The 283,489-nt window shown below is 39.0% G+C and overlaps 17 protein-coding genes and 1 non-coding gene across 29 annotated transcripts; 12 read left to right on the top strand and 6 right to left on the bottom strand.

The window, feature by feature from the left end:
• The first annotated feature begins 16,755 nt into the window (after positions 1-16,755).
• tmpob (thymopoietin b) lies at positions 16,756-21,149 on the top strand. The gene is made up of 6 exons (XM_041037860.1): positions 16,756-17,350; positions 17,489-17,606; positions 18,237-18,392; positions 18,591-18,700; positions 18,788-18,888; positions 19,148-21,149. Exons 1-6 carry the CDS (start codon positions 17,117-17,119, stop codon positions 19,530-19,532), a joined length of 1,104 nt encoding a protein of 367 aa, XP_040893794.1. The 5' UTR covers positions 16,756-17,116; the 3' UTR covers positions 19,533-21,149.
• Positions 21,150-21,660: 511 nt separating this feature from the next.
• Positions 21,661-28,893, top strand: ldhbb (lactate dehydrogenase Bb). 2 transcript variants are annotated; one of them, XM_041037862.1, is made up of 10 exons: positions 21,661-21,908; positions 22,068-22,930; positions 23,079-23,248; positions 25,359-25,495; positions 26,042-26,159; positions 26,366-26,539; positions 26,618-26,791; positions 26,923-27,040; positions 27,536-27,659; positions 28,269-28,893. In XM_041037862.1, exons 4-10 carry the CDS (start codon positions 25,367-25,369, stop codon positions 28,434-28,436), a joined length of 1,005 nt encoding a protein of 334 aa, XP_040893796.1. In that variant the 5' UTR covers positions 21,661-21,908; positions 22,068-22,930; positions 23,079-23,248; positions 25,359-25,366; the 3' UTR covers positions 28,437-28,893. The 2 variants fall into 2 exon arrangements, with proteins under 2 accessions (XP_040893796.1, XP_040893795.1); XM_041037861.1 differs by having other exon boundaries at positions 21,661-22,512; positions 22,707-22,930.
• Positions 28,894-30,013: 1,120 nt separating this feature from the next.
• Positions 30,014-30,782, bottom strand: LOC121181988 (spexin prohormone 1-like). The gene is made up of 4 exons (XM_041038244.1): positions 30,720-30,782; positions 30,568-30,613; positions 30,411-30,470; positions 30,014-30,150 (listed from the first exon to the last, which is right to left on the bottom strand). The coding sequence occupies exons 1-4, from the start codon at positions 30,780-30,782 to the stop codon at positions 30,014-30,016; spliced, it is 306 nt and encodes a 101-aa protein (XP_040894178.1).
• A 1,497-nt stretch (positions 30,783-32,279) lies between these two features.
• golt1bb (golgi transport 1Bb) lies at positions 32,280-34,830 on the bottom strand. Of its 2 annotated transcripts, none has more exons than XM_041038417.1 (5): positions 34,678-34,830; positions 34,198-34,289; positions 33,909-34,087; positions 33,735-33,816; positions 32,280-32,869 (listed from the first exon to the last, which is right to left on the bottom strand). In XM_041038417.1, the coding sequence occupies exons 1-5, from the start codon at positions 34,700-34,702 to the stop codon at positions 32,831-32,833; spliced, it is 417 nt and encodes a 138-aa protein (XP_040894351.1). In that variant the 5' UTR covers positions 34,703-34,830; the 3' UTR covers positions 32,280-32,830. The 2 variants fall into 2 exon arrangements, with proteins under 2 accessions (XP_040894351.1, XP_040894352.1); XM_041038418.1 differs by having other exon boundaries at positions 34,674-34,794.
• Positions 34,831-35,425: 595 nt separating this feature from the next.
• On the top strand, positions 35,426-42,197 carry slc35b4 (solute carrier family 35 member B4). Its single transcript, XM_041039119.1, has 10 exons — positions 35,426-35,828; positions 36,595-36,708; positions 36,831-36,933; positions 37,050-37,099; positions 37,244-37,325; positions 37,493-37,553; positions 37,872-37,981; positions 38,190-38,265; positions 38,363-38,438; positions 39,079-42,197. The coding sequence occupies exons 1-10, from the start codon at positions 35,752-35,754 to the stop codon at positions 39,326-39,328; spliced, it is 999 nt and encodes a 332-aa protein (XP_040895053.1). The 5' UTR covers positions 35,426-35,751; the 3' UTR covers positions 39,329-42,197.
• Positions 42,198-42,323: 126 nt separating this feature from the next.
• On the top strand, positions 42,324-47,807 carry LOC121182698 (leucine-rich repeat extensin-like protein 3). Of its 3 annotated transcripts, none has more exons than XM_041039357.1 (9): positions 42,324-42,569; positions 43,487-44,579; positions 44,859-44,973; positions 45,301-45,481; positions 46,067-46,081; positions 46,639-46,722; positions 47,071-47,141; positions 47,404-47,539; positions 47,653-47,807. In XM_041039357.1, exons 1-9 carry the CDS (start codon positions 42,492-42,494, stop codon positions 47,674-47,676), a joined length of 1,797 nt encoding a protein of 598 aa, XP_040895291.1. In that variant the 5' UTR covers positions 42,324-42,491; the 3' UTR covers positions 47,677-47,807. The 3 variants fall into 3 exon arrangements, with proteins under 3 accessions (XP_040895291.1, XP_040895293.1, XP_040895292.1); XM_041039359.1 differs by having other exon boundaries at positions 42,325-42,569; positions 44,880-44,973; XM_041039358.1 differs by lacking the exon at positions 46,067-46,081 and having other exon boundaries at positions 42,325-42,569.
• Positions 47,808-62,799: 14,992 nt separating this feature from the next.
• LOC121182536 (neuroepithelial cell-transforming gene 1 protein-like) lies at positions 62,800-70,278 on the top strand. Its single transcript, XM_041039101.1, has 12 exons — positions 62,800-63,076; positions 64,521-64,587; positions 64,839-64,898; positions 65,500-65,607; positions 65,696-65,863; positions 65,965-66,027; positions 66,116-66,212; positions 66,290-66,366; positions 67,116-67,373; positions 67,563-67,733; positions 67,831-68,017; positions 69,104-70,278. Exons 1-12 carry the CDS (start codon positions 62,931-62,933, stop codon positions 69,433-69,435), a joined length of 1,734 nt encoding a protein of 577 aa, XP_040895035.1. The 5' UTR covers positions 62,800-62,930; the 3' UTR covers positions 69,436-70,278.
• Positions 70,279-73,191: 2,913 nt separating this feature from the next.
• asb13b (ankyrin repeat and SOCS box containing 13b) lies at positions 73,192-82,791 on the bottom strand. Of its 2 annotated transcripts, none has more exons than XM_041038333.1 (6): positions 82,677-82,791; positions 76,827-77,026; positions 76,553-76,703; positions 75,539-75,673; positions 74,685-74,876; positions 73,192-74,583 (listed from the first exon to the last, which is right to left on the bottom strand). In XM_041038333.1, the coding sequence occupies exons 1-6, from the start codon at positions 82,708-82,710 to the stop codon at positions 74,435-74,437; spliced, it is 861 nt and encodes a 286-aa protein (XP_040894267.1). In that variant the 5' UTR covers positions 82,711-82,791; the 3' UTR covers positions 73,192-74,434. The 2 variants fall into 2 exon arrangements, with proteins under 2 accessions (XP_040894267.1, XP_040894266.1); XM_041038332.1 differs by lacking the exon at positions 82,677-82,791 and adding an exon at positions 78,139-80,840.
• Positions 81,357-98,659, top strand: tasor2 (transcription activation suppressor family member 2). Of its 3 annotated transcripts, none has more exons than XM_041038330.1 (22): positions 81,357-81,494; positions 81,810-81,958; positions 82,237-82,332; positions 82,424-82,496; positions 84,158-84,249; positions 84,369-84,506; positions 84,882-85,015; positions 85,146-85,162; positions 85,614-85,713; positions 85,820-85,914; positions 86,038-86,144; positions 86,552-86,624; positions 86,739-86,810; positions 86,945-89,101; positions 89,474-90,227; positions 90,427-90,883; positions 91,323-94,844; positions 96,255-96,377; positions 96,459-96,612; positions 96,709-96,814; positions 97,375-97,556; positions 97,709-98,659. In XM_041038330.1, the coding sequence occupies exons 1-22, from the start codon at positions 81,461-81,463 to the stop codon at positions 97,804-97,806; spliced, it is 8,733 nt and encodes a 2,910-aa protein (XP_040894264.1). In that variant the 5' UTR covers positions 81,357-81,460; the 3' UTR covers positions 97,807-98,659. The 3 variants fall into 3 exon arrangements, 2 of the variants coding, with proteins under 2 accessions (XP_040894264.1, XP_040894265.1); XM_041038331.1 differs by having other exon boundaries at positions 89,912-90,227; positions 97,709-98,658; XR_005894088.1 differs by lacking the exons at positions 96,709-96,814; positions 97,375-97,556; positions 97,709-98,659 and having other exon boundaries at positions 91,323-96,377; positions 96,459-96,484.
• A 1,759-nt stretch (positions 98,660-100,418) lies between these two features.
• taf3 (TAF3 RNA polymerase II, TATA box binding protein (TBP)-associated facto) lies at positions 100,419-107,166 on the top strand. The gene is made up of 7 exons (XM_041038499.1): positions 100,419-100,773; positions 101,235-101,477; positions 101,971-103,787; positions 103,870-103,952; positions 104,204-104,474; positions 104,646-104,752; positions 106,236-107,166. Exons 1-7 carry the CDS (start codon positions 100,608-100,610, stop codon positions 106,348-106,350), a joined length of 2,802 nt encoding a protein of 933 aa, XP_040894433.1. The 5' UTR covers positions 100,419-100,607; the 3' UTR covers positions 106,351-107,166.
• Positions 107,167-114,113: 6,947 nt separating this feature from the next.
• LOC121181588 (CUGBP Elav-like family member 2) lies at positions 114,114-140,606 on the top strand. 4 transcript variants are annotated; one of them, XM_041037546.1, is made up of 14 exons: positions 114,114-114,417; positions 123,086-123,276; positions 126,667-126,749; positions 128,819-128,867; positions 129,419-129,553; positions 130,484-130,563; positions 131,792-131,953; positions 133,167-133,230; positions 134,060-134,194; positions 134,883-135,011; positions 135,688-135,864; positions 136,034-136,177; positions 136,682-136,862; positions 137,834-140,606. In XM_041037546.1, exons 1-13 carry the CDS (start codon positions 114,347-114,349, stop codon positions 136,807-136,809), a joined length of 1,548 nt encoding a protein of 515 aa, XP_040893480.1. In that variant the 5' UTR covers positions 114,114-114,346; the 3' UTR covers positions 136,810-136,862; positions 137,834-140,606. The 4 variants fall into 4 exon arrangements, with proteins under 4 accessions (XP_040893480.1, XP_040893479.1, XP_040893478.1 ...); XM_041037544.1 differs by having other exon boundaries at positions 114,115-114,417; positions 136,031-136,177; XM_041037547.1 differs by lacking the exon at positions 114,114-114,417 and adding an exon at positions 114,844-114,961 and having other exon boundaries at positions 136,031-136,177.
• Positions 140,607-144,343: 3,737 nt separating this feature from the next.
• dhtkd1 (dehydrogenase E1 and transketolase domain containing 1) lies at positions 144,344-155,031 on the top strand. Of its 2 annotated transcripts, XR_005894113.1 has the most exons (18): positions 144,344-144,584; positions 144,891-145,043; positions 145,940-146,151; positions 146,303-146,497; positions 146,582-146,851; positions 147,229-147,400; positions 147,577-147,775; positions 148,032-148,344; positions 148,440-148,524; positions 148,628-148,767; positions 148,942-149,092; positions 149,208-149,314; positions 150,799-150,963; positions 151,077-151,159; positions 151,321-151,487; positions 153,817-153,902; positions 154,008-154,748; positions 154,814-155,031. XR_005894113.1 is itself a non-coding variant. In XM_041038904.1 (17 exons), exons 1-17 carry the CDS (start codon positions 144,413-144,415, stop codon positions 154,107-154,109), a joined length of 2,772 nt encoding a protein of 923 aa, XP_040894838.1. In that variant the 5' UTR covers positions 144,344-144,412; the 3' UTR covers positions 154,110-155,031. The 2 variants fall into 2 exon arrangements, 1 of the variants encoding a protein (XP_040894838.1); XM_041038904.1 differs by having other exon boundaries at positions 154,008-155,031.
• Positions 155,032-156,296: 1,265 nt separating this feature from the next.
• camk1db (calcium/calmodulin-dependent protein kinase 1Db) lies at positions 156,297-177,494 on the top strand. Its single transcript, XM_041038703.1, has 11 exons — positions 156,297-156,972; positions 166,669-166,800; positions 167,967-168,041; positions 170,207-170,345; positions 170,764-170,890; positions 171,148-171,223; positions 172,644-172,756; positions 173,564-173,642; positions 174,602-174,689; positions 174,862-175,024; positions 175,474-177,494. The coding sequence occupies exons 1-11, from the start codon at positions 156,878-156,880 to the stop codon at positions 175,623-175,625; spliced, it is 1,239 nt and encodes a 412-aa protein (XP_040894637.1). The 5' UTR covers positions 156,297-156,877; the 3' UTR covers positions 175,626-177,494.
• Positions 177,327-182,618, bottom strand: ucmab (upper zone of growth plate and cartilage matrix associated b). Its single transcript, XM_041038705.1, has 5 exons — positions 182,534-182,618; positions 182,266-182,328; positions 182,075-182,170; positions 178,598-178,696; positions 177,327-178,502 (listed from the first exon to the last, which is right to left on the bottom strand). Exons 1-5 carry the CDS (start codon positions 182,589-182,591, stop codon positions 178,405-178,407), a joined length of 414 nt encoding a protein of 137 aa, XP_040894639.1. The 5' UTR covers positions 182,592-182,618; the 3' UTR covers positions 177,327-178,404.
• A 1,384-nt stretch (positions 182,619-184,002) lies between these two features.
• LOC121182278 (cyclin-dependent kinase 17-like) lies at positions 184,003-215,044 on the top strand. Its single transcript, XM_041038702.1, has 17 exons — positions 184,003-184,379; positions 193,968-194,116; positions 199,525-199,689; positions 200,254-200,387; positions 204,964-205,089; positions 207,855-207,911; positions 208,168-208,282; positions 209,448-209,542; positions 209,746-209,808; positions 210,564-210,687; positions 210,931-211,051; positions 211,639-211,736; positions 211,898-212,003; positions 212,442-212,484; positions 212,711-212,801; positions 212,973-213,050; positions 213,709-215,044. The coding sequence occupies exons 2-17, from the start codon at positions 193,990-193,992 to the stop codon at positions 213,744-213,746; spliced, it is 1,581 nt and encodes a 526-aa protein (XP_040894636.1). The 5' UTR covers positions 184,003-184,379; positions 193,968-193,989; the 3' UTR covers positions 213,747-215,044.
• An 88-nt stretch (positions 215,045-215,132) lies between these two features.
• On the bottom strand, positions 215,133-223,423 carry LOC121182280 (ETS domain-containing protein Elk-3-like). The gene is made up of 5 exons (XM_041038704.1): positions 223,110-223,423; positions 220,074-220,282; positions 218,873-219,658; positions 216,924-217,046; positions 215,133-215,931 (listed from the first exon to the last, which is right to left on the bottom strand). The coding sequence occupies exons 2-5, from the start codon at positions 220,278-220,280 to the stop codon at positions 215,830-215,832; spliced, it is 1,218 nt and encodes a 405-aa protein (XP_040894638.1). The 5' UTR covers positions 220,281-220,282; positions 223,110-223,423; the 3' UTR covers positions 215,133-215,829.
• A 1,088-nt stretch (positions 223,424-224,511) lies between these two features.
• hal (histidine ammonia-lyase) lies at positions 224,512-232,851 on the top strand. Its single transcript, XM_041039310.1, has 20 exons — positions 224,512-224,802; positions 225,007-225,067; positions 225,172-225,199; positions 225,286-225,360; positions 225,450-225,522; positions 225,673-225,739; positions 225,843-225,880; positions 225,998-226,123; positions 226,296-226,435; positions 226,583-226,630; positions 226,845-226,992; positions 227,154-227,249; positions 227,705-227,763; positions 227,938-228,018; positions 229,347-229,412; positions 229,495-229,660; positions 229,949-230,083; positions 230,939-231,047; positions 231,172-231,241; positions 231,364-232,851. Exons 1-20 carry the CDS (start codon positions 224,556-224,558, stop codon positions 231,493-231,495), a joined length of 1,965 nt encoding a protein of 654 aa, XP_040895244.1. The 5' UTR covers positions 224,512-224,555; the 3' UTR covers positions 231,496-232,851.
• A 1,080-nt stretch (positions 232,852-233,931) lies between these two features.
• Positions 233,932-234,020, bottom strand: trnay-gua. The gene is given in 2 exon segments: positions 233,932-233,967; positions 233,984-234,020. It is a non-coding gene; the product is annotated as a tRNA-Tyr (tRNA).
• Between the last annotated feature and the right edge of the window lie 49,469 nt (positions 234,021-283,489).

The following is a 283,489-nucleotide window of genomic DNA, read 5'->3' as shown; positions in this document are numbered from 1 at the left end:
GGACAAAATCTTATCATCTAACTCTCGTCTAACAGAGATAAAAGATGATTGAATATTGCAGTTACATTCACCAGGACACCAGAAACACAACTCAGAATGTTATCTGCTAAATGTGTAAACAGTCGATTATTCACTAACAAGTTTATCCCAGCAACAAGTTGTTGTGTTGTAAACTTGTTCTGCTGCCCCCTAGTGGCCAAAAAATCACTAACTGTAGTAATAAATATTTTGATGAAACAAAAGCCAGAGCAGAATCACAGGGGGAGGTAAAAACAGTAAGAGATGTCGATAGATTTATTTTAACACCTCCACAGCTCAAGATATCTGTTCCCAATCAGGACTTTTCGTGTAAGAGCACACCAGCCCTCCTCTACAGTAATGAACCACAGCCAGAGCAGGCCTGTGCTGTTTGGATGGGAGTGTGTGTGTGTGTGTGTGTGTGTGTATGTATATGTGTGTGTGTGCGTGTGTGTGTGTGTGTGTGTGTGTGGGCGGGCATGCCTGAGGTTGCTGAGCCTCGGCCTTCTCCTCAACATTAATAAGGACTTCCTTCCTACCAGACAGAGTCAAACACCTGATCACTTACCAAGGAGGACATGCCCACGCATCCCTCAGAGCTGGCAGCCTGCAGCCTCTAATAAGGATCGGCCTGTGTTCTTTAGCTGCCCATCAATCAAAATGTTCACATGTTGGACATCCATACACAAATCATGTTTTCTCACCGTACTCCACCCCTGAAGTGTGAGTGTGTTTGTGTGTAAGTTTAGACTTAGATATCAAGGGTGGGAACTACATCCAGAGAGAGTGAGCAAGAAATAATCCCTCTCATACATACAGCACTTTAAAAATTACAACTTCTTCTCCAAAGGCAAGAAGGTTTGGCTTCTTTTAAAAATGTCGAGCCAAGATACACCAGGTGAAATGTGCATTTTTATGATGTGCATAACCCGTTATTTTTCCTCCTTAAATATCAGGTTTTGAAATGGTTTTTCCATAATTGAATTAGAGTAGCTAGTCACAACTGACTCAAGAACACATCGTCATAGTTTTCAGCCAAGATGTTGTCAGAGAGTTACTCGGCCAAAGCAATAGATAAGTTGCTGAACAGAAAACTGTCTTACCTACAGCACTCAAGCTTGTGACTGTCATCAGAAATTCTCCAGACATCACAACTGAAATATTGTAATCAAATTAGTACTTTTCACTTAATACTAGAATGCTGATCTGTGATTTCTCACATGTTGGGGCTGCATGTGTTGGTTGTCATGAATCTGATTGTGTTCAGATTAGAGTTTCATGGTTCATATTCTGTCAACATACCTCCCAGGAACGCAGTGTTTCAGCAGTAAGTGCTGCTACAGTTAGTTTGTTCTCTGCACGCTGAGCAGGGAACAAAATATCCTTTAACTTAAATGGAAACCTAGTGTCCTTCATTCCTTCAGCCCCGGGAGTTTATTATAGTGATTATAGTGAAATTCAGCATATTCAAAAATGACTATTACAGAGCAACCAACATCATCTGGTCTTTATGTTCTGTACCCAGCAGAATCAACAGAACAACAGATGTCGTACTCATAGTTAAATTGATTATTCTGTTTTTGTGCTTTAAAACAGACCATGTGTGATAAGACACTATGATACTAACAGGCATTTCAAGGATAAGATTTTTTTTCTTCCTAATGCTAATACAATTGTTGTTGCAAACCAACACAACAGTGTACTTTTACTGAGGCGTGTACTTAAGTAGATATTTGAGATAGTAATATTTTTTTGAGTATTAGTATTATTTGTAATAGTATTTATCGACTGATCGATAAATTGTTGCAGCTCTAGTGCATTTTGTTTTGTCGCTGGCAAATATCCTGATCTCCTGTTTGCTTCAAATGAAGTTCTGCTACATTCCTATGAAAAAAAAAAAATATTTATTATAATATGGAAAAATCAAAAGTACTATGCGGCAAAGTGATTAACTGGACATTATCATACGAAAATGTAATGGAGTGCAACTTCAAAGCCACACACACTCTCAGACTACGGTTATTTTTATCATGGTTCGGCTACCCTTAAGGTGGCTCCAGCTCAGGTCGTGGAGCTTATTAATCGTAAGGTTGGTGGTATGATCCCGGCATGTCTACGTGTCAAAGTGTCAGTGAGCAAGTGAGCAAGACACTGGAAAAAAAAATTGAAGTTGCTTTGGAAAAAGTTGTCTGCCAAATTAAGGCACTGTAGACATCCTAAATCAAAATTTTGGGCTGCATTTAAGAAAGTCTTCCAGTACCTTAAAACAGTCTGGTATGTGCAGAAATCAAATAATAACAGACAAATATTTCATATAATTGTAAGGACTAAATTCTACATAATTGACTTTGGCTGAATATAGCTGTAAATTGCAGTTAGATATTCCTGTTTGCCCCAGGTTTGGTACGTGCTCCTCTACAGCATGTTCAAGCTGAAACCACAAAACTCAGTGGCACTATCTAAAACAAACAAAAAAAAATCTTTATCAAGCGCCATTTCCATAATGCCGTTTCTTTTTGAATATCCCTCTGTGTGGGTTTTCCACAGTACAAGTCTGAACAAATTCAAGCCCGGCTATTCTACAGTGCTAAGGTTCTCAGCTCTGTTTGATTAGGGCAACACACAGGAGGTCCACTGCCACGATGTTTTCTTTACCTGGGCCCATAACTCTTAAAAACACACAAACACTTGGGTTGTAAATGACCTGTTCATCACACAGTGACAGGAGAGGTGATTCTGGACTCTAGGTGGGCCAGGTGTGCAGATCAGGACAGCTGTGTCGTGCCAAGACCTGTTGGCATGGCGACGCGGGACCATGGAAAGTTCTGGACTCTGTCGCTGCTGGCAGGGCTGAGCTTCTGAGCGGGACCGGTGTTGGCTTTGCCTCCAGCTGTTTCTTTACAGACATGCTGAACGCCAGCAACAGCCAGGGGCCAAGATCAGCCCAGTGAGTCTGGCCACACACAGCCCACTTACACACACACACACACGTAGTATACACCCACAGTTACACAAGCACACACAAACAAACACCTAAGCATTTTCTGCAATCAGCCTGTTTCTGCCAGGCCTACAACTTGCAGCAAACCCAAATGAATTTTCACACACATCTCTATTTATATTTATACTCCCATAATTCTTATCATTATTAATTAATTCATACATATAAAGCTGCAAATTAGTTGATAGACAGGAAATGAATCCACAGCTACTGTGGGGACTTTGAATGTATGTAGTTACAGGTTACACCAGTTGCTTAAGTTAATTGTTTAAGCTCTGTCTTCAGAGCCAGGTCTGCATTCTCTTTAATCTCTTAATTGATTTATTAGGAAAGCGGTTACCTGTCCTACCTTGGACTTTGTTGGCCAGCTATAGACTGGACAGTGTTATAGCTTGTTGTGTATCTTGTATTTTTGAACTGTGTTTATTTGTGAGCTCATTGCCTTGAATTGCCCCTTGATGGACAAATGAAGTACCTAGAGTCTTGAATCTTTAAATATTTGTTGAGGATTAGGTGCTGTTCTTTGTAACTCAATATCTTTGGATATTCAGCCCTGCATGCATAACTGGGATTTTGCCACCATAGAAATGGTTGAACACAGACACCTCCCATCTGAGAGATGCTTGGTTGTCACGTTTTGTTAAATTGTGGTGTTGTGAGAACCCATGGGGGATGGGCCAGATGTTTAGCATGACAAAGGAGTTAAAATAAATAAATTTTTATTAAGTAAAAATATTCTGAATTAGTTTTCATATAATTTTGTGAACAGTTCTTGTCTTTGTCTTTAAATATTTACTGGTATTCAGATATTTTTTAATCACCTTTTCTGTAACTGTAAAGCATTTTATGGCCCAGCTTTTAATACTTAATGTTTCTTTCTTTTTCCTTAAATCACACTGAATTGCTATTTTGATCACTTTAATTCTGAGGTATGCTACTGTAATAATTTAATCTTATATATGATTACGTAATGAACAACATACTTATGTGTGTACAACTGTTTAAAAAACAACAATAAACACATTGAAATTGTACAGTAAAGCACCACAACACTCAGCTCTGCAGCACTAAAACCTTTCTCAGACAAATACTTTACAGATGTCACTGTTTTCTATTACAAAACACAGAAAACATACCCTCTCAGTTCTTAACTTACTATAATTGGACAATGTCTTTCACGGTGCTGTAATGTTCCAGCTGTAGCTAAGCACTATCAGTAGTGCTTGAAACCTTTGATTGAGGAACCTTTGAAGGTGGTGTCAGTGAATAATCGCTCTGTTGAAACAGCCCCACCGCAGAAAAATAAACGTGCCATCTTTTGTTTTCCTTATGTGGTCGACGGTAATTCATTGAGCAAAGAGAAATGGGAGGGAATTCTTTTGAGGCTTTTGTTTGCTAATTCATTACGTTCTCAAGACCGGGAAAAGTGGCTGCGGAAATTAAAATTTATTGAAATCTATTTCAGTGGTAAAGTTGGCTGTGTTTCTTGGAGAGTCGAGGGCCTTTTTAAAACTTTCACAGTGAGTTTTGGTCAATGAGGAGGTGAACTGCTCTTGTGGCTGAGCTCAGAAGGAGGAATGTGTAGGTTTGTGGCCGGTGGAAACCTGCCGCTACAGGAACTGGTAGTTATGATATGCTGGAAACAAGGTATAGACTGATCAGCAGTCTTTCATGTTTAAAATGAAAACATTTTGGTCCTTATTCTTGCAGATAAGTGGCCAAAAAGTGTCCCGCAGAGCATCACATCGACCACCCGTTTGACAAGGTAGTGCAGACTGACAGCACAAAATGTGTCAATCAAGCGCATCAATAATTCTAGTAAAATTAAAGAGCGACGGTTTTATTTTAGATGTCACATCAACATCCAACAATGTTAGAGAGAGAAATCCATTATAAGAAAAATAATACAGTCCTGGTCCCGTCTGCATGTTGCTTTCAGCTCATTAATCTCCTCTTCCTCCAGCCTGGTGTGGGCAAATGGTGCATGAACACACCACTTTTCTCAAACAATTTCGTGTGTTATCACTACACATTTTTTGCTTTTCGCGTGTCGTTTCACACCACATCGTTTCTCTGACTGACCCCTAACCCATTATGGCATTAAGTGGCACACAAAATGTTCCTGAAAGTGGCGCCCTATTTAAACACAAGTTCACGCAATTTCCTCAGTAGTGGGGGATGAGTAACTTTTTGTGAAACTGCCACTGGAGGGCGCCAGTGATTGTCACATTCCAATTGCTCACGTAGTGGATTTAATCCAGAGGAGATATTTTTAGCCTGATTATCAGACCAGATTGCCAATTCTTTTTCATGTCATTATTCAGTCTTGACTATGCATAGCAGGAGCTGCAACAAGCCAATCCTGTCTGCGACTTTATTATGTTTTCCATTAGTATAATGAAGATATGTTGTTAATTTACATAGTTAGCAAGTTACACATATGTTAATCTAATCAGTAAAATGTTCACAACATCATTGTTTTTTGCCAAAATATCCGATCTCACGGTACAATATCCATGTATAATGGAGACAGCATTATTAAACAGTTTTATGGTTATGTTTGGGCACTTACAGCACTTAGTTAAGTTTAGGGAAAGATTGTGATCTGGTTTAACATTAAAAAAAAAGTTCACAGTGACATCAGACAGAACATGTTTACTTACATGTAACCAAAACCATGTGCTTTGGATGTGAACCCAGATCCCTGGAGTGACAGTCCAGAGCCCACTATCCACCCCAACCACCTCCTAGCAACTCCACTGCTGTTAGTAAATGTAACACTTCATTTAATAAAAAAATAAACATAGACTCTGATCGTTCCAGCCAGTGATTACATTTCCCCAAAAAATGTAAGTACTGTCGCAGTTTATGTGGATATAAACATAATTTCTAGGAAAAAGGGTTAGCTGCTAATTATTTTTCATCAGAGAAAGATGACAATTTAAAGTCTATTTCTTTAAGCTAACTTTCAACATTGTCTCCACAGCTGTGCCAGTCTCATTCACATTTGTTACCACTTTTGTGGCAATTTATCCATCACTTCCTTTTCTAAAATGTTCAGAAAACTTTTTGCTACTTTTCACTGTTGCTTTGTGCTACCAGTAGGTTTCAGGTGTGCAAAGTTTCACTTAAAGCTCTGTCCATCGTCCAGCCAGTCGATAGCCTGCTGAGATGAAGCATGACCTGACTGACTGAAAGACTTCCTCCTCTGTCCCCTCTCACTGGGAACAGAGTGGGTGGATATGGTTAGCAGCAGTCATAACAAGCATTTTTCAAAATGAGCTTCATCTGATGACAAGCTCGGACATATTGAATGCCCGACAGTGTTTTCCAGTCCAAGTCTCTGATGATTCGGTCCAACAAAGACTTTGCTCTGCAACAGTATAGAGGGAGGATATAGAAAAAAAATGTTTCTGGAAATGGAGCAGACATCATGCACCAAAGCAATGTTTTTAGCATCTTACGCACAGCTGGACATGTACGGCTTCCTCAAGCTGCTGCACATATTTTCACTGAATTCACCCCAAACCATTATGTTGTCACTTCAATTTTAGTTTCACATATAGCATTATACGTCCTAATGCATGTGGTTACTACACTTATTACCTTACCAGAGTGTGTCCATCAACTTGTAAAGCTTCACCAATAAACTAATTTCCATTTACTGTCTGCTGCTGAAATTGTAAGTACATCTTTGCTTTCCATATCCGTGGCAACTGCCAGCACTCATCCACCCGACCCATCTGGTCTCATTTTGACACCTGAGGTTGCCATCTTGTAAGTCAGGAAAAACTAAGAGCTATAGGAAGGTGACAACAGTTTTCCCTCCTAGTTTACCTCCCTGCACCACACTGAGTCTGACAAGCTGCTGAAAAATAGGACCGGGTTGCATTTCAGCCTCAAAAGAATGTGCAGGGGCTGTGAGTAACCCTGTGGTCTGCTTTGGCATGTTTGGTCTGGCTCTTCATAATATCATGTAGTGTGCCATTGAGGACCGGGGGCATGAACACCAAAGAGAAGTGCCGAGGGCGTTCCTACTTTGGACCATAATTGACGCCAAAACCTAATAGTAGCACTGTAATCAGTCTTCCCCCCCTAATATTAGTACCATGGCTTTTTTCTCCAGGGTGGCGGTTGGTGTGTTTGGCTCTGTGCATCCTCTTTGACCTTAAATTCAGTCCTGCGGCTTTGTAAAGCACCTCTTGGCATCATCTGCAGTCAGCACATTAATAAAATACTGCTTTAACCTTGTATATGATGCTTTTACCTGAATGTAACACAGAAGATAATGATACCAGTGATTTCAAAAACACATTCAGTTTCTGTACTAATCCTTCTTACCAGAAAGGATTACTGAATTGATCCATTATGCTTCTCTGCATGTCAGATGTATTAACTTCTTGAGCTATTTTTTGCCATATGGTTTTATCATTGAACTCCGCTCAGGAAATCTCATGGAGCTGGTCTTTCTTTTATCAAAACCAGAAGTGCTGGCGATGGCAGGCTAAAGCAGGCACCGAGAAAAGGTCCAGTTACACAGAGAAATAAATTGTGTGGACATGAACTTAAAGATAACTGGGTCAGTGCGCGTCAAATGGTAGTTGATATTCAATATCACCCCCATTGGTAATTGCTGCACCTCTTTGCGCTGCAGGGTTGCTTTCTACTGTTACACCTGTGCTGAATTTGCAAGAAAAATCATATCCTCGCCCGAAAGAGAAGAGCATGTCAATTAAACTAGAAGCTGATCTCTGGTCAATCAAGCCACCCAGTATGCACTCTCACTGTGAATTAAAATTAAAATTGATATCCCCAGCAAGGCCAATATTTTTTGTTCTGCCACTAAATGTCGGCGATTTATCATTCAAACATCCTAGGGTTTTGTGTAGGTACTTTTGGACCTCAGGTTCAGTGGGTTTGATGCTCAGCCAGGGACAATATCGAATCCATGCCAAGAGTCCAAGCTGTGAACGCTTGTCTGAGAGTTACCGTAAATCCTTCTGCTCGCACCACTAAGAAGCTCAGAAAGCCACAGCCCTGCTATTTGCCACCCCTGTGGTCCTTACAGGTAGCCACTGAGACTCCCCAAATTATGATCTTCGTGTATGGGGGAGCAATGCAAGAACAGAGCTCAATGGATAAAGGCCTACCTGTTGCCCCTTATTTTCCTCAGTGGATGAGGACTGGGGCTGTCAGTTTTCCTCTGTGTTGATTAATCTGGCACTTTATTGGATATGATCCTGATGATTAATAGCATATTATCTTGGCCCTCTGATAAAAACATAAAGATTCCAGTCGTTTTCTGGTTGAACCTGATATTTCTGGGTGTTATTGCTTTAACATGCTAAACTTTTGAATGTGATGAATACATAATTCCACATACTTTATTAAAGACTTATGCTCTCTCTGTTTATGACTTTTCTAATGTCCCAGTTGCTTTAATATGAATCCTTATTTAAATTATACTTAATATTATTTCCCTTTAAAGTTATGAAATATTCCTTTAGTGACATTTTACCCAGCAAAGAAGAAACATATAAAATAAAGCATAAAACATACATACAAAGCTTTATTTCTACAGTAATTTGTCCAGTCTAATTTTCTTTTTAGTTCTATTCATGACTGAAATGTAAACTTTTCACATTTTTAACAGCTCAGTGATGGTCAAATGATAAATTAAAAGATTATCCATTATCCATGTATAAGAGTAATCCATTTAATTATCCATTACAGCCTCAAGTTGACTGTGGTTAATTTACGTTAGCGATCCTCCATCCTGATAGATTTCACAGATTTTTTTTTCAGAGTGCAATTTTTTCAGTGTAAACACAATGAATTAGCATAATGTCAGTAAACATGATAATGTTCTTAATTTAGACTTTTTTTTCCAGATGGAAAATGGTCGGTCAGTGGGGTCCGGGAGGTGAAGTCCAACACTGCCCTCACCAGGAGTTCCCAGCAGGCTTCTGGGATCACACATCAAGGTCTGTCACTGGCCCACGACCCCTGCCCAGGCCTCTGTGATGAGGAGGGGCCAAGATTGAGTGGGCCAGAGGAGACAACACACCATAGCTGTGTGCAACTGCACAGTGAGTCCTTTTGCTCGTTGCCATGCTGTAGCTGACCGCAGGATTGCAGTGTTTACTTAAGAGCCGGTGCATAAGAGAAAGGCGGACCACCGGCAGTCACCACCCGCCGGGCTCTGGGCAGGACCTGGGGCTCATCTTTGTTGAAAATGGCTCTGGAACCTGCCACCTCCCACCGGGCTGGCCTATATTTAGCAACAAACTGAAAAACCTCTTCATTCTTAAAAAGCTGTTTAGGTTTCCATTGAGAAGGGGGTTCAGAGGAGGACGGGTGGTGATGCTGCACTCATGTGGTCTGAGAGGTGCTTGTCTTTGCCCTGGACTCACCTGTACAAGATATTTATGTTACATCTTCCCTAGGATGGAACTAGTCTATGTCCAAGGGACAGCCAAGTGTGGTCAAATTGGAAGACAGGTCCTGGGAAATTCAGTGGGAGACATTGTTGTGTCATACAGCTTCCCAGTGACCTAGAGAGAAGGTGATGAAAACAGTTTGTGAAAAATACTCCAGACATGTAAACAGGAAAGTGGGTATTGGAGCTGTAAGGCAAGGGAAACACAGTCATAATTACACGTGAAACAGCTCTCGGTCCAGACACAACACAATATCTGGTGAAAAAAGTAGAATAAAACTGCACTTTATTTAAGGTCTTAAGCAAAATGAGTAAATCAAAATGTCTGCATACTGAATTTTGCCCTTAAAAACTAGGAAATTCAGAAATCAGAGTAGTAAATAATAAGATGTAAGAGCATTTTTCATCAGCAGTGATACTTTAACAGAATACTTGATTTGTGTCTTTTCTCAAAGGTGTCCTTTTAAGCATCTGAATGTTTAATACTTTACTGTTTTTTGTTATTTTTTGCTTTATTTGCTTAAGAAATCAGCCTGTATGTTTCCTTCCTCATGAAGATGACGATTTGCTGAGTCTGTCTTTTTTCTGTTTGCATGCTGTTCTACTCTTCCCACTTCTCAACGTCTCATTGAACTCGGGAGGAGGGCAAATCCAAGACAGGACATGCGTATTACATGTTTTCATTTGCCCTTATATATGCCTCAATAGTGAAACAATCCCTCTTTTCATGCCCATGGTTTCATTCAGTGGGTGGCAAGAGCACCACTATGATTGGGGATGAGGGAACTGGGTGATTTTTTCCAAGGTGAGCACCTCATGGGAGATGACTGTTCGCCACCATTAGTTTAAGTGCAGGAGTGTCAGTTAACCCGACACTGGCACCAGGAATACTTAATGCCAGATGGAGGGAGCTGTCCTTGATGTCTTAACAAGCAGGCGCAGAGAAACAAGCCTTTATTCAGTGTGAGAGAACACAGAAAAAATTGATAACTTAGCAAGGTTACCACAAAGTGTACGTTAAATCCCACATAGGAAAGGGAGGGATAAAGGAGATTGAATGGGGTGGGGAGGGGCAAAAGTCCAAACTGGATAAAAACACAGTTTAGATGTTGCTGACTGTAATTTTTTATTGCGTTCAAAATACGCAGGAATATAAAACAAAGCAGTGGTTGTCACGCTAAAGGGTCCAGCTGCTTAAGAGGTGTCAAATTATTGTACCTCAGCTGGATACATCGGTGTTGGAAGCCAGGGGGTGAGAAAAGAGCCAAACCCAGCAGACTTTGGCACATTTGTCCTTTACCGCTGGCACGGATGAGCCACGCTGTGAGGCTTCAGAGCATCGATAGGCCCCCGGCGTTTTACTACCCAAAACTATGAGCTGCTACAAGAGCCGAACCATCAAGACTGCCTCCTGGAAGGACAGTAAACATGACGACAAGTGCTTTTTCCTCACAGTGCAACTCCTAGTCCACTGACCAAATAGTACTGATAAAGGTCCAGCTAAAGAGCAGTCCATTCAGGCAGCGAGACCGTGTGAGGCCTAGAAGTTTCAGTTTTCAAGTTTGAGTTAATAAGATCATATCAGTTGAAGTACCTGTTTTTTTTTGGGGGGGGGGGGGGGGTGTGGCTGCAGTAGACACGGAGCTGAGAGCTATTACTTAAAATAACTTGACACCAGAAAGCCCCCAAATCGACCAGTAAGGAAATTACAAACATAGTCATGTCAGTGTATGGAAGCACCTCAAACAAAGGTCCCTAAAGAGGTCTCTTGTTGTCAGCTTTGATAAAACCCACTCCCTTTTCTTTTTTGGGACTTAATTGAAAATTGAGCCTGAGTCCTGCCAACGATTGCAATAAAATGCTGAACGCACTAAGTTGTTGGCATTTGCCCTGATCTGGCACTTGTAATTACGAGTGCCTCTGAGTCTCTGCTGAGTGTCTACTCCTCATTCATTAGGTACGGTTAATGCTGACATTCCCAAATGGTGGCTCCTTGCTTGCTTGAGGGGCCTGTGAGCTCAGAGCCCAGGCATCCGGGAATAAGAAGGTTGAGGGGCAGAGGTCACAATGGAGACATCACAGGAGGCTTTAGAGAAGTCTTTGGCTCTTCCTATACCGGTCCGGTACCAATGTTCAGCCATGTGTACAGAAAAACTAAGCAGAGGCAGATCTGTTCTGGGAGCTTCAGCCAAGTTAAGCACGGAAATATTTCTTTCCTGTTAACTCAAGAGTCTGGCAGTCACCTGTGTGAGGTTGCCCTCTCTTTTCAGTCACGAGCCACCGACCATTCGGTTCCACCATGTCAGGCACGTAAAAAAGGCTTACCTGGTGATGAACCATGAGTAAAGTCAAATATGTGGTTTCTGAAATCTTACAAATGGGATTAGTGTTTTGATGCTATTTTCCACTGCACTGTCATTGTCTCTTAACTAAGAAATGTTTCACTTTTCCAGTTGTGTAGGAGGAAAGACATTTCTGGATGCTTCTGGATGGTGGATAAATTTCTGTTTGGACAGGGTTGGCCATTGTGTTTGACACACAGCAGCTCACTAGCACAGGCTCTGCTTAAACCCGCGTTAACTGTTTTGTTTTGTTACCTTTGCAAAGGAGGTTATGTTTTTACCCATGTGTTTGTTGGTTTGATTGTTTCTTGGTTTGTTTATTTGTCAGAAGGATCACGCAAAGTGTACTGAACCCATTTGCACCGAACTGGGGGGCGGGCAAAAAGGCATTAACTTTTGGGGCAGGTCCAGATCATTTACTATGAATTACTACTTTTTTCTCTGAAGTCTGGTGTATGTTGTTTAACACTGGCATTGGCGGAGGCGCTCTCTGCATGCCCTTTCTAGTGAGCTCCTGAATTGTGAAGTGGATACAGCAGTGAAGCTTTGCATTTTACAGTGAAGCTTTGCATCTGCAGTGGCCACAACAGCTGTGCCAGAAGAGGCACTTTCAGTCGCTCTAACAGATCAAACTTGTGTTGATCCTTCTCTGTCAATGCATTACATTTTGAGGAGATGGATGGCCTACATTAAGTTTTCCCCCAAATGATCCAACATGACATCCCACGGGTGCCTCTGTGTGGATTTAATAGAAATTCTTGATTCACTACGTGAAGGTTCACACACAGCAATGTTTGCCTGAAGTTCAGTGAGGATATGAGCAAGTGTGTCTCTGTACTCAATGGCCAAATAAAACGGGAAAAGCCCAAATCATAATAGTAATACAAATATATGGAGTTGTACTTATGATACAAACAGGCAGGTGGCCAAATGGGCATCAACAAGGGCCAGAGAGGCAGTCTCATTTTTCCTCCTGACAGAAATGTCTACAACTAAGTGTGTGTCCTTTAAGTAGAGTTTGGATTGTCAACAGATGAAAATATACTGTGTGAGCACTGCTAGATGGCTGTTCCTAGGCCAGGACACACAAATCTCAACTCCTGTGAAATACACTGCTCCCACTGCCCGCATCCTACCCTCCTTTTTGTACAGGAAACTGCCCAGGACTTGATCTTAATTAGTTTGGCAATGAGTAGTAACATCCTCTGAGGATTAGAGATTGTTGTGATAGATTAGTGCAGGAAAACAGACCTTTCTTTTTTTTTTTTTATTTGCTACTGCACAGGAAAACAGAATGCTTTGGTAACTTAAAAACCTTAATGTGTGAATTTTGTAAAACAGAATAAACTTTTTTTTTTGTTAATTAAATAAATAAATAGACCTAAACATAGAGCTTACTGTTTAGTTATCTTGTAAATCTGGACCAAGCAACACATGTATGCCCATGAGATGACAGGGCTATGATCATACAGTGTGCTGAAATTTCATAACGTTGATTAATGTCACAAGTATGTGTTTTGTTGTGTCAGTGGAATTGGATCAGACATTCTCTGGGTGGTAAGGGTTGACTTTTCCTAAGCTACTTCTGTGGTCGGCTCAATTGGGATTTAGAAATACTTAAAATCCAAGATAAACTCAACCGGGGAGTTTGTGTTCAACATTTTTCTAAGTGATCAGAAGTCCACTTTTAGAACACAGATGTTTGAGTTTGTGTTCATTTGAGACATGCCTTCTTTTCCAAACACCATGTTACATTTAATAATTCAACTGTCAACACAACTTTCCTGATCTAACTCTTTTATATTCTCATAAACTGTTTTTTGTCTTCTACTAGCCAAGTGTTTCATTTGTTCTCTAGATTTGTTTTACAGTAATCTGTCAAGAAATGCTGTCGATTGTACTGACTGGTTGACATCAGGTGGTGTAGTTCCATTTTAAATGAACTCATTCTGAAAATGTGAATGTTGACGATTAAAGAGCAGCCTTTGATCATTTTTCAGAGGCCATGACTGTTATGCTTAAGGAGGCACTCTCTATGATTCTTGGCCTGAGCATTATTTTCTGTATAAATTACATACAAAGAAAGCTTAAGAGGTGTTTCTCAAGGGCTCAACATTTTTTACGCTTACACTCCATTGGCAAATCCACTATGGAAAAGCTGAACTATACTTCAAGTGCTGTATTTTAGTGTGGTTTGGAGCTGAGGTGGGGATCAATTGCTTGGTTTCTGCAGCAGCATCTCAGAAAGCCCCAGAGAGACAGGTCTGAAGGACAGGTGGGGAGCCACACAGTGCCACCTCAAACCACTGTCCCCATGGCAGGAAGAAGGGGGTGGGGGGGGGGGGGGCACCACAGAGTTAGAGACCAGCATTCCCAGAGACCCAAGACAGACAGGAGGTGGTCAGACACTGCTGTGTGTGTGCGAGTGTGTAGGGCTGCTTCTAGCGATTATTTTCATCATTGATTAATAGATTATAAATACTGAAAATTTAGCCTGCTTCCAAACTTCTGAATTGCTGCCCAGTAATGGCAGTTTCATGGCTTCAATGGCTGATTCAGTCTGACTTCCAAAGAAAAATGTCCCCCAGTTTCCCACAGCCCAAGCTAATGTTTTGTCCAACTAGCAGTCCAAAATGTAAAGATATTCCATTTGCAATAATGTAAAACAGAGAAAAGCAGCAAATTGTCAATTAGAGAACCTACAGCCTAGTGTGTGTGTGTTGTGAGGGGAGCTGAAAGAAAAATGATTGTTGTCATTTTTTTGTCCATTTTACTTATGCTTTCCTTTTATGTCCTCTTGGTTTTATTATTTTACTCTTGTCACTATTGTACAAAAGTCCCATGAATAGTTTTTAAACCTAGATCAAATCAACATTTGTTGTGACCACCCTTTAAAACAGCACCAACTCTCCTCAGTGCATTTGTGCACTTGACAGATAGGTTGTTTCAAGGATCTTGGAGAACTTGCCACAGTTCTTCTGTGGATTTAATCTGTCTAAGTGTCTTTTGTCTCTTTACATAATCCCAGACTGACTCCATGATGTTGAGATCAGGGCTCTGTGGGGGCCGGACCATGTGTTGCAGAACTCCTTGTTCTTCTTATCTCTGAAGATAGTTCTTTATGTCTCTGGTTGTATGTTTGGGGTCATTGTCCTGCTGTAGAATGAACTTGGGACCAGTCAGACACTTTCTTGATGATATTGGATGTTGGTAAGAACTCATTATCAACAGCTATTAATAATAGTTAATGAAAATAGTTGTTGGTTGCATCATTACAATACTCCTGTGCTGAAATAAAACTGCCTTTCCCCAGATTTTCACAAAGTCCCTCTACAAGACCAGGGCCAAATGATGGAGGATGGAAGGTCAGTCATATTGTACTTTAGTGGTGGAAATTTCTAACAAATTTTTGATTAATCTCATTATGTAAGCCTAAATGGTATGGTGTAAATCAGGGGTTCTGGGGTACCCTCTTTGCCCAGACCTGCAGATACCCTAACAATGTGGCTCATGCTGCCCTCTGCTGTTACATGAGCAGATTTCACCTAAATGGGCTTAACAGTTATGTAATATGAAAACCAGGGGTGTGGTAATGAGGGGAATAGTAATAACTAAGTACCCAAGGCCCCAGTGGGGAGATAGCCCTAAAATGCCTGGAATTGTTTTGGGGGTTTTTTTCTATCTTTAATTTGAAAAATTTAAATTGTTAGTGTTATAAATAAGCTTTCTTTTATTATGAAATACTTTAACACAATAATACTTTCTCTGAGTAGGGGCCAGAGTAAGATGGTTTTCCACCTTTGTCTTATGCTCAGGATATAACAAACACCTGAACAACTGTAATAGAAAACTGTAACATGGTGAAAGCTTCACACAGTCATTACAGTATGTTGAAAAAAAGAGGGCTGAAATATGCTGAGATTGTGTCTGAAAACGTGCGGACAATGTGGCTTAAATTCCCCCCCGTGGACATTAAAGTTCTTTGAATCTGAATCTGAAAATGTTTCTGAAATGTGTTGTAATGATTTGATTATGGATTATTCTAATAGCCACTACGGATGCATGAGTTTACCTGTTGCTTCAGCTGTTTGTGCAGGCATGACAATAGATGTATTAAAAGGAGAAGGGGGCCCACTGAGACTGCATGTACATGGGACCCAAATTTAGGTGCTAAGCTACTGATGAAAACCCTGTGACACCGTAGACTGGATTACCAGTTGGGCAAAGTTTTCATCTTACTGATAATATTGTGTTGTCCATGTAGACGTTACTAGATTTTTTTGCTGGTTGTATTAATGTATTGGCAGCTTTAACAATGTGATTTCTCTGAGTTATTTTCTTTAAGATAAATTATTCATTGTATAAATGGTCAGAAAATAGTGAAAAATGCTTCTTATTATTCCTTGAAGCCAAAGTTAACATATTCTGATTGCTTTTTGTTGTTTCTTGGGTAACAATGAAACTGCCATGCATTGTGGGGGGTTATCAGGTGCCCAAGAACACTCTTTCGCCCGGGGCCCCCCAAGGAGGTTACTCTGGCCATGACTGTAGTTATATTGTTATTAAGTACGAACTGTTATTAACCATTTAGGAGTAGATCAGATTCATGCGATAAACACCTTTAACGAGTTGAAACCCGCAGCAGTATAAACGCTGTTAACAGTATCGTTAAACCGCCATCAACATTGTTCTCTCGTCACTTTGTGCGACTCGAATGAATTGTTTAAAATTTGTCTATTTGTTAAACGTAATAATGCCAATAACGTCGGTAAACTAAAACAATGGTGTACATATCGTCGGGAGGATTTATGTAAAGCCGTTATCTAAAACACACAGCCTGTGGTTTCTTTGTGGCGGCGGCCTGCGACTGTTCCATTCATAGCAGGCCAATAAGAGCGCAGCGTACTCAGAGGTTCCATCCAATAGTGGCGCTGCTTGTTGTTTGGCCTTGTTGCGACCGCGGACAGACAGAAGCAAGTGGACCGGTTTGAAGCTAAGCTAATTCAGTCACGTTACAGCCGGTGAATTTTGATTTTTGCATCAGCTCCATTTGAAGCACATGCTTGTATCTGCTTTCGAAAAATCAAAGCTACCTGCTAATATTTGAAACATTAGGCTAAGAAGCAGAACCGGGTATTTATTTTGATAAACCGCTTCTCTCCCGCTAGCTATATTGGCAGCGGGTAGGCGCCAGTCGTGTTTGACAACAGCGCTTTTCGGTCACGTTCCTGGTGTTGTTGATGTTGTTTGTAGCTGCTGACTGAAGTGGCAAAAAGGAAAAAGAAACCTCACGTCGGTTAAAAAGAAAAGTGAAGCATGGCAGAATTTCTCGAAGATCCGTCGGTTCTCACGAAAGATAAGCTGAAGAATGAGCTCGCTGCCAACAATGTGCCACTTCCCAGCGGAGAGCATAAAAAAGAAGTGTACGTGCAGCTGTATCTGAAAAACTTAACCGTACTGAACAACAAGAAGAGCCCACCTGCAGACACTTTCTCCAGCGACGAGGAGTTACCTGCTCCTGTGGTGTCCAACAAAAGCCGATCTGGAAGAGTAAGTTTAATTTATTGTCACAATGGGTTTTATTTAGTTTTGATTTGTGGGTAATTGTGATGTGATACTGCGGTCGTCTGTATGGATGAAAGTGCGAGTTATGACCGATATTATATTATGAACTTTATTATTCTACAGAAAGCTACTAAAAAGACCGACAAGCCTCGCACAGAGGAAGTGGAGGTGACAGACCTCACCGATGAAGATTTAAAACAACAGCTGGCAAAGCATGGTGTGGAATCAGGACCCATTGTTGGTGAGTTCCTGGAAGCATGTCTTACGTTTCAGTTAATCAAAGACACAAAAATCTGAAGTATAATTATGGTACTACTAATTCATTTGGGAAAACAATGTTGCAAAACAGTTTGCGTGAACTAAAACATTTCAGACATTTTTTTCAATAATGTAATAACATCTATAGTATTACCGAATATTTTAAATACATTAAATAAATATGTTTTTACTGTACAACTGTGACTATGGTCAATGTCAGTAGGACATTTTACAACTGAAAAAAAAAAACTTATTTCATCATAAAAGAAAGTTGAGTGAGACCTCACTAGAATCGTTTTTTGTTCACAGAATTAGGGTGAATTAATTTCCAATAAGTACTGGCCCAATCTGCTGAAATATGAGTAGAAAAGTAAAACTTAAAATCTCATAAATACAAAATGGTATCCCCAGTGAAAACACAGGACTAAAGGCTGCTTTCACTTTCAAAATGATTGACTCATCCTCCTGCAGGGATGTAATGTTAATGAAGCAGCACTGCATGCACCAGTAAGGTTATTTGTTTCAACAAAAATAAGCACATCATGCTAAAGTGAAAGTACAGAGTATTACCTTATATTAACCCTGTTTTCGTTCCTTTGTCTAATCCATTCAGCCTCAACCCGCAAGTTGTATGAGAAGAAGCTGCAGAAGCTTTTGGACCAGCCTCCAGCTGAACCTGAAGCTCCTACAGATGTCACAGCTCTTCCCAAGGCAGACAGTAACCAGAATGGCAACACAAATTCTGACCAGTATAGTGACAAGGAAGATGGTGAGCTCTGACTGCGCACTGCTCGTGATTTTTGCAAATGTCACTTTACTTACCAAAGCAAATAATATAAATAACATGCTTCTTGCAGATTTATCAAGGTTTACAAGGTTAAATGTTGGAAAAAAACACTGATTATTGTAGTGATATCACCATGTTTTACTGTTGTCCTTATAATACCTCTGTTTTTTGTTTTTTCAGAAGAGATTGCTGCCCCTGAACCAGAGCCAGTTCCTGTGGTAGAGAAACCAGTGAGGAGCAGAGGGAAAGCTCCAGTTACTGTCAGGACCAGCAGCAGACGACAAACCAAGGTGAGGTACATTTTTGTTATTCCCAAGCTTCATGATGAGAGTAATTTTTTCTGTTTGCATGAACGGATTTTGATATTACACTGACAGGTGGTGGAGGAAATTGTTGTTGAAGAGACTCCAAAGAAGGCCAGTGAGAGTGTTGTTGAAGATATCCTTGCCAATGAAATAAGCACACCAACAGGCATCAGGTAACAGTTGTTCATGATTTTTCGGGCTTGCTCATCAATCATGTACTCCTAACTTTTACTACATTGGGGAAATAAAAAAACAGAGATGGGGAAACAACTTTGAGGATGGTCTTTGGTGTCAAATGTAACCGCTATCTCAATACCACCTGAGCAAGTATCACCCGCTGAGGAAAAATTTGGGGGAAAAGCTAGTAAACTGGACCTTGAGTGTTTTTGCCAAGTTAGCCTAAAACTTTGATTTCATTGTTTCTATGATCAGTGCGACCTGCAGGCGTCCGATCCGAGGGGCTGCTGGTCGACCTCTAAAACCAAGTGAGTACTGGCTGGATGAGTCCCGCGTGCAGCACAGCATCCACACAGAGAGCCGCTCTTACTCAGAGTCTTTCTCGCGACCGGGCAGCGCCGTTTCTTCAAGCAAAGCCACAGCCCGACGAGGCTTCCTGTCCGTGTTGCTTAAGCTCCTGCTCCTTGTTGTGGTGGGTGGTTCTCTCTACTATGCCTACCAGAACCTGGATGCAGATCAGATCAACACCCTCAAAGGCCTCCTGGACAGCGTCATTGTCCCACTCCAGGGCGCTGTGGACAGCGCAGCCACCTACCTGGGGATCAGCAGCAGCAGTGCTACAGAGAGCACCGGCAAGTAAAGACCCTCAGCAGTCCCTCGCCATACCCACACCACCTCCCTGCCTCCTGCGACAGCGCACCACAACTCAAGCAGAAAACTTGGCTCACCTCTTATCTTTTCCTATATGGTTGGACAACGGACACAGATTTAATTGGAATGATAAACTTCCTCCTCTATGGATTCCAGCTTTCCTCTCACCACAAGAGGGAGGTATAACTAAAACAGTAGCTTCTGGATAACACTGTTTTGTGGCAGTCAGAAGAGACTAATGTTAATGTTGATTTTAATCTGTGAATCGTTTTTGTCTTTGTGTGTATTTAACCCTTGTCTGTAGAAACAAGTGCAGAATGGAGAGGCCAATTTATCCATGCATGGTTATAGTTTTTGAAGGTCATACTGTAGTTTCTAATGCTCTGTGCCAGGTGTTTTTCTGATGGTGAAGTGCCTGGACACTGTTAGCACTTAGTGCCCTCCCATTTTTCGAGCACAAAACAGCGCTACTATTAATATGAGAATGTCAACATGTGTTTCTATATGAATTTCAAAATTTGCTCTGTAGCCATAGAGTTAGGTAGAGTGATTCATTATTTCTATGGTGCTCAGGTCAATTCTGCTCAACCTTTTTATCGTGGTCTGTGCTGGGAGGAGACACGTGGTGTAGTCAGGTCACATCACTGCATGAGGAAAATCAGCCCACATTCAAGTTGAAGTAAAAAAAAAAATTATTTTTTTTTCTTTCAGTGGCTGATCACTGCTTTAATCAATATATATGGGGCTCTATTATTATGACTAAACTGATAATTCTGGTCACTGTGTTGTAATCACGATTTTTACTGTCCATGGACTGAAAGAAAATTTACTGTACTTTTGGTATCTTTTATCAACCTCCTCGTCCGAATGCAAACAGAAAACTTTGAATGAAACAACTTTTTAGTATTAATTATCTACCATTTATCTGACAAGTAATCCCTGGGGAAAGTAAAATTGCAGTATTCGATCATAGATTATGACCTTCCAGCCCTGTCAGTGTGCCCATACGAGTTTACATGCTTTGAGTTTTAGTGCTCTGTTGTGCTTTTATTTTGTTCTGTTTTTATTAGATTTCTGATCCTTCGGTCCTAAACGCAGGACTGGCTGTTGCAGTGCACCCACATAGCCCACCTCACTGACTGCATGTGTCCAGACATCGCAGGTCTACGAAGACAACACATGGAGAAAGTAAATCTTTTTGGGACATTTAATCAGTGAATTCTCTTCAGAACTTTGACTACTTCTGCCTGTGCAAATTACCATAATTAAGACACTGTAGGTTACTCTGGGGTGCAAGGATTTATTCACTGGAGGTGATGTCGGGGGTGGGAAAATTTCTGGGGCATCTTTGTTTCTATTTTGATATTTTTCTAAAGTGGTGTGTTCAACTTTTTTATAGCACATTTTAAGGTAACATTTGAAAGCAATACATGCAAGTGATACTGTATCTTAATCTGAACCTTGCTGACTTAACACAACTGATTCATCATCAGGCAGCTCTCCCACAATGGACAGAAACGACAGGGGTTATGTGGGTAAGGATTTTTAATCTGTTTATTTATGATATTGTAGGCAGTGTATCATAAAATAAACTTGGTTGTTACCAGATTTTTCCTCCTTTGTCGTCTGTAGCTCTGCCTGGACATCTGTCAATGATGAAGCCAGAATTTTTTAATGTTTTAATTATTTGCAACACATTTATACATTGCTACTATTTTCTCAAGCAATCCATACTTTTTTAGGATTTTTGAAAAATGTGATAGTGGAATGTTGACACAGTACAAGGCTACTACTGTGTTAGTAGCCATACAATTACTATGGGGTAATGCAGAAAGTTAAACTGTGTTGTAATGTAAAACAAAAATATAAAATGTCTTCATATGAGAAGTTAGAATTGTTGGCAAATATTGTAACTTAATAAAAAACTTGAATATGTTCTTACAGCTGCTTACAACTACACTGAAACTATTTAATAGATGTTCACCTACTGCTTTTAAATAAGTAAATAGGGGGACTTCATGTAAAGTGTAGTCATGCGTTTCTCACAAACCAGTTGAGGAGTGCACTAAATCTGGCAACCGCGATTGTCCTGACGGGCGGGGCACTCAGTCTATACCGTTTGCAATTCAGAAAATACAAAGGAAGTGGGCGAGCGGGTATAAAGAATCTAACATCTCCGTGTCTTGGGTTTAAAAAACGGTTAAACAATCAGACATCTTTGTCTTTTCTTCGATAAAAAGGCGACAATAACGTTATTTTGTGAAAAAAAAAACTCGTAAACGATTTAACTCATTGGAGATGTTGGCACAGCAATACGCTCGTTTTACACGCGGCAAGCCTTTGTCTGCTACACTGGCACCTGAGGGTAGGGGTTAACTTATGTTAGCGTTACTAGCAGTTAGCCAACACCGTAAACGTTACAAGAGTTAGCTCACCTTACACAGCCGTTGGAAAAGCCTACTCGAGATGCTTTATCAACCATTAACGTATTCTTACCGTGCGAATTTTCCTTCTGTTATCGTAGTCTCTGTACACACCTGAAATGTGGCAGCTTGACCAGGTGCGTGAAGTCCCATTAGTACCCCGATGTTCTCCCTGTCGGAGGTCGAAGAACCACCGTAGGTCGCGGCTCCTGATGGAAGACAGCAGCCCACATTGGAAGCTTCTGCAGAGCCTAGCAAGGCAGAATACACACCCCTCTTTGTGTAGTGAATTTAAAGTGGACATCACTTCAGGTCTCTCTTACCATCCTGAAGCGCCTTGCAGACTTTCTACAGAATTATTTCTGCTGAGCACCTGTAAATGCTATATATATATTTTCTTATTTCACTCAAGAGCTGTTACATGTTATACAAGTTGCTGTGGTTCAGTGTGGTGCACAGGTTTCCTTTGTCAGCTTTCTTTCTTTCTGTTGATGATTTCCTCCTGGTGCTGAGCAAAGACGAGCTGTGTGATTGCTTTATGTGAAGGTCAGTGTGACAGATCCCCCCTGTCTTTCCATCAAATGTAAATACCAAAATGTGTGGAACAGTGTGTGTACACACAGTGTACACACTGCTGTAGCCTTATTAGTTGTCAGATTAATTTTATTTATATAGCCCAATATAACAAATTTGCCTCATAGGGCTTTTGAATCTGTACCATCTGCACCCTCTGTTCTTAGACCCTCAAACCGGTGAGGAAAAACCTTTAACAGTGAAAAGAAATAGAAGAAATCTCAGGGACAGAAGCGGGATCCCTCTCCCAGGATGGACAGGCATGGACTAGATGTCATGTACACAGAATAGATCACATGTTAGATTTACAGTACGATCAGAATGACAGAGATTGTAAACACATGAAGAATATGATCCTGGAGGACATCAATTAACAGGTGCCACTAAAAAGGTAGGACCTGAGCCACATTACCTCCTAGAAGTAATTTATTTCTAATCAATAATAAACTATTATAGTTGTGATTTATGTTAATAATATGCTTTTTATGTGTGGTATGTGGAACTTTTTTTTTTGACCGTGTCTCTTTATTATTTAACAGGAAATGTGTGCTGTTGTCGGTGAGCATTGTACCAGCTGACTGAGGTGACCGTTGGAGTGCCAAACTGAGACTTTGTAGGGGATGGAGAGGCTTAGTCAATTAAATCCAGAGGACTGCAGCCTGACAACACAGCAGGGAGAGGAGCAGGCGCACAGTACAGCACACCAAGGGTGAGTCCTACTGTAGCATCGGACAAAGGACAAGAATTTATATTCAAAGTAGCTGGACCCTCAAGACAACAGGTGAACAACCATGTTTTCATATTGTGTAGATTTGAGAAATCTGAACTTGTCTTTTTGTGGTGAAAGAGAAGTTGTCCAAACTTTTTTTTGTATCAAGTAACAACAGCTGAATATGCTCAGCTCAGATCTTCTTCTTAAGCCATTTAGAACTGCAAGTCACATTTATTTTTTAATCTGTTTATCCATGTTTTTTGATGGCATGTTCAAGTTTCACTGCTTATCTCCAGATGCACTGAGAGAACCATCATCTGCATCACTGAAAGGATACTGTCTTTCTATACTATAAAGAACATTGAAATACATTGATAGTATAGCCATTCAGGCAGAGCATGTGCAGGTTTTTTTTTACTGAAGAGGGTTGGCAGGTTGAGATGTAGTTTTGTTAGGAAGTTTGTGGCTCATCAAATAATTACCAAGAATAAGTGCATATTAATATAAGTAAATATTACATTTTTGAAAAATAATTAGAAACAGTTACACATCTTAGACAGTTTTCCGTATTGTCTATGCAACATATTGAAACAACCGAAAGTCTTCCCTTCCTCTCCACTTCACCTGCCTGTGTTCAAGTTCAGCTGCGGCTCAGCCTTCCTCTGTTGCATACAGATATTTGACAGGTCCCACACAGCTGTCTTTTCTACAGTGTTTGCATGGAAAGGCAGTAATCTGATGATACTCTTCATATTTAGGTACCAACTGTGCATTTTATTGTGCTTAATAAAAAGTCATGAAAACTACTGTCCCCCTCGTGACCTTGCAGGCTAAGCCACCTCATTAAGCGCTCGTGTTTACATGCCTGGAGTGCACAACGCTTTCTCTTCGTAATCCAGTTTCACCGGGCTAATGAATGGACAGATTCCCCGATGCACGTTCAATGGGTCTTTATACCCATTTTCTTTTATCTTGTTAAGAGATGGATTAATTATCCAGATGTCTTAGTATCAGTGCCTCTTGCTTTTCAATATTTACAATGTGCAGCATTCAGCATTAAACCGTTCCCAAATGTATAATGAGCAAAATATTCACTGGCTAATAAATCATGTATCATTCAGATTGTTTCTGGCTATCGTTATTTAATAATGGCGTTATTATAGTTGTAATAAAGGCTAATGCATTATACTTTACTTGTCTCTGAGAGAGAATTAGGGTAGCCATAATTTATTCAATAAATTCATAATACTCTAAAATAGAAATCAATTGTTACTGTTCTTTAGAGACACCTTATTAGATATAAGGTTAATGTTCATCTGTAGGGTAGGCGCAGCAGATGGAGGTAGTGTTAAGGGATTACAGTAACTCCTTTAACAGTCTGCAGTCAGTCAGTCAAGTTTGGCATCCGATTATAGTTCTCCATCCTCCATTTGGGGAGGAGGGTGGAGGGAGGAGAGAGAAGAGCAGTGGAGCTCTGTGCAGCTCACAGCTCCCCGGTCCGGCCCTGAGTCACATGTGCTCTGTGCTACCACTGCAGCTGACCGGATACCTGCCTCGACTGTCTGGACTGTACAAACAGAGGCTGTGGGAGGTGTTGTGGATGCAGGGGGTACGCAGCTCTGTGGAAACACACCTTAGGTATCCATTCAGTTTGCCATGCTGATTACATGGTGGTATTTATACCTCGCAGCTCGGAGCATCGCCCAACAATGCAAGTATTGCTGCTGTGTTTTTTTGTGTCTAGCTGCGTGTCCTTTGAAGGTGAACTCTGCAGAAGGATAATGTGTGGGACGGAGCTGAGACAGTGTGTTTTCTTTTTTTCTTTTAATGGATATAGATGTCAGAGAAGTCATGCTTCCATTAGTGCTACTGAGATAAATTGTCAGGCTTAATTTGTAATCTCTCTACACTCTGAGTGTAACGTGCTACATCCTGAATGCAGTATTTATGAGGTTTGAGCACGCAGCCTGCTTTCTGGACTCAAGAGTCTTTGCCTTGCCTGTGTCTGTGTGAAATGTTTGTCACTCATCAGCACACACTGTATGCCTAACCAGGTTCATTCTTCTCTTGTTTTTTTTCTCTTTCTTCTTTCATTTACACTCCTCAGCGTTTAAAATGGCCTCAATCCTGCAGAAGCTAATCACTCCGCTGTTCAGTGGTCCTCCTGAGCCCCCCAGAAATAAAGTGACAGTGGTGGGCGTGGGCCAGGTTGGCATGGCCTGTGCTGTCAGCATCTTGCTCAGGGTAAGAGTCCCACTGGTTCTGCCTCTGCTCGGATTACCCACCTGCCTGCTGGTATCACAGGACGGGGTAATACCCAGGATCCTCAGAGACTGACTCAGGATTACTGATCTCTTGGTGTCTGATCTGGGTGTTATCCTTCCCCTGTCCTTGTTAAGGTGTGGGGACAATCGCAGAAAACTTACTTGTCATTAAAAGTGAAAACCTACAGTGACTTTCTTCTAAAGCAGTTCAGCTTAACTTTTCTTCTTCAGCTGAAATTGGGCAGCAACTTCCTGTCTGAAAAGCAATAATTACTGAGTTTAGTTTATTACAGTTATATGTCAGGGACTATGTATGAAAAACATGAATTGCATTCAAAGAGAAAAGATGTACCATATTTAGCATCTAGCTGATTTCCTTATTTCAATATAACTAATCCAGAAACAGTGAATAGGAAATACTAAATTAACTAAACTTGCTTAGGTAAGCAAGTAAATACACTGTATTTATGATGAGATTTTGATTTGATTCAGTACTGATTACAGTTACCTTCCCTGATGTGTGCAGGAGCTGGCCGATGAGCTGGCCATGGTGGACGTGATGGAGGACAAGCTAAAAGGAGAGATGATGGACCTGCAGCACGGCAGCCTCTTCCTCAAAACCCCAAAAATAGTTGCAGACAAAGGCAAGTTCATATCCGAGATATGCAATGAAATTAAATGTTAGAACTTAGTTTAATAAACACAGTTCAGGTATTTGCAGAATGCAGTGGACACTCTGACCACTTTTTAATGCCTGTAAAAAAAAAAGGTTTGAATCTGAAAGTGAAGACTGAGCTTTTGCTGTCTTCAGCATCACGACAGAGTCCTCCTCTTTCCTCTTCTCTGTCAGATTACTCTGTGACTGCAAACTCCCGCATTGTGGTGGTGACAGCTGGAGTCCGTCAGCAGGAGGGGGAGAGCAGGCTGAACCTCGTCCAGAGAAACGTCAACATCTTTAAGCACATCGTACCCCAGATCGTCAGATACAGCCCAGACTGCATCATCATTGTGGTTTCCAACCCAGGTGCTGTCTAACACACATCTCTCTCTGTCTTTTTGTGTCTCCCACAAAGACAGTGATGCTAACATTTCTCTTCAACAGTGGATGTTCTGACTTATGTGACCTGGAAACTGAGTGGCCTTCCCAAGCACCGCGTCATCGGCAGCGGCACCAACTTGGACTCAGCCCGCTTCCGCTTCCTGATGGCCGACAAACTGGGAATCCACCCCAGCAGCTTCAACGGATGGATCCTGGGAGAACATGGAGACACCAGTGGTGAGGATTTGTGGCATTTGTGTTTTGTCAGCACCCTGAATCAACTCTGCCTGTGAGCAAGCACAAGGGAAGTATCACTGTCGTGTCTTAAGTTTATGAAAGGAAGCTGATGGTTTCAACGTGTGTTTTAGTGCCTGTGTGGAGTGGAACGAACGTAGCTGGAGTCAACCTACAGACATTAAACCCGGAAATCGGCACCGACAGTGACGATGAGAACTGGAAGGAGACCCACAAGATGGTGGTGGACAGGTAAGCCAGAGTTCACTTGGGTTTCTCAGATTTCCTTGATTGTTACAAAATACTTATATCTAAATATTTTGGTTCAAAACTTAATCTTTAAATAATGATCATGTTAAATCCGTATAGTTTCTTCAGATCATCTGATTTTGAATGCGTTGTCCCTGTTTTGTCATGTGTATGAACTAGTGTTGTAGTGGTATTAAATTAAGATTTTTTTTTAATTGAAATTAATTATTTTGAAAAGATTTAGATAGTCAGTGATCAGACATAAATTATTTATTCAGGTCTCCTTCTGTCTGCCTCTGTCTCTTCCACAGAGGACAAAAACAGTCGTCATGAGGCAAAATCTGCTTCAAAGAGTGTTGTTGTGTTTTATGAGTTTATTTTTAACACCTCACATCATGTCTTCATTACATTTCAGATCAACTAACAGTAATAAGTCGAGACATTAAGCAGTCCAAACTTAGTTTTTGGTGTTTTAGGTTGTGTCCATGTGTCTCTCAGTGCTTATGAGGTGATCCGACTGAAGGGTTACACCAACTGGGCCATTGGTCTGAGTGTAGCTGACCTGACAGAGAGCCTCATGAGGAACATGAACAGGATTCATCCAGTTTCAACCATGGTGAAGGTAAAGGATGTTCACTCACTCACACCCGCAGAGACTCATTTTCACATGCATTTTACATGTGAACAGAGACTAAAACTGCATAGCCAAGCTAAAGTTAATATCTACAACAAACAATGTTTATAATGGAAAAAGACTAGTAACAGCAAAGATTGTTCTTAAACTGCATACATTTAAAGTTTTCATGCTCATACTCAGGTAATGAATCTAAACTCCAAAATAGCAAATTCCCATTATTATAAATTGATTTTGATTTACTTAGATTTAAATATGAATCTTGACTTTTTGCTTTTAACTGTAAATTTAAATTTATTTTTCCCAGTTTGTATTTATTTTTCTTAAATCAAGTTTAGTTCTTAGTAACAAACCTCTGGACACAATCATTTTTGTTCCCCAAGTGCTGCATTTAAAACTAACGTTAAGAAAAGTAATAATCACTCATTTCAAGCCTTTGATTTAATTTGTAACTAACTACCTTTCCTTTTTTCACTCACTTTAATAAGAAATGGTAATGAGTTGAATTTTGTGCAGGTCTTATCACTTCTCTTGTGGCTTTAATCTTTGTTTTACAGATATTAATATTCTCACACGGTGGTTTTTGTTGATTGACAGGGCATGTATGGAATCATTGATGAAGTTTATCTCAGTCTGCCCTGCGTGCTGAACAGCGGGGGCGTGGCCAGCGTGGTCAACATGACCCTGACAGATGACGAGGTGGCCCAACTGCAGGCCAGTGCCAACACACTGTGGGACATCCAGAAGGACCTGCAGGACATCTAACTGACCAGTAGGGGGCGGCATAGCTGCACCTTCCTGACTGCTCATCGCCTACTAATACACTGCAGTCGCTAACACCAGACAGCTCCTCCTTCCACACCTTCAAGCCACTGCCCTCTGTAGAGTCACAGGCGTGTGTACGGAGATCTAATCCCGACAGATTTAGCTGTAGATGTCAGAGTTTGTTCACTTCTCGCTGGAGACCAAATGTGACATTATCTGGGTGAAATGTTGCTCTGACTCATTTGTCCTCGACTGTGTTGTTGCAGTGTGGGACCATGTGTCACTCATGTTGCTTTGACGTGTAATAAAGCCAGTTTGTTGATGCTTGAACAAGATGCGCACTTGTTCAGTTATTCAGTGGTGAAGTTAAAATCTACTGTGAAATAGAATTAATACATTCACTCACTGAGCGTTTGATCAGGAACACCATACTAACACTGGGTAGTTCCTCCCAACCCGGTACGACAGAGCCAACACATGTGCATATGGTTTCCAGGGAAACAGTAATGTCAATCACATTTAAGGAAAACATCACAATGGATTTTAGATATCCTGGCGTTGGTTTAATGAGTAGGTTTGTACTGTATGAGTGCATTTCTCACACAAATATTAGATTATGCACACAATTCAAAATGTCAGTTCACAGGTTTGATATGTCCTCTCCTAAACCTTTCTGGGCTCTGACGTTTCTGGTCACTTTTAATGTAAACACATCTTAATGATGATTTCTAGATCCAATATACAGTTCCTTTTTTTTCTAGATACTTTATTGCACATAAACCATTTACTGAAAGACAGTAAATGTAAAACATCTCTGGTAAGTAACGACCCTATGGTGAGCATCTTCCAAAAATAAAACAGTTGCTTCTACAGAAAATTGTTCACTTAGTAGCCTTTACATGTACAAATGTACTTAGAAAAAAAACAGGATTAAACCCTGGACACCTTTACATCTCAGCTGCTGACCTCTGTTTGGCCCAGTCACAGCTTGGTCAGGCTGCCATTCCCAATAAGACTCACTGGGCCACCTCTTTAGTGACCCCAGTGTAGACAGTGTGATGATGTCTGACTGAGCTGTGTTTAGCCAGGTGTTAATCACTGGGTGGTGAGAATGACTTAATTGTTGCCTCAAGCTGACAGACTTTTTTTTTTTCTCTTTCATTTCAGTTAATTGCTTAAGTTGTACCACTGTAAAAGGAAATTCCCTCCATGCCCAACACACGCTGAAAGCTGCAACGTCCATAAGGAGGAGAAAATGAAACCATTTCAGTCCAGCAATAAACTGAACAAATGGTTCAGAATTAAATAGTAACAGGTCACAGGCAAGGCAGTTTTATTTATATGGTAGATTTAATTACAAGTAAACTCAAACAACAATACGTAACGTATAGAGAAACATACTGAATACAAGAAAATACAACTACATAAGAAAAGAAGAAACAATGGTTGAAGTGATCTCTGATAACACCTCACAAATAGTACAGATTCGGCTCTTGTTCATCTGGGTAATTGTCTAAATTGCCTCCACCTGAAGAAAAGAAATAGATAAAGAAAGTTTTGGAAAAAAAAATCTTGTATCATAAGTGAGGGTCAGACAGTGTGTTGGGGATGATATTCAGGGTTTTACCTTCCTCCACAGTGCGCTGCAGAAGCTCCAGGAGGACGGATGAAGCCAAAGACAACCCCAGTCCATCGCTGCTCTCGGGGTGAGTTACTGCAGAGACACAGAACAACAACATTTGAAAAAGAAACACAAAATTTCACTATCAGGACATGTCCTAGAAAGAAATAACATACAAACATAAAGTGTCATACTGGAGGAAGACTGATAATACAGCACCACTGCTTACATAACTTTTTGTACTTTGAATCACTGGATGTTTGTTTGTTGGTGAAACTGAAAATTACCTTTTTTTTAAATCAATGTTTCTAATTATAGTACATCACTATAGCTGCCTCACTCATTAGACTCACCTAAATGTGAAATGTCATCTTTCTCTCTGCTGGCGCGCTCCAACACTGAGCGGTGTCCCTCTGTAGAAGATCAACAACCAGCACTGTTTTCACTGCTTTTAATTTGATAAGACAGCTCAAAACAAGAAACTCCTCACTGTTTTCAATGCGTTCTTACGTGCTCCCTTTAGGTACAAGATCGCTTGAGGAGTCCAGTTTCTCCGCTGAAGAGTGATGCAAATAAGACAGGTTTATCTCACACTGATGTTTCTACACATTCATGATGAAATGCAGCCTAAACATGGAAAAGAAAAATGAGCTTTCACTCACCTGTGGTGCAGTCCAGCACTGGGTAACCAAGGTCACCACAAACAACGTGACTATAAGAGCCATTGCTGAACTCTGCAATGACATTTAGTTTAATTAAAAGTAACACTAATAGTATTACTAATAATAACAGAAGAGATATAAATCTATATTTTTTAGCATTTATAAGCAGTTGATAAATGGTTTCTAAGTGTATATGTCAACAATTTTACATACTCAGTCTCAGGAGACTATGGAAATCCATATCCCATGTGTGGACATTTCCACATACAATTATATATTATATTTACATTTAATAATGATAAAATAATCATTATAAATATTGTATAAACTGTTTATTATGTTTATATACTGCAATTGAATGCTAAATAAAGGGACTTCAAGCAAAAAAAGTAAAGTATTACAATTAGAATGTAGATTTAAACAACTACTACTACTTGTAATAATAATAATAATAATAATAATAGCTTACCGTTAATGTTATTTTTCTCTGCGATCCTGCAGGCTGTAGTTTGTATTGATATGTTTGATTTGTGCTTCGTCCTCCTCACTGCTGTCACATTATAAAAACAACCAAAAAAAGCATACCACCTCGTTATCAGCGTCAGTGATGAGGCTGATAGGTAGCTTAATTACATCACACATAACATTTCAATTGACGAGAGTGACAGGTGCTGTCAAAACTGCCACTGCTCATTAATCACAGACACATAAGAGAGATTTAAACTTTTTAAGACTCCTGTGAGCAGCAGCAGCAGCAGCAGCAGAGTCTCTTCGCCGGGTCACCACATGATGACAACACTGGTGAGATTTTATGAATGAAGCTGATGTGGTGACAGCTTGTGTGTGGGTGTAGACACCTGCAGGAGGCCCGAGGCTGAGGATTGTGTAAAAGCTGCAAATGCTGGTGAACTTGTTGATGCTTTCTATATAAAAAGCTGCACGTGTTGTTGTGTGTCATACGAGTTAATGTAAAAATAGACACTTTTCACATTCACAAGGAGGGATTTATTTGTATTCACTGAAAATGCTAGTAACACTTCACAATACAGCTCATGATTTACAGGCATGGGTGGATTATAAGACAATGGGCCTGTCAACCCCTCCTTCATACAGTGAGAGCCTGACACCTGGATCAAAACATGCACAAAACAACCACAAAGAGACACAAAACAACTGCTTCCTTTGTTGTCACTTTGTCCCTTTTTCTGGTCATTTTGTGTCTCCTTGTCTCCTTTTCCTGGTAAGGGGGAGCCCTGACCCTTTTAGCCTGTGCCCAGCAGACCTGTTCATTAATCCATCCATGTTTAGAGTGTAAATGTAGGTACAGTGGAAGAAAACAAGACTATGAGGAACAAGGGAGTAACAATTGTGTATTTTAGTGGAAAAAAGGAATAAACTCAGTATTTTTGTAAACACTGGGTACCTACTCGGTACCACTGAATAATTAAAGAGTAAAAAAAGGGGAGAACAGCCACACTTTAATTACAGCCCAGTGTAATTAATTGTCCTAGGTAACACATTTAAAACCATGATCCCTGCAGCAAAAATATACAACAAATGTATAAAAGACACACTTTATTTCAAGTATGTAATTACAAAAGTTACAGTAAAACATCTCCACGACACGTTTCTTCAACCTCTTCCAAAACAGTTCAGGTTTCTTTGCTAAAGTAACATTTAGTTCAACCTTATTTATTTTAATATACAAAATTCCAGTAACACTTCATAGAGGAACTCAAAAATGCTCTCAGTGACTGTTCAGGCACACAATCTGAAGGAGTGGATGATATAAAAAAGCTGCAGACTCTCTGCTGAGTTGAACCAGTGGTCCCAAAAATGATCAGTCCATAAATATCAGAGTGGAATGATACAAAACAGGGAGACCTGCTTCCAACCTTTAAAATAATAAAATCTCTTGGTAACTTTGTCCAGTGGTGGTCAGATACAAAACAATTTCCTTGTCCTCAAATGTCCACCAATAAACATGTGTCTTTTGTGCAGGAAAATGTCTGGATTCACAGTCCTGGAGTGGCAATGACCAAAATATACAGTAACTATTAGAAGCTATGATAAATACTGAAAGTCTCCTCCAATACAAAAACAGCCCACTGTTATACCATAGTGTTGCTCTCGCCAATTTTGTCCACGAGCTGAAAATGAAAAAAAGAAAAAGAACAATGAAGGGTTATTTTTTATGCTGCAATATTTACAACTTATAAAGAATCACATTAAATACATTTCAAAGCAAAGTTTGGAGCTCAGGGGAGCTCCATATCTATGAGAAGCAAGGGCATAGGTGTGCTTCTGCATACAGACCCAACAGCCTTCACCAATAACATAGGGCAGTCTGTATTTATCCTGAGAGGTGAAAATACTGAGCACAAGAGACTGACAGTGTGTGAGATTTTTTTTATTTCTCACAGTAACAGTTTCTGATGCGAAACACCTGTCAGAAAGACTTTCTGATGTGCAAAGGCTTTAATGTTATCTGAAGGGTCATTTAAAATCATAGTAATGACGCAAAGTTTGAGAGCATGATGTTGGCATGAGGAATAAAGAGATTATTTAAGAGAGGCTGATAGGACCAGATTACATATTGGGATGAGAGAAATCACTGAAAGAGATGCAATAAGGTTTTTATAAGAAAACACAAACAAAAGCACCAGATTTGTTAAACGTTTGGTGAGCTGAATACAGCTCAGTATATACAGTGCACCACATAAAACCAGAGAGCTAAATTAAAGGAATTATGTAGTGAGAACCGATCCTGAACACTGACTGTCTTTATGAACCTGCGAAGGCCTCACAGACAGCACACTCTAAGTGGGGAGTCCCATGAGACCGAGTTCAGTACAACAGAGACACTGTTCTTAGGCGACACAATAGAAAGACTGTCAGCACTCACATTTCAGTAATAGCATTCGTGTCATATTTTATACCCAGCCTTTTCAAAGTGTAAGACAAGTTTTAACGCATATTCAGTTTGCATGGTTTGATGGTTGACATGATACTTACAGTACTGATCCCTGGTAAACTCAGCAAAGACCCGAGCACAGGTACTCGTCTGATGAAGCCTACTGCCACCGGGAAGAATCCCCTGTTAAAGAGAATGAGTTGAGACCAAAAACATTTCACATTTATTCAAGAGTACGATGACAAGGAGTTTGTGTTCCCTCTGCTTGAGCTGACCTGAATAAGAGGAAGAAACCGTAGATCTCCAGAACGACTCCAATGATCGGCCAGCCGATCAGGACCACAAACACTCCCCCCAGGAAGAAGCTGGTGGCTTTTATTTTGTGTCTCTGGAAGAAAAATCTGAAGGTACGCTCCAGGCCGATGACAAAGGACAGACCGGAGACAAACAGAATCTGTACGACAAGCACACACACACACACACACAAATCATTACAAGTCTGACATCTTTCAGATGATACATGGGAGATGTTGGACAGTGTCGTGATATCACTGATCAACTCACATTTCCAATGGCGAGGAGAGCTTTATCGAAAAACAGCATCATCCCAAAGAAGAGGAAAAACACGCCGAACCCTGTGAGCCCCATCCCAATTTCTAAAGATTTTAAGAAACAAAGGAGCAAAATTAGTCATCAGACAATGTAACAAGGAAAAGTACTTCATATTTTATAATATACGTTACATACTTATAATTACTTAATATACTGTATACTTTATAAACTCTTTATAAAATAGTACCACATGAGTAAATATATACGTATTTATACGTAAAATAAAGGACTGTATAACGAATAACAATATAAAGAAAATGTAAAAAAACACAAGTAACAATAATTACCCTTCTTTATTTTAAATACCTTACAATGACGTATTGATACGTGACGATGCTCTCAGCCAATAGTGTTTGAGCTTTTGGCCTCACACATTGAAATGAAACGAAACAAAGATGTTACAAAGACAAAGAACAGCGAAGAAGCACTTACTTTGTGAATCCGAGAGTGAAATCATTTTGGCGGCAGCTGCTGAGTTTATCGAAAAGCACGAAACTCGTAACGAATCAGACCCGCTGCTTTGGATGCTAGCGCTAGCTAAACTGTTGATGCCACAGCAGCGGCGAAGGCAAAGCTAGCGGTTCGTTACGCCACGTCCTCCGGAGCCACGTAATCGCGCATTACACCAAAGATCGTCTATTGTACTTAAATGTTGTAGTAAAGTTGTAATAAATGATGCACTGTTATGGAACAGAGTTTATAAAGTAGTTAAATTGCCTCCTTTTTGTTTAGCACCATTAATGCACCATTCATCAGTTTTGTTCTTATACTTTGTTCTACATTTTGCTGAATACATGATTTAGAATGCAGAAGTTCAACATGTAATTAACTACTTTTATGATGCTTCTTCTTTCAAAAACCATATCCCATTCACTACTAAAGTCACAAAGCAATTCTACGCATAGAAATTTGAAGTCTGATGTCCTTCCCAGTCTAGAGGTTGTTGTTGTGGGGCAAGAACTGTGGGGTCTGCTTTAGCGGCACAGCCCAGAATTACCAGCGCAGAGCCGCTTTCTTTCTCCGTCTTCTTCTGCGTGGTTTATGGTACCCAGAAATTTGGTCAGAGTGAGAGCTCTTCGTCTTTCTTTTTTAAACTCTACTGATGATGCATTCACGTCCTAACGTCTCTGTGTCATATGTGCGTAGTGATTACGCTGCTCACTCATTCATTTAGACTATTTTTAGATATAGACACTACTGTTTACTCTTGTTAATATAATTATTTAATTTGCAGTGTTCTCTTAGATATGGAGAATGTAAAAGGACACCGTGAACCGTTTTCCGTGATTTAACTGATGAAACTACAACTCCCGTGAGCGCCGGGAACAATGAAGTGCGCAATCTCAGATTCGGACGTGTTCAGCTGAAACAGGAGTTTGTGTGGAATAAGGAAGACCTCCTCTGAAACACTAACTGCTGCTTGTTTGCAAATATGTACCGACCCGAAATCTGCTTTATAAAGTGACACATTTTCCACCGATATTTTGGTTTTGGCAGTAAATCATCATGGGGACAGTTTTCGCCATTGTTCTTGTTTTTGTCGGCTGCTGTAGCAATGTGGTGTCTCTGGAGCTGCTTGTAAGGTCAGTGACAAACTTAAGTCTGTAAATGAGCTCACGTCGGTTTTACTGCTTAAAAGTTCTCACAGCTGTTATTTATTTTTGTTTTAACTCCCCTCTGCCGCAGCATGTGTTTCTGTGTCCAGCTACTTAAGTGTAGTTACCGTGGTTTGATGCATTAGCATGTTTTCAGAGGTGGAAAGTAAACATATAATTGTTAATGTAACTCGTATTAAGTAGCTTGGTCATGGTTTTGTGCTTTAGTGTGAGTAATGTTCATGAAATGTTCCTCTAAAGTTACTGTGTGAAGACAAAAGTTACAAACAAACTTGCAGTTATAACACAACACAAACAAGAAGATGGCCCGTTAAAGTTGACTTTTCTTTCTAATTCTTTATATGGTAAAGTTTCCAAGATAAAATAAAATAGGATAGAACAAAGATATTTTAAAGCAAACCTTCTTCTCCAGAGTGAGAATTTGCTGATATTTTCTGTTATATCAGTGTAAATTGAACATATCTATGTTTTGGACACAAAATATATATTTATATATATTTCAGTTTTCTGGCATCTTATCATAGGTTACATTTGGACTTTTGATTAACCAAAATAACACATTTGAAGATTGAACATTGTTTTTTTTTTCTAAAAAAAAAAAGAAGAAAAAATGATTTATATTATTTTTTTTTTTTAAATGACAATAATCTTATTACAGTGAGAGACTAGACAGTAAATATACATGAACATATTGCAAACAGTGATCTGTTGTTATTTTCTTCTCTTTCTATAGAGAGTTTCCAGGATGCGGCAACATCGTCACCTTCGCTCAGTTTTTATTCATCGCAATAGAAGGTTTCATCTTTGAAACAAACTTTGGGAGGAAGAAACCAGCAATCCCTGTCAGGTAGAAAAAGAAATAATAAAATAAATTTACGAATTTAACTCATTGATGGAGCTTAAATTTCCTGCTGCAGTGAAGATGAACATACACTAAAACAAACCTCTTGTGCCGCTTTTTTTCCCCAGTAACTATGTGATCATGGTGACAATGTTCTTCACAGTCAGTGTGATCAACAATTACGCTCTCAACTTCAACATTGCCATGCCGCTGCACATGATCTTCAGATCAGTACGAATTCCTGCTTTTCACTTTCACTTTTCAGTGTTTCCTATTATCACACAACTTCCATCATCACCTCCACCTCAGTCTGACCTCTGTTTGACCTGCTGCTTGTTTCTTTGCAGGGATCACTAATCGCAAACATGATCCTAGGAATAATCATCCTGAAGAAAAGGTATCACTGCTTTTTCTGATGGCTTAAAAGTCTCTACATCAAACAACATTTTACCCCAGAGCTTTTCTAGTCTGCGCCATTACACTATATCTACATGCAGATTTATTGCAGTTATTGTTATTTGTCTCCCACCTCTCTTTTCAGGTATTCAGCCAGTAAATATCTGTCTATAGCTTTAGTTTCAGCTGGTATCTTCATCTGCACCATCATGTCTGCCAGGCAAGTGGTGAGTCTTCTGCAGAGCAAGTCACGTTTTCCACACATGGTTGCTGGTTGTCATGCAAACTAATCATTCAGTTCAGGACAGTTTTCTCTCTGAATCAACGCAGTCGTGACCTGAGATATTTTCTGATGCACACATGTTCTTTGTGACTTATTGTTTTGTTTCTGCAGAATGTTGCCAGTGAGGGATCAGAAGAACAAGGATTTTATGCCTTTGTGCACTGGCTTATAGGTGAATGTTTGGTCCCAGTCTCTTTAAAATTTCATTTGGACTAGGGCTACAAGTTACGATTATTTTCATGATCAGTTGAGGTGTTGGTGTGTTGTTGTTGTTGATGATGTTGATGTGCTCTTAGTTGCTTTAATAGCTAAATTAACACCTGGCCAAGGGGCAGCAGTTAAGAATTGGCCTTTTAGCTAGCAATGGCACATATACAGAGATGTTTGAATTGTCCCTGCAAAAAATAAAATGAAATGAAAATAAATACATCTCTTTCTGTGATAGATAGACACAGTCCAATGTTTTTTTCCTCCATTTCCATTCTTTTAGGTATTGCCATGTTGACCTTTGCTCTGCTGATGTCTGCGAGGATGGGCATTTTCCAGGAGATGCTGTACAAACAGTATGGAAAACACTCCAAAGAGGCTCTCTTCTATAATGTGAGTTTTCTTCCTGCTTTGACTTGCAGGACACACACAAAACATCCAAGCCTCTGCAGGAAAATTCAAGCTTCATTTGATCTTCTGTCTTGGGAATAAGTCATTGCTCAAACAGCTATTAACTGTTCATTTTTAATGTTTTATTTTCCTCTAATTCAAGTTGACTAATGTAGATAATAATTCTATTAATCCCTCTTGTCTGTCTCAGCATTTCCTGCCTCTGCCAGGCTTCCTGCTTCTCTCCAAAGACATCTACAACCACTGTGTCCATTTCAGTCAGAGCAGTGAGTATCATCGATTCACTCAAGAAACGTTACAGAGTTTATGTTCGGGACCTTGTGTCTTTGCTCACAGATGTAAATAAATATCGTCTCTTGGCAGCTCCAGTAGTCGTTCCTGTGGTTGGACTGACCATGCCGATAATGTGGCTCTACCTGCTGATCAACATCATCACACAGTATCCTACCAAAAAAAAAAGGCTGACATTACCTGCTCATATTTATTTATCTACAGGGACACTTATTAATGTTTTACAGTGGTTCCCAACTCCTATAAAGGATGATTCAGAGAACAGAAAACATTGTTTTTAATGACTTTTCTCTGATGAACACTTCATAGTTTTACCTCCTTGTTTCTCTAAATTGATTCACATGAAACTTGAGAAGGAAAAGTCCCACTTTCGTTGAACTGTCACAACTCAAACAGTAGACATTTTCTATGTGTAATGAAAGGCCACAAGTGAATACACTGCGTCAATTTAATGAGTGACAAGTAAGACTGGTTATCAAATTTCAATACTTCTTTTTAGCACCATTTGACGTGTGTCTGAAGGATCAAGTATTAAAACATGGCCAGACTGTGAAGTGCGACACACATTGCAGAGTCATAAAGCATTTCATCTGTCGTAGTTGGTGGAAATCTTTACTCGTCTAAATCAGGAAACTTTTTAGCCTTTACAGTGTTTTATTTGGGCAAAGTTCATTTATGGCTGAGTTTATTAAGACAACATTAACCGCTAATTTGTTTATGATATATTTAAGAGTTTCTTTTTCCTGTTTTCTCAGAGACTTGTTGCAGACTTTAACCAGTTTCCTCAGGTACATTTGCATCCGTGGTGTTTTCATTCTGACCACAGAGTGCGCCTCGCTGACCGTCACTCTGGTGGTGACTCTGAGAAAGTTCCTCAGCCTCATCTTCTCCATCATTTACTTCCAAAATCCCTTCACTGCCTGGCACTGGGTGGGCACAGCCGTGGTCTTCCTGGGTACTCTGCTGTACACGGAGGTGTGGAGCAGCATACAGACGGCTCTGCGTGGACCCGACGTCAAGGGCAAGAAGGCAGAGTGAAGAAGAAGAAGAGACTGGAAAATCAGCCACCGTGTTGGACTTGGAGATTGTTTGTGGTCAACTACCCTGCAGTGGTTTTTATGAAGTTATAAAGTCATTTTGTTTTCGTACTTGATCCAACATCTTCTAAGCCCAAAAATCTCTTCTCTCTCTCTCTTATCATTCTTCTGCTAATTTTTTCGGCACCTAACCAGTCCCGCACCGTTCAGGGTAGAAACTCCATTCAAACTTCAAAACATGCAGTTCGATATGGAGATGGTGTGAATTTGATTTGTCAGCAAAAAATGCTAGTAATTCCTGAACTATTAAACTGTTTGTCTGTAAATTTTTCCCCATGGAAATGAATGGACAGAATGTTCAGAGGCTAGAGTGGGTGACATTACAAACAGAGTGGGAGGAGGTGTTAAACGAGAAAGTTTCAGTTTAACTCGTCCTCACGGCCACAAAGTTCAAAGTCTTCCCACATCAGTTTTCGACAGGATGGAGGCAAATTTGTCTTCTTTCACACAGTGTGACTGTCTAAGCAAACAGGCTCCATGAGCCTCTGAGTGACAGGGGTAACATCCAGCTGCCCCATAGACAACTATACAAATTAAGAACCGGGAAAAAAAACAGAAACAACCTTTTTTTTTTCAACTGGCACCATTTTCCTAATTTTTGACCCTATAAACAAATAATTCATATCACTGCATCCAGCAGAGTCTCCAGACCCTCACTATATTAAAAAAAATTAGGCAAGAGATGTTATGGCCTTTGACTGCTAAGCCAGTCAAGAGGTGTCTCTTAGCCTAATCCATGTCTTACTCAGTAGACACTAAGCACTTGAAATCACCATGGCAACCTCTGAGAGCAGTTGGGCACAAACAGCTGAATAAGATCAGCTGATCTGATGTCTGTGGTGTTAATCAAACACTTGATTCAACCCTTTTTCACTTCAGACAAATTCATCTACTCCTTCATGCTAATTTATGCCAACAGTGTAGATTAGTTTCTGGCATTTCCTGCAGTGAAGCTCAGCTTCAGCCTTTTTGTTTTTTTTTAGCAGCCAGCAATGCTCTTGTTTATACAAAGTTTAGCTTTTCCAGAAGACAGCAATCCTACCACGGTTTCCCCAGAAATTGTTTTTTCTAGTTGGCTATAGCAAACCACACACACACACAGACACACACACAGACACATACAACAGGTTAAAGGAGGATGCTGGTATTGATCTTTATTTTTGTTACTGTCAACAAATCACATGAAAAGACCAAAACCATCAGTGTGTTAGTCCACCTATTAATACTCGCTGACTTCTCTACTGTGTCTGTGTCGCTCAGTTTTGGTTTTACTGCCCACAACTTTGCTGTTTTACTTCTGTTTTTGATTTTCACCGCTCTCATTGGTGGCTTTTTCGGCCGCAGCAGACAGCTGTTTCCAATGAAAAAAACTCTAAAAAAGCACTTCACACTCCCTGCTCAGCACCAAACAGCAGACACACTCAGTGACTAGCTGGTAAACATAGTGGAGCATTTAGCAGCTAACTGAGATATTTCCCTCAGGAGTTGGTAGAGATCAAAAACAGAGCGAACAGCGACTGAATATTGGACATTGATCAGGTAGCCAGACACAACACTCCAAGTAAATGATAAATATAAATGATTCTCTGTGTGCTGAATGTTCAAATAAGCAACTGTTTCTAACAGTTTCACTATATCAACTTAGAAAGTGATGATATGTCTAGAGCTGCAGTCATTAACCAATTAGCAAGTGAATTTTTTAAAGCAAAAATCCCACACATCAGATGGTTTCATGCTGTCAAATGGAAGAATACATTGTAGTAAATGGAATATTTTGGGGTTTTTTGACTGTTGGTCGGACAAAACAAGACATTTGATGACGTCCCTTTGTGCTCTAGGATATTGTGCTGAGCTTTCTTCACTGTTTTCTGATGTTTTAGAGACCAAACAATTAATTGAGAAAATAATAGGCAGAATATTCGACAATGAATATAATCACAGTAGTCGCAGCTTTAGCTGTATCAGTGTTGTATTTCCAGCTTGTTTCCTCTGCCCCCAAGGGACCAAAAAAAATCTGATATTGTAGTTTTAAAAACTGGTTACAATTAGATTATTTCATTTTTTTTTTTTTTTAAAAAAGGTGAAATGAATTCCTAAAACAACTGGGAACTGTATTTTCTGAAAACATTTCTCAAACAGGAGTAAATAGTGCATTTATTGCCGCTTTCACCTGCAGATTATTACACATTTGGTGCTTCAGTGAGTATTTAGAAGCAGGGTGGTGTATGTGGGACTCGAACTACAGAGCACGTTAGTTGTAATGAAATGAACATGTCACACAGTGAAAGAGTGTGGCCCACTGATGAGTTTTAATGGTTTCTGGACAACTGTGTAGGACCTGTTCATCATCAGTTTCAATCTTTTCATGGGATTTTTTTGACAATTAAAAAAAAATACAGAACATCACCAAACTTTCCTTTAACAGTAGTACCTCATTAGCATTCACAGATGCAAAATCAGGATGTGACTTTTGTTTTGTCTGTAATGTTGTTTGAATATTTATTTGATAAAAGTGACAGCTAATTTACTCCATATTTATATCTACATTTACACTGATCCATAGGATTACAATGAACACAATAATGTGATGCTGAATGGACTAAAAACATCAGTGCTGAGGAACAGCTGGAATCAGGATTATGGAGATACAGAGAGATACAGTTAGAAATACAGAGGGGTCTTTTATGGAGTTCATGTAGTTGCTGTATTTTATTTTTCATGTGTCCTTGTGATATTGTCTCAGGTGTACTGGACCAGCATATGTCAACTTTTGGAAACGTGCACAGAACAATAAATGTTCACTCTCCCTGCCCACTGAAACTAAAATGTGAATTTATCATAGCATTTCTCTTGTTTTTTTTTATGATGGGACACAATGTTCTCTTACGTTTCACTGATTTTTAAGACCCAGTCGACCAATCCAGAGAGGCGTTGTTCAGCTCCGTCCAATCGCAGCTGCTGTTGTTCAGGCTCAGCGGTGGGAAGGGCGGATTGCTACAGCTGTTTGTTTCCCTGAGCACTGATCCACGTTGTGGATTAAATATTCGCAGTAACCGGACAGTCCTGATAACAGTGAGTGAGCATCGCTGCGGCTGCGGGTGTGGATGGGGGGAAACAGCCCGAGTCACCTCTCCCGTGAAGATGGTGAAGGCGGAGGATTTACTATTGTGAAGGGCATTAGGGTGAGTGAAAGCCCCGGGAAACTTTGCGCACGGACTTTAACTGAGAGAAACAATCTAAATGTTTATGCACACAGTCTCTTCACAGCGGTGTCAGTAGAGATGCTGTCATTGCAGAGTGCGTCAGTGGTCTGTTGTGTTTTTAAGTTCCCTGATTCTGTGGCACTTGGAAAAACCACAACTAATTAACTGGTTTGTACCACCCACACCAGAGCAGTCCGAGTGGCGAAACCACTGACTCTGGTTAAATATAGGAAAGAAAACAAGGTTGGCTGTCACATGGACCATTTGGAGAAAACAAAAAAAACATTCTTGTTTTTTTTAGTCTTCAATGAAGAACAGATAACAAACAGCAGTAAAACAAAACAAATCTGGGAAAGAGGAAAAAATACAAAACAGAATAAAGAATGAGTAAAATACCACTTAAGTACAACAGAAATCTCCAAAAACATGTGCTTCATTTTTATAGTACCAACACTAATTGTCATTGATGAGTCTGAACTAGTTCAATTCAACTCTGAGTTGAACTAGGGAATAATAATAGCTATGAATAACCATGTATTGTGTACAGTTGCCCACTGCATCTCGGACCACGCTGACATCACCCACCATGTTTTTCCACATATCCTCTTCTAGGATAGAAGGTAGTAGAAATGCAAGTTGGGTTTTTGTTTGTTTGTTTTTGGTTTTTTCCCAGGCCCATAGTAGAAAACACTAATTATCTATCAGCTGTTTCAGTGATAGGGGGACAGAATGAGGAAACTTAGAGCTTTCAGACAATATATAATTAGTCAAGGTTGAGTCTAGTTCAGACCAAAACATACCTGAAGTAGCAGCTACAATTAGAAGAAATGCTGATTAGCCCAGCAGGTGGCGCTCACAGCTGTAAATGTTTCTGTTTATTCTCTTGTTTTCACCAGCTGTCGGACAGAGTCATCCGCCGGATGAGGCAGTCTTCACGGGGCGTCTGTCCTCAGCTCTCACAGAATGGAGGTCGTCCTTCACACTCACCTGACCTACAAACGCCCACTCCAGTCCCCCCTCCCCCTGCTGAACACCTGTTACCTCTTGTGACACCTCCTCCTGCTCCATTCAGCCCCCCTCCACCTCCTCCGCCTCCTGCTCAGGAAGCCCCATCTACATCTACACCAGTCAAATCTGTTCCTCCCCCTGTAAAACTGGCCCCCCCTCCTCCTGTAAAGTTTCACTCCTTTCCTCAGACCTCTCTTGAGCCTGAAACACCTCCTCCTGCTCCACCACCTCCAGAGACAAAAGCTCCTCCAACTGACCCTGTTGTCCCAGCCCCACCTCCCCCTCCCTCTGCTATTTCTCCGCAAGTCGAAACAACTGTGGCGCCTTCATCTCCTCCGCCACCTCCTCCTGCAGTGGAGCCTGTAGTTCTACCTCCTCCTCAACCGTTTGTCCCACCTCTCATAGAGCCAGAAAGTCCATCTACACCACCTGTTTCAGAAAGAGTCACCGAGCCTTTTGTCCCTCGCCCACCTGTAGAGTCATCCCCAACAGCTGCAGCTTCATCTGAACCTTCAGCTCCATCTCTTCCATCTGAGCCTGTGAAACCTCCACCTACTGAACCTGCTGCTGCTGCACCTCTTGACCTTCTTGAAACTGTTTTCCCTTCAGCTACACCAGCTGAACCAGTAATCCCACCCTGTCCTGTAGTTTCACCTCCTCCAGCTGAAGAAGTGCCTTCAACTGTGGCTCCAGCTGTTGATTCACCACCTCCATGTGAACTGTTTCCACCTCCACCTCCTCCAGAGCCAGTGGCAGCTCCTTCTCCTGTTCCAGAGCTCGCTTTTGAGGAGTCCCACCCGCCTTGTCACTGTGTGGAGCTGGCCATCGTGCCGACTGATGCACCTGTGAGCGAACCGCTCGTAGAGCCTCTAGCACCACCTCCACCTGATCCATCTCCAGCTCCTGAAGAGTCCACTCTGCCCCCTATTGTTGTGGATGAAGTACCTGCTGTCACTTCAGCGCCTCCACCTGCTGCAGCAGGTAATTAAGATCTGTCCAAGCACCTACTTGTGTTATGTATTTCTGGTAATTGCCAGAGTGATCAAGTGTCTGTTGGAACGCATATAGTTTGACAGATATTATTTGGACAGATCCTTTAGTTTAGTGCATGTTTCAGGTGGCGATGTTAGAAAGAGCAAAAATCAAGTTTGCTTCTTTGTTTCGCAGGTGGTTTGAAACTGTTCTCAACCACTGGTTTAAGGCCTTGAGGAAACGGATTCAAATCAACAATCTTGTGTTTTGTTTTGTTTTCACAAACAGTTTTGCCCGTTTCTCCTGCAGTGGTGGAGGAAGAGCTGAGGCAGAAGATCAAAGCGGAGATGCAGAGAAGTCTGGAGGAGGAGATCAACCAGAAGAGACAGGAGCTGCAGCGACAGTAAGAACAGAGAGGTTTTAAAGTGATTAATGAGTTTGACTGAGTGTCATGAATGGGTCTGTGTGTGTGTGTGTGTGTGTGTGTGTGTGTGTGTGTGTGTGTGTGTGTGTGTGTGTGTGTGTGTGTGTGTGTGTGGTGAGTGTACATGTTGGATGATTGTTGCATCTTGTGTGAGCCCAATAAACTAAGAGCTTATATCTACCCAAGCTCAATTTTTTGTAGTTAAAATGCTCTGGAAACATGGTAAAATAAATACACAGTAAAATTCAGCTCATTATATGAACACAAGTATACAATGCTCTAAAATCTGTGTGTACATGTGTGAAGGCTGGAGGAGGTGAGGGCTCAGGCTCAGGCAGAGGCCAAGGCAGCAGCTCAGGCTCAGGTGGAGGAGCAGGTGAAGAAGACGCTGGAGGCGGAGAAGGCGGCGTACATGGAGAACCTGACAGACTCCATCATGAAGGAGCGAATGAAGACGGAGGACGAGAGACTCATGGTGCAGCTTTATGTAAGCAGAAGAAGACATGCATGACCTTTATGTGCTGTGTGATAGGTTTAGTCACTAAAGGTAATCTGAGGCAGCTTCCAGAAACAGTTGATCAATTAACTTCACACAAAGTGCAGTAAACAGAAAAAGCTTAAATCAAATCAATTACAATAGCACCAATTCTCTTTCGTACGGTTGTGCACAGTTTTTCAAGGCACTTGGTAGGTTGTTGTTCAAAGCATCTTTGAAAACTTGCCACAGTTCTTCTGTCTCAGTGTCTTCTGGCTCTTTGTGTAATCCCAGACTGACTCCATGATGTTGCGATCAGGGCTCTGTGGGGGCCAGACCATCTGCTGCAGAGCTTCTTGTTCTTCTCGTTGCTGTAGCTCGCTCTTAAAGTCTCTGGCTGTATTTTTGGGGTCATTGTCACGGTGTATAATGAATTTGGGATCAATCAGACGTCTCAATGATTGATAAGGATCAAAACGGAAAGTTCCTAAAATTTCTGCACAATAGCTGTAAGTGTCTGGATCTCTTGTAAATATGACATTCTTTCCTCCTCTTACTGTGCCTCTTTCTCTTTCTTGCCCTGTTGACTGGTTTCAGTGGATGGAGCTGAAGGTAAGACAGGAGAGAATTCCTACTTGCATGACTTAATTTTTCACTTTCATTCTGCTCTAACCACCTGCTGCACAGCTGCTTCCTGCTCTTTATGTCTTCAGATAAGACAGAAAAAAGTCGTTTTGGAAACTGGGTTTCACAGTTCACAAAATATTATTTTATTTTTGTTTTTTACTTCACCTTTATTTTACCTGGCAAATCCCACTGAGGCTGGCAAGCATTTCCAAGGGAGAATAGTTTCAGACAAGAAAACACAACATCAGGCACACAAAGGAAACAATACTGAAAACCAGGTAACAATGTATGACAGCTCAAATAATCTAAGGACAGAGAAAGTTACAAAACAATTGTCAATATTAAGAAAGCTAAAACAGAGATACTTAGTAAAAGAATCATTTACCACAGAGTTTACAGTAACCTTGAATTCAGTTGGGGGTGCCAGGTTCTTTAATTTCTCTCTGCAAACTATTCCATGTTATGAAATATAGTACTTTGGATGGATATACTGGTTTTAGAAGTTCTGCTGATGTTATTATAATTATTTTGGACTCACACAGGCTCATCAACTGGAGGAGAAGGAGAAAGAGTTAAAGAAACGAGACGCTCTCCACAAGGCACACATTGCTAAACTTGAGGCAAAGGTGAATTCACTTTTTTGTGCTTTATTCTATTGTGTCCTTTAAGCTGCATAAATCCATTTTTACCACTAAGGGGCACTATGGTTCAGAAATTGTATATGATCTCATCTGTATATATTTTTTTAAATGACAATATGCAACAGCTGTGAAGGACTTGCACAGATTTTTACATTGGTGTTTCCTGTACAGCCACACTGTTCTTACTTTAACTGTGTGCATATTCTAGTTTTTAGCCCTGTGTGTTTGTTTGTATGATATGTGACAGTTCTTTACTGAAAGATTTTCTGAGTCTGATTCAGCAGTGATATTTTATCTTGATGGTAATATGTGGTGTGTTTACCTCTTTGATAGTGTACTCAGTTTTACAAAGTGACTGCTGAGAGTTTCCAGAAGGGCAGAGAGGAGACACACAACCGTTTTGCGTGAGTCATGTGGTCATTTATGTAAATACTGTATCTACAAATTTACCCTGGAATCAATGTTACACAAGCATTTTTACAACTTTTGTGTTGTGGTTAGTGAGGTCACAGAGTGCACAGAAATATGGACTTGACTCTCCTGAGACAGTGCATGTCAAACATGAGATAATAGGCCGCTGTGAATGTTTCATAAGTTTGATGATATAAACTCCCAAACCAACACGAAGTTCGATATTTGCATGACAGTGTTTTTGTGCTCTCTCAGGCGTTTCAATATGCAGCCAGTGTGCGGAGACCTGCAGAGTCAGATTTTAAAGTGCTACAAGGAGAACACGGGGAAGACTCTGTCCTGCTCGAGTATCGCCTCAGCCTACATGCAGTGTGTGGACAACGCCAAGAAAGTACGCCTTAACCTATAAACTGATTTTTTTTTTTCTTTCCACCTCTCCCTCTGTCACATTTTACTCTTTATCTCACTTTAACTGATTTTGACTTAACGTTTCTCCATCTACAGAATAAACTGAGCACCGGAGGTTAATATGGACCACTTGATGAGGATGTCCGTACATCTGACATATGTACTGCTGCAGAAAAGAAAAGATGGACAGAAATCACCAAAAAAAAAAGAAGCTACAGAGGGACAGAGTCTCAGGAGCATCAACTGTAGCCTTTACATGTATCTAGAGTAAGTGCCATATACCCTCAGACTGATTTTTCAGAGGGAGGTAATCTGGCCTGGTACTGGTGTCACAAACACGTAAACAGTTTAGCTTTAAGTAACACTTCATGTCTACAACCTCTCTGGTTCTTGGGATCATCTTAAAACCAGCTGTGCCAACACCATAACACTACAGTAACAGAACAGTAACAGTTTTTAAGGGCTTGTCTTTATTAATGGAGCAAAGCATAACAAAGGAGCATAAGATTGAAGTTTGTCACAAATGGTTTTCATTTAGACGGCAGTGTGAATCAAAGTAAGGTATTTGTGTGAGATACATAGTGAATGAGAGCCTGGTGTGCCTTGAAGTTATGAAAGGCAATTATGAGATTGCAGATGCATGAAAGAACTGTTAAATGAGCGTGTGTGAAGCAACAAAGATGTGTACTTGTTAAAGACTATTTTACTGCACATAAATTATTTCAGGGAGTTTTCACCTTCAGCTAATCTTCCCCAAAGTTTGATGCATGCTAAAAGAAAAGAAAATCAGCGGGTGTCAATAAAGTGTTTTGTTCAATCACATAATGACTTTCTTGTTTCACAGTTGTTGCCCTCTGGTAAAGACACAAAGTAAAGTCACTTTACTAGGCTGAAATTATAGTCATACACAAGTACAACTTCAGGAGGTTTACTCGTAACAGAGTATTTCTAAGCTGTTGGATTGATTTTTTTTTCTACTTCTTCTTAAGTACAGGTTCTTCTTAGTGCTTCCCCTACTGCCTATACAGCTGGGTGCAAAAGTCTGGACACCACAGGGCTAAATTATGCATTTTGTTTATTTTTGAAGTGAAAAGAAGTAGTGTTACCTTTTATTTCAAGACCTTCATAAATAGTGAAAAAAAAGTATACTTTGTCAGCTTCATCAAACGTTGAAGCTCAGTTTGTGACAAAGTGAAGCATCACCACTAAAATACTTTTCTGTGCTTTGGATTTGCAAATGATGAGGAAGAAGATTTTTTTAAAAATAGCTTATTTTGCAAATGTGCGTTGAAGAAGCCATTATCTGAGTAAGTTTCTAGAAGCAAATAGTACAATAACACTTGTTTTTTTCTGTGTTGGACTTGTGTGAGCGTCACTTGAGCGAGGCACAACATTTCCGGCTTCATCTGAAGAGGAAGTGAGTGTTTGCATGTATGTGGGGTTTTATAAGTGTGCAGACATATAGAGTCCAACTCCCATTTTGCCAATTTGCATATAAGAGATTAAATATGAAAGAAATACATCCTCTTCATATATGTTGTGAAAGGTCTACCGTCACTTCCTCCGTTAATTGAATATTATTTGGCTGCCAATCTGAAAACAGAGGCCTGTTCTGTTAGTTCCGTTTGACATTTTCAAGGTTAAGTTACATGTGTCTGCCTTTTGAACATTAAGGCTTCTTATTTTCAGTCTTTGTGCCTGAAGTCGATTATTTCTGTTGCTTTGGAAATTGCTTTAAGTTGGTATTTTGTCAATTTTGTCTAATTTATTTGAAACTACTCTGGTTAATATTCAGACCACATCGGCGCACTGCAGATACAAGGCCAGGCAAGTAAAATAGAAGTGAAGCTGTTGTCCACAGACTGAACCTCATGTCACGTTATTTCATTAGCTGCAGAGGAAGCATTGGACAAACTTCTCAGTGTTTATCTGTGGCTTTTAGTGTTTATGCACTAGAGTGGCATGTGTTGAACATTGTATAATTGCAAAAGTGCACGCATGCCTTCTGAAAAAGCAGTAGATCACATGTATTTATGTTTTTGTGTGTGTTTAATTTGCTTTACAAGTCTAATGAAGTCAGAACATCTGCAGCATAATTGTAAACATGGAAAAACCATCCTTTGTGCCCTCTGTTTTCCCAGCGTCTTTGGAAATGCAGTGTTTTTTGGTTGTTGCAGGTTATAGCCAAGGTTTTTGTCAGTCAATCGTTGACTGACTGCAGGACTACAAACTAACAGGCAAACTTAAAGCTGCTCTGATCAATACTTTTAGCCATACTAGCGACGTGTCTCTAAGAAATGTCGGTCAATTCACCACTTTGGTCCAGAATGAAATATCTCAACAAATACTAGATGAATTGCAATGAAATATTGTGCAGACATTCATGTTCTTCAGAGGATGAATCCTAATGACTTTGTTGACCCCCCTGAATTATTCAACTCCATGGTTCCCTTCAGCTTTCTGGAGTGTTTTAGTACCGAGTATTAAATCATTGTCTTGGTTTTCCAGCTCCCAGCTTTATGTTTTTGGTTCAGTCTCACTGCTGTCATCAGTGTCATTCCCAGAAACAGCAGACAGCTGTTTTTGGCAGCAAGGTGACAACAGACAAACAAAGTTAGTAACTGGCTGGTGAATGTAATGGAGTATTTAGCAGCTAAAGAGTCAGTTATTTCCGTCAGGAGTTGGTGGAGTCCAAAACAGAGCTAAAGAAGAGTGAATACTGGACCTACGCTAAATGTGGCCAGAGACATGACTCCAAGTAAATGCTAATGTTGCTTCATGTCTGCTGGATGTCTAAATAGGCAACTGTTTGCTAACAAATTAGCCATATTAACTATTTTTGTGTCCGTGTTTTGTTTACAGGTTGTTTCTGCTGCCCCCAAGTGGATAAAATCAATCACTGCAGGTTTAATAATAACTAAAGTGCCCACATTTTGCCCCCTTCAGTAAAATTTTCCTCTGCTTTTTTTTGTTCTGCTGTCCGGCTAGAGATACCTCCACCCTGTCCTCTCAGCTCCAGCTGTTATTTCTGAGGGTGGGATCATGCTTAGTCAGGAAGTTGTGCTGAACTGGCACACATCAAACATTTCCTTGCACCATTTTGCACCACATTTGGTCAAAATGCTCATCATATGTTCTTGGCCCGCACTGGACCACAAGTCATAATGGATGACCTGATGTTGGGAAGTGCCTGATGTTGGGCACCTCCATCTTGATGATCCTTCGGTTTGGCCATATGTGGCAACCACCATTGCATTGACCGGAACAGACAGAACCTGCCCAATGTTGCAATGTCCAATGTCTTACATTTGTCCTCCATTGAAATATTTTAACATGCTCACTTTATTAATAGTGCAATGCCATCAAGGAGTTCAGGTTCTCTGTAAAATGGGCAGAGTGAGCATAGGATAGAATACTGGCACCTTTATTCCAGTGGATTGCAGCGGACTTGGCATAATTTTATAATCAATACAACTTGATATTCTGAAGTCTCACAGTTCTTGTGGAATCAGAATCAGAAAAAACTTTATTAATCCCCAAAGGGAAATTCTTTTGTTACGTACAAACTCCCAATGAAAAGAAGAAAATTGCACAGAGAACCAATAATGAACTGTTTCTTCTTTCCACACAACACAAAGGTTATTGTGTGCATCAAAATGAAAGTACCTCCAGTAAAGGATGACGACAGGAGTTGACCTTTGAAGTTTTTACTGGAAGCATTTATGAAACTGTGAAACGCTATTTGGATTTTAAAAAAGACAAATTTATGAACAGATGAGATAAAATGAGTATGCTAACAAGATTTGTAAAACTCTCATAGTTGCGTCCTATCACTCATGCCAGAAAGAAACACAACAATCAGCAGTGAAAGAATAATATCAAGTCTGCATTGGACGGACAACACAATAATTAATTTAATTGATGTAACAAAGATGTTCACAAGTTCACAAGAGTGGACTCTGTGTTTGCTCGGTGTGATTAAGTTTTGTTATGAGCGGATCTGGGGGGAAAACAGTCTTCATACCAGATATTTCCGTCTTGGAAATGTTTGCAGTCTGATAAACATCTTCTTGTGACAGCTCAGAGCTTATTATGTGGACAAAAATTTTGATTCCTCTGAAGGACACAGTCCTTTGGAATTTGAAGGTGTGTGTGAATGAATTTAAGTTGATAGAGTGTATTATGATGGACAAAATAAAACCAGAATCCAGAAAAGGAGGCGGGCGACTTGAGTTTGTGCCCAGTTTCTCATTCCACAGAGAAAAGCCCGTCACTGTAACCTTATCACCCACTCAGTGTACTCAGATATCTCACAGAATAACTCACATTACCCTTACATAAAGGCTACTGGCTGGCATATTGTTTTCACCAGCATCACATCACAACTTATCATCAGATACATGTTATAAAATTAAGGACGCACTGCTCCCTTTGAAGGGAAACTATTCATCTCTTTTGCTGTTGGCGTGGGAGGAGTGCATATGGCTCCACTGAAAAAACAAAACAATGCTGTGAAGCTGCAGGGCCGCTTGTACGTTTTATTAATCATAGCTTTGTGTGATGAAACATACAGCTCCGAGCATCACATTCTTCACAGCATCACCTGTACAGTATGTACAGTATGTAGGTTCAGATCTGTTGCGTTAATCTACCTTTGGAAGTGACTGAGTTTGTCGTTATGCAATCCTGTCCTTTCTTCGGTGGTGCTATAGTGATTGTTACCAAGGACGCGTCTGAAGCCTGCAGACTACTCGAGTAGGACTGTTATATAACGCTACTTGTGTTTTTTTATGCGTGTGTGTTTTCTCTTGTCGCCATGCTGCCTGCTGAACCCGAGGGAGAGTCTGACATCTGATGGGATATTACCTTAACAATGCCACAGGGCACAGGTCATGTACACAGTAGGTGCAACATTAAATCAACTTTAATGCACAGAGACATACAGTAACCATGTATCTTCATAGTAATATCTGAATAAAATACCATCATAGTAATGTATATTATCGTGATAAAACCCAAAGAGAAAAACAAGCAGTGCCTTTTAAACTCTTAAGCCAAATTTCTCTTTAAACCTGCAATAACTGACTTTAATAACTGGCCACATGATAGAGGAAACTTATTAGCAAACAGTTGCTTATTTACAGTTTTTTTTTTCTGGCTAATTGTTGAATCTAACTTTTTTTAATTAAAAAAAAAAAACTAATTTTATGCTATTTTAGCTCCATTTTTGGTCTCTGCCAACTCCTGAGGGAAATATCTGGTTCTTTAGCTGCTAAATGTTTCACTGTATTCACCAGCTAGTCTCTAACTGCATGTGTCAGCTGTTTACAGTGGCTTTTTAGTGTCTGTGGTGGCCAAAAACAACACAGTGACAGCAGTGTGAGTGAACTGAAACAGTAACATTGTGGCCAAAAGAGCTAAACAATTCTTATTCTAAGCTAAGCTAAACAGCTGCTGGCTGTAGTTTCATACTTACACACATCAGAGTGGTGTCAGTCTTCTCATGAAACACTTTGCAAGAAAGGCCACAAATGTCAAACCATTACTTCAATTTCATTCTTTGCATTTTCAACTTCTGCTTGTCCATAAGTACAAATGTCAGATTATCTTGAGATAGCCCTTTGTTCAGTGAAGACTGTGAGGTGCAACTGAGTTCTGCAGGCTGGTTCTTGACAGCGAGACCTGCACTGAAACAGCCTCGATATAGCTCATGTCTGTTTGCTGGTTGTCAGAGTTACACAAACAGAGAAGGCGAAGAAGAAGGAGGAGAAACAGAGAGAGTGAAGAGAGGAGATATATTTGTAGTCTCTCTGGTTCTTTGTAGCAGAGTTGTCCTCTGGTGAGGCATTTGCTGAGGATTAGAAATTGTGTGACGATGGTCAGGATGTTGGGTCGCGGGCAGAGGCTGGCTGTGGGACTGTGGATGTCCACAGAGGCATTCCTTACGATGTTGTGGCTGTGGATTTATTCACAGCTGGACAGATGCAAGAAAGTGAAAGAGATGAGGGTAAGAGGTGGGAGGCTAAGGGAGGAGACAGGAGCAGCAGGTGCATGCAACACTGTGGGAGGATGCTGGACGACTGACAGCTGGATCAAAGTGCGTGTTGTTGTAGTGAAGATGGAGGAAGGGTTTTGTGGTGAGATCAGGGTGAGAGGTTGGTGTGACTCAAGCCTCACAGCCACTTCCTTTGGCATCTTGAGGATGGAGAGATGAAAAGAGGAGAAGGAGCGATTCATCGTTTGGTTAGCTGACTCACTATACAGGAACGGCTACTGGGAAAGGAAGTACGTACTTGACGATGGGGGCTGGGCGTATGTATGCATGTGTATGAGCTACAGGCAACTAAGCCTTTGGTCTTTGACAGAGGCACAATTATTCCATTTCCCATCACACCAGAGGAATGTAGGATGAGATTCCCGTTCTGTGAGTCGTGCCCTCTCACCTGCCATCACCATGCGGATACAATTTCACCCTTCCCTTTCCCGCTCTGGCTGGGGAATTCCCCATTTTGTGTGGTTTTTACTCATGGAGGAAGTTGCAGAGTTTGTACAAGGCTTGTTGTTCTGGTAATAATTGAATACTTTGTCACGGCTAATTTAACAAAACTATGTTCCTGTTTTCTCTACACACAATTTATTTTGCTCATTTAAAGGAAGTCAAGAGTCTAATCCAACTCTAAATGTGGGAAACCAAGAAAACATACTGCTGAGTTATTTTCACAGCATTTTAAAGTTGGTCATGTGCAAGCGTGGAGGAAATAAATCTTGCGGATTATGTGGATGGAGTGTGTAAATGGAGTAATTGCTTGTTTGTGTTGGTGAGAGCAGGGATGCTTTGTCATGCTGGGTGCGTAAGTGTCTAAGTGTGTTTGTGAGAAAGAGTGAGCTCTTAAGCAGCTGCTCCTGTAAATTTTATGTTTGGTATGGCAATTTGTCTTGTGGGAACTGATTTCTAAAGCTTGTAAAACATTTACATCTTCCATGTTTATGTCCTCATCACTTACTGTAAATATAGACATTAATCCAGTGTGTGTGTGTGTGTGTGTGTGTGTGTGTGTGTGTGTGTGTGTGTGTGTGTGTGTGTGTGTGTGTGTGTGTGTGTGTGTGTGTGTGTGTGGGAGCTGGTGTTGACTCACAGTTACAATAATGACTCTGGCAAAGCAGTGGATGAACAGCTCACGCTAACTGTAAAGAACAGAGACAGAGAGAGAGAAAGAGAAGAGAGAGAGAGAGAGAGAGAGAGAGAGAGAGAGAGAGAGAGAGAGAGAGAGAGAGGCGAGGGGGCTGTGCTCTCATTGGCATCTCCATCTCATAACTCCTGTGGTGCTCAGTGCGTTCACACACACACAAACACACATGCTCATATCGAGGCTACAGCTCTTACAGCTCCTACAGTATAATAGTTCAGTACAGTATGGGTCGGGACTGGCTTTCAGTCCGAGCAGCAAGAGTGTAAACGTCTCCAGGGAGGAAGTAATGCATCGCGTGGTAGGTGATGGATGGATTTGCAACAGGTTAGTGTTTATCCCTGTGTTTATGTATATATGTATATGTATATATATATATATATACATATATATATATATATATGTATATATATATATTGACATATTTTTTCTGTTTTGTTTATTCAGTGTTATAAAGACAAAAATGCTGTTTTACTGACAGTCCTACTATGTCACAACTTGTAATACTGCATAATGTCGTGGGGTGTTACAGAAAGTGACGTAACAGTTTCACTTTCAATCTATTTTTGAACCGCAGGCAGTCACCTGTAGCTATGCTGACTGACTGAACTCTATCATTTCTTGAAGCACTTGCTGTCAAAGCTCGTTTGGTTTTGAATGTTTTTTTGTTTTTTTTTTTGCTGAGTGGTATTTACTAAAACAGTGAACAACTATGTCATCAACAAGATAAACAAGTTGGGGGGGGGGGGTTATCATCACTCTTTCCAGAAGGAGTTCCACCAAAAGGATTTCTTATCTCTGTTATTGTTTGGTGATTTTGTAGGCAGTGACACAAGAATTAGATGTAGTCCTTCTCAGAGAAAACATGTTCCGCCTCTCACTTCTGTCTGTTCTCACCGACTAAATGTGATGCCACTTGAAGAGTCTGAGGGATTGATTTTCAAGGCTCTCCATCCTTCCTTTATACTAAATTATCTTGGGTATAAGCGTGTCCATGTGGCACTTTTCATCTCTATTTTGCTCTCTTGCTCTCAAATCTAAACGTGGCATTATGTGAATGCCAGGTGACCACACCTGAAGCCTGTCCTACATTGGTGTTGGTATATATAGCTACAGAACGCACTCCCTGGAAACCTCATTCTGTCATTTAAATCCTGCGTGTGATGAAATCTTCCTTTGTCTACACAGCCACTGATCTCAGACAAGGTGATAAAGGTCCAGAGTAATTAACGGCAGACTGACAAGTCTCTAAAGTCCCCTGGTTACTCATCCTCCAGCATCAAATACAGTAACATTTATTTTCCATATTGTGACATAAGTAATTCCAGTTCTCTTTCTGTAATGCATTCATCCTCATTCATAACATCTCAGAGCCAGTACATACAGTGTATGTTTTCATCGTTTGGCTTTGTTTGTGTTTGTCTTCCTCTTCAAGGAGATGTTTTTTTGTGACTCATCGGTCACAAGGTTGGTTGATGTAGGTCTTGGCACATGATGCACATCCAAGTTTTAGTGTTTAGATCATGGACTGTATAGGGACAAGGAGTTGGACTGACTAATCCTCAGTTCAGTGCCTTACAGTTTGAGACAGATGGGACTGAGTTACCTCCGTCTGGCCAAATGCCCAAAGTCTTACTGGGTTTCTGATCTCAACAAGATCCTGCAAGGTTCCTGTTACATTTCTCTCTTGTTGCCTTAAAGTGATAGTTCAACAATTTTTTGGGAAATTATTCATTGTCTCGATGTGAAAATCAATACCACGCTGATATCTGTACACACACTAGCTTCAGTGTGTGTTTTTTACCTGTAGTCAGATCCAGGCTAGCTGTTTCCCACTGTTTCCAGTCTTTGTGCTAAGCTAAGCTAATCGGCTGCTGGGCTCAAGCTTTATATTTACCACAAAAACATGAGAGTGGTATTCATCTCCTTTTCTTATGCTCAGCAAGAAAGCCTAGAAGAGTATTTTCCTTTAAACCAAAGGAAGCAAGATCTTGTAAATGATACTGATATTTTGTCTGTGGCCATATAAGCAAAAAGTACTTTTCATTGGAAGAAAAATCTCAGAATGATTCATCAGTTATTTTGTTGCTTTTTAGCTAAGAGGAAGAGTAAATGCCTCAAATAATTGGTTTTAGTCTCCCCGTGGTGTGGCTGACTCATGTTCCCCTCACCTGCTGAACTTCAAACTGATCAAATTCATCGGTCACTACTTCATGAACCTAAATGTCAGTTCTGCTTTGGTTGGTTCAACAAGCCTCCTTGTTCATGGCATGATGAATAGGAAACCTTTCCGCCAAGATTCGCTCTCTACTCATTTCTTTGCCTGGGCGACCACATGATTGCACATATTCATGGGGTTATACCTTTCGCCATTAAGGATGATTGCTCTGCTTGCCCTATGTATGAACTCACTTAAGCATGCTGAGGAGCATTCACTCCGATAGGAACATGAAACTGCAACTGGAGACACCTTACCTTCAGGATGAGCTCAAGGGGAATGATACATTACTGCCATCATAATCCTCCTCATCCATGAGTCTCCACTGACTCCTGCTCCCCAAAGCCGAGTGATCACTGACTGACTCACTCTTGCTCTGAATTCTCGGACGGTTGATGACACCAGACAAAAATATTGGAGAGGAGAAACAAACTGAGGGTCACCACTCTCCTTTAACTCTGGCTCTGTCATCATGCCAGTTGATGATGCAGAGCATTTACCAGCAAGTCCAGGGGAAGCAAGACTTTAATTTCCTTTCTCTTGACTCATCCAGTGTTCTTTTTGTGTGATGTGGCAATGTTGCACTGTCACAAATCTTTAACTTGAATGAATGAAACATTTATTTGTTAGTATCTTTTTGTCTCCACATGTTGGATTTATATTTACTCAGATGAGATTTGGCCCGTGAATGTGGAAGGAAGGAAGGGGAAGAGGAGGTGTGATGAACAGTGTGTCATATGATAAACCTTCACCCCTTTCAGCTCCTGTTCCAGTGAAGCCATCTGGGAACAAACATGATTCATAGCTCCTGTGATAGAAGCATTATTATTAAACCTGCTAGACCCGATACATTTATGCTGCACATTTAATGTCAACAGTCTCAGTTTTGTGTATCGCTCAGGACTGATAATTGAACCATAATGCTTTTTTTTTATCCACTTCTCACTTCTGTTTCAGTCTACCTGCTGCTGTGTCTTTGAAGTACCTGTTGTTTTCTGTCACAGTTGTATTTTTCCATACGAAAGCAGTAATTTATAGACTCCAGCAATATCCTGATGTGTTTCTGACCAGTGCTTGATCTAATATACATCCCTTAATGGAGGATTTGTCCTTGGTGATGACTAATGCTGCCATGGCATTAGCAGAGCAGTGTTCAGGAGTTTAACCCGCCTCTGCATCACTTCAGTCAGTTTGGTCTTTTTATTATCACCCTTTGCTTTTAAAGATATTAAAGAAATAGTTTGACTTTTTTATTCACTGTCTTACTTTGGGTTAGATGAGAAGATTGATCCCACTCTGACGTCTGTAATGTAAACACAAAGCTACAGTTGGCTTAGCTTAGCATAAAGACAGGAAGCAGAGGGAAATATCTAGCCTGGCTCTGTCCAAAGGTTAAAGAAACACTTAACAGCAACTCTAAAGAGTAGTAATTAATGCACATCTTGTTTGTTTAATTAGTACACTTCTTTTAAATAGCACTACTCCTGGCACACTGACCTGTGGTATATACTCCCCCATAAAACCATTACTTGTCATTTTTAAGCTGAAGACACAAAATGTTAATGTTTTACCACCAGACAGAGCCAGACAAGCCGTTTCCCCTGCTTCCAGTCACTAGTCAAAATGATTCAGACTAAAAATGATTCAGACTCATTTCCTGACGTATGGGAGGAGTACCAGGAGACACCTGGGAGTTTCCTTAATTTTCTTTTTTTTGTTTTTTTGTTTTTTTGTTGTTGTTGTTTTTTGGTCCCTTCAAAAATATCTTCGAACTTAAAGAGGTAAAAAAATTTTCCATGACTTGATCACTGGTTTGGCCCTAGCTTGCAATGTAACCACACCCTCTGCTGTTCATTTGTAGAACGGGCCAACGAGTAGCGAGTGGAGCAAATACCGGACAGCTTCCCTCTTCAGAAAACAACAACCTTTGACCTACATCTGCATCCAATTAGCAACACAAAGCTTACCATCCTTATTACACAATGTAAAGAATCTTTTTTTCTGTACCCAACATGTTTTTAACTGCATATTTGTTGCCTAATGCACTGCCTATAACAATCAGAAGACTTGTTGAGTAAAGGACTGCACTCAGAAACTGATTTCATTTGGTGACGTAGATGTTTGTACCCAGTCTCTAGCACCATATGAAATCAGTGTTCTGGGAGGTGGACTATCAGCATGTACAGAGTCTGTACATGAATACACTGAAATACAACAAGTTTCTAGTGATGCCTTAAAGTAGGTCACATTTGTATAAATTATTGTACTCTCCTACTTCATTCACTAACTGGTCACAGCTGCTGCCCTGCTTCTCATTATATCTTTTTTTCCACTGCTTGTGTCTCCCATTCTACTCAAACATATATAATACCATGAATCCACCTTTATTCATCAGTTTCCATTAGCTTTGTTGTTTAATACATTCTGTAAGCTTAACCGAATCTGTTCGAATTTTCCTGAACACTGACCAGAAATGACCATTATGAGATACACTGGCAAACATTGTGCCAGTGTAAAGTCAGTCTCACTAATGTAACGTTGTGTAACAGACTAATGTCAGTTACACAGACTAATGTCAGTTACACAACAACATCTGCTTACATTAGCCACTGTAAGCTACTGGTCCCTCCACACCAAGTGAGGATGTAACAGCAAAACTCCTCAATGTACTGAATTTAGCAACAATGCATTAGTTTTGCTTGTATGAATTTAACTTTTCATTTGTAAGAGGAAGAATGTGTCATGTCAAAGTTACATACCTTTCTTTAAAGGCCCATTCTATGACTGACATCTGCAACCAGCTCATGGCATGCACTTCATCCCATTACAGGGTTTTCTCTAATACAGTATGTGTATTAACTGAAAACTGAAACTGTGAAATGTGCTATTTAGGTTTAATCAAAGGTTGTAGGTGTATGTTACAGGCACTGTATATAGTTTTGAGGCAACTTGTAATTTTTTGTTAAATATTAAAAGTTCCCTGTATTTTGTGGACCATAAAGTTAGAATTTTGATGTGTACTTAATAAATGACAGCATTATAATAAACATTTTTAACACAATTAAGCTTTTGCCTCATTTACACTCATTCAGTTGTTGAAAACTAAAATGTCTCTTAGGTATGTTTGATGTTTACATAAGAAATGTCCAAAGTTCCATCTGTTGGATGTAATAAAAAAAAAAAACTTGTAAAAATATATCCAAGTAGTTCACAAATCAGTCTCATCATGAGGTCGGTTTAGTAGCCACTCTGGAGCTTTCTAACATATCAATTGATCTTCTTCTGCACATGGAGTTGACCAGTTGTCATGGAATTGTAGATGTTTGAAGTTCCATTTCTGTGAATGCTTAACAGCTGAGATTGATTATTGATGACTGAAAGCTCAGAACAACAAGCAATTGTGGTAATGGTTTGTCAAACACTATTTCCAAGTTCAAGAATGAACTTCCAGTTTCAACTTCTATGCAAACATAGACAAGACGGAAGATCAGTAGCTGATCTGGACTGAAAGCTCCAGATCACCTTGCACCTTGTGGTGATATTGTTTCATTAGCTATATCTGTGTGTTTTGGGGATTGTTTTTATCTCATTCAACTATAAACTCACACTACTACAGCTGTTATGTTTGACTGTGAGCCATACGTATGAAGGTACAGGATGTGCCTTCTTGCCCATAAGGAGCCATTTAAAAGTGCCCCCTCTACCCTGACTTTATGAAGACACTACAGCAGTGATGCCAGGCACCATACATCATGACACCGACAGGTATGTTGATTAAAGTGGAACAGGCAGCCACATTCAAGTGATTATGTGCTCATGAAGGACAGAGCTGTGGGGTCCAGGGAGCTAGTCATGTCCTGTTTGACTGATGGTGGGGTCGCCCTATAGGGGACGGTCAAACAGGCCAGAAGGCTCTCTATAAAATCTAATCTTATAGCCTCCTTATACGGAGGTTAAAAAGATGATTTATTACACAGCATTAGTCTTCCCTTTGGATGAATTATTATTCATGAACTGTGCACAGAAGCAAAGAAATTTAAAAGATAAAATTTTACGTGTTGCTTTCACTGAAATGAAAATAGTTTCTGAGCTGTAAAGTATATACTGTATTCAATGCAATATGCATGAGATGAAATACAGCTACAAAGAGGCATCCTGATGTAATATTCATGTAGGAGTATTCAGTACAATATTTATACAGTATATATATTTATATTTGCATCCCTGACACTGAGCACAAACAAGTCTATGTATTCAAGTACGACATTTTACCCAATGTTATTATATTTTCTCTGTGATGTCAGAAAAAATGTATTGCTATTACCGCTTTAATCCTCCAGTTTGGCTCACGATCCCTCACAATACAGGCATTTAAAGGGCCTGAGGCAAAAATAAGACCTACTGACACCCCTTTTAACACCAACCCTCTGCATTGTTTACTATATGTACGCTGTCCTCTTCAACTGTGCACACAGCAGACAGCTGCAAAAGGTAGGGAACACTGGGAAGAATATGCATGTTTAGACATTCAGCTAAACAAAGACAACAAAACTAAATAAAAACAAGGAAATATAAAAAATCGTGTGCAAGAAAGTAGGTGTGAAAACAGATATTTGTTTAAACAACATCTGGTCAACAAACATATTTAGTACCTATTCACTGTATATTGTTTATATGGGGTTGTAGAGTGGTTGTTACTATGCTAATAAACAACAGAGCAATAGTGAGTGTATATCAGTCTTGGAGCACTGGAAATTATACTGTATGGGAAATGTGATAAATAGAATATACACAGAGGTTGTATGGCTGTTTATTGATGGACTGAGCCGATTCACACTATATTATGTTTCACCTCAAGCCCCAGAAACCAGCTAGTGTTCCTATAGTGGAATATAACACAGCTCCACTCTGCAGCATATCTGTTAGTTACAGTTAATACTATGTTTGTGAACCCCTTCAGCACCATTTAAACTTTATGTGCTATAACTAATACGAAAGATATATTACACCCATTGTGTCTAAAACTCAGTATGTAGCCTTTTAATTTTCATTCAAATTCTTCTCTGCTTTTTCATTTGTTTTCTATCCAGAAAGCACATTCATATCCGTGTTGACAAAATGTCAACACTATTTCTGGACAACTTTTGAAACAGTTTGCCAAAGTCAGAATCACTGAGATCACATTCTCCCCCATTGTGATGTTTGATATGAATATTAACTGAAGCTCCTGACCTGTACCTGCAGGATTTTATCCATTGCACTGCTGCCACATGACTGGCTGACTGGACAATTGCATGAATAAGCAGGTGTTCCTAATAAAATGCTCTGTGAGTATACATGCATGCATGTTCATGGGTACATTACCATGGGTGTATTGGTGCATGCATGTCTGCATAACAGACTATACTTGTATAATTTAGCTTTTAATTGCATTGTCCGTTACTTACCCAATGGTGCAATTTATCTGTGGGATTGATGAAACACTCTATCTATATGAATCTATCTATATGTATTTAAATAATTTTGTGATGTGTAAATATTGGTAGGACACACGTCTATATGTTATGCTGTTGCCCATTATTGCAGTTTATGTGGCATATTCAGGTTCGCAGTTGTGCATCTACTCATGCAAAAGCTTAGTAGGGAAATAACTGTAACAAAAAGAAATCTGAACGACCTCCAGAATAAGCCTGGTTTCCATTATCCTCCGCTCTGTTTAGGATTCTTTTACTGACTTAGACTTATAGACTTTGGCCCCTCCCACCTTGTGGCAAACATCTTCGCCCTCTTCTGATTGGTCCATTTCCAAGAATCCGCCATATTCAAACTTCCGCCGTGGTGTGTGTTCTGTTGTCATCGATCTCCTGCTTTCTTTGTACACATCGGGACCAGTTTTCACACGGCTGGAGGCCGTTTTTTTGGTTGTTTAGCCGCGGTATAAGTGATTTCAGGGCAAAGCGCCTCGCAAAATGGAAGAAAATGAAGAAGTTTGTGGAAGAACGGTGGAAAATAAGGAGCAGAAAGTTCGCAGGATGTCATCGAGGACCTCCACTGCTAGTATCATGAGCGCTGCAGAGCCCTCTCCACAAACACTCCGGAGAAACAACTCCAAAAAGTAGGTGGATTGTGTCTGAAAATGTGAAAATCATTCTGTATTTGGTAGCTCTGTAGCGATATAATGTGGCTATAACTCTCTATATCAGAGCTAACGTTGCCTGGTTAGTCGACTGTGACAGGCAGGACTGGTATTATAACTGGCACAAGATGCCTTCAGGTGCGCCTCGGAAAAATACTAAAATTTTTAAATTTTAAACTGCGTGTGGTGAGGTATCACAAACGTCTGTTTAGCAATTTAAAACTTACAACGAATTAATTTAAGAATGCAGGCAGAGTTCGACTAGGGTTTATTTTCATCATCATTTATTAATTGAGTGTTTAGACCAGTATTTTCATTAGTGATTATTCATTTGATTAACCTTTTGTTGTTGTTTTATGTACAAAATGTTCAAAAGTAATTAAAAAGTATATTTTATCTTTCATTATTTTTACCTGACCAAAACTCCAAAACCCAAAGATAATCAGTTTAAAATTATATACGACAAAGAAAAACATTGAATCAGCACAAGGAAGCTGAAGCCAGGAGAAGTATGTCATTTTTACTTGGAAAAACAAAATGATTCATCTATTATCAAAATAACTGGTGCTCAATTTCCCAGCAGAAATTGGATTAACCAACTAATCATTTCAGCGCTACTTCAAATTGATTTTTTCGTTTAAAGGACTGTCAAAAGAATCTAATATCACCTTAATCAGTTCTGTATTGTTTGTATGTCTGAACCAGGGCAGTTGTGAAATTGGCACATTTGGGATTTTTCCACATTTTTACTGAATAATAAAGTGTCATGATCTCTTCTTGTGATGATTACACCATTTACAAGTTGTACAAGTTCACATGTTTCTGTGTTCCCTACAAATCACTTCCCAACATCCTGGATATTGCACATAAATGCAGCTTAACCAGTTACTTTCATTAGTTTCTCAAATCCTTTACTTTGCAATCATTAGTTCATTGTTCTCAGCATGGCTTGAAGGCATGAGTACAAGAAATAGGCTGTCAAGCAGTGTTGGCAGCTGACCTTGGACTTGACATCAGCCTCTGGAAGTCATTCCCTAAGAAGACACTGTAGCTTCATTGTTTTGTCAACTGACTTTTTTCCTGCTTTAGCAGCAAGCAGTCCAACTCCTTTTATGGTTTTAAATATTAATATCCTTCCATCATCATTCACAACACTTGACATATGAAACATAACAGTGACTGGAACAGAAGTGGGACACGAAAGGCATCCATCATATTAACAGAGCTGTAATGCATTCCCTATTTAAAAAAAACAAACAAAAAAAAAAAAACAATGATTCTCTATCTCCATCTTCCCCTGACTTCATTTGATTGAGCATTTTCATAAGCTGGCTACCTAGAATAAACCAAGCTGCTTTTGTAATTCAGATGACATTTGTTTTCACCGTGCACAGCCAAATATTATTTGTCTCGTTTCTTGTAGACCTCCACTTCAGAGAGGCAGCTCCTTCACCTTTCTTACACCAGGGACTCCGTGGGACTTCAGTCTAGTGAGTTAATAAAACAAAACGCCAGCATGCTTCACTGCAGTGGTCGTGTCCTTGCACTATTATCTGTTTGTAAAGTGGATGAAAATAAAACATGACTGTCATAAGACATACATGTGACTTGTACATGTGCTGCATTTCTGATACTTGGAATTGTATTTTATGTGGAGGAATATATCATGATGTCAGTGTTGTTGTTTAAATTCTCCTTGCGCCTGTGAGAGTAACAAGTGTGTCTTGTTACATTTCTACAGAAGAGGAAGCGCAAAGAGAAGGAGGATGACGTGGTCAGTCTGTCGAGCTTCGACCTCAAGGTGAGAGTCAGGGCAGCGTCCTGTCTGTCCCCTGGGTGCAGGTCTAGCACAGCGCCCTCGAGTGCTTCGCCACACCTGCTTTAATCCCTCAAACTTTAATCCCTCTGCATGACTCAGGTACTCAGCTACAGAGACAGCCATGAGCACTCTTGTGTGTTATGAGCTCAGGGTAATCCCAGTATCCCTCAGACCGGCACAACCAGTGTCTGAAGAAATAAATATGGTGAAAGAAAGTCTAAGCCACATTGTTGCTCACCATGATCAGTCTCTTAGCACTGTAATGATTACAAATTCAAGGTTCAGTTAGGTACATTGAGTGGTTTAATACACTTTCAGTACACAACATCAAACTTTAATAAACATCAACTATGTGGTTTCTCATTGGTGTAAAACACAATAAACAAATGCAATTCTATACTATACTATATAACACTGTATATAATATAATGTGTAATAACATGTATAATATGCGTTTGAACAAAATAAGTTAAAGGTAAATGTTTTAATCATGTACTTACCATATAATTCAAGGTTTTGTTGCACTGTTACAAGTTGATACAATTGAATGGAACTGAAGAGAGTTTATTTCCTTGATTGCCAGGAACCCAGTAACAAGCGAGTACGACCACTGGCCAAAGTCTCATCCCTCGTCAACTTGATATCACCTTCAAAGAATGGGGCAGTGCGGCGTTTTGGCCAGACCATCCAGGTACGCTGCAAAGTCTTTTCTGTGACACTCACTCTTCAAATTCACCATGTGAAAATGTAAATAAGTATATGTATCTATTTTTTCCTAGTCAATGTCATTACGTGGGGACACCAAGTCACCAGGGATTTCCCGCAAAACCAGTAGCAAGGCAGCAGGTCCCACTCCCACTAAACGCAGAAACAGTACTCTGTGGTCGGAGACCTTGGACGTCCATCAGAAGAGCACGTTCTCCGCCAAAGAGATCAAGAGACAAGAGGTTGTGTACTTCGGTCTAGAACACATTCATCTAAAAAGTACAGGGAGTGGAAAAACTTCTTCCTCGATTGTTTCTCATGTGTTTTAACATTTCTTCTCCAGGCAATCTATGAGCTTTACAGGGGGGAGCAGGATCTCATCGAAGATCTCCAACTTGCACGAAAGGTTAGAAAATTAAAATGTAAACATTTATTTGAAAAATCAAAACATTTACCCTCGCCCTTTTGTCAACCGCCTCTTTGCTTACCTTCAGGCGTACCATGATCCGATGCTGAAGCTCTCCATCATGACAGAGGGGGAGCTAGCTCACATATTTGGGGACCTGGATGCATACATCCCCTTACATGAAGGTATGCTGTCACTAACCTTTCTCAGGCTTTTATGCTCACAAGTGTGTCTGACCACATGTGCATTACTTTATCTGCAGACTTACTAATGAAACTGACCGAGGGAACCGGCCCTGATGGAACAGTGGCTCAGATCGGACAGATAGTCATAGACTGGGTATGTATGGAAGGAAACTAACACATTCTGAGAATGTACTAAGAGGATGTTTACCTTACTCACATGGTTCCTACTTTCCGCTTTTTTAATACCATTTTACAGAAGGTACAGGTTAATACCTGTTTCACAGTCAGACCAGCCAAAGTGAAATGAAAGTATGATGGAAAACCAGTCAGGACTATACGGCCTTGAATTATTTATTATTATATCTAGTTTTTTTTTCAGTTGTTCAGTATAGAACAGTACTTTGTAATGATATAACAATTCAGTTATGCATTAATGTAATTGGACACGGATGAGCTGCAGAAAATGGAGGGATGGATGGATTAACCAATTAAAAACGACTAATTCATTTAAGAGATTGACTCTTGCCCATTATGAGATGAGACTTCCCAGCTACTCTAGCTAACAGCTGGGATTAGCTACAGGTGTGTGTTTGCTACAGGTCTGATGGTCCTGACTGAACCTCTACTAACAAGTATTAAACAGCCTCCTGCAGAACCATCCACTGTCAAAACAATCTCACTGAGAGGTGCATAACATCTCCTAACAGCCTGCAATCACATACAGCAACAAAAAGAAAATATTTAAGACGCAAGTTTGTCTTTTTAGGGGAAAACTCAATTCTAAATTCTCAATTCTCAAACTCAATTCTTTTCCTGCAGATACCGTCATACATGATCTTCAAATCTATTAGAAAATTTCAGTGTGTAAAAAGTTTGAAACTAAAAAGTTTTTTGTGTTCTCAGCTGCCTGGTTTGAATGCTTACAAAAACTACTGCAGCAACCAGCTTGCAGCCAAAGCCCTGCTAGACCAGAAAAAGCAGGACAGGCGGGTCCAGGACTTCCTGCAGCGCTGTCTGGAGTCGCCCTTCAGCAGGAAGCTTGACCTCTGGAGCTTCTTAGACATCCCACGTTCACGCCTGGTGAAATACCCTCTGCTGCTGCGAGAGATCCTCAGACACACTCCTCCTGATCACCCAGATGTGATCAGTCTGGAAAGAGCTGTATGAAATCTACTTTATACATGTTTTCTATCACAGATAGAAGTGTTGTGGCTTATATTTACCTGGATGAGCAGATAAATGACATGGCTGTAGCCTATAATAATATATAGTAGTAGTAGAATGTCTGTGGTTTTTCAGTCGTTTGTTTGCCCAAATAGCCATCTGATGAGTCATTCTTTAATCATGCAGATCACTATAATTCAGGAGATTCTGTCCGATATCAACGTGAGGAAAGGGGAGTCTGAGTGCCAGTATTATAAAGACAAACTGGAGTACCTGGATGATAAGCAGCGGAATCCTCTCATAGACAACTGTAAGACCCTACTTTGTCATGGTGAGCTGCGGAACAAGAGTGGCCTGGTGAGAATTAGGATTACTCTCCTCATTATTACCTTCCACATGCTGTTTGTCTTGTATTGAAATAAATTTCATTCTCTATTAATGTGTTTCTCCACAGAGGCTGCATGTGTTCCTCTTCTCTGAGCTGCTGGTTTTGACCCGACAGGTGACACGTAACGACAGGAGCTGCTTCCAGGTGCACCGACAACCCATCCCAGTTCGGGACTTGGCTCTAGAGGACCTGCAGGACGGGGAGATCCGCATGGGGGGATCATTCAGAGGGGCTTTCACCAGTGCAGAGAAAGGTGGATTGAGTCGTGTTGCTGAGACATTTTCAGCAATGTCATCTTTTTGAAGTTTTGATTTATAATTTTTTTAATTAATCCAGCATTCAGTGAATTTGCTCCCTTTCTGTCTTTTGTATCGTCATAAATTTGTTATCTTTTAGGACCACATTTCGCTGTGATGGCACACACAGTCTCACAAGGTGAAAATAATACCAGCCACGCGGTCACGGCTGGTAATCATTAGTTGCAGCCCTCATGTTGGAAGTAGTCTATCATTGCCATTTGGACTCACCCATTCTGTTGATTTTTCCAAGCTTTTCCAAATCACGGCGGTTACCTTGTTGCACTGTGAACATGCCGTGAGCTGTGAGGGAGGGGTTGGTTGAGGCTCAACAGTGGAACTAAGCTTAACTTGAATCTTCTCTTTGCTGCAACATTAGATTTGCTGTTGCACAAGCAGGTCTAAGCCAATGTAATCACAGAAAAGTGGTTACACTGGCTGCATTTTGTCCCATTACTGCAGCCAAGGAGCTATTTTTTCAGTATATTTCTACTTTCCATCTTTCATTTTTTTTACTGACTTTGAGTATGTGACTACATAGTTGCAGTAGTTGCAAGTTGCTGCCTCACTATGAGCATCAGAAAATGGACAATTATGATGCCATTCAGAGAAAACAGCAGCAAATTGGCTTCAGTTCATTTGTGCTCTGTATTATGTGTCTTCTGTTTTTTCAGTTTAAAACTATGTAGTGTGAACTCTCAGCAGTCAACATATTCTTATGTGTTCATAACATGGATAACTGACTTTTAATCCAATCTTTGTCATTTAAATTAAAATTTCTATCCTGACGAATGGTCTTAAACAATGTGCAAAGTGAGGAGTTACTATGATATATAAAATAAATAAATACTGTATATATAGAATATGTTTGGCAATATGTATTGTATTTAGGGAAGAAGAGTAGTTAATTGCGTCCACAATAATAAAGGGATAGAGAAAGAAACACTAAAACTTTAGTGTCACTAAAGTTGGATTTTTTTTTCTAGAATTCGCAGCCTTAAAGGATCGTTTCATTTTTTGTGTTTGTTATTGTGTCTCTCCAGTGAAAAACGTTTTCCGTGTGAGCTCTCTGGATCCATCCCATGGCCAGTCCCATACCCTACATGTGAATGATGTCTACCACAAACAGCAATGGCTCAACTGTCTGCGCACTGCGATGGCCCAACAACAGGAGGCGCCACCTAGAGTTCAGCAAGGAGAATCCATCACAGCCAAACGTCGCTCTTCCTCTCGCTCAGCCACTATCTGTGACAAAGAGAAAGACGAGAACTGTCCTCCTGTCTCTGGCCCTAAACTCAGGCCTCAGACGCTCTCCAAAACCAGACTGGAGCAGAAGTTACAAGGCTCGGTAAAGAGGAAGGAAACTGGTGTGTAGACATTTAACCTGGCTTGATGGGACACAGATGGGTTCCTCTCAGACAGGCACATGTACTCAGCATGTGACCTGTTTGTCACATGTCGGAAAGCTTCATGCACTGTTTTTGTGCTTTTGCTTTATCTCTGTAGCTGCACTGAAAAAGCCTTTCCAATCATTTCCGTCCAAATCTATCAAATTTTAGTCTTTAAAACGTGTGATTAGTTTACATAAAAAATGCGTGCCATTGTGACTGAAAAGTATGTTTACGTCAGTTAAATGTGTGTGGAATTAGGGTTTTCTGTGTCTGCCTAAGTCAAAACTTCATACCACTTGTAGCTCTTTTGTTTCATTGTTCATTCCAGTATCAACACATTTAAACTTTCTCAATTTTTTCCTGTAATCAATTAGTCAGAGCATGTATAGTGTAAGCAGCATGTGTGCAGCTGTGAGTATGAGGACAGAGAAGCAGAAAAATTGTGATGGCCTTGGCCTTCTGCACACGAAAGCAGTTGAGTGAGACAAGGTTAAAAATGTCTGAGATAAGAGAAAAGATAATGAGCAGAACACTGACCATGGATACGATAAGATAAAAACATTTCTTGGAAAAAAAAATCAAAGAATCTAGATGTAATCAGTGGAAAACTGTCAATCAGGAAAAAAATAAAACATTTATTTGTACTTTAAGAGTCCTGAATATGACTGACTGCGAGATTGTTTTGTTACACATCCTCTGTTTTGTACTTTGACCCGTTAGTCACTTCCTTTCACTGTTGACAGAGCTGTTAGTGTGTTGCAACATTTGTAAAGCAAATAGAAGCTAAGGCAAACAGTACAGTTGACTCCTTTCTTCTCAGTGTGTTGAGAAACAGTATATTTGTAACATAGTTTTGTAAAAAAAAAAAAAAATCAGTTTAAAATGATAAAAAAAAGTCATGATGGCGTTTTCCATTTGATCCATTTCAAACATCAAACCCTATTGAAAAAGTCGGTTTTACTGGTACATTACATTATCAAATCCTCATCACTCTTTGGTGATGACCCTCGCATTGTTTTTGCCCCAAAGGTATTGAAGTAGAGAACAATCTGAATTAACTGGGTTGAATTTTACATACATGCAAAGCAAATTTCTTGTATGAAAAACTATAGCTAAACATCTGTTAGCATGTTTGTGTTTGAGGTGTTTGTACTCACTGTGAAACCAATTATTATACAGGGCAGGTGTGTCCAAGTGACACATTAGCACTTTATTGCACTTGCATATGAAGAAGAAATACAGAAGTAGTGTGTTTAAAAATCCATACAGAAAACAAGGGGACTCTTGCAAATTGTCAGCTGTTGAACCTGCAGTATTTATAGTTCATGGTGTGCAGCCAATACTAACAGCTTCACCACAGCTGGAAATCATCTTCCTCAAAATTTAGCTTTCAGCTGAAATGAGACAGCATTGAATGTGCAGTTTACAGATGCCGATAGTGGCAGTCCATGCGGTCTTTCTGGTAGGATTATAAAAGCAACAGTTCAATCATCCACTCACCATGGCCCCTCATGGTTCTTCTTGATCAAGTAACTCATGGTTCCCCCCCAAAAAAAGTTCTGATTATCCCAATGCCCAGTTCCTACACATTTAATACCCCCTTCCCCCCTGAGGTGAGCAGAGGTCACAGCTGTGTTTTTCAGTGTGGCTCAAGTAGGATCAAATGGTGTCTAGCAAGTACAAATGCTCTTAGATTTTAACACATTAAAAGAATGTGGCTGTCCTCTTCTTTACCCATAATTCCCTCACCTTTAACCACCTTTATCAACTAAACATTTAACAGAATGGATATTGAAGCTCAAACAATATTTTCTATTTCCTTTTGGATCTGGTATTGTCTTTTAAAAGTCCTATGAGATATACTTATAAATGTATTAGGTGTGAAGATCGGAAACCAGATATTAGTGTAACTGTAAAGTTCAGCTGACAGTGACAAGTCGCTAAAAAATGTAACGCCTCAAACCTCACTGATCTGCTGATGGGTCAGTCACTGCAAACAAATTCTGTGCAGCCAAATATGACTCAGACCCACAGAAGTATATTTCACAATCTAGTGGAGATTCCTTAGACACCAAATTCAACAATTTGAATTTTGGGAAAATCTGTTTAAAATGATATATTCTGATGTATTTCCACCTGATGGAAAGGTGCTTTAGTGACTGATTTACCTGGCAAAGGAATGGCTTTTTATCTTGTGGTTATCTCCTCAGCTAATCAGCTGTCACTGGAGAACATATGATTTGCAAAACAAATCTAGAAAATAGTAATAAATAAAAATTCAAAATTAAAATTATACAATCATTTCAATTCAAACTTGATTTCAAATCCACACAAGGGTCCGTAGCAATTAAAAGAAAAACAAGGCTCACAAGATAAAACCACTACAATTCATCATCCAGTTTAAAAAAGCAGCTCAAATGTAGGCTAGTTCTCCAGTGTTTCCTGAGCCTGGATGAGTACTGAGTGCAGCTCTTCCTGGGGCAGGTTAAAGCCTCTGTGATGCTGTTCTCTGACTCATTCAGGCCACACATGAAATTGTACATCAGATTTCTTTGACGTGCCTCACATGTGGAGGATCATTGCTGCCGCACAGTCTAAAAGCGCCTTTACACAGATGACATACTCAGGCTTTTCACTGTTTAACACAACCTCCTTGACATCTGATATTATTTGGTATAATACTGTGTCTGTTCATGTCATTAATGATCTGTTAAGCTTTGAAGCAGCAGCTCATGTTGGAACATGCTTTTGACTGACTCCGACTGAACAAATGCATTTATTTTCTGTGCTTAGGTGTGTCTCATTTTCATTTCAGGATGTTGCTGCAGACTGCTCTCATCTAATCTTAAGTAGTTTCTTTTCTCTGAATACCTTATCTCCATGCTGGGTGTTGGTCCTGGGATAACCTTGACAAGGATAGTGGTGATGTGGTTTTTCTTTTTTCTTTCTCATCCTTGTTTGCCCACTCTCTGTGTGCCTGACAGCCTTGCAAAGAAAATGTGTCTCTGGTGTGTCCTTCTGTTTGAAGGGTTGTTGCACATATTTCTTACTGCAGATTCACAGGTTTTGATAGACCAAAGGGGTTTTGGTGAGTCCTGTACTAAAAATTGCCTCTTCCTGTAAACTTTGCAGCCCTAGTTTTCCCTAAGGAGATTACAGCAATAACTAGTCTTGGATAATTGTTCACTGACAATAATTCCTCAGTCAGTCAGTCTCTCTTAACTCCATCTGATACCAGCTATACACAAACCACCACCCCAATTTCTGAAATGTTGAGGGACTGATCACTTTGCAAGATAACCCACATTTAAACTCCTGATCATCACGCAATTGTTGATTTTTAACTTAATCTTGCCCCTTTTTAAAAAAATTAATTTCTACTGATACATGAGGTCAGTACAGAATTGAAAACTAGGTTCCAATAAATCATTCCTAATGTCTCACATTTTTGTTCCCAAGCTCCCTAAAAAAACATTTTCATACCATTTGAAACATAATACAATGCAGTTTTTGTATGTCCATTTCCTGATGTTCCAAGAAGTTTCCAATTATTTCAATGCAATATGGAAATTAATTCGCAGAAAATGAATCCATTTTGAATTCTGAAGCTTTATTTTAAATTACATGAAAAGACACCATCCATTCATCCATCCATTAGCTATGCCGCTTATCCTTTGAGGATCGCGGAGCCAATCCCAGCTTCCGCTGGGTGAGAATTAAAAGACAACACAGAAAAACTGTTTTGGTCTATTTATTTACACAAATTTAATAGAGGTAGAACCATCTGTATTATTTACAAATTTACATTACAAATAAATAGTCACAGAATATATATACAAATAAATACAATGATAAAATCCTATTCAAACCACCTTATATGCCCCCAAGGTTAAACAAAAGTATAACAGGATCTATGATGAAATCACACTTAGATTCACATTTATTTGGTCATGGTGAGCAAGCCAAGTTCACATTTACTGACTTCAAGCTCCATTTAGCTTAAAAAAAATACTGACACGTACAGAGACCCAAATGACTCCAAGTAATGTGAACTGGTAGGTTGTGTTGCCAAAGCCTCTGAGAACAGACAGCTCAAGGTGGGTTCAGTCATTGTGGCCAATTATACTTCTGCTCGGATTGAAGGTGTGCTGAGCTATGGTGGGAATTACGTGAGGGTACTTTGTGTACTAATAAGCATGGTAAAAGTGTAGTTTGTCCAACCATAACAGGTGCAAAAAGCTAAGAGGAGAATCTGTGCTTGGTGGACAGTCTGTTCTTTCCCACACCTGAGAGGTGATCTGATCAGTCAGAATGATTGAAATCACCTGTGTAGGTTTACCACTGGTGTGCATGGCCTTTAATGGCTAGCTGTTACCGTCTTAAAGCCTTCACACAGACTGTTTGGATGAGTCTTACCTCTCTTTACCACCACAAGCAGCCATTTTCCCACTACCTGCCAAGCATGAAACAGCAGAGTTGAAGAAAAGGAAAAGACTGGTGAAGAGATTTCTCTGGAGAGCTGCTGGACCAGACCAGAGGGGAAGAGTGAGTAAATACTGAACTTAACGTTTAGTGGCCAGAAAGCGTGACTCCGGTGAGATCCTGATGATGCTGGATGGGGGCAATTGTTTGCTAACAGATTAGCCACAATATCTTGATAAGCCAGTGGTACATCAGAATTGTCTTTCTGTTCCCTTGTAGACAAAAAAATCTATTAATGTAGCATTAAGCGAATGAGAAAATTAAGCCATTTCCAGTTTGGTCAATAACATTTCAATAATCTGCTTATTTAATCTAATGAAATCTGCATCCTACTAGTCTGACAGTGTTCAGATATTTCCTGTGTGCTGTGCTTCTGCCCACTTTAACATCCTGTCCTGTCCCGTCATCCTGTTTCTTTCTGGAGAGAGATCCACCGAGTCAGAAGATATAACAGGTCTAGATTTAACCTCTTAGAGCTGGATCTTAAGTTTCTCATAGGGATTAAATTTCAATAACTGGAGGTGGCATATAAGAAAGAAAACTTATCATGCGATTAGGCAAACCCAGCTTGGAAACGACTTCACGTGCTCTTGTGCCAAGGGCCCTCCTCACAGCCACTCGGCTGATCTGCTGTAGACTGAGGGGAGTATCTAAGGAAGAGAAAACAACAGAGCTTATACTTTACTGTTGCCTCTTAGATGATCTATATACAGATAGTGACTAAATGCACCCTTTGTGTAAACAAACTTACTCTCATAGAACTCAAGGCAGAGGTAACAGGGAGATCCTGGACTGGTGTAGTGGATAGGTTTTTTGTTCAGGTTATCCCTGGCATACACATTACCCCCAAATTCCACAAGTAGCTCAGCCAAGTCAACGTTCTTTGTTTTGGCTGCATGATGAAGGGCAGTCTCATGTAGCTTGGCAGCATTGACATTTGCCCCTTCGGGAAAGAAAGACAGAGCTGGATGAGTGAGAAAAGTAGCTCTGTTGTCTGCAGGATTTGTTTTTCTACATTAATTATAAATGTCATAATCATTTCCAAAAAGAATACCATTAGCAGTACACGTGAAAATAAACCATCTGTCATTCTAAATAAATAAACTGAATCTCCCTCATGTGGGATGAGTAGATCACTGGTGTGGCAAGCCATGCTTAACCAACTGAGTAAAACTGCAGGGTGGATGCAGCAGGCTCATCGTGCAGCAGTGAACAGGCTCTTAGTTTGTATAACTGTGGCCTGTAAAGCACAGGCACAAAAAAATACAGATCGACTGACGGAAATAATGAGAATACATCGTTTGCAGAAGAGCTGGGAGATCGATTGATATAATGCTATTTTTAGCATTAACTCTTAACTTGGTAGTTACAGCATTAAAACTACTTTTGGTTGTGGTTGAAGTAAAAAGTTACACAACTTCTGTGTAATTTGGTTAATGACTGCTTCAACTGCTGGACGAGATACACAGACAGCAAAAGCACTGCATCCATTGTCAATCCTCTGTACACACAGTCCACCAGTGTGTACAGAGTGACCCAAAAATAAAAACAAAAACAGTTTCATTTTACTCATTTCTGGTTTGCAGGAGATAAACACAGACTCACCTGCAATGAGGAGAACTCTGGCGCAGTCATAGTGTTGCCTGGCACAGGCTACATGAAGCGGTGTCCCATAGTGGCAGTCATGGGCCTCCATGAAGGCTCCTTGATCAATCATGAGCTGAACACAATCCGAATTACCTATTATGAGAGACAGGCAAAATTATTTCTGCTTAGAACTTCATTAAATACTCTGCAGCACATTGACTTTCCAAGCACAGCCGGGGAAAAAAATTCCCAGTAGGCGAGGAGACACTTGTTTCCTGTGGGCTTGAAAGGTGGCTGTAAAAATGTTTGCAGTTTCGCCTTTCAAGAGCACAGGAGCTTTTGTTTAGACTGAATAAATTTTGGCTTAAGTTTTACTTTAAAGGTTTCTCCTTACCAGTCATTTCAGTTTTCAGATCAATAGTGCAATTATCCCAGTATGTTCCAGTGCCTTAGCAAGCACAGGAAGAACAGAACATTTTGGATCATTTTGTTCCAAAAATGTTGTGTACTGGGTTTGTTTCCTTTCCCCTTTTTTCCCTTCTTTCTTTTTTTTTTTTGCTACATCTTGAAAAGCTTAAAAACAAATCAAGAGCTCAGGAGTCAGGAACTCTGGACCATAGGGACACATTTTGTTTTGGTAGGGCAAATGCATTCTGCTTTCTCTGGCCATCTCTTTGTTCATTTTTGTCTTACAATCCTTGTCTTTGGGGTACATTTTTTAAAAATCGCTGTTTAAATTCACTTTTTTTCAAATGTTTTCCAACTGGCTATGACATGAGTAAAATTAGCCATGTGCACAACATCTCCCCCCAAGCTTCCCCACGTAAGGTCTATGCTCCCAGTACTATTTAACAAGAACACTGTGACTGTTGGTGTAGTTAAGGCCCATCTTAATTACTCTGATTTTTTAAGAACATTAAAAACTTTGTTCACTTTCTCCACAATGAAAGAAAACTACCAGACTTTTCTCCTGCAACACAGTACAAACTCAATGTGTACATTCCTAAGCAATACTGTCTTAGCAAGACCCACCTCCCATGCATGCCTCATGAAGAGGTGAGAAGGTAAACAGTGGAGGGTTAACTGTTGCTCCATACTCCAACAGAAGCTTAACACATTCAAGGCTACCGGCTGCGCAGGCATCACACAGTGGAGTGCTACCATCGATGTTACGAGCATCCACCTGTAGAACACAGAGGCATAGTAAAGTTGCACATACACCAAGAGACCCAAGGAAAGCCATTAACATGACTCAATTCTCTTGAAAACATTTCTTGTTGCTGAAACGATTCTGGCACCGGCTCACCTGTGCACCAGCGTCCAACAGCAGTCTGACACATTGGGTCTGTCCCTGTATACATGCCTCATGCAGCGGGGTGATGGAGTCAACAGCCACGATGTTAACTGCTGCACCTCCCTCTATCAGCTGCTGCAGCTGGAGGGCCCTGCCCTGTGCAGCAGCCTCATGCACTGCTGACCTGTCCGTCCAGAATCCAAGACCATGAGCTACAAACATGTGAAACCAAACAAAGTTTGAGCTCGTCTGTTCATGATGTTTACATTTTCTGAGTGACTGGGTGTTAGCTTATGATTAATAAAATTCTCTCTTCAAGTTTATTTAGTCAATCCAATTGTGCAATTTTAGCTGAAATATTGTTTCTTTTTTGTATGGCTTCGATGGCAAAGTGGGGAAGGAGAGTCACAGTGAGCTTTTCATACAATTACTTATAAAATATGAGATAAAAAGTATTTTTGATTGCTGTAAAAGTACTACAGTTGAAATACTAAATTATGATGTACTGTATTTCAGTATTTACATCAAATGCACATTAAGCAACTGCGGTAAAACACTAAAAATCAGGTTTGGAAGCTGTACATGTTTAACAAATCATGACCATCCTCCTCAATAACTGGTACTGAAAGGGGCACAACTAAATCACAAGTATAATAGAATCTAAGGCTATAACTAATAACAAGTATTCCATTTACTGTGATATAAGACCAAATGAAACAAAAAAATGCAATTTCTCCCATTAGAGAACCTGAAACTATCACATATTTGGGATTTTTGTCTTTAAAAATGATTTCAATAACAATTCTGTTTTAATGACAGTTGCCTAATTAATTTTCTTTCCATTGACTATTCGATTAATCAACTAATCATTGCAGGCCTAGTAGGATCCAAACATCACAACAGAACTAGTGTGCTGGTCTGTACTACACATTAAGGCGTGTGCTGTTGGGTCCACTGACCTGTACGTGTACATAGGCAGTATAAATCTTATTTAGATTTATACTTTAGATTTATAGTGTTTAACATTTGCTGTCACAGAGCAAAGCTAATTCTAAGATTGCACAACATGCACTTCAATGTGGACCTGACCTCACTAATGAGCTTACATCTTGCTGCCATGCTCTCAAATTAACTACCACTTTAAGAGGGATAGGTGACGTTGACCCAGCTATACGTCCGACGGACACCAAAACCTAGTCCCCATGAACTGAAAGCTAATAAAAGCTGGTCTTAGCCATAGACCCCATCCGATCCTTCGCTCAGCTAACGCAGTTTTATGCGGTTGTCTTGGGTTACCGTTAGTCACCAACCGTAAGCTACTTACCGATTTCTCCATACAAGGACGGTCTGGCCCGAGTGATCTCCATTTCATGTTACCGTTTTTGTTCTCCGTGAACCGCTTCGATTCAGCCAAACATGCAGTTCATCCTGGTGCCAAGGAATACAGACAGAAAGGGCTGCATTGCTACAAAAATACGCCGAACAGCTGGGCGGCCGGGCGCCGGGTGCTCCGTCCGAGCAGCTGAGCTACACTCCAAATAAACAATGGCGTGGAATTCTGGGAAATGTAGGCGACTGGTCTACAAAAGAGGACACCGCTGAAGGTCTCCTATGGCCCAGTTAAATAATTGACAGGTTTAAAGAATATAGGATTCTAACAAATAATGAAACAGTGATAAAGAAATAAGAATGAATTACTGTTTGTTTGTTTATTCATGACTTATTTACCTGTGCATTGCTAGGTTCCAGAATGTAAAAGTGAATCAGATTTTATGAATTTATGCTAGCTGGTAAGTTAACCATAGACTGTATAAGACACATATATACATATATAAGTTAACTCATAAAAACAGCTTTTGAAAGATACAACATATGCAATAGTTTTTTTTTTTTAATTTTCCAAAATTGCATAGTCAGTGATGTTTATCAGTACACAGGCATGAATGTTTTTTTTGTTTGTTTTGTAATTAAAAGTTAACATGGCTAACTTAAGCTCTTATGGCACTCGCTGTCATGGTTACAATATGTTGTAACCATGACTGTATCAAGACAACTCTTTATTTATTTGTTTGTTCATTATATATTATAGAGTTCCTATAATATATATTGTAGAGTTCCTATAATACACCCATGGTTGTGACCTACAGATTTGCTCAGGTTCTGCAGTTTGAAGAGGCAGTTTTTCTGCATCGTCAGTTCCTGTTGTTTTAGCTTCCTTGCAACATAAAAATTCTGCTTATATTTGCTTGTGTTAGATATACATACCAGGCAACCAATAAAGTATAGAATTCAAAGTTTAACTTTCCAGCCAGACTTTGTTGTATCCAGAGTCTATACCATAACCCATGTGAATATTTAAATCCATTCATTAGTAAAATTTTGAATAGTTGGTTCTGCTCTTACATGGGCATCAGGAACCAATATGATTTCTTTTTTTCTTGCTTTTTTTTTTTATCTATGAAGTGTTTGAAAATGCTGAAACAGTGATGGCCTGTGACATATTTTAGGTGGTATCTGGTATAAATGTTGTTGTAACCCCTGTGCATCCACCAGTGAATATCAGAATTCAGCACATCATTGTGCTTCCTGCTAATTTGACAAGCAGTTTCAAAAATTGCATGTCATGCACAAACAACAATACTATTACAACCTGTCCCTGGGCTTTCTTATTCCCTCCTGTGGACTTGCTCTCCCCTCTTGTTTCCCTCTAGTACAGTCACCTGACACACTCAGCCCACCTACCAAATGTCCCTGGACTTTCTTCCTGTCTCAGTATCCACTTGCTCACCTGTTTTTCTTTTTCTCAGTCACCTGAGCTTCCCTGGCCACTCCCAGTTTCTCTCAAACTGTTCCTGGTTTCTAATTATCAGTACTTCTACTAGCCCTTTTCCCTGTCGGTTGTCAGACTGTCTGCTTGTATATGCGTGTGCCTGCTACCTGCTTGTAGTAATCTGTTTTCTGTACCTGTCTGCCTGCTAGTCTGTTCACCTGTCAGTAAGACTGTTTTTATACAGTTTATTCATTAAAGGTCCTTCACTGAACCTGTTTATGTGTGTGTCTACCCCTGCCTGTGGTGGTACCACCCGCACCTGAACATTTACCTGTATTTACTCACTGGTGCGTATTTCATTGTGGTTGCTTACTAGATGAAAAATATATAGATAAGACTCTAAGCCACTCCCACATAGTGTGTCTATGGCAAATATTAATCATGTTTGATCTAAGCTTTGATTCTGTCCCGAGGCAGTTGTGTTGCCCGGAAACAGCAGGGCGTCAGCCTTTTCACAGCAGGTTAAGATGAGTAGCCGTAAGATGTGTATTACCGCTACTCGCATTTTATAAAGATGAAAATTACTGTTGTGCAACAACAACTGTCAGTGATGAAGCAAAATGATTATAAGTGTCCGAGATCTGGATTTACTGCTCACTATTGAGTTAACTATTGAGCGTACACTTTAGGGTGTGGCCATGGATTGCATAAGTTGGCAGTGAGAGCCAAGAGACTCAACTGTTAACAATTAGCTAACATTGGCTAACAATTAGCCAGGTTTGGGACCGGGGAACTAAACCATGGGATAGAATTTGTGTAAAGCTGCTTAGAGCTGGATAGTTAGGGGTTCTCAGCTGCTTTGGCACTTGTAACCATCCATCCATCCATTTTCTATACTATATTTCTATTATGCTTGATCTGTTAGGGTCACAGGGCACTTGTAACCATACACTTGATAAAGTGTCAATATGAAAAATATTGTGTAATAGAGCTGTAAATTGTCACTGACCTCATACCAGGTTTGTGAGAATTTTAATTATTTTGTTAAAACGTATAAATGACATTGGCCGAATGATCACTCCATATCACCTCAGAAACACTGATGTATTCACACAAATACAAATAAAAACTTGGATCAAAGTGATCTCTATGTGAGTGTTGGCGAAACTGTACAGATTCTGTGGTTCTTTTTGAGAAAGGGCATTGTACGGTATAAGGGCGAAATGTGTGTAACCACTGATCCCAACTTCCGCTTCAATTTGCATACGTGGTTTCACTAAACTACACTGTATTGTCGAATCGACATTATAATCCACGTTACGGTCAAATAAATAAATAAATAAAACACGCAGCTTTGACATTTCCAGATCGGCCAGGGTTATCGATCATTGATTTTTCACGGAGCAGACAGAGGAGAAGCGGACGGCAGGCGTAAAATAGCCTCGGCAAACACTGCTGCCTCACCACCACCGCCACAGTTCGGTGTAGACTTTCAAGATGGATGCTCTCCGCTCGTTAGGTTTCTGTTTCTTTTTCGAAACGGACTAAACATGCGCCTATCGCCCGGGCATGGAAACACGCTGGAGAGCGAGGAGCCTTCATCACCAAACGGATTTATTATCTGCGGAACGATAAAATTTGATTTTAAGCGTATATATTTGGTCCTACACGTTTGGACTGTCGGCTATTTTGTAACTTCCTGGTTGACGCATTAACATGTCTGTTGAAACTGCGGCAAAAGCCCAAATGACTTTGACAGGGTTTTTGGATGCAAGATACCTGGGACGTTATCAGTCTGCTGTGATGTTTGAAACCAGAGAGAATTGTTTTCAACGAAGGGCAAAGGGAGAGCGACAGATTTCGTAAGAGTTCAGCTATGGAAAGTGGAAATGGTGGTGCCTCGAGTAAAGGTGACGAGCTTCCCCCCCCCCCCCCCTCCTGTAACTTTAACTTCAACAAGAAATGTGGCTTGTGTATTTATTTCCCCACTATGCTTGACACATAGCCCTAATTTTTTTTTTATTTTTTTTTTTTTATTATAACTATTATATGAGTCGCCGAAAAGGACGTGTAGACTGTCGTCTCTCACAGGACAATTTGTCCCAGCCTTATGAAACTTTTTTTTTCCCCAGTGAAATGCGAAAACGCAGTGTATTATAATTTCGCCATGTCGCTTGGATGCTTTGCTTAGGTTTGTGTTGTTGTTTTTTTTCTTCCACTTTTAGGTGTTTTACTGCCCGTGTCAGACACTTCTGACGTCTTTAAAAACAGCATTTTGGCCCCTCTTCAAAGTGCGTACTTGTATGAAGAGTCAAAGCAGTCTTTCAGATACAAGTCCGCTGTCTTGATTAAGAATCCAGTACTGGAAGAGAAGGTCAGTCCAAATCTTATTCCAACATTTAAATGTCATTAAACATAAAGTCACACCTAGTGGCTACACTTAAATCAGTTCACAGTCAATAAGCTGCGCAATATTTGATGTCAAGCTCTAAACACACACAAACACAACATTAAATAACAAAATAATCCTTTCTTTTTGGCACTTTTATCTTGTATCTTTTGAGTTTGGGCAGTTACAAAGTTAAGGGACCTCAACATGAAATGAAAATGGCATTCAATAGCTTTTCATTACACATTTCTCTTTTATATCAGTATAATGCCTTCAGAGCCAAGATAAGAGACGTAACAGATTCAGAAGAAGATCTGAAGGAAACCTATGGGTTTTTGCTGTTTGATGATCTCGAGAAGGTACAGACTACATTAACTGCCACACCTACAAACTATACGTTTCCACAAATCTTCCGATCTTGCTGACATGGTTATTTTTATTTGTTTAAAGGCTCATGCAATTGGAGAAACTGGTGTTCTCACAGGAAACAGTTCATGCACAACCCTGGGAGATCCCTGGAAGGGTAAATCATGATTTGTTATACTTCCTCAAACTGCTCCTATGTCAACCAGTGGTGAGCACAGCACGACAGTTTAGTTATATAGAGCTCAACCATGACAGAACCACATATTTCTAAGCAGAAAACACCCATTTAAGACAACGACTGCAAATAGAAAAGAATTACAATAAGCCTTTTTATTACCTTGATGGCCGTTTCCTGGATTTTGTCCATGCATGCAGATTGTGTTAAGTATCTGTGGTGCAGATCAAGCCAGGGAATGGCCCGTGCTGAGCGTGCGGTGCTCCCGTGCGTTTGAAAGTGAAAGCAAGTTAAAGAGCTGTATGTATGTATAAAAATGAAAGTGTAAGACTTGTTGTGAAACAGAAACTACTTATAGGTGCGGAGAAGTCCAGGATGCGATGTGTGTGGGGGACAGAAAGACAGTGCATTCGTTTATTGCCTGTTTCACTTTAACATTGATCTCACTGAATTGTAACATGAATTTATACTGTACCTATTTTACTTTATAACATCAAGTTAGAAATTTTGCCTCTCAGTCTTTTTCTGTGTTAGACATCTACCTGCTTTAGGCTGTGATAAGTGTGGAAGTTGCCAGGCAAACGCTGGTCAAAGTCCTCTTTATAACGCTGTTTTTCAGGGGACGGTAGTATGACATTACACTGGAGTGGAACATGTAAACAAGAGCCCCACTGTGCCATGTTTCATCAATTATATCAGTGTTGAACGGGGATAATCTGTGTTTTACTAAACATCCACTCCAGTTTTGATCTTTTTTAGGTCCTGCGTAGATTGCAAAAGTGGTATATATCATATATATCTCCTTATATTCCTTCTCATAACAAACATGTGAATTCTTAACATTAGGACTACTAACTTTCTCTGTGGTTTAAAGAGACATTTGGAAAGGTTATACTTTTGGTGTTTTTTATGTTTTGTCGTGACTTTCCTCATGCTGACAGCAGACTGTGGGTGTGGGAGCAGAGAAGACCCACTAAACTTGCCAAACCAGTCACTGCCTGTTTGTTTTACTTTCCATGTTTCCATGAGTTTTAACTTGCTGTTTAGACTGAGTGACAGAACTTCATGGATTGTCAGTCTGCCAAGTGTCTTACCTTTCCTCCTTCATATTTCAATTCATTTTTAATTCTTTAATTATACTTTTTATATTTTGCTAAACTGAGGTCTGGAGGCCTATTGATAATAACTTCATTTTCCTTTTTTGCTCTTACCCCTCTTAAAAGACATGTTGTAGGACATGCACAGGCCTATAAAGATGGCCTTTAGTGAGGAAGCAGCAACACGAAGCCCAGATCCTTCAGCTGACTGATGTTAGACTCCTGTAAATCAAGCAAATAAGATTACAAATGTTCCTCTCTCTAAGACTTTATTTAGAAACTTTTTTCTTTTTTAAATCCTCACTTACATACATTAGAAGGATTCAAAGTATTAAAATTCTAACTTGTCTAAGTGGTCGTAAGAAATACTTTCTGCTCCGTGAAACTAAAAAGTTCTCAACATGCAGTCTGGAGTGTTCCTAAAGTATCTGTAATGTTCACCTTTTCAGATGTTCATTTTTATCTTAAAGTATCTTGTTGGTAAGCAAGCTCCTGTGTTAATTTATACCTGAATACCTCAAGAGAAAGTTTTCTGTGTTTACTCAGGTGTTTACATTTCTATGTACTCTGACTGTTTGGATCTGAATCGCTGGTATCATGGGAAATCTGGATACATTGCTATCATCAGGCTGACAAAGGTACAGAAACATGGGAATTATGAAATGGTTGTATGGAGAAATAAGGCCATTATGTTTTCATCCAAAGACAACGTGTTCATTTTCTGAATAAAATTACTGTCTTTTGTTGTTACCACCAGGGGAGAGTTAAAAGAGTTTTAGAGAACTACACCCAGAATTTCACAGCACCCACTGTGGGGTTCGACTGCCATGTGTCAGAGCAGTTGTCCTCAGTATCTGCCAAAACCAGCTCCTTTCTTGCTTTTGAGAGAACCCAGGTAAGAAAAGGCATGTGACTGAGTAGACTTTGAATCAGTGACTATGTAGATGTGCTTTATTTCTTAAATAATTTGATTGTAGCAATGAAGGTCAGTCCTCACTTTATATGGAAGTTAAGCTGCACCGACATGTAAATACAATCAAATAACACTGGATAACACAATACTGATTTCATCAAATCACTGCACCTGTCATGTTGTGTCAGTCCTCCGATGTTTTGATAGTGGCATCTATGTGTCTTTCTTATCTGTCTGTGTGTGGATGCATCCTTGTGAGCACAATATTGTGGACCACTTTATGGCATGACAGCATGTTAAGAAGATAAAATGAAAGGACATCAGGCGTCTCACATGCCCCCTGTGTTTGTCTTGCAGTATTACATGTATGAGCTGTTAGATGATGGAAGCAGTGAAACGGCTCAGTGTCCCAGTGCTGCCTGTCCTTTTGCTATTGTATCGTTTTCATATTCGGACACCAAAGCAACACCTGTGGCACCACAGGAGACAAGGTACCGTGACACTATGGCAACACATGCTCTACCCTAAGGGTCATAGTATCTTCTATATCTAATACTATTTAACACAAGTTAAGAATATTTTAGTCATAATGATTAACTGTTTCCTAATTTGTCTTTTCAGAGAGGAGAAAAAACAGGGTGAGTGACATATTGCAAATCCAACAATGTTTCTTCACATATTGTTAAAAAGAAGTACAGTCACACTTCCACAAGGTTTATTATTTGGTAATTCAGCCTCAGAAACAGCCAGTGTTTTAATACTATTTAATCAAACCCAATACATAGCTATCTGATCATGAAAGAATACTGTACCTTTATCACACCATTTAAATAATGGCAGTACATTGTCAGTAGTTTGTATGTGAACATGCACTCCCTGGCCACAATTATGCACACCTGGACAATATATTGAAATACAGTTCTGTCACATATTCTTCATTAACAATGCTTTTAATGATATTAAAACAATTCGGTTTTACGGGTGTATCAAATAAATTGACCATGAGTATGTGTGATTCACTGAAAATGGCCTTTAATGAACATTCATACAACTTTTAAATAGTTTCTGTGTTTGATGATTTTGTTTCAGTCTCTCAGTACTTTGCCTGGAGAGGTCAACTTCAAATAGGCACCCGGTTCTGTGATGTTGGGCTGAGGTCTACAACAGGAACTTTGATTCCTGCAAAACTGTAAGTTCAATGTTCACATAGGAATTACATACTGTATTCTTTGTTGACTAGGGTGGTTTCAATTCTGTAAGCTATGTTCTGTTCTTTGTCTTTGTTTCTGTTTAAGGCCACCAGTGGTCAAAGTTGACAGAGCCATCTCCACGTTAGATCTGATAAAGCTGTTGCCCAGGACTGTCTTTGAAACCTGCTTCTCAGGAGAAGGTGTGTTATCAAAATGACAGAATAATCTTTATTGTCTAAGAGTTTTCAATGACTATTGCAACGTAATTTGTGGATTTAATAAATGCATAGTAATGAATTTGGCATTTATTTGCTGTATTTCAGTCTTTTTAGATGGCTTATACTACAGTCTGTGTGAGCTGTTGACTTCTGAGGCAGAAGAAACCAACTTATTCTCTCTGCTTCTACGGGAGATCAAGGAGAAAGATCTTGTGAGTTTGTTTGTTTGTTTGTTTGTTTGTTTGTTTGTTTACTACTGACCTTTTAGAGATTGTAAGTCTTAGTCATTCTTTCTCTTAAATGTAAAAAAAAATATGAGAAATCATTTACCAGAATCCAAAGAGGTGGGTTAAAATTGGTTATTCATATGGATGTCAGTCAGAAATATTAAACACAGAACACCAAGCAAACCTGTCCATTTTTACAACATTGACCAGCAAATGATTGGACTTTTTTTAATCAAAGAATTACTTAAACAATTAATTGAATCTTGGAATTGTTAATTACATTACTTTTTCTCTGTCAGTTGACTGGTCCACAGATCAGTGAATGGTTTCAGCTCTAGAAATTTAAAATCATCTAAAAAAAAAACATAGCTGACAAACTCATTTTTGCACAGGCTCTCCCTGTTCCGCTGAATGATGGTGGTTTTCTTATCCTGTTACACCCCTCCCATTTCTTCACGTACGATGGTAAGATATAAAAATGATGACTTAAGATGCTGCGAGTCCCGTGACAAAATTGCAGAATTCTATCTTTGTCAACAACCATAACTCAACTTCATCTACAAATCTGTGTTTTTTTAGACACGGGGTCCAACGCAACTGAGGTCCTGAGAGGCATGTTTGTTTTTCCAGACTCACGCGTTATACAGAAAGGTGATCACAACATGCATTTCAATTGACATTTCCCCTGTTCAGTGACACCTGTAGTTTGTGTTGATTAGCAGTTATGACATTCAAAGAGACAAAAGCAGAGATTTAACAAGTCTGTTTTCTTTTTTTTATCACAGACACAAAATCTGGACACAGAAAGACCACGTTGTCATCTGAAATCCTTCGGGTTCTACCAGTGCTAAGCTACGCAGAGGGTGAAATTGAGAAAACACCCTTCGACTCAAATGAAAAACTGTGTGAAGTGTTGGTGCAGCATATGCAGAATTATGCAGCACTGATAAATCCTGGGTTGGCATTAAGTCCCTCAAGGGAGTCCAGCATCTTTCCAGATCAGTATGATGTGCTGGATGGGCACAGACACCTCTATTCATCCCCTGAGTGGACTAACAGGGCATGGCAGAGCTTCAGGTCATACATCAGCAAGCCAGTATCCTTTCAGTTGCCAGTATCTAAAGCTTCAGAAATCCTGGCAGCTGGACAAGAGGAGCAAAGAGAAGACCTTGATGACGACGTCTATATCTGCCTGTCATCTCCTGAGGAGGCACCAACCAGTTCTGTTGGCATTCGGACAGAAGACCAGTTAACAGACCGGAAATCTCCTGTAAATGTTGAGACATCTGAGGACAGTTATGTAACAAGTACGGAAGCACAAGTTGACTTAACAGCTGTGCCTCAGAATGTTGTACCAGATGATTTGCAAGCTGGAGATAAAACCAAAGATACGGAAAAATCAGGTCTGACCATACTGATCAAAACTGATGATTCAGGGGCAAAAAATCTTCAGATTCCCGCTACATCAGAGGACCTTTCAGCAGAGCTGATTGTTAGCATCACTTCAGCAGAGCGAACTGTAACTGATGAAAGTGTGATCAGTACCATGACAGCAACAAAGCATAATGACTTTCAGCTTTCTGGTTTTTCAGCAGCAAAATTGCAAACACCAGGAGAGGACTCTCTGCATGATGAGACTGCTACAAAAGTCATAAATAAAGATTGCCCTGAGCTCACCAGTTTCACAAAAACAAAACAAAGGAGACTATACAGGGGGCATACCAAAGGTCTGAGAAAGGCATCTAAAGCTGGTGCTGAGACTCTTAGTTCACAGACAGTCAATATGTCAGGGGAGGATGACATCTCCATGAGTCAGAAGGATGACCAGGACATGGAATCATCAGGCCTCTCACAGCTGAACAGTCCTTTGAATATTGCTTTGAGAAAATTCCGAAGGCGAAAACGCAAATTTGGGAAGCTGTCATCTAAGAATAAGAAAGTGAGAGAGAGGGAGCAAAAATCAGACCCTGGACAGCAGAACTTGGGGGGCATCGTTTTAATGGAACCTGAAGTTTGTCCTCTGAGAAAGAAAACCGAGCGCTGGGACTTAAAGCCGGTTTTGAGCGAATGTGGACAAATCTTGGTTCCTCATGGCTCCATAGACTTTGCTGATCAAATTAGGTCTTTCAAAGATCAGCTTCAGTGTACAAAAAACGACCAGTATCCTGAAAAAATGCCAGTTGATGCCTCCGTGAGTGCTCATGACAAAGTTGAAATGGAGCAAGAGTCTAGCACTTCTCCAGAGACAGCAGTGGACAAAAGAGAGGCCACAACATCCAAGGATGGAGGGAACCATCTTCAAAATGTTGTGGCTGGTCGTATTAATGCTGAACATAGCCTTTTGAGACAATCAGACGACGGTTCTCTGAATCCAGAGAGTAGTAAGCATTCCTCAAAGGATGATGGCACAGACACTAGTCCCTCAGAAGCGGTTAAAGAAAAGCACACTAATACCTTCTCCCCAGGAAAGTGTGCAACAGTGGGTGACTTTCTGTTGAGTAAACTAAAATCAGTTCTTTTAAGGGGAAAGAGAAAAAACAATTTCCTTGCATTAGAGGGAAACACTACAGATACTGCCCAGAACACTGAGCCTTGTCTCAAGAAGGGCAAAGTTGACTCTGATGCTGAGGCATTGAAGAGTAATAATGCAAGTGTCCCGACCACCAGTGCGGGTGCCAAGGAAGTTTCAGAGATGCTTTCAGTTGACCCTGTTTTTGCTTATGCCTTGGGCCTGACCCCTAAAGAGAAACCAAATGACGTACAGAAAAGTGAGGGTCAGGATTCTCAACTAAAGAAAGCCTCATCAGAGACACAAGAACAAACCATTTTAGACAAACATCCTCAAATCATACAAAAATCTCCATCAATTTTCCCAAGAAGGGGTAGGATTAAAACACTCAAAAGGCATCAAGGCATCCCCGCAGAACATATCAAAAAGAAATGTAAGTCATATTTCATAATTCTGAGATTTTTAATGCATGTTTTTGTAAAATCCCTTCAGCATTGTTCATGACTTTGAATTGACTCAGCTCTGTGACTTCTGCATCTGTCCTTCTGTAACCTATCGCATCATATTCGCTAATACTTAGCTTGCTTTGGCTCTTCTCTTACTTGTGCCGCATTTTTACCAGTACTGTCCATCTGCACTCAAAGGCTGCTTAACAAACAAATTCCTTTGTTCACAACAATGGCATAGTCAACATATTGGTGACAAGTTCCTTTTAGTAAGACACTTGTATATTTCAAATGCTTTCATTGTGCTACGTTTTATTTTCATGCAGTTTCCCTTTTTCTCCTCTGTTTTGTCTTCACAGGGTGGTTGCATTTTCAAACCCCAGCTTCTTTTGCCACTGAAAAACTCAAAAACAAAGAGAGTACTAGGGATAATTCTGTCAGGAAGACTGTTAAGGAAAAAATGAACAGTGCTTGCTCATCTACAGATGGTTTGAACTTACTTGCTGACTTGGCACTCAGAGCCAGTAAAGACCAGGTTCCACCACAACCAGACCAAGCACTTGAGAGAAAACCTGAGACGAGTTTGAAGAAGTGTGGCCTTAAAAAAGATGTTACCAGTGCTGAACAAGAGTCAGTTCTTCATGCTCTGCTTAGACAGCCTGCTGCTCTACCCATTCCGCCTCTTGAGTCCCCTTCTCCAAGCCATCTTGTGGGAGGTAGTGAATTGGTTGGTTTAATATCTAAAGAACATGCTTACTCACTACCCCCGTCTTCCCCTCTGCTGTTGGGTTTGCCAGGTACACCCTTCCAGGTATCCCCTTTAAGTGGTTCTACCAGACTGCTGCACCATCACCCGCAATTGCATGGCGGTGGAATTCAAACACTACACCCCTCTGTCTGTCAGAACGACAGAGGTGAATGCAACCACCGGACTTCAGAATACCTGAAAAAACACTTGGTTCGCAGGCGAAAGTTCAGACACTCTCGAACCTTTGTTAACAAGGATGGATCTGTCCAAGTCACAAGGCAATGGAAAGAAAACTATGACTTTAATCGAGACAGCAAGTTTTCAAGCGACTCAAAGGATAAAGCTATCCTACGAGCCTTGCATGGGTATGTATATTGTGTTGCTTATTTATACAAAGAATTTCAACATTAAAGATAAAAATGTTTCTTTTCCCATAGTGTCAATGCTATAATTGTTGTATATAGTTGACAGAGGTGGGCAATATGCTGGAAAATTGACATTCCGTTTAGATGACATGAAAGCTTAACTAAAACAGAATTTTTGTATATTTTCCATCTTCGATAGCCCATGGGATTTCTCCATTCAGGACACCACAGAAGAGGTACAGCTCATTGTCCACATGTGGATAGGTCTGTTTTACAGCCGGTCAACAGCCAGATTCTTTGACATTGACTCGAACTTAACATACCCATGTTCAGAAGAGAGCGATTCTCTGGAAATGTCCAGTGGAATTGTATCAGCATCAGATGAGTCTGAGCTCAAGGCAAATTCATGTGGTGCTTTCCCAAGTGTAACAGACACTCAGGAACCTTCAATTTCAAAAGCTTTGGACCTCAGCAAAAGAGATGACTCTGTCTTAGACCAAGGATCTGTGATTTTGGACTTGTCACTGAGAAACACCAGGGCAGAGACTGTCACTCCAGATTCAGAATTCAACAGTAAAGGAGTTTCTGTGCCTGATGAACGGAAAGAAGGAAGTGACACATTGAACATGGTCAAGTCATCCATGAGACTACAAGAGGTAGGCGCATTTCAAGTTTGGTTCTCGTCAAGTTACTGTTATACTGAACACAAACAATTATGCATTTAATGTTTTTTGCCATGATTTTAAAACTGTCTTGAGGATATAAAACAATTTAAGGAGCAGGTTTGTGTGTTTTTTATGTAATAACAGACATACAGTCACTGGCATAATTAAGGGAATACCAAAGAAGAGCTATTGAAGGTAAAAGGGTTAATTGGAAGGGACAACCCACTGTTTTCCAGTAGGATGCTATTGCATCTGAATAGGAGTCGCAAACTGCAACTATGGCATAGAAACTATGGCAAAAAAAATTCCAAACACTGAAAAGCTAAATCAGTAAAGAAAGACAGCAGTTACCACTTTCACTGAATGAACCACACAATGACATGTTTAAAACATGTAATTCTTATGTTCTGTTTACTGTTTCTTTTTTCAGTGTCACAAAAAATTTGTAGACTCCACAGAGATATTTAATGAGGAAAATGATGTCAGAAGCATCTATGAAAATAAGAAAATTTGTAGTCCTTTGCAAAAAGATGGCTGTCTGGAGCACACTGATGATCCCTCACCTTTAAAAGGTGAGGGATCATTTATTCCTCCACAAGAAAAGAAGGAAAGAGCATCCATTTGGACAGAAAATGATTGGACTTCTTTGGGAATTGACCACGTGTCACATAGATGCAACAAAGAGAAGACGCATATGAAAGATGCCATTGAAAATTCTGAAACTACAGAGATGAGTTTGGTTCAAAAACAAGAAACAGATCCATACAAATCCATTACAAACGAAGATGAAGAGGTAGAATCCAACAAAGAAGCAGATCAAGTGTTGCATACAGATGAGCATGATGAAATTGATTACAAAGATGGGAAAAACTGGGAAATGAAAGAAAACCCATGTCACAAAGGCAAAATAGAACCTTCTCCAAAAGTCGCGTATACAGATGACGATTCTGCAAACAAACAATCAGGTATCATCTGTGATGGAGCCCTAAATGAGAAGCAGTTATCAAGGGAGGAACCTAAAGCAGTCTCACCAGGCAAGGCTGAAAATGTTAATGAAGATGTGGACTTCATTAACATTACAGCACATGAAGATAAAATGACTGCAGATGAAGATCGTTTTGGAAAAGACAGTGGACTTGATGAGAAGGACAGTTGCCTTTCAGCTGTGGGAGTTGACAGTGATTTGCGTGATCAGCCGTTACCTAAGGCGCGTGAAGGCTCCGATTCAGCACAGAAGGATTGTCTTACAGATTGTAGTCGCAGAGCACCGTTTGATGAGCCACCACCTCAGGAAGACAATGAGGAAGATGTCTGCCATGATTTGCAGAGAAAGCTTTGTGCAAACAGAAGTGCATTGTCAGATGAACATGCCATTTCAGAAAAAGCTCCTGACACTTCATCTGAAATGGAGCCTGTTTCTAATGAGCCTGCAGCTGAGGAAAATTCAGAAAATATTTGTTTGGAAGATAAAGACCATGATTGGAAGGCAGCATTACCTATATCTGATGAGAGCACCTGTTCATTAGATGGGTCTTGTGTACTTGGGTCTGTCCTCAAGACAGAGGACAGTTTGGAAACAGGAGGGCAAAACACAGCAATGGCAGTCTTCAGTTTTGGAAGTAGTGATGGTCGTGAAGATCAGCAAGCCAAATCAGTTGCGGAAGAGAAAAAGGATGAACCATTTCATCACGAGTCTCATTCACCTCAGTGTGAGGTTATAGAAAAATGTGAAGACACACTAACTAAAGAAACAGATCTCAAAATGAACAAAATAAATGATGGATTGGAAAAAAGTCATAGTGGGGTTGTAATTCCATTTATTGGAATAGATATTTCTGGAGAGGACATAGTACAACCACATTGCTCACACTCACAGCGCAAGATTGAAGATGTTCAAGACCGGAAAGGAATACCATTTATCAGTGAAACTACCTCCCCTGACTTACCCACAGAGGTATGCAGTACACCTGAAATGTACTGTAAAAAGAAGGAACTGTCTGCTGGCAAAATATCACTTCTTGATGTAACTGAAACCAACCAGCCAGTAGTCTTGGGAAGTGAGTCTGATGAGCGATGTCCTACCCCGACTGTGGATGAGAAGCCACATGAGTGCATACCTTATTTTGGCCCTGACAGCAGTACTTCTGCTTTTAGTAGCAGTGAAACCTGCAAAAACATTATTCAGGAATGTCTTAATAGAACCTCAACACCCACAAAGGATGAGATGTCTCTTGAGCAAAATCTTGTTCCCCACTCTTCAGTTAACAGTGATCCCAACCCTCATTGCGGTCTTCAAACTGATCTGGAACTAAGAACTTTAAGAGTTCTACAAACTATAGACAAGTACCTCTCCGAATCAAAGAACACGGACAAATCCAACCACATTGAAACAGCTGATGTGAAACACTGTCTTCAAACCCCTGACCTCAACAGCAAGTACATCCCCACTTACTTAGCTCCAAATCACACTTCACCTGGCTTTAATGAGCAGAAAATAAGCAATTCAAAGCCAGCAGTGGTGTCAGCCTCTACCTCAGAGGGCCTGCACCAAAAATCATCTGATAACTTTCTTATATCGCCTTTCAAAATTAAATTAGAGGAAGTACTTGGTGTTCCCTTGCAGCTAAAGAAAACGGACTCACCACTTCCTCAACACTATTTTGAAAGAACAGATAAATCACAGGAAACCCTGATAGGGCAAGATTGTCATTCCTACACATCTATTCCGTCGGCTGAGTGTTTGCAGACTATTAAACCAAATGTCGACCAAGACAGGCATAAAACATCTCAGTTCAGTTTAAATCATGAATCCCGTTCATACAGTCAGCGTCCTGTCATGGCTGTGAAACCCTCCAAGAGTGATGAAAGTCAAGCAGATTTCATCTCTGAAGATGGACATATTGAACACTCTCCCAGTAATAAAAAGAAAACCCCTGTAGTTGCATACACCACGCCCACTACCATGCCTGTAGAGAAGAAGACAGAAAATTTCAGGGCAAATTCTGGACTAAACAATGATGAGCAAGAGTCCAGTGAGTTTACTTCCAAAAGTAGTTGGTTCTCATATGTTAGCGACAGTAAATCTAACTTGGATAAAACTAATTTTCCTTCTTTTGTTGGGCAAACAAATAAAGAGGACGCTGAGATGGATCAGAAAGACTGCTCAGAAGCATCAACTTCATTTGTGGATTACAAAGATAACAGCACAGTAAACGACAGTCCTATCCAAGGACCTCAAAGCTCACTCATATGTACAGTCTATAACACCAGCCGAAAGAGATCATATTCTTTTCTAGAGCAAGTTTCTCAGAGGGGCCTACAAGATGACCTCACTCAGGCATCAATGGAACAGGAGTGCCTTATCTTTTCAGAACAAATGAAACAGTTTTTGAAAAGGAGTAAGAGAGGACCCAACCACCAACAGGACACTCATGACAAATTGAAGTTGTCTTGCGCTAGCCCTATGACTGTGAACTTTTCCAGTCTAGAGGAGCAAGAGGATTCACTGGATCTCTTGGACAAACCATCACTTGTTGGACAAAAAATCAAGGTAGACATGTCCAACAGGAAAGACATGAGAGACTCCACTGAGAACGAAAAGACTCAAAAATTCTCATCCATGCATCCTCAAAAATTATCTTCAGGAACAGGAAACCTTAAGGACCATGCTGGAGTCTCTAGTGCGACTGCAGACTGGGCTAGAAGGTACGAGGCAATGATGGAGGACGTCTGTGCTGTGAAAAAGGTCCCATCTAGACCTAAGAACTTCAGAATGGACAGAGATCACAAAAAGACTGAATCAAACCATTTTGACTTCTGTGATCAAATGAAGAAAGAGATGGATGAGAGCTTTCGAAGTAATCTGAATTCAGTAGTGAAGAAATCCTGTAAAACAAAGTACAGATTCTACATATTAGTGACGTCAGATGATGCCCTCTTTGAGGAGACCAAGGTAAGACAAGTTTTCAACAAACTTCTAATCCCATATTTCAATTAAATGTATATTTCAGTGATATACTGTATGCAGCCTTCATTTCTGAAGCTGTTAAAGTGATACAAAACCCAAAATGTGTTTTTTGTTTTTGGCAGTGCAACATTCATTGCCAGTACAAAAGGTGCCAGCCCCAAGTTGTTGTTTATCACATCGCTTTGAACTTAATCATGGACATTTTTCATTATTTTCCTACATTCTATTGACCAAAACAATTAAAAGAGAAAGTTAATTGGCAGATGAACCAATAATGAAAGTAATGGTTTGTTGAAGCCCTAGTCATTTCCTACACATTCCTGTCCTATGGAACTTCAGATTGCAGCATGAGCGCTGATTACAGGTACATACAGCAGCTCAGTGTTGTTTGTAGTTGACATGTCTATGTATATATATATATACATAACATGCATACCATCCTGCTTGAGTAACTGTGCTTGTTAGATGTATGATGACTTTGACAGCCTGTTTGCCCACAAGTCAGGAAATGGTAAAAATAGACCTGACCTTGAAGTTAAGTCCCTCAGCAGGTCTTCAGGGAGTGTTGTTTAGTACACTGAGCAACTAGCTCATTTCTATTCATCTATCAGCACATGCACTGCAGAAGGGACGCCAGTGCCTGATTCCCAACAAGGTTGCAAGGTTGACAAGAACGTTCACGCTTGACCATGAGATCAGAAAATGTGAACAAGCTGTTCCCAAGGTCAAGAATAAACAGAACACAGAGCTAACACCACACTCTCATGTGCATGCTTGCATGTTTGATAGGGCTGTGCATGTGGATTGAGTTTGTTTGTTGAGTCATAGTTTGGTGAAAATATGAGTGGAGCTGGGTAATGTATTTACTGAGTAAATACACGAGCAACAGGAGTGGGAACAGAAGTTTCTAAGGTGGTTTTACACCTTGAAATCTTGTCAATTGAATTTCATCGTAACTGCCTCAAATCCAAAGTGATGATAGCCAGAAACATTTACTGCTCGTTTTCAAGCCTACGGTGGTGAGCGTTTCATAATCAAAGAAACATATTGGGCAAAGTAACATTGAAATAATGTTCTCAAGAGGGTTGTAAAAACAGCTGTGATCCAGAAAATGACTACAAAAACCAAGACTGAAGCATTTCCACACATCAGCTTACATTGCAATATAATTTGTCTTATTTGATATAATCTCCCATTTATTGTGGTGATATCAAGAGGCAGTCAGCCACTGAGTAAACTCCAAGATCATATCAGAAGAATGCTGAATTTAAGGACAGTATATATGGGATACCAAGTGGGTATTTTTTTTTTTCAAAATTAGGTCAAAGCCACGCAAGACTTACTAATGAAAAATGACGTTTAATGTTTTGTAATTTCTCCTTTTGTTTTCAAAAGGGACAGTTAGAGGCAGAGGGCCATATTGCTGTACAGCCATCCGAGTTCTTCCTTGGTGAGGATAGTTCTTCACCCCTACTCATCATCCTCAGGAATGAAGACATTGCAGAGCACATTTTTGAGGTAACGCATCAGCTGCTCTAAAAGATCACAACAGGCCTTTTTGCAATAGATAATCATGAAGTAATGACTCTGCCATCTCAGGTCCCACATTTGCTCGAGTTGAAGAAGTCACCAGGTGTGCTGTTTGCTGGAATCGACGAACCAGATGATGTGGTGAATCTCACCCATCAGGAGCTCTTCATGCGGGGTGGTTTTATAATGTTTGACAGAGCAGCATTGGAGCCCCTCACTCTTTGTATGTGGACTTTTTGTTATGTGAGATCTTAATATGTGGGCATCTTATAATTCATCTGCATGTTACTCATGATCTCCACTTTGTATGAATCTTTAGGCAACCTGAAAAAATTCTTTGAAATCTTGCAAGAGCTGAGTAGAACTGGGAAGTGGAAATGGATGTTACATTACAGAGACAGTCGTCGGCTAAAAGAAAATGCGAGGTAGGGGTCAACTTTGCTACACAAGACAACTTATCACAGCAAATCAATGAAGAACCGTGACAAACATTTTCATCACAAAAATTGTAGTAATGTTTACCTTATGTCATGATTCTTCTTTATGTATTTTGAAAAATTAGACCAAACTTCATAAATCTTCACTTGGTAATAATTAGTCCTTGCAGTTAGAGATTCAAATGATGCAATGTCTCTCATTAATTTTAACCATGCAGTAAAATCGGTCTATGTCTGACTCAGAGAATGATCATTATTGTGCCAACATTGAGCCTGCCAGTGCAAGTCCAAAGGTTTATGTGGATACACCAGTCACCAATACTTTTGATTACTTGTTTCCAAAAAGGAAAAACAAAAGAACATTCCCATATTAAACGAAGGAAAGTATCTGTTTATTTTTACACTTCCAAAAGTGTATAATCATCAATGGGTTGTATTTTTTATGTTTAGCTGGTGTATAATAACTGTGATTGTGCATTATCTAAAAGCCTTTCTGCAGAAATCTTGTCTGCTTGTCTGAAATGACTTTTTTCTCCTCCCATATGCAGGTTGAGTGCAGAGGCAAAAGAGAAGAAGCACTTCTTAAACTCTTGCCAAGACGCTGGAATGCTGGACATCTTGCCTTACCACGAGTGTGACCTCATGTCAAGAGATCAGCCCGACTATCTCACATGTTTGCTTCGCTTGCAGGTCCAGAATATATCAGCCCGCTACCCTATTTTTATAACTGGTGAGATCCTAATGCACTAATATATTAACTGCACATTGACATTGAATGAGTCACATGGCATTGTGGTTTCATTTTTAAGATGGTTTTATGAACATCTCTAATAGTATTAAGAGTGAATGTTTTTAGGAATAATGTTTTTCTTGTTCTTACAGATACAACAACAGACGGTGCATTTGGGAGAAATGGAATTTTAACAATGACTGTGAACTCTTTCCTGACAAATTCTCTGAGCGAAATGTTTACAGTCTGACTGGAAGAAGGCATATGGACAAGTTGGGGTACACAACAGTCCAGAACTCAAACTGGATGTAAGGGAAAAACACTTCACCAGCAGTGGTGATTTCAAACATACTACACTTATTATTGTACTTTTCAACATGGTACAGGCAGTTCAGCTTTTTTCTATGCAGCAATAATTATTCATTTATGTTTTAACATGTTTTGGTTCATGCTCATTTGTAATTTTTCATTCACTTACAAGGATAGAGTGACCATAATGGCAGGTGTGCTGTACATAATGTATTATTTTTGTATTGTATTTTTTCTGTAAATTGTATTGTAAACCAATTGTACCATTGTAAAAAGTGTGATTTTTTTACACTGTATATACTTTGTCTTCTGGCTTATAATTCTGACTTTATACAGTTGCAGCAGAATCATTACTAGTGTTTGATGATATTTTTGTGTTTTCTGTTTTGTTTTGTTTTGTTTTGATTTTGCTGCGGTACTTTGTTCAGGCCTTGAAATAAAGCAAAATTAGGTTGTTTTCAAGTTCTGTTACATATTTAAAGTTTCTACTATACACTGTGAAGGTGGTTGACAGTGATTCTTAAACTTTATTAGTAAATTCTAAAAAAGAACAAAGAGATGTATTGTTTTGCTTTTTTTTAAAAAGTACTACACTGTGTGTTCCCACTTGCAGAGCATCTTTATACTCACAACTTTGTAAAGAAATTGTTTCAGATGACCAAAGAACCATCTTTACTCAACCAAATTTTAAAAAATAATAATAAAAATGAATTAAAAATCGATGTAGTTTTGGCAGGAAAAATCGTTTTCAGCTTCAGCGGAATAAAATACTTCAAAATTATGGTTTCTCTACATAGTGGCATTTCTGCTATTATGGATTTGATACTGTAGTTAATTCCAGTATTGTAATCCATTCAGTCTTGTTCCCGGAGGGTCACACTAACAGTGGAAGAGACTGAAAACTGTGACATCTTCAAGGTTTTAGTGTGAGATTTTACACTCCAAGTAAATAACTATTCTTCTATTAAAACATGGTGGAAAGCTTTGGTTTGAGGAGTGCTGGGCAGCATTCATCCAGCAGTACTGTTGGAATATAGATTATATTTATTAGTGGGTTTATTTGTTGTAGTTGTGCTGTAAGTCTGGGCATTAGGCAATAAAAACTGTACTCCAAGACTCAATGGTTATGGCTTAGATAGTAACTGATACAAAAGGATGGGAGAATATCAGAAGATGTACTCTCCAGGATAATATACCACTATATAATATATATATATTATAGACACATTAGTGGGCTATAGCTTATTCAATGCTTCTATTTAGACATAAAAAAAATTATAAAGAACTTTATTTAGCCAGGAGAGGGCCTCACTGAGAATAAAAACCTCCCGAGCAGGAGTGTCCTTAACAAGTTCATGGCAGTGCAGAACACAGAGGTTACTTACAAAACATTTAATGAATCAGATAAACTGTGAGTGCTTGAACAGTAATGCAAGAACCTGAAAATCATGTGAATAAGGCAGAATGTTTATATAGAACGTTTTAGATAAAATACTCTGGTCCAGGGGTGAAAAGTGTAATTACCCAATGAATAGCCCTATGTTCCAGAAATATGTTACACATAAAATTACATAATTCTATATAGTTTAATTCAAGCACTTCAGGGGGACATCAAAACATAGATTTGTGACATATTCAAAAGCTTTTTTCAAATGATTGTCACAAAACAACCATAAGGTTTGATTTTTTTTTATTTTTTTTTTAATCCAGCACCACCCAGTGTGGACAGTGAGACTTGTATTAGCCTCTCAACCAAGTAATATCGAGTAATTAACACTCAGAAAACCTCGGGTAAGGTTGTATTATTTCAGGATAGGAGCAGGGCTGTTACCAGCAGTTGTTTTCATTATCAATATATTGACATGACAATTATTTTCTTAATGTATCTTCAGTGTACAATGTCAGAAATAAAACATTTTAAATATGCTGAAGTCCAAGTTGACATATTCAAATTGCTTTGTTTTGTATGACCAACAATAAATAACTACATTTTTGAGTTTATCATCACAGAAAACCAAGAAACTAGCAAATATTCACATTTGAAAAGCTTGCAACAGTTAATTTGGGGGTTGTTTTTCTTAAGAATACTAAAATGATTGATCAGTTGTAACGGGGGTCCAAAGGATCCCAATAACTATTTATTTTTTACCCGAGGACCATCGGGAGGTTAATCCGGCCTTGGTCTGAATCAGAATGTAGACACGGAATGTAAATCGTTAAGTTTTAAGACGTTAAATTTTCTCCAATTCCAGCGTGACTCAGCGGATAAGAAGCCAAAGCCGAACCCGGTCGGTGTGTTTTGTTCCGTTAAAAAATTTGTTCCGGGGCAAAGAGATAGTAACTTGTGTGGAGCCAAGCCTTTTCAGTGGTTACTGCAGCGGACATTTTAGCGTCGCTGCAGATTGACTGCAGCAGTCTGCGCTACATGTCGCTATATTTAACCGACAAACCGTTTTCCTGCGCACCGTCAGGCGGTGATGAGCTGCTCGAACACAGCGGAGCCGTGTAGGCAGACGCTGACTTGTGCGCATGCGCAAACTGGATTTCGGGGATGGGTTTATCGAGGGAATCAAGATGGCGACTCTGGCAAAAGCGCCAATATATTTACTGAAGTAGATGTCTAAAATTAACCTCGGTAGCGGGGTTTTTCAAGCCCCTCGGGGATTTCGTGAAACATGAAGACTGGGAACATGTTTTGGAAGAGGAATTGACCGGGATTAATACCGTAACAAAGTCAGCGAGATGTGCGAGAGCTATGCCCGCTCGCTGCTGCGTGTGTCGGTGGCGCAGATCTGCCAGGCTCTGGGCTGGGATGCGGTTCAGCTCACTGCATGCGATCTGTTGTCCGATGTCCTGCATCGATATATTCAGCAGTTGGCCAGGGTTTGCCATCGGTACTCTGAGCTCTGTAAGTGCTTCATTTATCACCCCGATTACTTTTTAACCCACAAACACGAAGTAGTCGATCACGTTGTTGTTGACTGGTTCTGTAACTGGCGCCCCCTAGCATAGGTTGATGTGTCAAAAAGTACAGTAGCTACATGGCTAATCAGCTTCCATGTATTGTTTTTCCTGTGGCTATTATCTTTTCCAGCTGTGATCAACACACAGTGTGTAGCTGATGCCATATGTAGTAGTTAGTTAATGTGCTGCATTATCTGTAAACGAGTCACTATCAATGTGAAACCTGTTGAACATTGCTGTTTGCTTTAGGTTGAATGTTAGCATCAGTCAGGGCACCCTCTTGTATGTGCAGCACAAGTTTGTCCCAGGTTATTATCAGCCTTAATGAAGAGTATCATTGAGTGAACAAGAGACATGCAGACTGTGGGCTGAGGTTTAAAGACTTATTTTGATGCTGCATTTCAGATGGAAGGACAGATCCAGTCCTGGACGATGTCAGCCAGGCCTTCAGGCTTTTGGGTGTGAGTCTGAGTGAACTGGAGGACTATGTTAATAACCTGGAACCCGTGGCCTTTACCCATCAAACACCACTCTTTCCTGTCAGCAAAAACAATGTCCTGCAGTTTCCCCAGCCTGGAGCCCGAGATGCAGAGGAAAGGAAGGACTACATTCCAGATCACATGCCACCCCTGGTCTCCTTACAAGAAGGTCAGTATACAAATGGCTATATGCGTATCTGTGTGTGTGTATTTGGTGTTTTCCTTAGGTTGAGAGTTGGTTTTTGGTGGACATCATGTTTTCAACTAAACCATACTTTGCAGACTATACAGAGCACAAATGCTCAGTGGTTCTGTTGGACCACTAAGTAGAATAGTCCTACAATTTATCCTATGTTCATGATGGCTATAATGTTCTTCTTGTTGCTTACAGTATTTTGTCTCCACCATGTGTCCATCCAGGGTGGCCTAAATATCTAAATGAACACCTCACATAATATGTACAGTATTGTGTGATACAATACAGTTCCGTAGCATCACAAACTACTGCATATAAAACCATATCTTTGGTTTGAGGTGAATCAGTTTGGATGGGCCACTAAAATAACTTGTATATGAGTTAAAAGAGGGGATGCGTTTGTGATCATTCAGGGAGATTAATTGAAAACATTGCTTAACTCAGTTTCTGTCCCTTTCCACTCCAGAAGAGGAGGAGGAGGAGGTCCTTGCTGACATGGGCACGTCAGCTGAAGCTATGCAGGTGGCTCTGGAAGAGGACGAGGAGGAAGCTGAAGAAGATGAGACCGTCAATGACGAGAACCACCCACTGAAGAGGCACCTAGACAGCCCTGATGCAGCTGTTGGCATGATGCCTACCTCCAAGAGACCACGCATGTACCCTGGCCTCAGCCCAGAATGGGGGGTTGAGCCCAGGGAGCCCCTTACTTCTCTCAACCCGCAACGTGTTCCCCCAGGCATGCTGCCTTCTTACGATAGCCTTGACCCCTTGTCACCCGAAACACCTTCTGGAGCCCTGCCTTCTTTTAGACCTCAGCCTGTAGTACCAAAACACTCTGATCAAAAGGGCCTCACCACTCCAGGAAGAAAGCCTAAGGTTTCATCCCCTGGCAGACAACGGACTAAATCCCCTAAAGGGGCCATTCCTGTGCCGGTGTGTGGCAGTCCGATCCATTCTCCAAAACCGTCTAAGGAAAGGAAGAAATCCCCAGGCAGGACGAAGAGTCCCAAAAGCCCCAAGAGCCCAAAGATGGGTCCGGTCAAAGCAACTCAACCCCCAAGCAAGACAGACAGTATGCATAAGCTTCCGCTGTCTGCTCTGAGTGAGAGGATGGGCAAAGAGAACATCCATATGCGTCAGAATATAGAGGACAGGGAGTTAGCTGAGGGCCCCTTCAAGAAACTAGAGCCAGATAATACAGCTATCGATGACTCCATTGATGCTGTGATTGCCAGAGCATGTGCAGAGCGGGAGCCTGATCCTTTTGCTTTCTCATCTGGCTCTGATTCAGATAGCAATGGATTCTCCAGCCCCAGGAGACTGACCATTATGGAGCCATCTACACCTAAAGTCCCAATTGGGGCCAGCAACTCTATAAAAGACACGTCAACACCACTTCACCTACAGGCACACTCAGGCCTAGGAAACTGGACTATGGATGATTCAATCAATGAGGTGATCCGAAAGGTCAACCAGGGGGGTCCATCTGCACCCCCGCCAACCCAAGGAGAATATGTGTCTTCAGGATCAGCCTCGCCACCTACTCCTGAACCTCTGCTCAAGGTGTTTGAGGAGAAGAACAAGATTGTTTCATCAGTAGATGTCAAGAAAAAGCTGAAGAAGGAGCTCAAGACTAAAATGAAGAAGAAGGAGAAAGACAAGCCAAAAGACAAAGACCGGGAAAAAGATAAGAGCAAGACAAAAGAAAAGAATAAAGACAAGAATAGGGATAAAAACAAGGAGTTTTCCAAGGAAACCAAGATACCCTGGAAGGAGTTTGGAGTGAAGGATGATGAGCACTTTGTTCAGCGAGACTTTACTCTGCCTGAGGGCTCCATCAAGATGAAATGCAGAGATGGAGATGTCCCTAAGAAGGAGAAGGAAAAACACAAAGACAAAAAGAAGGATAAAGAAAAAAGTAAAAAGGACAAAGATAAGAGAGAAAAGAGTAAAGACAAAAGCAAGGACGAAAGGCAGAAACAGTCTGCGTTGGCCCCTTTTGCTCTGGGGGAAGTCCCACCACTTTTCAGCCCCTCTGCCTGCCTGCGAATTCCCTCTATGCTTCCTCCTTTGGCCCCGATCCTCCAGGATAAAGAAGTAAAGAGCAAAGAGAAGGACAAGAAGAAAGACAAGAAGGAGAAGAAGAAAAAGAAGGAGAAGGATAAGGAGCGAGAGAAGGCCAAAGAGAAGGAGCGGGAGAAAGAAGAAAAGAGGAAAGAGAAGGAGAGGGAAAAGGAGAAACGAGAAAAAGAGAAAGAAAAAGAGAGAATTCGATTGGAGAAGGTAACTCTTTTGGTTCAGTTTATCAGTACATCTCAGTGTTAGTGTGTCATTTAGACCGACCTTGTGCTTCCTGTTTCCTCAGGTGAAAGTTGAAACTCCAGCTGCTGTACCATCTCCAGTCATCCCCAGACTGACTCTCAGGGTGGGAGCTGGTCAGGACAAAATGTAAGCAATGAATGAACGTTTCTAGTGAAATCTCTGGGAATATTCAAGTACCTAAAGCTTGCATTGAATGTGTGATCAGAAATGTAATCTTGTTTATTTATTTTCTGATAATGTAGTTCATGATTTAAATCAAAATGTTGGCAGTTTTATACTATTTAAGATGACACAAGGCCGAGTTTCAATAAAATCATGAATAAATCATTGTAACGTGTACGTACGGATTTGTATTTTTCTCTGTCTCCCATCACCAGTGTTATCAGCAAGGTGGTTCCAAATTCAGAGCCCAAGACACCAGCACCCAAGACCCCCGCTGCCAAGTCTGGACCTGGGAATCGTCCTCGGACGCCTCCACCTCCCCCAATACTCTCCCCAGTTGCACCCACTCTGCCCCCACCTGCGTCTCCACTTCCATTAGCTCCAGCCCCTTCATCTTTGATCTCCCTGGCCCCTATGCTCTCTCCTGCTGCTTCCCTCAAAACGCCAGTCCGCAGTGTAGTAACTGAGACCGTCAGTACCTATGTGGTGAGTGCTCTTATGCTAAACATAGCTATACGTGTGTGTGTGTGTGTGTAAATATATATATATATACACACACACATATTTCAGTGAGGTTCAGCTTTAACATATTTTCTTCAGTGTGTGTGACCAGTGACATAGTTATTTGTGTAAAAAAACTGTCTGTATTTACCCAAGATTCGAGATGAATGGGGAAACCAGATCTGGATTTGTCCTGGATGCAACAAACCTGATGATGGCAGTCCCATGATAGGTTGTGATGATTGTGACGATTGGTATCATTGGTAAGATTCTTATTAGCCTTTTATTTTTTCATTTTCTAGCCTGTTGATCCACTTTGTGCCATGTTGTGTTTTTATGACTTTGCATGGGGGACAATTTAGTTTCAGTTGTTACCTTGAATCACAGCCTCAATTCACTGATCTCTTTGTGCCTGATGGTGAAGCAAACAATCTGTACATTTTCTGTACAGCAGGGGAAGCAAAAAGGCAGGAGAAAACAGATTTTATTATTCATTTTGAAAAATGTGAACATGAAATGGCAGCTTATCTATTATAATTCTTACTGCAAATATGAGGCCACTGAAATGTTGATGTATTATCAGGAAGGAAAAGGTAAACAAATGTCAGTAATTCTTCATTCTTATTACAAAAGATTCTTATGTGCATATTTGAAAATGTAAAGTAGATGGGGAAAAATGTCCATTAAGATGTGTTCATCATATTTAAAGGTAAGCAGTTTGGTTAGAAGTACAGATTCAGGTTCTTTAACATGAAATTCATCAGTTTTTGCTGAATGTTATACTCAATCAAAATTCTTTTTCACTCTATTGTCAAGTTTTACACATTTACTCTCTGTTGTCCAGAATCAGCAGTGAGTGTGAGAGTAGGGAGGTGGATGACTCCTGGATGACGGCAGCTTGTCTTTGACTGAAACGCACATGTAAAGGAACATTACGGCAGGGCTCAAGCTTCGTAAAAGACAACAGCATCGGGTGATGCTGCTGCCAGTAGTTTAGCGTAACATCACCAAACATTAGTTCAGCTGGTTGCCACACAGTTTTTGTTTGTTCCACACTCTTCCACACACTGTCCAGTGTCATTTGTGTCTTACAGTGAAGCCATAACACTTCCAAATGATAAATTTAAATGATGTCCTCCAGCTCTGGTTTCTCATTTGCATTTGCCAGACAACAGCTGTCCCGCTGCCAAAACTCTCAGGGTGGAACTCTTGCACTTTAGAAATGTCACACTTGCTCATACGTAAACTATAGTTGACAGTATTAAGCTTATTTATTTATGATAGGCAAATAAATGAAGAAAATTTTCACATGATAAATAACATCACAAAAAGCAATGCGTATATATGTTTAGACACACAAAAAAATAATACTTACCAGAAAGAGCAGAATTGGTTGCTTGCTTTCCAAGTAATCCGTCAAGCATTCCTATATTTTTTAAAATATTTGTATGTAGCCTTTAGTGACCTGTGCCAGCTTCTCCATGGCCAGGAGACATGTGTCCTCTGCTATTGATTAACAATTGGTGTTTCAGTTTTTTCCATTTTAGGGCAAGAGTGAAGTTATTATTTTGTTGACGGAGCATACTGAAGTGAAAAAAGTCTCATACCGAACTTTATTTCCTGTAATGGTTAGTGAGTAATACCCGCGGTGTTTCACCCTTTGTAGAGATGTCGAAGGTCAAAAATAGCTGCTTCCTCAGCATCTTTTCACTAAGCTGAACTCTCTTCTTCTCTTTGTCTGCTCAGGCCTTGTGTTGGGATCCTTACAGCGCCTCCCGAGGACCAGCAGTGGTTCTGTGTTAAATGTTCCAGCAAGAAGAAGGACAAGAAACACAAGAAAAGAAAACACAAACCGCATTGAGACTATGCAAAAAGCACATATTTTGGACTTTTTTGGACTGAAAGCCATCACTGAACACTCGTGGCACTGCTGTAAAATAAAAAAAAAAAAAAGAACGTTTAAAATTGTGGCTAATACTAACTTCTGATGATTTTTTTAACGATGTCAGCCATGATGCATTGTGACTTGGTAAGAAAAAAGGCTTTAACCAGCACATATCCAGCCTTAGTTCTCATGTGGGCTCTGTGGTTTTCCCTTATTCACCCGTAAATTGTTTGCTTGTTGTTTTGGATGTCCAGTCGTAGGAGATCATGACAGTTATGTTTGTATAAGGAGACGGTGACCGTTTGTATAAGATGAGAGCTCAACAAAGCAGAACCAGAGAACAACTAACATCCATTGTCTTTATTTCTGTTTCCTTCGTGTTGCCACAAAAGGAATGACCTTAAAGTCAAACCTCTCCCCAGTTTTCTGCAGTATCATTGCAATGTCATGTATATAATGATGATGGCATCAGGTGTGTATAAATGTGTAAATACCAACTTCCAAGCCAAGTGCATTTTGTTCTTAGGATCCTGACTTGTTAAATCCATTTTCAGACATTGGTTTTTAACTCGAATTATTTTCTGTAATTTCTGTACATTTTTTAAATTTAAAGTTTGTATTTTTATTTTTTTCTTCATATGGATTTGTCCTGGAGTTATACTGTAGCTGTGCTTGTAATGTAATTCATTTCGCTGATATTTCAATATTAAAGATGAACAGTCTGTGTACTCACAGACTTTAAGACGTAAATCTCATTACCATCAAAATTGTATTTAAATTTTCTGTCAACCATTTTTGTGCATTCTTATTTTATTTTCAGCCCTGATAGACCTCTCTACGTTTAACCCCCCCCCCACCCCACCCCTTTCCCAGTAGGTGTTTGTTTGCATTTGCTTTACAAAAATAGATTGGAAATATTTTAACAAACTGAGTTGCACATGTTGAATTTTGTTCCTTCTCTTTTCAGACTTGATGACAAAAAAATTTGTCATCATTTCTAAGCTGTGTGCTGTTGGTTGCAGATCAAGTTCGGGATCCATCCTTGCAGTAGTCTGTGTAATGCATTAGCCTAGATTTGAGGCTACTCTGCTGACTTATCATTCCACACTACACCTACAGAAGATATGTGGGACAGTGCTTGGCAGTCACATTTCACAAGGTGTCTTATCTAAAACACTGATTGTGAATTTTTAGGAACTGATTTAATGTCTTAGAATGTGTCTAAAAATGTCTCCTGTGCCATTCGCAGCACTTGTTTTTGCCCTTCCCCAAACGACCACACGGTGTCATTCTTCATGCACAGTCACTGTGACATGCTGCTTCTGACATGTATAGACAGCACAGCGGGCTCACAAAAATGTATTTCACCACAGTATGAATGTAAGAAATGTAACAGGTGTCGCTTACTTGATGCATGTGGCATCCCTGTCTCGTCAGCATGTCTTGAAGTGAACCCAGCTTGAGACGTGTCATCCCTCACGAGGGAACCTATAGATGACTGGGACTGTAAATATGATTTACGGCCCCTCGGAAGCTGTTAAGGCTCAAATTTCTATCGAGAAGAATGCACTGTGAGACAGTAAAACATGTTACCCCCAGTTATCAGTGGACTATCTTTTACAATGCAGGTATTGCATGTTTGATCTAACTCTTTCCAAAGGTTTCCGGTAGGAGCACTTAACTGTTAGCAGAAGATTTTATTACCATTCATCTGTAACTTTACATACTGAAGTCTGAAAGGTGTATCAGTGTTACTATTTATTTCTGGGAACAATCAGCAGTGGTGTTCTGAATGAGCTGCAGCTGTCAGATAGCTCTTAGCAAAACCTGAGAAAAGCCCATTAAACTTCATCCTCCTAAGGTTAAAGGCATGGGCTAGTTTTATTAAATCTTGTTTGGACATCAGTCCCCTACTTCTGCTATTTTTTCACATGGTAATAGGCTGACTTTGATATTTTCTTTTCTTGATTGCTGTTGAAATTTAGATGTGAACCCATGACATCACCAGGATGACTTTCAATCTGTCTATTTGGGCACCAAAATCGAATATTTCAGTTATATCCTGTTTAACTGAAGGGAATTGAGGCACGCCCAATCACTGGTTTGTTCAATGCCCTCATTTGGTCAGTGCAGTCATAATTCAGTAATAAATAGGATTAATCCTCAGCTACTGAGATACAGAACCTTGAACGGATATGGATGTTTGATGGGATCTAGAGATAGAGAGCACACCTGACTCATTCACTTTTTAAACGACTGAAACACTCCTTTCACTGCACTTCTCTCTCTTTGAGTGTATGTCACCCACGGATGGCTTTTAATGGTAATCTACTCAGTGTCTTCCAAAACACTAAATTAAAGAGGAAGTGGAAAAAATGATGTGTGACCAGAGAAAAAGGAAGTAAAATTACTTCTGTCCATGCAAAATAAGCTGACATTTCAATGTGGTCTTGCTTTTAATCATATGAAATGGATCCACTCATGCAAGCCAACATGAACAGTTAATTCACATTGGTGGGGGACATACAGTATGTTAAATCTGTAGTAAAAAAAAAACTACAGTGATACATTTTTGAAAAGGTGTTTTTAAGGAAAAGATAAGATGATAATTTGTATGAATTAAAATGGCAAACTGTGCTTGTGGTTGTGGTGGCCCTCTCCCTCCCTCTTCAGTCACACATGCTGGTGTCAGGTCTCTTACAGTCAGTGCTTGTTGCTAGCATCTGCTGGATCATAAATTTTACTGCACAGTGCCGGTAAAGATAGACCCCTGGCATGTCTGACATAAAAAAGGATTCCGTTTTTATTTCTTATTAGGTACGAATGTTTCACCCCGTCCAGATGCATTTACATAGCCGTTTTAACTGGATATAATGCTGATTCAACATGTGCTGCTTATTCATATATAATATATAATATTCATATATAAACGGGCTATACGTTTGAAATTCAAGTGACAAATTAGTTTTACTTCTTCGGTGTTAACACTCATGCAAACAGTACTTGGTATTAGTGCACGCTACAGAGCACAATGTGCACTGAGCTGTAACAGTTTCAGTTTTAACCCACAAAAACACAGACAGCATTTGCTTGTGCATTCATTCCCAAGGGACCCAACAAGTGGTAAAAAGGGAAAGCTGATAGTTTCTTACACTCATCATGAGACCACCTGCAGTGCTGTAAACATGTTATATGACTTATTTCACGACAAGCATGAGTGCTTTTTTTTTTTTTTAGCTGCAGCATGCACTGAGACCTACTAACACCCCTTTCCCTTTCACTGTCGATATGAACAGGATGTGGCTATTATAAAAAAGTATCTTTGCTGCATTTACTTCCAGAATTTCACTCAGAATTTCACTGCATTATAAATGCGTTTCCTACAGCATTCCCATACCATTTTGTGTAGTATTATTTTACTTCTGGAACTGTGTTTCATATGTAAAGCATTACTGCACACAACATTATCATACTGCATGTCTTTAGTGCTGGTACATGCTGGTGGATGAGAGCAGGAAGAAAGGCCTTCAGTTACTCTGTGCCTCACATGACGCCTGTAGCACTGACAGACATACTAAGCAGAAACACATCATAAAGAACTGGATTTCAACATCAAGTGTTTAAAATATTCATGTCAGCAGAAAGAGCGGCGCTGAAATGAAGAGGATTTGTGCCACGATCACAGGAAGTAGAGCCCCTTCATCCTGATCTTCTCTACTATACTGATACCAGCACACACTGACATGACCCTGTTTCAGATGACTTTCCTACTTAGTGTCAAGCTACTCTAAAGGGACACTACACCTATGGGAGAATGAGACCTAGATTTAATTTCTCCTGGGTTTTGTGCAAAGAATATTGTGACAAATTACTTTAATTTTTAATCGGATGGCAAAACATGCTTTAAGCGTGTCAGTTGTGAGAGAATTCATTATAAAGTTCACCAATGTTCAGTACCCTCAAAAACTGCCTTGCCTTTATCATTTTGAAAAACTGTATGGCTCAAAGCATAGGCAAATGAGCTTTGTCCAATGCAAATGAACCTGCCAAGCGTCTTTTGATAGCACTTTGCTGTTAAACCTCTTCACTGTGCTCTGAATCCTGCCATCAGTTGATGGTTAGAGTTGTAATGTGGAGAACTATTTCCTACCATACATGGTTCTGCAGAATTACAGGAGGTACATGTCTTTTGAGTATACGTACATTATGCTGTGGAGTACTGCAAGTAGGCCCACAGGTGGGCCTGCGCCATGGTCACTGGCAGTTAAATGGACTTTAAACCACTGCAGGTATTTTAGTCCCAGTGTAGATTGACTGTAATCTGATGGTGAAAAATAGTGACAGTACTGTAATCTGTCTCTATTAAACAAGTATTCATGCTGACTGTAATGTTTGTGTTCTGGCAGGCTATCTTTATCCCTATCTACCTCAGAATAATAATGAAATTAGGTTGCCAAGAGAAGCTCTCTACCTGTCACCCACTGGTTTATTATCAGCCGACACTCCGGAGCTGAACAGAGAATGGTAATAATGTTTACCTACAGTATGCACAGGTGTTGAGAGATGAACAGAACGTTAAAAGAGAAAATCAGCTATATTGGGCACAGTTATGAGAGTTCCACGTCTGATAAACTCATATCCAGGAGTATGTCTTGCCTTGGCCTTTATTTGTAGCACTTTACTGATTCAAATAGATGCTAAAATCCACAGAGGCGTGCCACAAAAACCAAGACTAGTGGATGAGCTCTTGTGGCAACTGTGTCGATGCTTCCTCTAATTTTCCCCAATCTGACAGTGGGAATAAATCATCCATGTCCAATTTTCTGAAGTTTTCCTAATATGGGTGTCAATTAGTGCAGGAGTGCTACTGTGGCCACAGCTTTACAGCCTGCAAACTGGGCTGCCGCAGGCAGCACAATGCATTAGCGCATGATGAGCTGTCAGAGAGGATTATTTCAGCCACGCCAGTCAGCGAAGGGGGTGGGCGCCGCTCTGCTGCACTAAACCAAGGAGAAAGAGTGGGCGGGAGACACAGAAAGGGAGAGAAACACATAGAGGAAAGAGGGAAAGAGAAGAAAGTGTCCATTACACCGGGTGGATTTTTCCAGAGCACCGATGTTGGAACACTCTTCTGAGCTGGCCCTGGTGCAGAGTTTGTATGCCAACAGCATGCGCTGTCCCCCCTCTGCGGCCGGGATCTCTGTCAGGAATGAGGACCTGCCTATGAGGTACGTTGGGGTTGGCCCCTCATTCAAATCTGGGCTAGCTTTTGTGGAGCAGCCCGTATTTGGACAGCCTCTTTGTCTAGGCTGGATATTGTCATAGGATGTATTGTTTCCAGTTGAGGCGTTCTTCCTGCTGTGATTGTGACTGTGGGCTGGATAGTGTTCTCCTGGTGTCCCTATATATATATATATATATATATATATATATATATATATATTTTTTTTTTTTTTTTTTTTTTTTCCTTAGAACCCAGAAACCATGTATTCGAATTTGTGTATGGATGTTCAAATTAATCCCATCTTCACAAGACACAATCATCATTTACTCAGGAAGTAGTCCTTTAGTTTGAAATTGTTAAAATGTATTGAAATAGAAAAATCAATACCATGGCATTTTCATAGCATTAAATTTACTGTCCTCTTCTACTCAAAGTTCCAGATACTTGCATCAACTATAAATAAAGAAAGAGAGATGAATGTGTCAGTGATGCAGGTTTTGACTCTGAATCGCACAAGAAACTGAAAAACACAAACCTGTGTGTGATTAGATATCCACTGAAACCAGCCTAGGCCTTACTGTACTTCCTCCATCCAAAATAACAAATGATACCAATTATCTTTAAAAGAACAGGAAGAAACATTTATATCAATCTTTGACTTTGCATAAATTCAGGGGAACTGGACATTGATAATGTGGTGTTATCACATGTGCTTAGTACATGTTGACACAGTAGATTCCCCCTAGAAAAGTGTGAGATGAAGTTCCCTCTCTCCATTTTCTCAATTTTTGGTTGGCCGCCATTCTGCAAATGCTTTCAGGAAAGGCAGAGCTCAGAAAAAGAGTGCCTTCAAGTTCGAGATGACGTGTTCAAAAAGACACAATGTGGCCCATTTGAAGCTGGCCTATTTTTACACTATGCAGTTTGTCATGCAAGGGCGCAAATTTAAAAGCTGGATAATGATGACTGACCTGTGGGACTTCAGTTCCACTGCATGAGGGGAAAACATTTGATGTAAACAACAAAAGCATGGTACGTGTGGAGGATTATGATAGGATTACAGTAGTAATAATCTCAGATTAAGAACAGGAGGCTAGTATTAGAAGGTGCCAGCAACTAGGCATCGCCGGCTGGAATCCATTCCAACAAACATCTCTAAAGAAAAGCCAAGGAGATGTGTGCCAAATGGTAGAAATAAACTGCTGCGATAGCATTGTGAAAACTGTACTGTATGTATTGTACATACCCACGAGGGAACCAGGGCTGCTCTTTACAAGAATCCCCTTTCTTTTATGGCAAATCTATTCAATATGGTCCTCTGAGATCTAATTGACTCAAAGGAAATATGTGGATGCCGCAGATGGTTTGACATTATTGTATTTTTCCTCCATCTTAATGAAACCTGATTCTCCAGAGAGGTTTAGACTACCTTTTTATAGCAACCCCTCAAGCTTAATGGTAATGCATGTTGCATAGTGGGCTTGTCTGCATGTATGGCAAAATAGGTCGCATATCACATTATGCACACAAACCTCTTTTAGGCACCGTTTAATAGAGCACACTCGGCACTGATGCCAGGATGCCTTGAAATTGCTATGGATACAAGGATTAAGTCGGATTTCATAAATGGGATGTTTCTTAACACTCGCTATGAATAATATTTTTGGATTGTGCAGCTGCTGGAGCAATAATGAACCAGTTTGATAATTAGGCTAGAGCCCCCACCCATCCACCCACCCTGCCTCTCTGCTAAGGCAAACAGTACTTGACAACAACCCCCCTACCTTTCCCCCAAGTGTAGCGGCCTCGCCCTGCAAGTCCAACACAACAAAAGAAGATAGGCTCCCCCTCCCCCAGGGGAACAGCAGCCCAGCACAAAGGGGAACATGACCTATGACCCTTGGGAAAAGCAAGACTGAAGACAGCAAGAAAAACTGCATTTTAACCATCTCACTTTTGATTGGAAGAGATTTATGGACCTATCCACAATGCAAGGCAATAAACAAGTTGGAAATAATCTTATTTATTTGTGTAACCCAATAAAAGAAAACAGGAGCCTAATTTAGATTCCTGGGAAAATATGGAAACAGGAACAGCATTATTAATCTTGATGGTAATGACCTGGGTACTATATTTAAATATTACATCTGATCAGGATCATTAGATCCCTGACTCATCCACAGAATAACCATTCAAAATATGGCTTGACAGGATCTGATTCCTCTGATGTGCATTTTTTCCTTTTCTGAAAATACCGTATGAATCATTATAGGGATAATATGGTGATGCCACAGCAGATAAAACATCATTACCTACAAAATAGGTCAGTAAAGTCTCTACAGAGCACCACGTGCCAATCTCTATAGGGACATTACAGTAATTTTACATCGAAGCGCTGTAAGGCTTGCGGAGCAGCAGCAGCATCAGTAGTAGGCAGCATGGTTTCAGACTTTTGTTGAAGAGACCACGCCTCTGGTTTGCTGCAGCTCGGTGTGCAGTGTGTGACAGCGGCGTGCCTGAATTTATTTCAGTCGGGGACGAGAGAGAAATTAGGAGGAAGGAATAAGGCGGATACCAGTGCCTCTCTCTCTCTCTCTTTCCCTCTCCCTCGCTCTCTCATGCAGTTTTGAAGAAGACGCCCCCTCCCTGCACCTGTTCTGCTTCGTCTTCTCGCCGTCTCGCAGGAGTTGAGCCTCTTGTGAGTGAGCGGACGTCGCTTCTCATTGTTAGATAGACGGTGTTTTGAGCATGACTTCGGCGTTCAACCTAGATTTCCACCCTCTCACGGAAAGTCGCTTAATGACTTCGAGCGACACAATGTAAGTAATCCAACTATTGATCGGTGTTGCGATCTCATGAGCAGCCTGAGCTTTTGTGAGTGTTTTTTAGAGAGGAAGAAAAAAAACAACAGCACACAGTTAAGGGCGAGTTGGGAGTTAGCTAACGTTAGCTCTGTTGGCAAGTGGGATGCTAACGTTGCTAATGGTACGGTACGCTCACCTGGAGTTGGAGTAGTTTGTCCAACTTAGATAAAAACGGGTCTAACCACAACAGAAGTCGGTTAAGTAAACGTAACACAACTCCTAAGTACGGCTGAGCACACACCCTCTGGGCTAACACGTCCTGCTCGGAGTGACTGCTAGAAAACGCAGTTTGCTCGGCGCTACAATAGTCAAGTGACATGTGCTTCCGGAGATCACACGTTTCGGTATCAGCTCGGAAAAACACCATAGATTCGCTGTTAAAAACAGCAGCCCGGGTGGCTTTTTTGTGCCACTCCAACACAGCACCACCGTCTTGTGTGGCGCTTTAGTTAGTTATTTAGAAGTGGATAAGTTTACGTTGGCGTGTGCTCGTCAAACGGTAGGTGTTAAATCGGTCAGTAATGAACGGTTTTGAACGGGAACTGCGTTGAGTAGAGTTATCCTGTTAAGTTGTACTTAAGTTTGCTAATAATACATTATGTTGCCGATCTAATATCTCTTTGTTTTTTCTGTTTTAGTGGCAAAAACTCAGCAGCACAAGTGAACCTTGTTTGTAGGCAGTACACGGGCTGTCTCCGCTAGCTGCCGAGCTAGCTCACACATCGTTAGCTGCAGCTCTCAGACACTAGTGCCCCCCTCCATGTTGAATGCAGAGTGCTTACTTAATGGCACCAAACACGTGGTTTCCTACATTATTGAGCCATTAATGGAAATCTTGTGACAGGGCATGTAAACAAGGGAGAAAAAGACCAAGCACAGAGGTTCATATTATAGCTCCTGTCCTCTCGACATAACATCAGCTAATCCTGTTTGACTAAGACATTCCCAAAACCACAGCTTGCTTTTACAAGACTGTTTGAAATTTAAATGTCTGCGCTTTCAGGAGTGCTGCCTGTATTTTGCAACAAAATGGGCCGTGCCCCTTGATTTCATGGTGTGATTAGTTCTTTAAACCATTTTTAAAATTAGTTTTTCATTAAAATTAGGTCCCAGTGGTTGGCATGTGTGATTGAAAGGTTTGTTCTTGAGCCATTTTTTTTTTATCTTTAACAAATTATTTTCTTCTGCAATGATCAGGGTCAATGAACAGTTATTTTCACAACTGATTAATCTGTCAGTTAGTTACTCAATTATTTGTTTGGTCTTTGAAACATCAGAAGACAGTGAGAAATGCATATCCCAATATCCTAGGGCACAAGATGACCTAATTAAACATTTTGTTTTATCTAACAGTCCAAAACCCCCAATTATTTAATTTACTAGAATGTTTGACAAAGAAAAACAGCAAATCTTGACCAGAGACCTCATCAAAACTTATAGTTAATCAATTAATCAACTGATCGTTTTAGCTTTAACTGTGATTATAGCTGAAACACCAAACATTCCCGAGTCCCAGCCTCTTAATTGTGAGGATTTCCTGCTTTTCTATTGAAGTGATAGTGAATCGAAGGCCACCTTCGGTTTTCAGGAAATTTTTATGGGCATTTTCATTATTTTTTAATGTTCTTGAGCCCAGACAACATATCAGTTAACTGAGAAATAAGTGAGAGATTAACTGTTAATGAAAATAATTGTAAGTTGCAGGACTACCTGTAATTATATCCATCCAGAGGAAAGGTTGTGAAAATTAATGTTTTAATTTGTGGTTTCAAATATTTTAATATTTCACACTTTTGGAGTTTTTTTTGTTTTTTTTTTAAAAATAATATCTCATTTGTGAAACTTGGCAACAGTGAACTGGTGATTAGAGCTTGTCCCAGCTGTATTTGATTGATTTATCCCTCTGATTGTTGACAGTGAGAGTGACTACCAGGGCTTAAGCGTGATCCTTTGGCAGCCAACATAGTAATAGTGCTATGTCAGTAAGCTAAGCGTCACGGTGATCCCTTTTGTTGTGGCCGGGGAGCTGTTGATCAGTGTGAAGTGTAGGATCTTGGCACAGGGTCCGGGGATTGCTCGGACCAGCTGTTCTGTTCTCTTCCTTTGCTGTGAGGGTGGCAGCGGTGGTGGGAGAGTGCCATACAGCCAGATGTTGAAGGCCAAGAGTAGGAGGGCTCTGATCTAGCCTGTCACCTGTTTCTCAGCTCCTGCTGCTAGCTTGGCGCAGCAATAATTACAAGACTGGCTGTCGTAGAGCTGCACACATTGCCTTGGAGGGCTCATAATCACATGCCCTATCTCCAGTGTGGGGTGGTGTGATCGAAGGTTGAGCAAATTCTTCTGCAAACTTTGCAAACAAAAGATATTGTGGGACAGAGTTACATAAGACCAGATGCACCCACCATGTCCATAAAATTGTCAGTGCCTAGTGCGTTATTAACCAAAGTCTACACAAGCGGTATGGTGAAGCAGCAAAATAAACTGAGCTTATGATTCTAAAATTGGATATGAATTGGCATAATGTTTTGAAGATTATGCACTTTCCAGGTCAGGCCGTGTTTGTGAGTTAGAAGTCTAGACCCGCAGTTCACATGAAGTGGAATCAGCTGATTGGTTGCGCGGGGGGGGGGGGGGGGTCAATTCTTGAGTGGACAATTCAAGAGTAGCGGTAATGGATTGGATTGAGGGGATGTGACAACAAGAGAACCTCTTTTATATTGATACTTTTGTGAAGTAGAGAGCTCCTGTGCACTTATTGGACATGTGCAAAATCATTATTTAAGCTCATTATTTAGTGCATACATAGTTTATGTTTATTGTCAACCATTTTGTTTGAGTGTCCCAAGTTGTGAGTGTGAATTTTATGTACTATTTAGTGTCCTCAAAAATTTTAACAACGGTATGTTTTTTTAAATGGCAAACACACAGATGATTCCCCTCAAGATAAGTAGTACTACACACTGCAAGGCAATCAAATACATGATAATCAACGAGCCTCCAGTATTGCAACATGAAAGAAAATTGCCATTGTGTGACTTTCTATCTGCCAGTGATGATGCAACATGACATTTAAAAAAGTGGCTGAAATCTCATTTCACTGCTCACTTTAGTGTTACCTACCGAGTGTCCTCATAAGAAGTAGTGAATCAGGGAATGATTTTGGACACAGCCACGGAGAAATGTGTGATATTTGTCGATATAAACTGAAAGCAAAAATATTACATGTTTAGTAAGTAGACTTTTGTTTTAAGAATATTCTGTTGCCTATCACAGGTTAGGATAATGGATGACTGAGTAAGCCAGTGCAGTAAGCACACTCTGTCAAAGTAATCAAGTGTAATTGCTGCTTTTAGTGGGCTGTTTCTCTTTATTTGAGATGCATTGGTGAGGCTGCTGCCCGGTACCTGAAGATTTAGATTCATGCGACATCTGACGCTGACAGGGGTGTGAGCAGAGTTTTATTTCATCGGTTGTTTCACTGTTCGTTCACGCAAGCTTTACTTTAGCAACGTCATCCATAATCACCAGGGACACTTGGTGTGATTATGGGGCTAATGGGGCGGGCCTTGTCATCAGATGCTGGCCGTCTGTTAACATGCAGCCCATTCAGAGGCTGATTGAACATGTCTGTCTTCATCAGGGGAAATGCAACAATGAAATCAAGCCATATTGAGCTGAATTGGAGTTAACGCCAGGAGGAAAATATCTTAATAACTTCTCATCAGAATCACAGTGTGCTGATTAGGGTCGACCATGTGGTATGGAAATCAAATGATGCATAGTCCCTCAATTTCTGGCCTAAAGAGACATCCGTTCTTGGTTGTCTTTTTTATTTTTATTTTTTCCAAACCTGGGTACAAGTCCACAGGTCGTACAAGGGACGTACAACAAAAGGTCTGTAAATCCTGCTCCTGTTTTCTGTGGCCAATTTTTAAGTTACAACTTCAAGCCTATCATGAGGGTATTTTTATTCTAAGCTTGTGAAACCTTATTCAGACCGTCAAAGAATATTCTTCCTCTTTGTGAAGTTGTGGAGAAAATAGAGTTAGAAGAGAGAGCCCTTGTGTTCTACTTGACAGATGTCAAGATATTACCAAGGCATTAGAGGCATTCTGTGTCCTGTTGAATCAGCTTATAAGGCCACTGGTTCCTGAAAGAAGAAACATCTCATGATTCTTTTTGAGGGTATTACTAGCAAACAGCTGTTTCAGTTGACTATTTTTTTCCCTCTTTTCTCAGAAGCATTACGTGTGTCCATGTGAACTTTGACTTTTTTTTATCCCCAATAAAGCGTGACAGCAGTGTGCTGCTGGTTGCCAAAACAGTTCAAGGCAGAGAAACAAGTTTTAGCCTATTATTCATAACGGGAAGCTACTCAGCATTATGTGTAACATTGCACTAACAATACTTGTTTGATCAGTGTTTTGATTAAAGCAATATTGTGATAGTTTAATAAATAAAGTGCCACGTGACAATAATACAGTTAGCAATTATAAAAATACATGTATAGCAGAGCTTTTTAAGAATGCAATTGACCACAAATTGTGACGAGCGTCAAGAAATTGTTTTCCGTCAGCAGTGGTGACAAAACAAAATCATGTGACTTGTTGCTGGTGTGATCCCCTGGAGGTTTAAGGATGAGTGTCGTCCAAACACAGTGCTGAGCTTTCAAAATCATGTATGTTAGCAGGCGAATTGGCTGGCTTTCTATTATGGGCACAGCAAAGGTGTCTCTGGCATACTTGCGCGGTCAGAGCTCACCAACAGGACAGGCACATGGTCCAGATAAATCACCTTTTTTTTATGGGTGGTGCAGCAGTAAGCATGCAACTGTCGTGGCTCTGGCTCTGAATGACTCGTCAGCTGCTGCAGGGCGTCTTGGAGCATGATGAGCTGCCACATCGCAGGGCTGTTTGTGGAAGCTCAGCAAAAGACTTCATCACTACCGTCTGTGAGCACTCTGCTGGGTGGTGTAGGCAGCAGAGCTGGGAAATACTGACAGAATCAGCTTTAGTATTTTTTTTAAGTCAGTACCGTTATCGATAATGTGCAAACATTTTGTGTATGTCTGAGGTGAATTAAATTTCATTTATGGTGCTTAAATCTAAAAAAAAAAAAAAATTTAAAAGTACCAGCAGTAACGTGTCTTGACTGAAACAGTGTTGTGGTTACTCTGACCTTACTAAACCCACAGAGTTTTCTATGAAACTCATTGAAACTCACTCTTGTGAAAACTATTGACAGTGTTGACAGAACCCTTGTACTGGCAAAATGCCATTGTAGTATTGACATAACAGTATACTGTTTAAACAGCTTGACTCTCTAGTTCCACCATAGAAACTATATCAGAAGGTGACACTTAAAACTGATATGCTACTGGCAGACACCGATCCCCGTAGGCAGCTGTCACTTTTGTAGTAGTTAAGCTGGCAGGGTTGGTCATAGTTAATTACCAGGCTTGTAAAGGAATTGCTTAGTTTCTTGCTGAGAGTGAGGTGGACTATTTCTTGTCCAGGCACAGTAATTTCCTGAGTTTTAGGGGGGCTGATCGATGGATTTTGTAACCTTCAAACAGAGTCAGGCTGCCTGTTTCTCCCCCATGTCTTGTGTTTTTGCTAAGCTAACTGGTTACTTGTGGCAGCTTCATACTTACGGTGCAGACATGAAAGTGCTATCGATCTTCTCATCTAACTCTTGGCAAGAAAGTGAATAAGTGTCCTTCCCAAAATGTTGAACCATTTCTTTTAGTCTGTAGCAGTAGCAGCATTGGCACTTTTACTTGAAAGCTTAAATACTGTCTGTTGTTTTTTTTTTTTTTTTTTCTACCAATCCTGCTGCTGCTTTCACTTTCCTCTAGTTTCAGCTCTAGTGGTCAGTACAGCTCTTAGTGTGACAGTGCATTGTATTGTATTCACTGTGCAGTATAGTTCTATTATATATAAATGCTTTGAGGCAGACAATTTGAATCAACCAGTTTTTATTACTTGAATTTCTCAAAATCATTGAGACATTTTTGCAGTAATTAAAACTGTCATTTTTGTGGAGGTGGATAGCAAGGCCAAAGAATGTATTATTGCATTTACAGTTCTCTGAAGCTGTCACCTAAGCTGACGAGACAGTGCTCAGCTGCAGGGGGCTTTGGAGTTTAATGAATGTAAAAGGGAGTTTATTTTGAGCCTCTGTGTTTTTCAATTCTGTGACACAAATCCAGTTTTTCGAGTGAGGTTTGCCGTTTTAACAGTGAGATTTCATCAAAGGGCCCTCGGCAAAATGGCGTCGCAGTGTCACTGGCAAAACTGGATAAATGGTTTCACACACCAGTTCTGTGGCCTTAACAGACGTAGCCTTCGATGTATTCCAAAGCATCTTTCTGACTTGGCCCATTGTGCTGTAGAGGAACGGTGAATAGTGTTCTCCAGCATGGGGGAACAATATGTGATTGTTCCCTGCTGTGGTGAAGAAGCTGTAGGTTACTCTCTGTACCATCGCCAAAGCGCCTGAGGAGGAGATGTACCGCAAAATCTCTGTCTGCTAACCAGCGATTCTTGGAGGTTTAGAGCTCTGCAGTGCTGTTTTTGTGTAGCTGTCGGAGCTGGTGGGAGGGGGGCACTCACCCCTTTTTGGTGGAGAGGCTTTTGTTTCAGTGGAGCCTTTTTCAGTTTATATGTCATCATTCGAATGTATTGACAGTCTCAAAAAAAAAACAAAAAAAAAACCCGAGTTCATACCAAGGCGTGGAGTTGGATTTCAGAAAAACAAGAACTGAAGTGTGATTTGTTAGCATGTCATTTAAGTCCCTCAAGGAGTTTGGTGTTTCTGCGGAACGGCTGGGCTCAATTTGTAAGAGATGGATGGCTCGCGTCCAAAGGTCTGTGTGTAAAATTGTTTCTACATTAGTTTATCTTTTGTCAGTCTCACTCATACAGTGTTTTTTTCTTTTCTTTTCTTTTTTTTTTTTTTTTTTTTTTTAAAGAATTCAGGGCCGGTATGTGCACCATAGTCTCCACTTTTTGTCTTTGATCCTTGGCCCTTCTTGATCCTCTATAGTACTACAGTGTGTATTGGGAGTGATGCTTTGTGTTTAACATGATTTCTCTGCCTCAGTACCCGTGGATGTCTGTTGCTGTGACCTCATTTCTGGTTTCCAGCGCCTCTGCCCCTGTCAGGAAATGTTTATGTGCTTGATTTTGTGCGGGAGTAAGACAAAGGTGCTGTAGTCGTAGGTAGACTTGTATCGATTCTCTGTCCCTAAGGCTTGCCTCAAAGGAAAATGGCACGATTTAGTATTTCACTCCTCTCCACCATTGCTCTACTACCCCCAATCACCCAGATTGTTGCTCGATATGTTGTTGACTATACAATTCAGTGTGTTTACACCATCCGTTATTGTAAACAATATATTGTTTCTGCATCCACATTGGTGTACCCATTAAATAGCCAGACTGCCAAGAATTTTGTGCTCTGTAAACCATTTGACGTCTTAATAGAAAATTAGGAATGTATAAAAATAAAAAGGTAACCTTTTAGATTAGTTAAGAAAACACAATTTCTTAACTAATCTAAAAGGCACAGTGTCTAACCCATCTAATAAATTGCAGTTTAGCCTGAATTCAGTATGTTTTGGATATTGGTCTAACCCAGTGACACAGTCATTCTGAAAACCCGTCACACATCAACTTGAGATTGAATAATTTATTTTTATTGTTGGAATTAACATGATTATTATAACAACAAATCCAGTTATTTGATAGGTAACTTGTAAGCTAAACTGATAAAATTGAAAGACTGAACCAAAAACTAAACAAATATTTATGTATCTGTTTTCATAACCTGGAAAATACTGATGTTTTTACTTTGACAAATAGTCCTGACCCAACTGGTTTTGCATGTTTTTGTAACCTTGTGGTTTAATGTTCTCAGTAACACACTGGTGTTCTTACAGTCTGATAGACCTGTGTGACTTGCCATAACATCTTTCTGATCTCCTGGAGCCATTTGTGGCATCAAAATTAGATTAAAACCTCTTTAAACAGAAGTGCCCAAGGCTGAGGAGACACTAAAGTTTGCATTAATTTGAACATCAGCTTGACCGAAATGGATTCACCTATAAAAACCAGACGCAATGCAGCACGTCTGTAAGCTGTTAAAAACACTGCGTTCCTGCAGTTTAGTTTCTTTCATCAAATACTGTATTTAAGCATATTAGTAGTTGTGCCCCCTGAATGTTTCCACACATGGTTTCCTGAAGTCCCACATGAAAGTCAGCCAGTTGTGGCTTTTTGTTTTTCAGTTATTAAAGGCTGTCTGTTACCTGTCAGACATGTTTGAGATTATTCTACTAAAGTGAAATACATAATGTGTATATAAAGAACTGCACTTGTTTCTTAAATACCATGATGCTAATCTACAGTGTAGATATCAGGCAAAAGGTCAGGCCCAAAGTATTGCCACATTGTTTTTGATATTGAAGTGTTGTCATCTTGTAATTTGTTGCCCCGCTTATGAATTTCTTCTTCAAAGAACCTAATGCAAGACCCATCATTCAAACTTCAGAAATTTTGTGCAAACCCTTGTGTACTAATTACAGATTTGTTTTTTTGTTTTTTTTTTTAAATTTTCTCAGCAACGGCAGCAAGATGAACGGGTCGCTGGAGCATTTGGACCAGCCAGACCCAGACTCCATCAAGATGTTTGTGGGACAGATCCCACGCTCCTGGTCAGAAACAGAACTAAAAGAGCTTTTTGAGCCCTTCGGAGCTGTTCACCAGATCAACATCCTCCGTGATCGTACCCAGAATCCCCCTCAAAGCAAAGGTACCATCAGAGCATAAAATCTTTTGTGATTGTTTATTCTACCAAGCCACAGAGGTTATTTGATGCTAGACTCTTGAAAATGGTTTGCCTGCATTTTTTTTAAATATACAGTAGATTAGTTGATTAATCTGTTGATATAAAATAAATTGTTAGTCACAGCAATAATAAATTAGGACATAATAAATAATAATAAGACTAAATATTGGTTGGTTACCTTCCAAAGTGCTCGACCGGCATTTGCCTGGCTTTTAGTGGACAAGCGCAATACACAAAGCCCTGTTATTGCCACATCATCTACCATCATATTTCAGTTCAATCCCCTTAGGCAGTGCTCAACATTGCTTGTCTGTGCACGCAATGCAGCTATATTTGTGCCTACAGATGAGATGATTCAATAGTGTTTTGTTTCAGGGTTAAAAAATAACACCTTTTTTCATAACGCTGCATTATAGAAATATTTTTGGCTTGACCGTAACAGCGGGGCCGGCTCTGTAAATGCAAATGTCTGTCGCTGACTGTCTGACTATGTGATGCAGTTACATCTTTCATTGGGTGGCGGAGTGTGGGAGTTTCCCCATTGGCCGTTGCTCTTTCAAAATCATTTGGCTCACGCAGTTTCTATTATATCATCAGGGCTAGGCTTTTACAGGCTGTGTTGCCAATCAGCTCCTTTGTCACTAGATTTACCAACCGTTCAGGCAGAATGCAACTAAGTGGCGATGACGTCATGAATATGCTAATTATAATATTGCATCATCCAGCTTCATTTAGCGACTTTTCAAGCAGTCTTCATTGAAAGTAGTGTTTATACATCAGGTTCAGAACAGTTTTCAACTTACTCAATTTCACATATTGACCATACCCAGCCCAGCCATTTACTAGGTTTTGACCTAGTTCTTCATCACCATGCTGGTGTAAAAGCAGTATTGTACGAAGAAAGTGTTACTCAACTGCAATTTTCCATTAAGACGTTCATCAGTGTGCTCACCTTAGAAATGGTGCTCTACTGCGATTTCCTTTAAGGTTGCAATTAGAGGAGACTGTGAAGTGGAAGCCTGCTGTCCGCAGACAGCTGCAAAGTGCCACTGGAAGTGCTCAGTCTCTTGTAACTAACTGTAGGTGAATAAAGTACACGACAGTTTTCCTGATGTAACTGTCCTGAGTTTACAGCGTTAGCCAAATTTCAATTCCCTTGATGGTTGGATGACTGACTATGGCTAAAGGCACTAATCCACTCTTGGATTTTAGTGTGGTGGGACCACGTTTAATGCTTAGACAGTGGTTTTGTGGCCCTCACACACCAAGCCATTGAAGGTCTCTTGCCAACTAGCGCCCGTAGTTTTTTAGATGTGTTCAGAACCATTGGCACTATTTGGCCCTTATCCGCCCCTGTTCTGCTGATTGAGTCTGTCAAATTGTCAGTGGAGGCAGTCTAAGAGAGAGTGCGCTCTGACTGGTTGTTCATCTAGGTGAATAACCCAATGAACAATTTATCCTTATTTTTTTTTTTGCCACTCACAAGCAAAAGACAGACTGACAAAGCCACTACTTTGGAGTCACCTTTGTTTCTGGCGTTTATAGTCTTTCTGTCTCCTTTCTAGCATCCATACAAACATCAGTTGCATAGCAGGAATTTACAAAGAACATTATGACTCTGTGTTGTCTTGTCACATACCAAAATTTTGTCTCAGTCAAGATGCTGCTTTTAAACTGTTATAAGTAAATTACTGGGGACAAACACAAACAGGACTGCAAAAAAAGAACTTGTATTTCGGGTTTTAGATCTTGTTTTAGTTCCTTGGGTTTCTCACTTCACTCAGTCTCTTTGGTCAAAAAGAGCCTGTAGTGTGTCAGAGCCCTAAGAGCAACACAACCAGGACAGTACTCAAATCCACATGATCAGGCTTTTTAACAAAAACACATCTAACATCGCCAACTAATCCTGAGTGTGCTCAAAGGTATACCAGAAAATCTCTAGGGTGCTTATTATGCTGTGTGTATAAATATGCAGCAAACACTGTGCAGTTCATTGGGAGGCTGAAGAGTTCAAAGCCCCCCCCCCATCCTTTTTTTTTTTTTTTTTAAAGCAGAGCCCTCCCCTGTTCTAGGCAGAGTGTCAGCTGTGATGGCCTATTGACATGTTAATGCAATGTTAATGTATTCTAATAGATAATCTGGCCTGATCACAGCGGTCTTTGCCTCACCCAGTCTGTGTGAGGTGAATTTGTTGCAGTGGCACCCCCACACCCATCAACTGCCGTGCTCCTCTCCCAGTAGTCGTATTTCTACTGGGAGAAGTGAGGGCAGTTTTATCAGAGCACAACAGGCTGATGCTATCACGCTTATGTTTATTTGCATGGCAGATAATACACCCTTCACCCCCTTCTTATGTCATCAATCTTGCTTTTGTTTGATTTGTTCTTTGAAATTGCTGTAATCCCACTTCCATTTTGGTTGTTTACTTTGCCACAGATCTATTGAGGAGCCATCAGATTTGCGGCTGTTTTTAGGTCACGTCTACTGCAGGTCATGAAAAAATCATCTGATAACTATCACGCCTCTCTGGATGGTTTATTTAGCTCCAGTAAATTGGAGGCAGGGCTAAGCAGCAGAGAAAGAGAACTCAGCTGGTTGTGAGAGAGAAGAGAGCAGCTTGATGCATATTAGAGTTCAACAGCCCTCCCCGCGGCCTGGGAGCTCCAGTAACAGCATAATACACACTATGTAGGTCAGAGACGCTGCAGTGCTCCACTTCCCCAGCCCAGTGAAACTGACAGGCTGGAACGCCACTGGCGGTCTGCTGGGACGGAAGGATGAGAGGCTTTTTTTTTTTTTCCTCCCCCGCTCTTCTTTTCTTCATCCCCCTCCCCCACCACCTCTCTCCTCCTGTGATTCCTCTTCCTCGCTCTCACTCCTGCTCCCTCTTGCCTCTTTGTGCTGTTTTCATGCCTCTTCTATGTATGTTTGAGTGCGATTGGATTCTTATGCAATGCGGCATCACTCTCTCTGATGTGTTGGTACTGTGCCCTGGCTTGCCCAGGCTGTGTTGACCTGCGGACTGCGCATCAGTGTGTCCTGACAGCTATCTAACCCCGTCGTCATCTCTCTGACCATGCCACACAACAGCCCTCTACTATCTCATTACTCCTCGCTGCAAGCTCCTACAGCTCCTAGCTGTATGCACCATCAAGCAATTGGTGCTAAGAATATCCTGTCACGTGTTTCTAACATGTGACATGTGAAGAACATACTTTTATCCATTCAGCTTCTGTTCTGCTCTGCAGTAGTTGTGGTATTTCATTTACAGCATGTATGCATTGCGTTTTTAATGCCGGTTGTCTCCTTCCCCCCACCCATTGTTTGTCCCTGTTCTTCTCTCTCTCTCTGCAGGATGCTGTTTTGTAACTTTTTATACAAGAAAAGCTGCACTGGAGGCCCAGAATGCACTGCACAACATAAAGACCTTAAGTGGGGTGAGTAAGCACAGTATGGGCCGTTTTTAGCTGCTTGAGCCCCTCTACATCCCTGGTGCAGGCTGTGAGCAGTGTGCTGACCGATAATGAGCTCTCGGCTCACTGAATGCCTGTCTGGCCTGAGAAATATCTCAGCCCCCGCTATGCACAAACACCACACTGAGGACCCCCCCTCAACCCCAACACACTGAATTGATAATCTGACCTAACACACCCACCCAGGTACCAGGTAAAGTGTGCTTGACCAGGCAGCAGGTTGTTCACTGTGGCACAGGACCTGATCGCCACAAAGTGGAACAAATTATTAATGCTTGTCTTCATGAATCATTGATGCACATCTACATTTTATTTCCCAAAGTTCGAAAAAAAAAAAGTAGGTGAGTTGAAGTCTTGTTAACAGTGGAGCTTGGGGAGAGTGAGCATGGTTTTTTAAAGGGGCAAAATGTAAATATTTTAGTTTAAAACATTCAAAAATTAGCTAAGGCTATCATCAGTGTATGAAGAAATAACAGTTTCGGTGTGATGTTAAAGACATCAGTGTATTGAGTTACAGAAATGTTCACTAAAGTTAGCATGCTAGCCAGCTAGTCCTGGCCCGTCCTGTCTCATCCAAGCTCATCTATTGATACTGCCACTCTACCTGCTCTACCTTGTGTTCCCCAACATTTCGTGTCTTGTCCTCTACTCCTGCCACTACTATATCTTCCCATGTCCACTTTCTTGTAATATGCTGCCTCCTATTTGTTTGGAGGATGAATTGGACAGTTGGCCAGTTTTTATACATTTCCCCTTTAATTCCTCACCTGATTTATCTACTGAGATTAAAGACCAGTCAACTGGAATAAGTGCAATTGCTTGTTAAACCTCTACAAATCTGCCAAGCCTATACACAATCCTAAATTACTTTCCGTCCAATCAATTAAATCTATAACAAACAACTCCAGCTGTCGATTAAATCAATAACCCAGTCTATTGGAAAAGGAGCCACTGTCAGTGAGGTTACAGGTAAATATTGAACCAGGTTGATAAATGAGTGTAGCGGGCTGAGTATACAGGCCTGGCGCTCTTCACTGGAGGACTATCAATCAACCAGACATTTCAAATAAAGTGTGGTCTAACAGCTCAGCTCTCGAATCCCAATGCCCGGTCATACTGTTACTGGCATTGACTGCAGGTGACTGAGTTTGGTTTGCGTGATAGTGGAAAAGCTTGTTTCCCTGTTCCTGTTCTCTCTCCCTTCTGTGCCTCGCTCTCCTTGGTCAGTGACGCTAGCCAGTACCCATACTGAGCGGGCCATCTGTCTGCTTCTCTTTAGTGCTTGTCAAAAACAAACCCACCACTTTTCATAAGCACAACCTGCTCAGGCATCGCACGGTTAGATTTATTTCTTCTTTCAAGTCAGTAAATGTGCTAAAAATACGTTCACTTGAAGTCCTGTGAATTGCCTTGGACAAAAGTGTTCATTAAATGGCTCGAAATGACAGATCCTGAAGCAGTTGTTCTGCATCCACTTCCTGCATAATGAGCACAGCTTGAAACATGGCGACGTGTTCAGAGATGTTAGCTTGACTCAACTGAGAGTTTTCACAGCTCAGATTTGCCACACCTTGTATGTGTATGTAATATGATGGTGTATAGGGGTTAAGAAAAAAGTATTATATCAAATTCTGAAAGACCTACTGTGCATTTGAAAGCAGTGCAGAAATTGCTCGCTTGTCAGCCATCTCCGTATAACAGTTCTAAAGAAGATGAGGGATGTTGACAGGAAGAATCGATAAGTTCAATCACAAGTCTACACTACAGCTAGAAGTGAAATTGGATACTGGAGAATTTGATCCCTGCCATCAACTCATAGACACTTCCTCCAGGATCTGGCTGTAGTGAGAGATGATGGTCTTAGAGTGAGAGAGTAAAAAAGGAGGCAGAGAGAAATGCCTGAAGATGGCGGGGGGGGCTAATGTGAAAATATGATAGATATCCTTGTGATGAGAGATAACAAGATCGAGCACCTACGTAGTTAATAATGGTGACAGGTGCGGTGTTAACTGTTTCTCTACCCTTTTTTCCAGATGCATCATCCTATCCAGATGAAACCCGCTGACAGTGAGAAAACAAGTGGTAAGTGGATTCATCTGAAATGCAGGGTGTCACCAGCCAAAGGATGGGAGCACACAGAGATGGCCGTTGAGGAAAAATGTAGCCATGACAAATGGGGTGTGAGGTTTTTAAAAGAGAGGCAGGGGTTGGATTGTGTCTCTGTTTAATGTTGACATGAAGGCCTGAAGAGGACTTGGCTCAGGGAATGTGCAGCAATACATAATTTCTATATAGTGTCAGGGGTTAGGAGGATTAAGGGCTTTAAAGGCACCAAGGGGAGAGGAGTAGACCAGGCAGAGGGGATCTGGAGAAGAGCACAAATGGATGATATAGTTATCGGTCTAGAGAAGTAGACATTGAAGAAAACAAAGCTGCAAGTTGCAGAGATTTGTACAAGAGGCTGGCACTTCGAGTGAGTGGCAAAAAATGTGGCATCATGACGAGGAGGGAGCTTGAACAAGAAAAAGAGAGGTGCAAGATTTAGCGCCTGATGTAACTGCTGCTTTCATGGCTCCATAATTGCTCAGGTTTAACTGAATAGCTGTTTTTTTTTTTTTTTCATCCTTCTGCAGCGGTAGAAGACAGAAAACTCTTCATCGGTATGGTTTCAAAGAAATATGGCGAGAACGAGGTCAGAATGATGTTCTCGTCTTTTGGACAAATCGAAGAGTGCAGAATTCTCCGGGGACCAGATGGTCAGAGCAGAGGTAGGTGTAGGCACCGTGATCTTGGCCTTGCGGCCGCCACCTTCGGTGTAGCCAGAGTACAGATTCTCATCAAATATTTATACAGGCCCCTCCCTACTTGTTCATTTCAACCCCCTCTACCCCCAAATCAAGGGCTATTCACCTCCATTGGCACCCGTTCCATCCCCATAGTCTATCCTTCCGTCACTGTGACACTCAGCCTCCACATCTCACAGTGAAGGGCCGCTGCACTTGCTGTCCGGCACAATAGCCCGTCGCCTTGGCAACCGCTGGCTGCTGGTGTTCGTGGGCTCAGCTGGCAGGCGGCTCAGCTCGGCTCAGCTCCTCCTTTACCGCCTCCTTCATCACACTCTACAAAGGCTGGAATTAGCCTGTCGCCGCATTTCCTACATAGCTCTCTGCTGCATAAAGCCTCAGATAGCAGGCAGCACAGGGCTCTCATGCGGATGTATACATGATAAAACCTCATAGCAGCAAGAGTCAGCCGTTAATTTCTGCTTTTTTTCTGGTAAATGTACGCAGTGCAATCACAATTTGGAATGGACCATATGCCCCCCCCCCTGATGTTTGCAAATCTTAAATAATTTAGCTGATCAAATCCTTTCAGTGTGTATTTATGTGTGCATTTTACGTGTATATAATCACGTTGACTGTTTCACCATGACACCACATAGTCAAGCCTCTCTGGGTGGCAATTTAATCTGTCGATCACTGTGCTCATGTGACACGTGTTACTGTTCTCCTTGTTGTGTTCTTTCTCCATGTGCTAACCAGTGAGGGTGGTTCTGTGTGCTTGGGAGTTGCCATTCTCTGTACTGTAATGTGTTTTTTTGGGGTTCATAACGAGTTGTCCAAACCTTTTGTCTTGTTTTGTTTCTTCTTGTCCCTCCCTCCCTCCTCCCCCCCTCTCCTATTGTTCCCCCCCTACAGGCTGTGCGTTTGTCACATTTGCTACCAGGGCAATGGCACAGAATGCAATCAAAACCATGCATCACTCTCAGACTATGGAGGTACTGTACCCCTTAGCACCTATTTCTCATTTCCCTCCCTCCCCCCACTTACATTCTGCTGCCCCCTTGTGTTGGAAAGATGAAGAACAGATGGCGTCCATTCATCACAGATCACAAGTCATTTCCAAAACCACTCTTGCTAATTACAAAATTACATTGTCATCTGCAAAATAATTGAATAAAACTTGAAGCATTGCCTCGCACATAGCTGCTGAATCCAGAGTTAACAGGACATGGCAGGACACAACGAGAATAGCTGTCATCTCTAATTTTGGGCTGGACTAAATGGATCTCATTTATTGATTCTGATAACATTTTAAAGCCTAGCCATCACAGTCTACTATAATCAATCTATATTATGGAGCACAGGGAAAAGAGCCCGCACCATCAAATATAGGTTAACAAAGCATCACTCTAGACCTGAGCAGCCACCCTATTAGATTTCTTCAAAAACTGGGTCCGTGTCCTCATGTAGCCAGTGGAGTCTTTGTGGAAGTGGAGCAGCAGTAATTTGACAGCTAGCAGGTCAGAGGCTCCCTAGTGAAGCATCAGACCAAGTCTAATTAGGAGCCCAACCAAACATAACACTCCTCCTACCAGATTAAACACAGGCCCCAGTGGTGGTGCCACCTATCTCCCCCTCCTCCCCATATCATAACCTTCCCAGTTTTCAGCTGCCATGGGAGGTGCTGCTGGTGCAGAAGCCATTTTCCCTGTCCAGCCTGGTCCCTGTCTGGCTATCAACTCTCAAAATACTTTTGCACCGCATGCCTCGTGTCCATGCGTCTGTCTGAACAGTATGTGGCTGTGTGTTTGCGAGATTGTGTGTATTGTAATGCATTTTTCTTGTTAATATCCGCTGACATATCCTCGTTTGAATGTCTGTTTTTTTTGTTTTTTTTTTTAAATGTTGTCTCCATCTGTTGTCTGCTTGTCTGTGGGCTCGATTCAGCTCCTCAGAGTGCTAAAAAGATTCACTGTCTGCAGCATTGTCCTGTGCCCCTTTTGGAATGTGGCCTGGCTCAGCTATGCATGGCAGATGTCCTCTTTGTGTTAGCTTTGATATGAATGCAACAGGCATAAGAAGTGTCTTGAGGCATAGATGATACCCTCCCTCTTTTTTAAAGATTCCTTGCAATGACTGTGTCCTTGCATTGGTAAATAAACTGTGGGTTTTTCCATGTGTTTCTGAACCGGTCTAACATCTCTTACCTGTTCACTGCTTCAGGGCTGTTCCTCACCTTTGGTGGTGAAGTTTGCCGACACTCAGAGAGATAAGGAGCAGCGGCGCCTGCAGCAGCAGCTAGTACAGCAGATTCAGCAGCTCAACAGCGCCTCCACCTGGGGAAACCTGGCTGGCCTGGGGACCCTCACACCGCAGTACCTGGCTGTAAGTGTTACTCAAACATACAATCCTGCTGAGATGTACAATTACCCTTGTATTATCATATGGCATAAATTCAGTTTCTGCAAAATGTACTCTTATTCTGTTCAGCTTGACTTTATGGGTCTCACAAAGTACAAGTACAGGTAGAAAAAAAAACTCATGTACTGGACAATATAAAGCCATACTTATAAGGCAAAACATTAGACGGGTAATAAATGTGATGTTTGGGAGGTTTGCAATAAATTTGTGTAAACGGAGTCAGATGTAGTTTGTGGTTGTGTATTGTTTGTAACATCATGAGGTGTTTAGATTGATGTATGAACATCTCAACCAAAACTGAATCATATTAACAGGCAACCCTATTTTTGTTTACTGTTTGGTAAACAGTGACAGTGGCTGCTCTGGATGGAAGTGCAGCAGCCATTTTGTCTACAGTACAGAGAACCTCAAACCTTTTGGAAAAAGTAATTAAATTATCAAAACTATTACCTTGTTTCAGGCTTGATACACAGACAGTACGATGGAGCAGAATGCAAATGAAGATAATAATCTGAAATAACACACAGTGTGCAGACCTCAACTATGAATTGATTTTCTTTGGCTCAGAATAGGAACATCTTGTCTCACTCAGTTTGTGTTCTGGCTGCAGGACACAGGCATGTGACTCGCATGTGCCCACTCTGAATTGGAGCCAGTGAGCATGTGACTTAAACATGTTCACAACATGAACAGCTGAGCTGTTTGTGTTTCTGGCAGGAAAACTTGGAGATATTGAGATAATTGCATGTACTTTTATGTAGTGGCTGATGAGCTGTTATCTCATCAATCCAAATATCACATAAAGTTTGAATGAGGGGAAATGGAGGGATGTTGCAGCCATCAAAAATATGACATCTGCCATTTGGTGATAGGTCCTTAAACCAGACAGTGTGAAAATATGGTTATGTATAAATTTTGTGTCAAGTTGTTGCTGCACCTTAAAGTGATTTTCAGCAATAAATTCAGTTTCCTAAGAATCAGATGAAAAAATAAACAGAACTGCACCTTAAATATTAGAAGATAATGAGTATATTAAAGTCAGTATTATAATATCCATTTTTGTCTTTCCCTGCCACAAATTTGAGATTTGAGTTGAGATTTTACCGGTAATCAAGACCTAATTATGCATTCACTGTATGATTATTGATTTCAGTCTTTCCATCTTTGTCTTCAACAGTTGCTCCAGCAAGCCACGTCTACCAGTAATCAAGGCACTTTCAATGGTATTCAGAGGCTAGGAGGTGAGTTCATCCTTTCAGATGTCGAGACCACTGTTCTTAAGCCGTCCTCTATACATGAACAAGCCGACAATTTTCATGTCACCAACCCTGTGACTCAGTGCTCTACGCCCACATGGGTTTAAGTACCGTAAATCACATTACTCTTTCAGATGAGAGGCACATTAATAATCCGTGCTGCTATTCCAGGCCTGTGCAGGCCCTTTTAAAGACAAACACTTAGCACATCACCATGACTTGGTCAAATTAAAAAAGAATAGATCTGTGAGGAATAATGGCCCATGTTTAAAGCGCTCACTGTGCTGCTTTATAACTACAGGGGGGGCAGATTTTTTTTTATTTTAATGTGAAAATAAATGTTCATGTCTAATACGAAACTAATACTGCATTTTCTGATTGGGATTAAGAAAGTACTCTAGTACAACCCTCAGACTAACCTAAAGCTATCACTGTGCTTTGACATTATCGTGCGAAAAAGATCAAAGTGACCAGAGGTAATGGCTTAAATGTGGATGGAAAAACAAAATAATGCTACAGATGAATGTAAACTTTCTGAGGATGCTTCAGATAGCATCTTGACCAGTAAGAGTGAATGGAAAGTAGTGAGATTGATTGCAAGAACCACATATAGAGGAGGCAAGGAACATGTTTTTAATTGATGACCCTAGAAGCACATCACATCTTTAGCTGCGTAAAGATCTATTGTCTGTGCTTGTATTGTGGAGAAGTACGTTCCTTCCAAGACTTTTTGGAAAGGCGTTTCTCTGCAAGAACATGAGCATAAATTTGGAAGTCTTTGATAATCACTTCAGTTTCTTTGTTCTCCCTGCAGGTGTGAATCCCCTTCAGCTGCAGAACTTGGCCACATTAGCTGCTGCAGCAGCTGCAGCTCAGAGTTCTGGAAGCCCGACTTCCACCAACGCCCTGTCTACAAGCAGTGGAGCCCTGGGAGCTCTGGCCAGTCCAGGTAATTAGACACTAACATAAGCTCAATTTGTAGTATATGCATGTGCTGTATATAAAGTATTAAGCATTCAGGTGTCAAACTCCATGGCAGTGTTGGTGAACACGGTTATTTTAGTTCAGTTAGATTACTTGTTTACGGATGTGTTTTGCTTGCTGAGCATTTGACCTTGTTTGGGTTATTTGGCTAATTGGTAAATTAACCTGTGTCTGTTTTCTTGGTTTATCTTCACATGTAATATTTAAGTGTAAGTCTAATTATAAAAGTCCTCATCCATTGAGATAAAAATGTTCACAAGTAAGTGCTCCTGCTGCTGTAATGGTTCCTATCAACTGCTCTGCAAACCTCCCTCATCCGCTATTTGCCTGACTGTCATCAGCCATTCCTCATTGACTTTATGGGAGTTAATCACCCACATATAAAATTTGATGAGAGCCCCCATTTCCTTTTAATCTGTGTAAATATACATTGGCTCCATCTGTCTGAGTTTAGCATATTGCTCCTGCGGTAATGACCTCTACTCATTACGAGACAGATTTTTAACTGCCACCACAGTGCTGTGTCATCCTCTCATAACCATAACGATTTGTGGCTAAGATGCCAGACGTTTCAACTAATATAAGGTGTTTTAAACATGAGCACCTCACTCCTGTGGTAACTCAGATTTCCTTTTAATCGCCTCTCTCAACAGCTGGTTCAACAGCAGGGTCCAGTGCCGGTGCTGCCATGAACACCTTGGCATCTCTGGGCACCTTGCAGGGTCTCACTGGGACCTCTGTGGGCCTCAACAACCTTAACGCTCTCACCAGCAGCGTCAGTGGTGAGAATCGCCTTCCTGCTAGCTAAATGCTACAAAATGTCACCTTTACACTGTTGCTAACTTTAAATCTCCATTAGGTGATTTTTGTATCTGCTGGATGTGTAAGTAGGCAATTGTTTGCTTAGGACATATTCAGACAAAACTTAATTCAATGCAGGTTTGTCTGGCAAAAATAAAGTTAACCATTCTGCTACAACACAATGTTACAATGTCAGAGTGGTTGGTTGGCCAGATAAGTGCAAGTGGGATTGCTTGGTAGATAAATTTATAACAGGAAAGCCATGTTTCTACTCACAATCGCCACTAGGTGTAAAATCTTGTCGCATAGAATTATAAACTACTGATAAATCATCACACTTATGAGTCTACTACACTCAAACAGGCCTTTGTGGGTTCTGTTTCATTGTCTCACTGATACCCTTTAACACAAAGCTGCTATTGGTCTGAAACCTACACAGATTATTTATTAATAATTGGCTCAGCAGTCCTAATGTGTATCTCTGCCTTTAGTCATAACTGACGGTCCAAGGGTTGTATTTCTAAGTTTGTCTTTCTGCCCCCTCGTGGTCAAAATCATTTAATGCAGCTGACGTATTTGGCACAGACTTCTTACAACTTGCACAAAATGTTTGGGTCATGAGTGTGTATAATCCATCAATTTGATTTTGTTGTACAGGAATGGGGGCCATGAATGGAGGCCTGGGAGCCTCCATGGCCAATGGGTCAGCAGCCAGCTCCATGGACGCTCTGACCCAGGCCTACTCAGGGATGCAGCAGTACACAGCCTCCGCCCTGCCCTCCCTCTATGGCCAATCTCTCCTGCAGCAGAGCGTTGCTGGTAGCCAGAAGGAAGGTGAGAAGATCCCCAGAGCACATCAACACACTCTGGCATCACATCTCTGTGCTGTTAATTCTCCCTTTGTTTCAGTCTGTTTTCACATCATTTCATGAACATGTATTTTTCAGTTGCATCTAAATTTGTATCTAATTTGAGTTTCTGATTTGCTTACCAAATGGAGTAGGGCCAGAGGGCGCCAATTTGTTCATCTACCACCTGCCCCAGGAGTTTGGGGATCAGGATCTTCTGCAGATGTTCATGCCTTTTGGAAATGTGGTCTCTGCCAAAGTCTTCATTGACAAACAGACCAATCTGAGCAAGTGCTTTGGTAAGTGTGTTGGCGCTGCCGGTCTCTGAATGCCTGTTTATTATAACTGATATGTTCTGCCAGCCTGGCGCATTGTGTGCAGAATATGAGGTTGCCATGGTGCCACTATAAATTTCTGGATTTTTTACTGGGCTCCATTTTGAATAATGCTGAGGCAGCTTTGATGTAGTGCAAGCAACAGCCATGCACACGTTTGTTTTCTTTGCAGCGTCTCTTTGAATACCATTCATTGAATACAGCTGAAGTGTTATTGAAGACTGGTATTTTCACAGAAATAATTGTGTCAATTTAACACAGAAGTACTGTTTATATAGATTATTATCTTGGTGCCTCTGCTTTAATAGATTCAGGATTCAAGTATTTTTCAATACTGTGTAATTTAGTAATGTTTTAATCAGAGACAAACAGTCAGTCCTCACGCATGAGAGTACTGAAGCTAAAACATGGTGTTAAGTTGCTCTTTACATGCATGTAACAAGCATCCTCTACATTTTTTGTTTCCAGGGTTCGTCAGCTATGACAATCCTGTGTCTGCGCAAGCTGCCATCCAGGCCATGAACGGTTTCCAGATCGGAATGAAGAGGCTGAAGGTTCAGCTGAAGCGCTCCAAGAACGACAGCAAACCCTACTGATCCTAGCCCCGGGGCCTTCCCCCCTCCCCAGCTCTAATGCTAGCACTGCTAGGGTAAGTTCACCCTCCAGCCAAGGTCACCACAGCAGAGACTCAGTGGGGCAGGGGGAAAGGAGCCCACCACAGGAGGGAGACTTGCGCTATTCCTTAAAAAAAAAAAAAAAAAAAATGGTTGCAATGATCGTTCCACATTTTACTGTATTTCATTCCTGCGGTTTTCTCATGTAATTTGAGTCGAATTAAATATTTTAATGTATATGATTATTTATGACTATCACTGGAGTCAGTGTTCGCTGGAGGTATTTTGTGTCACTGTATTTAGTGGAGAGCATCAGGTGTGTTTCCATGCCATTTCATTGCCTTGAGGTCAAGCTAGACAGGTTGACTAAGGATCAGTTGTTGTGTTGAAGGGCTGGAGCCAGGCCACGTAGACCCCCGAGCCCAGAGCTTCAACCCGTGTTTGGCTTCTTTACATGTAGTCTGTCGAGTTTGTGTCATTCTTAATGTGAAAATCTTTTGCACTCTAAATTCTCCAATCTCTGTTCCCCCTGTCTGTCTCTCTCTCTCCCTCTCCCTCTCCCTCTCCCCTCTCTGTCGTATCATTATCTAAGCCATGTTGAGCTAGGCTACCTCGCTCTTTCTCTATTAACAACCTCTTCCAGTCATTCCATCCATCCTCCAAGTCTCCCACAAGGGACTGGCTCTAGATGGATCTCTTTGGGTGCCAAGTATACAGTTTGTGCATGTTGGAGTCTCTGCCATATGTCCTGGTGGTGTCACTTCCTTAAATCTGTGTATTGTTTTTGTGTGTTGGGAGAGATGGGGCGGGGGGGAAATGTTTACCGCACTGTCCTTACTGTATGTGGTGATTGGCATTGTTTTTGTTGGTTTTTGTGCCTCATGGCTAAACGATTCTTGTGCTGTGCCCCTAACTATCTCTTATCTCCTCTTTGTCTTCTCTCCCTCTCTCTCTCTCTCTCTCCCTCTCTCTCTCTCTTCCTTTCGTGTTTTTGTTCCTTTTTTAGAACAAATCTCCATGCCTGTTTGCTCATCATTAGCCTAGCATGTCTTCATGATGTTGAAAGCCAAGCCAAACTCCTGGCCTCATCATCCCACCATTGTCTGTGATGTCTCTCTAAGCTCGCCTGACCAATACCTGGCCACCCACTGACCCTTGACCTTAGCTCAACCTGATTTTTCTGCATGTATATTAATTTTTGTTTTTGTTTTTTTTTTCTGTATAGAAATGTGACAGGTGGGAGAGAGGTCAAGCAAATCAATGTGAAAACTTACCTACGTTGAATTCATTTAAGAGACCTTTTTTGTTTTTGCGAATGTTTTAAAAAAAAACCTGTGGGATTTCTTATTTTTAATTTAGCTTTTTTTTGTTTTGTTTTTTTTTATGTTGCTTTCTTTTTACCTCTCTCAGTATAGTTCACTTGAAAGTTGAATACAGGGATTGGCACACAGCTGTGCTATTTGGTGCCATTAGCAATATGTTGGCTTCTTTAAAAAAAAAAAAAAAAAAACATGCTTCAGACCACTTTCCAACACTTTTGAAAGTCTGACCAGTAAAACCCCTCTCAGTGCTCTGTAATGATCTCTACATTTTGCGGGCAGTGTGAAGATTCACACCAAGGCTATTTGAAAATATATTTTCTTTTCATTTACAAAACTATCCAGTGTATTTACCTTTTTTTGAACTACTGATGGCACAATTAAAGGTACATTTGCTCTGTTTAGAGAAATGACTACCTACATGAGTCAACTTTTTTAGAACTGATTCACAAATAGACAATCTGTGGTTTAAATGCACACTTAGATTACCTATATTTTATACCATTGAATCTATAGAGGTTTAACTAACAAGAACCCAGGCAAAACGTTGGGGTTTTTTGTAGATTATGTTGTAATGTCATCTGTGTCGGGGTGGGGGGGTCTTCAGTGTATTACATTTTTAAAGAGGACTAAAATTAGTTTGATCAGCGTGACCGTTTGAGGGTCATTCCTAGTAGATTAACACTTTAAGTCAAAAATTCCTCTGCATTAATTGTAATTTCAACCTCTAGGGAAAAAAGTACTTTTTTTTTTTAAAGGGTCACATTTTGAGTATATAGGCTTTTTTTTCCCTGCGTTAAAGAAAGGTTTAGTGTTCGATTTTCACGGTACGTCTTGACTTTCTGTGAATTTCTCATAAATAATTTAATTAATTGATGTTTCACTTTGGTTTAGTTTGGATGCCTCATGATGATTTACAATGTCTGTTAATCATACAGATGCCAGACAATGTTTCTTTTTTGTTTTGTTTTTATTTTGTTGTTAAAGTGCCCATGTGTCAAACTCAGTGTTTTTGATTTCACACAACATTCTTTCCCGTAGTAATATTATCTAGGTTTCTTTACACGAACACACACGCATGCGCACACACACACACCCACAACACTTCCTGTGATTGCAAATGTGGGAGCCCCTGAAGAAGAGATCACTTGGACACACAAACACACGGCCTGTGGGACTCTGCACATTTTATAGACACATAACACACTTGCTTTTTATTTTTGTTTTTTTGCTAATTGTTCATTTAAGTGACTTTCAGTGTCATGTTTCAGTCGTACACAGCAGTATGCACAGCACGTTAATACTACTAAGTCCACCACAATAGTGTTGGTTTACAAATACATTCCATTTTTTTCAGCACAAAGTTTACACTTTTTTTTATCGGGGTGGTATTTTGTCTGTTGTACTACAAGTTGCTGATACAACCCTGGTAAAATAACAACCACTTCACCCCCCAAAGAAGGGTTCCCTAAAACTGCGTACCTGATGGCGCTGAAGAGTTGTCAACTCAGGGTTTTTTTTGTGTGTGAAAGTAGACACTCACACAGGATTACGACACAATTGTCACCATTTGACTTTTTTGGTTTGGATTTTGTTTCTTTTCTCAAAATACATGAATATTCCAAAAAAAAAAAAAAAAAAAAACACAAAAAAAGTAACAGGTACCAAATTTGAAACAGTGCTCGAGGAAAGTGTAGTTTTGTAGGGAAACGTTAAGCACAATTGTGGGAGCTAATCACTTTTGCAGAATGTTGTGTGTGATTATAATCCCAAAACTTTCAAGGTACCACTGATTTCACTTTTTAATATGGGCATGTGCTTTTTACAGTGTGTTTTTTCTATCCAAATGCAATACAATATTCAAAGTGCCATATATACGTCTAGAAACTGCCTACACATCCTTATTAGGCCTTGGTTTAGAGATTGCTGCAGTTCGCCTTTTTTTTGTCTATTTATGCCAGTGTCATGAAAGCTCTTGTCACCTGCTCATGTCCCCCTTCTCCTCCTCCCACTCTGTGTGTTGAGTTATTGGTAAATGTGTTTTGTGATGTACTCAATTTGAACAGTTGGTTAAAAAATTGTAGATAAACAATAAACTTCCCTATACATTTGAAGGTTAAACCTCTTTCTTAGTGAGTGTGAACACATCTATTGTAACACTTTGCGAGACAAACAATTGGTGATCTGATGTGCTAGGGAATTTGTTTTGAGTTTAATAAAGTTCGAGCTAAAACTTGAGTTTAAAAAAATGATTAAAAAAAAAAGACTACTTGGGAGCCATGTTAGGATCTTAAAGTGATAAAATTGTGTGTCAAACACTGAAATGATTGCCGGTCTGTGGAAATCTGCAGAGTCTGTTGAAGTGTTACTGTGAATGAAATTAAGAAAAAGAAAAAAAAAAGCACAATGTACAGTCCACAGCGGTCCCAACTAGAACTTGACTCACTTCAGGGGCTTCCATCGCAAATCCTGTTATAGCTCTAACAATCACTTTCTTTCTTCTGTTGTTTTCATATTCTGAAGTGCTATTTTTTTTTGACAGTGTGGTAGCTTTGCATCTCTATAGATATTGTCCTGATCCAAAAGAAGAGAGAGAAGAAAATCTTTTCCTGTGTTATTTTCTTGTCTGATAATCGGTAGGACTTTGTTCATGTTCCACCAATAATTTAATAGATGTTTTGTCTTGTCTTGATGAAAGCCAAAGTGGGTGCATCTTGATGTGATCTGTATTATACATACAGTAGTTGTTTTTTTTTTTCTGTTCAGTCAATATCAATTTTTTGAAACTGGGTGGGATTTGAAAAAGAAAAGAATATGAAATACACAGGCTTTCCAATTTCTACAACTGGTTGTTCATATGTATTTTGTACCAGTGAAGCTTTTTATATTGGAAATTAAAGAGAAAAAAAAAATCTATATTGGAAAAAAAAATTGTCTGGCCTCTCAATGTGGCCTCGCCTTGACCAGGTCTTGAGTTTGGCCTCTTGGTGGTGTCAAGCAATTTTTTTTGGTTTTGTTTTTGTCTCCAAAAGATGCCTGATTTTGATTTTACTTGGATCTCTACATGTCCCTCCCTTCGTTAATCAGTTTCAGTTTCGGGGGGGTTGGGATCCTCTAAATGGTAAGTTTCATGTTAGTATTTGTGCTGTCCACATAGTTTAATGGTCATCAGGATTTCGACAACTTGTGTGGATAATTGTCTTAGTTGAAGAGTTAACTATCTGTTTAGTTTGAGCCTTGCTTTTTACCTGTGTAGAGTTTTCTGTTTTTTCCCATAGCGGAGTGTGTAGCCGAAAGACTCTGTGTTCTTTTTTGGTCAATGTTTGTTCATGTGTGGTGTGTTTCTTTGCCTCTGTCTCCAAATTAAACCATTTCCCCTAATATGGACTGTGCGTCTTTGTGTGTTGTGCTTGTCCAGTGTTGTAAAGACATTTTACAAACCACCCCTCCCTCCCCCAGTGTGTCATGTCTCGCTAACTTGTTTCTCTTCGTTGTGCTTCTCTTTGCTTCTTTCAGAGCAGTAACAGATTATTTTTGGTTTGAATGATTTGGGGATTTCAATTATGAAAAGCAGTCGTACAGCGAAACTGGGTTTCTTACACATCTGTGTAAGGTGTTCCAACAAACAAAAAATAAATTCTATCAATATAAAGTAAAATGATTGTGTGATTAGAAACATAAGATTAATCAACTGTTTTGATAACTGGCTCCTGTTAGAGCTTAAAACAACTCAATCGTCAGAAATTAACCATTTTCTGCCGTTCTATAGACTAAATGACAAAGAAATTATCTTTAGATTAACTGATAATGTAAATAATTTTAAGATGCTGCTCGGCTCCACTGGAAAAACTCGAAAACCAAACAGTAATCCCAGAAAATGGCCAGTATTTTCCCAGTTGCCGCTGGCTGACAGCACAGACTGAACTGATGGTTGTAAGTTTGAGGAGAGAACTGTTAACGTGAAAGCTCAGAGACTGGAGAATTGAATTCAGACTTCAGTGACTTTTAGACCTCTGAAGTAGATCTTCACCTCATTTGGTTTCTTGACCATCAGTGAGGTGTCCATTTATTCCCCAAACTGTCATTGTTAAAGTGTCCACAGAGTCTGCAATTCAAACACTCAGATCCCTTCTCACAGCCTTATATCATCATTCTAAAGTCAGTGTAAAGTGAAAAGTCTAAGTGTTGGCTTTTTGCAGGTTATTCACCTGCTTTAGGCGGTTGTTTCTACAGTCAGTCGAGAATGGACCTTCTGTTAGTGGAGAGAATAATAATTGCAGCATTATAGAAGCAAGAGTTTAACACGACATAAAGAGTGAGGTATTTCTGATGGAACAAAGGCCCTACCCTTTAACCAAGATACAACATGTTTAGCAGCATTGTTCTGTGGTCTGATGACGCTTGTGTGGGAGGAGAAGCTGGGATCTCTTCTCCTTTTACTATACACTTTGTATAGTTATTTAACATTTGTTAGACTTAGTTAGAATTAAAAGCTCAATAAAATGAGTCCAAGCAGCAGCGAGTCAGAAAATAAAACATTTCTAATAAATTGAAAGATGTTGAAGTTTTTTTTTCATGTCCTCAGTTACAGAAACACTCAGTGGGGTATGAGTATTCTCTGTGCTAATTTAATGTATGTGGGTGAGCAGGCTGAGGTCATTTCATTGATTAAGATTATTAAATGTATTCCTATTGGATGAAGCCTACCTTGACCCCTATTAAATACTAAAGTTTTTCATCACTGTTGTACTGAGGTCAGCTTGCTCAATAATTTGATGTACTGTTGAAACAGGGTTTTTGGGTAAGGAATAATGCAGGATGACTTTATTCAGAAGCATACGAACCAGAAAACTGGAGACCAAATGATTGATTTCATCATAAAATTAATAGACTTTAGAAGGTAATCCTAGGTAGAGGTTAATTTTTTTGACAATATAATTAATAGCACATCCAAATGAGAGCTCAGAGTCAAGTCATAGGCTGATTTGTACCATCATGTCCTCCTCAGCTCTTAATTAAGTTAATGAGGCATTTACACTTCTGCAGTTTACATTTGAGTCTAAGGTCTCAGCTGTGTGAACACAAGCTGTCCGTAAATGCTGACAAAACAAAGTTGATGTTGATGTTGAAACAGGACAAAGCTTGCATCACTGGCACATTGTTGACACACAAGGCAAATTAGTTATGAATTTTTCTGCCTTTATAAACTCGGGGATTTTAACAGATCAAGGCTGAATTGCCAAATGGGCAACATGGGGAACTACCCGGGCTCTACTCTATTTCTGTCTACATAGTTTGATCAGTCACAAATTTAGAATATCAACCTCCAAAAGTCCTCCATCTGCCATCTTGTGGCCCCAGCCTTGCAGAGTGGCCTAGTCTCCAAATCTAGTTTAAACTTCATGTTTTAGTTTATACTGAGCTCATTTGAAGTTGTTTTTTTTTATCAAAATGCTTGTGTCAAGAAATTTTCAGAAAAATCTAGGGCAAGGTCGTAATATTTCATCATAAGAGCAGGATTTAAATGTACACTACTGGATGGTTGAACAATTGATGGTGGTGGTTGTGGAGAGAGTTATCTCAGCCCAGCTGGGTTGAGATCTGGTGACCAAGAAGGCCATCAAATAATTCAATGAGCTACATGGGCCCTTTTGGAGACATCTTGATTGAGCCTCATATTTGTTCAAATCCTCCCAAATCCTCCCTTTAGTTTGTAGGTTGTCTGTATATATGCTCCCCAAAAGTAAGGGGGGTTTAGATAAATGAATAACTAGAAAAATCGATGTATAAAAAGTAGAAAAGGGTCAGTGTTTCAACAAAATCCTGTTTTCCAACTTTCAAGTGAAGAATTTAGAATTTACGAGGAGAGCTTAAACGTAGCACAATCTTGTCGCCTGACACCATAGACTGCATGCTTGACACTTGTTGCGCTACGTCACGGGGGTTACTTTACGTACGTACACAGGCTTCAACAATTATGCACCATCGCTCCAAAGTGTGACTTCGTGTATTACAAATACAAAACTGGTGTTTAATAAATCTGGCACAAAAGTAGCAAAAAAAAAAAAAAAAAAAAACTAAAAGTGAAAGATTTCCTCGTAACAGTGTTGTGAAACGAGTGCAGGTACTTCAGCCAATGGGCTTCCGATGCGGCGTCTCCTCCCATATCGTCTCCATCTGGACGCTCTCTCGGCAGTATGGCCGCCGTCCTGTAGCCGTTACTTAGCTGCTGTCACATGAACGATTAAAACTTTACACTTTAAAACATGTCGACCGTACTTTTCCTCAAAACCTCGCTCAGCAGACTGCCGCCGAGCGTCGCCCGGCAGGTTGTCGGCTGCTGTTATCACACCGAGAAAGGTGTATACGGCTACCGACCCAAACAGACCGAGAGGGACCACAAGTTGCAGAGCGATCGCATCGCGGCACTAAATCAAGGTCAGTATAGGGTTAATTTAATATGGACAATTAACATGACGCAAGAAGAAGGCGTTGAGTCTTTGCCTTGTTAAAATAATGTTAGATGTTAGATACTGTTTTAATTGTTGTACGTAATGTTATGTTTTACTCCAGTATGCACTTTATACTTGCACAAACTATCTCGTTCCCATTTAAATGTTAAATTGCTGATTCAGATGGAAGTGTTGTCGCTGTTTGTCGAAGATGCTATTTGACACTGAGGGTGTGATTTATTTTGGTGCAGCTCATCCTGACTGCTGGCTTGCTGTTTTGCTTTGTGCACAGATCATGCTCTTGCCCGTCTGGTGGAGGCATACAGAGCACATGGACATAAGGCTGCTAAAATTAACCCCTTACTGCCCCAAAAGCCTGTGGTTGACAGTGTCCCGGAGATAAACATGCTTACTGGCACCATAAGAGGACAACTCAACACCTCAGGTAAATGACAGCTGTGAATGGAAACCCACAGAAATCATGTACCAGAGGTTAAGATAATGACCATATAAATATTTTTCTTTCCAAATCACGTTTTCTTATACATGCAACATTATGTAACCTGTACCCATGGAGGAATTACTGAAGGGCATACCGTACAGAGGCCCAAAGAGTCAACAGGCTCCAGGGCCAGAGCCTCTGTAAGAAGTGATGTTTAATATATCTTGTTGGAAGGTCAATGAAATGACAACAAAGAGACACACAACGGCCACAAAGAGGTGTAAAATGACCATAAGAAGACGTAAAACAAATAAAGAGGAACAAAACAAAACAAAACAACCACACACAAACCTAGAACAACCCCACAGAGGCCCATGGTGACCCCTGAGAGATACAAAGTGACGTCAAAAAGACAAAAAATATACAAAGAAATTCAAAACAAAGACATGCAAGACTGCTTTTGAAAGGGCTTTTACTTTGCAGTTTAAGAGTTATATTTATTCGCGTTTTCCAATGCATTGCAGGATAAACTGATGATTCATTGAATGGTAGTGGTGAAAGTAGAAGTTATACTCTTGAATTATGTAAAAATTACTATAGCTGTGAGATAAATGTTGTGGAGTAACAAGTACAATATTTACCTCTGAAATATGGTGGAGTTGAACAGCTCAGGAAGATTAAATGGAAATATTCAAGTAAAATCCAAGTGTATCCACAGTGTTCTTCAGTACATTACTTAAATAAATGTACTTAATTACTTTCCACCACTGTTCACCTGACAGCAGCAGTGCTTGCCCCTCTTCACTTACCTTTCCTCTTCCATATTTTCTTTTCACGCACAGTGAAAACCTCACATGTGCAGTAGGTGTTTCCGTTACTCATGGCATGTGTTTCTGTAGGTCTACAGCACTTTGGAAAGGCGGAGGCTTCAGTAGAAGAGGTTCAGGCCTACTTGGAAGAAGCCTACTGTGGCCAGCTGTCAGTGGAGACCAGCCAGCTGAGCAGCCTGGAGGAGAGGGAGTGGTTTGCTGACCGCTTTGAGGAGCTCAAGAGGAAAAGTTTCTCCCCTGAGGAGAGGAAGCATCTGGCCAAGGTCATGTTGGAGTCTCAGGTCGGTACAAGGAGAAAGAAGAGAATAAAAAATCCAAATACAATGTGAGAAAATGTACCGTATCATTTAGCTCATCTTTTCATATTTCATTTGGTAACGTCCTGTATTTTTAATGCTTGTATTTCTTTACTTCTTCTCTCACAATCGATAGGAGTTTGACCACTTCCTGGCCACCAAGTTTGCTACTGTGAAACGTTACGGAGGCGAAGGAGCAGAGAGCATGATGGGCTTTTTCTACGAGCTTTTCCACCAGTCGGCCCTCAGCGGAGTCACCGACGTTGTCATTGGCATGCCCCACAGAGGCCGACTGAACCTCCTGACAGGCCTGCTGAAGTTCCCACCAGAGGTTAGACAGTCACAGTCAACTGCCAATGAGTAAACAAGGGTGTGATAACATCAAACATTGTTCTTCCATAATTTTTCCCTCCAGCTCATGTTCCGAAAGATGCGTGGCCTCAGTGAGTTCCCTGACACTTCACCCTCCATCGGTGATGTCCTCTCCCACCTCACCTCCTCAGTGGAGTTGGATTTCGGAGCCGGACACCCTCTTCATGTGACCATGCTGCCTAACCCATCTCACCTTGAGGCCATCAACCCGGTGGCTCAGGGCAAAACCCGAGCCAGGCAGCAGCTCAGGAAAGAAGGGGACTATTCGCCCGAAGACAATGCCCAGCCAGGGGACCAAGTCATCTGTCTGCAGGTACTGGGTCACAACAACTAATACACACATGCAGGAGATGTGGGATGACATTTGGCAAAGATGGACCCTGGATGGACACACAATGTTGGATGTTATGATTGTATGGTCTCATCTTTAGGCCACCAGCAAAAAAAAAAAAAAAATCATTTCCTGTTGTTAAAAGAACAAAATGTAATGATGCAGCTTTGGCAAAGGTATACACCTTCTTATGTTAACCATGCAAACAAGCTGATATTCATTTTAAACAAGATTAATCAGATGTAACAGCTTAGTTTACATTCTCAGTTCAACATGAGAAAGACGTCCTTTTCAAACTTCCTGCATAATGAAGAGTTACTAAAACTTTGAGACCATCTCTGTTATTCTCTCCTCCACAGGTCCATGGTGATGGCTCTTTCACAGGTCAAGGGATTGTTCCAGAAACTCTGACCCTCTCAAACCTTCCTCACTATAGAGTCGGAGGGAGCATCCACCTCATTGTGAACAACCAAGTGGGTTACACCACTCCATCGGAGAGAGGGAGATCCTCTTTGTACTGTAGTGATGTTGGTCAGTGAAACTCACAGGCAGTATCAGTATTAATTAAACCCCACTTACACAGAATGTTTCTGTTATTATCAGATGTTATTATATTATGTCTTTTAAATTATTCTAATGTCACAAGTTTTTGTTTGTAGAAAAATAAGACGTTGAGCGTCTCACAATCAGAAACGTTTGTGTCACAGGTAAGATGGTGAACTGTGCTGTGATCCATGTAAATGGAGATAATGCAGAGGAGGTGCTGCGGGCCACTCGGCTGGCTGTAGACTACCAGCGGTGTTTCAGGAAAGATGTAATCCTGGATCTGATCTGCTACCGTCAGTGGGGCCACAACGAGCTGGATGAGCCTTTCTTCACCAACCCAGCCATGTACAAGATCATCCGGTTAGTTTAATTTAGCTTGTTTACTTTGTATCATAACACATTTTCACCATTGTATTGTTGTCAGTCCAGTTTCAGTGCTACTGATATTGGCTAATTGTGGCATAAGGTTTTGTATTCTTGTATCTCTTTTTCTAGGAGTCTCCTAATACAGCTGTCAAATTAGCAACACCCAATGAGATACACATCCTGAAAATCTTACTCTTATGTTATGTACATTGATAATAGTATTAGTATTGAGCGTGTTGTTTTATTACAGCTCCCGTAAGAGTGTCCCAGACTCCTACTCAGACCAACTGATCTCTGAGGGTCTGATGACTGACGCTGAGCGTGACGAGATCAAATCCAAATACTACGGCATGCTCAACGACAAGTTGGCCAACATGACGCTGTACAGCCCACCACCCACCAACCTGCAGGGCCGCTGGGGAGACCTGGTCGAACCCCAGGCCAGGGTCACTACCTGGGACACAGGTGTCCCCATTCCTCTGCTGCAGTTTGTAGGAGCAAAATCTGTGGACATCCCTGAACAAATCCAGGTGCACAGTCACCTTGGAAAGACCCACGTGCAGGTACGGCTGTTGCCTCCATCGTTTCTGTTGAGTGGTCTTTTTTTGATGTTGCAGCAGCTAGATGAGGATTTTGCTTTCCTCCTGTGTGAGCTCAGGCTCGGTTGCAGAAGTTGGAAGAGGGCACCAAACTGGACTGGTCCACAGCAGAGGCTCTTGCTTTCGGGTCTCTACTCTGTCAAGGTCAGTGTCAAGCAGAACATTGATCAGATCAAATTTTAGCCTCATTGAATTTTTATTGCTGTCAAGAGATGGATTTATAGATTTCAAATTACTGTTGTTGCAGGCTTTAATATTCGAATCAGCGGTCAGGATGTTGGAAGAGGCACGTTTAGTCAACGCCATGCCATGGTGGTGTGTCAAGACACCAATGACATGTACATCCCTCTAAACCAAATCAGCCCTCAGCAGACAGGTTTCCTGGAGGTAACACTCCTATAAAGCAGATAAAACCATCAGTGTGAACATAATCTGTCTAAATCATGACACATTTAACACATTAGTTCTTATGTAAGACCTTCTTACATCACCTTCACTGACATCTATAACAAGATTGCTTCCTTTTATGTGGCATATTGTGGTGTGTTTGTGTGTGTTTAGGTGTGTAACAGCCCCCTGTCTGAGGAGGCGGTGCTTGGATTTGAATATGGTATGAGCATCGCACAGCCGAAGCTGCTTCCTATCTGGGAGGCTCAGTTTGGGGATTTCTTCAACGGAGCGCAGATCATCTTTGATACCTTCATCTCTGGAGGTAAATGTCTGACACTTCCAACATGTTCGCTTTGGAAATTAACTCATATTATCTTAAGATTTTATGAACATTATTAAATCTTCATGCATCTGATGTGAAACTGCTGTGTCCCCAGGTGAAGCCAAATGGCTGCTACAGTGTGGGATGGTGATCCTGCTGCCTCACGGGTACGATGGAGCCGGACCTGAACACTCTTCCTGCCGTATGGAGCGTTTCCTCCAGGTCTGTGGGACTTTAACGTTGCATCCATGTCAAGTAACCGGTTTCTGATTTTGTATAGTTTTCACACCAACATCCATATCATAGTTACAGCTGGGAAACATGGATTTTTCTGAAAGTTTGGATATATATGACTTGGTGCTTAATAATATGGACCAAACAAAGTCTCACACCAGCCAGAGTCCTTCATTCAAGCTAATTAAAGCCACATTTAATGGACATAGAGCTATAAAACACAGTATTTTTTAACCTTCACACATCCAGCTCTGCCATTGTACAACCATTACAAGTGACCCAATGACATGAACAATAGCATGTCATAAACATGGGAATCTCACATGAACACGGCAGAGCTACATGTTTAAGTGAGCCGACCATGTTTAATGATATACCAAACACACCAAAATCCACAGTTTACATTTACGCACAGTACGCAAGAGGAAGTGTTACACTAGCTGTGGTAACTTTAGAAGATACTGACTTGATTAGTCTAATTACATTAGTTGAAACTCAATATTACCTTAAGATATAAGTTTGAATGCATTTTTGAATAAGGACTGTGGATTTTGTCCACTACCACCTACACTGAAAGTGCATTAGAAAGGGACTCTTAATGGCCAGTATGAACAGGACAGATGATTATAGCAAGAAAAAGCTGTTGTAATGTCCATATGGGCACCCGACTATTGTTTTAAGACAGACTTAAAAAATTGCAAACCTATTCTTGAAACTAAAACTTCATGGATGAGTTTTCCTTGGCCCCTTGATAATTTTTGGCATAGCTCTTACACCATGTTCATGTCCTGATGTCAAGATTTAAATAGGAAAACAGGGTCCTTCGTAATATGAATTAAAAGATGAACTGAGGAGTCATATTAAAAAAGTGTCATAGTACAGACATTTTGGTCCATGTCTTCTCTCTTCAGCACAAAGAACAGAACACGTTATTTTCACGACTCTAAATGGTGTAGAGTCAAGAGCAAATCAGCAGGGATAATGTTTCTTAACTGGCCACCAGCAATCAGCAGACAAAAGACTTCAGATTATGGCTGTGTCTGAATGCACTCCCTTGTTCACTCATTCACTACTTTCTATGTAATGGACATGGTAGTTTACACTTAGTGAGCAGTAAATTGAGATTTTGGACACTTAAGAATCATCGCCCATTTGTATCATCGCTCGGAGATGAGGTGTTGCATGGCCGCCTTTTTTTTTTTTTTTTTGGGTAATCTATAAAATGCGATGCCTGATTTCCCATTGTGGGATTGTTAAGTAGTGTACATGCCAGGTCTTCAAGAACCTCAAGCAAGTCAATTTGCTTTCATATAGCACTCAGAAATACCATGATCTGGATGACTCGAGAATTTTCACAGACAAGTCTGGATGTTTCTTAAGGTGCCAGCTGCTTTCTATTCAGTTATGTGTTGGTGTTATATATTAGCTGAGTTGTAAATGATTGCTAACTTGTAACCTCTTTTGTCTCTAAGATGTGTGACAGTAAAGTGGAGGGTGTGGACGGCGACAATGTGAATATGGCTGTGGTCAATCCCACCACTTCTGCTCAGTATTTCCACCTGCTGAGGCGACAGATGATCCGAAACTTCCGCAAACCTCTCATTGTGGTTGGACCCAAGACACTGCTCAGATTTTCTGTAAGCACTGTAGACACTGTGAAGAATATTTTTAACATTTTACCTCCCACCTTTTTTTTTTGAACTGGTGTTTTTATTTAAGTGGGTGAAAACGATGTTTTGTCTTTTCACAGGGGGCAGTGTCCAGTCTGACTGAAATGGCACCAGGAACGTCTTTCAGACCAGTGTTAGGTGACACTTCAGTCTCAGCAGAAAGGTACATTTTCATGTTTGTAAAAATTTTTCTAAAACGAGCTTTTTCATTTGATCTTTTGCCCTTAATTAAACCTGCCTAAACTTGGAACACATTTGGTTCAAAAACATTCTCTTAAGTATCCAATTCAGTACATTAAACCCATGTTTTCTTATTCCACCCAGTGTCCATAAGGTGGTGCTGTGCTCAGGGAAACATTACTATGCCCTGCTGAAACAGAGGGAGGCCTCAGCAGCAAACCAGAACACAGCGCTCATCCGTGTGGAGGAGCTGTGTCCGTTCCCACTGGTGGCTCTGCAGCAGGAGCTCAAAAAGTATCCCAATGCCAAAGGTAGAGTGACCCTGCACCGACCTCTCCTGTCTGACTTTCAGAGCTCCACCTTCACTCCCAGCAGACATAGTAACTTTAAATGTCCCTTTACACCTGCAGTCTGTTTGTGTTGGCCTAAGCCATTTTGGTAGATAGTTTCTGGATGTTTTGTTTATGGTTTTTGCTGCTATATAACGAGTAAACCAGGGTTCGCTTTTTGAACAAATTAACACTTTCACTAATCTAACTGCACACTTCTTCTTTCTGAGCACGCAGTTGTGAACATATTATATGTGACTGTTCCTCACCCTACCTTACCATCTTCAGACTTAATATCACTTTTTTGCATAATATTTTCTTATAAGATAAATTTTAAGTCAACTATATGTTTGATTTTCATTTTATCAGTAAGAGATGTATATTTAGCTCAATGGTTAGGTTTTTTTTAGACCATAGTGTATAACATCTGTAGTCTCTTTGTATCCACTTTTCCCCCTTTCTAACGTGCCTGCAAATATTTAGATTTTTGAGGCATTTCCTTGTGCCTCAGTCTGTGTGACTGACGAAAAAGAGGAAAGACAACTTACCTATTTATGAACCACTTTTCTCACATTAAGGCCTTTTTCTACTTCCTTATATAAAGCTTAAGAATACACTGACATTTAAAAGACAGTGGGAAGGAAAAATAAATAAAAAAAATTTGAACAAGCAGCCCAAGAAGTGGGGTGGCACGGTAAAAAGGTTCTGGGTTTGAACCTGCCGGCCAGCCGGGGCCTTTCTGCGTGGAGTTTTCATGTTATACCTGTACCTGCGTGGGTTTCCTCCAGGTCCTCTAGCTTCCTCCCACAGTCCAAAGACAAGCAGGTTAGATTAAATGGTGACTCTAAAGTGCCCGTGGGTGTGAATGGTTGTTTGTCTCTATATGTCAGCCCTGGGATAGAATTGCGAGGTGCAACCTGCCTCTCGCCCAGTGGCTCCAGCCCTCCTGCGACTGTCAAAGGACAAGCGGTATAGCTAATGGATGGACCAAATAATGGACAAATAAATGTGTAGTGCAAAGCAGATTCAGAAGTTTGTTCCAGATATAAATGCAGAGCACAGAAACAGCTGTTTTCCCCTGTTTAATTTTAATCCTCTTGACTTTGCTGTTTTTGAGAAATCTACAAAGACACCATTACAAGAGTCTGTCCTACTAAAAATAAACCCACGGAGAATTTTTTTCTAGGTCTTTGCAAGACACTATTCCTTCAGTACTCACTGTATCGTCAAGGTGGGAAACTTATTTTGTAATTGCCTAGATGATTTTAAAATCTTTAAAGAATATGAATCCCCCGTCACCAAAGTGAGCAGTGACCTTTGCTGACAACAGACTGTCAATTCAGTTTCATCTTTGTTTAGCAGGGGCCATTTTTCTTTAGTAAGCTTGTTCATACATTGAAGAAGGACCACTGCCACTTGGTGACACTGCCAGCTGAATTTGAGTGTCAGGTAGAAAAACACTCACAAAAACAGCCACACAAGTGAGTCACACTAAGCTGAATGTCAGTCACACTAAGCTGAATGCCATTTAGGAGTATGCAGCAATTTTAATAGAAGTCTGACAGTCACTACTTTTATTAGTGAGTCCTCAAGACAGCATTAGGTAACCAGAAATTCTGGTACATCCGTATATCTGACAAACAAATATCTAAAGGATGAGTTTCACCAGGCTGGTATTTACTGCGGGGCTTTTGAAATATGTCTCTCTGTTATTGTGTCCACCCTCCGTGGCCGAATGAGTGTCCACACTCTGATGTGATTGCTTCATTTGGTTATGAAACACTTTCCAAGCAAGAGGAAATGGTAGCTTCAAGATCCTTCTCTGTACCCATAAATCTTCTGCATTTGTGGTCTGTTAACTGCACTTAGTGAAGATGGTTTTCGCTCTTCTAATGAACTGCGCCACAATTACAGCATATCAGAAGAAAAGGATGCATTTACTGGCAGTTTTCACATAAAGAGCTCAAATCCTGACTCGCCACATGACCATCTGGTCTTTGCAAGGAAGTAGCTTCCACCTCATTTTTCAAAATGCAATTTTTCTGCCTATACTTATCGAGCCTTTTGCCCTGATTACAGATAATTCTCCTAAGAAGATGCTAGAACTGATCATCAGTCAAAGATAACGCAGTTAAAGATAGTGCTCTTTGTAGTAAATATAGGAATAAAATATTATTTAGTTTGAATATTTTGTGGAAGAAAACCTCAAAGTTCAGGTTTCACTTCAGCTCTTTGTTACATTGTTCTCACCAACAAATCCAGTTTCAGTTTGCTTTGGAATTTCTTAGTTTTCAATTCAATTCCCCCACAGAGTTTATTTGGAGTCAGGAGGAGCCTCAGAACATGGGCCCCTGGTCTTTTGTAGCTCCCAGGTTTGAGAAGCAGCTGGCCTGCAAGGTGAGCAGTGTTTTAAGTAATACCATCTACAACTTAAAGCCTAATGATTTGTGAATGAATTGTTGGATATTAAACACAGAACGCCTACTCCCCTGTCCTCCTCAGCTCCGGTTAGTGAGCCGACCTGCTCTGCCTGCCCCCGCTGTCGGAATAGGCACCCTCCACCACCAGCAACAAGAGGCCATCCTCACAGCTACCTTCTCCTAAGACTTAACAAGACTGGGAACCAAAATAACCAAGCTTCAGTACGACACTACATACTGAATCTACTGTGGTCCTCCCACCATCATCAGTAAGTGCACAGAGCTGCTGCACGGCACAGATGGGACCGTTAGACGGTGTGGATGCATAGTTTTTGAAACAAATTGGTTAGTAATTTAAAGAACAAATCAAAGGAAGTGTTAAAGAGAATAGTGTTGATAATTTTATTGTACTCTGATAGTCAAACACAGGTTTTAATTATTATGTGTATGTGGTTTGAGGGCAAGGCCTGAATCCTGGTCCACTTGTTTTTTTCCCCCTTCCTCTCGTTTAACATGCCTATTTTCTTTCTTTGTTTAAGGTTAAAGACACTATGGTAAGAAAAAAGACATTTGCTAATTTGGTTCGTATCTGAATCGAGGCCTTAGAAACGATGTTTACAGTGTGATTGTAACAAAGAGGCACTTTTCGCTGACCATCGTATTTGTAGCACTTGGGGACTGTATTTTGCCGGTGTCAAACCTCCACATTTCAGGAATCAAAACTATGTAGTTGCCTTGTGCATTTAGTCATCTTGAGTTGTGAATTTTTGTACTGTTGTGAACAGGAAATATCAGTGTAGCTTGTTAGAAATCTCTGAGCATTGTCCTTGTCATATTTGCATATGACGGGGAGTATTTTAACTGGATTTAACTACATTTAAGAGGGAGATGAAACTTTCTGAACAAAGGGAATTATTACCATTGTGACTGTTAAATGTTTGTCCCACCAAGAGTTTATCTGGGCATTTCATGGTACAAATTTGGACTTTATCATTTTCATTATTTAATTATGGTTTAAACTGAGGCATGAGTTCAAAGTTCAGACACTAAAGGGCCGATGTAAATAAAATCTGAATATTAAAATGGAAATATTTTCAAATAAAACTATTTTCATGTGTATGCACTGTTTTTCTTTTCAACCCGTCTCACACTTGTACACTCACCTGTTCACTCTGATATATGCAATATGAACATGTAGTCTTTAAACTAAAAGCAGTAGCTGCTGGGAGATGATGGCTTCAAACTGACTTTATGTTAAAAAAAAAAAAAAAAGGAGCTTCCCTCATTTTAACCTGTAGTCAAGGCTCACAGAATCAGAGACCTACTGATGGATCAGCAAGTGAAGGATCAGGATCAACTAAGTACAATTTGGAGGCATTTAACTGAGTATTTCAATTTTCTGCTTCTTTATACTTTTACACCACTGACTACATTTTACAAAATGATCATATAGTTGAATCAACACGTCTCTGCAGCAATTCCAGTAATGTTTGGTTGGCACTGGTGCTTTTGTGGTCACCAAGTAACTGTTCCTCAAACCTGTCTTCTGTTTGTTCTCAGCAGAAAAACGATCTCAGTCTAAAGTGTTGTACCAGTGCTTTTACTTAAGTAGGATATATATGGTTCCAAGCAGCTGAATTGCTGCCCTCGTCTCAGATTTTGTCAAGTGATATGGAAAAAGCTCTAGTACTCTTGTTAACGGCTGTTTCCCAGTTGGTGAAATCGGCTCCTTTGGGGGTTGGACTGAGACTGGTATCTGATGGTGCCAGAGCCAGAATCCAAATAAATATGGTGGAAAAGCTATCGAGTCTGCTGTAAACCTACCAACTAAAGCAGCACTGTGCATTGAAGAATCAAGGGTTTGCTAATTAAGATGCTAATTTCTAATTGATTCTCCATTGATCAGTAGTTAATTGATTAATCTTTGCAGCTTTACTATACAGAGGGCTGGTTAACTTGGCTGCTGCAGAACAGAAAATGGTTAAAAAGAAGCCAATATCAGTCTAAGTAAGGGTGGAAACAAAATGGCATGACACTAGAATATTGCAGAACCCAAATGTGCATTTATGCTCATTTTATTGTGATTCTGAAGCAGTTTACAAACCTGCAACCAAACACACAAAACACAGGAGAATTAGAAGGGGGCCTAGGGTCACCTGCTGTACGTGAGCCCACATAACACTTAGCTACGCCCCTGCCTTTTACATTTCAACACATGCATTTCAACATGTGCTGTGCAGCAACATATGACACGCACACACAAAAGAACCCCCCCCCCCCCCCCCCCCCCAAAAAAAAAAAAAACCCGAAACTTGGCGTAATGTGAGGATGTATTTCAGCAGAAACGGACGCTGACACCGATTACTCCGGCGGAGTTTCCACCGGGCCGGTGATTTGGTGCAATGCGAACACTTAAATTGTGCACGGTGTCAGATAGATAGGCGGGAGCAGCAACCTCCCACTCCTCCTATTGCTATAACAACCACAGGGCGGTCGGTGTGACTCCATGGCACAGCAGATCGGATGCGACTGCCAAGTGACATCCTCCTGCAAGTAGCCCGACCTCAGCTCACCGCATCGCCGCTTGACACTGACTAAATCCCGCCCGGGTAGGAGGAGGGGGAGAGCCTGTGTTTCCCCGTCACAGTGATCTGAACAGTGGGGAAGCTCAGACTCAGGATCCGCTACGTCAAACAGATTAGTCAAATAACCTCTCGGGGTAGGACATACCTCCCCTCCTTGGGCTTGACTGGCTGCATGCATGGGCTGAGGAAGCAAGATAGTCTGCGCTGACAATAGCCAGGAAGCCTTTGGCGAAACACACAAGTGCACTACTTTTCTTTTTCTTTTTTTCTTTCTTTCTTTCTTTCTTTTTTTGGGGGGCTGGATGAGACGACTGTGGTGATCCTCCAGCAGCGTCTCTTCTTTACCTACCCCCACCCCCGGTGCGAAATGGCGAAAGAAAACGGCGAGTCCAGCGATGGATCTTGGAAAAAGCATGTCGATGATATCAAGAAAATATTTGACTTCAAGGAAGTCCTTGGGACGTGAGTAACAAGATAACGCAGCCTTGCAGGCGACCAGAAACTTTGCATCCAGTTGTGCAAATTGGTGTCAGACAACAATGGCACATTGTATGGTTAAACGGAAACGAAAAGCAGACTGACAGCTGTTGAATATTTGTGGAAGTGACTGTGAATTTGCTCGACGGTGGCAGAGAGATACAGGGCCATTTGAACTTACTGCTTAAAGCTTAAAGAGACGTTAAAAAAAAAAAAAAAAAACAATCCGGACCATCGCCGGTTAATTGTTCAGGGAGGGGAAATAAGGCTCCATGAGACACAATAATGTGTGAAGTCAGACACGCGTGATGCCCCTCGTTCATTCAAGAACTACTGCAGCCTGTTTTTGTTGTTCCCACAGATCATATCAGGGCTTAAGCATGCACACACACGCACGCACGCACGCACGCAGACAGCTTTGTACAGGCAGCCATTTATCTGGGGTCGTTTTGTACAACATGACAAGTGTGACAAAGACAATGGGGCCTGTTTGTGCGTACACAAATGATGAATGAAATGGGCTCCAAAATTCAAGGAGCATCTGTGAAGACTTCATGTGCTCTTGTGCTCAGTGTCTGTCTTTCTGGTTCACGCAGGGGCAGGTTTTAGTTGAGAAACATTGTGTCTGGGTGTCTGGATTCAGATTCAGATACTTGTTACTGCACAACAAACTCTCTTATGAGAACTGTTCTTGTGCTCAGTTTCGTTTTACTTGTTCTCGTAGTTCAGGGACCACTTTGGCTGAAGACATTCTCTTGCCCTTGGACCACAGAGGAGGAGGCAAATTCCAGAGTTTATTTTGGTCCGCTGTTAGTGCTGCTTGACTTCATGTCTGTGTCTTCGTTGAATAAGTTATGCTGCAGAAAGAGACCGCAAGTGTGAATAGAAGACCCTAATCTACTAAAGGAAACCGACTGCCTGAGAGCTGTCTCTGACATAAAACCATAATCTTCTCTAGACCAGTCTTGTGATTGATTGCTAGGTGTTATCGCACATTTAGTAGAGTATGTTTGCCATTTTCCCTGCTGGTCTTTGTTCCCTAAAGTCATGTTCCTCCTCCCTTGACTGAGAGTAATTTAATGTGGTGTTGTTTGTGGTTTGGTGATTCGGGGAAGGCCTGTGTCTCCCTTGAGAAAAGTGTTGTTTTTTTTAATGTGGCCTCAGAAACTGGTGTCAAGCTGAGCAAAAAAATGGCCTCTAGTCCCAGTGATTGTAGCCAAACTGGAAAGGAGGTCATTCATAAACTATAAAACACACTCACTGTGGTTTGCTGTTGTAAGATATGCAACCTCATCTTGTGTAAACTCAGAATAATCTTCTTGGCTTTCCTCACCATCCTCTAATTTTTTGAAACTCTGCTCAGTGTAACCACAGACCTGTTTTTCCTGAGCAGCAGCGTTATAAAATTCTCTTACAGTTTGGTGATTCATGAAGCGCACTTGACACTTCAGCTGTTTCACTAAACAGTCAGATGTTCCTACCTGGAGGCAGTTCTGATTTTCCCTAAGGCTTTCATTTATGTGTGAAAAGCCTCTGAATAACACCGTTGAATCAAAGTGATTTACTGTCCACACAAAGGTCAGGGTAGAGGAACACGCATCCCTCGCCCACAATCCAGCACACATCTCCGGGGCCAGTTTGTCACGTCTCGATCCCCATGTTACATATTGTACAATGTGTTCTCAACCTGATTTACTTTAAGTAAGTCCCATTTACCAATTCCCTAATCGGGGAGTGCCTTGTTGTTGCACAGTGAGGTTCACAACAGGCCATCGAGGGCAGAAAAGCCCAGCCGCCCTGTAGCTTTACCTGAGGATTAAAGATGGCAGGAAGGACTGTCGGTCAGAGGAAGAGACATAGATTATCCTCCTCTTCCTCCCCCTCCTCCTCCTCCTGATTTAACTTTCAAGTGTAGATTCCTCGTCAAGTTTCCCCATCAGTGTCCAAGAGGGATCATCCCTCTGCAGCGTCGTCGGCCAAAGAAAACTCATTAATTTTCCACACACTAAGAAAAAGTCACTAACTACATGTACTCATGTACTGTGTTTTCAGTTTCAAGTACTTTACATTTCATGCTCATTTATACTCCTGCTCCATTTCAGAGGAGAATATCGTACGTTTTACTGCACTGCATTTATCAGACAGCTATATTTAATAGTTATTTTGTGCATGAAGTTTTGACTCAGCAAACTTATGGTTAGTTTACCACATATGACACATTTTATGCACATTACCCAACAGTCTAAATTAGCTAAATTTCCACCACCTACAACTTTAAAAAACAGTAACAATAATCAAATATTATACAATCTAATGTGAACTGGGGCCATTCTGCTGCATATTGTGCACTGTAAGCACATTTTTACTTATTTTTATTGATATATTTTACATTTTCTTGATACCATAAGTATATTTATGCTGTTAATGTTTTTACATTTGTACTGTAGCAAAAAAAAAGTAAAGGATCTGAATACATTTTCCTCCACTGCTGCACACCTCAGCAGTCACAAGTCTGTGATGAACTGACTGTGAGAGGCTCAGTTATTCAGGTTAATGTCATTGCTCTGTTGAACTGATTGTGGTATTTGTTGCTCTGAAACATTTGGGTGCGTTAATTTAAAAATAAAGCGCACATCAACGTGAACATTTTACAAAGAGAAAAGACTTGATTTCAGCATCAGCTGGCGGCCAATCTGTCTCAGTTTGAACGTTACGCAGAAAGCCTGCGGCAGTGTCAGTAATGCTTTGGTCACACTTCTTCCCTGTGTTTTCTTGCTTTAGATGTTGTGAGCTAATGAGATCTTTGCCGCTGAAGCCAGTCCTTCTTCTTCACTGCCACTTGCCTTGCGGCTAATTTCAGACCCTTAAGCTGCTGATACTCTGTGGGAGCAAATTTAAGTAACCTGACCACAAGCACCTTCAGAGATGCCCCTGGGTAAAGTGTTGTAAATGTGCAGCATAAGGCAAAGTTACCACTCACAGTGGAGATGTTTGTCTCATACCTTTTTTTTTTTTTAAAAACAACATACTAGAGCCTGGCAGATGATTAAGGATGCACTAATCCTACTTTTTCTCTCCCGATTCCCTTTCTGATTCCTCACTTCAGACTAACAGCTGATAATGAGAGCTGTTCACACACCGGTTTGTCCCAGATTTAAAATCTGTATATTCCACTGTAAATTTTTTTTGTAAGGTAACATTAACCAAGCCATTACTGTGGCACTAAAAACTGTGTCAGCAAGCAGCCATGACTTAAAAATGACACAGAAACACAGAATTTATTATGACACTGACAAAGAAAACTATTTAATGTGGATCATTCATCATGGCCAAAAACATATTTGCTTAAAAAGGTCAGTATAGCTGTGGATACTGATACAGCATAACACATTGGTGCAGCCTTACTGATAACTGAATGGGCTGATATATCCACCAGTTATGAACTATTCGATATAGTTATCAGTTTACATTGGCCAATAAAGAACAAGAAGCTGCAGCAGAGTAACGCCAAAGATATGTTTTGAGGTCATTTAGAAATAGTCTGAACCTAAACCAGAACAGTGATGTTGCAGGTCTGGAAACCAAAACAATGAGCTGAAAATTTTTAAAGCGCTCCGTTCAAGCTGAGGGAACAGTAGAGTCAAGTGATAATTTTCTGGTAGTTCATGACTAGTGACCTATTTCACATTCAAGTGGTCATGTGTTCAGCTGTTAATAGAAAAATATAATTTATTAATTATTGTCACTTTAATAAACAAATTCAAGGAAGAACTCCTTATATAGAAGTTAGTTTATGTCATGTGTGGGTCAGACACCTTTGCGCCTTTGCTTATTTTATCTTTTTAAATGCAGTGGCTTAAAAGCAGTCCAAAAATGACGCTTTCCAATTGCATCCTTTCTAAGTGCTTTGTCGTGTATTTCCAGAATCCCACTTTCTGAGATTAAAGTTTCAGACTTGTCCTCTGCTAGCTCCCATTGCAGAGCTGAGCTGTAACTGACTCATTCGCGTCGCTTTTTGCCCCCTAAAACTTTACGATTCGTTTTACCAACAAAGAGGAAAATTACCTTTTCTGAATTTGATATTAATGAATAAAGATGCCTCAAAAGCCTATATTAAACTGACCCTGGCTCTGACAAAGCCCTGCTCACCTGTGATGCTTTAAAGTGTCTGCTGTTGCCTCCGTGCACTGATCATTCTCTGAAACACAGCTTGTGTAGAGACTCGTGGGGTCCTTGAAAGCAGCCTGAAAGCAGTGAAATTGGCAGCTAGGCAACTAGCATGGTCGAAGTACTTGGTTGGCTCCCTCTGAGGAAGACACTACCTTCTTACCTTCTACCTCACTTCTTACCACCACCACCACCACCACCGCTGTCCTCCAGCTCCATTCAGTGTGGGAGGACATACTTTGTCATGGGCTGTAATGATGGCGAGTCAAATAATTCACCAAGATAATGGGTAGCATGTTGTATGCGTAGTAATTTCCTGAGTTTCCATTTGTATTCATGTCCCTCTCGCCTCAGTGAATGCCTACAGAGCCATTGTATAAAATCCACTGCGCTCTGATAGTTGAAGTGTACCAGACTGGCCTGTATCAGAGCACAGGAGGCAGCTATCACCCTTATTAAAGTAATTCAGCTTCTCTCTGACAGGCTGATCTGTGGCTTCAGACGGGCTTCTGCCAAATATTTCACTCGGTCATTGGATAATTTTTTCTTTTTAGTTGTTTCTGAGTGACATTAACTTTTTTTCAGCCTTTAAACTGACCATATTTCTCTGTTTGATCAACAGTCAGGTGAACACAAAGTGCACATTCCTGGAAAGTAGCCTCACATCCATTGTGTGTTGGTAATTAATGGTTTCGAGCCTCAGTTGCTGGGACTGAGGAAGCTTCTGGATTTCATTCTAGTCATATTATTGGAGTTCATTTAGCTCTGATGCAAAAGGTCGATGGTGTTTACTTCCTGGAAGCACAGAAAACCAGTGTTGGCTAGTCTGGGTTCTGACGAACAAAGCTGGGAACCATAACCAAATGGATGACATTGTTGAGATGTTTCTGATGCAGTGACCAACCTGCACTGCCACCCAAAATCCAGAGAGCCAAAAGATTAATTATCATAATAGCTGCCAATCAATTAATTGGATAAACCGTTTCAGGTCGATACTTATCAGATAATGATTTAACCTAGAAAGCATGGGATCATCTTATAAAATACGATGATGCATTCTAGATTAAAGTATGCAGTTAAAAGTAGCTCCACCTTGACCAGCTACAACTTTAAAATGCTACTTAATTTAATGGAAAGTAAAGTACAATTACAACATTACACTGATCATGAGTACTTTTACTTTTGACACATTTTACTGTACATTTTGTTTACTGTACATTCTGTACTGTACTGTTTTTTTTTTTTAACAGTAACAGGAAATTGCAGAAGTTGTGGTTACATCATTACATTTTCACCAGAACTTTCACTGACAATCTTCGTACTTTAATCTCTAATAACTAAAATTAATTGATCCTTATCAAAAATGTATGTTCATGTTATGTGTTAGTATATATTTTTAAAAATGGCTGGCATGGATTGTTATCAGAACCATAATTCTTGACCTCAATAATCCAGAATCAGCCCGGTTATAATGCATAGCATTATAAGCATTTCTACATTGTTGTTGTGCTACTTTTACTTAAAGGCTCTTAATACTTCATCTGCTGCCACTGACAAAGATTCTTAAGAGTCAAACATAGAAAACCTAAATCCTAGAGGAGCAAGTCCAGTATATTGGTAGATTCCAGGCGATGATGATGATGAGAACAATGCATAAGTTAGAAAAAAACTGCAATTTTCACATAGTTTGTCCAGCAGACACTAGAGTTTACGAAACTCTGAGTAGGCAGAGTGGCATATCACAGCCGAGCAGATGGTGGTGTGAAGTCTGTTACAAATTAGTGTTTTATGTAACTGCAAAACGACTGGCTGCCAGTACTGCTTAGCTAAGATGTGTAAAAGTACGTTTACTGGACATGCTTATAAAAGTAATTTGTCATCAGAGTCATTGTGCTCATAATATAGAGAATCAGTGATGGTCCCACGTCTCCAGTGCCTGTCTGGCTTTACAGTTTAGTGTATAGACTTAATAACGGAGCCCACTGGCTTTCCCCCAACTATGTTTACTTCACTAACTGTATACATCAGTTTTATTTGCATCTTTTCAAAGCGCTGATCATGTCAGCCGTCAAATCTCTGGCTGAAGTTATTGTTGCGCCATTGTTGGGTGACTTTGAACACAGCAGGTTATACCGGCACTAGCTCTACCTGGATTATCAAGTTCCGACTTTTCCATCCCATATGTTGCATAACGAGCTGCTGTAATGCATCTTACACAAGATGATTCAGTGTGATTACTCAGCAGCACCACGATACATGCACCGCCTGGGAATGTCAATAAGCCTGCCTCGGTCGCAGAGACCACCACCCCCCTCCATCAAAAATACTTCCTCCATCTGAGAGTGCCTTGCATTTTCATAATCGCAGCTGACGAGCAGCGGAGGTCGAAGCCTAAAAGGAAAAAAAAAAAGTTTTCTGGATGATTATTTGATTCAAGGCTTTGCTTTGCATCTGCAGCATCAGCCGCCATTTTCACACAGAGAGCAGCCCACATTCACATTTCACATTAGTCAGCCGGTTTGGCTTGGCTGTCCTGCACATAGCGTGGTGGTGTTGTGTGACTGCAGACTGACACACACACACACACACACACACACACACACACACACACACACACACACACACAGAGCTCACACCGTCATCCAAGAGCTGTGGAGCTCTGTGGCTCTGGGAAGAACTTAAAATCCACCTATTATTCAACCAAGTGAGTCAGTGTGCTGACTTGATTGTGCAGTCTGTGACACTGGAAACATTTTGCAGCCATACAATCATATTTATCTTGCGTAATAGAATGAGATGTGCTTCAATAAAGGGTCCGGTTCAGATGGAGCTTTCCCTCATCACTTAATGCTGCCCCAGATCACATCAAGGATTATTCTCAGGATGAATTTGATGTGCTGGAAGTCACATAGGCTGTTTAGTTATGTAGCACTACAAATAGCAATTATTTTTGATTAATCTGTAAATTATATTCTCAGGTAATCGATTAGCTTGTGAAATATAATAAAGAAATAACTTGAAACTAAATCGGATGTATTAAAATTGCTTTATTTCTCTGTGCAGCTTTCCAAAATCTAAACACATTTCATTTACCATGGTATGACTAAGAAAACACCACATCCTCACATTTAAAAAGCTGGAACCAGCAAATGTTCTGCATGTTCTGCAACACGATTGAAAGTATTAATCAATTATCAAAGTAGTTGCTGATTACTTTCTTTCGTTTGACTCATCGTTTCAGCTCTAGAGTTATGTGTGATTGTTGTGGATGTGTCACTGGATTTTTGTGTGTATGTACGTGCAGATACAGCATGTGGGCGGTAGCATCACCGTATACATGTCTCTAACAGACATCGCACCTTTTCTTTCCTGTGAATTATGAATTAATCGACTGAATGCCTTAGGAGCTTGCAGCACAGTTTGTCGTGCCTCATGCATTGACAGAGCAAGGGAAGTCACAGGCTTGGATTCTGTCATGTTGTCATTCTCAGGAAATGATGTTGCTGCTTGTCAATGTGGTGAGCAGGGGGACAGAAATGGTGCTATACGCGCTAAACAACCTCTCTGTTAGTTCACAGGTTTCCTGTGGTTTCATCAGCGTGTGTCTCCTGCTGCAGAAAGCAGAAAGCGTGCTCCGAAAAACCGTGCAAGAGAGTTGCTCGTCAGGGCTCAACGTGCTGGTGGAGGAATTCTGCTCTTAATGTCCGCACAGCTGTAGAAGTCGGTCGCATGCGCTGAATAGAAATGATGCTCATTGTCCTCACGGCAACAGCTGCGGTGTGAAGATGTGTGTGTGCTGTAACAAGCGAACAAGTAGTGCACCAAGTATCTTACACAGCCCCATGAATTTACATATTGTCCCACATAACGTGCCAGAATGAGGTCAAAGTCACAAGGGCGTATGCTCCAAGCCCTCTCAGTTCTGTTTGTTTGCTGTGTGTCTTCCACCTCATCACACCTGGGGCCAAGCTTTGTGGCCAAGTAGTGTGTTTGTGCCCAGTCTGTGTTTGTGTGTCGTGGCTCTGACTGACCCCCCCCCCCCCCCCCCCTGTGCGAAGGTGGAGTGAGGGATTAGCGTGGATTTGATGACCGCGGTGGGACTTAGTGCTACGAGCGGCACTGAGTTTAGAGCCTGTTGGCATGAAGTGATGACACTTTGAGAACATAATGGACTTTTTGATGTTGGTCGTCTTGCTGTTTGTAAGGCGGTAAATCACTGCAGGTGTGTTTCTTCACATCATTTGTATTTTTGTATACCTGATGATGTTCCAACAGGCCAGTTTTTTACATTTGCAAGAGATGAATTAATTGATAATGAAAATATCTGGAATGGAAGTTTATTGCTTCTTTGTCATTCTGTACCTGGTCTTTGATAAACCTAATTTACAGGGTTAATATATCTTTAAAATACAAGAAAGCCATCACACTAAAATGGCTGCTGGCAGATGCTCCAGCAAGAATGACAGGACTTGAAATTGTACTTTAAATAAACTGAATGAAGAAACTGATCTTTATCCTAAGATAACAATGTGAATGATATGTAAAATATTGTAATATTGTGCCTACATGATGTCACCCATAACATATATCACTGATGCTGTACAAGTATTGTGTTGCTCATGTCAACCCACTCATTTAGTTTGAAAATATCAATAAGAACAAAGTTGCTGAAAAGGCTTTATGTAAGCAGCTGAATTAGAGATTAAAAAGTGGAGGAGACAACAAACTGAAATGTTAAAATGTTAAAAGCTCCATGTGGCTTTGTGAGCACATGAATTGATTTAGAATATATGACTTGGGACTGTACTATAGCGCTCCAGAAAAATCACAATAGTCAGATTGTTCAGATTAACATTTTTTTCTTATCCTGACACATTTTGGCAAGCCTTCATCAGAGCCATCAGTTCATCAGCTGATCAAGGATTATTTTAGTCTTTTAGATCATATCTGTTGGTCCAGTGACCATGACCCAGAGAGTTTCAAATCATTAATCCTTGTTTCATGTCGAGCCATCCTGAGGGCAGTAAGGGAGTAAAAAAAGGTGCCTGTGAAGGTGTGTAATGAAAACAAGAAGGGGAGAAGAGAAAAAAAAAGCAATCATGCTGCGTGCTCAGCGAGATTTATTAAGGTGGACTGAATGTGGTATCATAGCAACAGATACAGATTGCTTGAGCAAATATTCCTTAATTCAGTTTTTGTTTTTAAAGGCTCTCATGTATGGAGACAGATGGCTGAGGAAGACACGCTATCCGCCGTCCTAAATGGGTGTTTTAAAAGTGTTTGCCATGCTTTTGGCTTCACACGAGCATCAGGCGTAAACCAACGCAGAAGGCTGTTGGCCATAGTCAGGGACTTTGCCAGTTCTCAGTAAATATTCACAATATGCTGTTTGTGTACTCTGGCCTGTCTGCCTCTGAGTGCCCTCTATCTACTCACTGACGATAGGTTTTCTGTGTCAATATTGCCTGAGCACATACAAAGCAGGACTAACATGTTTCTCTTTCTCTCTTGCAGGGGTGCTTTTTCCGAAGTGGTGATGGCTCGGGAGAAGGCCACGGGAAAGATGGTCGCAATCAAGTGCATCCCGAAAAAAGCGCTGAAGGGGAAGGAGACGAGTATCGAAAATGAAATCGCTGTGCTTAGGAAGTAGGTACCGCCTGTCGGAGCCGCGGGGGAGTTTCCAGACAAAGAACACCACTTTAGAAAGGGTCACCACCTCGCGTCGTCCTCCGGGGGATGCTTGTGTGTGTCTCTCTCCACTCTGAGTAATGACTCGGAGTTGGGATGCTGGTGGCACACACTTTATTTCACAGTCATTGTCAGGCTTAAGTGACTTCCTTGTCGAATCTCATCTATCCACCATTTTGGGTCTTCACAGTGTACACACTCTTACACACCTACACAGGGTATGATAGGATTGCATTGACACCAGGTGACACTCCATCCTCCTCCAGGGTCTGATGGGTAATTCCCCCGACAAGCTCAGTTATCAGTCACTCTTGAAGCGAACACGCCAGTTGTTGGGTGTAGTTGCCTGGCTACAGTTGCTATCCTTTGACTTCCTCCTTTCTCTCTCTCTCTGTCTCTCTCTCTCGCTCTCTCTTTCTGTCTTTTCTCATCCTTTCCTTTTTCCTCACTCTCTTCATACTCCTTCCTTGTGTCTGTTAGTCTAACAGCACTCAAGCTGCAACCTCATTTTCGTTCTGGACTTAGAAAGGAAGTTGTGAAGATTGTTTAGTCCTTTGAGACTCTCCCCGCCTCCTCCTCTTCCACCCCCACCTTTTCTTTTTCAGCCACCTGCCCTTCTGAACACGCTCTGTCATCTGCATATCTCCTTGCAGAGGCAGCTTTTTTTCTTTTCTTTTTTTTTTTTTTTTTTTTACTTAAACCTTCTTGGCTGGTTGCCTGGACACAGACTCCCAGTATCTTGATCCATCCTATATTATCTCTTTCAGGTGCTCCTGCTGACGGGGGTTGCCGCTTCATGACTCATTGATTAGCATTCTCTAAGAAACCCCCCAACCCATCCCAGCCCCCATCACATACAAAAGATTTTCTTTCCTGAGTGAATGATAAGCTTTGCCAGGTTCATTTTTGACAAGCACAAAGATACACATGTGTGCACAAACACACATGAAGTGTAAATATAGGCAGTGTGCTGTAACAGAAAGCAAAAAAAAAAAGATCCGTTTTCAGTCGGCAGGGCATCATTTTAACAAAAGAAAAGGCTAATTGCACCTCATTAGTGGCCTGTGCTGAAATGAACAGAGGCTGAGAGCAAGCAAAGTGAATTTTCTGTTCTCCCTCTGCAGGATAAAGCATGAGAATATCGTGGCTCTGGAGGACATCTACGAGAGCTCAAACCACCTGTACCTCATAATGCAGCTGTAAGTGCATCAACCCACCACTTTGTTTGTTTAGGTCAGCTCTTTGTCTCTCATTTGGCCTGTCATTTTGATAATGTGTTGTGTTTTTGCTTGAATAAGCGTCCGAAATGTCCGTGAGGCATTTTTGCCCTCTCTTGAATGTCTGAGTGAATCCGGTGATGCTTTAAAGAGGAATGAGTCTATGCGTAACAGCAGTATTATACACAGAGATGGATTAAATTAATGCTACAGGATTTTATAATTGAACAATAAACAATATAACTACCATGTTGGACTATAACTTTGCATCAGTCCATAAGTACATTTAAGGAATAATTTGACATTTTGAGAAATAAGCTGATTGGCCTTCTGGATGACAGTTGATTCATGAGATTGACATCACTCTCTCCTTTGTATGGTAAATATGAAGCTGGAAACGGGCCAGTTAGCTTAGCTTAACTTAGCAAGATAACTGGAAACAGTGGGGAAAAAAGTATAAAGTATAAAAAAAAAAGTAAGTTAAAAAACATATACCTATCACCTCTTCTAACTTTAGCATAACAGTGAGCTGTGGTTTTATGGGGGCTCTTGTGATATTATTTTATTCAAGTCACATTTCTAAGTGTCTGTACTCAGCGATCTTTGAAAAAGCCAGAATGTCGTTACACACTCACTGTTGTTCTGAAGGCATTTTCAGACTCCTCAAAGACTTTTCTAACCATCCAGATGAAAAAGTATTCTGACAATGAAAGCACATACCTGGTACATCACCCTCTGTGAAATAACAGCTTATCATTTTTACACTTTTATATGTTTTTGTACAGATTAAACACATGAGATTGTGTTAATTAGTGAACATGGCTTAGAGGTGCTGGTAGGTTGATTTTTTTTATCTATGGACAAAGCCTCTAAAGCTCTAGCTTCACAGTCTCTGTACAGACACGAAGGAAGTATTGATCACCTTATCTATTTCTCAGCCGGAAAGGGAATAAGTGTATTTCCTAAAAGGAGTTTTATCTTGCGTTGATGCTGTCAAAACTTTAAATTAGTTTGGAGTGTTATTTATGCAGGAACTATCTTGTTAAAATTATTCCGGTCAGTGTTGGTGAAGGTGACAGCTGTTTCCCTCTGCCATTTTCCTTTGTCTGATGTGTCGTCATAATTTCTGAGACCTTTCCCTTCGCCACATAATTTCACAGTGTTTGTGACTAATGCACCAGCAATTTAGGCAGCAAATATCTGCCCTCTGTGTACCTCTGAAAGGTACATAATGTTGCCTTGAAGTCTCAGTTATAAAAATGGTGATTGCTGTCCATCTCCGAAAGCATGTACATACTCGTAATTGATGCTGAACTTAATATGAGTCACTTGTTGTGCCTTTTGTAAAGTAGTTGTGATTTAAAGCAGTTGAGAAGAATTCTGATGCATCAGCTACAAACACTGCAGAGCTGCGGGGACAAGTCTCAAAATTCATGATGATTTTTGATAAATACTGAAAAACTGCATTTGGAAAAAACAAAGTATGTAAGCAGCCCTGACTGACTTCATCTGTTTGGCACCCTTTTAAAACACAGCTACATGATGCCTCAGATAAAAAAAAAAAACACAAAGAGTGAACACAGGCCAGAGCAGTAAAATAGCAGCGATAATTTGGCAAATATAAAAAGCAGTTTAATCCATAAAATTGTATCATATTAACTGGAAATGGACAATCCATGAAAAAAGGCCACTTAGTACAGAAATGCAAATGTGGGAAAATGAATATTTAGTAGCAATTTAAAGTAAGTCACTGAGGTAGATTTCAACATGGAGGCTGTTTTAAAGCTCAGGACCACTGAGAGCAAATTGCTAAACCTTTAAACCTTGAGGTTTAAGTCTGCATCAGGGGATTTTGTTTCAGGATCGAAGGTTGAGACCGGGTACATACGGGTGAAAAAGCTCACAGATGGATGTCAGGGAACTTTGCTGTAATGAAGTGGAAAGAAGTTGTGGCGTTGGGAGCTTTACTTACCTACTATTCACTGCAGAACCCTTGGGTTGTACACTTTGCCTTGTGCCTGTACTTTGTAAAGCACCTCACTTTACAAAGTCCCACAAAAATGAACTTTTTCATTGTTATTATTATTATTATTTTTAATTATTACTGGATAAACCAGACCATTGTTGTTTTCTCTGTGTGCTGACAGGGTGTCTGGAGGTGAGCTGTTTGACCGGATTGTGGAAAAGGGCTTCTACACGGAGATGGATGCCAGTCGGCTCATTCGGCAGGTTTTGGATGCAGTAAACTATCTGCACTCCATGGGCATAGTGCACCGAGACCTAAAGGTACAACAGTGTGTAATATTCATGGTTCCTCACAGAATCCACTGCAGTTGTTGTTGATGAATTGAAAATGTTTTGCCACTGAACAACAGAGAAGGTTCAGTCTTACCGTGAGGGGAAAATCCCTGCTATTTAACCTGTGTGAGTGATATTACGTGAGCTCTCTGTGTGGATCACCCACAGAGGTTAAATGTCAGGGATTTTCCTTCTTGGTAAAACTGATGAAGCCTCTTGGATGAGCCGTAAAACTCCCCTGACTCTTGAATGACAAATCCAGGGGATTTTGTTTCATATTTTGTCTGATATCTTACTGTCTGGGCCGCTGAAATTAATCTATGCAGAAAAAATACACAGGCTCAAACAGAAACAGACAATCGCAGGCACACTGATGGACTCGATTATTTATCCCTTTCATTTTCAGCCTGAGAACCTGCTGTACTTCAGTCCTCACGATGAGTCAAAGATCATGATTAGTGACTTTGGCCTGTCAAAGATGGAGGGAACAGGTGACGTGATGGCCACCGCCTGTGGGACTCCAGGATACGTGGGTGAGGATGCCCTCCGGCTTTGGTGGAAACTTGCTCTGAGATAATTAGATGCACTAGTTGGCTAAACATGACCTAATCTAATCTGCCAGTAGCTACAGGTTAACCTTAGCCATCTGCTGCAGGCAAGCCACAAAACATTCACATTCTATCCTCGCATCTGTGTTATGGTGAATCATTGAAATGTGTTTGCATTGTTTTCACTGCATGAATAGTTATTTTTCTGACCATTAAGAAATATATATATTTTATTGTTCCAGCTCCTGAGGTTTTAGCACAGAAGCCCTACAGTAAAGCTGTGGACTGCTGGTCTATTGGGGTCATCGCTTATATTCTGTGAGTACTCTAATTTAAAACATAAATACAATGGCTAACGGAAGCTTATTTTGTGTATTTGAACCTTTTCTAAACAGGGAACTCGTGTCCTGAGCAAGAAATAAAACAATGTTAGTTACAGACAATTATCATAGAACGAATAACTCAGTCTCACATGATTCCAAGCAGGTTTTTTCTATGTTTACACTAGTATTTTCAACCTTGTTAGGAAAGTTTAGTTACAGTGATAAGTCAAAGACACAGTTCGATTGACAACCAGCTCCACACATTTTTTATGACTTCCTGTTATTATAAAATAGTTCAGTATGTCTGATTTTTTTTTTTTTTTTTTGTATACTACCTGCTGTATGCTCTGATGATTATTATGTGGTATGGTTTTGGAATACAACTTCAATTTAGTGTGTTTCCCTGCTAACATTTGCTAATTACCACTAAACACAATGTGCAATTGAGGCTGAAGGGAATGTCTTCAGTTTTTGTAGGTGTTTGGTCATGAATCAAACTACTGGACAAATTGAAATCTTTAAAATGAAGAAGGTACTAGATGGAAAGTTAAAGGATTACCAAAGCATCTACAATTCATCCTCTGGGAACCGTAAATGTCTGTACAAAAATTAATGGCAGTCATCTGATTGTTGTTCAGATATTTCAGTCGGGATCAAACTGAGGTACTGACCAACAGACCAACATAGTCCTCTGCGGAGCCACAAAATAGAACCCAGCATCCTAAAATAATATAATGCAGAAGAGCTGAAAGCTGTCTAAAACTATTAAAAAAACAAACAAACAAAAAAAAAACATCCAGGTTCTAAGATACCCCCTTAAAGGCTAAACCATTTCAGGGTCCAGATTGTAGTCAGGGGGGTGCCCCCAGCTTCTGTTCCTATTTTACAGAGTCTATAAAGCTTTCAGTGGAAAGTGTTACACAAAGCCTCCAAACTAATTAAGTAAAGTGGCGTCGCTCGTTAGCAAAGAGAAAATCCCTGGTCTCGTTATCCATTTGTTAGGAGTGATAAATTTTAAGGTAATTAAGTGGAAGAGTTTCTGATGGCCTCACAAATGAGGCTTCTGTCTGGTCGTTGTTATGGAATCATTTATACTGTTTCATAATCAGAAGCACCACTTGAATATACAGCATGGATTTGTGTTGCACATATGCAATTTGCGTGTCAATTTTTTTCTATATAATATGAAAATAGGCTGTGTCCCATTTTTTTCCCCCCACTCTTAGTCTTCGTGTAGTCTCTATAATCCATCTGAACCGTCTCTTGTTGCATGCTATATGAAAAATCAAACTACCAGTGAATGAGATTAGGCTGCAGCAAATCCTTTTAGATTTGGGTTAAAGTTTCGAGCATCAGATGGATAACAGCACTCACACGGACTGTTGTTGTGTAATCATCCATCTTCATCTTCTCAGGCTTTGCGGTTACCCTCCTTTCTATGATGAGAACGATTCAAAACTCTTTGAGCAGATTCTCAAGGCAGACTATGAGTTTGACGCACCGTACTGGGATGACATATCAGACTCCGGTGAGCTACAACATACTCTGTGTGTTTGTGTTCTTATAATATGTTGAAATATTGATCCTGTAGTTCCCTTATAATTCTAAGAAAACAGATTGTATAGAGGCACAAAAACTGACAAAAAGCAGTAAAAGGCAAATTAAGACAAATTAAAAATATAAATAAATGCAAACCCAGATTATAAAATTTAAATAAATATTTTTTTTAAATATTGAATTAATGTATTTTGCTCTTCTATTTCTCACAAGCTCATTTTATTGTGTCATCTTGTTAATTTTTCTTTTTCAGGTCTTGGTGCATATTTGAATCTTTTATCTAATCTGTTTTTTGTTTTTTTATCCAACACATCCATCTTTTGTAAAAAAAAAAAAAATATGATAATGAAAAAAATGTGTTAAAATAGATTTGTTAAAGGATAGTGTTTTATATACAGCACCCTCTAAGGATACTTAGTCACCCAATTCTTTAAAAAAAATTTTTAATAGGGACAAAAAATTTAAGAAACTTCAAGAAGAGCAACGGAGGAGGAATGTCTTGCCACAATGGACAAACATGCAATAAATTTCTTGTATTTGCAATAGAGGTCCTTAAGAACTAAAATAACAGAACTGGTATTTAGTATGTGTGCTGGCTCTGTTTACTCTATAATTGGTCCAGAATTTTCCAGTAACAATTACAAAAATATTTCAAGAAATTGCAGGACCTGTAAAAAAAAAAAAGCATTAGAAAAAACATTTAAATCCTTGAGTTCAGCAAAGTGTGGAACATGTTCTCAGCTTGATGTGCTCTTGACCTTTTCAACCGCCTTCACAGCCAAAGACTTCATCAGCAGCCTAATGGAGAAGGACCCAGAGAAGAGATTCACATGTGACCAGGCTCTTCAGCACCCCTGGTGAGAAACTAATCGCCGCACACTGCTCCCCAACCAGACAATCACAGGGAACCACGCATCTTGGTGCAACTAAACAGCAGTATGACGCAGATTGCCAGGCTTATGCATTTGTCATAGAGAACATGTCCTCCCACTGTCATCTGTCGCCATGGCTCCGAGCCGCGAACCCACCTCTGCTAGGCACCACTAGCCCTCAGAGAGAAATCTGCTGAATAAATGGCTGCCAATTAGTGGCTGGCGTGCTGAAGGATCCTTGAAGAATGTGGAAGCTTTAATGAACAATTAGGATGTGTTCCCAGGCCTGAGCCAGAGCTAACAAGAGCTAGCTGGCGTGGGCTACTGTTTCCAGCTGAAGTGGCCAATAGGAATAAGTCTGTTAGCCAGTAATGGGCCTTTTGGGTTTTGGGCAGGTGGTCGTTCTGATACAAATATGTGGTTTGTGACACCGGTAACAGGTGTCATAACAGAGAGAAATGGGTTTCATTGACAAGGTTTCATACACAGATATTATGATGAATGTGACAGAAAGTGATACAGTGTGTGAGCGCCTGCAAAGACATCGCCCCATCAGTCAAAGATGTTTTAGCAGAATGAAAATAAATGATGGGAGTAAATAGGAAAACAACACAAGGATGGATTCCCAAGGTATTACAGAAACAAATATAAACTATAGAACTTCTTGTGATGGGATCACACCAGCGGTGACGTCCGTCAACATGTTCTTCATTTTGATCTCAACTACACACAAGTTTTGTGACTGCATCTTGCACAGGTGGTGACTAAATATGTCCACAAACAGACAGACAGGCATATGAACACCTGCCAAAGTGCTCAGAACCACTTCTGTGGTAGTTCCCGCTATAGAAGCTGTCTCCAGGACCACACCACCATGCAGTGGTGTGTTCGTATGTGTGAATTGTTCTTTAAATGATCTAAAAGGACTTGACTTTAATTTTCAGGATCGCTGGAGACACAGCTCTCTGCAAGAACATACATGAATCAGTCAGTCGACAGATGCGGAAAAACTTTGCCAAAAGCAAATGGAGGGTGAGTGCAAGACATCATCTTTCTTGACTATCACATATCAACAAAAACAGCCATCATTAGAATAATAGGCGTAATATTCTCTTTTTGATTTGCAAAAACATGCAGTGATTTGTCTTTCCCCAGGATTCTGTCTCTGGTATTACACTTGTCTGTTTGCACCCTCTGTTCACAGCAAGCCTTTAATGCGACAGCTGTGATCCGCCACATGAGGCGCCTTCAGCTGGGCACCAGCTTTGGCAGCAGCATCCACGGCAACAACTCTGTATCCAGCCCTCAGAGCCGAGCTCCAGCCAAGAGCCAGTCTGTGGACTGCGCCCCGCTCTCCCTGAAGGACTGTGAGTGACACTCCAGATGCTCTCTGTAGACACGGACATGTCCAACTTTTAGCACTGAACTCAGCTGGGCTCTACTCACTCTGCCGTCCTCTCCATTAAGCTAATTGGCAACTATTTAAAAAGCTCTTGAGGTGTCATTTTCAATTAAAGAGACTAAACTGGTTTTGACATGAGCCATGCAGTCACAGTGTTTCTGGTGGCTTTTAGTTTAACATAAGATTTAAAAAAATTTGAGCTCTGTTTCAACACCACACCTCTGAAAATATGCTTATTTAGAAGTAATTTTATCTCTGTGCTCCAGTGGTTTAATGATTAGTTGATCGATTCATGAATTGATTAGTTGATTAGAAGAAAATTAATCAACAGTTGCTGCTTCCAGCTTTCCAAGTGTTCAACAAAATTTAGTTAATGACATTCAATTCCTTATATTTCTATATTTTGTCTCACAGGTCCTCCAATAGCTCCTTTGCCATCTGCTGTTAAAGTGTACAATCAGGACTCTGATTCCCCCCCTCCTGTGCGAGAGGAACCTTCGGTGGCAGCCGAGCCATCGCGGCCACGACCCTCCACTGTTACCGTCATCCACACTGGGACTAAATGACGCCAGGTTCCGCGGGAGGTGAGCTGGGAGACCACGGAGCTTTGAGACGGGATTTAACCATCCCAGGCCTCGTGCTTCAATGTCGTTGCCCAGTTTGCCCATCCCGCAACCTCCCATCTGTTTCTGCCAACCACGGGAGGAATTTAAGGAGCATTGGCTCAGCTCCATTTACCACGGCTCAGCACAGCACCTCGCTGCTTCCCTTCCCACTGTCATACAGACCTGGAAGTACAGAGGGGGAGAGGCTCACCAGAAGTTGTTATTGTGGAAGCCATGTTCAGTCTGGATCATGGCTGTCTGGCAAACAAGCAGCTGGTCTGGGAAGTGCCACACTAAAGGGAACTCTTTACTGAAGCTGCTGTCATTTTTGACTGTGAGCGTCTTGAGACAGGACGCTCCTCTGTATGCCTTGTGTAAATATCCTGCCTGGAAGTGGAGTCATGTTATGCAAGTGAAATATAAGCTTCAAGCTGTGGTAAATAATTGTGACATCATCTGCACTCTGAACTTCTCGTCGTTTTGACTGCTCGTTAATTTGCTGTGGTATTTGCTACAATGGCTCACAGGGGCATAACAGTATGGTATGACAGTATGTGTAATCTCTTTGCTTTACAGTGTGTGGCCATGAAACACGAGCAGGATAATGTGCTTAGGTCATGGAGAGGGCCAGTGCATTGCACTAATGTATTGGATTATTTATTTTCTTACAATATATTATGACTTTTGTAAGAATATCACTTGCAGAAATGTGTAAATGTATTATTATTAAACTGGACTGAAATGTAATTGCATTGAATGATAAAGACACAGTATCTAATAGTATTTACTTTGTAATTGCTGTTTTATTTGATTAATTACTTTTAACGTGACTGTGAAGTCCTCCTTGACCACAGGAGGGCAACCACGTGTTGTCGCTGTGTGACCAGTTCTCAGGGATGTGCTCCAACATGAAGCTATCCAAAACCCCCGCTCAGAGTGGTCAGACACTGGCGTTGGGGTTGGCGATGATGAAGTAGTTGAACTGAAAAACCTCCACATACTGCATATTATTCTAATGTGCCATTGGGAGACTTTGACAGGTGTTGTCTTTCCTCAAATCCACCATTACTGGCTTATGAGTGTCATGTAACTTGTACTGAATAGATTGTTTTCCCACGAAAAAAAAACCTTGAATTACAGATTTGGATTTAAAGACAGTGTTTATCAGTGAAGTGCACACTCATGTCTGTCGTAAAAATGTAAAATGACAAATGAATGCAACTGTATCTTGATACCAATTGCTCCCATTGCAGAATCGTCAAATCAATAGTGTACAGTTGAGTAGTTGAAATATCGTGCTCTGCTTCCGCTCATGAAGTGGCTGGTCTGAGAACAGCTCACTCTCTCTGTGTTTAATCACTGTGCTTTCATACCAGCCTGTTGAATTTAGCAGAAAGACTCTTTCTCCTTCTCTCTCTCTCTCTTGCTTTCACACAGAGAAGAGAAGGGATTTGTCTTTGTATTTTCTCTGTGAAACCTCTATTTAATTTTAAAACACAACACGAAAGGGGGAAAAAAAGAACACTCTACCAGAACATGCCCAAAATCAAGGGCTTTGCCATCTGGAATTATCTAAAAATGTTGTGGTGAATATCGGCATATGGACATTGAGCCTCTATTTACTGTAAATACAAATCTCAACAACACAGTTTGCTTGGGTCTTGAGTGTTTATTTTTATTGCCTTCCCTGTATTTTTTCCCGCAAAAAACATCAAAAGAAAGCAAAAATACTAAGCATTTAAAGTCCCTCAGTATGCATGCATTACATATTGTTTCAGAACTGTTCTTTGGAGTTGTAGAGATTCATGTATTAAAAAAGAGGCTCGTTTACATGTGTTGTTGCTTCTTTGACAGGGAGTAAATATCAAGTTAGGGTATGTACGCATTTCTTACACTAGAAATTGTTATTGAAAATTGATGATTATAAATGGTTCAGTTAATACATTTTATGTCATTACAACTAAGTAAGATATGGGTAAATACAGTCTATTCACACTCATTCTGCTTCTGGCAAGCTGTTATAAAATTTGTGTTAATCCATTTAACCCAGGACACTTCTATAACAGCTAAAACAATATAGTTTACATTGTGTTATTGGCTTGATTCATAATAACTTTCTAATTGTAGAAGAAAGGCTTACAAACATAATTTTGTACTAATGACATTTGTTTTAACCTTTATGGATTTTAATTGATCTCAAACATCACTGCACTATTTATGATAACGCACTGTACATTTCTTTGTTTGGGAATGACTTATTTTAAGTTCTTTTCAAGCAAAGATCACTGATTCCAACTTCTCAGTGACTATTTGCTGGTTGTCTTAATCCACTAAGCCTGGCTTCTGCAAAATTTTAATTATTCACTTTTTTCTGACATTTTATAGACCAAATGATTAGTTGCAGCCCTGAACAAAGGGAATAACTATGTAACATAGAATATTATATAATATATTCTAGAATAATGATGCCTTATGGTTATTTCCCTATTTTGTCACCTTATACCATATCAAATGTTCAAGCACAGTTTGTGGCAAAGGAAAGGATTACCACTTCACTTTGTTCTTAAATATTGACTTTTTAGATGTTTAGAAGAAAAGACAGTTAAAAGAAAATTAAAACATTTCATTGTGTAGCTTTGCTGTGTAACTGTCGGGGCCTGTGGTGAAAAACTGTATAGTTAAAGATGAACATTCTTTGAAATGTTCGTGTCCTATCAGCTCACAACGTCACATCCCAGACTCAGATGGAGTGACGGTTGTACTCATGGGGAGGATGCATCCCGTCGTAGTGAAACTCCCTCCACTGCTCGGTGCTTTCTCTGGTCCTCTCATTTTGTTCTGGAAGATCAAAAGTATTTTAGTGGATGAATGAGCTCATACAGTGAATGAACTCATCCCTCTCAGCTACATCAGATATGAGCAGTTTACAATACCATCATGCTCCTCTTCAGCGTAGCTCTCAAACTCATTCCTCTTCTCCTCATGAAACTCTCTTTTCCGTTCATCTGCAGCCAAAACCTGCCTCTGCTCAGCTGCAAGCACAGAGGAGGATGATTCAGAAGTTAATTGTCATTTCAAACCAGAGCTTCTTGTAAATTGTAAATTCTTATATTTTTTATTATGTGTTGGTGTTAAAAAGGCCTGACATAGACTAGTTTTACACTGGAGTTTTTTAAGAGACAAGGTGCCTAAAATAACTGCATAATAACCAAATAGCTGGTACTCAAACAACAGGTGCACTGATCACAAATCAATTGCAGAATCATTTATTATCTGTAGAATTAGAAATAGATTGTCAAGCTAATTTGTACACTTATTGTTTAGAGTTATTGAATATGGCATGGAGAACAGTAGTGGGGGAGAAGTATTAAGGTCCTTTACTGAAGTAGAAGAGACAATACAACATTTAAAAAAATTCTTCCATTACAGTCCTGCATTTAAACTCCTTTAATGAAAGTACATGAATATCAGAATCAGTGTGTGAGCAGCATTTTACTTTTGTAGCTTGTTTTAATTATTTGTAAGAGGTCACTGGTTAGGAATCATTGGATTTATCTTTAGCAATGCATTGCAGTTATGTTTTTTTTTAAAGTAAAATCTTAATCTGAAAAGGAACTAGTAACTACAGCTGTAAGTAAAAAGTAAATGTTTATTTATTTGACAAAAAGTGCAATATTTCCCCCTGAAATGTAGTGAAGCAAAAGTGTCATTACTTTCCATCACTGGAAATAAACTGGAGCAACAAATATGACCCTGGTTTCAATTCAAAGCTCACCTACAGGTGAAGACACACACGCTAAACACAAGAACTGTTGAACACCACAAAACTACAACCTCCAAAAATACCACGGTACTGAATCACCAAGCTTTTTGTGAACTTCATAAAGCTGGTATTTGTGGTGAAAAATGATTCATAGAAGCTGATTGTATCCGTGGCTGACACACAAAGACACAAAACCTGGATCCCCAAGTGATGGAAAGAAGCTAATGACTCATGTCTCACCCTTTTGCCGTGATCCAGAAAGACTTATGTGGGTAGAAAGCAAAACTGAAGGATAGGTTTACATTGTTCAAGTCCATCTTAATAGACTCTCACATGCCCATATGTATGTTAAAGTCACTGGTTGGGTTATTGGTCACTGTAATTGTCTCTCTTGTCCATGCTGACTGTGAAGAGGTCCTTTCCTAATGCAACTATAATGTAAGTGATAGGGGACAAAATCCACATCCCTTGTTCCAACCAAAAATGAATTCTGAAAAATTCGAAGCTGGATCCAAGCTGAACCTGTAGTCCACTTGCAGCATTTTTAAAAAAATCATTTCTCACTGTATACCAGCTGCTAGCATGCTTGCAGTGATCAATGCCTCTTTTAATGAAGAATATTGAGTGTGAACATTATTTTTAAACAGACTTCAAAATGTATGGACCTATCCTCTGAGCTTCAATGCTACCAAAAATGAAAGGTTTGGCTTAATTTTGAATTTAGACCAAGATTAAATCTACCAATATATACACAGAGAAGTGAGGCCAAGGACTTCAGACAGATTCCATGTGACCTCTGAGCAGCAAGACTGGACAAGTGAAAAAGACCAGAACACATTAAAGTAGTCATCTGTCATGTGTGGGCAAGTTAGTGTCAGTGAAACTCCAATACTGACTGCGGTAACATAAGAAAGAGCTCAGCTGAGATAGGAAGGGTTTGGGATAGCCATGTTAACCTTTCCAGTCAGGTCATGGCCTTTGACCTTTTAACAGGATTTGCTACACAAGTCTGTGCATGCGGTGTGAGCTGGAGCTCATGCTAGGAACTCAAGCCACCTGGTTATATTACATTATAAAAGATAATGTTTGTAAGATTTACAGATGAATTGCAGATCAGTATCCTTTGCTTGCAGATGAAATCAGATTTAATAGAATGAGTACTGAGGGCAACCATCTAATATTTTTGGTTTGTTATCCCTTTCAGATGCTGCACAGCAAGGTTGGTCATCCATCATTTTCTTTACCTGACACACCACAGCTGACCTGCTTCTCATGGTTTACCAACTCCTACAAAAACCCCAAGGTCAAACAGGAGCATTCATTTGGGGTCTAATGTCTACACCTGGATGGCAAAATATTTCCCTCTAAATTTCTACATCACCTTGTCCACCTTCTGAAACAGTTAATACATGTATCAAATATTTTCCTTTGCAAATTTAATCTACCTGAAAGAGCGACGTTGTGCTTTTATGTCATTATGCTGCAGGAGAGGCTCTTCAAAGTGAGCACAATTTATTTGTCTCACTTTTTTACTTGGTTTTTCTCTGACCCCTTTCTGCCTGTGTGTCGGCACATTCCACATTCATCTCCCAGCCACTCACCCACTCACTCGTCCATCTCAGTCCTTTCACTGCGTTCTCTGCTTTGTGTTCATTTTATTCCTCCTTTAACTGCACAAAGTGTCTTGTTGTTGTTACATGCACACAGCCCCACAGCATGTTATACAACTCCAATTCAGAACAGCAGTCTCTGTGTGTGCTCTCACCTTCTTGTTGGCGAACTGTACATAACAGTGCTTTTAAATCATCCAAGAATGTCAAACATTGTACAGTACATGAATTTTCAGAAAACTTTCAAGGTGAATATTGACAGATTTACGCTGACATGAGTGTGTGTGAGCTCCATGCTGCCCTGTGGCTCCCGCTGCAGCCTCCAGCAGAGCTGCAGTGTGACCAGACAGGTCTGGGGTTTTCTCTGGTCAGGTCAGGTCAGGTCCAGAAAACAGTTGCTGGCTACCACAGTCATAAAAACATTCAGACTGCAATAAATGTGTCTTTCTTACTGCCCATGCCCGTGCATTTTAACCAGTCATTTCATCTCTTACTGACACCCAGATTCTCAGACACCCAGATCAGTTTCTTAAAACAAGGGGTTAGACTATACAATGCCAAACCTTAACGACTGGATGTATTTAATGTAGTACTTGTTTGTTTTTTTTTACAAGTACAGTGAGTGCACATTGATCTATGATTCCTCTCAGTTCTTTGGCAGATTTTTTCTCATTTTATTTGGTAACTCTACTTCAACTCTCAAAGGTGCAAAATCCAAGGAATTCAAACATTGTACTCTGTTCAAATCACTAATAATAAAATGAGTACAAATAATCTGAAATAATCTGAAAATAAGAATGAATGACTTAGTAGGATAAATTATTTTCTAGTGAATCATCATTGATATCATTACCAAGCTGGATGCAACATGATGACGTCCATTGTGGCACAACAGTGTGGATCTCATTGTGAGAGCACATCTGCTGCCAAAATACATACTTATATAATGAAGTGCAGATGCCAACCATTACGACAGGCACACAACCACACACACACCACCTTGGCTGGCCACAAAAACAAACCCAAAGTGAACTCACCGTTAATCTCATCCTGAGACTTCAAGCCCCGTCTGTTGCGTCTTCTGAAGAAGTTTGAGGCATCGGCCTCCTTCATGAAAATCCTCTTCAGTGGACCTGCATAGGAAGCAGGAGGAGGTTCAGCTCACAACATAAAGGGATTAAGAGAGAGGATGTACAGTAGAAGAGGGGCAGCTGATGCAGTTCCTCACCTTGTGGGTCTTTGGCGCTGCCTGTGTCGCTGGGCACAGCTGCAGAGTCGGCCTCTGGAGACACTGGGTCAGAGAACAAAACATGAACGATCCACATTAAAACACACAATCTAGGCTCCAGTGCTTCCTCTCCATGAAAAACAAAGAAAACAAACAGCTATCGTTATTGAGTCTAAACAAGATACCACTGATACATAAATCCACATGCAACTGAGATACAAAACAAAAACAAAAACCCAAATCCCACGCTCTTTGGCATCAGACTCACAGGAAAGTGCAAGCAGCACAGTGAGGAGAGCCAGGAGGGTTGCATACATGCAGGACATCTTTAGCTCTGTGTCTGAATTGTTGAAATACAAGAAATGAATGAGACCAGGAGGGAGAGAGGTGAGTAAGAGGTGGGGTGAGAGCCTGGAGGAATATTTACTCCTTGTCAGAGGAGGGAGGGAGTGACCAAGGAGATCTGATAACAGGCTGAATCCGACAAACAGCAGAGAGAAGGGACAGGAACGTGCTGAGGATTCAGATTTGACTTCAACTTTGACATGAGAAACTTGGTGTGCTCCTTTAACCACTCAATTTTCCAGTTATTGTGCTGCAATTAAAGCAGCTGTCGTGACACCACTGATGGACTAACACTTTCTTTTTGTTAAGTAGTTTGGGCCTGTGAGGGCCTGTTTCTTTAGTTATAACATAGAGGGGAAGATTTAAGACTCACTGTGGAAATTACACTAAAGGCTGAACATGTACCACTTGCCTGGTTAATACCTGAACTTGCTAGGGAACAGATGGCTGACTGACAGCAAAAACACTGACATTTCTGGCAAAAAAAAAAAAGTGACATAAAATAAACCGGGGCCCGGAGCTGGAGCAAGGTTTTCTTGCCAAACTGCAGCTGAAATGGGCACCTCAACAAGGCCGCTCTCTCTGCTCCTGTGTAAAGTTATGCCGGAAAGTATGCAGCCTTCTGTTTGCTTGAGTTTTTTCCCACCTAAATTCTGGCTGTGCCCCAGAAAAGAGTGAATGTTTAAATTGTTTTGTGGGGCAATCCAAGGTGGAGGGATTGTTGCTCAGAGAAGTTGGGGGGTGGGGGGGTTTGAGAATATTTGAAACAAAAATGTTTTGCTCAGGTAAGTGAGGAAAGCATGTAGGAGGAGGAAATGTGAAGTGAATGAAACAGAGTTTGGGAGTTTTTAATTGCCAATGTCAGGGGGAAAACCTACTTGGTTTTGTTTTTCTCTCTCTTTTTTCTGTTAATTGGCAGGTTATCTCAAAAACTTCAACAGATTCCAATAAAATATGGTGGCATGTTAGACCAGCATTTCAGGAAGTGATGCACTTTCCTTTTATTAATGACTCAGGTTTCTACTGACATACACTCAGCTGGTACTTGATTAGGAACACCTAACTAAATCTACTGCAGTCAAATACAACAGTGCTGTAGTAAATCCCCAGTTTATTATTGAAATTGTTTTAGAGAACTGCACTGTCTCATGTTGACTGGTGTTGACTTATTTTCCACCCCATTCAAATCAGTGAGCGCAGGCTTATCAACCGATACACCTATTTGCGTGACACAATACAGGACTGTAAGACTGCAGTGTTTCCTCCTGTAGGGGCCGCTGTGGGGCCAAACTTTCCTCCTGTGTGTCATTTGGAGCGCCGGCCGTTAGGTGGCGCTGTATCCCCGCTGACGTTCAGATGACTCGGCTGTGTGGTGGCAGGCAGGCAGGCAGGCAGGCAGAGGACACACTCAGATCAACCAGTAATCACCATCGTCCCTCGCATTGCCACGGTCCCTCCGATCTGAAAAGAAGAAGAAAAAAACCCATACGCACACACGACAGCAGCGCTTCCTATTTTCTACGGGGAGTGAAACTTTAAAGCCAGAAAACGAGCCATGCTGCTGCTGGTCGCTACAACCCCTCAGACATAAGCGACATTGAAGACCAGAAAGTAGCTACCACCTCCCCGAAACCACAAAGAAGAAGAAGAAGAAGAAGGAGAAGAAACGGTCGGTGCTTTTTTTCACGCTCGGAGGAAAACACGGCATCCGGCCTGAGAAGAAGCTCCGAGGTCGGGGACTCCGGTCGGAGCAACGGTCATCGTTTCTGGTGAGAGCCTTTATTGTTTTTTTTTACGGTGTAGTTTGTGTGGATTTACCGCAGAGAAACGGCGGTAGGAGCACCGGTGAGCGACCACAGCGCTGACTCAAGAAACATTTCCACCAACCTGCGCTGAAAACAAAAAGCAGCTCAACAATGCAGCATTGTTTACTTCACAGCCCTGAGCGTGAAAGCCGTCGTTTGGTTTGTGGGAGCTGCTCGGTTTTGCCCCATTCACCGGTCAATGGCCGCATTTAACTAAAAACAAACTGCGGGGTTTAGCTACGTGCAGCGTACACGAGTGGTAGAGCAAGTTCGGAGCGGTTAATAGTTTATCACTTCTGGCCCCGGGAGTTAAACGTTTCTGTCAGCCTTGTTGTTAAATACCACTCGGAGCGACACAAACAGTCGGCTGGGTGGTTGTCACCAAACTGCATGAGGCTGGGTTGTAAAAAGGGAGGGCTGGCTGCTCTCTGCATGTATCGTCTTGCATAGTTGCTACCAAAACATTCGCTGACCCACATTTCAGAGATGTCCTGTCTTTCTGGTCCAAATGCTTTTGGTTTTTGGTTTTTTTCTTCCACAGGCTACTTGAAGCACAAGCGCGCAAACTGTACCAGTCTGCGAAGCCTCACACACACAGTCAGCATTAGCAGCTTTAAGCACTTTCAGCTGTTGTAGGTAGGAAGGCCAGGACAGGAGCCTGCATGGGGAACAGTTGAGAGAAAGACACCTGCAGTTTCTAGGGATCTTCAGCTTTCAATGAATTCCTGTACTTAACGTCTTGTTTTTTTTGTGAGGGACTTTACTTGTGTGTCAGTGTTACGTGTGTGGGTGAGAGTAGAGTGTGGAGTTAGCAGGATGTCCAAAAGGAAGACATCATTGTTGTGCAGTGGGGGATTGTCATGGCAAAGTGATGGGGAAGTTTAATTTTGGTGTGAAAACACCCTGGAGCCCGTGTGGTTAAACATTTAACATTAAACATGAGAACAATTGTTGTTCTCATATGTTTGACTGACTCAGATCATTTAAGATCTTTGAACTAGGGCTGGGCGATATTTTCCATTATCTACAGGCCTAGCATCTACAGTTTATTAGGAACACCTAGCTAAAACTGTCAGTCTAATGCAACAGTCCTGCAATGAACCCTTCTTTCACAAAGGTCATAATAGGCGATTTTTGTTTATATTCTTTAGGAGAAGTGTTGGTTTAATTTAGAGTTAGAGGCTGGAACTTACAGCACTGTTGACTTGTGTTGCATTATACTGAGAGGTGTTTCCAATATTTAGCCTGCCCCAAATCCTACTGCAAATGGGATGGACAAAATATTAGAAACATCTTTCTATGATGCAGCACAGTTCAACAGCACCACAAACTGCTAAGTAACGAAGCTGAGTCAACACCTCTCTCAGAACGGAACATTTAATTGAATGTTCCGTTCAATTAAAACGGAACATTATAACCTTCATGAAGGTACAATTTATTGCAGGGCTGTTGTATTAGATTGCTCTAGTGTTGGTCAGGTGTACCAGATAAACTGGCAAAATGGCAAATGCTTGCAAAATTACTTATAAGAAAAGGAACTTTGTTACTAGGACTGCATATTTTTATTATACTAGTGCAGATATTATACATATAGATGCTTATAGATAGATTTAGCTCCGATACCAAAACAATACTTTTTAAATATCTTATTTCTTTTTTTTTTTTTTTAAATCAGTGTGTTTCTAAAGAGTCCTTTTTTATATTAAGCAAAAGAAACCAAACCTCTCAAGTATGGTGTCTCAAATGTTGTCCAGGAGCTGTACGAAAACTTTGCCTAAATAAATGCAGTCAGAAATATGATTTAAGTCCTAAACTGTCTGGTCACAAAAAGCAAGCATTCGTAGCCAGCTTCAGACAGTTGTTGACACTGTCCAGCAGAAATATTGTGGTCAGTACCAAAAAAGGACTGAGGTTAGATATGCAGTCACGCACTGGTTATAGTTTGCATTGTTTTGCTGATGCTGATGGTTGAATGAAAGAACTGTCATTGCAGCACTTTCCCTCATTTCCTGTGAGTTTTCAGTTTGACAGCCACACGCTCTTGAGCTCCCTTGCAAGATGTGTATCATTCAGGAGCTTCAGGAAGTGTGTTGCTTTGAGCTGCTACCTCTTGTTGAGGCTGGTACCTGTTTGGGGCGGGGGCCAGTTTGCCCGTGTGTGTTGGTTTGAGGTTGTTCCCTTGGTGAAGGCCTTGGGGATAGTGGTAGCAGGGTAACCTGACCTGCTGTGAAACAGCTGTAGCTACGCGGAGCTGATCCCTTGAGTCCCAGTGCAGATCAGATGATGGTCCAGTATGTGTACGGGTGTGTGGGTGTGTGGGTGTGGGTGTGGGTATGTGTATGTGTGAGCATACACATGAATGGGAGTGTTTTTGCCAGAGCTTCATACTCGACGTTTACACATGCAGTGACACAGAATAATATTAAACCAAACATCATAGACTTTTTGGGTGAGTTTTTTAATTCCGTGTTCCTGTCTTGGGCTAACACGTGTGTGTTCTCTCAGAGCGTGTGTATCTGTGTGCGCGAGAGAGAGCTCATGTTTAAGCGGCAGGCCAAGACAGCTGGCTGAAGGTTAATGTGTCACCTCTCTTTGGGGAGCAGCTGCTATGTCACAGGCACCACTCCTGTCTATAGATAGCCATGAATACAAACTCTTCCTCTTTTCTCTTGCTGCATTAACACAAGAATTCAGGCACCGGCATGCAGCTCATTCCTCTCACATGCAGTTGCCCCACAGGACAAATGCTGCTGCTTGCAAGTTTGGCCACTCTCACTCCCTGATTCTCTATCTGCCTCTGAATCTTGGAAGTGTGTGGTGGTACCAAAGGCCACCCCCCACCACCACCACCCTCCCCAGACTTGAGCCAGCTGGCTGAGAACCTGTTTGATTGGGTTATACAGTAATAACTTACAGCACATATCTGGGTTGTCATCTGCAGTATTAATGTCTGAAACAGGTGAGGGACAAATATTGCCTTTTTTCCCCCGTCACTCTTGGCAGGATTTGCAAGAGCTGTCTGAACACTTGTCTGGTCTTTATTTGGAAGCAGACACACTCAGATCTTCATCCACACCAATGTTTTTACAGCCGGAGTAGCTTCGCATATTTGAGATGCGTTGAAGTGTTCATAATTAAGTTCTCACTGGTTTAATAAAAACCATGTTAAATCCCTGTGTTTGGTTTTTTAATTAGCTGAATTTAGAAACCCCTAGGCCCATGCAATCTCAGCTCAGCACATTTTTCTAATCAGGGACAGAGAAAGTAGACCGCTGTTCACCAGCTAAAAATGAATGTCTGGTTCCTTCTTAATGACACGATCAATTTCCGTTTAATATAAGGCTTAGTGAGTTTCTCACCACTCACTTGTTGGAAAGAAGAAGGAGTGTGATGGAAACACGTTTTTCCACGATGTTTTACTTTTCCTCAAATGCATACATGCATGATGGAAAACTGCAGACAGGAGCTCAAATAGTTGTTGTTTCATTTATCAGGCAGAAATTCCAAACATTTGCTGGTTCTAGCTTCTCAAATGTCACAATTTGGTTCTTTGCTTTGGCTTTCTTTTTTAAAATCTTTGTAAACTGAGTTCTTTTGAATTTTGGGGTGAAGAACAGCAATTTGAAAATGTAACTGGTAAACTGCGATGGATCCGGCCTGCATCTAGCAATTATTTTCATCATTGATTTATACCCCAAAATGGCGTCTTTTCAGATTGCTTGTTTTGTCTGAGCAACAGTGCAGAACCCAAAGATATTCAGTTTCCTTCACTTCAGAAGCTGAAACTAATGTTTTGAACTTTGCTTGATGAATATTTGATTATAAAAATAATCTTTACTTGAATGGAGCCTGAGCCCTGACATAAAAATGTCAGCTGTGAACAGGGCACAACCTCAACTTCCTGCAGGGTTTTGCTCAAGTGCTGCAACAGCTGTACCTGGCATACATGCTGTCTGAAATGATTGAAAAGGCTACTGAAAGCTGCTTGTGTTTGCAGTTTGATATGGAAACTGATATTCTGATAACCCCATCCTGCTGTTTGCCCTCTGCTACATAGCGGTGTAGTTGTTGTTCCTTTTTAACAACCATGAAAGGTTATCAGGGTCTGTTGGGGCTGCTGGTGCGAGAATGAGTGCAGACGGGCAGAGAGGGAAGGCTAATTGTCGCTCTCTCTGATGCTAATGCTCTGCTCACAAACGAACACCGGGTGACTTGACTCTGGCTCGGATCAGACGAGTCCACGTCTGGGCGATTATCTCCATAATGAGTCAAACGGGAGTCTGTGATAATCATGCTGCCTTTTATCTAGAATAAATGAAGGTTATCAGCATATATAAATATAATAATAAAAATAATAATAATGATAATAATAAAAAAGGCACATCTGGCCAATAGAAATATGTATATTTATGGAAAGAAATGTCTACTTAGCTTTAAAATTTTCAGGATGTAGTCTTGTTTTATCCGATCATCATTTAATCCACAAAGGATTCAAACTTTCACAAAACTTGGATCCTTTCCAAAAAACGGATTGGGTTTGTAATTTCTATCATCTTTTTGGAGTGACACTATCCTGCTGCCTGCCAGATAAAATCAGACTCTATCTGTTGATCTGAGCGCCCTGCTCTGAACCCGGCTGGGTTCACGAGGCTTATCTGTCACAATTCACGCTGGCCTTTCATCCCATTCATAAACTGTTATCATCATGTGAGCTGTAGATGTATCATTTTCATTTAAATGAAGGTTTTAATTTTAAAGTCATTGTTTATCTATTCATGACACATTTCTGAAGGGAAATTAGTTTTGTGTTTCTCAGAAGTTGCCCACATGATGTATATATGTGAGCCTAGGACTAGAATATTGATTGCTATAGTAAAAGTGGCTATTTCTGACATTGTCATGACAATGACAATTACAATTGTTTAACTCATTGATCTAATGTTGGCAGAGGTGGTCTTTGTTTCAGGCTTAGGTGGGCCACACTACACAGTAAATCACTGTGGGAAAGCCTGGACAGTTTGTTAGGTAAAACAAGTGACACAAATTTGGACACAAATATTTTTGTGTCCAAAACACAAAAATATTCAATTATCTATAATGTAAAATGAAGAAAAGCCACAAATTCTCACTCATTTGAGAAGCTGAAACCATCAAATATTTGATATATTTGGTTGAAAAATAGCTTTAACTTCCTCCTCTACTTCTTCCTGGAGTCTACACAACTATGCTATAGCTCAGTGTACTATTAAACTGCAGGTACTAACCTGCAGTGTTGAACTTGGTTGTCTACTGTGTGACTGTGGGCAGTGTTAGGCCACAAGCTTAGAGAGGAGCAGGCCCGTCAGTCAAGCTGCCGTAACCATAGCAGCAGTGTTAATCAGCCAACGTTCAATCTTATTGCCTGTGAGATCTGTTGCTGTGCGTCACTGGTCTGGCCTCCTTTGGCCACAGGCTGTGCTGAGGTGTCTGTATTTCCCCCACACACACACATCAGCATTGGCTAGTCTATCATCAGCGCTCAGCCCAGGTGACATGTGTGACAAGCGTGACAGCAGGGTGAGGAAAGAGCTGGGAATGGAAAAGAGCAAAGAAAAGATGCATATATGATGAAACTCTTTGTGTGCCTGGCCCTGGTGAAGTTCAGACAGATCTTGCTGTTGAAGTAAAGCCTCACCTGCTGCAGTGTGTGAGGGGGAAGCATGCCTGGTTGTCATGCTCAGCACAGCAAAGCACAGCATTACCGCCTGTGTCTCCTGAAAAAGCCTACTTTTTACTGTGCACAATGCAGCCTTTATATAAGCCCCCCATAATGGAGCCAACTCCTTCACTCATGTCCTTATTGTCTTGGCCAGGATGAGAAAAGGCTGCTCTTTAGAAAAGCAAGGCTGAGCTCACCCGTGAATCATGCCAACAGTTACGCTTCTCTGCCTTCTTCTGTGAGCAAGGCAAGGAGGAGAGGAGAGACAGGGGTTTTCTGGGACCCCCGTCTTCCTAAAGGCAGCGACAGTAGGAGGTTTGCTGGACCCTGAAGGGGTCACAGAGAGGTTGCGACCTTGCTTTTCCTCTTTCTGTGTGTGGCCCAGGATGCAGTCACCCTGTAGCAGGGATGGTGGCTGTGGTTTTATTGGTTCGTCTTGCAGAAGTGGGACACTTGCACAGACCTCTGCTGTGGTGTTGGCTTATAGAGTGCTAGTCTGACATTGGAACTCTGGTCTTACCCTTTTAGTAGCCCTCTGTTTATCATCATCATATGAAGCATATGTCTATTGTCACCACTGCAGCATCCACAATGCTTCAACCCCCACGCCTCCTCCGTCACCTCTCTGCTGTTTCCCCTGCATCCAGAGTTAGTATGTCATGCCAGAGTCATGCTATGACGGGTATTGATGGCTGGTTTAGGGGATAAGCAATGCAAACATTGTCGGGAGGGAGGGCTGCAGGAGTGGAGGGGTGTTGAGGTTGCTATAGGATAGATAGATGGAGACGGAAAATCAGCATGCATGCAGTCTCCTGCTGTGCTCTGCATTTTCAACATGGAAAAAGCAGCGGGGTTGCCGTGGCAACAAATCCAGAATCAGTGCAGCGCTTGGACCATTCCACTCCACCCCACACCCTCCTCCCCTTCCCCCCCTTCCTCCCCTTCCTCCCTCCCTCCCTCCTCCCTGGCCAACTCCCAGCAGATCTGGAGCTCAGACCTCAGACCGGCCTACTTAGGAGAGCAGGGATGAGGCTCGGAACAGGGATCATGTCCAAAGCTCCACACTCGATCCCAGAGCAGGAACGTGGGCCAGTGGATACGGGTGCACAGTAGGCACAACCCCCCCATTTAACCATCTTTCTGCTGCTGCTGTTAACTTTCCATGGAGCTCTCAGAAAGTAATTTGTATTCACTGAGTCTGCTGGATAGTAGGTCAAATCCCAGTTATTTGTGAGATGTTAATGTACCCCTTCATATAGTAATCATCTACTTTCATAAATTAAGATGGAATTTGGCATATTACTATAGAATTTGAAGAGAAATTGACTGCAAAATCCAACAGTAAATGGCATGTCAGTTAATTTGGTCGCACATAATCCTGCTCACAAGTTTATCCCAATGATTGTAAACACATTATTGTGTTTGTTTGTTTTTTTGTCCAGAGTGAGTGAAGATAAAAACTTCTTAAATCCCAAAGTAACTTCTTGTTTTGTTAGACTTTTGTTAGTTGACAGTTGAAAACTCAAAGAAGTTCCTTTTCACAATTATATAAAACAGAGAAAAAGCAACAAATCATCACGTTGTGATTACTTTTCTGTTGATTAACTCATTAACTAATTGACTGATTGTTTCAGCCGTAATCAGAGTTGTCCAAAAGATGCAGAAAATTTGCCTTGGGGGAAAAAAACGCTGCAAACTCTGATGCAGAGATGATTAAATCACCCGTGTTTTGATGGGTAAGTTGTCTCCTTGTAGTTTTCAGTCTGTTATGAGGGTGCGTTTTCTGTCTAGCGCACATGTTGCAGGCTGTGTGTAAGGCTGCAGCAGGCGTGTGGGTAATGCAGTGAGCTGTTCAGTAGATGACAGACTGCTTGCCCATGCTGGAGCTGATGTGTCAGGAGGCGGAACTGACTGATGGGAAGCTGTTATGACAGTCGAGTTGACGTTCTGCCTCATCTCGGTTCCTGGAATAATTAGATTGATTGTTGCTTGACTAAGAGCACATAAGGGAAGAATGTAAAAATGAAGGATGAAAGCTGCGTAACACAAGGTTATCATGTAACAAGTGTATATTCTGACCAGTCTGAATAGAAAAATGAGGCTAAAGTTGAAAAGAGTGCCCCAACTCTCATATGTGAAGGGGGTGGGGACACTCAGAGTCACATCAGAGTTTATCTACAGGTCTTGGGGAGTGTTACTGTATGTGAATAAGAGAGACAGGTGCGTGAAATCTGACAAATTGTCGCAGGTGATGTCAGTATAGTTTGGGTTTGTAAGTTTGAAAATGATGAACTCTAAAGGGCTCTTACCAGATCTCTGTAGCCACTCCACATCCCTGTTTGAGGCTAGCAGCTCAAGGCTGAATCTCTGACCCAACTGTCTGTGGTTGAGTTGCATCATGGGCAATGCAGGCGTGGGATTTTGACAAGGATGAATGTGCGGTATACAGAAGATGATATCTGTGGTTCTGCCACATCAGTTTACAGTAGATTATTTCTTTTTCGTAATGAATTTTGATTTTGTAATAACAGTTTGCCTTAATGTAACAACATGGCAATGCAGAGAGTCAGGAAACATAAAAAGAGAGAGGGATTGATTATAAATGTTCCTGGCTAGAATCACACCAGGGACGTCACAGCTCCATGATGTTTGTCCTGAACTTCTCAACCAGTTAACTGTATCCAGTCCAGATTTTTCAGGCACATCACTGCTGTCTGAAGCTGTGTATGACGTGTGTAACGTATAAAATTTCCTTATGTAGTTTAACTGCTCCTGATCTGCAGTTTAATATTTCGTCTTTGCACTGTCCCAGTTTGCTTTGGCCTCGAGCCCAGTTCAGACAGACGTTACCATGTTCTCCAAAGGCAATGATCCCTACTTTTCCAGTCTTTGATTCTGGCTGAGTTGATGCGTCTCTGGACACAATTCATGTTACGAGTGATATTTGGAAGACATAAGGCTGCCACTTGGGAATAGTTGACGGGCAACGAGCCCTGAGGGGCTGTACTGTTCATGTGTTTTCATGTCTGGCTTTACTCATCATCATCGTCATCACAGACAGACAGACACAGGTCTAGATCTGCAGTTGTTGTAGTAGAGTCAGGATCTCTACATCGAGGTCGCAGGGGGAGGCTGCTTGTACTCTGCTCCTGCCAAACATTCCCAAATATCTTCTGTCTTGATTTGAAACTCTTTTCCTCTCCTCACACAAATTCTCTGTCTCACACGCACACACAGAGTCTCTAGCTCTCACAGTCAGTCACTCTCATGCACACAGTAAATGCAACTGGAATGTGTGATGTGGACTCAATGTGGCTCAGGCTAGTCCTGCTCCATTCAGTCGCAAATCCCCCTGGTTTAGGATTTGCTTTTACAGCCCGGTGTGCCAGGGACTGTACTCTAAACTCGCCCGTAAGATTCTCTCACCGACTTGTCAGGTTTTCCCAGGGCGAGGAATGTAAAGTAATGTGCCTGAATGAGCTGAGTCATAATTAACGTCAGGGTGCTGATTGGTCTGTGTCTTTGTTCGCCCACTCAGATACCTGGTGATCTAGCCATGGCTTTAGTTTCAGTTTGGCTCTTGATGTGAGATTGTGAAACACGGCTGCAGGCGGATGAGGTGTATTCTTTTGTGTTAAAGGCAGTTTACATCATAGATTTTGTCAAGGAAATGTCAAGGCCCACATCAACACACTACAGTTAACAGATAACAGGAGTATTCTTGTATAACTACAGCAAACTGTATCATTCCTTATCCTTGTCTCACATGGGTTACCACCACAACTCAAACATCTTTTCTTTTTCTTTTTCTTTTTTCTTTTTGCTTTTTTAAAAAAACTTTTTGTCATCCTCAGGCCTCCCCTTCCTGAGAGCTCCATGGAGAAGATGAAGCGGTTCAAGAGACGTCTCTCCCAGACGCTACGAGGCAGCCACACCATCGACGAGTCACTGTCTGAGCTGGCCGAGCAGATGACCATCGAGGAGAATGGCCTGAAGGACAGCGGTGAGCTTTACTGCAGCCCCTGTAAATGTTGATTATGTATAAAGCTGTGGTGTCCAGAACATGAGGAAAATTCAGCGTAGTTTTTGTCTGGCTTTTTGTGTGGCTCTAAATACTAAAATACCCATGAGCCTCAGCTAATGTTGCTGTGGAGGAGAGGCCAGTCAGAGGGGCACATTCAGAATGTTTGTTGTGTTAAAGCAGTGGCTTTTTGGTTTTCATATAGGACTGGATGAAACGGTGGTGTAGACTGTTAGAAATGTATACAATGGTATATACACTCAGTTGCCAGTTTTTTAGGTACACCTGTCTTAATGTCATGCTGTGAAATGCAACAGTAAATTCCAATTTCACAACGGTTATAATGTTCAGTTTTTGTTGAAATGGTTTTTAGAAAGGAACTGATTCAACTTTATGGCTATTTTGGCAGCTGCAGTTAGAGCACTGCTGACCTGCATCACATGATACTGAGAAATCTTTCTAATATTTTTTCCTTCCTATTTTTATCAGTAAGTATAGACTAAATATTAGAAACACTGCTCACTGTATCACAGTACAATTCAACAACATGACAAACTGCAGCCTCCAAAAAGATCAACACCTCTTTAGAACAGTTTCAACAAAAACTGAACTGAAAGATTTTTTGCAGGATTTTCGTATTACACCGCATTTAAGCTTGTTGTACCTAACTGGCAACTGAGCATAATTCCTCTGTCTCTGGGTCTATCAGGTCATTGTGGACAATTTTTCAAAATCATGAGCAGAACTTCTTTACTGCAGTATTGTTTTGTTTTGTTTTTTTTACTTTACATCTGGATCAGCATTAGGACGTAAGTTGATTTGTGACTTGATTGACTTGATTAGCCAAAAAGAGACATATTGGAGTATATTACAGTATATATGTATATTACTGCATAAAGTTATATATTGTGACAGAAGACTGTATACATATTAACCACTACGCATTCATATTCTTTGTTACATAAGTGTTCTGGTACATGGAGGCTGATTTCTGGCAGGCTGCAGCAGTTATGGATTTTAAAACTTGTTCTGCAGTTGAATGACTTATTATCTCCTTCAGTAAATGAATAAGGAACACTTCAGTCTGTGTGATTCAGGGCTTGAGTTAACTTTATTTGACACCACGAGAGGGAGGGCCCCAGGTCCCACCAATCTACAGAATGTGTGGAATAACACTGTAAAGTCCAAGGCTATTTATTCAAACACCAAGCTAAAGTTTTTTAGATTTTTAGAGATATAAAAAGAGATTTTCTGACAAAGTTGCACTTCTTTTACACTGATAATTCAACTGGGAGAGTTTTATGTTCATCCAAACCTTGGAAATCCTCCAGGTGTCGGTCACTCAATATTAACTATTAACTATTAAATGTTACAGAAATAACTCCTTCTACTTCACAACTCTGTATTGACTATGGTCAGCCTGTGTGACGTGACATTTTGTTTAATTTACATCATTCATTTGGATCCAGCTGAAGGTTGTGGCCTTCAAGCCATCAGAATAAAAGCAGAGCGGCACAGCAGCTTATCTCTGCTGATATTCACAAAATCTGCAGGGACCGAGGGAGGGAGCATGCCTCGGTGTGCCACCATGTTGTTACCATGGCACTCAGGGTCTGGAAACATTCCAGAGTTTCCATGACATCGCCACGGCGACTTGGATGACTTGGTGAAACCAGCCAGGCATCTTGAGCTTCTCCCTCTGTTTTTTTGCATCGTTCAGCTCTTCTTCTCTTTCGGCCACCCAGAGCTTTCTCTCCCAAACTTCTTTCAGGCTTGTCCTCAGTTTTCCTCTCTTGTCTTTTGTCCAAATGAGAAGTTTCTTCCCCCTTCTTCAATCAATCAGATCGTCCAAGGCTGCCCCCCCTCCCAGCCTCCCTCTGAGAACTAACTGTGCTTTGTAAAGAGCTTTTTGTGCAGTGATTAACACCAGGTTTGGCCAGAGTGTTCTGTGCTTGGTGAGTGGGGACACAGAATCATGTTGTGTTTACGTGTGTGTGTATGTGTGTATATGAGGGAGCGAGCTTGCGTGAGGGGATTTTAGCAGCCTGTGTAACAGTAAGTAGGGTAGAGAGGAGACAGAATGGAGTAGCCAGATGAGATGTGATCTGAACTCTGTGATTGGGGAATGCGTTTGAGCCCTGATCTGATTATGTAACACTTATAACTCGGGCCAGCGGCGGCAGCAGCTGCACAGAGATAAGGGAGAGGTGGCATAAGGACCTGGATATTACCCGGGGTCTGTGTATTTTTCTGTTTTCGTAGGAAATCTAGGAATCATATACAGTACTCTGCAAAAGTTTTAGAGATACTTTTAAGAATAATGCTATGAATTTAAACGATCATATACAAAGTACACTAAACAGAAAAAAACTAAATCAAATATTTGGTGTGGCCAGCCTTTGTCTTTAAAGCAACATTTCTCCTCTGTACGCTTTTGCACACATTTTTAAGGTACTTGGCAAGGTACTTTGTTCTTGGAGAAAGTATCTTGGAGAGCTTGCCACAGGTCTTCTGTAGATTTAGGCTGTCTCAGTATCTTCTATCTCTTTATGTAATCCCACACTGACTCCATGATGTTGAGATCAGGGCTCTGTGGGGGCCACACTATCTGTTGCAGGCTCCTTGTTCTTCTCGTCTCTGAAGGTAGTTCTCTATGACTCTGGCTGTATGTTTGGGGTTGTTGTCGTGCTACAGAATGAATTAGGGACCAATCAGACGCCTCCATGATGATACTGGGTGATGTTGATAAGAATCTATGGTCCCTAAAACTTTTGCACAGTAATGTACTTCGAAGGCAGTGTTTATGTGTTAGTGATTGGGGAAAAAAAAACATGAAAAAATACAAATTGGTGACACAGATTGTAATATAGGACATACCAAACATGCCAAATTTTGACATCTGTGCTGGCACAACTGTTACATAGTGAAATCTGTTTTTGTAGCTCAGTCTGATCACCCACTGTACTCTGAATCAGCTTGGAAAAGGCAGCCTGAGTCTTGTGAACTTAATTTTCATGATAAGATTTAAGTCAGAAAAATACACAAAGAATTGGTCGACCCTGGAGACTGGAAGCCAGACAAATGACCGAGCAGTGGGGATAGTTCAGGTGATGACGTGGCTAACTTACTTTCAGAGCTCATGAATCTTGTTAACTATTTGTTATAGACATTATAGATATAAAGTGAAGCATGACACTGCAAAATCATATTTCCTGCCTGTGATTTGTTTAAGTTTAAGACACATTTGACAGAACAGTTGCTGTGTTTTTTTTCCAGCTTGAGAATCAGGGCCAGTGGCTGAAGACAGCCCAGCCTGGGGTGCATTTATCTAATCAGGTGTAGGAAGGGTTGCCATGATGTCTCGGGGAATGAAAGCACATTCATTCATCTATTACAGCAGATGCCTATTCAGGCAAGCAAAGCTACAATGCCTGAGTCCAAATTTAGCGTTGGATTTGCAGTTCTCTCACTGACAAAACGTCAAAATATTTGGAATATCACCCTTTAATTCTGTTCACATTGCACAGTCTTTAAAAAGTATCTGTCCACAGTCTGCCCTGATTTTTTTTTTTTTTTTTTTAGAGCTGCAGTGATAAGCTGATTATTATTTGGAAATCAAAAGATTAATCAGGAACAATTTTGATAGTCAATCATTCTGAATCTTTTATTTTAAGAAAAATGCCAAAATTCTCCTTGTTTATATTTTTAATGTCATCAGTCATATTAATGTCAAAATCATGGGAAACTCACATATTTCCCATCAGTCAGTCCTGCCTATTTGTTGGTAACATTGCTCACAATGGCCTGAAACAACCAGAGATATTAAAGGGACACTATCTGCAGGATAAAGTTTTAAACTGCCCACCCGTACTTGTTCCCATTGCGGTTTCAGACATATGGTACGAGCTGAGTCTTGTTCCAGTCAGTGCTCACTAACTCCAACCACTCCACCTCTGTTTGCATGTTTGGGTGGAGGGTTCATCATGTTGAGGACTGATCCAAACCATAAAGGGCCGATTACGAGTGGACTGTAAACCTTGTCTGTCCTGTGTTAAATCATATTTTGATCAACACAAAGTCATAAAAACATTTGTTCGTTCTCTCTGACCCTGTTTTATCTGAGCGACAAACCAACATATGTGCTCCATAGCCATCTTTCTTGTCTGTGATGAAATGATTTACTTGTTGAACATATCCTACAGTCTGAGCTCTGACTGCCCTGCTAAAGTGCCTCTCTGGGGCTCAGTTTGCTCTCCTCACCTCTGTCACAGTCAGTGTTTTAGTAGGTGCTGCTCTATACATAACAAGTCCTCCACCTTCTGTCAGCTACATTCCTGCTTTTTGACAAATGCTCCTCGGTCAGGCAGTTTTCTCAAGCCAAACTACACAGTTTGGACAACAAGGCATTTTCTTCTAAACTCTTTCTCTTTCACTTCCCTAGTTTTGATTTAGGCTATTTATAGTATAAGGGTCACTCTGGTCGACCACATTGTGGCCAGATCTATTTACATCTGAACAAAGAAAAAGAAAATACAAAGAAAATTCAGGTTCAGTGTTCTAACATGAAATCCATTCATCTGCTGTAGCAGTGGTTTACCATTCAATCGACTCTCTTACTAAGTCACAACAGTTAACATATTACATGCAAATTTATGCATCGTTAGATTAAAAGTTAAAACCACTTATGTAACAGTAGTGATTATTTTATGCAGTCTGGTGTTGTGCCATGGAACCAGTCATGTATAGCTACTGCATCAGAAAGCTTTTAGTCGGTCGGCCAGCAAGCATTCTTCAAATCTTCCACAACCTGCCAAAAAAGTTAATGAGCTCTCAGCTAACTAGATTTTGATTGGTGCTTACTCAGATTGGATGTATGTGAAAGGTTAGAAAACAGAATTAGTAATATATTCTGAGACCGATTTTGTTTAAAAGAATTATTAGCCCTCGCACTTTGGATGCCTTCACTGGCTATTCAAGTTAGTATGTAGTGTAGACTCTGAAGGAATTTAATAAAATGTATGAAGTGCATTCATCATAACTTGCGTATGAATTCTTGAGTTAAAACATGTTTTGCGAGGTCACACTGATCTTGACCTTTGACCTTTGACCACCAAACTCAGTTCATCCTTGAGTCCAAGTGAATGTTTGTGCCAGATGTATTGAAATTCCTTGAAAGTGTTCCTGAGCTATCACATTTGCGAGAATGGGATAGACTGGTAACTTGTATGAGTATCCATGCTAATGTTGACTTTTTAAAGTAGTGAAGGTATATTTAATGTGACTGATTTACATTAAATATAGTTTTTTTTGTCAGTGTCATTATAAAATTCAGCTTAACCACAGAGCACTGTACATCTTTTTAAAAACAAATGATGTGTCTTCTGCTGCAGAGCCCATAGTGAGGAATGGTCGTCCTCCGTCGGCCCACAGTGTCCACTCCTTCCTTCACCAGTACACAGGCTCCTTTAAAAAGCCGCCGCTGCGACGACCTCAGAGCGTCATCGGAGGAGGACTGGGGTCTCTCATGGTCATGCCTCGTAATGGCAGTCGCCTCGGTGAGACACACATTTATCCACCTACACACAGGCTGTAAACACATTTGATATTTTTCTTCCCTGCGACTTTAAATAGTAGTTTACCGCAGGAGATTTCTTTTGTGTCAATAGGTAGAATCTGTATAGAAGTAGCTACAGGATTTAATCCAGATTGAAATTTGGATGTGAAGCTGCAGGACCTAGCCGTTTAATAGCTCAAATAAATGTCTACATGTAGAATATTCTGAAAATATGTGAAATCCTTGTCTTACACATTTCTACCTAGTCAGCGAGACTACACACACACACACACACACACACACACACACACACACACACACACACACACACACACACACACACACACACACAGAGTGATATGTGTGAAAACGTGCTGAAATAAGCTATTCCTAAAGGCATATGTTAGTGCAGACACATGCAGAAATATCAGTTCAGTCATTCCAGTTGTTAGTCACACAAAAACCATTTGTTAAAAAGCCCTTCTAAGGCAATCTCCTTATCTCAGCCCAGATAAAATATTTAACATTTCACAACACAAACACTTTTTTTCTTTCTCCACTCCAGATATCGTCCACGAGAACCTAAAGATGGGGTCGGACGGGGAGAGCGACCAGGCTTCAGGGACTTCCTCTGATGAGGTGCAGTCGCCCACAGGTGTTTGTCTCAGGAACAGGGGGAACAGACGCATCTCTGCAGAGGTGAGACTTGTTTCTCTGTCTCTTCAGTCTTTTCTTTGTCCTTGCATCACATTTCTGCTCTTTAAAAGTGAGGATATGCCGAGGGACGTTAGTCACCGGCTACTCTTAACAAGATTTGATGTTTGAATATGTTGCTGTTAAGAATCGTGACACATTTACTCATCTGGGGTCATGCATGGCTTAGCAGTTCAGTGTCCCCTTTGTCATTGAAGGTATGTTTGATTAATTCACTGAAAAGCAAAGGAGTCTCAGCGTTTGACGACATGCTTTTTTGTCTGCAAGAAGTGGTATTTAATGATGTGTGCACCACAGCTCCATGCTGTAACTCAGCGTAGGCGTATTCTCTCTGTCTGTCATGAACACACAGAAGCCCTCAGCTTCCCACATAATCTCAGCATAAGACACACACACATATTCTTGTTCCACTATCGCTGAGGGGACGCTGGTTGACATAATGCATTCCCCAGCCCCTTACCTTAACTGTAACCATCACAAATAAATGCCCTACTTTAACCTAACTATTAACTGAACCCTAAACCAAGTCTTAACCCTAAAAAAGCAGGCTCTACCCATGGGGACCTCATTTTTTTTTGTCCCTACTTTCATGTGAGTCCCCATGGATGAGTGTGCATTCAGGTTAAAGTCCCCAGTGGGATATAAGAACAAGTATACACACACAAATACAAACACACACTGCGTCAGTCATGGGCAGCCAGATTTTGACATTCCTTTGGTGGTTACATAATGTCAACACATTATGGAAAGACTCCTCATTGTGATTATTATTATTATTTTTTTTGTCTCAAAGGGATTTAATTTCACCACAAGCAATTTTTGAATCCAGGGCGTTTGATTTTGCATAATCTTTATTATTCCAAAGTAATAAAGTTTAAACTGTTGAGAACAAAAGAAACCAACTGTAAAGATAAAACCGCTGTGGCTCTTACACCATGTCGTGCTGAGGTTGATTTACTGGAGCATAAGGGAAGGCAGACGTGCACACAAATGGAGAACCTGATCAAGAGTGAAAGCTCTAATCCAGCTGGCTCGCAGGGACACATGAAAGGTAGCGTGAAGCAAGAGGAGAAGAGACACTGCTGTATCTTAAGATGACAGATAAAATGTGCTGGGTGGGGTTTTACTCGAGTTTTGCCAGTTTCTGACTTTGATTTGAGTTAAATTCTTTTGTAGGTTCCAGTTATAATGAAAGAAAATCAGATTAGGACTAAATGAAATCGGTGTTTGATGCTTCTTTCATTTGTTTAGTGTTTAACAAATCAAGAGTTAAAGTTTTGAACCTTAAATCTGAATTAATTGGAAAAATATAGCTTTATTTTACTGTAACAACAAAACAGGCAAAATATCTGCATTGAATTCTGTTTTTCTTTACAGCAAAGCCAAGACTTGGTCCTTTTAAATCCATCTTAATGGCTCCTAATAGGATTTTATGGATGCACAGCTGACTGTCCAGTTCCACAGGCAGTGAGACAGTGAAAGTGAAATGTCAGTGAAGGGTTTTTTTTCCTTCCTCCAACATACAGGAAAATAAATATTTTTGTTCCTAACTTTGGATTTGTTAGGGAAATATATTTGCAAATATTTATCATTTTGACAGTTTTGTTTCCAAACTCATTTATGCTTTTTATTTCAGCATGGCTGATTTGAGTCTTAAATAATCTCCTTTCTTTCACTGTCTGCACTTTCACTTATAAAGGTGTAGACGGAGGCCTTTAATCTCCAGTGACTATTTGCCAAACGGTGTTAGAGAAGAATGATGATAAGTGTAAAAACTAAATCAAAACAACCAACCAATTTAAGATGTTGCAAAGTTTTTCTCTTTTCCATAAAATAATCCAAGCAATGTGAAAATCAATCAACATTTAACAAAAGGGTCAGACATAAATATGCTTTTTCTATTCTGTTTTCATTTGATGTTGACATCTAACCAGTGAACCACATGCTGCACAGCACCTGCTGGGTGATCATGGGAGGAAAGGTCTTGTGATTGAAGAACACACTTCCCTTCCTCTGACAGCGTTCATTCGTTGCTTTGATTGCAGGACCTATGGGGATTTGCGAGTCGACACCAGCAGCTACAGACACAAACCAAGCATGCAAGACTGCACAAAAAAAAAAAAAAAACTTCAACATGTAGTTAAGCAGCTTACTCCATTTGGGGCTACCCACAGAGACATGACACGTCTCCTCTTGCTGTGTGTTGTGAGCGTTTGCAAACAGTGCACCTCACATTTCCTGTGACTGTTTCACAACCAGAAAATGTTGGACAGAAGCACACGCACACACACACACACAGTTATACTCAGATTCTTTCTTGCAGCCCAACAAACACTGTGCATTGTTTGTGCCGGTATGAGCAGTAAGATTGACTGCAGGCTTTTTGTTGATTAAGTGATCCAGCAGCAAAATCGTTGTGTGGCCCCATTGTTTGTCTTTGAGCTGCTGTGATATTCAGAGGAGGGACAGTAGAATAAGAAGCTGAGGAGGAAGGAAGTGTATGAGGAAGAGTGAGGAAGCCCCTCTGTGGTCAGGTAGTGGATTGTCCTTCTCTTGCTGCAGAGGAAGCAGCGCTGTTTTGGGATTACATCACAAGGATTACTGTAATACGGTCCAGATGGGCCCCTGTTGTAACAGATTATGCTGGGTTGATTGGACAACTAGAGGAGGGTGGGGTGCAAAGGTCAGGTGATGGATGGCATCACTTGCTCTGAGGACAAGCCACCGCCCTACACACAGACACCATAGAGAAACAGAACTGGATGTAGTGTTTATAAATACACAGATGCACATTATAGCAGCCTGTGATCAACTTAACATGTTATTTATATGATGGCAACTAAAGATTTTTATTTTCATTGTCAGTTAATCGGCCGTCAATCATTTGGTCCACAAAATAGTGTGAAATGTCCGTGACAATTTCCCAAAGCCCAGGATGATGTCTTCAGAATGTTGATTGTTTTGCTCCACCAATATAACAACACTGAACAATGGTTCAGAAACAGTGATATTTTTTTTTTACATTTCTGCTTAAACAAATCTTAAATAATTAATTGATCTAAAACTAAAACAATTAATTGATTGTATTTTCTGCCGATCATCTAATCAATTTATCAAGTAATTGTTTCAGCTCTGCAGCAACATGCTGTACACTAACATGTAAACCAGGAGCATACCTTAAAAGATGTGGAATAGAGCTTGAAGGTATTTGCCTAAAATTAATGTCAACAAAACTCATTAAAACATATTTTTAAAATGCAAACAGAACAGATCTTCACAGCAGAAAAAAACATTCTGCATGTCAATTCTTTTTAGTGCTACAGCAGTGGATTGATAAATTGATTTGTTTACTGAAAGAAAACAAACTTCCAACAACAACAATTTAGATTTTTGGATAATTGTTAAAGTCAGTTAACAAGTGATGATGCCACATATTTGCATTTAGTTTCTCAAATGTGAGAACTTGCTGCTTTTCTCTGTTTTATATATTTGGAAATTAAACATTTTTGGCTAATATTTGCAAAAAAAAAAAACAAACAAACAAAAAAAAAACAGGCAATTTGAAGACACCCCCTAGGCCTCTGGTGACTTCAGATGGATGGTTTTAATTTTATCTATTTATTAATTTATTTTTAACCATTTTCTGATCTTTTTTGAAAGACAGATAAATGAAAAAATATTGGCAGGTTAATCAATAATGAAAATAACGGCTTGTTTCAGCCCTAATTCTTTTGCGTGAGCAATAAACCGTGCCATGTATAAACATAAACTGTATTTTCTCGGGTTGTGATTAAAGCATTAAATGTGCCAGCTGCAGACGCCATAAAGATAAAAGCTGAATCACTGTCATGATTCACCCGCCCCGGAGTCGCCTTCGGTTACACATTTATCAGTGAGCTTGTTGTTGAAATGTGGAAAGTTCAAAGTTGCATATAGTTGTGTTTCAGTTAGGAGGGAGGGGTGGAGCTGTTGGGGTGTTGCTAAGTGTCCAGTGTTATCTCAGAGGTGGTGGGGGTGGGGAGTAGATTTAAAGCAGCTAGAGAGAGAGAGAGAGAGAGGCCGGATTAACAGTAATCTAACAAATAGAGGAAATGCATGATGGGAAGAATCCAGACGTCGTGTTCTGAGTGTGTGTTTGATTTTATATAACAAGTCATTAGGATCATGCTTTAGTTCTTTGTTGCTCTGGGAAAGACTTTACCCCGAACTCTTAAAGGGCTCCACAGGCAGTCTTTATTATGTACACAAGTCTGCTACACAAAACTGTATAGATGCATGCTGCTACATGTGAATGTGTATACACACACACACACAGCCCTCTCTGTTGACCAGTGAGGCCTAAAGCTGGCTGTCTAATGCTAGTTCTTACAGATTCTACTTGTTTACACTGGGTTTCTGCCATTTTGTTGTCAATCTTTGGTATTTATTCACAGATTATGCTGTTTGCTGAGGGTTTACTCTGTTTTTTTTTTGAGGGGGGGGGGGGGGGGGGGGGTTATAACATATTGACTCTGTTTTTAAATTGGGTCTCTGTTGTTTTTGTTTTTTTCTATTTGTGCAGGACCTGAACAAACGTCTGTCCCTGCCCGCCGACATCCGGATACCTGACGGTTACCTGGAGAAACTACAGCTGAGCAGCCCGCCCTTCGACCAGCCGCTGAGCCGACGCTCCCGCAGAGCATCACTGGTGAGGGAGAGAGAGCGGGAGTAAAGGAGGGAGAGGGATGTAGATGGGTAGAGAGAGGGATTAAGTGAGAAAAAAAGAGAGAAGGTGATGATAAGACAAAAAAAAAATTCAGCTACATTGTCAGCTGATAAAAGTTGGAAAAAAATGCCCAAAAAAGAAATTAGGAAACTGATGGAAAGGAGTCAAATGGATGATGAATATAAAGTAAGCAGGGAAATCACCTTTCTGTTTTTGTGTCACTCTGTTGGGGAACAGACTTCCTGCTGAAGTGCGCTTAAGCAAAACACTGATTGCCCTGGGGTGACATGCTGTAGCTACTCTGACTTTACTGTTAGAGGGGCGATTTCATATCCTCATCAGCTGTATCATCGTGCTATGGATATTCGTAAGCTTGGGTCATACCTAGGTCCACTTGTGAAGAAGTAGCGGTCCCACAGAGATCATTTACGATTAAAAGAGTAAAAGATTAAAAGAGCTGAAACAGCTACTCAAAGGACAGAAAAATAATCTGCAACTATTTTGACAATCAATGAATCGTTTTTGGCAACAATGCTAAGACGTCCTTGTTTCAGCTGCTCAGTTGTGAGGATTTGCTGCTTTTCTCTACCTCATTTGATTGGAAACCAAATATTTTTAGGTTTTAAAGTGATTTGATGATATCATCTTGGGCTTTAGGAAATCGCAATGTGCAGTTTTCAGTACTTTCTGACTTTTTAGAGGCTTAACGATCGAGAGAATAATCAGCAGATTGATCAAATGAAAATAGTTATTTGTTGCAGCACTAACTGGAGAGCTCGGGAGTTATTGGCAACAAAACCTAGTCTTCATATCAAAATAAAAAGATTTCACTGTGAAAAATATGGCCTGAGAAAACGAAATGACATTTCAGTGTGACCGTCATTCATTAATTTGTGAATTGCTGTGGACTGCGATACCGTGGCTATAAAGAGTTATTAATTTAAGAATTTAATTGATGCATTTACAGTATTTGAACATTGTACTATTTGACGGTAGCTCAGAGTACTTCAAATACTGCAGAGTAAACTTCAACAGTTCGGGTTTTTTTATGATTTTATGTGGGTGAAAGCAAAAAAATATCATCCTCTGACACAGTTTATGTAAGTCTGTATCCTGTTATCAACCTGTATGGACATGACATAGTATTTTCTAGAATATACATAGAAAAAGAGTTTATGTCTGTTTTTGGCTGATGAAGCAAATTAAATATCTGAAAAAATCAAGGTGCTTCATCACATTAAAACAAAAGCTGCCATAAAAAAGTCCTGCTCATTGATTTTCAACATTGCCCACAATGCTCTAATACACCCACAGTTATGAAAGAGAGGCCTAGCTCAGTATAAACTGTATGGCAAACTCTCTGAGAGTAGACAAATGTGTGTTGTCTCATGATATTTATCATCATATCACCCCAGCCCTCATCTTATCTAACGTTTTCCAGCTAAAACTGGATCCGCTAGGTAACGAGTACCTACGTCCTTCGCATGAAAAATGTTAGTACCTCCGAACTGTACTTATGTAAATGTACAGTACTTGCGGCCCACGTCTGAGAGTGAGGAGTACTGATTCAGTGTAGGAGAGTCAGACAGAGTTAGAGAGAAGCAGACAGAGTGGCCTGTCAGGGAGGGGCAGATATCAGGGAGAATATAAAGATAGCTGTGATATTCATGTTTTATTAAAAGGCAGCAAGAAGTGAGAGAGAGAGAAAGGGGGAGAGCTCACGCCATGCCCATAGACTGTCTAATCTTATCCCCTCAGCCCTTCATCATGTGTTTACATTGCACCTCAGCACTCACTTTGTCAGCTGCCCCAATAATTAGCTTGTGGTTTTGCGTTGAACGTACATCTGTCGAAGGCAAAACACAGGAGAAGTATGAGCAATGAGCCGCACCCAGTCCAAATCATTTGCATACACGCTGCCCTGCAGAGTTGTTTATAAAGCAATGAATGCCCATGCTCCACAATATGTGTTTGAGACACCTGTCAGCTCATCTGGCGCTGGTCTTCATTCTGTACTGAGGACCGAGGGTCAGTTTTAAGTTTGGTGACACTGCCTTTAGTGTTTTAATGCTTCTAGTTTAGAGAAAAGTTTTCCTCAGGACTCAAGATGACCTCAGACTCTATCAAACAGTAATGAGCATTCTGTCTTAGTTATTAAAGAGTTCATATTTGTGCTTGTTGTAATTGAGTGGCTGTGAAGTGTTTTTGCATTTAGTTTTTTCATTTTTGATTTCCAAAGCATATCACGGCTTCAGCTAATGGTTATTTTCATCATCAACTAATGTTGATTATTTTCTTGATTTACTGAGTAATCGTTTCATCCATTAAGTGAAAGAAAATAGTAAAAAAAATACCTGTTATGTTTTTCCCACAGCCCAAGATGATGTATTTAGATAGCTTGTTTTATTCAATTAACAGTTAAGTCCCAGAGTTTTTGCTGTAAAAATGACTAAAATGAATGTCAAACTAGCACAGTGAGTTTTCAGTTGTGCATTAAACGTGCTTTATAAATAAAGTTTGCCATTGCTTTTCTTGCCCGTAGACAAACACTTTGTAAAAGCCAAAAGCCAACGGCCCTATGTCACAAGAGATTAGCTATGATGGTGGTTGGGGGTGTGTGACCTCCTTACATCCCCCCTCTGTTGCTGCGAGGCCATCATAAGGATTTGTCGTGGTGTCTGTAAGCTTGTCAGTGCTAATAAAGACGCTACCTTCATTAATGTTGTTTGTCCTTTTCTCTCCTCTAGTCAGAAATTGGATTTGGGAAGCTGGAGACCTACATCAAACTGGACAAACTGGGGGAGGTACGTGAGAGAGTGTGTATGTGTGTGTGTGTCTGTGTCTGTGTGTGTGCGTGTGTGTGCGTGTGTGTGCGTGTGTGTTCACTGTCAGCCTTAATGTCTTTGCAGTTTTCTACCAGGTGTTAATGTTCTCATACTCAGTGACATAACTTTATAACATTATAAAGTTTACTTTTGACCCCTGACGGCCAGACTGTGCTGCATCAGTCCAGGTTCTTAAACCTGTCCTCACCTCTTTCTTTCTCTTCCCAACCTTCAGGGCACGTATGCTACAGTCTTCAAGGGGAGGAGTAAGCTGACAGACAACCTCGTGGCGCTGAAGGAAATCAGACTGGAGCACGAGGAGGGGGCACCATGTACAGCGATCCGAGAAGGTATGAAGGCTGACCACCGTTTAAATTTGATGCTAGGGGGTTATAACTTTTTATGAGAAGCAGCTGTTTTGTCCCATCCACCACAGGACGAGATTGGGGGAAGTAAATAAAATTCTGGCACATTTACTGCTGTAAGCTGATGTGTTGTAAGCGTTTGAGAACAATGACATTTGAACTCAGGTGCACATATAAAAAAATAATAGTTATTTTCCCTCCACCCTCCAAGAGAAATGTGGTTCACCAACTACAGGAAACAACCCCCTCACATGCAAACTGTGAAGCTTCTGTTCACGTCCACTCTCTTCTGTCATGTCTCGCACGTCAGACAAATGCAAACATGCATTTTCAATTTCGATGTGATCTGTATCCTGCTCAGGTGCATTCACAGTTTAGTTTTCATCTTTGTACACCTTTGACAGTGTGGGCATGCATCATCATCCAACAGAAACACTGATGCGCTATGTTTAGAGGCAATATGTCATATGCCAGTCACTACCAGTCTAAAAATGTTACAGCCAGTAATCGCTCTGCTCAATATTTATACATTTATTTCTTTATGAGACACTGTGACATCACATCCGTTTTCTCTGGAAATGGGGGCAGTTGCGTTGAAGCAAGGTGTACGTGACATTAAGAGTTTTGTTTTTGTTTTATTATTATTAAGTGACAACAGAGACATAATACTTAAAACAATAAAAAAGGATTGTGCAGGCCCTGTAAGGAGATCTCACCCAAAAAGAGAAATGACAATAAAATCAATAACATCTAAAATCACAGTTTCTCAGTTCAGAAAAACAAACACATTGACACAACATACAAAGGAAAACAGAAAAACAGGAATGTTAAATGTGTCATGTCATAGGTTACAAAGGTCAAATGCTAATAATAAGCATACTCAGGATAAATGACGCCACTAGATACACAGTTCAAACAGTAAATGCAGTGTAGAAAAAAAAACCCTGTGGCGCTCAAAGATATTACAAAGCACAATACTGAATTTATTTACGGTCAAACTGTAACAAGACAGTGACTCCAACCAGAGAGAGCAGAAGAAATGAGAGTCCACATTAAAGGGCTCTAGATTCAGATTTAGAAACTTTACTGCTTACAGTTGTGATCACATCCTCACTGTTACAACTGTTACAACCCTTTTCTTTTCCTCCAGTGTCGTTACTGAAGGACCTGAAACACGCCAACATCGTGACGCTGCATGATATCGTCCACACGGACAAGTCTCTCACGCTGGTCTTCGAGTACCTGGTAAGACCAACAAAACCCGTTGCCCTCACTTCCTGCATGACTCACATGTTATTTGGCTTTTACATCATTATTATTCATGACCCTCTGCAGATTAGTTTGCTTACCAGCTGATGAGGTTTCTGTGCCTGTAGCCTGTCTACGTCTCTAACACACGTCCTCTCTCTCTCTCTCTCTCTCTCTCTCACTCTCTCTCTCATTTCTAGGACAAAGACCTGAAGCAGTACATGGACGACTGTGGGAACATCCTGAGCATGCAGAATGTCAAGGTGAGCCTCCGCAGGCGGCCCGCTGGCCCGGCCAACTTCATCAGCTTCCAAGAGTTTGTGGTTGCTGGTGTCAATACAAGAAGCACTGTTAGTGTGCCCCCTGCTGGTGGAATGTACACAGTGAGGGGAAAGTGACATTTGTTTGCTTAACCTTTTCCACAGAAGTCTGTTTTGGGCATGTGTTGAAATGTCGTCATATTTCCTTTTTGGACAAGACTGAAATAATTATATTATTATTATTTATTATTTATTATTAATTATATTATTATATAAAAAAGAAATGAGGAAAGCTGTCTTGGATCTGACAGCTGTGTGGCACAACACTTTTGCTCCTGATACACAAGAGGTGCCCATGAACAAGATGAATGAAGTCCCCAAAAAAGTCAGGGTACACGGTTTCAGCAAGGTGTTTCTGTTATTGTGGCCACACACTAATAGTAAAGAACACAAGCATACAAGTAAATTCTGTTGAAACCATATAGCATCAATCCCAGTAAATACTTGCATATTAGTATTACTAAGGCTTCGGTTGTTTTGAAGGACCATAAAAAGGTTTTGTGTTACCAGAAGCATTTCATTTAAATTTGGCATTTTCCTGAAAAGTCTAATATTCCAGAGGAGATTTGATAAATTCCAATCTTAAATAATCCAGAAACATCATTCATAATGTATGTTTTTTTTATTTACCACCACAGTTTGAAAATTAATTCACCAAAGAGACCACAGTTACCCATCAAAAACATCCCTTTCCCCAGATCTTCCTGTTCCAGATCCTGCGAGGCTTGGCGTACTGTCACAGACGGAAGGTTCTTCACAGAGACCTGAAGCCCCAAAATCTGCTCATCAACGACAGAGGAGAACTCAAACTGGCTGATTTTGGTAAAAACAAAAACAGCACTGACATTAATAAGAGATTTTTCCTCAAATTAATTATCTTCTGTTTACAAAAGAGTGACAACTGCGTTACATTTCTGAAGCTGCATTCATCTATGTTTTACTAATCCTGCGTAACACATTTTAAATAGATGAATACGTAGTATTTTGTGAAGAAACCCTTCATGTGAATTTCCACTAAATGTGTCCATTGGATCTGTTTGTATTTCTCATATTTCTGGTCCACAGGCCTGGCAAGGGCCAAGTCTGTGCCCACTAAAACATACTCTAATGAGGTGGTAACACTTTGGTATCGGCCTCCTGACGTGCTGCTCGGCTCCTCTGAGTACTCCACGCAGATAGACATGTGGTGAGTGGGCCTCACTCAACAGGGGTGATTACAACTGTTAGAAAACACTGATCAGACTCCTGGCTACTCTCTCTTTCTTTACGCCCATATTACTACACACACCAAAGATGCAGTGGCAAATCCTCAAGTATAAAGAATTCCTATCGTGAATTTCTAATTTTATTAAATTATTTTAAGCCTCTCTCTGCTCCAGTGATCTGTGAAATGAGCACAGATGCTTGGACCTTCTCTCATTTAGTTGATTCTTTTCCGAGCAGACAGGTGTCCTAATCTATGGCAAGGAGACTTTGATGTGGCACATGCTGCTGATGAACACACCCAAGCTGTTAAGGAATTTGACTATAAATGGTTTCCCCAAACTTCAAAGTGCCCTGCTGCTTTCTCACATCAAGTCCTGCCTCTTCCTTTGATACTTTCATTCATCAGACAGGTCGAAACCGGCCAGTTAATGCTCGATTCAGTGAGTCAGGGAGTTTGATCCTGAAAGTTAGTGGTAGTGTAACTGCAGAAGACCTGTTGAGTTAGACTGTAGTAAAGCTTCACTCTCTTTATGACCTAATCCTGCTGTCTGTCTTGCTTCCTCCCAGGGGTGTGGGCTGTATATTCTATGAGATGGCTGCCGGCAGGCCCCTGTTCCCAGGTTCCACGGTGGAGGACGAGCTGCACCTCATCTTCAGGCTGCTAGGTCAGTGCTGCCCCCTGCTGACAGGGAAGTGGTCAGACTTTAAATATGAGCCTTTAATCGCATTAACCCTGGCATGTAGCCCCTGTGGCAGCGTGAAAAGCCCCTCCAGCTGCCGCGGTAAAGCAAGACTCTAACAGGGTCAATTGAATATCCCCCCATAGGCACTCCGACAGAAGACAGCTGGCCTGGAATTTCTTCTATTGATGAGTTCAAGTCCTACAAGTTCCCCAAATACAAGGCTCAGCCCCTCATTAACCACGCACCCAGGTAAGACTGGGATATTCTCTCTTGGCATCATATCTTCCGTATATGGATTGTCTTTTTTACACCAGATATAGGGTATTACAGCTTATACCATGTTGCATCTGGTTATATCAAATTAATATATTTATACTGACTGTAACACTCCCCCTCACTTCTCTTGTTAGCCCTCTTATCATTGGAGATGGAAATGAGCAAATGTTTCTGATCAGGCCGAGGTATTAGAGAAGAGCTGCTACTGTAGAGCTTTTTAGTTTTTTAGTGAATTAGACATTAGTATTATTGGTTTGTTTAGTTAGCAGTGTGAGCTCTTTGTCGCTTCCTGTAAGGAAATCCTGTGGAATAGTTGACTGTTTCCTTCCTCACACTCGCCACCATCTGTGAGTCACCCCACCTTTACTGACCTCCCCTCTCCTGCTCTCTCTCCCCCCTCCCTCCCTGCAGGTTGGACACTGATGGCATTGACCTGCTGATGTCATTCCTAAAAGTGAGTCTCTCAGTATCAGTCAGGCATTAATGCGAGATGTTAAAAGCAGTGTGACACATTTTGCAGCTATGCTAGGACTGTATTTTTGGAAGGAAGTGCATCAAGGCATGCCAACTCATTCACATGCAGTCACACATTGCTTACCCATTTTTTTTCTTTTTTCTTTTCTTTTTTTTTTTTTTGATCTTTAATGACTGTGTGTTTCTTTTACTGCCCTTAATTTCAGTACGAGTCAAAAAAGAGGATCTCTGCTGATGAAGCAATGAGACAGCCGTACTTCAGAAGCCTGGGGCCACGTGTGCACACACTGCCAGAGAGTGAGTAATGAAATGGCAACACAGAAATCTAGACTTGGCACGCTGCGTTAGGTACAACTTGAAGGATATTGCAGTGTACAGTGAGGATCAGTTACAGCCTCGTAAGAAAGACACTATTGTCCTGGCAAGATGTGATTTCTGTTACACTAACTGACTCTTTGTGTTTGGCAGACATATCCATATTCACACTGAAGGAGGTGCAGCTGCAGAGAGATCCCGGCTACCGGAACTCATCGTACCCAGAGTCAGGTGAGGAGTAGAGCAAGAATCAGTACTATGATTGCTTGTTTTGAGTATAAACCGTACGTGTTAAAACTGTGAGGTAAAAAAAATAAAAGTTGAAGGCGGGTGTGGGGTGAAAAGGACAGGTGAATGCTAAATTCTAAAAACAACTGTAGGTTGGTTTTTCAGTTAGTCTTTGCTGTTTGGCCTACGCACCAACACGGTCAGCAGTTGCTGGGACGCACTGCTCATGGAGGCATTTGTGCAATAGTGTGACTATGAAAAGCTTCTCTGTAAACTATATTAATTTAATTTTAATGACTTTATTGATCCCTTCTGGGGAAATTACTCTCTGCCTTTTACCCACACCAAGTGAACGAAACACACACATAAGCATGCACATGCACTAGAGACGCTGAGGCAGGGGGCTGCCTAGTGAGGCGACCGGGGAGCTGGGGTGGATCGGTGCCTTGCTCAGGGGCACCACAGCCATGGTCGCAGAGGCAGGGGAGGCGCGTCTCCTTCACCACCACCGTATCCATTTTTTGCGCTTGGCCGAGGGATTGAGCCCACGACCCTCCGATCTCAGGCCGGTCCAAAGTCCAGAGCCGCACTCTTAACTTGCTGCGGCTGCCCCATATATAAAAACAGTGTAATTTATGCTCTGTCTGTTTCCCCCCTTCAGGCAACGGAAAGAGCAGAAGACAAAGCATGCTGTTTTAGACTCTCTGGACTGTATTTTTTTTTTTATTTGGGAAGGATCTCCTAGCTGTAGTCTCGCCGATGGATCAGTAACTTGAGATGAATGTTGGCGTGGAGCCTCATCATCGTTGTCAGCATCATCACTCCCCTCAAACTACTTGGGAAACTCGTCCACAGTGCGACCCTACCCCCACCCCCAGGTTTGACCTGAACCTGCCCCAAAAGAGACATTTATATACTGTACATCTATATTTATTGAGAAGAGAATTTGCTGCTAAATCCAACTACTGTCTAGAATTCTAACTGGCTCAGTCACTTTAATGAGTACATGCAATGTATATAGATTTTTAATTTTTTTTTTTTTTTTTTTTGAAGTGGTGATATTTTTAGTGATTTTTTTTGTCATTTCCATTTTCATACATAAAAACTGCACCTCAAAGCTCCTCAGTGTGAGTGGGTGTGTCAGGCACACCAGCAGACAAACAAGGAGGGGGGGGCATTTCTGTAGCAGCTTAAAAGGGTTTGATTTTTGTCTCTGTTGCCACGGTGCTGTTCTCAGCTGCACAAATCATTTGTGACCATTTCCTCTGAGGGTTTTGGAGGCCAGCTTTGATATAATAACTGATCATTTTACCTTAACTGGAGGCTAATACGAGAGCAGTGCTGCCAAGGTCTGTGCAAAAAAAAGGTTCATTTTTGTCAGATGCTGGCGTATCATTCCAGGATGCTGTGGTCTCTGTCGTGACCAATAAATAAATGCAGGAGGAAAAAGGCAACATAGAATTATTAACAAGGGCATTACAGGATTAGATACACCTCCGAAATTCTACAGAAATCCTTAATATTTATGTGGTGAACAGCCTCCTCGTCCTTGTTCTTTCCTGCCTCAATCTGACATGTTTTCTCCCTCAGTCTGTTACAAAGAGGAGGTGCAGAGTGAATTCTCAGTGTTGGAATCTGCGATGCTGCCTTTACAGTTGTGTTCACCTTTCTGCCATTCCCATTGTCATCAACTGTAAAAATGGGTCCTTTTTTTCTGGAATGCCTCCATCATTGTGTTGCATGCCTGCTCTGTTGTTTGAGGAAGCACACAGCCACTGAACTCCTAATTCAGGGAGCACTAGCTATAGTCCTGCCCCTAGTGAATAAGATACTGAGTCACAGTCTATTTAACAGTGTTACAAGAGATGTTTTGTATGACATTCTTTAACTTTATTTGTGGATAATTGTTATTGGTGTGGGATTTCGTTGCAGATGCCCTCCCATATTTGAGCTTTTTTTTTTCCAGAGTTATGAAAATTAAATCTAAAGTTTAAACAGAATTCACATGAACTGGTTTGTTTTTTTTTTTCTTGATGTACAGACACTTTTGTTTTATAGCTACTGTAAAACGTGAAGGCCCCTGTGTTCAAGCATTCAATGCTTTTTTTTTTATTGAAAATGACACGACATTCTTCACGATACAAAAAAATATACAGAATACATACTGTATACCAAGTCCAGTATAAAAAAAAACATTACAAGCGTTACAATTGATTTGAAATCTCGTCTTCATTAAAAGATTTTGAAATAAAGAGGAAAACAGGACAACAAGGCACAGCCGGTACTATCTGAGAAGCATAGTGCATACATTACATACAATACCACGCAAGTGAAACGACCAGTTTCACATTGTGATGAATGTTTAAGAGAAAAAAAGATTTTTATGTTTTGTTTTTTTTTGTTTTTTTTTTACAATCTTAAAACAACCAAGCTCTCTGCGCAGAATGAGTGGCTGGCTAGCCCTCTGCAGCTAGCTATGCATCACTACTGTCCATCATGGACAGGGTCATGTGGAAATGTGCTGTATTCTATCACAAAGAGTCAGATGCCTCACAGACATCGTGGCATATGGCTTTTACCAAGTGCTTTCAACCACTGGAATCTGAAGCAACTCAAGTGCAAAAAAAAAAAAAAAGTGAGGTGAGGTCACATATTGTCTCGTAGGACTTTTCTGAAGCAAATTTTGAGAAGATGGACAAGAGATTGCTGCTGCTGCTAACGATTTTGAGAAACTTTCAGCACGAGGTGGATGAAGGATGGGAGGTTTTTCACAGACCCTGGATCAGGATTTGTGGGTGGTGGGGGACAGGAGCAGGGAGGAGGAGGGTGTTCCTTCCAGGTTTGGCAGAGGGACAGGCATGTGTCCGTTGATTAGGCTGGGGAACTGTGGAGGAAGAGAAAGGGGCCGAGAGTTAGTGAGGAGGGGACGGAGGCTCTATGAAAGCTGCTTTCCGGTGAGGAACTGCAGCATTGTCACTGCTCTGGTTTCCTGTTTTTTTTTCTTTTTTTTTTAATTCATTGTGCCTCTTCCTTTTCGTCTCTGTCCCCTGCACCTCCACAACAGAAGGAGAAGTCAAGATTATTTGCACACAAAGAATCCGGTATGGTGTGTGTGTGTGTGTGTGTGTGTGTGTGTGTGTGTGTGTGCGCGCGTGCGTGTGTGTATGTGTGTGTGTGTGCTCTTGCAGAGGGGGTGTGGTGTGTGTATGTGTGTTTCACAAATGAGGAGCAGCTCTCAAACCAGTCCACCCTGTTCAAACTGGCTCCCCTGGGCTCAAACAGGAAGTATTCACAGGATTTCCTCTCCCTCTCACAAGCGCTGAAACAGGACACCTCTGCTGGACCGGCTCACTAAGTCTCAACTAGTTTCACCACCGCTGGTGTCTGTGTATTTTGCAGATCTCCTAAACATCTTGTTTTTATGTTTTATACATGCTTTCTGTCAAGTAAATACCTACTTGAAAAATGCTAAATCTAGAAGATCAAGGCCCATTCTATAGAGGGGCAATGTTAATGATTATTTCATTTAGGATATAAGAAAAATGATTCTATATGAGTTCAGCTAGTGAAAATGGAGCCAATCATTTTATTACTTGTAATGAATTTTGTGTGTTGGACACTGGTACATCTAAATCTTTTCCACAATCTTCTTCATAGTCTTTACTCACCTGATTTAACAATTGCTAGGAAGACTGGGGATTTTGCCAGAGTACTAATTTCACCTGCACAGCCTCACAACTTCCTCCTCGGGTTTACTACCAGTAAACAATCATCTTTTCTGTACACCTTCTGCTCTCATCTCCTGCTATTTTTATCCCTCTCTCTTTCTCTCCATGTCCACACCCGTGTGTGTGTGTGTGCGTGCGTCTGTCTTACCTGGAAGAGGGAGCTGTGGCCCTGCAGCCGGGCGGGGCTGAGTGGGGCGACGGGGCTCAGGCTGCTCCAGAAGTGGATGCCTGACAACAGTGGACTGTGAGCCAGCAACAAAGCAGAGGGAGTCTGTGAGGGAGAGAGTGAGGGAGGCTTCGTGTAAATAAGAGAAACCAGTGAAGACAACATTTTTTTTTCTCTTTAAAGACAAACAGAGACCCACTGGTTGGAGAATATTTCTCTGAGGGCTTTGGTAATGCGAAACATGCTGAAATGGTAAATGGACGTGTATTGGCGTTTGGAAAAACAAACTGACGGAGCAGGAAGGAAGTCTGTGGTTTCTCCCCCAGAATACAGGGGTGACGTGGGGAGGAGAGGAGGTGGATGGTGGGGGTTGTTGTTGATTGGGGGGGGGGGGGGGGGTAGTAGGGTAGAGGGGTCCTCAAGCAGTTGGAACGCCAACTAGAGAGAAAACATATGAAATCAATTTCTCCCTCTCTCCCCTGGTCTTCTCTCCCCCTCCCCCCCTACTTTCCCCTGTGTCACCTCGGAGAAGTGAGCCAGTGTTGTAGAGGGACCAGCCCTGCTCCCATTATTAATGGAATTATTGGAGCATATGGCATCACTTAGGCCCTCTTCCCTGCTCTCATAGGTTCGACGTGGAGAAGATTTCTGTAAATCGTTTGTTTTTCTCAGATACCACTTTTTGTTCCCCGATAAACAGACAGTATGAGTGCGGTATTAATGTCTTTCTCAACGTGTGGACAAACCTCTGATGTGGCAGAGTATTTTTTTTTCCTCTGTAGCAACTCCAGTGTAAACATATTATTGACTGAAAGAGATTATTAAATACCCGTTGATGCTTGTGGCACAGCCCGTTGGGGTTACAGCAAAGATCAAAACAAACAAAATGTCACGGCTGAATTGGGCTGAATTTGGCTCTAAATTTGTGGCAGAAAATTTGGACTGTTAATCTGAATCCAGCTATAGCAGAGATGTTTTTTTAAGACTGGACAACCACAAGAGGTGAGAACTAATGATTTTACTGCACTTTACTGAGCAAATTTACATTTTACAAGCACTTTTATGTCTCACTTTACTTTGTGGAAAGTAGACATATTTCTACAAGGCCTGTTATTTGCAGCACATAAACATTCTGGCAGTAATTTCCCAAACCAAACACAATGACTCATTAAATTAGTCTGCATTTGCATTTGTTCCGAACTATGCAAAATTCCTTTATGACATTAAAGTGCCTGTGCACATTTTACCCAAATAATATTCCACTTTACCTTCTTCATACCTTTCCCTCTCTCTGTTCCTCCAAGACATTTTGGCTCAAGTTTCTACTTAAATATAGCGGTAGTGTTTCCACCAACACATGCCAGGCTGTGTCGGATGTCTGTTGCTGCTCTCTGACTACTTCAGGGACACTGACATCATACTCTGAATAGATCCCATCATCTCCCCATCGCCAGCCAGGCCACCGCACAGAGGGGACGGAAACAGATAGCATCATAGAGTTACTCTTTTTCTTTCTGAGATTTGATTATTACTTGTCTAACTATACTTCAGCTGTGGCTGGCAGACAGACATGATGTCGAGTTTGTTTTAAATTATGGAGAGCAGAAATAAGAGAACTTGTAAAAATGTGTCATGGGGTAGCAATGGGGTGTGTAAACATGTCTGGACTAGACAGAAGTGAGGCAAGTTTTAGAGCAACCTCAGATGTGTGCAGGGCATACCATGCCATCCGTAACAGTATTGATTTGATCCCAGCACATGCCAAAGGCTGGGAAACACCTAAAAAGACACAATTTAGAGTCGCTAAACCATCTGACTCATGTGTCTACAAAAGAGGGAGGAAACAGTGTCATACTTGACACATAACAGAGTATCCAACATGATGCCCAGAGGGAATTACAGTTGAGTACTAATCAGTTAAATCATCTCACCTGTGCAGTGAAGAAGGCAGGAGTGAGGGAGCCAGATGGGAGGGCTGGACTGTTAAGGGCGATGGAGCCGATGTCACTCCCTGCCAGCAGCAGGGATGGGGCAGAGATCTCCAGAGCTTTGGGCTTTTTGCTTTTTGGTGGGAGTCCATCTCCTTGGTTACTACTACTACTTACAGAACTAGTTCTACCACTGCTACTGCTTCTCTTCTCAGGAGGCTGCAGGGCTCGCTCCCTGTGCCCAGAGGAGAGGTTGAGGGGCTGAGCGCTCTGGTCAGAGTCCTCCTCCTCCTCTTTGGCAGCGGGACTCCAGCTTCGGCCGGGCAGTGTGTTGGGCGAGGGCGGGGAGTGGGAATGAGAAGGGAGTCTAGATGGCCTGGGGGAGACATAGGACTCGGGCTTGGCAGAGGGAGGGGAGCTCCTCTCATTGGTGTTGGTGCCAAAGCGGATGACAGAGCGTGGCTCCTCCTGGCGCTCCCGCAGGGCACGGAGCAGCTCGGGCTGGTTCTGCAGGGAGCTGATGCTGAAGGAGGAGTAGAGACCTGAGCGGAGGTAGTCGTTACGACACTGCTGCGCCGCCAGGGCTGCCAGGGTCCTCCTCTGTGCCTCCTCCTCCCCTTCCTCTTCCTCCTCCTCTTCTACCTCTAGCTCAGGGGCCTCTCCTTCCTGGAGGGGAAACCGTCCAGAAGCCAGGCCCATTTCTACCGCCTGCGGGTCCATCTTCAGGATCTCAGGAAAGGACACAAACTTATACACAAACTTCTGGCCAATCACCTTCTTGATGATGTTCTGTGAAACAGACAAACACCATTAATGATGAGGGGATCTCTCCACACCATTTACCCTTATGTAAAACAAACTGATATTGATCAAGAAAATAACACAGTATATATTGTTAATCACAGGGACGGTGGACAACATTTCAGTCTTGTGAAGACGAAGTGCTACACTGAAACAGTTTTGTGTTAGGCCACTACATCATAACCAGAGGTCTATTGTGGGTTTGATGAGAAAGAGGAAGTGGAAGTGTCTATCAGGGGAGGCTGTGGGTTTAAAGAGAAGCACAGCAAACAATTTGTCGCGGTACTACACTCTTTTCACATTCCTTTCGGCCGTATCAGTTATAACAGCTGCCGTGACATAATTAGTCGTACTACCACACAGAATTATCTCCTACACTTGATCAGGATTCAGTTCATTTCACCTTGTCGTAGTAGTAGCGCAGGGCTCGGCTCAGCTTGTCGTAATTCATGTTGGTCTTGTTCTTGCGTAGCCCCCAGAGCTTGGCCACTTCCTCTGACTTCAGGAGCTTGAACTCGCCATCTGTGGACGTCCAGCATATCAGATGCTTGTGACTCTGGTCAAGCAGCAGCTGCAGCAGGAACTGCCACAGGGTGATGGCACTGTCCATACCTACAATAAAACATACAGACGACATGGTCAGTGTGAGAATTGTGAAAGGATTGGACTCGATGGCCTGCGGAGACAAAAGTGAAACTTAACCACTCAGAGGTGTCAGCAGACAGAAGACCCCCCAAAACTACATGCATATATACTACCTACCAGATGCTACTGAGACAGAATAAGCACAAAACTCAAACCTCCAAGGGAAACAAGCAAGGTAGCTCTTTGCACTCTCCTGTGCTCACTGCTATCTATGTTCTATACCTGTCTAACTGTTGATAAAACACAGACTGTGTATTTGAGGAGACTGGTTAGAACAAGAAGTGCTGATGTTTCATCTTAATAAAATGTATTTTTACCTGATTCTCCATAGAGACTAAATTAGGTTACTGGCTGAAGAGGGACGAGCCTGTTTGAGCTTTAACACGTGGTCTAAGAAAGAGTCGACTGGTAATGAATAGAACAGTGTGTGTTAAAGAGTGTAGTGTAATGTAGCAGCAGCAGCAGAAGAGAAAAAAAAACTACAAGGAGGAACAACAGCTCAAGCCAGAAATATGCTGCGGTTCAACCTGGCCCTCTCTCCACAGGAAGTATGACGGGCCCAGGGTGGGTTATTCCTTTAATAGAGGAATGTGCAGCCTCGAAGCTCCTGTCTGCCTGCTAGGAGCTCACATATTAATAATGGGAGGGGGGTGTTTCCGTCACCATAGACTGTAGCACCACAAAGTGCTGAAACAGTTAGTCGATTAATCAATTAGTCCAATGACAGGTAATAAATTGGCAAAACCTTTGACAGCTGGTTAATGATTAAACTAAAGTGCCAAAATCTGATGATTTGGTGCCTTTCTCAGTTTTGTATTACTGTAAATTGAACATGTTGGAGTTTTGGACTTTTGATCAGACAAAACAAGCAATCTGAAGAAAACCTCGGGCTCTGAGGAACTGTGATGGAGAGACGGATGTTTTTAACAGATTAACTGGTGATGAAAACAATCATTAGCTTCAGGCCTACACCAGTTATTGATAGGGCTCAAACTTCAAAACTTTATTGTCATAGTCTGTAATGATTCTGTAACACCCTGTAGCAAACATTGTTGATGTTGAGGTTCACAGCTGATTTGTAGACTTTACTTAATTCTTTAATCCTATATTTAGTGTTTTAAGTTATAGTTTTTCTAATTTTAGACAAAATTTTATGTATCCAAAGTTCTTATTTTGAGGTTGTGTGAGAGGTCTGGCTTCTTCTGTTAAATGAAAAAGGGTATCATAATAACATGTTTATATTCTTCAAAGTAAGGTATTAAAATGCGGAATGTGGAAAAAAGGAATTGTCTTGTTATAGCTCAGGTTTGGTTTCGGAAACAGTGCTGAAAATTTTCACACTCCACACAGTCCTACACATTGATGGACCTGGCTGTATTGTCATCTCGTATTCTTTGCGGGTCTTATCTGTGGATGTGAGGAATGATTAGTGACTAATGCTCACAAAAACAATGATAATAAACTGGCCTTTCAACCTACTACATACAGTATCTCTGTCCAGGCAGGAGAGAGAGGGAGGGAGGGTTGAACTCACTTCCGACACAAGCTATCCCATGAGTTTTTCATCTGCCATGCGGAACTACAAACCTGTCAAAGCCAGGACTTCCTCCTATTCTACTTCCAAGGACAAATGGTGAGGAGAGGGGATCCCACAGCAGGGGAGCATTTCCCCAGTCCTGCCACACTTCCCACAAAATCCCAGTGGGAGAGGGTCAAAAGATCAAATCATTGTCCCCTTTTCACAGCTCCACCCTTTCACCCACTCTGAACCCAGACTTTGGTTTTTTTTTTTTTTTTTTTTTTTTTAAATATTAAAGTAAAAGTAAAGCTTGCCAATACACTGCCACTGAGCTGACAGGTCTACAATTAGGCCAGTGTGACTTATAAACATTCACCTTTGCGAGATGCCGCAAATAGCACAGTGGAACTTTCAAGTATCCTGCTGCTACTGTCAGAAATTCCCCAGACAGCCACCAATGGGAGATGAAAAATCTCAAGTACAACAAATAGGTAATAAAAACACAACTGACACACTGTATGAATATTAGAGTGATAGGCCAACAACATACCCATAAAACCCCCATATCACAGTCTCACAATGGGATGACTACAGTCACTCTGAGAACAACAGAGATGGCACAACTCTTTCTAGGAATATCGCACGAACGTTGTGGTGGTTTTGGTCGGGGATGAGGAGCCCTGCTGCGGATGCTCAGACTGAGAAGTCTCGCTGCGCGCACAAAGCCATCCAGTGTGTTGGCTGAACGGAAACTCCTAATGAGATTAGATGGTGTGTGCAGACATTACTTAGCCATGACTAAATCTGCTCTCTTCCTGTTCGCAGACGGTGGAAAATTCAACAGGGGCCCATAAAAAAGCATCTCTAAACAGCGGTGATGCACTCCGAGCCTGTTTTTGCATCGCTCGCCTTTTGTTTGCCTCCGTTTTTGGGGAGGCTACACTTGTATCCGGGACTTGAAAGTTGCAGTAACTGTTGCGCACACAGGTCTGGATCACTCTTCTGCCCCACTGACTCATTTTCAAGATGTTGCTCGGACCGGAAGACGGCACAATTGTGTCCAAATCTAAATCTGTGGTATTCTTGCTTAAAACTTTAAAACACCCTCGATCCGAAGAGTTTAACACAAGGCAAACACTTTACAGCCAAGACACTTAGTATGAAGAGCGAATATGGTCGCTGATACAACTTATCATGCATTATTTCACTGTCCACAAGCCACCAATTAGCCAACAAAGCGCTGTTCATAGAAAGAGTCAGTTTATTTCACGTTACCTGCGATCTCTGACTTTGTCTTTTCCCTCCGCGAAACTTTACGGTGAAGCTTGTGTGATTCCTTGTTTTTCCATGCTTACTTCTGGTCTACACAGTTGTGCTGGACTGAAATAGGATCCTGGGCTTTTTCTTTTTCTGAGCAGGAAGTTGGAGCAGGCAGACACAGAGCCGGCTGACTTCCTCTCCCCTACGATTCCCCAGGCAGTTTGCCGTCTGTGTAAACACACTTTTCCTCCCCTCCTCTTCTCCTTTGCTTGCCCGCTGACTGCCAGCAGTAGGCCTGCTCACTGAACGGCACACATGGTGATACAGAAACTCCTACAGCCCATAAACTGACATCATCAGTCCGCAGACAAGCGTGGTGCTTTCGGGTACGCCTCGTTACTTCAAACACCTCCAGTCACAGGCCCAAAGTCATGTGGTTTCAGGTCTCACTCCGATCTACTTTCACTGCTGAGCTATTCGCCGCTGTGAATTAGACTAAACGGCATAATGCGACACTTTTACATAAACTATTTGAATTTACAGCTTTGTTAAACAAAGACTTATGGTCCTACAATTTGTACAGCACAGATTACGAACTCTTTTCCTCAGTCTGTCTCTTCATTAAATAAAAGAATAACCTCACTAGGGATCATATGTAATATAACATAAAATGTGTTTTAGGACATACGGACCTGTGCCAAGCAGTGAAAGAAAGTGGTGAAACTGATTGCACTGCTGCTACATGTTTATATTTGACTACAGTACACATACTTTTTTTTTTTTTTTTAATAATAAGAAACTGCTGACTGGATGAATATTTGTTTTGTAATTCATGTTTTGTTTTGTTAGAGTTTAGTTGTGATGCAAGACCAATTTCAGAGGAATTTGACAAGGCAAATTTAAACAAGGCTAAAAGAGTGATCTAAGCATTGCATCTGATCCCTTAAATCAAGGTTTGTTGGTAGGATTAATATCTCTTCCTGAAAATGAAGTGGGACCCTTAAGAACACATGCTCAGATTTTTATCAACACATGCAAGCCTTCAATCAAGTACTGTAGAGACTGGGATTTTGTTGGTGGTAAAAAAAAATATATTTGGGTCGCTTGTTACTCTTTCAATAAAATATAGACAATGTCTGCAAAGTGTATAACAAACTTCACTCATCACGTTCACGCCTCTTCAAACACCTGAACGCTTTGAGATTTTGTGCCTTTTCTTTTCTTTTCTTTTTCTTTTTTTTTTTTTTTTTGACATTACGCCACCTGAACGCATTTAGGTCAATATGTCCAAACATCTGTGTGACTGACCTATGGAGGTCAGTGGTCCCCAGAGGTGTGACACTGGCGAGGCGGAACTCCTCGGTGATGCGTCTGATTGGTGGCAAATCTTGTTGCGACTGAAGGTGGTACCTTGCAGAGCGGTGAGCAGCGCTCACTGCAGCACAGTTCCACAGAAGCGCAATGCCTCGTTTTACTGTCCACATCAGAGATGAGTGGCTGGCAGTGCCATGCCGGGATACCACCAACAGCATCCGGTGGCTCGGACACGAGGCGCTAAAACGTTACATGAAGAATAAACCTGACAACGGTGGCATCACAGCGCTGAAGGACACTCGTTTCGTTGTGCGCAGGTGCCAGGGTTTGGGTTTGCTGGACGCAGATGACACCATCGAGGATGTACTGGAGGATAATGATTTTGTCGAGCTTGGTAATGGCTGTATGCATGAAAAATATAAGAAGCGTATGGATCATATTTGGGGGGTGGGGGGCACTGGAGATGTTTTACCACTAGCTGTGCGTACCTTGTACGTAATTGTGGACAGTTAGTCACGTACGAAAGAAACGGAAAGTTAAATGTAATGACGTTTTCGACGTTATGCGTTTAATTTGTATTATTATCTTGTACTTTCAGCTATTGAGGGGGATACCATGTCTCCTGACTTTATCCCGTGTGAGCCTGGAGTTTCTCATCTGTATCCTCAAACTTGTGTATTTGTGCCATTTTAATTATATTGGGCATTTTGTGCATACACTTTATTTTGCTGAATGTTATCCTTAAGTAAACTTTATGAAATAGTACAGCAGCATATAGGGAACCCGGAGAAGTAAGTGTTCATTTTACATATTTTCTGCTAAAATTTAAAACATATCATAGTGACTACTTTTATGTAACACTCATCGTCCTGTGCAGTACATTTCCTTGGATGGCAACAGCCTGACATCGACAGATTTGGTCAACTTAGGCAGAGGACTCTATAAGATAAAGGTAATGATCAACAAATTGCATTTGTTGTCACAGCTTGTCTGTGCTAATCTTTGACTTGACATAATCATTCCCTTTACTGACATTTTCAGCTGACTCCTGAGGCAGAAAGAAAAGTTGTGCAATCCAGAGACCTTTTGGACACCATTGTCAAAGAGAACAAAGGTTAAGATAAATTTCAGAATAAAGGCCTTCAATGTCTGTCTGCAAAAATATTACATGCATTAATCTTAATAGCTAGTTGCTGCTAAACTACAGTCTCCAGAAATAAATTGTTCCATGCTTTGAGTTCTCTGTATCTCTCTGTTCCATCAGTTGTCTATGGAATCACAACAGGCTTTGGCAAATTTGCCCGAACTGTCATTCCTGTCAGCAAGCTCAAGTAAAGACAACATTTTGTGATATATTTTCTTTGTCAACTGTTGGAGAATGAGCCCTTTCTTATGTGCTGATTTATGGACGTGCCTTTTTTTTTCTTTCTACAGGGAGCTGCAGGAGAACCTGGTGCGGTCACACTCAGCAGGTAGCTCACATTCTTCTTTAGATTTTAAAATTTCCTGACATCCAGGGCTCCTAACACGATGTATTAGGTTTTCATGCATTTATGTCGGCATGATCAGTGATACGTGGTTGTACGCAGGTGTGGGAAACCCATTAAGCCCAGAAAGGACCCGCATGCTGCTCGCTCTGAGGATCAATGTTCTGGCCAAAGGGCACAGTGGGATTTCTCTGGAAACCCTTCACGCCATGATCCAGGCCTTCAATGGTAAGTTTCAACTGGATCCAGCAGCCTCACTTAACTGTAGCTGACCTGAGCTATAAGCTTCAACTGACTGAGATAGTGCTGATAACTTCCTTTAAAGATTAGTATTGGGGAAGCTGACTGTCAGATGACTCTTCTTCTGAATCTTGATCTCTAACTTACTTTGCCCCTGCAGCTTCCTGTCTCTCCTTTGTCCCAGAGAAGGGAACAGTGGGTGCTAGTGGAGACCTGGCACCCCTCTCTCACCTGGCCCTGGGGCTGATGGGAGAGGGTAAAATGTGGTCTCCCAAGAGCGGATGGGCAGATGCCAAATATGTAAGAACTGAATGACTTTTCCATGGTTGTAAAACAATAACTTTTGCTAGTGAGAGTGAAAGGTTTCAGAGTCTAACAGGAAAACATGTTTGCTTTATGATGACCCTTGACATTTTACATGTTTTTCCTCCTTTTATCTCTGGCCAGGTCCTGGAGGCCCATGGACTGAAGCCAATATCACTAAAGCCTAAAGAGGTAATGTTTAAAATCAACCATACTCTTTCATATTTGATTTCGCTGTACTAAAGAAGTCAACCCAAGGTTCACTGGGAATGCATTGTGTTTTCCCAGGTACAGAATTTAGACGAAGTGTTTACAATTACACAGGACGATATAGTACACACTGCACTGCATTCTCATGGTGGCTTCTTTATATGTGTCCATATAAAACACTGTTTTGCTCTCACAGGGCCTTGCTCTGATCAATGGGACCCAGATGATCACCTCTCTGGGGGCAGAGGCCGTGGAGCGAGCCCAAGCAATAGCCCGGCAGGCAGACATCATTGCTGCTCTCACCCTGGAGGTGTTAAAGGGAACCACCAAGGCTTTTGATAGTGGTGAGCACCATCAGTGTTGGTGAACAAAATCACACGACTAGATGAAGGTATTTACCTCCAGTGTCAACATGCAGGATCTTGACACTGAAGGTATTTACCTCCAGTGTCAAGATCCTGCATGTTGTCCATGCTTTCTCATTTTCTGGTCTCCTCCCATGTAGACATCCATATGCTGCGGCCCCACCCAGGACAGATAGAGGTGGCCCAACGCTTCCGCTCACTGTTGGACTCTGATCACCATCCATCCCAGATCGCAGGTCAGAGGACAGACCTGGATTCTAAAACGCACAAGTAACAGAACATGATATAATAGTCACACATAGCTGTCATTACACACACAAAACATCTGGGCACCACTGTCCCTACACAGCAAGAAGTCCTGTGTTAGAACCTGTGTAAGTCTTAGAGGGCCCACTGTGTGGAGGATGCATGTTACCTCTTTGTTTGTCTGGGTTTCTCACCTACTTGAAAAGCATACATCTGCAAGGATTACTTCTAGCACTGCCCTTGATCAAGGTTCCAGTTTCAGAGCTCTACTACGGCCTTCCACTGTATCACACCTCATAAATAGTCTGAATGGGTCAAGCTATACTTTATTTATCCCCACAGGGATTAATTAAGTATAGCTTTTGGTGATATTATGCCTTCATTGCACCCTTAAAACATGTAGTACTTAAAACATGCAGTACTTCATGTATGTCATCTTTTCTAGAGAGTCACCGTTTCTGTGACAGAGTTCAGGATGCCTACACCATGCGATGCTGTCCTCAGGTAACCTCAAGTAAAGTTTATTTCTGTATCCCAAAATCACTAGTTTGTCCCAGAGGGATTTGCACTCAAACCTTATACTCTCAGCTAGGTAGAAGAAAGCCTCTGTGATGGATACTGGTGTGGTTAAATCCCATATGAGTGATGCAGTTCTGAACCTTCTCTTCCTGTACACAGATTCACGGAGTCGCCAATGACACAATAAAATTTGTCCAGAATATCATCAATACAGAAATCAACAGTGCTACTGACAACCCTGTATCCTTCCATGACTTGCAAACTGGAAGCTGAGTCAGTTATGTGAGTCTAGATGTGCCACTTCTCTCTGTCTCTGCACCAAAATTGTAAATGGATTCAACTACAAGATTCAAGAGTCTTTATTGTCATTATGCGAGCATAACGAAAATTTTCAGAGAATCTCGGCTTAAAGGCACACATATAAATAACACAAATACTAATAAGTACTAATAAATACTAAAAGAACACAAAGTAAGTAAAGTAAGTAAAGTAATAAAGTGGATGCTTTCTATCGTGGCCCTGTAAAAGTTTGTGAGCAGCTGAGAAGACAGTCCAGTCCGCTTCAACTTCCTGAGAAAGAAGAGCCGTTGTTGGGCCTTTTTCACCAGGTGTGAAGTGTTCACAGACCAGGAGAGGTCAGAGGAAATGTGGATGCCCAGGAACTTTATGCTGTCCACACGCTTCACCGCCTCCCCATGTATGCAGAGAGGAGCGTGTTCAGTCTTCCTGGACCTCCTATAGTCCACTATGACCTCCTTGGTCTTGCTGATGTTCAGGATGAGGTTATTCCTGTTACACCACTGTGTCAGATTCTGGACCTCTTCTCTGTAGTGGGTCTCATCATTGTTGGATATGAGACCCACCACGGTGGTGTCGTCCGCAAACTTCACAACCATGTTTGTGGGGTGGATGGCAGAGCAGTCGTGTGTGAAGAGTGTGAAGAGGGCAGGGCTGAGCACACAACCTTGCGGCGTGCCAGTGTTGAGGATCAGTGGGGCAGATGTAGACTCTCCTATCCTCACCACCTGTGGCCTGTTGGTGAGGAAGTCACTGATCCAGGAGCAGAACGGTGTTGACAAACCCAGGTTGTAGAGCTTCAGGGCCAGCATGTCCGGGGGAACAGTGTTAAAGGCTGAGCTGAAGTCCACAAATAGCATCCTAACATAGGTGTTAGGATGCTGCAGGTGAGTCAGGGCCGTGTGAAGTGCTAACGAGACAGCATCCTCCGTAGAACAGTTCTCCCTGTAGGCAAACTGGAGGCTGTCCAGGCCAGCGGGGATGGTGTCCTTGATGTACTTTAGGAGGATCCTCTTGAAGCACTTCATGATGACTGGAGACAGAGCGACAGGCCGGTAATCGTTGAGGCAGGTGATGGTTGGTTTCTTGGGCACAGGCACAATGATGGAGGACTTTAGGCATACAGGGACCATGGAAAGCTGCATGGACAGGTTGAAAATGTCCAGAAAAACTCCTGCCAGTTGGTCAGCGCATGACTTCAAATTCTAGGTTCTGCCACAGATTTTATTGGAAATCAGTTTGCGATGAATTTTTCTTAACAGCTGTACAAGATGGTGTTTGCAGAAAGAGGTGAGACCATTTCAGGTGGGAATTTCCATGGAGAATATCCAGCTAAGGTTTGTGACTCATCAAGCTTGTTTTTGGTATTTGTTGTAGAGTTTGTCCTCCTCTCTTTCACCACCCTTTCCTTTCTCTTAGGCCCTAGACTTTTTAGCCATTGCAGTTCATGAGCTGGCTTCTATCAGTGAGAGAAGGATTGAGAGGCTGTGTAACCCCTCTCTGAGTGAACTGCCGGCCTTCCTCGTCAACGAGGGAGGACTCAACTCAGGCTTCATGATTGCCCACTGTACCGCTGCTGCCTTGGGTTGGTGTGCAAAAACATTAAATAAAATAGAGCATGAGCGTTACCATTTTATTTATGTCAAATAAAAGTTTTGTTCTTGGTAGAATTAAATAGGTTTTAATACTGAATATGAATTTTAGACATAATATTTCTGACAGTAAGACATATACAGTAAATTTAATCAACACAATAATTAAGTGTATAATAATAATAAACTGTAAATAATTATATGCATTTATGTCCCTTTTTACTGAATGTTTTTGCTTCAACCTTAAGTCTAATGTTTTTTTTTTTTTCGACTTTGTCTAGTTTCAGAGAATAAAGTTCTGTGTCATCCATCTTCTGTGGACTCCTTGTCCACTAGTGCTGCCACAGAGGACCATGTGTCTATGGGAGGATGGGCTGCCAGGAAGGCCCTGAGGGTAGTAGAACATGTGGAGCAAGGTTTGGTTCTTTATTTTTTTTTTGGGTTTTGCACGTACCACTATTAGTTTATTAGTACTAATAATATGACAGTTTCCATAAGAGTAATTGTGTTTAATTTTGAGGCACAATTATGAGCATCAAACTGGCATGGTGATGCAATTATTACATTTGAAAACTCCAATTTAATCAGCTACTGCATGGTTTTCTAATGTAGGTACTGTATGCCTCTGGTGAAAACTAATAAAGAGTCAAAATGAGTTAACACATTTTTTGTGAGCTTTTAAATCAATGTGAGGCAGCTGCCCAGGTTCAAAGAGGCTCACTGGCCAGTTCCTGGTGATTCTGTCTCACAAAAGTGCAAAGGTAACAGTGTTGAAAATCATTCCAGTGTACACCATCTGTGGATGAAGTTGCATCAGCAAACATTTGCATGGTCATGAATTAAAGATTGCTGAATGGTTAACCATAAAATTACATGACATTCACTGGTGATCTTTTTAATATATAAAGATAATATATCCACACGTTGCAAAACAAATTCAAGATCAATTTTATAGCACAGCAGCAACACAGGAGAAAAAGCTGTTCAGAACATGTATGACTGAATTTAGAAGAGTGCTGATGCTCCTTTACATTTGTCTTTCAATATTCCTGTTACACAATGTATAATACATTTTACAGTGTTCCGTCTGTAGCGCTGTGACCTTAGTGCAAACACAGGTTTGCCACGTAACATGTCAAAAGCATTGACATCAGAAATTCAAAAAAGAAAAAAACATGACATGCTATTGCAAATGAACTCAAATAGTAAATTAGTTAGCATTTAGATACCAATATTACCCATTTTGCTTAATCTATGTTTTCTGTGATTAGTTCTTGCTATAGAGCTGCTGGCAGCCTGTCAGGGTATCGAGTTCCTCCGCCCACTTCGTACCACCACTCCACTGGAGAAGGTCTATGAACTTGTGCGCAGTGTTGTCAAGTAAGTCAAACAGATGTGGCCAAGGTACACAACTTTCAGTCCACTGAAATGATGTGCAGGATAGTTAATATTTATCCACTGTTCCACTTCTTTCTCCTTCTGTCTACTCTTCTACCATTAACAGACCGTGGATTAAAGACAGATTCATGTCTCCAGACATTGAAGCTGTTCACCGTCTCCTACTTGACCAGAAGGCAAGTGCTGACTTTTATGGAGTGACTATAAAATGTGCACACTGTCCATGTACACGCGAGCTCCTCAGAAACAGAGATAAAGGGGAAAAAATTTTAATTGCATGTTTATATTTTCAACTCAGGTGTGGAATGTGGCCAAACCTTATATTGACAAGTATAAGACAGAGTACATCCCTGAGTCCCGTCCCGTCTCTCCGACCGCCTTCTCTCTGGAGTCTCCAGCATCGCCAAGGAAGCGTGTCCGCCATGAGTGAATGCGTGTCTAAAAAAAAGTTTGGTTTTTTTTTTTGGTTTGTTTTGCAATAAGTAGAAAATATATTTGAAACTTTTGTGAAATTGAATGAAACCCAGCCAAAATCTTTGATTGAAGATCGAAGATTGATTTGAGGATGCAATGTTGTTTCGACCCTTGTAGACAAAGTTTATGCTTTGATTTCTGACATTTAAGCTTTTAATCCTTGAGGATATGTTGGTAACTTAAGAAATGGGTATACTATATATACACACACTCTGTGGCCATTCAATTAATGACCTCCATAAAATCTAATGCAATCCAATACAACAGCCCAGCCAAAAGTTTTTCCTTTATAAAGATAATAATAGTCGGTTTTGTTTGACAAAATCAGAGAGGTATGAACATAACTATTTATTAGTGAGGTTCAGGGAGTGTTTAGTTCTTTAATAATTACTGGGTGCTGAACTTGCATACACACTGCTCTACACCACTGTGCATTAGACTTGTATTTAACTAAACTTTTGTTGTCCCTTTAAAATGTATCTAATTTAGTTGTTATTGCGACATGACTACCTCAGCCATTGTACCATTTTCATATCAAATCTTTTTTTAATGATGTAGCACAAACATTACTGTGATTACAACACAGATTAAAACATTTTAAAGCTACATTCTTTAATTGCTCGCATGGTGATTTTAGTCCTGCTTCTGCTCACTACAGCAATACAAACTATTCCACTACTATGCATTGTTGTGTCGTTAAGTTGTTGGGAAAATTACCATAGAAAACCTGACTTATAGACTCTTAAATTACAGAGCTCAAGAATAGTACAATATGAATGTACAACACCATGCAGCTACAATATATCAGAAAAATGATACCAAAGAAAACCCAGTAAAGCTTATTAGTTATAGGATTTTATAAATCTTTATCCAGTGCAGTTGAGCAGGTTAAACTATCAACTGATTTGACCAGATGCTCCTCGTGGTGTCTAACTGAAGGCCAAGAAGAGTTCAGGCTTACAGAGGCTCTTCAACTTTGTGCTTTAGGGAATAATGTTAATCTAAAAACTATGAATTGCAATACCATCTAGTCTCTAAATTATATGTTAAGTTTGAACATTAAAACTGTAGACCTGCATGTACCATTATTGCTAGAGCTGCAACTACTGTAAAGATATTTTCATTTTCAAAGAATCTTCTGAATCTTTTTTTTTTCCTATAAAAGAACCAGAAATAACTGAAATGAATGATAATTTACCAGAGGTGTGGGTGTTATTCTTGCGTTAGTTGACTATCAGTCTAAAACACAAAGATATTCATTTTACTATTTTCTATAACATAGAAAAGGATTAAATCTTTATATTTAAGAGCCTGGAACCAATAAATGCTTGATATTGCATTTTACATGATTTTTTTTCTTTTGGTAAATGTTGACCAAACCATCAGAAACAATTTCAAACAATGAATCCCAATTTGTGTACAAAAGGCCCTGATACTGCTTCATCACAGATGCAGTCATTTACAGACAGCTAAATAGTTCTCTGCCCATGCAATACATAAAGTATGTGCATACTCAGTGTAAACAGGAACAAACGTCTTTTTGGGTTTGCAGCCACACTGGGTTTGTTTTTTTGTTTGTGTGTTAAACCTCAGGGAAGTCAGTTTGACAGAAGCCCCCCCAGTCCAGTTAAGCAGCACCTACCTGTCTGGTCTGAGAAGCTGCTCTGCCATCTTGAGGTTCAGTGAGGAAAAACCTGAGGAAGATAAAGTGGTATGTCACAGACCTGTAAAGGCAGCTTTGGTCAACAAATTCAAAAGTTAAACAAACAACTCATAACATAGTAGTACAGAAATAGTACAATAAAGACTCTGTCATTTGCTTAACCTAACTGAATTTGGTGGGGCCACAAGGTGTGCTCGAGTGCACAACTGGTGCTGTTTTAAAGGCAACAGGAGGTCACAAATACGTCGTTGCTGTTTATTGCACTTTGTATGCAGATAAATAAAATCCATTCATGGCATTATTTGCCTGCACTTTTAGTGCTTAAAACCTTTGCACAGTGCTCTTTGTAGTACTTCTAGATGTGTGTTTCAAGCCATCCTTCTAACTAAAATATAATCAATAAAAACCAGTAATCCTCTTTACAAATTTACAAACGTTATAGTGATGGAAACTAATTAAATTTGAGCAATTATAAGCATTCGATGACCTCATATTACAAGCCCCATTATAAAATGTAAAACAGTTAGCCTTGTAGTCTCAGGGTAGATACTGACGAAAATAAAATCACTGACAAACGCTAACCCAGATTCTTATCTGGACAAAAAGAATGTGCTAACGCGAACTGCAGGAATCACAAAACCGATCGCTCAAGCGTTGTCGGTGAATTGTGACTGCACAAATGACCTGCTGCGATACAGATAATTGAGGAAGAAAAAAAATGTTGTAGTCTCCTTCGAGCCGGATTCGAACCAGCGACCTAAGGATTTCAGCTGTCTTGCCTCTACAGTCCTCCGCTCTACCAACTGAGCTATCGAAGGGACGACATGTAAAGTCACTTTACTGTATACAAAGCTAAGCTCACTAACAATCACCTTGCTAAATAATTCCAGTCCTTGTAACGTTGGTACCCAAAAATAACTAACTAGATAACGAAAATCCAACTAATTTATAAATTACCTAACGTTCGCCAGCTAGCCAACTACATTCATTAGCTCTCATAGTAAGCAAAGGTAGTATTGCGTCGACTGAAATTGTCATCGAAGAAACAAACTGGCCGTCTGTAGCTAACGTTTTAAATCCTTATAAGTTTTTATTTTTTATTTTACTTTTATTTTTTTTAACCCATAAGAACCCAGACCCCTTTTTCCTTAAAGGAAAATTATGAGGGATGACCACAGACCAAGTGGACCACATAGAACACATTCCTGATGTTTTTTTTAAGAATAACACTTTTTAATACCAAAGATCTGTGTTAATTAAACCTGACAGTTTTTACTGCTTGGTAACATAAAATTGCCTTTTTATTTGCATTTCCACAACATATATCAAAACTGTGACTTTAATAGTAAGGTTTAACATAAAATTCTTCTTCAGTTTTGTTTTGCGTCACAAAATATGCCAACTGCATCAAAATAAATAACACTATTATTGTACTAACCTATTTGATTGGATGGAGGTTGAGAATGTTTTAGTGATTAACAGCAATTTTACAAGGGTTGTGGCTTGTTGATGTACACAGGTGTTATTAAAACACATTTAAACAGTTCTAGCTTTGGTGTAGTTGAGATATGATGCAGAACAGAGATATGTTGCAGTTTTTTTTTACCTGTTTTTCTGAACTTATATTTTTATATGTACTGTGTTTTTATTGCTGTAGCGCAAAAGAGCTCTGGTGCATTTTCGACATTTCTACTGTGTTTGTGTGCTCTTTACATGTCCAAATCCTTTGCTTTCCCTACTTTCTCAACAATTAAGAACTATTTCAAATCATATACAATCATGTACATCACCACTTACCCACAGACGTAACGCAAACATACATAACACATTATAGATTATGTGTCATAAATCCATGCTTTGATTCTATAGCAGTAATTCCTACTTATATGTCATATACATTATTCAAAGTAAGGTTTTCTTTCCTACATTCCCAGCATTTCCATGAATGCCATATCTCATTCTAACTAGATATGTTGATAACACAATTTTTAAGAAATGCTGTTGAAATAGGGTTATCCTGTGTGTCATAAAACACGTCATATGGCCGTAAGGCCTCAAAAAATGCCCAAAAAAAGTCATTTTTTTCGAAGACCTCAAAATGTCATAAAAAACGTCATACTATAGTATGGCGTCAAAAAATGCCAAAAAAAGTCATTTTTGTCGAAGACCTCAAAATGTCAAAAAAAATGTCATACTATAGTATGGCGTCAAAAAATGCCAAAAAAAGTCATTTTTTTCGAAGACCTCAAAATGTCATTAAAAACGTCATACTATAGTATGGCGTCAAAAAATGCCCAAAAAAGTCATTTTTTTTTAAGACCTCAAAATGTCATAAAAAATGTCATACTATAGTAAGGCGTCAAAAAATGCCAAAAAAAGTCATTTTTTTCGAAGACCTCAAAATGTCATAAAAAACGTCATAGTATAGTAAGGCGTCAAAATCGGCCAAAAAAAGTCAAAAAATTTTTTGACCTCGAAATGTCATAAAAAACGTCAAAGTATAGTAAGGCGTCAAAATCAGGAAAAAAAATTCAAAATTTTTTTTGACCTCAAAATGTCATAAAAAACGTCATAGTATAGTAAGGCGTCAAAATCGGGCAAAAAAATTCAAAATTTTTTTTGATCTCAAAATGTCATTAAAAATGTCATAGTATAGTAAGGCGTATATTTCGGCAAAAAAAAGTCAAAACATTTTTTGACCTCAAAATGTCATAAAAAACTTCATAATATAGTAAGGCGTCAAAATCGGTGAAAAAAAGTCAAAAAAATTTTTGACCTCAAAATGTCATAAAAAACATCATAGTATAGTAAGGCGTCAAAATCGGTGAAAAAAAGTCAAAAAAATTTTTGACCTCAAAATGTCATAAGAAACGTCATAGTATAGTAAGGCGTTTTTTTCGGCCACAAAAAGTCAAAATTTTTTTTGACCTCAAAATGTCATAAAATACATCATAGTATAGTAAGGCGTCAAAATCGGCCAAGAAAAGTAAAAAATTTTTTTGACCTCAAAATGTCATAAAAAACGTCATAGTATAGTAAGGCGTCAAAATCGGTGAAAAAAAGTCAAAAAAATTTTTGACCTCAAAATGTCATAAAAAACGTCATATTATAGTAAGGCGTCAAAATCGGTGAAAAAAAGTCAAAAAATTTTTTGACCTCAAAATGTCATAAAAAACGTCATAGTATAGTAAGGCGTTTTTTTCGGCCAAAAAAAGTAAAAAATTTTTTTGACCTCAAAATGTCATAAAAAACGTCATACTATAGTAAGGCGTCAAAATCGGTGAAAAAAAGTCCAAATTTTTTTTGACCTCAAAATGTCATAAAAAACGTCATAGTACAGTAAGGCGTCAAAATCGGTGAAAAAAAGTCCAAATTTTTTTTGACCTCAAAATGTCATAAAAAACATCATAGTACAGTAAGGCGTCAAAATCGGTGAAAAAAAGTCAAAAAAATTTTTGACCTCAAAATGTCATAAAAAATGTCATACTATAGTAAGGCGTCAAAATCGGTGAAAAAAAGTCAAAAAATTTTTTGACCTCAAAATGTCATAAAAAACGTCATAGTATAGTAAGGTGTTTTTTTCGGCCACAAAAAGTCAAAAATTTTTTTGACCTCAAAATGTCATAAAAAACGTCATAGTATAGTAAGGCGTCAAAATCGGCCACAAAAAGTCAAAATTTTTTTTGACCTCAAAATGTCATAAAAAACGTCATAGTATAGTAAGGCGTCAAAATCGGTGAAAAAAAGTCCAAATTTTTTTTGACCTCAAAATGTCATAAAAAACGTCATAGTATAGTAAGACGTCAAAATCGGTGAAAAAAAGTCAAAAAAACTTTTGACCTCAAAATGTCATAAAAAACGTCATACTATAGTAAGGCGTCAAAATCGGTGAAAAAAAGTCCAAAAATGTTTTGACCTCAAAATGTCATAAAAAACGTCATAGTATAGTAATGCGTCAAAATCGGTGAAAAAAATTCCAAATTTTTTTTGACCTCAAAATGTCATAAAAAACGTCATAGTATAGTAAGGCGTTTTTTTCGGCCACAAAAAGTCAAAAAATTTTTTGACCTCAAAATGTCATAAAAAACGTCATAGTATAGTAAGGCGTCAAAATCGGTGAAAAAAAGTCAAAAAAATTTTTGACCTCAAAATGTCATAAAAAACGTCATACTATAGTAAGGCGTCAAAATCGGTGAAAAAAAGTCAAAAATTTTTTTGACCTCAAAATGTCATAAAAAACGTCATAGTATAGTAAGGCGTTTTTTTCGGCCAAAAAAAGTAAAAAATTTTTTTGACCTCAACATGTCAGAAAAAACATCATAGTATAGTAAGGCGTCAAAATCGGTGAAAAAAAGTCAAAAAAAATTTTGACCTCAAAATGTCATAAAAAAACGTCATACTATAGTAAAGCGTCAAAATCGGTGAAAAAAAGTCAAAAAAATTTTTTGACCTCAAAATGTCATAAAAAACGTCATAGTATAGTAAGGCGTCAAAATCGGTGAAAAAAATTCCAAATTTTTTTTGACCTCAAAATGTCATAAAAAACGTCATAGTATAGTAAGGCGTTTTTTTCGGCCACAAAATGTAAAAAATTTTTTTGACCTCAAAATGTCATAAAAAACATCATACTATAGTAAGGCGTCAAAATCTGTGAAAAAAAGTCAAAAAAAATTTTGACCTCAAAATTTCATATAAAACGTCATACTATAGTAAGGCGTCAAAATCGGTGAAAAAAAGTTAAAAAAAATTTTTGACCTCAAAATGTCATAAAAAACGTCATACTATAGTAAGGCGTCAAAATCTGTGAAAAAAAGTCAAAAAATTTTTGACCTCAAAATGTCATAAAAAAACGTCATACTATAGTAAGGCGTCAAAATCGGTGAAAAAAAGTCAAAAAATTTTTTGACCACAAAATGTCATAAAAAACGTCATAGTATAGTAAGGCGTTTTTTTCGGCCACAAAAAGTCAAAAAATTTTTTGACCTCAAAATGTCATAAAAAACGTCATACTATAGTAAGGCGTCAAAATCGGTGAAAAAAAGTCCAAAAAATTTTTGACCTCAAAAAATGTCATAATAAACGTCATACTATAGTAAGGCGTCAAAATTGGTGAAAAAAAGTCAAAAAATTTTTGACCTCAAAATGTCATAAAAAACGTCATACTATATTAAGGCGTCAAAATCGGTGAAAAAAAGTCAAAATTTTTTTTGACCTCAAAATGTCATAAAAAACGTCATACTATAGTAAGGCGTCAAAATCGGTGAAAAAAAGTCCAAATTTTTTTTGACCTCAAAATGTCATAAAAACGTCATACTATAGTAAGGCGTCAAAATCGGTGAAAAAAAGTCAAAAAAATTTTTGACCTCAAAATGTCATAAAAAACGTCATAGTATAGTAAGACGTCAAAATCGGTGAAAAAAAGTCAAAAAAACTTTTGACCTCAAAATGTCATAAAAAACGTCATACTATAGTAAGGCGTCAAAATCGGTGAAAAAAAGTCCAAAAATGTTTTGACCTCAAAATGTCATAAAAAACGTCATAGTATAGTAATGCGTCAAAATCGGTGAAAAAAATTCCAAATTTTTTTTGACCTCAAAATGTCATAAAAAACGTCATAGTATAGTAAGGCGTTTTTTTCGGCCACAAAAAGTCAAAAAATTTTTTGACCTCAAAATGTCATAAAAAACGTCATAGTATAGTAAGGCGTCAAAATCGGTGAAAAAAAGTCAAAAAAATTTTTGACCTCAAAATGTAATAAAAAACGTCATACTATAGTAAGGCGTCAAAATCGGTGAAAAAAAGTCAAAAATTTTTTTGACCTCAAAATGTCATAAAAAACGTCATAGTATAGTAAGGCGTTTTTTTCGGCCAAAAAAAGTAAAAAATTTTTTTGACCTCAAAATGTCAGAAAAAACATCATAGTATAGTAAGGCGTCAAAATCGGTGAAAAAAAGTCAAAAAAAATTTTGACCTCAAAATGTCATAAAAAAACGTCATACTATAGTAAAGCGTCAAAATCGGTGAAAAAAAGTCAAAAAAATTTTTTGACCTCAAAATGTCATAAAAAACGTCATAGTATAGTAAGGCGTCAAAATCGGTGAAAAAAAGTCAAAAAATTTTTGACCTCAAAATGTCATAAAAAACGTCATACTATAGTAAGGCGTCAAAATCGGTGAAAAAAAGTCAAAAAAATTTTTGACCTCAAAATGTCATAAAAAACGTCATAGTATAGTAAGGCGTTTTTTTCGGCCACAAAATGTAAAAAATTTTTTTGACCTCAAAATGTCATAAAAAACATCATACTATAGTAAGGCGTCAAAATCTGTGAAAAAAAGTCAAAAAAAATTTTGACCTCAAAATGTCATATAAAACGTCATACTATAGTAAGGCGTCAAAATCGGTGAAAAAAAGTCAAAAAAATTTTTGACCTCAAAATGTCATAAAAAACGTCATAGTATAGTAAGGCGTTTTTTTCGGCCAAAAAAAGTAAAAAAATTTTTTGACCTCAAAATGTCATAAAAAACGTCATACTATAGTAAGGCGTCAAAATCTGTGAAAAAAAGTCCAAAAAATTTTTGACCTCAACAAATGTCATAATAAACGTCATACTATAGTAAGGCGTCAAAATCGGTGAAAAAAAGTCAAAAATTTTTTTGACCTCAAAATGTCATAAAAAACGTCATACTATAGTAAGGCGTCAAAATCGGTGAAAAAAAGTCAAAAAATTTTTTGACCTCAAAATGTCATAAAAAACGTCATACTATAGTAAGGCGTCAAAATCGGTGAAAAAAAGTCAAAAAAATTTTTGACCTCAAAATGTCATAAAAAACGTCATAGTATAGTAATGCGTCAAAATCGGTGAAAAAAATTCCAAATTTTTTTTGACCTCAAAATGTCATAAAAAACGTCATAGTATAGTAAGGCGTTTTTTTCGGCCACAAAAAGTCAAAAAATTTTTTGACCTCAAAATGTCATAAAAAACGTCATAGTATAGTAAGGCGTCAAAATCGGTGAAAAAAAGTCAAAAAAATTTTTGACCTCAAAATGTAATAAAAAACGTCATACTATAGTAAGGCGTCAAAATCGGTGAAAAAAAGTCAAAAATTTTTTTGACCTCAAAATGTCATAAAAAACGTCATAGTATAGTAAGGCGTTTTTTTCGGCCAAAAAAAGTAAAAAATTTTTTTGACCTCAAAATGTCAGAAAAAACATCATAGTATAGTAAGGCGTCAAAATCGGTGAAAAAAAGTCAAAAAAAATTTTGACCTCAAAATGTCATAAAAAAACGTCATACTATAGTAAAGCGTCAAAATCGGTGAAAAAAAGTCAAAAAAATTTTTTGACCTCAAAATGTCATAAAAAACGTCATAGTATAGTAAGGCGTCAAAATCGGTGAAAAAAATTCCAAATTTTTTTTGACCTCAAAATGTCATAAAAAACGTCATAGTATAGTAAGGCGTTTTTTTCGGCCACAAAATGTAAAAAATTTTTTTGACCTCAAAATGTCATAAAAAACATCATACTATAGTAAGGCGTCAAAATCTGTGAAAAAAAGTCAAAAAAAATTTTGACCTCAAAATGTCATATAAAACGTCATACTATAGTAAGGCGTCAAAATCGGTGAAAAAAAGTTAAAAAAAATTTTTGACCTCAAAATGTCATAAAAAACGTCATACTATAGTAAGGCGTCAAAATCTGTGAAAAAAAGTCAAAAAATTTTTGACCTCAAAATGTCATAAAAAAACGTCATACTATAGTAAGGCGTCAAAATCGGTGAAAAAAAGTCAAAAATTTTTTTGACCTCAAAATGTCATAAAAAACGTCATAGTATAGTAAGGCGTTTTTTTCGGCCACAAAAAGTCAAAAAATTTTTTGACCTCAAAATGTCATAAAAAACGTCATACTATAGTAAGGCGTCAAAATCGGTGAAAAAAAGTCCAAAAAATTTTTGACCTCAAAAAATGTCATAATAAACGTCATACTATAGTAAGGCGTCAAAATTGGTGAAAAAAAGTCAAAAAATTTTTGACCTCAAAATGTCATAAAAAACGTCATACTATAGTAAGGCGTCAAAATCGGTGAAAAAAAGTCAAAATTTTTTTTGACCTCAAAATGTCATAAAAAACGTCATACTATAGTAAGGCGTCAAAATCGGTGAAAAAAAGTCCAAATTTTTTTTGACCTCAAAATGTCATAAAAACGTCATACTATAGTAAGGCGTCAAAATCGGTGAAAAAAAGTCAAAAAAATTTTTGACCTCAAAATGTCATAAAAAACGTCATAGTATAGTAAGGCGTTTTTTTCGGCCACAAAAAGTCAAAAAATTTTTTGACCTCAAAATGTCATAAAAAACGTCATAGTATAGTAAGGCGTCAAAATCGGTGAAAAAAAGTCAAAAAAATTTTTGACCTCAAAATGTAATAAAAAACGTCATACTATAGTAAGGCTTCAAAATCGGTGAAAAAAAGTCAAAAATTTTTTTGACCTCAAAATGTCATAAAAAACGTCATAGTATAGTAAGGCGTTTTTTTCGGCCAAAAAAAGTAAAAAATTTTTTTGACCTCAAAATGTCAGAAAAAACATCATAGTATAGTAAGGCGTCAAAATCGGTGAAAAAAAGTCAAAAAAAATTTTGACCTCAAAATGTCATAAAAAAACGTCATACTATAGTAAAGCGTCAAAATCGGTGAAAAAAAGTCAAAAAAAATTTTTGACCTCAAAATGTCATAAAAAACGTCATACTATAGTAAGGCGTCAAAATCGGTGAAAAAAAGTCCAAAAAATTTTTGACCTCAAAAAATGTCATAATAAACGTCATACTATAGTAAGGCGTCAAAATTGGTGAAAAAAAGTCAAAAAATTTTTGACCTCAAAATGTCATAAAAAACGTCATACTATAGTAAGGCGTCAAAATCGGTGAAAAAAAGTCCAAAATTTTTTTGACCTCAAAATGTCATAAAAAACATCATACTATAGTAAGGCGTCAAAATCGGTGAAAAAAAGTCCAAATTTTTTTTGACCTCAAAATGTCATAAAAACGTCATACTATAGTAAGGCGTCAAAATCGGTGAAAAAAAGTCAAAAAAATTTTTGACCTCAAAATGTCATAAAAAACGTCATACTATAGTAAGGCGTCAAAATCGGTGAAAAAAAGTCTAAATTTTTTTTGACCTCAAAATGTCATAAAAAACGTCATAGTATAGTAAGGCGTCAAAATCGGTGAAAAAAAGTCAAAAAAATTTTTGACCTCAAAATGTCATAAAAAACGTCATACTATAGTAAGGCGTCAAAATCGGTGAAAAAAAGTCAAAAAAATTTTTGACCTCAAAATGTCATAAAAAACGTCATACTATAGTAAGGCGTCAAAATCGGTGAAAAAAAGTCAAAAAAATTTTTGACCTCAAAATGTCATAAAAAACGTCATACTATAGTAAGGCGTCAAAATCGGTGAAAAAAAGTCAAAAAATTTTTTGACCTCAAAATGTCATAAAAAACGTCATACTATAGTAAGGCGTCAAAATCGGTGAAAAAAAATCAAAAAAATTTTTGACCTCAAAATGTCATGAAAAACGTCATACTATAGTAAGGCGTTAAAATCGGTGAAAAAAAGTCAAAAAATTTTTTGACCTCAAAATGTCATAAAAGACGTCATAGTATAGTAAGGCGATTTTTTCGGCCAAAAGAAGTAAAAAATTTTTTTGACCTCAAAATGTCATAAAAAACATCATAGTATAGTAAGGCGTCAAAATCGGTGAAAAAAAGTCAAAAAAATTTTTGACCTCAAAATGTCATAAAAACGTCATACTATAGTAAGGCGTCAAAATCGGTGAAAAAAAGTCCAAAAAATTTTTGACCTCAAAAAATGTCATAAAAACGTCATAGTATAGTAAGGCGTTATTTTCGGTCACAAAAAGTCAAAAAAAATTTTGACCTCAAAATGTCATAAAAAACGTCATAGTATAGTAAGGCGTTTTTTTCGGCCAAAAAAAGTAAAAAAATTTTTTGACCTCAAAATGTCATAAAAAACGTCATACTATAGTAAGGCGTCAAAATCGGTGAAAAAAATCCAAATTTTTTTTGACCTCAAAATGTCATAAAAAACGTCATAGTATAGTAAGGCGTCAAAATCGGTGAAAAAAAGTCAAAAAAATTTTTTGACCTCAAAATGTCATAAAAAACGTCATACTATAGTAAGGCGTCAAAATCGGTGAAAAAAAGTCCAAATTTTTTTTGACCTCAAAATGTCATAAAAAACGTCATAGTACAGTAAGGCGTCAAAATCGGTGAAAAAAAGTCAAAAAAATTTTTGACCTCAAAATGTCATAAAAAACGTCATACTATAGTAAGGCGTCAAAATCGGTGAAAAAAAGTCAAAAAATTTTTTGACCTCAAAATGTCATAAAAAACGTCATAGTATAGTAAGGCGTCAAAATCGGTGAAAAAAAGTCAAAAAAATTTTTGACCTCAACAAATGTCATAATAAACGTCATACTATAGTAAGGCGTCAAAATCGGTGAAAAAAAGTCCAAATTTTTTTTGACCTCAAAATGTCATAAAAAACGTCATACTATAGTAAGGCGTCAAAATCGGTGAAAAAAAGTCCAAAAATTTTTTGACCTCAAAATGTCATAAAAAACGTCATAGTATAGTAAGGCGTTTTTTTCGGCCAAAAAAAGTCAAAAAAATTTTTGACCTCAAAATGTCATAAAAAACGTCATAGTATAGTAAGGCGTCAAAATCGGCCAAAAAAAGTAAAACATTTTTTTGACCTCAAAATGTCATAAAAAATGTCATAGTATAGTAAGGCGTCAAAATCGGTGAAAAAAAGTCAAAAAAAATTTTGACCTCAAAATGTCATAAAAAACGTCATACTACAGTAAGGCGTCAAAATCGGTGAAAAAAGTCAAAAAATTTTTTGACCTCAAAATGTCATAAAAAACGTCATAGTATAGTAAGGCGTCAAAATCGGTGAAAAAAAGTCCAAATTTTTTTTGACCTCAAAATGTCATAAAAAACGTCATAGTACAGTAAGGCGTTTTTTTCGGCCAAAAAAAGTCAAAAATTTTTTTGACCTCAAAATGTCATAAAAAACGTCATAGTACAGTAAGACGTCAAAATCGGTGAAAAAAAGTCAAAAAATTTTTTGACCTCAAAATGTCATAAAAAACGTCATACTATAGTAAGGCGTCAAAATCTGTGAAAAAAAGTCAAAAAAATTTTTGACCTCAAAATGTCATATAAAACGTCATACTATAGTAAGGCGTCAAAATCGGTGAAAAAAAGTCAAAAAAATTTTTGACCTCAAAATGTCATAAAAAACGTCATACTACAGTAAGGCGTCAAAATCGGTGAAAAAAAGTCCAAATTTTTTTTGACCTCAAAATGTCATAAAAAACGTCATAGTACAGTAAGGCGTCAAAATCGGTGAAAAAAAGTCAAAAAAATTTTTGACCTCAAAATGTCATAAAAAACGTCATACTATAGTAAGGCGTCAAAATCGGTGAAAAAAAGTCAAAAAATTTTTTGACCTCAAAATGTCATAAAAAACGTCATAGTATAGTAAGGCGTCAAAATCGGTGAAAAAAAGTCAAAAAAATTTTTGACCTCAACAAATGTCATAATAAACGTCATACTATAGTAAGGCGTCAAAATCGGTGAAAAAAAGTCCAAATTTTTTTTGACCTCAGAATGTCATAAAAAACGTCATACTATAGTAAGGCGTCAAAATCGGTGAAAAAAAGTCCAAAAATTTTTTGACCTCAAAATGTCATAAAAAACGTCATAGTATAGTAAGGCGTTTTTTTCGGCCAAAAAAAGTCCAAAAAATTTTTTACCTCAAAATGTCATAAAAAACGTCATAGTATAGTAAGGCGTTTTTTTCGGCCAAAAAAAGTAAAAAAATATTTTGACCTCAAAATGTCATAAAAAACGTCATACTATAGTAAGGCGTCAAAATCGGTGAAAAAAGTCCAAATTTTTTTTGACCTCAAAATGTCATAAAAAACGTCATAGTATAGTAAGGCGTCAAAATCGGTGAAAAAAAGTCAAAAAAATTTTTGACCTCAACAAATGTCATAATAAACGTCATACTATAGTAAGGCGTCAAAATCGGTGAAAAAAAGTCCAAATTTTTTTTGACCTCAAAATGTCATAAAAAACGTCATACTATAGTAAGGCGTCAAAATCGGTGAAAAAAAGTCCAAAAATTTTTTGACCTCAAAATGTCATAAAAAACGTCATAGTATAGTAAGGCGTTTTTTTCGGCCAAAAAAAGTCAAAAAAATTTTTGACCTCAAAATGTCATAAAAAACATCATAGTATAGTAAGGCGTCAAAATCGGCCAAAAAAAGTAAAACATTTTTTTGACCTCAAAATGTCATAAAAAATGTCATAGTATAGTAAGGCGTCAAAATCGGTGAAAAAAAGTCAAAAAAAATTTTGACCTCAAAATGTCATAAAAAACGTCATACTACAGTAAGGCGTCAAAATCGGTGAAAAAAGTCAAAAAATTTTTTGACCTCAAAATGTCATAAAAAACGTCATAGTATAGTAAGGCGTCAAAATCGGTGAAAAAAAGTCCAAATTTTTTTTGACCTCAAAATGTCATAAAAAACGTCATAGTACAGTAAGGCGTTTTTTTCGGCCAAAAAAAGTCAAAAATTTTTTTGACCTCAAAATGTCATAAAAAACGTCATAGTACAGTAAGACGTCAAAATCGGTGAAAAAAAGTCAAAAAATTTTTTGACCTCAAAATGTCATAAAAAACGTCATACTATAGTAAGGCGTCAAAATCTGTGAAAAAAAGTCAAAAAAATTTTTGACCTCAAAATGTCATATAAAACGTCATACTATAGTAAGGCGTCAAAATCGGTGAAAAAAAGTCAAAAAAATTTTTGACCTCAAAATGTCATAAAAAACGTCATACTATAGTAAGGCGTCAAAATCGGTGAAAAAAAGTCAAAAAATTTTTGACCTCAAAATGTCATAAAAAACGTCATACTATAGTAAGGCGTCAAAATCGGTGAAAAAAATTCCAAATTTTTTTTGACCTCAAAATGTCATAAAAAACGTCATAGTATAGTAAGGCGTCAAAATCGGTGAAAAAAAGTCAAAAAAATTTTTGACCTCAAAATGTCATAAAAAACGTCATACTATAGTAAGGCGTCAAAATCGGTGAAAAAAAGTCCAAAAAATTTTTGACCTCAAAATGTCATAAAAAACGTCATACTATAGTAAGGCGTCAAAATCGGTGAAAAAAAGTCAAAAAAATTTTTGACCTCAAAATGTCATAAAAAACGTCATAGTATAGTAAGGCGTTTTTTTCGGCCAAAAAAATTAAAAAAAATTTTTGACCTCAAAATGTCATAAAAAACGTCATACTATAGTAAGGCGTCAAAATCGGTGAAAAAAAGTCAAAAAATTTTTGACCTCAAAATGTCATAAAAAACGTCATACTATAGTAAGGCGTCAAAATCGGTGAAAAAAAGTCCAAATTTTTTTTGACCTCAAAATGTCATAAAAAACGTCATAGTACAGTAAGGCGTCAAAATCGGTGAAAAAAAGTCAAAAAAATTTTTGACCTCAAAATGTCATAAAAAACGTCATAGTATAGTAAGGCGTCAAAATCGGTGAAAAAAAGTCAAAAAAATTTTTGACCTCAAAATGTCATAAAAAACGTCATACTATAGTAAGGCGTCAAAATCGGTGAAAAAAAGTCAAAAAAATTTTTGACCTCAAAATGTCATAAAAAATGTCATACTATAGTAAGGCGTCAAAATCGGTGAAAAAAAGTCCAAAAAATTTTTGACCTCAAAATGTCATAAAAAACGTCATAGTATAGTAAGGCGTTTTTTTCGGCCAAAAAAAGTAAAAAAATTTTTTGACCTCAAAATGTCATAAAAAACGTCATACTATAGTAAGGCGTCAAAATCGGTGAAAAAAAGTCAAAAAAATTTTTGACCTCAAAATGTCATAAAAAACGTCATACTATAGTAAGGCGTCAAAATCGGTGAAAAAAAGTCCAAAAAATTTTTGACCTCAAAAAATGTCATAATAAACGTCATAGTATAGTAAGGCGTCAAAGTTGGTGAAAAAAAGTCAAAAAATTTTTGACCTCAAAATGTCATAAAAAACGTCATACTATAGTAAGGCGTCAAAATCGGTGAAAAAAAGTCAAAAAAATTTTTGACCTCAACAAATGTCATAAAAAACGTCATACTATAGTAAGGCGTCAAAATCGGTGAAAAAAAGTCCAAATTTTTTTTGACCTCAAAATGTCATAAAAAACGTCATAGTACAGTAAGACGTCAAAATCGGTGAAAAAAAGTCAAAAAATTTTTTGACCTCAAAATGTCATAAAAAACGTCATACTATAGTAAGGCGTCAAAATCGGTGAAAAAAAGTCAAAAAATTTTTTGACCTCAAAATGTCATAAAAAACGTCATACTATAGTAAGGCGTCAAAATCGGCCAAAAAAAGTCAAAATTTTTTTTGACCTCAAAATGTCATAAAAAAACGTCATTGTATAGTAAGGCGTTTTTTTCGGCCAAAAAAAGTCAAAATTTTTTTTGACCTCAAAATGTCATAAAAAAACGTCATTGTATAGTAAGGCGTTTTTTTCGGCCACAAAAAGTAAAAAATTTTTTTTGACCTCAAAATGTCATAAAAAACGTCATAGTATAGTAATGCGTCAAAATCGGTGAAAAAAATTCCAAATTATTTTTGACCTCAAAATGTCATAAAAAACATCATACTATAGTAAGGCGTCAAAATCGGTGAAAAAAAGTCAAAAAATTTTTTGACCTCAAAATGTCATAAAAAACGTCATACTATAGTAAGGCGTCAAAATCGGTGAAAAAAAGTCAAAAAAATTTTTGACCTCAAAATGTCATAAAAAACGTCATACTATAGTAAGGCGTTTTTTTCCGCCAAAAAAAGTAAAAAAATTTTTTGACCTCAAAATGTCATAAAAAACGTCATAGTATAGTAAGACGTCAAAATCGGTGAAAAAAAGTCAAAAAAACTTTTGACCTCAAAATGTCATAAAAAACGTCATACTATAGTAAGGCGTCAAAATCGGTGAAAAAAAGTCCAAAAATGTTTTGACCTCAAAATGTCATAAAAAACGTCATAGTATAGTAATGCGTCAAAATCGGTGAAAAAAATTCCAAATTTTTTTTGACCTCAAAATGTCATAAAAAACGTCATAGTATAGTAAGGCGTTTTTTTCGGCCACAAAAAGTCAAAAAATTTTTTGACCTCAAAATGTCATAAAAAACGTCATAGTATAGTAAGGCGTCAAAATCGGTGAAAAAAAGTCAAAAAAATTTTTGACCTCAAAATGTAATAAAAAACGTCATACTATAGTAAGGCGTCAAAATCGGTGAAAAAAAGTCAAAAATTTTTTTGACCTCAAAATGTCATAAAAAACGTCATAGTATAGTAAGGCGTTTTTTTCGGCCAAAAAAAGTAAAAAATTTTTTTGACCTCAAAATGTCAGAAAAAACATCATAGTATAGTAAGGCGTCAAAATCGGTGAAAAAAAGTCAAAAAAAATTTTGACCTCAAAATGTCATAAAAAAACGTCATACTATAGTAAAGCGTCAAAATCGGTGAAAAAAAGTCAAAAAAATTTTTTGACCTCAAAATGTCATAAAAAACGTCATAGTATAGTAAGGCGTCAAAATCGGTGAAAAAAATTCCAAATTTTTTTTTACCTCAAAATGTCATAAAAAACGTCATAGTATAGTAAGGCGTTTTTTTCGGCCACAAAATGTAAAAAATTTTTTTGACCTCAAAATGTCATAAAAAACATCATACTATAGTAAGGCGTCAAAATCTGTGAAAAAAAGTCAAAAAAAATTTTGACCTCAAAATGTCATATAAAACGTCATACTATAGTAAGGCGTCAAAATCGGTGAAAAAAAGTTTAAAAAAATTTTTGACCTCAAAATGTCATAAAAAACGTCATACTATAGTAAGGCGTCAAAATCTGTGAAAAAAAGTCAAAAAATTTTTGACCTCAAAATGTCATAAAAAAACGTCATACTATAGTAAGGCGTCAAAATCGGTGAAAAAAAGTCAAAAATTTTTTTGACCACAAAATGTCATAAAAAACGTCATAGTATAGTAAGGCGTTTTTTTCGGCCACAAAAAGTCAAAAAATTTTTTGACCTCAAAATGTCATAAAAAACGTCATAGTATAGTAAGGCGTCAAAATCGGTGAAAAAAAGTCAAAAAAATTTTTGACCTCAAAATGTAATAAAAAACGTCATACTATAGTAAGGCGTCAAAATCGGTGAAAAAAAGTCCAAAAAATTTTTGACCTCAAAAAATGTCATAATAAACGTCATACTATAGTAAGGCGTCAAAATTGGTGAAAAAAAGTCAAAAAATTTTTGACCTCAAAATGTCATAAAAAACGTCATACTATAGTAAGGCGTCAAAATCGGTGAAAAAAAGTCAAAAATTTTTTTGACCTCAAAATGTCATAAAAAACGTCATACTATAGTAAGGCGTCAAAATCGGTGAAAAAAAGTCCAAATTTTTTTTGACCTCAAAATGTCATAAAAACGTCATACTATAGTAAGGCGTCAAAATCGGTGAAAAAAAGTCAAAAAAATTTTTGACCTCAAAATGTCATAAAAAACGTCATAGTATAGTAAGGCGTCAAAATCGGTGAAAAAAAGTCAAAAAAATTTTTGACCTCAAAATGTCATAAAAAACGTCATACTATAGTAAGGCGTCAAAATCGGTGAAAAAAAGTCAAAAAAATTTTTGACCTCAAAATGTCATAAAAAACGTCATACTATAGTAAGGCGTCAAAATCGGTGAAAAAAAGTCAAAAAAATTTTTGACCTCAAAATGTCATAAAAAACGTCATAGTATAGTAAGGCGTTTTTTTCGGCCACAAAAAGTCCAAATTTTTTTTTACCTCAAAATGTCATAAAAAACGTCATAGTATAGTAAGGCGTCAAAATCGGTGAAAAAAAGTCAAAAAAATTTTTGACCTCAAAATGTCATAAAAAACGTCATACTATAGTAAGGCGTAAAAATCGGTGAAAAAAAGTCAAAAATTTTTTTGACCTCAAAATGTCATAAAAAACGTCATACTATAGTAAGGCGTCAAAATCGGTGAAAAAAAGTCAAAAAAATTTTTGACCTCAAAATGTCATAAAAAACGTCATACTATAGTAAGGCGTCAAAATCGGTGAAAAAACGTCCAAATTTTTTTTGACCTCAAAATGTCATAAAAAACGTCATAGTATAGTAAGGCGTCAAAATCGGTGAAAAAAAGTCAAAAAATTTTTGACCTCAAAATGTCATAAAAAACGTCATACTATAGTAAGGCGTCAAAATCGGTGAAAAAAAGTCCAAATTTTTTTTGACCTCAAAATGTCATAAAAAACGTCATAGTACAGTAAGGCGTTTTTTTCGGCCAAAAAAAGTCAAAAATTTTTTTGACCTCAAAATGTCATAAAAAACGTCATAGTACAGTAAGACGTCAAAATCGGTGAAAAAAAGTCAAAAAAATTTTTGACCTCAAAATGTCATAAAAAACGTCATACTATAGTAAGGCGTCAAAATCGGTGAAAAAAAGTCCAAAAATGTTTTGACCTCAAAATGTCATAAAAAACGTCATAGTATAGTAAGGCGTTTTTTTCGGCCACAAAAAGTCAAAATTTTTTTTGACCTCAAAATGTCATAAAAAACGTCATAGTATAGTAATGCGTCAAAATCGGTGAAAAAAATTCCAAATTTTTTTTGACCTCAAAATGTCATAAAAAACGTCATAGTATAGTAAGGCGTTTTTTTCGGCCACAAAAAGTAAAAAATTTTTTTGACCTCAAAATGTCATAAAAAACATCATAGTATAGTAAGGCGTCAAAATCGGCAAAAAAAAGTAAAACATTTTTTTGACCTCAAAATGTCATAAAAAACATCATACTATAGTAAGGCGTCAAAATCGGTGAAAAAAAGTCAAAAAATTTTTTGACCTCAAAATGTCATAAAAAACGTCATACTATAGTAAGGCGTCAAAATCGGTGAAAAAAAGTCCAAATTTTTTTTGACCTCAAAATGTCATAAAAAACGTCATACTATAGTAAGGCGTCAAAATCGGTGAAAAAAAGTCAAAAAAATTTTTGACCTCAAAATGTCATAAAAAACGTCATAGTATAGTAAGGCGTCAAAATCGGTGAAAAAAATTCCAAATTTTTTTTGACCTCAAAATGTCATAAAAAACGTCATAGTATAGTAAGGCGTTTTTTTCGGCCACAAAATGTAAAAAATTTTTTTGACCTCAAAATGTCATAAAAAACATCATACTATAGTAAGGCGTCAAAATCTGTGAAAAAAAGTCAAAAAAAATTTTGACCTCAAAATGTCATATAAAACGTCATACTATAGTAAGGCGTCAAAATCGGTGAAAAAAAGTCAAAAAAATTTTTGACCTCAAAATGTCATAAAAAACGTCATAGTATAGTAAGGCGTTTTTTTCGGCCAAAAAAAGTAAAAAAATTTTTTGACCTCAAAATGTCATAAAAAACGTCATACTATAGTAAGGCGTCAAAATCTGTGAAAAAAAGTCCAAAAAATTTTTGACCTCAACAAATGTCATAATAAACGTCATACTATAGTAAGGCGTCAAAATCGGTGAAAAAAAGTCAAAAATTTTTTTGACCTCAAAATGTCATAAAAAACGTCATACTATAGTAAGGCGTCAAAATCGGTGAAAAAAAGTCTAAATTTTTTTTGACCTCAAAATGTCATAAAAAACGTCATAGTATAGTAAGGCGTCAAAATCGGTGAAAAAAAGTCAAAAAAATTTTTGACCTCAAAATGTCATAAAAAACGTCATACTATAGTAAGGCGTCAAAATCTGTGAAAAAAAGTCAAAAAAAATTTTGACCTCAAAATGTCATATAAAACGTCATACTATAGTAAGGCGTCAAAATCGGTGAAAAAAAGTCAAAAAAATTTTTGACCTCAAAATGTCATAAAAAACGTCATAGTATAGTAAGGCGTTTTTTTCGGCCAAAAAAAGTAAAAAAATTTTTTGACCTCAAAATGTCATAAAAAACGTCATACTATAGTAAGGCGTCAAAATCTGTGAAAAAAAGTCCAAAAAATTTTTGACCTCAACAAATGTCATAATAAACGTCATACTATAGTAAGGCGTCAAAATCGGTGAAAAAAAGTCAAAAATTTTTTTGACCTCAAAATGTCATAAAAAACGTCATACTATAGTAAGGCGTCAAAATCGGTGAAAAAAAGTCTAAATTTTTTTTGACCTCAAAATGTCATAAAAAACGTCATAGTATAGTAAGGCGTCAAAATCGGTGAAAAAAAGTCAAAAAAATTTTTTACCTCAAAATGTCATAAAAAACGTCATAGTATAGTAAGGCGTCAAAATCGGTGAAAAAAAGTCAAAAAAAAATTTTAACCTCAAAATGTCATAAAAAACGTCATACTATAGTAAGGCGTCAAAATCGGTGAAAAAAAGTCAAAATTTTTTTTGACCTCAAAATGTCATAAAAAACGTCATACTATAGTAAGGCGTCAAAATCGGTGAAAAAAAGTCAAAAAAATTTTTGACCTCAAAATGTCATAAAAAACGTCATAGTATAGTAAGGCGTTTTTTTCGGCCAAAAAAAGTAAAAAATTTTTTTGACCTCAAAATGTCATAAAAAACGTCATACTATAGTAAGGCGTCAAAATCGGTGAAAAAAAGTCAAAAATTTTTTTGACCTCAAAATGTCATAAAAAACGTCATACTATAGTAAGGCGTCAAAATCGGTGAAAAAAAGTCAAAAATTTTTTTGACCACAAAATGTCATAAAAAACGTCATAGTATAGTAAGGCGTTTTTTTCGGCCACAAAAAGTCAAAAAATTTTTTGACCTCAAAATGTCATAAAAAACGTCATACTATAGTAAGGCGTCAAAATCGGTGAAAAAAAGTCAAAAAAATTTTTGACCTCAAAATGTCATAAAAAACGTCATACTATAGTAAGGCGTCAAAATCGGTGAAAAAAAGTCCAAATTTTTTTTGACCTCAAAATGTCATAAAAAAACGTCATAGTATAGTAAGGCGTCAAAATCGGTGAAAAAAAGTCAAAAAAATTTTTGACCTCAAAATGTCATAAAAAACGTCATAGTATAGTAAGGCGTTTTTTTCGGCCAAAAAAAGTAAAAAAATTTTTTGACCTCAAAATGTCATAAAAAACGTCATACTATAGTAAGGCGTCAAAATCGGTGAAAAAAAGTCAAAAAAATTTTTTGATCTCAAAATGTCATAAAAAAACGTCATAGTATAGTAAGGCGTCAAAATCGGTGAAAAAAAGTCAAAAAATTTTTGACCTCAAAATGTCATAAAAAACGTCATACTATAGTAAGGCGTCAAAATCGGTGAAAAAAAGTCAAAAAAATTTTTGACCTCAACAAATGTCATAAAAAACGTCATACTATAGTAAGGCGTCAAAATCGGTGAAAAAAAGTCCAAATTTTTTTTGACCTCAAAATGTCATAAAAAACGTCATACTATAGTAAGGCGTCAAAATCGGTGAAAAAAAGTCAAAAAATTTTTTGACCTCAAAATGTCATAAAAAACGTCATACTATAGTAAGGCGTCAAAATCGGTGAAAAAAAGTCCAAATTTTTTTTGACCTCAAAATGTCATAAAAAACGTCATAGTACAGTAAGGCGTCAAAATCGGTGAAAAAAAGTCAAAAAAATTTTTGACCTCAAAATGTCATAAAAAACGTCATAGTATAGTAAGGCGTTTTTTTAGGCCAAAAAAAGTAAAAAATTTTTTAACCTCAAAATGTCATAAAAAACGTCATACTATAGTAAGGCGTCAAAATCGGTGAAAAAAAGTCCAAATTTTTTTTGACCTCAAAATGTCATAAAAAACGTCATAGTACAGTAAGGCGTTTTTTTCGGCCAAAAAAAGTCCAATTTTTTTTTGACCTCAAAATGTCATAAAAAACGTCATACTATAGTAAGGCGTCAAAATCGGTGAAAAAAATTCCAAATTTTTTTTGACCTCAAAATGTCATAAAAAACGTCATAGTATAGTAAGGCGTTTTTTTCGGCCACAAAAAGTAAAAAATTTTTTTGACCTCAAAATGTCATAAATAACGTCATACTATAGTAAGGCGTCAAAATCTGTGAAAAAAAGTCCAAAAAATTTTTGACCTCAACAAATGTCATAATAAACGTCATACTATAGTAAGGCGTCAAAATCGGTGAAAAAAAGTCAACAAATTTTTTGACCTCAAAATGTCATAAAAAACGTCATACTATAGTAAGGCGTCAAAATCGGTGAAAAAAAGTCAAAAAAATTTTTGACCTCAAAATGTCATAAAAAACGTCATAGTATAGTAAGGCGTTTTTTTCGGCCAAAAAAAGTAAAAAAATTTTTTGACCTCAAAATGTCATAAAAAACGTCATACTATAGTAAGGCGTCAAAATCGGTGAAAAAAAGTCAAAAAAATTTTTGACCTCAAAATGTCATAAAAAACGTCATACTATAGTAAGGCGTCAAAATCGGTGAAAAAAAGTCAAAAAAATTTTTGACCTCAACAAATGTCATAATAAACGTCATACTATAGTAAGGCGTCAAAATCGGTGAAAAAAAGTCAAAAAAATTTTTGACCTCAAAATGTCATAAAAAACGTCATACTATAGTAAGGCGTCAAAATCGGTGAAAAAAAGTCCAAATTTTTTTTGACCTCAAAATGTCATAAAAAAACGTCATAGTATAGTAAGGCGTCAAAATCGGTGAAAAAAAGTCAAAAAAATTTTTGACCTCAAAATGTCATAAAAAACGTCATAGTATAGTAAGGCGTTTTTTTCGGCCAAAAAAAGTAAAAAATTTTTTTGACCTCAAAATGTCATAAAAAACGTCATACTATAGTAAGGCGTCAAAATCGGTGAAAAAAAGTCAAAAAAATTTTTGACCTCAAAATGTCATAAAAAACGTCATACTATAGTAAGGCGTCAAAATCGGTGAAAAAAAGTCAAAAAAATTTTTGACCTCAACAAATGTCATAATAAACGTCATACTATAGTAAGGCGTCAAAATCGGTGAAAAAAAGTCAAAAAATTTTTTGACCTCAAAATGTCATAAAAAACGTCATACTATAGTAAGGCGTCAAAATCGGTGAAAAAAAGTCCAAATTTTTTTTGACCTCAAAATGTCATAAAAAAACGTCATAGTATAGTAAGGCGTCAAAATCGGTGAAAAAAAGTCCAAATTTTTTTGACCTCAAAATGTCATAAAAAACGTCATAGTACAGTAAGGCGTCAAAATCGGTGAAAAAAAGTCAAAAAAATTTTTGACCTCAAAATGTCATAAAAAACGTCATACTATAGTAAGGCGTCAAAATCGGCAAAAAAAAGTAAAACATTTTTTTGACCTCAAAATGTCATAAAAAACGTCATAGTATAGTAAGGCGTTTTTTTCGGCCACAAAAAGTCCAAATTTTTTTTGACCTCAAAATGTCATAAAAAACATCATAGTATAGTAAGGCGTCAAAATCGGTGAAAAAAAGTAATAAAATTTTTTGACCTCAAAATGTCATAAAAAACGTCATACTATAGTAAGGCGTCAAAATCGGTGAAAAAAGTCAAAAAATTTTTTTACCTCAAAAAATGTCATAAAAAACGTCATACTATAGTAAGGCGTCAAAATCGGTGAAAAAACGTCAAAAAATGTTTTGACCTCAAAATGTCATAAAAAACGTCATACTATAGTAAGGCGTCAAAATCGGTGAAAAAAAGTCCATATTTTTTTTTACCTCAAAATGTCATAAAAAACGTCATAGTACAGTAAGGCGTCAAAATCGGCCAAAAAAAGTAAAAAATTTTTTTGACCTCAAAATGTCATAAAAAACGTCATACTATAGTAAGGCGTCAAAATCTGTGAAAAAAAGTCAAAAATTTTTTTGACCTCAAAATGTCATAAAAAACGTCATAGTACAGTAAGGCGTCAAAATCGGCCAAAAAAAGTAAAAAATTTTTTTGACCTCAAAATGTCATAAAAAACGTCATAGTATAGTAAGGCGTTTTTTTCGGCCACAAAAAGTCAAAATTTTTTTTGACCTCAAAATGTCATAAAAAACGTCATAGCATAGTAATGCGTCAAAATCGGTGAAAAAAATTCCAAATTTTTTTTGACCTCAAAATGTCATAAAAAACGTCATAGTATAGTAAGGCGTTTTTTTCGGCCAAAAAAAGTAAAAAATTTTTTTGACCTCAAAATGTCATAATAAACGTCATACTATAGTAAGGCGTCAAAATCGGTGAAAAAAAGTCAAAAAAATTTTTGACCTCAAAATGTCATAAAAAACGTCATACTATAGTAAGGCGTCAAAATCGGTGAAAAAAAGTCAAAAAAATTTTTGACCTCAACAAATGTCATAATAAACGTCATACTATAGTAAGGCGTCAAAATCGGTGAAAAAAAGTCAAAAAAATTTTTGACCTCAAAATGTCATAAAAAACGTCATACTATAGTAAGGCGTCAAAATCGGTGAAAAAAAGTCCAAATTTTTTTTTACCTCAAAATGTCATAAAAAAACGTCATACTATAGTAAGGCGTCAAAATCGGTGAAAAAAAGTCAAAAAAATTTTTGACCTCAAAATGTCATAAAAAACGTCATACTATAGTAAGGCGTCAAAATCGGTGAAAAAAAGTCCAAATTTTTTTTTACCTCAAAATGTCATAAAAAACGTCATAGTATAGTAAGGCGTCAAAATCGGTGAAAAAAAGTCAAAAAAAATGTTTAACCTCAAAATGTCATAAAAAACGTCATACTATAGTAAGGCGTCAAAATCGGTGAAAAAAAGTCAAAATTTTTTTTGACCTCAAAATGTCATAAAAAACGTCATACTATAGTAAGGCGTCAAAATCGGTGAAAAAAAGTCCAAATTTTTTTTGACCTCAAAATGTCATAAAAAAACGTCATAGTATAGTAAGGCGTCAAAATCGGTGAAAAAAAGTCAAAAAAATTTTTGACCTCAAAATGTCATAAAAAACGTCATACTATAGTAAGGCGTCAAAATCGGTGAAAAAAAGTCCAAATTTTTTTTGACCTCAAAATGTCATAAAAAACGTCATACTATAGTAAGGCGTCAAAATCGGTGAAAAAAAGTCCAAATTTTTTTTGACCTCAAAATGTCATAAAAAAACGTCATAGTATAGTAAGGCGTCAACATCGGTGAAAAAAAGTCAAAAAAATTTTTGACCTCAACAAATGTCATAAAAAACGTCATACTATAGTAAGGCGTCAAAATCGGTGAAAAAAAGTCCAAATTTTTTTTGACCTCAAAATGTCATAAAAAACGTCATACTATAGTAAGGCGTCAAAATCGGTGAAAAAAAGTCCAAATTTTTTTGACCTCAAAATGTCATAAAAAACGTCATAGTACAGTAAGACGTCAAAATCGGTGAAAAAAAGTCAAAAAATTTTTTGACCTCAAATTGTCATAAAAAACGTCATAGTACAGTAAGGCGTCAAAATCGGCCAAAAAAAGTCAAAATTTTTTTTGACCTCAAAATGTCATAAAAAAACGTCATTGTATAGTAAGGCGTTTTTTTCGGCCACAAAAAGTCCAAATTTTTTTTTACCTCAAAATGTCATAAAAAACGTCATAGTATAGTAAGGCGTCAAAATCGGTGAAAAAAAGTCAAAAAAATTTTTGACCTCAAAATGTCATAAAAAACGTCATACTATAGTAAGGCGTCAAAATCGGTGAAAAAAAGTCAAAAATTTTTTTGACCTCAAAATGTCATAAAAAACGTCATAGTATAGTAAGGCGTTTTTGTCGGCCAAAAAAAGTAAAAAAATTTTTTGACCTCAAAATGTCATAAAAAACGTCATACTATAGTAAGGCGTCAAAATCGGTGAAAAAAAGTAAAAAAAATTTTTGACCTCAAAATGTCATAAAAAACGTCATACTATAGTAAGGCGTCAAAATCGGTGAAAAAACGTCCAAATTTTTTTTGACCTCAAAATGTCATAAAAAACGTCATAGTATAGTAAGGCGTCAAAATCTGTGAAAAAAAGTCAAAAAATTTTTGACCTCAAAATGTCATAACAAACGTCATACTATAGTAAGGCGTCAAAATCGGTGAAAAAAAGTCCAAATTTTTTTTGACCTCAAAATGTCATAAAAAACGTCATAGTACAGTAAGGCGTTTTTTTCGGCCAAAAAAAGTCAAAAATTTTTTTGACCTCAAAATGTCATAAAAAACGTCATACTATAGTAAGGCGTCAAAATCGGTGAAAAAAAGTCAAAAAAATTTTTGACCTCAAAATGTCATAAAAAACGTCATACTATAGTAAGGCGTCAAAATCGGTGAAAAAAAGTCCAAATTTTTTTTGACCTCAAAATGTCATAAAAAAACGTCATAGTATAGTAAGGCGTCAAAATCGGTGAAAAAAAGTCAAAAAAATTTTTGACCTCAAAATGTCATAAAAAACGTCATAGTATAGTAAGGCGTTTTTTTCGGCCAAAAAAAGTAAAAAATTTTTTTGACCTCAAAATGTCATAATAAACGTCATACTATAGTAAGGCGTCAAAATCGGTGAAAAAAAGTCAAAAAAATTTTTGACCTCAAAATGTCATAAAAAACGTCATACTATAGTAAGGCGTCAAAATCGGTGAAAAAAAGTCAAAAAAATTTTTGACCTCAACAAATGTCATAATAAACGTCATACTATAGTAAGGCGTCAAAATCGGTGAAAAAAAGTCAAAAAAATTTTTGACCTCAAAATGTCATAAAAAACGTCATACTATAGTAAGGCGTCAAAATCGGTGAAAAAAAGTCCAAATTTTTTTTTACCTCAAAATGTCATAAAAAAACGTCATACTATAGTAAGGCGTCAAAATCGGTGAAAAAAAGTCAAAAAAATTTTTGACCTCAAAATGTCATAAAAAACGTCATACTATAGTAAGGCGTCAAAATCGGTGAAAAAAAGTCCAAATTTTTTTTTACCTCAAAATGTCATAAAAAACGTCATAGTATAGTAAGGCGTCAAAATCGGTGAAAAAAAGTCAAAAAAAATGTTTAACCTCAAAATGTCATAAAAAACGTCATACTATAGTAAGGCGTCAAAATCGGTGAAAAAAAGTCAAAATTTTTTTTGACCTCAAAATGTCATAAAAAACGTCATACTATAGTAAGGCGTCAAAATCGGTGAAAAAAAGTCCAAATTTTTTTTGACCTCAAAATGTCATAAAAAAACGTCATAGTATAGTAAGGCGTCAAAATCGGTGAAAAAAAGTCAAAAAAATTTTTGACCTCAAAATGTCATAAAAAACGTCATAGTATAGTAAGGCGTTTTTTTCGGCCAAAAAAAGTAAAAAAATTTTTTGACCTCAAAATGTCATAAAAAACGTCATACTATAGTAAGGCGTCAAAATCGGTGAAAAAAAGTCAAAAAAATTTTTTGATCTCAAAATGTCATAAAAAAACGTCATAGTATAGTAAGGCGTCAAAATCGGTGAAAAAAAGTCAAAAAATTTTTGACCTCAAAATGTCATAAAAAACGTCATACTATAGTAAGGCGTCAAAATCGGTGAAAAAAAGTCCAAATTTTTTTTGACCTCAAAATGTCATAAAAAACGTCATAGTACAGTAAGGCGTCAAAATCGGTGAAAAAAAGTCAAAAATTTTTTTGACCTCAAAATGTCATAAAAAACGTCATACTATAGTAAGGCGTCAAAATCGGTGAAAAAAAGTCAAAAATTTTTTTGACCACAAAATGTCATAAAAAACGTCATAGTATAGTAAGGCGTTTTTTTCGGCCACAAAAAGTCAAAAAATTTTTTGACCTCAAAATGTCATAAAAAACGTCATACTATAGTAAGGCGTCAAAATCGGTGAAAAAAAGTCAAAAAAATTTTTGACCTCAAAATGTCATAAAAAACGTCATACTATAGTAAGGCGTCAAAATCGGTGAAAAAAAGTCCAAATTTTTTTTGACCTCAAAATGTCATAAAAAAACGTCATAGTATAGTAAGGCGTCAAAATCGGTGAAAAAAAGTCAAAAAAATTTTTGACCTCAAAATGTCATAAAAAACGTCATAGTATAGTAAGGCGTTTTTTTCGGCCAAAAAAAGTAAAAAAATTTTTTGACCTCAAAATGTCATAAAAAACGTCATACTATAGTAAGGCGTCAAAATCGGTGAAAAAAAGTCAAAAAAATTTTTTGATCTCAAAATGTCATAAAAAAACGTCATAGTATAGTAAGGCGTCAAAATCGGTGAAAAAAAGTCAAAAAATTTTTGACCTCAAAATGTCATAAAAAACGTCATACTATAGTAAGGCGTCAAAATCGGTGAAAAAAAGTCAAAAAAATTTTTGACCTCAACAAATGTCATAAAAAACGTCATACTATAGTAAGGCGTCAAAATCGGTGAAAAAAAGTCCAAATTTTTTTTGACCTCAAAATGTCATAAAAAACGTCATACTATAGTAAGGCGTCAAAATCGGTGAAAAAAAGTCAAAAAATTTTTTGACCTCAAAATGTCATAAAAAACGTCATACTATAGTAAGGCGTCAAAATCGGTGAAAAAAAGTCCAAATTTTTTTTGACCTCAAAATGTCATAAAAAACGTCATAGTACAGTAAGGCGTCAAAATCGGTGAAAAAAAGTCAAAAAAATTTTTGACCTCAAAATGTCATAAAAAACGTCATAGTATAGTAAGGCGTTTTTTTAGGCCAAAAAAAGTAAAAAATTTTTTAACCTCAAAATGTCATAAAAAACGTCATACTATAGTAAGGCGTCAAAATCGGTGAAAAAAAGTCCAAATTTTTTTTGACCTCAAAATGTCATAAAAAACGTCATAGTACAGTAAGGCGTTTTTTTCGGCCAAAAAAAGTCCAATTTTTTTTTGACCTCAAAATGTCATAAAAAACGTCATACTATAGTAAGGCGTCAAAATCGGTGAAAAAAATTCCAAATTTTTTTTGACCTCAAAATGTCATAAAAAACGTCATAGTATAGTAAGGCGTTTTTTTCGGCCACAAAAAGTAAAAAATTTTTTTGACCTCAAAATGTCATAAATAACGTCATACTATAGTAAGGCGTCAAAATCTGTGAAAAAAAGTCCAAAAAATTTTTGACCTCAACAAATGTCATAATAAACGTCATACTATAGTAAGGCGTCAAAATCGGTGAAAAAAAGTCAACAAATTTTTTGACCTCAAAATGTCATAAAAAACGTCATACTATAGTAAGGCGTCAAAATCGGTGAAAAAAAGTCAAAAAAATTTTTGACCTCAAAATGTCATAAAAAACGTCATAGTATAGTAAGGCGTTTTTTTCGGCCAAAAAAAGTAAAAAAATTTTTTGACCTCAAAATGTCATAAAAAACGTCATACTATAGTAAGGCGTCAAAATCGGTGAAAAAAAGTCAAAAAAATTTTTGACCTCAAAATGTCATAAAAAACGTCATACTATAGTAAGGCGTCAAAATCGGTGAAAAAAAGTCAAAAAAATTTTTGACCTCAACAAATGTCATAATAAACGTCATACTATAGTAAGGCGTCAAAATCGGTGAAAAAAAGTCAAAAAAATTTTTGACCTCAAAATGTCATAAAAAACGTCATACTATAGTAAGGCGTCAAAATCGGTGAAAAAAAGTCCAAATTTTTTTTGACCTCAAAATGTCATAAAAAAACGTCATAGTATAGTAAGGCGTCAAAATCGGTGAAAAAAAGTCAAAAAAATTTTTGACCTCAAAATGTCATAAAAAACGTCATAGTATAGTAAGGCGTTTTTTTCGGCCAAAAAAAGTAAAAAATTTTTTTGACCTCAAAATGTCATAAAAAACGTCATACTATAGTAAGGCGTCAAAATCGGTGAAAAAAAGTCAAAAAAATTTTTGACCTCAAAATGTCATAAAAAACGTCATACTATAGTAAGGCGTCAAAATCGGTGAAAAAAAGTCAAAAAAATTTTTGACCTCAACAAATGTCATAATAAACGTCATACTATAGTAAGGCGTCAAAATCGGTGAAAAAAAGTCAAAAAATTTTTTGACCTCAAAATGTCATAAAAAACGTCATACTATAGTAAGGCGTCAAAATCGGTGAAAAAAAGTCCAAATTTTTTTTGACCTCAAAATGTCATAAAAAAACGTCATAGTATAGTAAGGCGTCAAAATCGGTGAAAAAAAGTCCAAATTTTTTTGACCTCAAAATGTCATAAAAAACGTCATAGTACAGTAAGGCGTCAAAATCGGTGAAAAAAAGTCAAAAAAATTTTTGACCTCAAAATGTCATAAAAAACGTCATACTATAGTAAGGCGTCAAAATCGGCAAAAAAAAGTAAAACATTTTTTTGACCTCAAAATGTCATAAAAAACGTCATAGTATAGTAAGGCGTTTTTTTCGGCCACAAAAAGTCCAAATTTTTTTTGACCTCAAAATGTCATAAAAAACATCATAGTATAGTAAGGCGTCAAAATCGGTGAAAAAAAGTAATAAAATTTTTTGACCTCAAAATGTCATAAAAAACGTCATACTATAGTAAGGCGTCAAAATCGGTGAAAAAAGTCAAAAAATTTTTTTACCTCAAAAAATGTCATAAAAAACGTCATACTATAGTAAGGCGTCAAAATCGGTGAAAAAACGTCAAAAAATGTTTTGACCTCAAAATGTCATAAAAAACGTCATACTATAGTAAGGCGTCAAAATCGGTGAAAAAAAGTCCATATTTTTTTTTACCTCAAAATGTCATAAAAAACGTCATAGTACAGTAAGGCGTCAAAATCGGCCAAAAAAAGTAAAAAATTTTTTTGACCTCAAAATGTCATAAAAAACGTCATACTATAGTAAGGCGTCAAAATCTGTGAAAAAAAGTCAAAAATTTTTTTGACCTCAAAATGTCATAAAAAACGTCATAGTACAGTAAGGCGTCAAAATCGGCCAAAAAAAGTAAAAAATTTTTTTGACCTCAAAATGTCATAAAAAACGTCATAGTATAGTAAGGCGTTTTTTTCGGCCACAAAAAGTCAAAATTTTTTTTGACCTCAAAATGTCATAAAAAACGTCATAGCATAGTAATGCGTCAAAATCGGTGAAAAAAATTCCAAATTTTTTTTGACCTCAAAATGTCATAAAAAACGTCATAGTATAGTAAGGCGTTTTTTTCGGCCAAAAAAAGTAAAAAATTTTTTTGACCTCAAAATGTCATAATAAACGTCATACTATAGTAAGGCGTCAAAATCGGTGAAAAAAAGTCAAAAAAATTTTTGACCTCAAAATGTCATAAAAAACGTCATACTATAGTAAGGCGTCAAAATCGGTGAAAAAAAGTCAAAAAAATTTTTGACCTCAACAAATGTCATAATAAACGTCATACTATAGTAAGGCGTCAAAATCGGTGAAAAAAAGTCAAAAAAATTTTTGACCTCAAAATGTCATAAAAAACGTCATACTATAGTAAGGCGTCAAAATCGGTGAAAAAAAGTCCAAATTTTTTTTTACCTCAAAATGTCATAAAAAAACGTCATACTATAGTAAGGCGTCAAAATCGGTGAAAAAAAGTCAAAAAAATTTTTGACCTCAAAATGTCATAAAAAACGTCATACTATAGTAAGGCGTCAAAATCGGTGAAAAAAAGTCCAAATTTTTTTTTACCTCAAAATGTCATAAAAAACGTCATAGTATAGTAAGGCGTCAAAATCGGTGAAAAAAAGTCAAAAAAAATGTTTAACCTCAAAATGTCATAAAAAACGTCATACTATAGTAAGGCGTCAAAATCGGTGAAAAAAAGTCAAAATTTTTTTTGACCTCAAAATGTCATAAAAAACGTCATACTATAGTAAGGCGTCAAAATCGGTGAAAAAAAGTCCAAATTTTTTTTGACCTCAAAATGTCATAAAAAAACGTCATAGTATAGTAAGGCGTCAAAATCGGTGAAAAAAAGTCAAAAAAATTTTTGACCTCAAAATGTCATAAAAAACGTCATACTATAGTAAGGCGTCAAAATCGGTGAAAAAAAGTCCAAATTTTTTTTGACCTCAAAATGTCATAAAAAACGTCATACTATAGTAAGGCGTCAAAATCGGTGAAAAAAAGTCCAAATTTTTTTTGACCTCAAAATGTCATAAAAAAACGTCATAGTATAGTAAGGCGTCAACATCGGTGAAAAAAAGTCAAAAAAATTTTTGACCTCAACAAATGTCATAAAAAACGTCATACTATAGTAAGGCGTCAAAATCGGTGAAAAAAAGTCCAAATTTTTTTTGACCTCAAAATGTCATAAAAAACGTCATACTATAGTAAGGCGTCAAAATCGGTGAAAAAAAGTCCAAATTTTTTTGACCTCAAAATGTCATAAAAAACGTCATAGTACAGTAAGACGTCAAAATCGGTGAAAAAAAGTCAAAAAATTTTTTGACCTCAAATTGTCATAAAAAACGTCATAGTACAGTAAGGCGTCAAAATCGGCCAAAAAAAGTCAAAATTTTTTTTGACCTCAAAATGTCATAAAAAAACGTCATTGTATAGTAAGGCGTTTTTTTCGGCCACAAAAAGTCCAAATTTTTTTTTACCTCAAAATGTCATAAAAAACGTCATAGTATAGTAAGGCGTCAAAATCGGTGAAAAAAAGTCAAAAAAATTTTTGACCTCAAAATGTCATAAAAAACGTCATACTATAGTAAGGCGTCAAAATCGGTGAAAAAAAGTCAAAAATTTTTTTGACCTCAAAATGTCATAAAAAACGTCATAGTATAGTAAGGCGTTTTTGTCGGCCAAAAAAAGTAAAAAAATTTTTTGACCTCAAAATGTCATAAAAAACGTCATACTATAGTAAGGCGTCAAAATCGGTGAAAAAAAGTAAAAAAAATTTTTGACCTCAAAATGTCATAAAAAACGTCATACTATAGTAAGGCGTCAAAATCGGTGAAAAAACGTCCAAATTTTTTTTGACCTCAAAATGTCATAAAAAACGTCATAGTATAGTAAGGCGTCAAAATCTGTGAAAAAAAGTCAAAAAATTTTTGACCTCAAAATGTCATAACAAACGTCATACTATAGTAAGGCGTCAAAATCGGTGAAAAAAAGTCCAAATTTTTTTTGACCTCAAAATGTCATAAAAAACGTCATAGTACAGTAAGGCGTTTTTTTCGGCCAAAAAAAGTCAAAAATTTTTTTGACCTCAAAATGTCATAAAAAACGTCATACTATAGTAAGGCGTCAAAATCGGTGAAAAAAAGTCAAAAAAATTTTTGACCTCAAAATGTCATAAAAAACGTCATACTATAGTAAGGCGTCAAAATCGGTGAAAAAAAGTCCAAATTTTTTTTGACCTCAAAATGTCATAAAAAAACGTCATAGTATAGTAAGGCGTCAAAATCGGTGAAAAAAAGTCAAAAAAATTTTTGACCTCAAAATGTCATAAAAAACGTCATAGTATAGTAAGGCGTTTTTTTCGGCCAAAAAAAGTAAAAAATTTTTTTGACCTCAAAATGTCATAATAAACGTCATACTATAGTAAGGCGTCAAAATCGGTGAAAAAAAGTCAAAAAAATTTTTGACCTCAAAATGTCATAAAAAACGTCATACTATAGTAAGGCGTCAAAATCGGTGAAAAAAAGTCAAAAAAATTTTTGACCTCAACAAATGTCATAATAAACGTCATACTATAGTAAGGCGTCAAAATCGGTGAAAAAAAGTCAAAAAAATTTTTGACCTCAAAATGTCATAAAAAACGTCATACTATAGTAAGGCGTCAAAATCGGTGAAAAAAAGTCCAAATTTTTTTTTACCTCAAAATGTCATAAAAAAACGTCATACTATAGTAAGGCGTCAAAATCGGTGAAAAAAAGTCAAAAAAATTTTTGACCTCAAAATGTCATAAAAAACGTCATACTATAGTAAGGCGTCAAAATCGGTGAAAAAAAGTCCAAATTTTTTTTTACCTCAAAATGTCATAAAAAACGTCATAGTATAGTAAGGCGTCAAAATCGGTGAAAAAAAGTCAAAAAAAATGTTTAACCTCAAAATGTCATAAAAAACGTCATACTATAGTAAGGCGTCAAAATCGGTGAAAAAAAGTCAAAATTTTTTTTGACCTCAAAATGTCATAAAAAACGTCATACTATAGTAAGGCGTCAAAATCGGTGAAAAAAAGTCCAAATTTTTTTTGACCTCAAAATGTCATAAAAAAACGTCATAGTATAGTAAGGCGTCAAAATCGGTGAAAAAAAGTCAAAAAAATTTTTGACCTCAAAATGTCATAAAAAACGTCATAGTATAGTAAGGCGTTTTTTTCGGCCAAAAAAAGTAAAAAAATTTTTTGACCTCAAAATGTCATAAAAAACGTCATACTATAGTAAGGCGTCAAAATCGGTGAAAAAAAGTCAAAAAAATTTTTTGATCTCAAAATGTCATAAAAAAACGTCATAGTATAGTAAGGCGTCAAAATCGGTGAAAAAAAGTCAAAAAATTTTTGACCTCAAAATGTCATAAAAAACGTCATACTATAGTAAGGCGTCAAAATCGGTGAAAAAAAGTCCAAATTTTTTTTGACCTCAAAATGTCATAAAAAACGTCATAGTACAGTAAGGCGTCAAAATCGGTGAAAAAAAGTCAAAAAAATTTTTGACCTCAAAATGTCATAAAAAACGTCATACTATAGTAAGGCGTCAAAATCGGTGAAAAAAAGTCAAAAAAATTTTTGACCTCAACAAATGTCATAAAAAACGTCATACTATAGTAAGGCGTCAAAATCGGTGAAAAAAAGTCCAAATTTTTTTTGACCTCAAAATGTCATAAAAAACGTCATACTATAGTAAGGCGTCAAAATCGGTGAAAAAAAGTCAAAAAATTTTTTGACCTCAAAATGTCATAAAAAACGTCATACTATAGTAAGGCGTCAAAATCGGTGAAAAAAAGTCCAAATTTTTTTTGACCTCAAAATGTCATAAAAAACGTCATAGTACAGTAAGGCGTCAAAATCGGTGAAAAAAAGTCAAAAAAATTTTTGACCTCAAAATGTCATAAAAAACGTCATAGTATAGTAAGGCGTTTTTTTAGGCCAAAAAAAGTAAAAAATTTTTTAACCTCAAAATGTCATAAAAAACGTCATACTATAGTAAGGCGTCAAAATCGGTGAAAAAAAGTCCAAATTTTTTTTGACCTCAAAATGTCATAAAAAACGTCATAGTACAGTAAGGCGTTTTTTTCGGCCAAAAAAAGTCCAATTTTTTTTTGACCTCAAAATGTCATAAAAAACGTCATACTATAGTAAGGCGTCAAAATCGGTGAAAAAAATTCCAAATTTTTTTTGACCTCAAAATGTCATAAAAAACGTCATAGTATAGTAAGGCGTTTTTTTCGGCCACAAAAAGTAAAAAATTTTTTTGACCTCAAAATGTCATAAATAACGTCATACTATAGTAAGGCGTCAAAATCTGTGAAAAAAAGTCCAAAAAATTTTTGACCTCAACAAATGTCATAATAAACGTCATACTATAGTAAGGCGTCAAAATCGGTGAAAAAAAGTCAACAAATTTTTTGACCTCAAAATGTCATAAAAAACGTCATACTATAGTAAGGCGTCAAAATCGGTGAAAAAAAGTCAAAAAAATTTTTGACCTCAAAATGTCATAAAAAACGTCATAGTATAGTAAGGCGTTTTTTTCGGCCAAAAAAAGTAAAAAAATTTTTTGACCTCAAAATGTCATAAAAAACGTCATACTATAGTAAGGCGTCAAAATCGGTGAAAAAAAGTCAAAAAAATTTTTGACCTCAAAATGTCATAAAAAACGTCATACTATAGTAAGGCGTCAAAATCGGTGAAAAGAAAGTCAAAAAAATTTTTGACCTCAACAAATGTCATAATAAACGTCATACTATAGTAAGGCGTCAAAATCGGTGAAAAAAAGTCAAAAAAATTTTTGACCTCAAAATGTCATAAAAAACGTCATACTATAGTAAGGCGTCAAAATCGGTGAAAAAAAGTCCAAATTTTTTTTGACCTCAAAATGTCATAAAAAAACGTCATAGTATAGTAAGGCGTCAAAATCGGTGAAAAAAAGTCAAAAAAATTTTTGACCTCAAAATGTCATAAAAAACGTCATAGTATAGTAAGGCGTTTTTTTCGGCCAAAAAAAGTAAAAAATTTTTTTGACCTCAAAATGTCATAAAAAACGTCATACTATAGTAAGGCGTCAAAATCGGTGAAAAAAAGTCAAAAAAATTTTTGACCTCAAAATGTCATAAAAAACGTCATACTATAGTAAGGCGTCAAAATCGGTGAAAAAAAGTCAAAAAAATTTTTGACCTCAACAAATGTCATAATAAACGTCATACTATAGTAAGGCGTCAAAATCGGTGAAAAAAAGTCAAAAAATTTTTTGACCTCAAAATGTCATAAAAAACGTCATACTATAGTAAGGCGTCAAAATCGGTGAAAAAAAGTCCAAATTTTTTTTGACCTCAAAATGTCATAAAAAAACGTCATAGTATAGTAAGGCGTCAAAATCGGTGAAAAAAAGTCCAAATTTTTTTGACCTCAAAATGTCATAAAAAACGTCATAGTACAGTAAGGCGTCAAAATCGGTGAAAAAAAGTCAAAAAAATTTTTGACCTCAAAATGTCATAAAAAACGTCATACTATAGTAAGGCGTCAAAATCGGTGAAAAAAAGTCCAAATTTTTTTTTACCTCAAAATGTCATAAAAAACGTCATAGTATAGTAAGGCGTCAAAATCGGTGAAAAAAAGTCAAAAAAAATTTTTAACCTCAAAATGTCATAAAAAACGTCATACTATAGTAAGGCGTCAAAATCGGTGAAAAAAAGTCAAAATTTTTTTTGACCTCAAAATGTCATAAAAAACGTCATACTATAGTAAGGCGTCAAAATCGGTGAAAAAAAGTCAAAAAAATTTTTGACCTCAAAATGTCATAAAAAACGTCATAGTATAGTAAGGCGTTTTTTTCGGCCAAAAAAAGTAAAAAATTTTTTTGACCTCAAAATGTCATAAAAAACGTCATACTATAGTAAGGCGTCAAAATCGGTGAAAAAAAGTCAAAAATTTTTTTGACCTCAAAATGTCATAAAAAACGTCATACTATAGTAAGGCGTCAAAATCGGTGAAAAAAAGTCAAAAATTTTTTTGACCACAAAATGTCATAAAAAACGTCATAGTATAGTAAGGCGTTTTTTTCGGCCACAAAAAGTCAAAACATTTTTTGACCTCAAAATGTCATAAAAAACGTCATACTATAGTAAGGCGTCAAAATCGGTGAAAAAAAGTCAAAAAAATTTTTGACCTCAAAATGTCATAAAAAACGTCATACTATAGTAAGGCGTCAAAATCGGTGAAAAAAAGTCCAAATTTTTTTTGACCTCAAAATGTCATAAAAAAACGTCATAGTATAGTAAGGCATCAAAATCGGTGAAAAAAAGTCAAAAAAATTTTTGACCTCAAAATGTCATAAAAAACGTCATAGTATAGTAAGGCGTTTTTTTCGGCCAAAAAAAGTAAAAAATTTTTTTGACCTCAAAATGTCATAAAAAACGTCATACTATAGTAAGGCGTCAAAATCGGTGAAAAAAAGTCAAAAAAATTTTTGACCTCAAAATGTCATAATAAACGTCATACTATAGTAAGGCGTCAAAATCGGTGAAAAAAAGTCAAAAAATTTTTTGACCTCAAAATGTCATAAAAAACGTCATACTATAGTAAGGCGTCAAAATCGGTGAAAAAAAGTCCAAATTTTTTTTGACCTCAAAATGTCATAAAAAAACGTCATAGTATAGTAAGGCGTCAAAATCGGTGAAAAAAAGTCAAAAAAATTTTTGACCTCAAAATGTCATAAAAAACGTCATAGTATAGTAAGGCGTTTTTTTTCGGCCAAAAAAAGTCAAAAAAATTTTTGACCTCAAAATGTCATAAAAAACGTCATAGTATAGTAAGGCGTTTTTTTCGGCCAAAAAAAGTAAAAAAATATTTTGACCTCAAAATGTCATAAAAAACGTCATACTATAGTAAGGCGTCAAAATCGGTGAAAAAAAGTCCAAATTTTTTTTGACCTCAAAATGTCATAAAAAACGTCATACTATAGTAAGGCGTCAAAATCGGTGAAAAAAAGTCAAAAAAATTTTTGACCTCAACAAATGTCATAAAAAACGTCATACTATAGTAAGGCGTCAAAATCGGTGAAAAAAAGTCCAAATTTTTTTTGACCTCAAAATGTCATAAAAAACGTCATACTATAGTAAGGCGTCAAAATCGGTGAAAAAAAGTCCAAATTTTTTTTGACCTCAAAATGTCATAAAAAACGTCATAGTACAGTAAGACGTCAAAATCGGTGAAAAAAAGTCAAAAATTTTTTTGACCTCAAAATGTCATAAAAAACGTCATAGTATAGTAAGGCGTCAAAATCGGTGAAAAAAAGTCAAAAATTTTTTTGACCTCAAAATGTCATAAAAAACGTTATAGTACAGTAAGACGTCAAAATCGGTGAAAAAAAGTCTAAAAATTTTTTGACCTCAAAATGTCATAAAAAACGTCATACTATAGTAAGGCGTCAAAATCGGTGAAAAAAAGTCAAAAAATTTTTTGACCTCAAAATGTCATAAAAAACGTCATACTATAGTAAGGCGTCAAAATCGGTGAAAAAAAGTCCAAATTTTTTTTGACCTCAAAATGTCATAAAAAACGTCATAGTACAGTAAGGCGTCAAAATCGGTGAAAAAAAGTCAAAAAAATTTTTGACCTCAAAATGTCATAAAAAACGTCATAGTATAGTAAGGCGTTTTTTTAGGCCAAGAAAAGTAAAAAAATTTTTAACCTCAAAATGTCATAAAAAACGTCATACTATAGTAAGGCGTCAAAATCGGTGAAAAAAAGTCCAAATTTTTTTTGACCTCAAAATGTCATAAAAAACGTCATAGTACAGTAAGGCGTCAAAATCGGCCAAAAAACTTAAAAAATTTTTTTGACCTCAAAATGTCATAAAAAACGTCATACTATAGTAAGGCGTCAAAATCGGTGAAAAAAAGTCAAAAAAATTTTTTGATCTCAAAATGTCATAAAAAAACGTCATAGTATAGTAAGGCGTTTTTTTCGGCCAAAAAAAGTCCAATTTTTTTTTGACCTCAAAATGTCATAAAAAACGTCATACTATAGTAAGGCGTCAAAATCGGTGAAAAAAATTCCAAATTTTTTTTGACCTCAAAATGTCATAAAAAACGTCATAGTATAGTAAGGCGTTTTTTTCGGCCACAAAAAGTAAAAAAATTTTTTGACCTCAAAATGTCATAAAAAACATCATAGTATAGTAAGGCGTCAAAATCGGCAAAAAAAAGTAAAACATTTTTTTGACCTCAAAATGTCATAAAAAACGTCATAGTATAGTAAGGCGTTTTTTTCGGCCACAAAAAGTCCAAATTTTTTTTGACCTCAAAATGTCATAAAAAACATCATAGTATAGTAAGGCGTCAAAATCGGTGAAAAAAAGTAAAAAAATTTTTTGACCTCAAAATGTCATAAAAAACGTCATACTATAGTAAGGCGTCAAAATCGGTGAAAAAAGTCAAAAAATTTTTTGACCTCAAAAAATGTCATAAAAAACGTCATACTATAGTAAGGCGTCAAAATCGGTGAAAAAACGTCAAAAAATGTTTTGACCTCAAAATGTCATAAAAAACGTCATACTATAGTAAGGCGTCAAAATCGGTGAAAAAAAGTCCATATTTTTTTTGACCTCAAAATGTCATAAAAAACGTCATAGTACAGTAAGGCGTCAAAATCGGCCAAAAAAAGTAAAAAATTTTTTTGACCTCAAAATGTCATAAAAAACGTCATACTATAGTAAGGCGTCAAAATCTGTGAAAAAAAGTCAAAAATTTTTTTGACCTCAAAATGTCATAAAAAACGTCATAGTACAGTAAGGCGTTTTTTTCGGCCACAAAAAGTCAAAAAATTTTTTGACCTCAAAATGTCATAAAAAACGTCATAGTACAATAAGGCGTCAAAATCGGTGAAAAAAAGTCAAAACATTTTTTGACCTCAAAATGTCATAAAAAACGTCATACTATAGTAAGGCGTCAAAATCGGTAAAAAAAAGTCAAAAATTTTTTTGACCTCAAAATGTCATAAAAAACGTCATAGTATAGTATAGTAAGGCGTCAAAATCAGTGAAAAAAAGTCCAAATTTTTTTTGACCTTAAAATGTCATAAAAAACGTCATAGTACAGTAAGGCGTCAAAATCGGTGAAAAAAAGTCCAAATTTTTTTTTACCTCAAAATGTCATAAAAAACGTCATAGTATAGTAAGGCGTTTTTTTCGGCCACAAAAAGTCAAAAATTTTTTTGACCTCAAAATGTCATAAAAAACGTCATACTATAGTAAGGCGTCAAAATCGGTGAAAAAAAGTCAAAAAAATTTTTGACCTCAAAATGTCATAAAAAACGTCATACTATAGTAAGGCGTCAAAATCGGTGAAAAAAAGTCAAAAAAAATTTTTGACCTCAAAATGTCATAAAAAAACGTCATAGTATAGTAAGGCGTTTTTTTCGGCCACAAAAAGTCCAATTTTTTTTTGACCTCAAAATGTCATAAAAAACGTCATAGTACAGTAAGGCGTCAAAATCGGTGAAAAAAAGTCAAAAAAATTTTTGACCTCAAAATGTCATAAAAAACGTCATAGAATAGTAAGGCGTTTTTTTCGGCCACAAAAAGTCAAAATTTTTTTTGACCTCAAAATGTCATAAAAAACGTCATAGTAGACTAAGGCGTCAAAATCGGCGAAAAAAAGTCAAAAAAATTTTTGACCTCAAAATGTCATAAAAAACGTCATAGTATAGTAAGGCGTTTTTTTCGGCCACAAAAAGTCAAAAATTTTTTTGACCTCAAAATGTCATAAAAAACATCATAGTATATTAAGGCGTAAAAATCGGCCAAAAAAAGTCAAAAAAAATTTTGACCTCAAAATGTCATAAAAAACGTCATACTATAGTAAGGCGTCAAAATCGGTGAAAAAAAGTCAAAAATTTTTTTTAACCTCAAAATGTCATAAAAAACGTCATAGTATAGTAAGGCGTCAAAATCGGTGAAAAAAAGTCAAAAAATTTTTTGACCTCAAAATGTCATAAAAAACGTCATAGTATAGTAAGGCGTTTTTTTCGGCCAAAAAAAGTAAAACATTTTTTTGACCTCAAAATGTCATAAAAAACATCATAGTATAGTAAGACGTCAAAATCGGTGAAAAAAAGTCAAAAAAATTTTTGACCTCAAAATGTCATAAAAAACGTCATAGTATAGTAAGGCGTTTTTTTCGGCCACAAAAAGTCAAAAATTTTTTTGACCTCAAAATGTCATAAAAAACGTCATAGTAGAGTAAGGCGTCAAAATCGGTGAAAAAAAGTCAAAAAAATTTTTTACCTCAAAATGTCATAAAAAACGTCATAGTATAGTAAGGCGTTTTTTTCGGCCACAAAAAGTCCAAATTTTTTTTGACCTCAAAATGTCATAAAAAACGTCATAGTACAGTAAGGCGTCAAAATCTGTGAAAAAAAGGCCAAATTTTTTTTGACCTCAAAATGTCATAAAAAACGTCATAGTATAGTAAGGCGTTTTTTTCGGCCACAAAAAGTCCAAATTTTTTTTGACCTCAAAATGTCATAAAAAACGTCATAGTACAGTAAGGCGTCAAAATCGGTGAAAAAAAGTCAAAAAAATTTTTTAACCTCAAAATGTCATAAAAAATGTCATACTACAGTAAGGCGTCAAAATCGGTGAAAAAAAGTCAAAAAATTTTTGACCTCAAAATGTCATAAAAAACGTCATACTATAGTAAGGCGTCAAAATCGGTGAAAAAAAGTCCAAATTTTTTTTGACCTCAAAATGTCATAAAAAACGTCATAGTACAGTAAGGCGTCAAAATCGGTGAAAAAAAGTCAAAAAAATTTTTGACCTCAAAATGTCATAAAAAACGTCATACTATAGTAAGGCGTCAACATCGGTGAAAAAAAGTCAAAAAAATTTTTGACCTCAACAAATGTCATAAAAAACGTCATACTATAGTAAGGCGTCAAAATCGGTGAAAAAAAGTCCAAATTTTTTTTGACCTCAAAATGTCATAAAAAACGTCATACTATAGTAAGGCGTCAAAATCGGTGAAAAAAAGTCCAAATTTTTTTTACCTCAAAATGTCATAAAAAACGTCATAGTACAGTAAGACGTCAAAATCGGTGAAAAAAAGTCAAAAAATTTTTTGACCTCAAATTGTCATAAAAAACGTCATAGTACAGTAAGGCGTCAAAATCGGCCAAAAAAAGTCAAAATTTTTTTTGACCTCAAAATGTCATAAAAAAACGTCATTGTATAGTAAGGCGTTTTTTTCGGCCACAAAAAGTCCAAATTTTTTTTTACCTCAAAATGTCATAAAAAACGTCATAGTATAGTAAGGCGTCAAAATCGGTGAAAAAAAGTCAAAAAAATTTTTGACCTCAAAATGTCATAAAAAACGTCATACTATAGTAAGGCGTCAAAATCGGTGAAAAAAAGTCAAAAATTTTTTTGACCTCAAAATGTCATAAAAAACGTCATAGTATAGTAAGGCGTTTTTGTCGGCCAAAAAAAGTCAAAAAATTTTTTGACCTCAAAATGTCATAAAAAACGTCATACTATAGTAAGGCGTCAAAATCGGTGAAAAAAAGTAAAAAAAATTTTTGACCTCAAAATGTCATAAAAAACGTCATACTATAGTAAGGCGTCAAAATCGGTGAAAAAACGTCCAAATTTTTTTTGACCTCAAAATGTCATAAAAAACGTCATAGTATAGTAAGGCGTCAAAATCGGTGAAAAAAAGTCAAAAAATTTTTGACCTCAAAATGTCATAACAAACGTCATACTATAGTAAGGCGTCAAAATCGGTGAAAAAAAGTCCAAATTTTTTTTGACCTCAAAATGTCATAAAAAACGTCATAGTACAGTAAGGCGTTTTTTTCGGCCAAAAAAAGTCAAAAATTTTTTTGACCTCAAAATGTCATAAAAAACGTCATAGTACAGTATGGCGTCAAAATCGGTGAAAAAAAGTCCAAAAATGTTTTGACCTCAAAATGTCATAAAAAACGTCATAGTATAGTAAGGCGTTTTTTTCGGCCACAAAAAGTCAAAATTTTTTTTGACCTCAAAATGTCATAAAAAACGTCATAGTATAGTAATGCGTCAAAATCGGTGAAAAAAATTCCAAATTTTTTTTGACCTCAAAATGTCATAAAAAACATCATAGTATAGTAAGGCGTTTTTTTCGGCCACAAAAAGTCAAAAAATTTTTTGACCTCAAAATGTCATAAAAAACGTCATAGTATAGTAAGGCGTCAAAATCGGTGAAAAAAAGTCAAAAAAATTTTTGACCTCAAAATGTCATAAAAAACGTCATACTATAGTAAGGCGTCAAAATCGGTGAAAAAAAGTCAAAAATTTTTTTGACCTCAAAATGTCATAAAAAACGTCATAGTATAGTAAGGCGTTTTTTTCGGCCAAAAAAAGTAAAAAATTTTTTTGACCTCAAAATGTCAGAAAAAACGTCATACTATAGTAAGGCGTCAAAATCGGTGAAAAAAAGTCAAAAAAAATTTTGACCTCAAAATGTCATAAAAAAACGTCATACTATAGTAAGGCGTCAAAATCGGTGAAAAAAAGTCAAAAAATTTTTTTGACCTCAAAATGTCATAAAAAACGTCATAGTATAGTAAGGCGTCAAAATCGGTGAAAAAAATTCCAAATTTTTTTTGACCTCAAAATATCATAAAAAACGTCATAGTATAGTAAGGCGTTTTTTTCGGCCACAAAAAGTAAAAAAATTTTTTGACCTCAAAATGTCATAAAAAACATCATAGTATAGTAAGGCGTCAAAATCGGCAAAAAAAAGTAAAACATTTTTTTGACCTCAAAATGTCATAAAAAACGTCATAGTATAGTAAGGCGTTTTTTTCGGCCAAAAAAAGTAAAACATTTTTTTGACCTCAAAATGTTAGAAAAAACATCATAGTATAGTAAGGCGTCAAAATCGGTGAAAAAAAGTCCAAAAATTTTTTGACCTCAAAATGTCATAAAAAAACGTCATACTATAGTAAGGCGTCAAAATCGGTGAAAAAAAGTCAAAAAATTTTTTAACCTCAAAATGTCATAAAAAATGTCATAGTACAGTAAGGCGTCAAAATCTGTGAAAAAAAGTCAAAATTTTTTTTGACCTCAAAATGTCATAAAAAACGTCATAGTATAGTAAGGCGTTTTTTTCGGCCACAAAAAGTCCAAATTTTTTTTGACCTCAAAATGTCATAAAAAACGTCATAGTATAGAAAGGCATCAAAATCGGTGAAAAAAAGTCCAAAAATTTTTTGACCTCAAAATGTCATAAAAAACATCATAGTATAGTAAGGCGTCAAAATCGGTGAAAAAAAGTCAAAAAAATTTTTGACCTCAAAATGTCATAAAAAACGTCATACTATAGTAAGGCGTCAAAATCGGTGAAAAAAAGTCAAAAAATTTTTTAACCTCAAAATGTCATAAAAAATGTCATAGTACAGTAAGGCGTCAAAATCTGTGAAAAAAAGTCCAAATTTTTTTTGACCTCAAAATGTCATAAAAAACGTCATAGTATAGTAAGGCGTTTTTTTCGGCCACAAAAAGTCCAAATTTTTTTTGACCTCAAAATGTCATAAAAAACGTCATACTATATTAAGGCGTTTTTTTCGGCCACAAAAAGTCCAAATTTTTTTTACCTCAAAATGTCATAAAAAACGTCATAGTACAGTAAGGCGTCAAAATCGGTGAAAAAAAGTCCAAATTTTTTTTGACCTCAAAATGTCATAAAAAACCTCATGGTATAGTAAGGCGTCAAAATCGGCCAAAAAAAGTCCAAATTTTTTTTGACCTCAAAATGTCATAAAAAACGTCATAGTATAGTAAGGCGTCAAAATCTGTGAAAAAAAGTCCAAAAATTTTTTGACCTCAAAATGTCATAAAAAACGTCATGGTATAGTAAGGCGTCAAAATCGGTGAAAAAAAGTCAAAAAAATTTTTGACCTCAAAATGTCATAAAAACCGTCATACTATAGTAAGGCGTCAAAATCTGTGAAAAAAAGTCAAAAATTTTTTTGACCTCAAAATGTCATAAAAAACGTCATAGTATAGTAAGGCGTCAAAATCGGTGAAAAAAAGTCCAAAAATTTTTTAACCTCAAAATGTCATAAAAAATGTCATAGTACAGTAAGGCGTCAAAATCGGTGAAAAAAAGTCAAAATTTTTTTTGACCTCAAAATGTCATAAAAAACGTCATAGTATAGTAAGGCGTTTTTTTCGGCCACAAAAAGTCCAAATTTTTTTTGACCTCAAAATGTCATAAAAAACGTCATAGTATAGAAAGGCATCAAAATCGGTGAAAAAAAGTCCAAAAATTTTTTGACCTCAAAATGTCATAAAAAAACGTCATAGTATAGTAAGGCGTCAAAATCGGTGAAAAAAAGTCCAAATTTTTTTTGACCTCAAAATGTCATAAAAAACGTCATAGTATATTAAGGCGTTTTTTTCGGCCACAAAAAGTCCAAATTTTTTTTACCTCAAAATGTCATAAAAAACGTCATAGTACAGTAAGGCGTCAAAATCGGTGAAAAAAAGTCCAAATTTTTTTTGACCTCAAAATGTCATAAAAAACCTCATAGTATAGTAAGGCGTCAAAATCGGCCAAAAAAAGTCCAAATTTTTTTTGACCTCAAAATGTCATAAAAAACATCATAGTATAGTAAGGCGTCAAAATCGGTGAAAAAAAGTCCAAAAATTTTTTGACCTCAAAATGTCATAAAAAACGTCATGGTATAGTAAGGCGTCAAAATCGGTGAAAAAAAGTCAAAAAAATTTTTGACCTCAAAATGTCATAAAAACCGTCATACTATAGTAAGGCGTCAAAATCTGTGAAAAAAAGTCAAAAATTTTTTTGACCTCAAAATGTCATAAAAAACGTCATAGTATAGTAAGGCGTTTTTTTTTCGGCCAAAAAAAGTAAAAAATTTTTTTGACCTCAAAATGTCATAAAAAACGTCATACTATAGTAAGGCGTCAAAATCGGTGAAAAAAGGTCAAAAAAATTTTTGACCTCAAAATGTCATAAAAAACGTCATAGTATAGTAAGGCGTTTTTTTCGGCCACAAAAAGTCAAACTTTTTTTTGACCTCAAAATGTCATAAAAAACGTCATAGTATAGTAAGGCGTCAAAATCGGTGAAAAAAAGTCAAAAAATTTTTTGACCTCAAAATGTCATAAAAAACGTCATAGTATAGTAAGGCGTTTTTTTCGGCCACAAAAAGTCAAAAATTTTTTCGACCTCAAAATGTCATAAAAAAACGTCATACGGCCGTAAGGCGTCAAAAAATGCCAAAAAAAGTCTTTTTTTTCGAAGACCTCAAAATGTCATAAAAAACGTCATACGGTCGTAAGGCGTCAAAAAATGCCAAAAAAAGTCATTTTTTTCGAAGACCTCAAAATGTCATACTATAGTATGGCGTCAAAAAATGCCAAAAAAAAGTCATTTTTTTCGAAGACCTCAAAATGTCATAAAAAATGTCATATTATAGTATGGCGTCAAAAAATGCCAAAAAAAGTCATTTTTTTCGAAGACCTCAAAATGTCATAAAAAACGTCATACTATAGTATGGCGTCAAAAAAAGTCATTTTTTTTCGAAGACCTCAAAATGTCATAAAACACGTCATGGGGGGTAAGGCATCAAAATATGCCAAAAAAAGTCATAGTTTTGTAAGACCTCAAAATGTCATAAAATACGTCATATTGGGGGGGGTAAGGCTTCAAAATATGCCAAAAAAGTCATAGTTTTGTAAGACCTCAAAATGTCATAAAATACGTCATATTGGGGGGGTAAGGCTTCAAAATATGCCAAAAAAAGTCATATTTTTGTAAGACCTCAAAATGTCATAAGATACATCATGGGGGGTAAGGTTTCAAAATATGCAAGAAATGTCATACTTTAGAACGCCCTCAAATTGTTAAGTACTTAAGTAGATTAAATATGTGGGAGAAACACCCACTAATACATCCATTTCTTGTGTTTTGGCAAGGGGTCAACTTCGTTGTGCCACCTCGCCCATACTGTGGCTTTTTTTTCTTGTCTCGACGTGATGCATCTGTGTACCGATTATCAAGTCTGTAGGTCTTACGATGAATATTTTCACACTCTAGGGGGCGCTGCAGAGCCATTTGGCTGGGCCCGGTCGTACGGACAGTGTCAAACAAATTTTCATCGGCGGACAATTTTGGGCAAATTTTGGTGACTTTTTGAGTATGTTCAGGGGGTCAAATTAGCCAACGAAGTGGCGGAAGAAAAATAAAAGAGGAGAATAATAATAATCCCTTCAGTTATAATAGGGCACAAATTTTGTGCTCGGGCCCTAATTAAACAGTCCACTAGAAGCAATGATTACAGGGGTTGTTTCTAGGAAGAAATAAGACATCAAACTTAAACACCTTGAAGACATTTGAACAGAGGTTAAGTCATTTAATGAGGAGAAGTTTAGCTCGTTTTATCATCACTGCCATCTTTTACAATGGCCTAAACAAAAGGAAATAGTGCTGTTTGTAATGTTTGTAGAGGTTTTATCTCTGTAGGGCAGAAAATGCTTTGGTGTTGTCTGTGCATTGCTGATAGCTGTTGTGGTCAACATATTAATGGTTAACTGTGAAATGTGAAGTAAACATGCATTGTATTTTAGAGTTATAGTGGATTTAAGTGATTTTTGAGTAAAATGCATCTCGAGACAACTGCATTTTACTTTTAGATACCAGACACAGTCATGACATTCCCAAAGGAAAATGAATTAATGATATCTTTTCTGTACATTGCTGAATGATAGGTTATTGAATTAGGTGAACAAAGACTTGCGGCACAAATATGACAGACTTATACACACAAACACAGGATGACGGAAAACACAAATCTATGTCACTTCAAAACCAAATCCAATGTTTACCACTAGATGGCAGTATACCCCTCATTTTTAGAATTAAAAGATATTTGCTTGAGACAGATCCCCTGCAGTATTATGTGCTAGGACATATGATCTCTCTATCTCTCTCTCTATCTATACATATGTCTATACATATATATATATATACATACATATCAATCTATCTATATCTATATCTATATCTATATCTATATCTATCTATATATATATATATATATATATATATATATATATATATATATATATTTGTGTGTGTATAGTGTCAAGCCGCTAGGTGACGACAGTAATTACTTTCAGTCAGGAATATTAAAGGCCTGTAATGATAAAAACATTTATTCACCTTGTCCTGACCTGTCTGACAGCAATAAAACATATTTTACATGCTTAGCTGTCCCTACATACAGTACATTACAACGAAGTGGGGATGGACATGGAGCCTAAAGCAGGGTCACACTGGTGAGGCAGCAGACATTCCTCTCATAACACAGGAAGGCTGAATTTTTCCAAATCTTCTGCATCCTTTCTGAGATTATCATCCTGTCTGCCTCTCAGCTGAGCATCCAGGGGGAGCTACTTAACTCCCAACCCCTTCCTCACCAACTCAAGGTAAAGGTTTTAAGGGTGGATCCTTAAGATATGCTACCATCAATCAGCCATGCCAATAGATGGGTTCACAACACAAATGTTATAGTTATACTCAAATGAGCACCACCTTTCAAATGTTTAATGGCTTTTTTGCCATAATTCTTCATTGAAGTGTGTTTAGCAATAAAAAGCTAAGTGTCACAGTAGGTCCAATTTTATATAAGTAATGGAGTAATTTTCTCTCAGCAAAGTTTCAGCTTGGAACAACCAAAAGGCTTATGGTTAAAAACTGCCAGAGGTCTGCTTTTCAAGGTCACCATGTGTGTCATATCTTCACGGGCCATCCCATGTGACCTTGGCTTATTGAAAGGGCTACACCCTAAGCATTTTGGTATGCACATTTCCAATGAAAAAACCTTTTTCATTGGCATTCCTCACTGAGTCCTACACATGAAGATCACAAACTCATTTATTCATAACACTATGACATTGTGCCAGCCACATTTTTATGTCTTGTTTCCGCACTCCAGGCCAATACTATATATAGAGTAGAAACTTTATAGTGTAACTTTTCTAAGTTAGTTGAGAATAAATTAGTTCACTGTACACTTTTGTACTGACCGCAAATGACAGAGGGTGTATGCCAATGAATCAATTGACCTATGACCAATTTCGTGTTTGAAAATATCACAAATCGGAAGTAAAAAGATTTTGTACTGGTAGATTCTATACTGGTTTATGTATTTTCCAGGAAAATCACATGTTCAGGCTACAGGAGGAGCTTGCACTGTACTCTAACAATTTGTTTATTGGTATTTTTAGGAATAAAATACAATACATCTTTATTGTCCACCACAGTTATATTAATTTTACTACATTGTCACAGAATACAACACGTAAACATAAAAAATTAAACAACAGTGAAAAATAAAGCCACAAAGAATTATTGTTGTAAAACATGGGGGTGGTCACCACCAACAGAATGAGTGATGATATGTAATAGTAATAATAGTAATAAATAGCAATAAAGTAAATACAAACAGGAAGAAAAAATCATGTTTAAAATTCCACCTGCCTTTGGAATCAAACATGACATAAAGGGGAACATTGTTCACAATTAGTTTATAATATGCAACAGTCCCTTCCTTTATAACACTGTGTGATCATGATCTGTAATTTTTGCCGTTTCCACCTGTTTGGCTACAGGTTTTCTTTTTTCAGCTATTGCTTATCAGATACACAAAAGAAGAAATAGCTGTGGTTTGTACAGTATTAAAAAGTGTCACTGTTTCCTCTTCCATTGTTAATGATACTGTATGTTTTCCTTTCTGCTTTTATTCCAGTCATGTGGTAGATGACATGACACAGGTACAGTTTAGCCATCAGTGGGCCTTCTGCCCCCCCTCCCACAACTCCAAAAATAAACACATCTGCAACACATCTGCCTGCCTGGCTTTTATGAAGGTGAAACTCCCACGTCTTCCTTGTTTCTTTGTCTACTCTTGCCATTAATTCAGGCTTGTGCTCAGTCATCTGTTGAGCCTTCTCTGTGCAGTAAGAGAGCATGTCAAAAGGTGACGTAAAATATAAACCTCCAGAAGCGTCTGAATGGAGGAGGCTGTTGAGAGGAATGTGCAGGGGTAGGTGAGGCATTTACTGTGCTAAGTTGCATCAAGAGTCTTACCACTGTCTTTATAAAAAATGAATAACTAATAGCATTAATGCCAAACAAGTTACATCATGGGAAGGATTGCACTTTAGAACTAATATTTACATAATACAGACCCTGTTTAATTTTTTTGCCATTACAGATTAAACCATTGGATGAAATGTGGGTGAGGGCAATGTTATGGCTAAGAACAAGCAGAGAGATAGCAGTGATAAACCTCATAAAAATGGAAGCACTGAAACCAGTGACAGAGGGTGTTTGGAGCCTTCTGTTTAATGCCTAGCCTGTGGGCACGGTCTTGCCTGGAGCATGTCTGGCTTTTTGTCTGGCTTTTACAGGAGAGTAGACAGATTACTTGCCAGGGGTTGAGATGGTTCAGTGAGCTGAAGGTACTAGGTGACATGGCAGCACAAGGGGGGAGGGAACCATATCCTTTTACAGTCTGGAAATAAAGCAGGCTAGAAGCAGTGCAACGGCCCTGAGTCTGTCATCTTATTGGGCCATTAGGTGACAAAGCCACAACAGCGCGACTGGCTGTGGAGGTCCAGGACCAAACCGAATCAGGCAGGGAAGCAATTTAACACACAGAGTATTTCATGTTATTGAACTAAACCCTCTGACTGTTTTGTAATGTCTGACATTCAGAACTGTATTTATCTGCCATATTCCCTGATACATGCACAATCTTTGCTTGTAGTATCCAGTTAGAAGTTGCTTGTTTAATCATACAACAAAACTGGAATAATTACTGAATATAGAGGTTTAACTCACCCTTTTAGTGGAACAGCATTTTCTGTCAAAGGAATAATTTGACATTTTGGAGAATATGCTTATTTCCTTCTTGCTGAGAGATGAGAAGATTGATACCACTCTCATGCCTGTATGGTAAAACAAACACACAGCTTGTTAGTTTAGTTTAGAAAAACAGCTTACCTGGCTTTGAAAGTAACACAATTTTCATAATAGCACCTCTAAAGCTCACTAACTAACACATTATTTATCTTGTTGGTTTA

Source organism: Toxotes jaculatrix, chromosome 5 (genome assembly GCF_017976425.1).
Source record: "Toxotes jaculatrix isolate fToxJac2 chromosome 5, fToxJac2.pri, whole genome shotgun sequence".
Taxonomy (NCBI): Eukaryota; Metazoa; Chordata; class Actinopteri; family Toxotidae; genus Toxotes; species Toxotes jaculatrix.
This window is presented reverse-complemented; position numbering and strand designations above follow the sequence as displayed.

Coding starts and splice junctions, on each gene's coding strand:
- tmpob (XM_041037860.1), top strand. CDS start 17,117: ATGGCAGAATTTCTCGAAGATCCGTCGGTTCTCACGAAAGATAAGCTG. Junction 18,393..18,590: donor GTATAGTGACAAGGAAGATG/GTGAGCTCTGAC, acceptor TTGTTTTTTCAG/AAGAGATTGCTGCCCCTGAA. Junction 18,701..18,787: donor GCAGCAGACGACAAACCAAG/GTGAGGTACATT, acceptor TTACACTGACAG/GTGGTGGAGGAAATTGTTGT.
- ldhbb (XM_041037862.1), top strand. CDS start 25,367: ATGGCCTCAATCCTGCAGAAGCTAATCACTCCGCTGTTCAGTGGTCCT. Junction 27,041..27,535: donor CACAAGATGGTGGTGGACAG/GTAAGCCAGAGT, acceptor TGTGTCTCTCAG/TGCTTATGAGGTGATCCGAC. Junction 27,660..28,268: donor CAGTTTCAACCATGGTGAAG/GTAAAGGATGTT, acceptor GTTGATTGACAG/GGCATGTATGGAATCATTGA.
- LOC121181988 (XM_041038244.1), bottom strand. CDS start 30,782: ATGGCTCTTATAGTCACGTTGTTTGTGGTGACCTTGGTTACCCAGTGC. Junction 30,614..30,719: donor AGTGCTGGACTGCACCACAG/GTGAGTGAAAGC, acceptor ATCACTCTTCAG/CGGAGAAACTGGACTCCTCA. Junction 30,471..30,567: donor CTTGTACCTAAAGGGAGCAC/GTAAGAACGCAT, acceptor GATCTTCTACAG/AGGGACACCGCTCAGTGTTG.
- golt1bb (XM_041038417.1), bottom strand. CDS start 34,702: ATGATTTCACTCTCGGATTCACAAA. Junction 34,088..34,197: donor CTCTCCTCGCCATTGGAAAT/GTGAGTTGATCA, acceptor CTTGTCGTACAG/ATTCTGTTTGTCTCCGGTCT. Junction 32,870..33,734: donor GTTTACCAGGGATCAGTACT/GTAAGTATCATG, acceptor TTTCATTTTCAG/CTCGTGGACAAAATTGGCGA.
- slc35b4 (XM_041039119.1), top strand. CDS start 35,752: ATGGGGACAGTTTTCGCCATTGTTCTTGTTTTTGTCGGCTGCTGTAGC. Junction 35,829..36,594: donor TCTCTGGAGCTGCTTGTAAG/GTCAGTGACAAA, acceptor CTCTTTCTATAG/AGAGTTTCCAGGATGCGGCA. Junction 36,934..37,049: donor TGCACATGATCTTCAGATCA/GTACGAATTCCT, acceptor GTTTCTTTGCAG/GGATCACTAATCGCAAACAT.
- LOC121182698 (XM_041039357.1), top strand. CDS start 42,492: ATGGGGGGAAACAGCCCGAGTCACCTCTCCCGTGAAGATGGTGAAGGC. Junction 44,974..45,300: donor AGACAGGAGCTGCAGCGACA/GTAAGAACAGAG, acceptor ACATGTGTGAAG/GCTGGAGGAGGTGAGGGCTC. Junction 47,142..47,403: donor GAGACACACAACCGTTTTGC/GTGAGTCATGTG, acceptor GTGCTCTCTCAG/GCGTTTCAATATGCAGCCAG.
- LOC121182536 (XM_041039101.1), top strand. CDS start 62,931: ATGGAAGAAAATGAAGAAGTTTGTGGAAGAACGGTGGAAAATAAGGAG. Junction 65,864..65,964: donor AAGAGATCAAGAGACAAGAG/GTTGTGTACTTC, acceptor TTTCTTCTCCAG/GCAATCTATGAGCTTTACAG. Junction 67,734..67,830: donor TGCGGAACAAGAGTGGCCTG/GTGAGAATTAGG, acceptor GTTTCTCCACAG/AGGCTGCATGTGTTCCTCTT.
- asb13b (XM_041038332.1), bottom strand. CDS start 78,181: ATGGAGATCACTCGGGCCAGACCGTCCTTGTATGGAGAAATCG. Junction 75,674..76,552: donor TCATGAGGCATGCATGGGAG/GTGGGTCTTGCT, acceptor CTCTCATAATAG/GTAATTCGGATTGTGTTCAG. Junction 74,584..74,684: donor CTGCCTTGAGTTCTATGAGA/GTAAGTTTGTTT, acceptor TCTCTTCCTTAG/ATACTCCCCTCAGTCTACAG.
- tasor2 (XM_041038330.1), top strand. CDS start 81,461: ATGGAAAGTGGAAATGGTGGTGCCTCGAGTAAAG. Junction 85,915..86,037: donor AACCTGCTTCTCAGGAGAAG/GTGTGTTATCAA, acceptor GCTGTATTTCAG/TCTTTTTAGATGGCTTATAC. Junction 86,145..86,551: donor AGATCAAGGAGAAAGATCTT/GTGAGTTTGTTT, acceptor ATTTTTGCACAG/GCTCTCCCTGTTCCGCTGAA.
- taf3 (XM_041038499.1), top strand. CDS start 100,608: ATGTGCGAGAGCTATGCCCGCTCGCTGCTGCGTGTGTCGGTGGCGCAG. Junction 101,478..101,970: donor CCTGGTCTCCTTACAAGAAG/GTCAGTATACAA, acceptor TTTCCACTCCAG/AAGAGGAGGAGGAGGAGGTC. Junction 104,475..104,645: donor AGACCGTCAGTACCTATGTG/GTGAGTGCTCTT, acceptor TATTTACCCAAG/ATTCGAGATGAATGGGGAAA.
- LOC121181588 (XM_041037545.1), top strand. CDS start 114,347: ATGACTTCGGCGTTCAACCTAGATTTCCACCCTCTCACGGAAAGTCGC. Junction 114,418..123,085: donor ATGACTTCGAGCGACACAAT/GTAAGTAATCCA, acceptor AAATTTTCTCAG/CAACGGCAGCAAGATGAACG. Junction 129,554..130,483: donor ACCAGATGGTCAGAGCAGAG/GTAGGTGTAGGC, acceptor CCCCCCCTACAG/GCTGTGCGTTTGTCACATTT.
- dhtkd1 (XM_041038904.1), top strand. CDS start 144,413: ATGTCGACCGTACTTTTCCTCAAAACCTCGCTCAGCAGACTGCCGCCG. Junction 146,152..146,302: donor AGGTCATGTTGGAGTCTCAG/GTCGGTACAAGG, acceptor CACAATCGATAG/GAGTTTGACCACTTCCTGGC. Junction 151,488..153,816: donor AAAGTATCCCAATGCCAAAG/GTAGAGTGACCC, acceptor ATTCCCCCACAG/AGTTTATTTGGAGTCAGGAG.
- camk1db (XM_041038703.1), top strand. CDS start 156,878: ATGGCGAAAGAAAACGGCGAGTCCAGCGATGGATCTTGGAAAAAGCAT. Junction 170,346..170,763: donor TAGTGCACCGAGACCTAAAG/GTACAACAGTGT, acceptor TTTCATTTTCAG/CCTGAGAACCTGCTGTACTT. Junction 171,224..172,643: donor GGGGTCATCGCTTATATTCT/GTGAGTACTCTA, acceptor TCATCTTCTCAG/GCTTTGCGGTTACCCTCCTT.
- ucmab (XM_041038705.1), bottom strand. CDS start 182,591: ATGTCCTGCATGTATGCAACCCTCCTGGCTCTCCTCACTGTGCTGCTT. Junction 182,329..182,533: donor TGTGCTGCTTGCACTTTCCT/GTGAGTCTGATG, acceptor TCTCTGACCCAG/TGTCTCCAGAGGCCGACTCT. Junction 182,171..182,265: donor CAGCGCCAAAGACCCACAAG/GTGAGGAACTGC, acceptor CTTCCTATGCAG/GTCCACTGAAGAGGATTTTC.
- LOC121182278 (XM_041038702.1), top strand. CDS start 193,990: ATGGAGAAGATGAAGCGGTTCAAGAGACGTCTCTCCCAGACGCTACGA. Junction 208,283..209,447: donor ATGTACAGCGATCCGAGAAG/GTATGAAGGCTG, acceptor CTTTTCCTCCAG/TGTCGTTACTGAAGGACCTG. Junction 212,004..212,441: donor CTCATTAACCACGCACCCAG/GTAAGACTGGGA, acceptor CCCTCCCTGCAG/GTTGGACACTGATGGCATTG.
- LOC121182280 (XM_041038704.1), bottom strand. CDS start 220,280: ATGGACAGTGCCATCACCCTGTGGCAGTTCCTGCTGCAGCTGCTGCTT. Junction 219,659..220,073: donor TGCGCTACTACTACGACAAG/GTGAAATGAACT, acceptor TCTGTTTCACAG/AACATCATCAAGAAGGTGAT. Junction 215,932..216,923: donor GCCACAGCTCCCTCTTCCAG/GTAAGACAGACG, acceptor CTTCCTCCACAG/TTCCCCAGCCTAATCAACGG.
- hal (XM_041039310.1), top strand. CDS start 224,556: ATGCCTCGTTTTACTGTCCACATCAGAGATGAGTGGCTGGCAGTGCCA. Junction 225,200..225,285: donor CATATAGGGAACCCGGAGAA/GTAAGTGTTCAT, acceptor CGTCCTGTGCAG/TACATTTCCTTGGATGGCAA. Junction 229,413..229,494: donor ATGGAGAATATCCAGCTAAG/GTTTGTGACTCA, acceptor CCTTTCTCTTAG/GCCCTAGACTTTTTAGCCAT.